Raw genomic sequence first — 288358 nt, 5'->3', positions numbered from 1 at the left:
ATATTGGAAGCAATTTATAAGTGTTCAAAAAAAAAAAAAAATTACAAAAGTGACACATCTTAACATCCCTGAGGATGTAGAAACCTGATTCTACATCCTCCCATAGTCAATTCAGGTGAGACTATGATTTTCTCACAGGTCATTGCCAAGAGGTCCAGTGGTTGAGGGTTTTGTTGGTGCGCAATAAAATTTGAACCTAGGTCAGCCAAACTAAGCCAATAAATGGTTCTATTGTCGAGACTGAGATCTGTTTCAGGGATGTTTATGTGGTATTCATCGAAGAAAGAAATTCAAAATTGGATAGAACAGAAGGAATGAGAATTCATAGAAAAAGAGAATAGAAACCCTCGTTTGTCAACTAGGAGGTCATTGGAAGAGTATATTTTCAAATATTAATACGAAATATTCTTTGGTTCATTCCATTTGGAGTTATATGAGTGGATATCAAGGTTGACTAAGAGAAAATACTACTTTAAAGGAGATGAACCTAAGGAGTGGAATCCTGAATTAGTACAATGACTCAAGAACACTAAAAACATGATGTCAAGAGATGTTGAATTCTAGATTGAAAACATCCTGGGAGGATTCATTATTGATTTTCCGGTAGACTCGATTGTGTCCTACAACGAATCATAACATTTTTTTCAAAGAACCATGAGGTAAGTTCCTAAAATATCTGAACCTTTGGATTAAGATGCATTTGTGTGAAATGGGGATTTTACAAATGCAGTCAGATTATTAGTTACTTATGTTTGCGATAATATCCAAAGAAGAAACTGGAACAACGTGAAGTGGAAAAAGATATAGAATAGACGCTAGAAAGGGATCTCATGGCCAATATCCAAATAATTTTATAGAAGTTGACTATAGTCCTCTATTGAGTGAGTTTTAAAGTGAAGAAAATTGTCCTAAGAACCCTGAAGTAACCCCGCAGTATTGGCCCTTCCAAACTAAAATTTCACTGAATCCAAAATCAAGTAGTAATCAAGGTGTTTTTGGTTTTCCCCACTCCTCTACCCCACTTACCCTTCAACCCCTCATTCCCCTCCCCCATCACGAAGAAATATGACCAATGATATTAATTTTCCATTTTTTAAAGGGAGTGGATCAGAGGACCCAGAATTATTTTGATTCTTATGTGTAGTATGGAAAATGAAGGAGGTCCATGATGAAAATATGAAGAAAGAACATCTTGTCACAACATTCCGAGATAGAGAACTGAAATTGTATATGAAGTACTTAAGAAATTAGAACAGACCATTTGCAGACATTAAAACAATGTTGATAAAGGAATTCAAGAAGCTAAAGTCCAAGTTGCAGTGCATCATATGGATAAAAGAAATCAAACAAAATCCTAGTGAGTCTGTGTGGGAATTTGATTAAAGATTCAAGATACTATTGGATCAAGCGAGCTTCAAAATAGCTCCATAGTAACCTAAAGAGTGATTTATAGTTGCATTTCTTCCACATATAACATTTCCTTTGTCACAATAGAAGATAGAAACTCAAGCCGAAGCCTTAGAACTTGCAATGAAGTTATAATCTTCACCGATAAGGGATACCAATGTAGGTGTGCAGCAGATCCAAAGTTAGCTGGAAAATTTGACTCTGCAGATACAAGATATGAAGAAAAGTAAAGAAGTTTGAGAGGAAGTATGGTGCACAAAGTGTAAAGGAGAAGGTCGTTCTAAGGAACAATGTCCTCTCTTCAGAAGCTAAATGGCGAGTGGAGCACCAAATCCTTTGAATCCAAGATCCAAATTATGGTGTGAGACATTTAAAAATAAGGGAAAACATCATGCTAATGACTCTTATTTGTTTCAAAATTATGTGTAGACTCTAACGAACCTATATTGTAAGTTTTGCAAATGAGTGGGGCATGATGAAAATAAGTTTTGAGCTTATGAACTAATGATGGATCGAAGTGTTGATGCATATAGGATGCAAGACGAAGAACATGGACATGAGGAACATGGAGATGAGGAACATGGATAACATAGTGGCCGAGGTGGTTATCAAGGTTGAGGTTGAGGTATTGCTCAAGATGGTGGAGCTTGTCAAGGATGAGGACATATTATTTGCTATAACTGTAGCCAGGTTAGACACTTCATGAGGGATTGTCAAAATTTGATCATGACATGTAAGTATTGAAAATATTTTGATCATGTAATTAAAGAGTTTCTGATACTTATGGAAAAAATGCAAGAAAAGAGGAACCACCAGTCGAAACAAAACATCCAAATGATGACTACAAAACGAAGGATTGATGAACTTCGCATAAATATTGTAACAAGAAGTGGAGTTGTGACTGAAAATAATAAAGTAGATGAAAATAAGGAAGATGAAGCTACATGGGTTAGAAATATTGTTGAAAAGCCCTTGGATTTGATATTCAAAATGAAAATGAAGTCTTTATGGAAGTGAAGCGAAGCTTTATGGAGGCAATATCTTCGACATCCAGTGCGCAATAGAATAAGAAGAATAGTTGCGATCTATGATCTTCGACATCCATTGCGCAATAGAATAAGAAGGGTAGCTGTGATATATGATCTTCAACACAAGGCCAAGTTTCGACAATATAGGAACATGATGCAACATATCAGGTAGATACTCTAAAATATTTTCCTCAAACTTGTATGAAATTGTTGCGAGATCAACAAGTTATAGAAGGACTTTAGGAATTGATAAATTCTTGCGCATCTAAGGAAGTATTGTGAAGTGAGATACGCGAAGTTAAAAATTTACATAGACAAAAGAGAAATATAAAGGAAATGAGGCTTAGTGAACAAATAGGAGAATATCACATGGATCAAATTATTTGAGATCTGGGATATGAAGCTAATTTTCTGACCAAAAAACATGGGAATTAATGGGAAAATCGAGGTTGCAATGCTCACCTATTTAGCTAAGAATGGTGAACCAACAAAAGATTGTTCCTCTAGGAAGATTATCAAGCATTATAGTAGACATTGAAGGGGTGCACACTACTATTGACTTTGAAGTGATAGAAATTGTGGATGACAGTAATCCCTATCCTGCACTACTTGGACTGGATTGGGAATTTTCTAACAAGGCTATAATCAACTTAAAGAAGCGGTAAATGATATTTGAAAGTAACAACATAAGAGTCATTGTTCCATGAGATACTTCAGAAGGAGAAATGCATAATGAAGGAGTTAAAGAAGAATACAATGCAACAGACATAAACAACACTTATAAGATAACAAAAAAAGAATAAGAATGGATTAACCCCACTACAGATGGAAAATTGGGCCGGGAAGAAGAAAATTCCTACATTTCAGATTCAGATTCAGAATTCAAAAATTGGCAAAATAGGTTACATGAAGTGTCTACAATACAATGTGAAAAAATTACTAAATAAGTTCAATGTACGATAGCATACCTTTTTATGATGGTTTGAGTAATATAAATACTTTTCTTGAAGAACATGAAGGACATGTACTAGAGTGTCAAATATTGTTAGCTCTGGATCTAGCATTAAGAGCTACTCCTGCTAGATGGTGGGGTACACATAAGAAGAATATAGGAACATGGCAGGGATGTTGAAGATTGATATGGATAAGGTTTGGTCAAGTAGAAATAGAATTGGAAAATAGGTATGATTGTCAAACTAAACCTAGAGAGCACATCCATCTTTGTATGACAACATGGAAGGTGGTTCCACAAGAATAATGGGTGTGTGGGTTCATCCATACGTTGGAGACAATTCCTCAAAATTGGTACATGGAAACATAACTTTGACATGGTACTGCGAGCTGGGCAAAGATGGTTGGTGGGTTTATATTGACATTTAGCTTCAAAGATGATTGCCCATATATATATTGAGCCCTTTAAATAGTTAAAAATAAGATTTTTTAGTATGAAATTCCACACACTTAGCAGCCTGATTGGGCTGTCCAACTACATAATGTACTGGAATGCTACAACATCACTGCAGAAGAAGATGAAGACCCTCACAATATTGACATATCTGAATTTGAAGGGTACCTCGAGGAGAATTGACCTGAATTACAAATTCCTGATATAACAAAGCCATTAAAGACAAGGAAGGTGAATATAGGGTTAGAAGATGAATCAATGTTTGCAATGATAGGAGATTACTAATGTGCACCAGTATTGTAGCAAGAATGCTGCAATTCATGGGGCTCCCAACTTTAGTTTATCAACCCGGGGTTCATACAAACTTAGAGGTGACAATGTTGTATACACAAGCATATGCGATGGGTCCACTCTTTGTCATTGTTGAGCTGGTGATAGACCACTATGGTTTCTCAAACCTATGTCCTATTGCTTCAGAACAAGTTTGATTACCAATGAATAAAGGGTAATTTTACCCTAATTGGAAGAATGGAAATATTGTCTATTGTAGCAATGAAAAACTAAAACAAATTCTTTAAACACACCACTCATCTAACTAATTGTTAAGATATATTGCCCGAGAAGAATTCTAAGCTAACATGTGTGTAATCCTATGTCCTAGGCATACAATCTGAAATAACCAAAAAAAATATTGTTGTGCATATGAATGGACACAATAACTCTTTTTTCTTTTTGTCTATTTTTGTTGTGACAATGTGAATGCTAAATATTCTTGATGATGTGGTAGGTGGGTTAGAGATGGTGGTGACAAGTTAGATGGCTTCGGAGGTAAGTAGGGGTCCTCTCCTATCTTCCTAGATGCTTTTTCCACAAATCAACCTCAAAACAGGCCACTAGAGGTCATCCTATAGGATGTCCTAATTCTTCCTATAATATGTCCTAATGCCCCTACAGGATCCCCTGTATTCCTACAAAATCCAACCGCTAGAAATAAGAGTGATTTGGAAGGAGGTATAGGGCTTAGGGAAGGTGAAGGGTGGAATAAATAAGGAAAGGGAGTGGCTTGGACTTCTTCAAAGTTCAAAACAGAATTTGTAAGATGGTTAGATTTTCTCAACAAACCTGGAAAGTTGTTCTTATGGAATGATGAATTGGTTGAGGGACTTAGTGGCTTTTGGTGATCATGGATGGAAGAGGTTAGGTTGTGGTTGTTGAAATGAAATCTTCCTGCACTATTGAAATTGCTTCAATACATACATCATTGGCACTTATCCATGAATCATATCAAACAAGGAAGATTTCCGATCAACCTAAGGAAATATAATTTCAATATTTAGTTTCCTAGTTCATGCATGGAAATACTTGCAAAATATTGTGAAACACCATGAGATCTAATAAAAAGCTAGAGTTATCAAAAATGAAAACTGAAACCTATTCTTGAAAACTGAAAAGATGTTGGCCTAAGTAGCAGAAAACTATAAATTCCTGGAAGAAAGAAAATTTATGCCTTTTTGGGGCTGAATAAGAGTTTTTACTCAAACCATGGTCCTTGAAATTGGGAGGAGTGAGGCCAAATCCACCTGTTATCAACCTTTTTCGTATTCCTTTACCTCTCTAAAACTACTACTAAATCTATGCACAAATGGAAGCAAACTAATCCAGCTTACCACTACTTACAATGAAACAACACTAAAATCAATTCACCAATTAATCTATGAAATAATCTAAGCATATAAGTACAAGAAGAGGAACTTTTTCTACTAGGGTTAGGCCCTAACCCAAGAGCTTTAGCCCTGTGAGTCAACTCAGCGTTGGATCAAGGAAATGCCCATTCTCATTATCATATCAAAAATTACATATAGTGTTTTTCCACAAAACTTGAACTAAAAAATTCTTAGTGCTCTTACATAAAAAGTCTGAATCCTAATGAGGCTCTAGGCCTCCTTATTTATAAAACTGAAGTATCCAACAACTTCCTTAAATATAAGGAGGCTTGGCTTCCAAACTCAATATGAACTTTTCTTAACTATCACTGGCTCGGCTGCCCATGATCTATGGCTCAGTTCCTTGGAACTCCGAGCTAGTGTGATTTGACTGAGGAATATTCAAATGAGTGAGGATTTAATGAGGAGGATCTATCTCCTATAATCTCGCCTCCTTGTCTCATTCGAGTTCATGCTCTTAATTAGCCAAAATTGCCAAGATTTTCTCGCAAAAACCTACAACCAATGCACATTAGACCAAAAGACATAACATCTTACTTTTACTCATTTCATTAAGTAAAATATAATTAAAACATGTAAGGAATTATGAGAAGAGTTGATTTAGTAAGCTTGGAGGTGTATTAAGGCCCATATAGTTACCCAATGATGAGGCTCATCATCACCCCCCACTGAAAGTGTTGCTCATCCTCTGAGCAACTTAATCTATATCCATGTCCTTCATTTCTCTAGTGGCCTACCTAACATCCCATGCTTCTGCTTTAGTTTCTTCCTCTTGTGAATAAAATCCTACCTTCCTCTCTATCTCTTCCCATTGCTTTCTTTCTTCTTCTTCTCTCCTCCCTTCTAACATTCTTAAAAGAAGTGGTGGACTGAGTCTCAAGCCAATCCAATTGACTTTGAGTCTTTGTAGAGTCTGCTTATACATAGGTGTTCTATTTAGTGCCTCTCTCATTCTTTTATTTTCAAGCTATGAGGAAATGTGTTCCACCTCCTTTGACAAGCTTGCATGCTATCATCTCCTAACAATATGAACATGTCTTCAAAGTGTGTGACTCCTTGTTCTTGTGCAACAAGGTACCTAGGTGCAAGCTTAGGATCATTTTCAATGAGGTTGTGGGTTCTAAAGAAAGCCATTGGATTATATTTTTCAGCCTTGATCATGAGGGGTTATGTCTCTTCTCTTGTCATTACCTTTTACATCTCTATAGCTCTTTCCTCCTCATAATTCATCCATCATGCTAAGGCCATCAATTGAAAGTCTCCTAGTTTTGAATTTGGGTCCCACACATTCAAATCTATCAAGACCAAGTTGTGTAGTTAAAACTTAGACATTTTTTCTCTATCTTCCAAGGTGCTTTGATCACAGAGATAAATTAATTGTCTATAGTCCTGGAAGGGCATAGTGCCTCTCTATGTTAAAGTCTTGATTTGGAATTGTAGCCATTGTTCCTTGAGATACAAGGCATAACAATTTACTGGCATCCTGCATTGGATTGCCTCCGAGGATAAACTAGCCATAGTTTCCAAACAACTTTCCCTTTCTTATAAATGTCCTCTTAGCCATGAATTCTCTTGTTCTAACTGAGATTTCATCATTTCCTCTCTATCCATTATGCTACTCAACTCTCTACCCATATCTTTCAACTTTTCCTCCATGTAGCCTACATCCTCCACTCCTTTTGACTTGGCAATTTTCATCCACCTGTGAGTCCTTTCCCTCTCTCTTTCAAGCTCAAGAATAAGGGAATGGAAAAATTTTGGCAGATTACCCTACCTCCTTCAATGAATCTGTAGTAGGAGTTAAGGTTGGGATGTGGACTAGGTTCCCTCAGTTCTTGGTCTTATTCCTTTGGTTCTTATGGAGTGATACCTTCTTGGTCTCTTTTCTACACATCCTGTAGGTTTGACAAGGGTTTCCAGTAGGACGGCCTCTAGTTCTTGTAGGTTTGATTGTGTCTCCTATAGGATACCTTATCCCTTTGATGAGGATGACCTTGTGATAGGCCTCCTAACATAAGTGATGGGAGATTTGGAAGAGGCTTTTCCTGATGATCCTTCTCCTTGATTTTTCTCCAGAGGAGCTACATTTTCTTGTCGCTTTGGTGAGTCTTCAATGACAATAAGAATTTTGGTGGGGATTTGAGGTCTTCCCTACCTAATCCTTCTGCTCTTCCTTATTCTAAATTACAATGGAGTTTGTCTTTGCCTCTTCCATTTTGACTTGATAGGTGTACTTAGGGTAGTGAGAGAAATTGCTGTCTCTTTCTTTATTTTTTTAGACGTAGGCTTGTCATCCCCTTTTCTCTAGGATCACTTTTCTTTGGATTTAAAATCCATTCTAATTCCTATAGGAAACTCCTGTAGGATTTCAGGGAATCCTGTAGGATTACAGGGAATCCTATAGAAACACGCAGAGGCTGTGTAAACTGAGTTGGAGGAGTCCATAAACGGAAGGATGGATTAAATAATCAAGAATATGAGATGAAGGGATTAAACTATAGATTTTGTAGTTCCTTCTGTTCCTCTCAGGATTCATTGATCCTCTTCTTGCTGACCCACAAACAACATTTCCAGAAAAAATTATTTTTCTCTCTTTTTATTTTTATTTTTTCTTTTCTCTTTTTTTGAAAACAACTAGTTTGCCTCCAAGGAGGGTTTCATCCTAGCTGCCTGCCCTCGGTTCCTCAAAAAAGTTTTTCACCCATAGATCTTCTTATTTTTTTACTTTTTTTCGACACCATTGGGTCGCACCAAGAGGTTTTAAACCCAACATTGGGACTCAAGTGCCTCATTGAGGTTTTCACCTAAGTCTCTTTATTTTTTCTTCTTCTTTCTCTCTTTTTTTTTTCTCTTTTTTCTTTTTCTTTTCTTTTTTCTCATTTTTTCAGGGACTTGATGGGGTGGAAGCAGAGAATTTCTCCACCACCATCACCATCTTTCTAATGCCATTGATGAATTCTTGCCTTGACAAGGGTTTCTTGTAGACCTTCAATCTATACCCATTAACAAGTAAAGGGATATCCTCTGCATCAATGGTTCTTATCTGTACCGAACCATTATCATGAAAGTTTTCTATGACATAAGGCCCTAACCATCTAGTCCTTAAATTGAATTTAAAATCCTTGTATCTGGAATCATACAACAAAGCCCAATCATATTCTTGAAACTGCTTGTCCTTTATGTTCTTGTCATGCCAAATCTTCCTTTGAACTTGAGTCACCTCTGCGTGCAAGAGGGACTACATCGTAAATTCAGCTAACCCATTAAGCTGGAGCAATCATTCTTGTTGTGCCCTGGTGAGATCTGGATCCAGTTGTGCTGCCATTATTAAGGTGTTGTATTCAAATTCAATTGATAGGAGGGCTTACTTCCCATAGACCAACCCATAAGAAGTCAATCCAGTGGTGGTCTTCCAGGTGGTATTGTAGGCCCAAGTGGCCTCAACTAATATATCTGCCCAATCCTTCCTGCTGCTGCTAATCACTTTGGTTAGAATGCTTTCCAATGCTCTGTTGATTGCCTCCACTTTCCCATTAGCCTGTGGGTGGTAAGGAGTGGATGTTGTATGCTTGTTCTTATGCTAGCTTAACAAATTTTCAATCATGTGAGATGTAATTTGACTACCTTGATTAGTGACTAGTTCTCTAGGGTAGCCAAACTTATAAAATACATTTTCCCTTAAGAATTCAACCACTTTCTCCTTTGTTCCTGATTTGATGGACTTTTCTTCAACCCACTTGTTTAAATACTTAGTGCACACAATGATGTATTGATTTTTCCTGGATGGAGGGTTAATGGGTTAAGTGAAATCCATGCCCCACTTGTTAAATGGCTCGAAAGTAACTTGAGTTTGCAGAGGCATTTCATCCCTTGGGGTAGGTTTCCCCATCCTTTGGCATTGATCACACTAACTAGTATACCTCCTCACATCTTCGTGAAGAGTGGGCCACTAATAACCAGCTTGTAGTACCTTGAATGTTGTTCTTTTGGCTTCAAAGTGACCTCCACAACGCCTATCATGATAGGCCAAAAGGATGTCAAATAATTCCTCCTCCCTAAAACATCTTCTAAAATTTTTATCCAGGACTAGTTTGAAGAGGTTGCTTCCAATCCAAGTGAATGGGGTGCTCTTCCTTAAAATATTGTTGCTTTCCTTGGAGGACAAATTTGGTGGAAACTGTGCAGAAACCAAGTAATTTGCTATGTCAGCAAACCATGGAGAGAGAACTGAAATGGTGAATAAGTGTTCATCTAGTAACTTATCATCAACCATTCCTTCCTCCCCTGTAGGCAAAGTCAATCTAGATAAAAAAATATGCAACAACATTCTCCTTGCCAGGCTTATCAATTATAGTTAAATCAAACTGTTGAAACAAAAGTAACCATCTAATAATCCAGGCATTTACATAAGGTTTATTCATCAAGTATTAATTGCAGCATGGTTAGTATGTACAAATGTTTGGTAGCCTGTAATGTAATGCTTAAATTTGTTCAATGAATGCACAACAGCTAGGAGCTCCTTTTCAATCACTGTGTAGTTCAGTTAGGGTTTTGACAGATTCTTACTGATGAAGTAAATGACATAAGGTTGCTTGTCATCTATTTGGCCTAGGGCTGCTCCTATGGCTTTGTGAGAGGCAATGACATGTATATGGAAAGGAAGAGCTTGATTTGGGCCTCGGAGAATAGGTGCGGTAGTCAACTTGTCCTTTAGGGTGTTAAGGGCCTCTTGACAACTTTCTAACCATAAAAGTTTGGAGTCTTTGGCCAATAACCCAAATAAAGACGAAGCAACTTACTGAATTCTTTTATAAATCTCATATAGTATCCACCTAATCCTAGAAAACTTCTGACATCCCTTTGTTTTTGTGGATATGGGACCCTTTTGATTATGGCTATCTTATTTGGGTCCACCTGTAGTCTTTTTTGGGATATTGAATGACCTAGAATAGTCCCTGCAGTAATTGAGAACTCACATTTTTCGAGACTAAGGGACAAGTTCATTTCAATGCATTTGTTCAATACCTTACCCAAGTTAGAGAGATCCTCCTATAAATCACACCCATAGGGTGTAAAATCATGCATATAAATTTCCACTCTATCATGGAATAGCTTGGCAAAGATACTCAGGACTACCCTCTAGAAAGTGGCAGGGGAATTGGATAGATGAAAAGGAAGGACCCTATAAGAGAAAGTACCTCAAGGACATGTGAAGGTGGTTTTATCCTGGTCCTATGGGCTAATCTAGATTTGATTGTACCTGGTGAACGCATCCAAGAAAGAGAAAAAAATTCCCTGCCAAGCCATCTGACACTTGGTCGATGAAAGTTTGAGGGAAATGGTCCTTCTTTGTTGCTTTATTCAACTCCATGTAATCAACAAAAATCCTCCACTTCCCATTTTTCTTTGGAACCAACACCAAAGGAGAAACCCACTCACTGTCTGAGATAGGGAAAATGAATCTTGCATCCAATAGCTTCTACAGTTCTTCTTTGACTATATCCTTGAGAGTTGGATTCATTCTTTTTCGGGGTTGTCGAACTGGGTTCTAACCTTCTTTGATATAAATGTGGTAAGTACACACCGAGGGGTGCACTCCCTTCATTTCTTTGTAACTCCAAGCAAAGGCATCCAAATTTTCCCTTAGAATGTTGCACAACTCTTCTTCTTGGTATACAGAAATAGAAGGGTTGATTTTCAAAGTTATTTTAGGGCTGAATTCTATTGTCTTTACACGAGTAGGGTTTGAATTAGCTAAGCATAGATCAATCTTATCGTTTCTCTTGGTTTCCTTTACTAATTTCTTTAAGGATAAGGTGTCGGGAGTTTGATTTTGGAGTATGTGTTCAATCAAATCATCTTCATTTGGTTGTCTTCCTCCCATGGCAACTTCTAGGGTATAGAGTTGGGCTGAGTAGACTTCATCTTCTTCCTCCTCTTCTAGCCATAAAGATAAATCATGTTCTAAATATGGTTGAGCATGAGGGTACAAGACTAACTGCTTGGAAAGATGTCCATTTTTGATAGTCATGTTTCCAGCCCTCCAGCTGATGTAGGCATCAACAATGGCTAACTATTGCCTCCCAAGTATGAGAGTATAGCCATTAAGCTTGGCCTTAGGCTACAGAACTAGGAAGTCTGCAGGGTACTTCTAGGAGTCAATGGAGAGCATCACATCCTCAACGATCCCCTCAAGGGTTACTGTGGAATGGTATGCAAGTTGTAAGACTGTTGTGCTCTTTCTTAATGAACCTTGGAGATTTAGCTTGAGCATGGTGTCCTTAGTCATTACATTAATAGAAACCCTAAGATCAATCAAGGTGTGTGGGACAATGGTGCCATTGATGTGCACATCTACTACAGGGCTTCAAAGGTCTAAATACTTTGGAAAGATTACCTACCCTAGCATTAAGTCAGATAGTTGTCCAATGACATTAATGTTAGGGGTGTCTCTCTTTCACCTCCCTGGATGTTTGAAACACTTCTCTTTAACAAACTTGTTGTAAATAGGTACATTCTTGATGGCTTGGAGAAGTGGAATTTTGACACATATATTTTTCAATTCAACCAAAAGTTCATTCTCTTCTAGGGTAGGCTGGATGGGATGAGTTAATCTTTTAGGAAAGGGTGGTGGATTCACTCTAGGCATGTTTTCCTCTCTTTCCTCCTCACACTCCCTAGGTGAAGGTGGAGGTTGGATGTCCTGGAGTACTCTCCTAGAACTTAGGTTGATTTCCTAGATTTCCACAACATAAGTAGGGTAGGATGTCTCTCCACTATATACTTGTTGTGCCTGTCTATTGTTTGGGTTTGGATTTGGCTAGGCAAGCATCTGAGGTTGTTTAGGTGGAGCAGGGTGTAATAGATAGGTTGAGTAGGAGGTGAAGGAAATAAAGCTAGAGAATTGTTGTATGGGGGCCTCCACCCCTGGGGTGGTGCAATCCACTGAGGTTGTGGAGGAGTATATGGATGAAATGGCTGGTTGGATAGCTGGGAATGATAGTGAGGTGAAAAATACGAAGGAGAAGGTGTAGACCCAGAGGGATGAGCAGTGGTCCCCCAAGAGGGAATGGCTGTGTTTTGGTTAGGGTTGTAATATGCATAGGATGACCCTTGCATGCCCTGCTGGTACAATCAAGGTCCATGAGGCCTCCTTTGATTTATGTAGCAGAGCTATTCATTCACCCCTTTAGTTCCATGATACACATCTTTTAGTCTATGTAGAGAAGGGAAAATGTCTATGGAGTGGTTTTCTTCATAGACTGAGAAGATTTCTATAAGGTTTACTGGAAATTCATTTCTAGGGTGCCTCCTTGTGCATCTAAGGAATAAAATGGCCAATGCTCTCTCTGATTCCTGCTACTTTCTCTTGATGTGCATGGTGTCCATATGTAGGGCAAGGGGTTGCAGCATTTGACTCTTGAAATCTTCCAGCATATTTCCAATTTCACATTTTATGGATGTGTTGGAAGAGGATGAGTTGGCCATTCGTTGATTACTCCTACCCTTTTTCCTAGCTGCTCTAGAATGGTTATTAAACACAATCTCGATATATTCATAGGGTAGATGATAGATGTCCCCTCATGCTAGCAGGTTTAAGGTATCCAAAAGATCTTCCCTGACCCTGCTGAGTAGGACTAGCTTTAGTGACTCAGTATCAAGTCTGCACCTAGCCATTTTGTAGCTAAGTTAGAATATTTCCTCATAATTCTATAAGGATTCATCATGCCCCAAGGTCATTCTAAAAATTTTCTCTTTAGTGTCTTTGGACCTACAGTATTCACGAAACTTGTTGTTGAAGGCTTGTTGCATCTGAGCCGAGGTTGTGATGCTATCCCCCAGTAAACCGATGAACCAGCGTAAAGCTGCATCCTTGAGAGTGGATGGGAATAATTTCAACTTTTGATCATCGGCGGTGTAATCATAAGTTGTGCATATGACAGCTAAGTCAAACAAGAAAGTATCTAGATCTTCTAAGGTCAGGCCATGGAAGTGAGGGAGACTAGAGGGGCTTATGTTTTTCATCTTGGCATCCACATTGGTTTCTATGATGGGAAAAGCACCCTCAATTCTTTATCTATATGCTTTGTCATTTCTATTTTCAGCCATTAGGTCAGTTGGAATGGGTTCTCCTTATTTTTGTCCCCCTGTAGTCTCTTCAAAAATCTCTGGTTGTTCACCTAAGGGGCCCTCCAATTCACAGCCACCAAAGACGAGGGAAGGTTTGTTGTTTGAAGTGGTGGGGGTATTTGGTAGAAATTTCCCTAAGTTATCCCTATTCCTATGAGGCATGAAAGAAGGGTTTTTATTTTGTTTTGTTTTTAAAGATTTGAGACTAATTGCATAATTGAAATAACAAACTGAATGGAAACTAACTGCTGAATGAAATCTCACTTGCAGAATGGAAAAGAAAAAAAACCAACTTACAATTACTTTTGTAGAAATGAAGCTAATAGAAAATTAAAAGAGATAAGAAATGGAATAAAGAAAGAAGAAACCACATCTACTCAGACAACTCCCTGACAATGGTGCCAAAAAGTGATGAGCACCAGTGTTGTAGCAAGAATGCTGCAACTCCTAGGGCTACTAACTTTACTTTATTAACCCGAGGTTCGTACAAACTTGGAGGTGAGAGTGTTGTACACACAAGCATATGTGATGGGTCCACTCTTTGTAAATGCCGAGCTAGTGATAGACCACTGTGGTGTCTCAAACCAACCTTCTATTGATTCAGAAGAAGTTTGATTACCAATGAAGAAAGGGGAATTTACCCTAATTGGAAGAATGGAAATATTTTCTACTGCAGCAATGAAAAAATGAAATAAATTCTTTAAACACACCATTCATCTAACTAATTGCTAAGAGGTCTTGCTTGAGAAGAATTTTAAGCTAACATGTGTGTAATCCTAAATATCCTAGGCATGCAATATGAAATAAACAAACATTTTACTGTTGTTCATATGAATGAACACAATAACTCTTTTTGCTTTTTGTCCTTTTTTGTTGTGAAAATGTGAATGCTAAATATTTTTGGTGATGTGGTAGGTGGGTTAGAGATGGTGGTGAGAGGTCAGATTACTTGGGAGGCAAGTAGGGGTCTTCTCCTATCTTCCTAGATGCTTTTTCCACAAATCAGCCTCAAAACAGGTCAGTACAGGCCCTCCTACAGGATGTCCTAATGCTCCTACAGGACCCCCTGTATTCCAACAGGATCTGACCAAGATCAATAGGAGTGATTTGGAAGGAAATATAGGGCTTAGGGAAGGTGAAGGGTGGAATAAATAAGGAAAGGGAGTGGCTAGGACTTCTTCATAGTTCAAAACAAAGTTTGTAAGATGGTTGGATTTGCTCAACAAACCTGGAAAGTTGTTCTTATGGAATGATGAATTGGGTGAGGGGCTTAATGGATTTTTGTGATCATGGATGGACAACGTTAGGCTGTGGTTGCTCACATAATACTTTCCTGCATTATTAAAACTCCTGCAATACATACATCGTTGTCATTTATCCATGAATCATATCAAACAAGGAAGATTTCCGATCAACTTAAGAAAACAAAATTTCATGATTTAGTTTCCTAGTTCATGCATGGAAATAGGTGCAAAATATTGTGAAACACCATGAGATCTAAAACAAAGCTTGAAATATCATAAATGACAACTGAAACCTATTCTTGAAAACTAAAAAGATGCTGGCCTAAGTAGCAGAAAACCCTAAATTCCATAAGAAAGGAGATTTTTGTGTTTTTGGGGCTGAATAGGAGTTTTTCCTCAAACCATGGTCCCGAAAGGAGGAGTGAGGCCAAAGCCACCTGCTATCAGCCTTTTTGGTATTCCTTTACCTCTCTAAAACTATTGCTAAATCTATTCACAAATGGAATCAAACTAATCCAACTTACCACTACTTGCAATGAAACAATGCTAAAATCAATTCAACAATTAATCTATGAAATAACCTAAGCATATAAGTACAAGAAGAGGAGCCTTTACTGCTAGGGTTGGGACCTTACCCAAGAGCTTCAGCCCTCTGAGTCAACTCAGTGATGGATCAAGGAAATGCATGTTCTCATTATCATATCAAAAATTACATAACAATGTTTTGCCACAAAACATGAACTCGAGAATGCTTAGTGCTCTTACATAAAAAAGCCAAATCTTAATGATGCTCTAGTACTCCTTATTTATACAACTAAAGTCTCCAACAACTTCCTTAAATCTAGGGAGGCTTGGCTCCCAAAGTCAAGATGAACTGGTTCTTAACTGTCACTGGCTTGGTTGCGCATGATCTATGACTCGGCTACTTGCAACTCCAAGATGGTGTGATTTGATTGAGGAATATGCGAATTACTGAGGATTCAATGAGGAGGATCTATCTCCTATAATATCTCCTCCTTGTCTCATTCGAGTTCCTACTCTTAATTAGCCAAAATTGCCATGATTTTCTCCCAAAAACTTACAATCAATGCACATTAGGCCACAAGACATAACATCTTACTTTTACTCATCTCATTAAGCAAAATATAATTAAAACATGTAAGGAATTATGAGAAGAGTTGAATTTAGTAAGCTTGGAGGTGTATTAAGGTCCATATAGTTACCCAATGATGATGCTCATCCATTACTAGGATGATGAAATAGTTAGCAATGTGACAAATATTTTGCATGAATACCAGGAGTTATTCCCCACTAAGTTCTCAGATATGAAAGGCATAGTAGGAGACTTGGGATTTTTGAACATTCCTTTAAAGCATGATGCAAAGCCTATCAAGAAAATACCCTATAGATTGAATCCAAAATATGAGGAGAAAGTAAAAATAAGAGTTAGATAAAATGATAGTGGTAGGGATCATTGAACCTGTGGAGGAATCATAATCGGTAAGGCCCATGGTAGTCCGGGGAAAGAAGGCTAAAGGAGAAATCATGATTTATGTGGATCTAAGGAAATTAAATGATGTAGGTGTGCATGATATTACAAATGAAGTATTGGATAATGTAGGTGGACAAGAGGCCTACTCATTCACAGATGGATTTTTAGGATACCATCAGATCATAATTACACCAGAAGATCAACATAAGACTACCTTCGCTACAGAATGGGGATCATATCAGTATATAATGATGCCTTTTGGACTGAAGAATGCCCCTGCCATATTTTCAAGAGTGGTGGTTTCAACTTTCAAACAATATATTCAAAAGTTCTTAGAAGTATACTTCGATGATTGGACAATATTTTGGTTATTGAAGAAGCATGTTGTGAGCTTAAGGCTGATGTTCGACACATGCAGGAAGTATCCGATTTCTCTGAATATTAATAAATGCATATTCTATGTACCTTTTGGTATATTTCTAGGACATATTGTTTGCAAGCAAGGATTGATGGTGGATCCTACAAAGATTACTAATATTGTAAATTTACCTCCACCAAAAATGGTGAGATAGCTTCGCACCACATTAGGACATACATGATATTATAGAAAATTTATCAGAGGATTGCACATATTACTATGCCTATGCAAAAATTACTGAAGAAAGATGTTACTTTCCTATGGAACAAATAATAGCAAAAGAGCCTCGAGACACTAAAACAAAAGATGGTAACTGCCCCTATAGTGGTATTTCCATATTGGAATAAGGAATTTCATGTTCATGTGGATGCTTCATGGATAGCTTTAGGAGTGGTGTTGGCACAACCTAGTGCAGGAGAAATCGATCACCCTATAGCTTTTGCAAGTAGGAAACTGTCTAAAGCAGAAAAGAACTATACAACTACAGAAAGAGAAGGACTATCTATGGTATATGCCTTACAAAAATTCAGACATTATTTGCTGGGATCACATTTTAAGATGTTCACATACTACTCTCTACTAAAGTACCTGGTCAATAAGCCTATTTTAGGAGGAAAATTTTGCAGATGGCTATTATTATTTTAGGAGTATGATTTTGAAGTTGTTGTTAAGCCAGGAAGACTAAATGTTGGACCTGATAATTTGTCAAGATTAGATATAGGAGAAGAACCAAGGAATAGAGAAGATAATATTCTTGATGCACAACATTTTTCAATCAGGAAAACATATGATCTCGTCACTTATGTTATTCAGTTCTTAACCACAAGGATGGATCCTTCAGAATAGACTACATAGTAGAAGAAACAATTGGTGGTTAAGGCAACATATTTTTCACTGATAGTAGAACATTTGCATAAAATGGGACAAGATGAAATATTGCATAGCTGTGTTCCTGAGCACAAAAGACAGATCATTTTAACAGAAGCTCATAGTGGCACAACTGGTGGACATTATGCAGGGAAATCTACAGTGTAGAAATTTTTAAAAGCAGGACTTTGGTGGCCTACACTACACAAAGATGCAAAGAAGTACTATCAAGCTTGTGATATCTACCAAAGAAAAGGAAAAACTTTAAGGAGAGATGAGATGGCACTAGTGTCACAAGTAACTTTGCAGGATTTTGATAAATGGGATATTGATTTTTTCAAACCTATCAATCCACCAAGAGAAAGGAATGATGTGAGGTATATAATCACTGCAATTGATTATTTGACAAGGTGGGCCGAAGCACAAACAATGAAGGATTGCAGTGCAAAAACTATTGTGAAGTTCATCTTTGAATACATACTATCCAGATTTGGGTGCCCAAAGATATTGATGAGTGATCAAGGATCACATTTATTGAATAATACCATTGAAGCATTAACTAAGGAATTTAAAAGTTACCACCAAAAGAGAACTACGTATCATCCTCAGGCAAATGAAACTGTGGAGGAATTCAATAAGATTTTGGAGAATGAATTGACCAAGGTATGTAATGTAAATAGGAATGATTGGGATCTTAGAATTCCAACAGTATTATGGGCTTATAGGAATACATGCAAAATGTTAACAAGGAAAACACCCTTTAGGATCGTTTATGGGAAAGAAGTTGTGATGCCCATGGAATACATTGTCCCTAGCCTAATAATTGCAACTTTTACAAATATGGCAGACCTCAACATAATGGAAGAAAGGATGTCACAGTTACTTTCTCTGGAAGAAGACATGTTTATAGTGGGATTTTATCAACAAGTATAGAATGAAAGAGAAAAGGCTTGATATGACAGACATATTAAGAAAAATAAGTTTTAGGTAGGAGACCTTGTTCTCCTCTATGACAGTAACTTTGTGAAATTTCCAAGGAAATTCAAAACACACAGGTTAGGACCATATGTTATTAAGTATATTATTGATGGAGGTGCACTAAAGTTAGCAAAGATAAATGGAGAATTAATTCAGGGAAAGATGTTGAGCAATAGATTGAAGTTGTACAAGGAAAACCTTATCCCTACAACTTAACCGTAAAGAAGAAAGAAGGAAAGTCTAAGTGTCACATGCAGTTGAAAGTGGACACTGGACTATAAACTATGCTACATAGAAAGCTTCGACGAAGAAACTACTTTGCTACAATAAGGAGTATGACAAAGGTGCACTAAAGTAGGGGAGGTGTCGAAGTTTACTGAAAAAGTAGAAATATTACCATTAAAATGGAAAAGACAAAGATCAAGTTTCATTTAAGACGACATTTGGTAGAATTTAACGAGTACACATTTAATGATACAATATGAACAGAATCAGCGAAAAATAAAATCTAATGATGAGGTCCAAAGGTCGAAATTATTATAAATAGCCAACTCCCACTCAAATTAAGAACTTTTCTAATTGAGAGTTTGAGAGAGTAATAGTGCGAAGCAGTTGTAGAAATTTCTTGCAAGAACATCCTATCATCTAAATAATTTGTATGAATATTTAACAAGAGATGTATAGAAGGAGTTATGGAAGCAACCACCACAAAAATAGTTGAGACACCTGCAACATCACCAATAACACCACCTGTAACAACAACACCCAAAGTAGAAACACCACCCACAGTAGTAGCACCGCCACAATAGAAGCACAAACATCTCCAAGGCAGAATAAAGACAAGGAAGTTAGGACAAAGAAAGAAAATGACAAGAAGCCTTCTAAAACTATGAAGCCTGAGAATAAATCTCAGTAGTTCAACATTGAAGAAGAAGTCGGGGAAATTCAGATGGAGGAAGGTGGCACATCATTCATCTCACCTATGCCCGCATATATTCCACCAAGGAAGCCAAATGCTAAACTGGTAGGATTCCAAGGATGCAAAGTATGGGACATTCACACATCTATTTCCGAAGGATGTGCCATTTGAACGAGATATTTTTTGAAAAATCCTATAGATGAATTTTACAGATAATGATTTTAATGACTAGACGAAGTACCCACAATTCAGACTAGGCCGATACTTGCAGCAGGTTCACTACAAAAATAGGAGAGTCACAATATTAGAACCATAGTGATGAGAAAATGGGTTAACGTAGTCAAGACTGCTCAACATGTTAAATGTGTCGCACTTCAGTAGGAGTTCATCAAACACAACATGTGTTTGACAATTGTTGATGTTAATACATGATGGACACCTATGGATGGAGAATAAAATCCCCATAGACCAAATGTTGATATGGAGAATCACAAGGTTACCATACCAAGGACGGAACCCCGTGTAGGAGTTCGTTGGCAACGACTAGGACCATGCCTTGGCAGAAAGCATGAAGCATAAGTATGGATTTATGAAGGGAAATAAGGATTATGCCATAAACTCAATAAGCGACCAATTAGTCTAATTCGTTGCACACATTCTAGCTAGGAAAATTATGAGGATGTGCTGAGAAAACGAAGTTCCTGCGCTGGTGGTGGCTTTAGTCACACAATGTGAAAATGGAGTCCAATTTAACTGGGTTGCGTATTTATGCAACGAATTGCTAGATGATTACCGCGAGGCCCAAGAGAAAGGTACATCTTTTCATTATGCTTGGTTATTATTGATCATTTCTATGTTGACATGAAAGGAACCAGAGGATACGTAGTTTCCTCTGATAGAAGAAGATGTATGTGAGGCCATGAGGTATGCCTTGTTGTGGAATACCACTCAACCATCGCGCACATAGGAAAACAAGATATTTTTTATACTATACCAGATGGATTTGTACATGCTCGTAAACAAGTATCCATGCCTCTCACCAAGTTTATACAAACAGTACAACGTTGTGGCAAGGTTCAAGGAAAATATCCATAAATTATACATATAGGTGCATAGAGTCACGAAGAAGCAACGATATGCATTACTATATATGGTCAAAGAGGATGATCTGTTAGAATTTGTGCAAACATGGCTTGCAGATTCTATGACTCTACTGGAGGAGGTAGTAGATAGTGCTACAGAAGAAGAGGAACTGGACACTTCGCACCATGGCGAAGGAAATGGATAAGAAAAGGATAAGGAAGTAGAGGAAGAGGAAGAACACCATGATGAATAATATGAAGAAGATCCTAAAGGAGGCGAGGATATGGTGAATAAGACAAAGAAGGTAGAAATAGAGAAATTTTCCCTAGAGAAAAGGAAGAGCCGGGGCAAAGCTTGCAAGGCCAGAAATAAGCATAGGGAAGATAAGTCAAAGGAGGTCACACAATGTTTTCTCACTGAGGGAGACTTGAACCAAATTTGGGACAAGGTTCAAGAGATCACAATGGAATCTTGGAATAGGGTGTAAGATCACTACGACGAGCTTATCACAAGTGTGTAGGAAAGGATCATAGAGTAAGCTTTTGGCATTTTCAATTAGACAGTTTGCACAGATACAGGAAAGAATTACATAAGGAAGGTCGATTGTGCCTACCCTTGTAGCAAGGCTGACACAAATACCTTCAGGGGCTTTACATTTTGAATCATCAAAACTTCAATAGCAATCCAAGAAGTGGACACGCATAAGCATGAACATCACAACAGTGACATTGCCAATGTTACATAAGATGCGTTAAGAAATTTCAAAGGAATTAAAGCTAAGGGAAGAGTGTGCATCACAACTCAACATACAAGTGGAAAAGGAGAGAGTTGCACTGCCATAAAAGCTTAATTAGACAATACAAGAGAGAGATTAGATAGAAAAAGAATGTCAACAACTCAAAGATAGAGTAGAAACAACATGCAAAGGAATTATGGACATGGAGGTTTGTGAAGAAGAATCAATAGAAAAAAAGGTCGCAAAGCTCAGACTTGAAATCAAGGAACAAAAGGATAAAGTTGCTACAATACAGATTCAATATGAAGTAAAAATCAGTGAGCTATAATTCAAGTTACACCTAGCTACGCTACAGGATGTAAGAGACCAGAGGGAGGCTGACCTAATGCTAGTCATGGTTAGCATCTCCACAACATTGGAGGAATGAAACAAGCTACTGGATGAGAGTATGCAGATTTGGAATTCACTGCAGAAGATCCAGATGTTCAAAAACTATAGGAGGAGATGCAACAACAGTAGCAATAGTTAGAGGAAAGTCGAGAAACTACGAAGACATTGCCTATATCGCAGAAGCTTGCAAAGATCAATGAAGTGAAGGTGCTGCAGAAGAGGATCGAAGAGATGAAGAGGGAAGAGTAGACTTTGATAGAAAGGAACCCAGTCTTAGTAGGATGTGGCCCTTCATCTCTCATAGAAAATAGATGAGAAGCTTTAGGAGCTTCGATAGAAGGAGGAAACATTGCTAGAGAAGGTTGCAGATCATGTAACAAAAGCATTGTTGGAGGAAGTATGCCACGAGGATAAATAGATGATAGAAGTGCTCGAACAATTCAACCTGGCCTATAACATCATTGCAGAAAAGATCTGAGGCACAATAGCTAAGTGGCCTGGGACGAGTCATAGGTGAGTGTTGGGGGCCTATTGGGCACAACCCAACTTGGCCAAATTTTGGGCAAGAAACCCGCGTTTTGTGGAGAACGTAGTAGAAAGATGCAGAGGAGTATGAAGTGGACCATACAACAAAGTAGCAAAGCACAATTAAGACCATGCAACAAGTCACCACGCAGCATAAGGTTTTCATAATGAAGCCCCTTCCTTTCTATAAAAACACATAATATTGTATAAGTAGATGATTTTGGACCATAATCCCTTGTATTTCCGAAACCATGGTATCGGGTCCATGGTAAGGTAGCGATATTATACCTCATGTAACAGTATATATAGGGATTAATAATAAAGGAGGAGGGAATCTATTGATCCATATCTATGTTTACACGATATTTTGGTGATTTTTACTTCAGAGAAAGGGCGAGGCTCTGCAGTTGTGCACATGGAGGCCTGGGTCTACAGCTTAGTGTGTTGAGACCCTGCAATTGTGTGTGCAACGAAGAATTTTTTGTTGTATAAATTATATATTATAAGAAACATTTATTGTGGGTGTAGTCCCACAATGAGATGAACCATGGTAAAATCTGTGTCTCATGTGTTTATCTACTTAACATATGCACTTTATTTCAGTAACGTGAAGTTTATGAATGATTTTGTTAAGTGATGAATGTAATTATGTGAAGTAATATATAAGTGCAAGGTAGGTGATATATGTGAAGAAATTTATAAGTGTTAAAACATAAAGGAAATACAAAAGTGCCACATCACAACATCCCTCAAGTTGCAGAAACCTGCTTCTGTATCTTCCCATGCTTGCAGGTCGTTCTTGAGAGGGCCAGTGGTTGAGAGTTTTGTTGGTGCAAATTAAACTTTGAACTTGGGCCAGACCGACTTAAGCCAACAAGACACTCTATAACCCATTATATTGTAGGTTTTAACCCTGTACATAAATCACCTCCATAGAAATTATAAAAACAGAAAATAAACTTTGGTGAGAACATAAAACATAAAACAAATATACACAAATATTTTTCCCTAGGTTCCAAAACCGGGACTACCAAATTGATTTTTCGGTCTATTCCTTTCAATGTTACAATACATATATATACATGTTGAAGCATCCATAAACCCCAATCCATTAACCCTAAATTAGAACATAACAATAGTTCCCTTGATCGGATCTACAAAATACTATGGAAAGAAAACCATCATGCCCAAAAACCATATACAAAATCCATGCACAAAACCATAGGTAGGTCTACCCACCTAATATAGGAGAGAATATAACACAATTCAACATCTATGTCTACGACTGTGGATGAAATACAACTAGATTATCTTCAATCAACCATAAATTCCTCATCCGGAATCAATTTTTAGTGATTTTTTTCAAGTGAAATTGTGAGTAGAATTCATATGTGTGGTTAATTCAATCAAATTATATACAAAAATGTCTAGAATTCAATTTTAACCTCGCGAGATATTATTCTCTGATATAAAAAAAACAAAACAAAAATTCAAATCTAAATCTTCTTAGATCTTAAGAAAATCAAACTAATGGAGATCCAAATGAGTCCATACAACCATATAGAACTCAATATAAGTAAGAGGAAATCCAAAATGAAAAGAGAAGAGGAGTTCTAATAGATCAAGGGCTGAATCTCTAGTGGAGTCGCTAGAAGTGTTACAGGAAACTTTGACTTGAGAAAGAAGGCTACTTTTAACCTAGTAGATCAAAGAATGATCTACCTAGATGTGAGTTTGTGATCCAAACAAGATCAAGAAGGCAAGCCCTTTATTTCAATCCACACAAACAAATTATTTCAACACTCATGCAATATGTTGTAACAGAATGGATGAAGACTTAATACCCATTACCCTCATATGTTGGTATAATATTTTTAGTCTAATGACGAGAAGAACTTGATTCCACTTGAAAATCTTTATTCCGCATGTAATAAGAAGGACCTTGCACACATACGCAACTAAAAAAAAACAATAGAAGGCTTTTGAAGAGGGCTTATTAGTTTAAAACAACACACACCATGTATAGTAAATGAACATGTACATCTGTTTATCCAAAATGATAATACAAGAAGCAAATACATCCCAACAAAAGAGATATCCTTTCAAGCACGGTTTCCTCTTCCTAATACAACAGAGCTTTCGTGCTATAATATGGATCCTTCGTCCAACCACCTTTCCTCTGGGTGAAATTATATAGGTTCATTCTATCCTCCAAGACAATGTATCTACACACCTAGGGGCTTGAGAAGTTAAGAAAATTCTACAATTATGGACCCCAATCCAACTCATACAAAAGTGGTCAAGTTGATCTCCTTGGGAACGACAAAATCTAGAAACCGTTTTCTCAATTATGATATTTTTCTCAATTATCTCAATTATGAAACAATTATCATCTCATAATTTTAAAATTGTGACAAAATAACTATGAGAAATAACTCAATAATGTAATTCCACCCTTTTAACATGGAATAAATCTCACATAAGTAAAATAAAAGGTGAAAGGGAATCCATTCTAGCCAATAACCAAGGTAAGTTGAACCTAGGTCTCTCTTATTATACTAGAGTGGAATATAAGGTTATAACACTTAGTAGTATACATACATCCCTCTATGAAAAGATCACCCATATATTTTATCTCAACATACATCCACATGCATTAGAAAAAACATAAATATCAATCTCACAAGCCTCACATTCACCTTTACAAGGATTTGATATAAATACATATTTATGATAGTAGCATAAAGACTCTCACTATTACCATACCATGCAAGACATAAACATTACAAGGCTCTTGATAATAATACGTCAATAATGTAACTTAAAAAAATAACTTTCAACTGACATACATACTAGTTACACTATCGTCATAGTAGCAACTTATACATTACATTAGGGTACTCATCCATTTATCACCAACAATGCTAAAAACACAATTCAATCATATAACCCCTCTGTCACTTCTTACACACAACATTACTCTCTTCCTTAGCCATCTGATCCATAGGTTGCCAACACACTAGTGATATGTTGAGCATGATGTTGGCATTGAATTCAAATGGGAAAGTATCACATGTGCATGGTGTATCAAGCTCAGGGGGAGTCCTATGGTTGCTATAGTCTTTGGTAGATAATCATCATAGTAGTAGGATATGTAAAGAAGATATAAAACCTTCAAGTTATGATGGTTAGTTATCAAAAATTTTGAATGGATTTATGCCTTAAGAGGTCATCTTAGATGCTTTCCGAAGTGGCATAGTTAAATAATGCTCAAAAATCGCTTTCCAACCTTATGTTGAAGTCTAAAAGTGGCCTTCTAGATAAATAGTTATGGCCGATCAAAGTATGCAAATAAGAGAGTACAAAATACAGGTTTATGTTGTAGTACTCAAAAACACCCCATTATAATTAGAATTAGAATAATAAGAAATGGGGACCCTTTACATTTTTATTAAAAATGCATTTTTACTTGTTTTAATAAAATAAGGTAATTTTCGTGTAGCAAATCTTAGCCTTTTCTTTAGACTTAAAGGCATTTTTATTGTTTCTTAGGAAATAATATTACATAAAGTCACAAGAATAGGGTTTAAATTTAAAACTCCAATCAGTAAACCTGAAAATCGTATTTCCAATATAAAGCCTTTGAATATCATTTTAAAGCTTTTAAAGCATTTTCAAGTAAATAAATGGAAATATTATGAAAAGATGGTCCCTCTAAACCACACGTGAAGTGCTATCGTCTTATCAACATTGACGATTTCAAAGTGAATACCATAACAAAATGTCGATCCCTGATATCACATTCATTCAAGTCTCGGCTGCCCGATATCACCCATCCAACATTCCTGTTTTGTGATTGATCATATGACTTGTGATATTGGAATTCGCATATTCCAAGGTTCTATCTGTATCACTGAAAAAAATGCTAATAGAATTTTTCGATAGTGATCCTTTGATACAATGACATGTGTCAAAGAACCACGTGAACAAATGTTTGATAATTAATGGCCACTCTATGTGATTTATGGTTTCGAGGTCCTAAACAATTTGTTATGATTTTGATGTAATGCCAAAGGATTTTTCATTAAATCTCGCATTGAATTGAAAATACTATTTGCATTTACAAATCCTTGCCACTCATCCTTATTTTTCTTCTTAATAGGTAAATCTCGACAAACAATAGTTGAAAGAGATGTCAAGAATTATCAAAGCAAAGAGGAAGCCTGTAGTTCAACCATAGACAATTTCGCCTCTTGAGGAAATTGTCAAAATGTCACTGTTATTTACAGAAAGTACATGCACACCAGACGTAAGATCCTCCTCTTGGGAAATCATATACAAACTATTCAAAGATGAAAATCCAAGGGTAATTGAGAAGGAAAGTGCTACTACAGATGCTACAACTCCAAATGTTGAGTCTACATGGAATGATGTGGCCAATTCTTTTTTACATAGAATTGCAGCTCGTCCTAAAATATTGCCCTACATGGATATGGTGAGATGGGTCATCGACCATTTGGATATCATAGAAAAAGTTTTCACGTCTCCAAAGAAAAAAATCATTAGATCATTCAAGGCTGAAGATTTGAGGAAAATGTACCACTTGCCGCTGTCACAAAAAAAGTATGACACTCAGTTTGTCCAGAAGTTTATGAATGAGAATCCAAACCTAGAAGAGCCTATCAGAGAGTGGAGAAGGGACCCGAACAAGCATAAAGATGAGGATAGGGGTATGTATTCATTAGCTTCTCTTGTTGGACCTTTCTCTCATATTGCTCTTATGATGTATCATTTATACAGTTACCCTAATACACAAAGATTCTCAAAATAATGGGCACCATTAATGGAAATTGTCGTAAATGGTTATATTATGGATTGGGCAAATATATTGTCTAATAATTTAACTAATCAAATTCGAAACTACATACAAAAGCGCAATATCAATGATAGAGCTCCTCCCCCTTTCTTATGAGTTCGTATATCATGGATGCTATTTGTTTTTCATATGATTTTCCATCCATAGTTTGCAAATAGACAATTCACTACCCTACCCCCATTCATATTTTCCATGATATCTTGTGGGAATCTAAGTTTCATTCTCATTTTTATAAGATTTGTCATGAATTCATCCTCCCTATTAATGAAGATGTTTTCAGGAAAAAAAGCGCCCAGACTCACTATAGAATCTAATAATGACATAATGTCATGAGGAAGGTGGTTCGGGGAGGAATCATTCACTTATATTCAGGTTTTTGGCAACCTTTCTAGTCCTCACATTTTACCTCCTTTTGTCCCTGATAAGGTATTAGCAAGGGAAATTACATCTCAAACACTTGGGAATGGTTTGACTAAAGTACTAAAGGATGCCAAGAAAACCATTTGGCCTTCTTTTCCTATTTCTTGTGGTATTTATGCATTGGAAAATTTCAAACATGATCTTTTTTAAATTTACCAAATTAAAGCTTTGAATTTTGAAACCATCCTAAATAGATAATTTGATACACATGGATGTTATAGCACATGCTAGAATGAGAAAATTCGCAAGAGAGCCTAATAAATTTGATGACTTGTTTGAAATGGTTCTAGAATACTCCATGGTTGAGAAACTAGCAGCAGATCGACTAACTCTTGAAGAATTGACTGAGCTCAATCAATACTGTAGTAAGAGAATAACCCATTTTCCAAAATATTTGTCGAGATATTCTCAAAATGTTTTTCAAGTTGCAAAGACATCAGCCTCCTCATCAAAAAATCTGATTATTTCCCAAGTCTAAGAGATTTCTACTTCAGTTTTCGAGAAAACAAAGAAAATTTAGGGAGAAAATAAGTTAGATGAAGTTTGGGAGGAGTTTAGTCATGTCTTATCATCTGAAGAAACTCAGGAGTTAAACACTACAGTGAACAAAGAACCATTGTAGATTACGGAAATTGAAGGGACAACCTCATTCACTGCGGAGGCTCCCAAGAAAACTATTGTTGCTGAAGATATGGAAATTATCCCAGCAATTCCTATGTTATCACCCTAAAATTTCTGTTTCTAAGCTTTGGAAAGTTTGCCTTGTTTCTAGTCATAGTCTTATAGGTTTTGAGTTATCTCATCTCAACAAGTGTCATTCTCTTTTCCAAAACGTTTCATAGCCTCATTCCATGTCCTAAAAGCCTCACCATGTGTTTTTACATTAGTTTGATTCCAAAGGGTTCATGTTAGTCTTGGTATAGTCTTTCCATGGTTGTTTTCGTGTCTAAGATCTATAAAAGAGTCTTGTTGGTATGGTCAAATAGGGTCAACACTCCGTTCTTGCCCATCATTGGTCCCACATCACCTAAAATTACATCTGTCAAACTTGTGTCAAGGTTTTCATAGTGAAAAAATCACTCTAGGTGTTTTCGTAGTGCAGACAGTGTAAAAACCCAGTTTTGTGCTACGAATCATTGAACTAGGAGTTTTCGTAGCGCGCTACGAAAACTTTGAAGCAACCTATTTTAGCAGAAAAACTGTTTTTACTAGTTAACTTCCAGAAGGTTTCCTGAGCCTCTGAGAACTCAATTTTGAAAACTGAAAGAGGCTTTTCTTCCAAACATTCTTAACTACAAAAACCTCTATCCGTTTCTTCAAATTCATTCTGAGGTAGGAGGAAGTTATGGTTAAAATTGTGCTACGAAACTGTTGAAAGTCAAGCTTGGTCTTTTGGTTTTAGTAGTATTTTTCAAGATCATTTTCTGGTCACATGAAAAGGTATTTTGGAATTATGAAGGATTTTTCTCTTCATCAACTCTCTAGATAACATAAACTATCTCACTTTCTTCATAAGTGTTTTAAGTTGGGAGATAATAAGCTTTGTTTGAAACCCAAAATTCAGAGAACAAATTTTTCCTGTTTGACACGTGATTTTCAAGGATAGATTCGGGACAATTGGAGAAATATTTAAAAAAAAAAAAAGGGTTTTTGTTCTAGACATCATGGACTACAAAAACCCCCTTAATTTTCTAAAAATGTGTCATGGATGAGGAGATAAAGGCTCTGTCCCATGTGCCATTTTTAGGGATCCTAAACCTAAAAATAGGGAAACATGTTCCCTAATTTCTAGGGTTTGTCTTCAACAGTCAGATGACCACGTGGGAGGCTTCATCAAATTCGACTTCTTGAGGTTGCAAGTTGTCAAAAAATGCGTTAAATTCTTAGATAAGGTTGTTGTAATCATGATAAGGAGTTACACTCCTAGTTGTATTAGGTCACTAGCACTCCTAGTTAACAGCTAGTTCTAATTAATGGTTTGTTTTATGGTTAGAATAGTTTTCACTGATGGAAAATTCAAATTCTCTTGATGAGGGACGATGGAATCCTAATTTTAAATGCTTTATATAGAGCAATAGGTCGAATTAGAAAAGGGTTGGATACTTTTTGGCTCAGGGGCTGCTCTATGTGCAGACTGTGTATATTTTTAACCTAATGTAGATTTCTACTTAGACAACTCAAGATTCATGAAGATTTCTTGTATGCTCTTGTTATGATGGCATCTTCCAATACTTAAATTTTAGTGGTGTTTAGTTATGATACTCAAAACTCATCAATGATGATATATCTTCCTTCATAGATAAACTAACTATGTTTCACTGTTTTGTATTTTCATTTCTGCACTTGAACTCTATAATGCCTTGAATTCCATGCTAGGTAGAATGCTTTGGCTTCACTATTCAGGATTCAAAAAGAGTTGTTAATGCCATATTGTCTCATGGCTTTCCTCTTTCACTTACTTGCAGTGGTATGAATACATGTTACTTATAACTCATCAATCATGCTCTAACTTCCTTCATGTATTTATAAACTGTGTTTCCTTGCATTGTATCTTTGTCTTGTTGATGCATAAAAACTCTCTATGCCCTGACTTCATGTTAAGCTGATCTTGATGTGGTACTGAAACATACTTTGACTCCATAGCCCAATGGTAGCCAGCCTTCATCTTTCAACCTATAAACATATACAATTACAAACCATAGAGTTAGCCATCTATTCATATCTTTAATCTAAATCATTAACCCTTTGAGAGAGCCCTCTCAGGCTGAGGAGGCTAAGATTTAGCTAAAAGATTGGTTTGAAATAGTTACACCGAGATAGTCTGATCAGCAGCCTATCAGGGTCCTATTTTGGTGATAACGTTTTGGTGCGTCTGTCGGGAGACTGAAGTCTATTCATCCAGAAATTAAGAGGCTGAACTTCTGAAGGTAGCAGGAGCTCAGACATCTTTTTGAAGCTGCAAAACTACCTTGACGACTCCACACATGGAATAAGAAATTGGAAGGTGACTCCACTGCTAGAAGATCAGTAGCTTGATGAAGTTTCAAGATGAGTTCCACTGCAAGAATGAATGCCAGGTATGCTCCTATGAATCAGTCTCATATCCCTGGTCTTCCAAATCCTATGCCAAAGGTTGATTGGTTAGAGGATCTTCTGATATTCAAAGATGAAAAGAAAGACAATGCTACTCTTCATTTGGTTAGGTTTCATATGCATGTACGCAATCTTAAGGTTCAGTTTCCTGAAGATTGTCTCATGAGGATGTTTATGACCACTTTAGAAGGAAAAGCATGGTCTTGGTATAAAAGTTTGGAAAATGGTTCAATATATTCGCTTGTTAATTCTCATGACAAATTCTATGAGATGTATAAAGAATGTCATCCTTCCTTATTGCTGCTCAAAGATTGTTGTAAACATTCTTTAAGTTTTATTCAGTATTTGGAGGATTGTTATGATGATGATGAATTTATGGATGAATAAATTTTAGAGGCTCTTCATAATAATACATTTCAATGCCAAGAAGAAAGTATAACATCCCATGAAATGCAGCATGAAGATCAGCAGGGGTTTACTTATGAAAATCATATTACATCCTCTGAGATTGATGTAGAGATGCAACAGACTTATCAGTCTTCGGATCATTATCAAGATGAACATGATTACAAACACTAAGAAGAAATGTTGGATAAAACTTTTTATGACCCTCAGGCAGAGGAAAACGTTGTTGATTTTTGTAATTCCTTGCAGCAGCTTACACCAAAGAATGATGATAATAATGAGGAAAATTACATTGTTTATTGGAATCATTCAGAAAAGCAGTTGGATAGCTTGTCAAATAAATGTTGTGTAGTTGAGGATCAGTTGTTTGAAGATATAGAATGTTATGGGAATCATCAAACTAACCATGTGTTTTTTGACCCTATAGCTAACTACATGGAAAAGATTTACTGTTCAGGATTCCAGTTATATTTTCATCTTAAAGAATAGTTACACCTCATGCTACTTTGGTTATTTCAGTATCTTTCTTATTTTTTATTCAAGCACAGTCAAGAGATTCAAGTGTCATATCAGATTGATGACTGGCTACATTGGAAGTTTCATGTTCCTTGAGCTACAAGTGAAGATTGCAGCTGATAGGGTAGGTAGGAATGTGCAAATAAGCTCAAGGTAGGTTGATTGAGCATCTATCTCAGTAGGTGCAGTTTGAATTCTTCTTTCAGAAATCATTAAAGGCATGAGGAGCAGATTGGGCAGAAGTTCAGAGTTTTATTCTAGAGGATGGATAGCGGCACTGGAGCTACAAGTTCTTAGCATACCACAAGGGCACAATATCCCTAGTGGAGCCACTGTTATCACCCTAAAATTTTTGTTTCTAAGCCTTGGAAAGTTTGCCTTGTTTCTAGTCATAGTCTTATAGGTTTTGAGTTATCTCATCTCAACAAGTGTCATTCTCTTTTCCAAAAAGTTTCATAGCCTCATTCCATGTCCTAAAAGCCTCACCATGTGTTTTGACATCAGTTTGATTCCAAAGGATTCATGTTAGTCTTGGTATAGTCTTTCCATGGTTGTTTTCGTGTCTGAGATCTATAAAAGAGTCTTGTTGGTATGGTCAAATAGGGTCAACACTCTGTTCTTGCCCATCACTGGTCCCACATCACCTAAAATTCCATGTGTCAAACTTGTGTCAAGGTTTTCATACTGAAAAACTCACTCTGGGTGTTTTTGTAGCACAGACAGTGTAAAAAACCAGTTTTTCGCTATGAAATCACTGAACTAGGAGTTTTCGTAGCGCGCTATGAAACCCCTGAAGCAGCCTGTTTTAGCAGAAAAACTGTTTTTACTAGTTAACTTCCAGAAGGTTTCCTGAGCAGCTGAGAACTCAATTTTGAAAACTGAAAGAGTTTTTTCTTCCTAACATTCTTAAATACAAAAACCTCTTTCAGTTTCTTCAAATTTATTCTGAGGTAGGAGGAATTTATGGTTAAACTTGCGCTACGCAACTGCTAAAAGTCAAGCTTGGTCTTTTGGTTTTAGCAGTCTTTTTCAAGATCCGTTTCTGGTCACATGAAAAGGTATTTTCGAATTATGAAGGATTATTCTCTTCATCAACTCTCCAGCTAAAATAACCTATCTCACTTTCTTCATAAGTGTTTTCAGTTGGGAGATAATAAGCTTTCTTTGAAACCCAAAATTCCGAGAATGGATTTTTCCTGTTTGACACGTGTTTTTCAAGGATAGATTCGGGACAGCTGGAGAAATATTTTAAAAAACCAAAAAAGGTTTTTGTTCTAGAAATCATGGACTACAAAAAATTCCCCCATTTTCGAATAAATGTGTCATGGATGAGGAGATAAAGGCTCTGTCCCACTTGCCATTTTCAGGGATCCTAAACCTAAAAATAGGGAAACATGTTCCCTAATTTCTAGGATTTGTCTTCAGCAGTCAGATGACCACGTGGGAGGCTTCATCAAATTCGACTTCTTGAGGTTTCAAGTTGTCAAATAATGCTTTAAATGCTTAGATAAGGTTGTTTTAATCATGATAAGGAGTTACACTCCTAGTTGTATTAGGTCACTAGCACTCCTAGTTAACAACTAGTTCTAATTAATGGTTTGTTTTATGGTTAGAATAGTTTTCACTGATGGAAAATTCAAATTCTCTTGATGAGGGACGATGGAATTCTAATTTTAAATGCTTTATATAGAGCAATAGGTCGAATTAGCAAAGGGTTGGAGACTTTTTGGCTCAGGGGCTGCTCTATGTGCAGACTGTGTATATTTTTAACCTAATGCAGATTTCTACTTAGACAACTCAAGATTCATGAAGATTTCTTGTATGTTCTTGTTATGATGGCATCTTCCAATACTTACATTGCGGTGGTGTTTAGTTATGATACTCAGAACTCATCAATGATGATCTGACTTCCTTCATAGAATGACTTCCATGCTAGGTAGAATGCTTTGGCTTCACTATTCAGGATTCAAAGAGATTTTTTAATGTCATATTCTCTCATGGCTTTCCTCTTTCACTTACTTGCAGTGGTATGAATACATGTTACTTAGAACTCATCAATCATGCTCTAACTTCCTTCATGTTTCTATAAACTGTGTTTCCTTGCATTGTATCTTTGTTTTGTTGATGCATAAAAACTCTCTATGCCCCGACTTCATGTTAAGTTGATCTTAATGTGGTACTGAAACATACTTTGACTCCATAGCCCAATGGTAGCCAGCCTTCATCTTTCAACCTATAAACATATACAATTACAAACCATAGAGTTAGCCATCTATTCATATCTTTAATCTAAATCATTAACCCTTTGAGAGAGCCCTCTCAGGCTGAGGAGGCTAAGCCTTAGCTAAAAGATTGGTTTGAAATAGTTACACCAAGATAGTCTGATCAGCAGCCTATAAGGGTCCTATTTTGGTGATAACATCCTACATCACAGATAGTTCTGAAAATTGAAGAAATCCATCCTTTAGATGTGTCTTATAGTCCTAAACACAAAGTAGTTATGAGCAGACAAAGGAAGAAAAGAAAACTAAAACAAGCATAGGCATTAGTATCTAATGATACTCCTTTTCAGTTCTCTGGAAAGGAGCCCAATCAACCCCTAATGAAGAATTAAACAAACTCTCATATTTTGTAGGGGCTTATGCCAGTGCAACTATTGATAAGGCATCAAAATTCCAACTTCTTATAAAGGATAAGGACCAAAAGATTGTTCATTTAGAACAAAGTCTCAAAAGTGAAAGGCATGTGATAGAACAACAATGGAAAGCAAAGCTTGTTGAATTACAAAAGAGTTTCAGTGATTTGAAACTATTTGATATTGAAGATAAAGATGCATAGGTACAATAACTACAACAAAATATTAATTAGTTGAAGGAAAATCTAGAAATTAATGAAGCTAAAAAGGAAGCAGGAGAATTGGATACACTCCTCGCTAAATAGTAAATTTTCTTTTGTCATAAACTAACTTTAATTCATGATTTGTGTAATTCTAGTGATTCCTTAGTTAACCAGTTCTCCGAATTGAGGACATTTTATGAGGAAGTTGATGACAAGATTTCTGAGTATATAGATTAGTAGGATAGTGCTTAAGGAAGATCAGTGGATCTTCCTCGAATTGAATAATCTCGTCAATATATTGTTTTTGGTGATCGGGACATACATATGAAGCAAGTAGAAATGGATATCATCAAATCTAGAAATATTGCTTCTAATCTCACCAAATATATTAGCGATAACATATTGCAAGAAATCTAATATAGGAATGTCGACGGGAAACTTTACCAGATGGAAAATTACTTAAGAAGTCATGGTAGGAAACATCATAGAAAAAGGTTGAAGATTTCAAAAGTTTATCAAAAGTAAACCTCGAAAGCTATTGGCATTTCTTGGTAAAAATACATAGTCAATGGCTTGTGCTGAGGTATATTTCTAATGCAACAACTCATCCACTACCAACACTCAGCGATGTAGTCTTTACGGGGTGGATACGCATGCATCTGATTCATCCCCACCAATTAAAGCTAATTCCAGACATATGTGGACTAAGAGAGCGAATGGAAAATCAGCCTGAAGCACAATCACGAACTTATTCTTACAACAAAATAATATCTTTATCTTTACTTTATCCTAGCTTAGTTTGTTGGAGCTATTTTAAGATCTTTATTTTTATTTTACTATTTTTATAATCTTAATAGACTATAAAACCCCTCTCATGTCTTCAAAGAATGGGTTCTATATTTTTTATAGATAACTTTGAAGTTGCACTACTATTATTCCAAAGTTATCTAATAGAAGAGCTGAACTAGAAGCTATCTTTTTTATGAGTAGAGTATTGATGTATCATGTACTAGTATATTTATATTACTGCTATGTTTCATTGAGATAGATAGTAAATTTTATATAAGTTGTTTCATTGTATGTATGCTTTACAAACAGTCAAACATTGTCACTATTGATGTGTAGGATTGTATCATTTTATCATATATGAAATAACAAGATATTATATGTGATTAGTTTTAATCAACTGAATTAATTAACTATTTAATCAATTTAGTTTATCTTATTCGCTTTCTTTTCATAAAGTTTTTAATGATCTACATTGTTGCATACTTTGGGAAATATTTTTAAGAATCGCATGTAAATAAATATTATTATGAGAGATACATATAATAAGTTTATTTATCAATATCATCTTTAGCTTAGAATTATTCTATTATTCTCATTATATTTCTTTCATTCATTTATATTTCTCTGAAGGGAAATTGGTCCCATTATCTGCAGTTGGAGCCACCAATTCAAATGGAAAAGGAGTTGTCTTAAGTTCTCGACTGGGTGGTATTCCATGATGTTGAGGCAAAGATTTTACAACCTTCAACAATTTCCAACGATTAGGTTTCTAACTGTCCCTTGTGTTTTGTGCAAAATTTCTTTGTTAAATAAATTTCAGGCTTATGTGAATTTTGGACTAAGTAAAGACTTAGTCATATTTGTCCAGTCAGAGGTCAAGCCATTTTATGGAAAACATAGGTGGAGAGTTGAGCTCATATCCCTAACCTTGTGGGACCCAGATGCATCATTCAAGTTGGGAAGTCGACCAATTAGGTGTTTTTGATAGGAATGTAAAGGACCAACTATCGACCCCCCACCCATGTAAGGCCAACTACAAGTGGCATCCAAGGTGACATGATGGTGTCAACTCAGATTGACGCAGTAACATAGGAGAAGGAAACATGGCATTCTATTTAAGCATTCTCATGTGGCCAAGTGGGTAAAATTTGGGTGACATGTGTCACTCTCCAATAGGTGCCATGTGGCATAGCTGACGTCAACATTAAATGACATGATGATGTGGAAAAAATCTCAAAGTTCACACCAGAGGGTTGGTTTAGTGGAGTCTTCCCGAGTATTTTGTTTTTAGCAAAAATAAAAATAAATGAACCTTAGTCGAGCCTTTGAGCTAGTTGGGTCTCTAGAATTAGTTGAGAAAAATGCAAGTTCACAACCAAAAATAAAGCCAATCTCCAACTTCCTGATTTGCATTGGAAGGTGCACCCAGAAATTTGGTTTTGCAAGGTTCTTATGTGTCATGTTACTAAGGGATTTCATGGGCGATACATTGCATTATGGGCTTACACATAGAATAACGTCATGAATGTTTGAAAAGGATATATGGGCTTATTACAAGGGTCATATGATCAAAGGCTTGAAACGTGTTGGTAATGTTGGTAATGATCCTCTATATTTGGTAGTTATGCCACATCTAAAGGGTTGCTAGAGTTGGAAAAAATTTGATAAAACCTACTACTAGAATTAATGGTGATTGCAATGAATTGAGATGCAATGAAACAAGGACTACGAAACTTAGAGAATTAATGGAGCATCATATTGATGCATCAATTAATTTAATGAGAAAGGCAAGACATGTTGATTATTAAAGGTGTCTGATAGCATGCTAACAAAACCAAAGAAGCCTTAGAAACCAGTAATGGAGACCATACCAGTGTCATTGGTTGAGTAAACTAAGCCCATACTCATGTTCTTAATTGAAGGTAAGAATGCCATACTGCTTGTAAGATGTGTTGATTAATGAGATAATTAATGAGCTCACAAATTGTATTGTTTGGTGAGTTTCTATGGAACAAAAACTAAAAAAAAATGAGTTAGGAGTGAGAGTGTAGAGTTGTATGAGTTTTGGGGTGCTAAGGTGAGATGTGTGTGAAGAGTGAGGGTACAACCTAATTTTTTTTAAGATCCTATAGGGGAAGAAGAAGAAGAACCCATTCCAACTGACATAATGGCTAAAAATAGAAATGAAAGGGCAGATAGAGAAAGGATTGAGGGTGTTTTTCCCATTAGAGAAACCACTAGGATGCCAAGATGAAAAACATAAGCCTCTCTGCTATTCCTCACTTCCATGGTCTAACCTCAGAAGATCAAGTTACTTTCTTATTTGAATTTTTTGTCATATGTAGAACTTATGATTACACTACTGATGATCAAAAGTTGAAATTATTCCCATCCACTCTTAATGATGCAGCACTGTGATGGTTCATGGGTTTACCTGGGGATAGTAACAACACCTGGGCTCAAATGCAACAAGATTTCAACAATAATTATAGGGACTACTACACATCCAAAGACACCAAAGAGGAATTTTTTAGAATTACCTTGGGGCATGATGAGTCCTTAGAGGATTATGAGGAATATTCCAGCTCAGATATAAAAGTGCCAGGTGCACACTTGATCCTGAGTCACTTAAGCTAGTCTTAGTCAGGGGGATCAAGGAAGATCTCCGGATACCCTAAAATTGCTATCAGGAGGGGACATCTACCAACTACCCTATGAATATATCAAGACTGTTTTTAAGAACCATTCTAGGGAAGCTAGGAAAAAGGGCAGGGTTAGTCAAATAGTGGCCAACTCATCTGTTGGCATTATGATACAAGTGTTGTCCTTGATGGCAACTCACTCAGAGACAGGTACAAGTGATGGCAACTTGATCAGAGGACAGATCTCAGTACAGCAGGACAAGAAAGAGATATACGCAGGTTCATTAAGGAAAACTAGCGTGTACACGCAGGTTGGCTTCAGTAAAAGCGCGTACATGTGAAAAGTACCTTTGGTCCATGGCGGTTAGTCCTTGGAAGTTGTACCTATGGTTTTGGACCATGATGTCTCGACGGGCGTGTCAATCCCTAGTTTTGAAGTTGATGGTATTGTGTTACTATGGTTTTGGTCCGTGGTATTGTGAAGTGCCTAAGGCTATATAAGGAGAAGATCATTAGGAAAACGGAAGCAAGCAAGGTGTGAGAGTGTGTGAGTGACGAATATATGATGAGATGCTTGTTATGGGTTGGTGATCTGAACCAATGTTTCACTCATGTGGAGGATGATGATGAACGATGGAACGGGATCTCAAGGCTTGGAATGATTATCTTCATATGGTTTGACTGTGAATAGACTAGATCTATTGACGCATGTTTATTGTTATGATCTGGGTATGTTTTGATGTCTGATATAGCTGCAGAGTTTTAAGTTTGAATTTACAGATCTGTACGCGGGTTGTCTTTGGTAAAAGGGCGTATACACGCAGGTTGGGTTCGTCGAAGTAGCGTATACAATGTGAAGTATGAAGATGGAGTTGGATCTGGTTGTTGTTATGTTGTTTGTGTTCTTGACAGGGTTTCAATGATTCAGTATTGGGTGATTCAGAGATTGATGATGCAGGTTGTACTACAATGGTGATTGTTTTATGGATCCAGTATGAAAATGTATGAAACGTGGTCCTGGGAAGATCGTAGGCCGGCACCTACGTACTGGTAAACATATAAGCCAGTACAAGAGCCAGGGGGGTTGTAGCTCCCTTCCAGGAGCAGCTGGAAAACGAGTGAAGGTTGTAGCCTTCTGTAGGGTTGGCACCTACGTACTAGTAAATGGATCGGCTAGTACAAGAGCTATGAGGGTTGTAGCCCTCTGCAAGTTGTAGCCTGTGTGCTGGTAAAGGACTACACCAGCACATTGTAAAATAAGTTTCTTATTAAAGGAAGATAGAAACAAATTGCAGCAGGTGGTTTTCACCCACATTGGGTTTCCACTTTATATCATGGTGTTAATGTGTGTGGCTTGATCTGTTCTGTTATACTGCACCTGTTTACTGTTAATATGGTTAATAATGTTCTGATGCATTTACTGAAGATAAGGTAACTGAATCATAAGATTTCTGGATATACGCTAGTTTCTTTAGACACAGTAGCGTGTACACGTGGGTTCACTTAACTGAAGTAGCATATATGTTTCTGAGTATGAAATTGGAAAAGTTTTATTGATCTGATAATACTGATTCACCCCCCCCCCTCTTAGTATTATTTCCAACAATTGGTATCAGAGTAGGTCCTTCAGAGAAGCTTGATCGCTTGAAGGAGATTCGTAGAACAATGGGGAAGAAAGCACGTCAGAAGAAGAAGACAACTCAAAGGAACAATGACAACCTACCATTGAGTGGAAGCAAGTATTCAGATCCTGAATCACCTCAGATTGAAGATGGACAAGCAAATGAAGCATCAGATCAAATCATAGATCAACAAGATCTACCTAGCAAAAGGGAGAATGACCTCAAAGAAGAAATCATCATATTAAAAGATCAGTTGGAATATGCATCCAGAATTCGACAAATGCTGCTAGCACTGAATAAAGAGCAAGAAAACGAGATCCTCGAACTAAGGCATCAGTTGGATGAAGGAAGGAAAGCTGAAGAGACCTTGAAGAAGCAATGTCTGGAAAAAGAAGAACAACATCAAGTTGAGGTAAATATCTTGAAAAGTAAATTAGAAGAAAAATATAAACTATTACGATTTCAAGATAGTACTAAGATCTTGGATGATATTCTTAGTAGTCAAAGGTCCCCTGCTATCAAAACTGGTCTTGGTTTTCATGAGTCTATTGAAGGTGAATCTGGTTCACAAAGTAAGACAAGAATCTCTAATGCAAAATCTGAAAGGCTCTACAAGGAGATGAAAGGACAACCCCATCAACAATCAAGGAAAGAGACTCCTCAAAGAAAATCTTTTACTCCTCCCATGAATAATGTTGAATGTTATGTATGTCATAATCTTGGACATGTTGCAGCCATATGTAGAAGAAGAAGGTTTCAAGACCATCATGCAGAAAGATCATCACATTCAAGGTACTTTAATGGATATTGCTTTTCTTGCAATATGTTTGGCCACAAAGCTGCTGATTGCTATAGGAGGAATATGAAACATGTAAGATGCTATGCATGTAACAAGTTTGGACATAGAGCAAAGGATTGTAGGAACAAAGCTCATGATAAGAAGAAATCATCAACATGCCTGAAGATATGGAAGAAGAAGGAAGTTCAGTCAGAAAAATGTGGCACAGCACAGGGTACTCAGCACATCACAGACATAACAGACTCAGGGGGAGCTGAAGGCATAGAACTTCAGTGTTCTAATTCTCATACGCAATTTTAATGAAGGGAAGTCGCATATATACGCGAGTTTCACACTGCAAAATCGCGTATATGTCAGGCTGAAGAAATGCAGTGGGGATAGGCTCAGAAAAGGGGTCTGATATGATTCAGTCCAATATCTGCTCTCTTGGTTAACGTTTACAGTCTGCTGAGGATGTTGGAAATGTTTTGATACTTTTAAGATGTTAGAAGTGTTTAATCCTAACTTGATGATGATGAGATCTTGATGCTTATTACTGATGTATGCATGATCAGATCTAACTACAGATGGCATAGGCTCAGGGGGAGCATATACTTCAAATAATGCATTGTTGGCATTATTGTTAGAAGTTGTTGATAAATACTATGAAGCTAAATGATACATCTTGCTGTTTGATCAAAGGAATGGTATTGCAGGCTGATGCTTATGGTATAGATCATGATGCTGCTGGTGGCTTTCATAAGTCTTGGTCTAGATATTTCATCACTATGTCATGTATCTCTTTTGTGATATCTCTTTTATGATGTCAAGGTCATGTAACAACCTATGTTGGTTTCCCCACTATGCCTGGGATGAATGATGTAATGTTCATATCTTATCATGAGTAAACTCTTAATGTATCTCCACATGGTTAGGTGGATGAGTCAATATTGGTATATCCCCACTAGGTTGGGTGATGAATGTATGTATTGAGTCTTTTGGTGATAGGAAGGTTTTCTATGATGTATAAGTCTTTGTTTCTTCTTGAAGAACATCTTTTACAGATCTTGCCTATAGTCAAGGGGAGCATGAACAGCACAATTCAGCAAGAGCAGGATGGATAGATTGGTACACTTTGGCATACACAAAGGGGGAGCACATTTGGAGATTTCAGCAGGCACTCAGGGGGAGTATGGACAGCAGAAGGTATACCAAAGAAGAGAATATCTTGGTCTGCCCTTTGCCCTTGATGTCAAAGGGGGAGAGTGACTTGGTGTGGTGGTTGCCATCAAGTCCAAAGGGGGAGATTGTTGGCATTATGATACAAGTGTTGTCCTTGATGGAAACTCACTCAGAGACAGGTACAAGTGATGGCAACTTGATTAGAGGACAGATCTCAGTACAGCAGGACAAGAAAGAGATATACGCAGGTTCATTAAGGAAAACCAGCGTGTACACGTAGGTTGGCTTCAGTAAAATCACGTGCATGTGAAAAGTACCTTTGGTCCGTGGCGGTTAGTCCTTGGAAGTTGTACATATGGTTTTGGACCATGGTGTCTTGACGGGCGTGTCGATCCCTAGTTTTGAAGTTGATGGTATTGTGTTACTATGGTTTTGGTCCATGGTATTGTGAAGTGCCTAAGGCTATATAAGGAGAAGATCATTAGGAAAACGGAAGCAAGCAAGGTGTGAGAGTGTGTGAGTGACGAATATCTGATGAGATGCTTGTTATGGGTTGGTGATCTGAACCAAGGTTTCACTCATGTGGAGGATGATGATGAACGATGGAACGGGATCTCAAGGCTTGGAATGATTATCTTCATACGGTTTGATTGTGAATAGACTAGATCTATTGACGCATGTTTATTGTTATGATCTGGGTATGTTTTGATGTCTGATATAGCTGCGGAGTTTTAAGTTTCAATTTACAGATCTGTACGCGGGTTGTCTTTGGTAAAAGGGCGTATACACGCAGGTTGGGTTCATCGAAGTAGCGTATACAATGTGAAGTATGAAGATGGAGTTGGATCTGGTTGTTGTTATGTTGTCTGTGTTCTTGACAGGGTTTCAGTGATTCAGTATTGGGTGATTCAGAGATTGATGATGCAGGTTGTACTACAATGGTGATTTTTTATGGATCCAGTATGAAAATGTATGAAACATGGTCTCGGGAAGATCGTAGGCCGGCACCGACGTATTGGTAAACATATCAGCCAGTACAAGAGCCAAGGGGGTTGTAGCTCCCTTCCAGGAGCAGCTGGAAAACGGGTGAAGGTTGTAGCCTTCTGTAGGGTTGGCACCTACGTACTAGTAAATGGATCGGCTAGTACAAGAGCTATGAGGGTTGTAGCCCTCTGCAGGTTGTAGCCTGTGTGCTGGTAAAGGACTGCACCAGCACATTGTATAAGAAGTTTCTTATTAAAGGAAGATAGAAACAAATTGCAGCAGGTGGTTTTCACCCACATTGGGTTTCCACCTTATATCATGGTGTTCATGTGTGTGGCTTGATCTGTTCTGTTATACTGCACCTGTTTACTGTTAATATGGTTAATAATGTTCTGATGCATTTACTGAAGATAAGCTAACTGAATCATAAGATTTCTGGATATACGCTAGTTTCTTTAGACACAGTAGCGTGTACACGCAGGTTCACTTAACTGAAGTAGCGTATATGTTTCTGAGTATGAAATTGGAAAATTTTTATTGATATGATAATACTGATTCACCCCCCCCCCTCTCAGTATTATTTCCAACATCATCCTCTTCCAACACATTTATAAAAAGTGAAATTGGAAAGATGTTAGAATATTTTAAGGGTGAAATGTAACAAACCCTTGCCATACATATGGACACTATGAAAATCAAGCGAAAGAGAAAGGTAGTAGAGAGAACATTAGCCATCTTCTACCCTAGATGCATAAGGAAGCACCGTAGGAATTAATTTCTATTAAACCTTATAGAAATATGCTCAGTCTATGAAGAAAACCACTCCACAGAGAAGTGCCCTTCTCTGTCTTGACTAAAAGCTATGTATCAGGGAACTGAAGGAGTGACTGAACAACTCTGCTACATAAATCAAAGGAAGCCTCCTCGGCCTCGACCATATGAGCAGGGCATGCAAGGGTATCCTATGCATATTACAACCCTAACCAAAACACATCCATTCCCTCTTGGGCCCCCTTGCTCATCCCTCCTAGTCTACACCTTCTCCCTGGTCTTTTTAACCTCAGTACCATTCCCAACCAACCAACCAGCCATTTCAGCCATATACTCCTCCACAACCTCAGTAGAATGCACCACCCTAGGGGTGGAGGCCCCCATACAACTTTAATGCTCCATCTTTATTGAATTTACCTCCTACTCAACCATAAATTTTACACCCTGCTCCATATAAACAACCTCAGATACCTACCCAACCAAACCCGAACCCGAACAATAGATAGGAACAATAGGTCTACAGTGGAGAGACATCCTACCCTACTTATGTTGTGGAAATTCAGGAAATCAACCTTAGATTTGGGAGAGTGCTCCCGCATAATCAACCTCCATCACCTCCTAGGGAGAGTGAGGAGGAAAGAGAGGAAAGTATGCCTATAGTGAATCCACCACCCTTTCCTGAAATATCAACTCATCTAGTCCAGCATACCCCAAAAGAGAATGAACTTCTGGGTGAATTCAAAAGTCTATGTGTCAAAACCCCACTTCTCCAAGCTATTAAGGATGTACCTATTTACAACAAACTAATTAAAGAGAAGTGTTTCAAACATGTAGGGATACGAAAAAGAGACACCCCTACCATTAATGTCATTGGACAACTATTTGACTTAATGTTGGCGCAGGTAATTTTCACAAAGTATTTAGACCTTGGAAGCCCTGTAGTAGATGTACACATAAATGGCACAATTGTCCTACATACCTTGATTAATCTTGGGTCTTCGATTAATGTAATGAATAAGGACAACCATGCTGAAGCTAAATCTACAGGGTTCATTAAGAAAGACCATGACAACCTTGCAGCTTGTAGTTTGATCCACAGTAGCCCCTGAGGGATTGTTGAGGATGTGATGGTGCCCAATGACTCCTAGGAGTACCATGCAGACTTCTTAGTTCTCCAGCGTAAAACCAAATTTAATGGTTATCCTCTCATACTTGGGAGGCCTTAGTTATCCACTGTCGATGCCTACATCATCTGTAGAGATGGAAACATGACTATAAAAAATGGGCATCTATCCAAGCAGTTGGTCCTATACCCCCCTGCTCGACCATCTCTATAACATGACTTACCTTTGTGGACAGAAGAGGAGGAAGAAGATGAAGTATTCTATGCCCAACTCTATACCCTAGAAACGGCCATGGGAGGAGGATAACTTAATGAAGATGATTTGATTGAACAAATCCTCCAAAATCCAACTCCCAACACCTTGTCTCTGGAGGAAATAGTGAAGGAAACAAAGAAAAACCATTATATTGATCTATTCTTAGCTGATTCAAACCCTACTTGTGTCATGACAATAGAATTTGGCCTTGAAAGAACACGTAAAAACAACTCCTCTCTTTCTGCACACCAAGAAGAAGAGTTATGTAATCTGCTAAGAGAGCATTTGGATGCCTTTTCTTGGAATTGCAGAGAGATGAAGGGAGTGCACCCCTCGGTTTTTATTCACCACATTTATATCAAAGAAGGTTGCAAACTAGTCCAACCACCCCAAAGGAGAATGAATCCAACTCTGAAGGATATAGTCAAAGAAGAGTTGCAAAAGTTGTTGGCTGCAGGATTCACCTACCCTATCTCGAATAGTGAGTGGGTGTCTCCTTTGGTGTTGGTTCTAAAGAAAAATGGAAAGTGGAGGATTTGTGTTGATTACAGAGATTTAAACAAAGCAACAAAGAAGGACAATTTCCCTCAAACTTTCATTGACCAAGTGTTATATGGCATGGAAGGGAATTTTTTTTCTTTTTCTTAGATGGGTTCAACAAGTACATCAAATCCAGATTATCCTAGAGGACCAGGATCTTCCTCACTAAGTCCTCACCCATTCGAAGATCTCTCAATCAAATCACACCAGCTCGGAGTTGCACACAATCGAGTCATGTGGATCATTGGCAGCCAAGCCAGTGATAGTTAAAGAACCATTTTATCTTGAGATTGGGAGCCAAGCCTCCCTAGATTTAAGGAAGTTGTTGTCAACTTTAGTGGTATAAATAAGGAGGCCTATAGCCTCATTAGGATTTGAATTTTTTATGCAAGATAACTAAGCACTTTCGAGTTGAAGGACTGTGGAAAAACATTGTTATGTATTTTTTTATATGTTAATGAAATTGAGCATTCCCTTGATCCAACACTCAATTGACTCAAAGGGATGAAGCTCTTGGGTTAGGGCCCAACCCTAGCAGTAGAGGTTCCTCTTTCTGTACTTGTATGCTTAGGTTATTTCATATATTACTTGTTGAATTGATTTTGGAATTGTTACATTGCAAGTATTAGTGAGTTTGATTAGTTTTCTTCCATTTGTGCATAGCTTTAACAATATATTTAGAGAGATAAATAAATATAAAAAATGATGATAATAGGTGTATCTTGCCTCATTCCTCCCTTCAGGGACCATGGCTTGAGGAAAAGCTCCCTGTCATCCAAAAAGACAGAATTCTTGTTTCTTATGAAATTTAGTGTTTTTCTGCTAATTAGGTCAACATCTTCTACTTTTAAGAGATAGGTTTCAGTTGTCATTTATGATATCTTAAGCTATGGATTAGATTTCATAATGATTTCATAATAGGCTTCAAGAATTTCCATGCATGAACTAGGCAAATAAATGGTGAAATTCTGTTTTACTATGGTGATGTAAACCTTTCTTGTTTTGACATGAATTATGGATAAATGCCAACAATAATGTATATGTTGCAGGACTTTCAATATTGCAGGAAGACCTCATATCATCAATGTCAGCCAAACCATACCCACCATTGATCGCCAAAGGACACTAAGTTCACAAAAAGAGTTATCATTTCACAAGGACAATGTGCCATGCTTGTTGAGAAAATCCAACCATCATACAACTTAGGTTGAGTTCTCAGTGAGTCCTGACCACTTCCTTGCCTTATTCCTTCCATCACTCACTTTGCCTAATCCCCATACCATTGTCCAAATCACTCTTTATGCTTTCGGCCTGTTCTTGTAGGAAAACAGGGGATCATGTAGGTGAAATAGGACATCCTATAGACATCCTATAGGACGACCTATAGTGGCCTGTTTTGAGCCTGATTTGTGAGAAATGCATCACGAAATATAGGAGAAGACCCCTGCTTGCCTCCCAAGCCATCTGACCCATCGCAACCATCTCTCTCCACACCTAACCCACCTGCCATACAATCAAGAAGGATTAGCATTCATGTTTTCACAAAAAGATAAAAGGAAAAAGAAGGTTGTTATTCTTATTCATGTGCATAGCAGTTAAGTGTTTGATAGATTAGATTTCATTCTTAGGTTAGTTAGGGTTCCATATGTGTTAGCTTAGAATTCTTCTAAAGAAAAGTATCTTAACAAATAGCTAGATGAGATGTGTGTTTTAGGCATCTATTTCAGTCTTTCTTTACTGCAGTAGGTAGCATTTCAATTCTCTCAATTAGGGTAAAATTTTCCTTTCTCAATTGGTAATCAAACTTCTTCTAAAGCAATAGAAGGTTGGTTTGAGAAACCCTAGTGGTCTATGAGTTAGCTTAGCAATGACAAAAGAGTGGACCAATTCCATCTATTTGTGTATGCAACACTATCACCTCCAAGTTTGTATGAACCTCGGGTTGATGAAGTAATGTTGGCAGCCCCAGGAGTTGCAGCATTCTTGCTGCAATACTGGTGCTCATAAAAAAAACTCCTAAAGAAAAGACTAATTTCAGGTCTGTGGGATTTGAAGGCTTCCAAATCTTTGCAAATGTATTACAAGGAAGAGACAATGAAGATAAACCAAAACCAAGTAAGAGGAGTACTCAACATTGGATCGAGAATGCTAAATTCTCAATTAATTCTCACCACATAGAAATAAATTAGTTAGAAAGACAACAAAGGTACCTACAACTAGCTCAATATCGTCAATTCTTATATACCAAGTACCCAAAAAAAATTATGGTCATTTCTATAAATGTGATATCCTCGGACATAAAGCCATAAATTGTGGAATTGTCAAAGTCGAAAGAGATGAAAATCAAAGATATAGAAATTATGAAAATTATAGAGCTCACAATGCATTCCCTAGGAATGAATCCTTTCTCTCCCCCAATGGATGAAATTGAATACTTCAAGTGTAATGATTTTGGTCACAATGAAAGCGAGTGTAGGAGCAATTTTGGGTACTCTACCAAACCACTATACACCGAGCACCAAAATTCTTGAGGGACAAAAGGCATTTGAGGCAAAATACTAGGAAAAAAGACAAATGTGCACTTGCATTGTCTGCAGATGATCAATAAAACTAATGGTATGTGGATTTTGGCTGCTCCAAACATATGACTAGGGATAAAAGTAAATTATGATTTATGAAAAAAAATATAAAGGGAATAATGTCACCTTTGGAAATAATGCTCCAAAAACAATTAAAGGGAAGGGAATAGTTAGTCTTAATGAGAAGGCCAAGGCCCAAAATGTGTTATATGTGGAAGTCATCAAGCACAATTTTCTTAGTGAAATTCAAATGTGTGATAATGGCTATGGTGTGACTTTTTGATATAAATGATATGAGATTAAAAAAACTGATAATGGGAAGCTCATGGGAAAGGAAATTAGAGCTCACAACAATGTGTATGTGTTTGATGATAATATGCTACCTAAGTAAAACAAATCAAAGTTGGATGTATCTTAGAAGACTTGGTCACATAAATTTTGAGAGCCTAATAAAGATCAACAAAATTGAAGCAGCTAGAAGATCTCCAAGACTATCAAAGCATGATAGCTCAATCTGCTAGTCGTGTTATTTTGGAATGTAGGCAATGAATCAATTTAAGACAAAGGAATTCTCAACCTCTAAACCTATGGAATTGGTTCAAACTAGCATTTGTGGTCCTACAAGAATAACTAGCCCAAGAGGAGAAAGGTACTTTATTTATTTTATTGATTATTTTACGAGGGCCGCTTGGATAATGTTGTTAAAGGAAAAATAAAAAGCTCTCAAAAAATTCAAGGAATTTAGATCTCAGGTTGAAGATGAGAAAGATATAAATGTTAAATGCTTGATATCAGATAGGGGAGGAGAATTTACCTCCAAATATTTTGAAGAATTTTTTCAAGAACATGGAATAAGGAGGCAATACTTTGTAGCTAGAACACCACAAAATATTGGAGTAGTAGAGAGAAAGACTAGAAAAATTTAAGAGATGGAAAGATAAATGATGGAAGAAGGGGAGGTTCCACACACATTCTAGGGAAAAACAGGACAAGCAGTTGTCTATCTAGAAAATGTAACACAACTTAGCCCTAACAATGATAAGACTTGCTATGAGTTATGGAAAGGGATACCAACATCAGTGAAACATTTCAAAGTATTCTAGAGAAAATGTTATATCGAAATAAATGAGAAAAATATTGGAAAACTTGACTCTAGAGTTGATGAGGGTATATTTCTTAGATACTTAGTCAATTTTAAAGGCTACAAGAGCTTCAACAAGAGAAAAAAAATGGTTGAATGCTTCATTGCTATTGTAGTGGATGAAGCATTGCCACATAAATATCCATGTAGAGAAATTGAGAACTTAGGTGAATAAGAAGAAGATTCAACCTCAAATTCTCATATCAAGAAGAAGCAAAAGTAGAGGATGATGACAAAGAAAAAGGTACAACACAGAGGCCCAAAAATCCTTCTAGGTATGTGCATAAAAAACACACAGAAAGTAAAATTATTAGTGACCATAGGCTCGGTGTTATAACTAGAAGGAAATTCCTTGGTAGTCCAAGTTGTGCTAATATTTCCTTATTGTCACAAATAGAGCCCAAAATTCTCAACCAGGAAAGTGAAAACAAGTTCTTGGTGAAGGATATGAATGAAGAATTGGACCAAATTGAGAAAATAATACTTCATAACTTCCCCTTAGACATAAAGAGAAAATTATAGGAACCTAATAGGTCCTTAAAAATAAGCTAAGTGAGCAAGGCCAAGTGATAAAGGAACAAAGCAATACTAGTCTGCAAAGGGTATGCTTATATAGAAGGGATAGACTTTAAAGAGACCTTTGCACCTATATAGAAATATTAGAAGCCATCATAATGGTTCTTTCTTTTTCTAACCATAAGAATATCAAAGTATATTAAATGGATGTGAAATTTTCCTTGTCAATGGAGATCTAGAAGAGGAAGTATATAAAGAGAAACCATAAGGGTTCATGTTATCAGACAATGAATATTATGTGTGCATATTGAAAAAGGATTTGTATGCAATCAAGCAAGGACCTAGAGCTTAGTATGCTAGGTTGGACAAACATTTTCAACAACAAGGTTACAAAATAGGGAGTACAAATAGTAACATGTATATTAAATTTAAAAAGGATCATTTACTAGTTGTGGTAGTCTATATAGATGATATTATCTTTGGTAGTGATTTGGAACAGATGGGACACCACTTTGCTGAGTCTATGTAGAAATTATTTTAGATGTCTATGATAGGATAACTATCCTTCTTCCTTAGGCTACAAATTACTCAATCTAAAAATGGCATCTTCATCTTCCAATCCAAGTATTTAAGAGAAACACTGAGGAAGTTTCAGATGTGTTATGAGGAATTTGGCATCTATGGATAAATACTAATTTCGTAGGTAGGTGGTTATACCTAGAACAACAAATTTAAATCGATTATCCTTTTTCTATAGACGATAAATAAGACAAAGGGAAACAAAGACCTACTTGTTCTTTCGCTTTCCTTTTGTCGCCTTTGTATGACTCCCGTCACTCCTTGAACTAAACTCGCTCAAAAGTACCTGCAAGCATAAACAGAAGACTGAGAACCAATCAAAGCAAGAGATCTATTGACTATAAGTAAATGGAATCAGATACATTCACACATATAAACATCATATATCAAGATAAGAATATGGAAAAAGGTGTAAACAACTTTATTAAATAGAAGAAAGAATTACAACCATGAAGTCTGATCCATGTCACTCTTCCAGCTTGCGTTACAACCAACATCACATTAATAGAATAGCACTCCAGAAGCATAACAACACTTGCCTATAATCTCAATCTTCACACCAACAATCTCTCCTTACAAATTCTCAAAGTCCAAGCCCTGATCACTTAGATGAGTGCTCAATTTATAGGAAAATTGAGGAGGTTTGGTCATAAATGAGGGTATTGAATGGCCTTCCAAACTTAGAGTTAGTTTCCATGGAGGAAGGGATGAGAGGATAGGAGGTTAATTAACTCATCCTATCCAATTTCAAGCTCATAGGAGATGATAAGTGTGGGAATCTTCTAGATGGCTCCAGAAGATAAGAATATTCGTAGAAACCTCTGTGAATTTTGCTCAATCTCACCCAACGCAGGTCAAAGTGGGCCTAGGTGCTCTGTAGAGCACCCTCACATGGGCCTACCTACACTGAAGTGCACTTACCCCTGTCCAGGGTTGCTCTGGTCCCTCAACGAGGCAATTCTAGAGGGCTTCAGGCCAAGAAACTCTTAGGCAAGGAGGCATTCAAAGTGGTGACTTGTCTAGGGCATGTAGCAACTAAATTAGGGTTTGATGAGCCCTAATGGTATTGAGGTTAATTTTTGTATGGGGTTAGAACCTGCAAGTTGTGGACACTACTCTAGGCCTCTGTACACTCAGCTGCATAGCCTTTTCCTCCTCTAAGACTTCTATCTCGATCTTCCTTCTATTGACCAACTACATTCATCATATCTTATCGTGCCTTAGAATCTCTAAGAAACACCTATTTATTTAATCCCATGGTCTGCGGACCATAGATAGATCTTCCAAAACTGACTCAAGTTACATAAAAGAAGGGTAAAACCCTTTTTGACTCTTAAATAGCTACGCGCTCCATGACCACAATTTGCGGAGACTTTACATATTTTTACATAAAAACTTGGATTTTTGCCCAAAAACTTGGGCTTTTGCCCCAAAGATGACCTAGGGGACCCTATCCTAATAGGCCCCCAACATAAAGATCACGAATCACCCTTGAGTCACTCGGATGGCACGAAGATCTTGCTGTGAAGATCCCCCCAGCTCCACCTGCACCACTGCTACTCCAACTGCACTTTGCATGGCTGCTTTCTTCACCTGTTCGACTAGATGTTTTGTGGTTGGTCCTTCATTTTCCTAGTTTATATTCTATTGTTTAAGTCATAGGTTCACCAACTTTTCCTATATGTTGGTGGAGATTTGGTAGGCTTCTTCCAACCAAGGACCCAACCGTGCCTTAAGGACTGCCTCTTTTTTCTGTGCTGCTTCCACTTGTGTAAGGAGTTGCTTCCCCTCCTGTTTTGGGGAAAAATGCCTATGCAGGACGATCCTATCCACCTAAGGTGTGACAGTGCCTTAGCAACAAACAAAGACAGCTATCCTAGTATTCTTCATTTATGAATTAAGAATGAAGAGAGATGGATGGACTAACCGGTGTCTTCCGTTTGTCCCTCGATCCGGTTTCTCTTCTCTTTGAGAGTTCCCAGCTACTTGCCTTCTCGCTCGCTAGCTTCAAGAGGTTTCTGCAAGATCACAAGAAGAGAACACTACACAAGACATAGATTCATATTCATAACTAGTTCAGGATTAGAAATAAACTAAACATACTAATGCAATCATACATCAAAGATACACCAGTATATAGGAGAAACCGAGATAACTTTATTGATGAATAACAAGGTTCAGGAAGAGATACAACCCAGAGGGCTCCAATCCAGCATCTCCTTCCCAGCAAATGAAATTCCTATCTTCACCTTCCCTCAAAGCATTAAGCACCCAATGATTCCAATCTCAAACCAACAACAATTCTTTGCAATAAAAAAATTCCAGCCTCTAGATCTCATGGAGGACAGATCAATATATAGATGTTTGGAGAGAGGATGAGTCAGCTTGAGATATGACTAGTGTCCTCTCCCTCTGTCAGTTCTTGATTCCACTTGGAGGTTCTTGCTTCCACTTGGAGATTGGGAACCTCTTACTCATCACTAGTCGAATTCACTGAGGCAAGTGTCATTGAGGAAGATTCTGGAAGCTTCGTGGGTCTTGACACCTCTTGGAATGAACTTGCCATTTGTCAAATCTCACTCAGCGCACCCTGGTAGTGCTTCTACCTGCGTTGCAGTGCAGGTAGCCAGTGTTGACTTTGCATTTCAGTGCAGACAGCTAGTGGAGCCACTGAATTGATCCTGAATTGACTTGTTTTTGAGCAGTTTCTGGTGGAGAACTTCTGTGAATTGATGTGGTTTGTTAGCCTTGTTCCTCTAGGGGTAGGAACAACATTTTAGGGACTTTGGATCCCTTAGATTATGGACATTTCATGCTTATAGCTGTAAGGCACAAAAATGTCTATAACAGTTGCCCCCTAAAGTATGAGGCCGTTTATCGGGTGAAATGCTTTATCAGGAGGATCCGAAGTTCATTCATTGCTGGGAGGAGACCTGTAATACAATACAATACATTACATTATTTTTCATACTGCTTTCATGATCTAGCTGAGGCGGGCATTCCCATGCTCAGCTCTATAAATTCATTTTTCTGTACATAGAACAGACAATCGTCTAATGGTAGACTGATAATTTTGATGAAATTATCATCCTTTGGGTAGGATGATTATCTGCTGCAATGATGTACATGTCAATGTCTTTATCTTTCCTGAATATATATCGCAGCCTGGATGGATGAAACTAGATCCGGGGTCTTCAAACTCGTTCGATCTTCACTCTAAGTACAAGTCGATCCATGTGAGAAATGTTCTAAAGTCGAACATGGAAAGACATCCCTTGATTACCGGTCAATGAGGTAAACCGTTAACAAGCGCGAGAGGAATCACCGATAATGATAATGACCCTCAAGGTACTGCAGTACAATTCACGTGGTGTGAATAAAGGACTTGGCGTCGAACACCACACAAAATCTTTCGGTCGAAGGTCATTGATGTATACCTGTCGCCGGAAGTGAGAAACTTGCCATTGAGGCATGCAAGATTCAAAGTACTGAAGGGGTTGTTCCTAGATCAACTTCTTGGATAATGAGCTGATGTCGACAAGAAGCAATCCGTCAAAGGAGGGCCTTAATGAATCCCACATCAATGACATGGAACGGAGCTAATGATTTTGGTGGAGGTGAAAACGATCTGTGACATATGATTCAGGGTGGCGGTCATGAAAGGATGAAGGATAATGTACGGCAGTGGATGGGACACGGTTGACTTTTCTGAACGACTTCTCTTGAAAATATGGCGACACTGAAGCGATGGATCGGTAGCATTACCCCAATTATGGATGGTATGGCGAGACCATGGTGATGTGACCGGTGAATGAAACAACCCAACCCGATTGTGGTACGGAGGAAAAGTGTCATGTTCAAGAGCGACTTGCTACCATCAAAGTTTTCTTGAGTTTCTCCCAATTTTCCCCAGTCATTGCTGACCAGTACCTCTTTATTTTTTTCAAGCTTGAGGAGGATAACATATGCTTGTTCTATAACTTGCCCTTCGGGCAAGCCCATCGCTATGTTTTAACGAGCCTAGCGATAGTGAAACTCGTTCTCGTCTAAAGACAAGTTTGTCGCTATTTAATGATTTTAACAAGTCTAACGACAAAGATAACTCAGTCCTTTTCATTTTTAGAGAGTCTGAAAAGGTACATAAAGTTAACTCCAAAAGTCCTTTTTCGTCATCTAATCCCTTAGGTCCGAAAAAGTATAAAACAATACAGAAGGGATGAGTTTTCGATAGTTTTAACGAGCCAAATAAAACAAGCGCTCGATCTTTTTGTGCAATAATCCCTCAGGTCCAAAAAGATTAAAATCTAGAGGAGGGATAGCACTTCCTGTCCCTTTAACGAGCTGGAAGGCCAAGGACTCGGCAATCTTTTCATATTTTACGAGTCAGATGAAAAGAGCTTAAAGAAGACTCGTCTTTTGAGGAACGAGTGATGACACAGGTTAGCAGCTGATTCCAGGTACAGGTTGGAATTTTCCAATCACGACAGTGTCACAAGGATGGCTAGTGAAATCACTCTTCGCAGCTGTTCTTCAAAATAGGTAAACAATCAAATGGAGGTGAATGATTGGCCAATGGAAAAGTGGAGGTGACAGTGCAAACACGACCAAGGCTTTAATGGCTGATGATATTATATTCACTGTGGTTATTTACCGGGTAGTTCATCTTTTAACGAGCTTAAACGCGGATTGAAACACTTGCTCGATTTTATGTTTATTTTTTAATGAGCATGAACTATATGATAAAACTGCTCGGATCTTGCGTTTATTTTTTAACGAGCATGAACTGTGTGCTAAAATGGCTCGAAGATAAGTTTGCATGCCCCCAGCATAATAACGCAAATCGAGGTGCATGCATATTGGTCACTATTTAAGCATAGTAACGCTTGAGGTACAACCCATTACGGGGTTACGCCAGTGGAATTCCGTCATAATCCATTAACTCATAGGCTCCTTTTGCTAACACTCGTTTAACAATATAGGGGCCCATCCATAAAGAATTAAATTTACCTGCTCCCAATTTATCGGATTCTTGGTCATAAAGCAAGACCAAGTCACCTTCTGAGAAGACACGGGGTTTGACATTTTTGTCGAACTGCGCCTTGACTCGTTTCTTATGGGCTTCGTTAGCCAAAGCGGCATCACGATGGGTTTCATCCAATTGGATTAATTCCAAGAAACAGGCCTCTTCTTCTGAAGTTCCGGGGAGGAGATCAATTGCGAGTTTAAGAGATGAGATTTCACACTGGATTGGCAAGACTGCTTCCAGACCATACACCAATTGGAAAGGTGTGAACCTGGTCGCATTCCTTACCGATGTTTGGTAAGCCCACAAGGCTGAGTACAGGATTAGGTTCCACCTTCTTTTGTGAATTCCGATCATCCTTTGCAACATACGCTTCAGGACCTTGTTGATCGCTTCAACTTGTCCGTTGGCTTGTGGATAATGCGGGGTAGAGCTGTCGTGAGATAGCCCTAGCTTGGAAGCTAATTCAACCATCATGTGATTGCGAAAATGCGATCCATGATCTCTAACTATAGCTTGTGGTACGCCGAACCTGGCGACTACATGATTGAAAAAGAAAAGGGCAGTTGTTTCACTAGTGTTATCTAATGTAGGCATCGCCTCGGCCCATTTGGTAAAATAGTCAACGACGACTATAATATACCCATGCCCCCCGGTTGAGGTGGGGTTACATGTCATGAAATCGATGCCCCATTTGGCGAAAGGCCCAACAACAACTATTGGTCGTAAAGGTGCGGATGGTCTTCTGGTTTTGCTATCAAAAATTTGACAAGCATGGCAACTTCTGACTGCGGTTATGCAATCTTTGAACATGGTTGGCCAGAAGTATCCTGCTCGTAAGATTTTCTGTGCTGTAGCATATCCAGATTGATGCCCCCCACACGCGCTTGAATGACACTCATTCAGGGCTTTTTCGGCCTCCTCATGGGTGAGGCACCTTCTCAGAACTGTATCGATACCACGACGGTAAAGCGTATCACCGACGATCATGTAGTCTTTCGCTTGGCATCTTATACGTTCTGTTCTGAGTGAGAGGTGTTAGGCGTGAATTTTTGGGTTTGGAGATAAATTATTATATCTCCATACCACTCATTGCTTGCAGATATCAGAAACAAATTCTCGTCCACGATTGATTCTTCGGATGTTTCATTGTTGGACGACGATGGGAGATCGCACAATAATTCTGCGAAAACTAAAGCTTTCTTTGATTTGGATTTTACAAATTCCAGATCAAACTCTTGAAGGATCGCTATCCATTTTGAATACTTGCCCCCCAGCAACTGTCGCGATAATATATAAGTCATGGGGTTTCAATCTGATAGAATGGTAGTTTTCTGAAAGAGGACATAATGTCGAAATCTTTGTATCGCTTGAACAGCAGCGAGTGCTAGCTTTTCAACATAAGAATATTTGCTTTCTGTATCATTCAAGTTTTTACTTAAATAATATATAGGATGTTCAATTCCATCGACTTCTTGAACTAAAACCATGGCAATGGTCATATCCGCTGCAGCCAGATACAGGTTAAAATCTCTTTGATAGTCCGGGGCATACATTAATGATGCTTTTACTAGAGAATCTTTCAAAGCATCAAAGGAAGCTTGCACCACCTGATCCCAGACAAAAGGTACATCCTTTTTCAAAAGACGAGTATAACCTTTAGCAAGTTCTGCGTAATTTGGAATGAACCTCCTCAGAAAGTTTGCTTTCCCTTGGAGTTTCTGAATCTGAAGAAAATTTGAAGGTGGAGGCAAATTAACGATTGCCTGAACCTTGCAAGGGTCGAGGCGAATCCCATCCTTAGAGACTACAAAGCCAAGTAAACGACCAGAACCGACGCAAAATACACATTTGTGCGGATTGAGTCTAATCTTGTAGTGTCGGAAACATAGAAAAATCGCTCTTAAATGCTGCGGATGATCAGTCCGTTTTTGTGAATGAGCCGAAAGGTCGTCGAGGTATGGTTGAACGATGTTCTTGATGTCATGGAAGGCATAATTCATTGCCCTCTGAAACGTCGCCACTGCATTCTTTAAACCAAAGGGTAACTTTCGATAAGCAAATGTGCCCCACGGACAAATGAATGCAGTCTTTGACTGGTCCTGTGGGTGGATATTTATTTGATTATACCCGGAAAATCCATCCATGAATGAAAAGATTTCACATCCGGCGCATTCATCAATTATCTGGTCGATGAAGGGTGTAGGGTAGTTGTCTTTCGGACAAGCTTGGTTTACATCCCTATAATCGACACACACTCTAATTGTCCCTTGTTTTTTCATAACAGGGACAATATTCGATACCCAATCAGTTAGAGGAACCGGGTAGATGAAACCAGCATGGAGAAGCTTTTCAACTTCTGCCTTAATGGCAGCGGCTTTCTTGGGGTGCACCTGCCTGAGCCGTTGTCTTACCGGTTTGACATCGGGATACATCTTAATTTCGTGTTCAACGATACTCGAGTCAATGCCCGACATTTCATCATATGACCAAGCAAAGACATCTCTGAACTCGTGAAAAAGAGCGTTATATATTTCCAGTTCTGAAGGAGAACAACCTTTGCCGACATAAATATTCTCTACAACATTTGTTTTAGTCGAGATATTTATGGCTATCGTCTCTTCAATATTGGATAAGTTTCACTCGGAATCCACCGTACTTACAGTATTTGATAGGAATTCAAAAACTGAAGGGTGATAAAGGTCATGTTGAGTATCTTCTTCATATTCTGGAAGAAGGGAACGATGGTGGTAATCATTCCATGGTGTCCCCTCAATCAACATTGATTGTAGGATTCCTTCGTCGGTTCCATGCACTCTCGACCAAGGATCTAATGGGGTACCATATTCTCTAGACCTATCTACCCAAACGCTTGATGAGCGTTGATTTGGGTTCGCCTCCCATGACCGAAACATTGATTGCTACAATATTTCTATTGGGCTTGGGGGCAAAACCATTGTATGATCCATGTTGATATCGTCTTCTAAGATCTTCATGGAAGATATCATGTTGTAGGCTCCTACCAACGCTACTTCTCCTATATAGATTGGAGGTGGAAGTGCGAAAGTTCCCATTAATGTGGGGCCTTTTAGTAGGCCTACTCCGATATCTTGAAGCGAATGGTTGCTCCCATGGATCATGGGAATGCTTCCTGTAACTTGTGAACCATTAGGGAGGAAGTCTTGTTGGTCGACGATCGTAATCCCTCCTCAAAAAGGGAATGCGATCTTCCTAAAATAAGTCGACACTACAGCTGCCATGGCATATATCCACGGTCTTCCCAGTAGGATGTTGTAGTCAAGATTCCCATCGATGACTTCAACATATATTTCCACTGTTTTTCCCCCCAGTTCAACCTTCAAGTTAATTAGGATACCGCACGGGGTATAGGTCCTTCTGTCGAATGCTTTCAATGTCGTCGAAGATCGCGACAAGGTCGGAGACCCTAAAGTTTTCCAGAAACTCATCGACATAATACATGTAGATGACCCCTCATCAATGATTGTTCAGTGAACAGTTTTGTTGAGGGCTTTCACTTGAATAAGGAAAGCTAGTTGAGCTGGTAACTGAGGATCGTATCCTTTGTGGTCGAAGGATACAAGATTGGAATCCTTAGGATCAACCCCACCAATAGCCGATAACAAAGCCTGCCTTTGGGATGGACAATTTTGTAGTACCTCAAGATTTGACATAGCGGATGGTGATTGGGCCAAATCTTCCACTATGTTATAATGCTGCGCCGCTCTGGCGCGAGGATTAAATGTCGACTTGTGTACTACTCCCTTTGGCGGTTTTATTGTTAATTCAAGAATGATGGGCGGTACAACTTCTGTCGAAGTTGTTGTCGAACTACTTGGTTGATCTTTACCTTTGTCGTTCGACAGCTGCGGATTCCCGTAATCTTTGTTCCTTGTCGAAATCAAAGCATCATTTTGTCGCTTGGAGATCAACAACATTAGCACTTGCGATGGGGAAGCATTTCCACTATCAACCAGATTTTGACCTGGATTTGGGAACGGATCAGTTAACACAGCTGAGGTTTGTGAACTTTTGAAGAACCTTTTAAGCTTAGCTTTGTATGGACAATTGCCTTTCCAATGATCCTCATCACATATAAAACATGGATTTTTTGGTTTCCCTTTCCCAGGAGGGTTTGAAGAAGTTTTTTCAGGGGATGACTCACCCTGTTTCTTCTTCTTCCCTTTGTTTTGCTTCTTCTTGCTTCCTGGTTGATTGGTTTCTTTGCCTTTATCTGCTGATACGGCATTTACTTCCGAAGCAAGAATTTCTTCTTTTGCATTTTGATCTGAAGTCTTACGGGCTTTCTTAGACGAAGCCCTTGTCGACTTCGCGTTTGTCGTGCCAATCACACCATCGCCGACATGAGAGTCACTATTTGATTTAGGAGGAGGAGGAATTGAGAATTCCGGTCTAGGGGCGTCGGGTATTTTATCGTAGAGCGTGCCAGACTGAGTGTAGACTAAGTCTAGATATTGTGCACGAGCAATAACTTGCTCCTCCATTACGACTCCCCCCTTGGCCACATCTTCTGTTATGGCAGGAAGTAACGACTTGATAAACCATTCAGCTAATAGCTGATCGGGAATGTACGTTTTCACCATCCTACGACGACGACGCCACTGATGTATATGATCGGATATATGAGTGGCCGTTGTCTGCTTGAAGTTGGTTAAGATTTCCGTTCCCGTTTCATACCTTATCGGTAATTGAAAATGGGTTAAGAAAGTCGTGGCTAGGGAGCTGAAATTGTCGAACGAGGCTCTAGGTAATTCAATATACCATTTTGCCGCTGGACCCGTTAACGTCCTCTGGAAAAGGCGAAGCCTTATCGAATCATCATTTAAGGTGTTTGATGAACACCATAGATGAAAGGTCATCACGTGATTCGATGGATCTTCACCTGGATTTCCATTAAATTTAGGAATGTCCGATGGAAGTTTGTGAGGAATCGCTGGCCACCAAGGGGCGTAAGCAATTGGATCATTTGTTAACCGGTGTAAATCAGGTAACTCTAAAGTTGCCACGAATGGTAACTGTTGATTCAGGTTAGGTGAAGCATACCCCGGGTATGATGGAATTGCCTGAGCAGTTGGCCTTTGCATACCAGCATAATGCAATTGATGTTGGTATGACTGATACGGTTGGTGGACTTGACCACTGTAAAGTGGTTGATTTTGACCGTTTTGAATGTACGTTTGTCCACTGTTCGCAAAGATCTGCTGCTCAGAACCTTGGTATACTTGTTGGAATTGTGGTTGTTGATATTGCACCAGCCATGGTTGCGAAGCCATGTTCTGTTGTGCTATACTAACCGTTGGACCAAGGTGTGGGGTAATTGTACCCGTTTGGACCTGTGTCGCCCCACCAGTAGGCGATTATGGTTGAGTCACACGGTCAAGGGGCTGTTGCATTACAACCTGAGAAATCTGAGGTTGACATACAACAGGCAATGTTTGAACTTGCGACACTATCACAATAGCCGGTGTGGTCAGGATGTTCGACATAGGTACACATTGTTGCATAGAATACACAACCCTTGGTTGTTGAGGTAGCATAGGTACCCAACCACTTGATGTAACTCCAGTATAACCTGAATACTGTTGTGAACTCCCGTATGGATACCCTCCCGGAGGGGGTAATGAAAGGGCATACTGCCCCCCATACGTTGGCAATCCGGAACTCAAGGGGATTGTTTTTCCTTGGGGACTAGATTGCCCAAATTGACCTCCAAATGGATCAATCTGGCGAGTCTCAACATAAGAGTTGCCGGATATTATTCCGGAGGAACAAACTGGAACGGACCACACTGTCGAAATAGTCCCTGGGTGGACTCCTTCTAGCGGTTGCGAGCTAGTCGGGACAGATGGTATGCCGGCAAACATTGTCGGAGTGACGACAGGGATTTCTGCTGTCGCTGTGTCATTCGACATAGTCCTAGATGTTGACGGTTGTTCAGAAATTTTGAGTCTATCCAAGAGATTACCTAGCGATTCTACAGGAACTTCCACTGGTGGTAGACTAACTTCTGATGTCGAAGGAAATAGAGTGACCCCGACTCCAAAATGTGTTGGAGTACTTGCTTGCGGATCTTCTATAATTTCCTCTATCGCAATCAAACCAGGTGGAAGGGGAAGACCGTCAGGTCCGTAAAATATTTCTGGTGCCGAAGAAGGGGTTGAATCAACAGCGACAAATGTTTGAAGAACAAGACTCTCTGAACCGGTTACCGATGGAACTGGTTCAGTAACACAAGTGTTTGTTCTCAGACTAGGATCAGTATCACTGTCCCTCTGTGGCTGTTGAACTTCTTCTATAGAGGCAGGGTTTCCAGAAATGTTTGGAGTAACCGGAATCTCAGATGTTGTTGGAACAGTTGTTCTAACTTTGATAGGAGATTTCGAACCGGTTAAACGATTTCGCTTTGTCCATACTGTTTTCGATTCCGGAGACAAAGATGGTTGACTCGTAAGCCTCCGCGAACGATGGGTTTTCAATTGTCTTTCTTCCACGATTGCGGATTACTCGATCAACCAAAATACAAAAAGGGGAAAGTGTGTTTCCGAATTAAATGAATTTTTTAGACGCTTTAGACACAACTTGCTTTTTCACTTTTAAAGAGGCGAGAAAAAGCTAAAGATGACTCTATTCTCCTTCGATGTTTTAATGAGCCCGAAGTGACAAATGCTCCGATGGACTTTTTCCGTTATAGAGTCTGAAAAAGGCCAAAAGGAACTGCTCTAGAGTTCTAGCTAGAGGGTGTGCCAAACTTTTCGCAAAACCACAGAATACTTTTTAAGGTACGAGTGGTCGATCTTCCTGAATGCTGTGTTCAGTGCATTGCGATCAGTAGGGCGGCCGACACGGCTTCCTATGGATAAAGGTTTTATGCCTATAGGGGTCTCCCAATATATACGCAACGGTACGTGGGAGCACAATCCGTACTGGCGCTATCGTCCCTCAGGAGGAATCACCCACCATCAACGAGATCTACAGTCACCAGGCTTTACGACGCCGGAACACGTCTCTAGCCTAGACCTCTATGTTGTGCGTTATGTTGCAAAGCGTTGTTAAGTTCATTCAATTTATTTTAGGTTGATCTTTTTTGAAGTTTGCCTTTTGAGGTTCACCACGAGATGTATGATACAATTTCTAAATGTAGCCTAAAGATGATAAGCAAGCTTTATATCTTTTCAACTTATGAAAATCCTAGCTGCAAAGGGAAAAGAAAGACACCATCTTTTCTCAAAGAGCAATCAGCACACTCTAATGCACTTTTCCTAAACCAAACATGCAAACTATCAAGATGCAAATGCACAATGCAGGTGTTTGTTTTCTGCTTTCTTAGTATTGATGCCTACAAAGAAAGTTTTTTGTACAACTTTGAATTTGCTTTTAAATGACCAATACAAACAAGTTTACTTTTTCGAAATCAGAGAGGGTAGAAGAGATTACAACACTTAACGATTTTCGAAATGAATACTTGTTTCGACACTTAAAAGAGACAAACTCAAACCAAAAGAAAAAATGAATGTATAATCAACTGTAAACAGCCAATGAACTCTCTCCTAAGATCACAATCAACAGATCTGAATCAAGTGCTACAGGATGACTATTTCACTTTTGCAAAGGAAAACTGTAAATGACGCCACAAACAAATAAAAACACTCACAGTCTTTTTGTACAAAAGGAGGCAGAATTTAAGCAGAGAAAAGGAGTTATCAGACAGGTACCTATGCTGGTTACAGGCTGCAAAAATCATAGATCAAAACAAGGCAAAACAGAGCAGAGAACCCCAGCTGTAGAAGGCCTAACTGGATCAGCGCACCCTCAACACAGAGGTTTTGACATTCAGCGCAGGTAGCCTTCATGGGACCTGCGTTGAAATGCAGAACCTCTTCACAGGGTCTGCGCTGAAGGAGAAATGAGAGTTTCTCACTGGGTTCTGGGTCACAGTTTGCTATTTAATCTACAGTTTGAGGCCAAATCAAAGCAACAATCAAGGTACAATCAAAGGGATGCTTTGAGGAAGGGCTAAGATCTATCACAAAGGATGATCAAATCATTTGTGAGTCCATTTTTCAGATCATAGACAAATCCAGTGATTGGATCAAAGCAGCAGCTGTCTACTTTGCATCTGAGAATAGCAGATGCAGTTCGATTGTTGCCGTTGAGTCTATGAAACAAACAATGATAGATACACAAATAAAATGACTAAACAGATCTCCCCAGTGGAGTCGCCAATTTGTTGTGGGGAAAAATGCCTATGCAAGACAATCCTATCCACCTAAGGTGTGACAGTGCCTTAGCAACAAACAGAGACAGCTATCCTAGTATTCTTCCTTTATGAATTAAGAATGAAGAGAGATGGATGGACTAACCGGTGTCTTCCATTTGTTCCTCGATCCGGTTTCTCTTCTCTTTGAGAGTTCCCAGCTACTTTCCTTCTCGCTCGCCCGGATTCAAGAGGTTTCTGCAAGATCACAAGAAGAGAACACTACACAAGACATAGATTCATATTGATAACTAGTTCAGGATTAGAAATAAACTAAACATACTAATGCAATCATACATCAAAGATACACCAGTATATAGGAGAAACCAAGATAGCTTTATTGATGAATAACAAGGTTCAGGAAGAGATACAACCCAGAGGGCTCCAATCTAGCATCTCCTTCCCAGCAAATGAAATTCCTATCTTCACCTTCCCTCAAAGCATTAAGCACCCAATGATTCCAATCTCAAACCAACAGCAATTCTTTGCAATAACAAAATTCCAGCCTCTAGATCTCATGGAGGAGAGATCCATATATAGATGTTTGGAGAGAGGATGAGTCAGCTTGAGATCTGACTAGTGTCCTCTCCCTCTGTCAGTTCTTGATTCCACTTGGAGGTTCTTGCTTCCACTTGGAGATTGGGAACCTCTTACTCATCACTAGTCGAATTCACTGAGGCAAGTGTCATTGAGGAAGATTCTGGAAGCTTCCTGGGTCTTGACACCTCTTGGAATGAACTTGCCATTTGTCAACTCTCGCTCAGCGCACCATGATAGTGCTTCTACCTGCGTTGCAGTGCAGGTAGCCAGTGTTGACTTTGCATTTCAGTGCAGACAGCTAGTGGAGCCACTGAATTGATCCTGAATTGACTTGTTTTTGAGCAGTTTCTGGTGGAGAACTTCTGTGAATTGCTGTGGTTTGTTAGCCTTGTTCCTCTAGGGGTAGGAACAACATGTTTAGGGACTTTGGATCCCTTAGATTGTAGAAATTTCATGCTTATAGTTGTAAGGCACAAAAATGTCTATAACACCTCCTGCAACTTGGCGAGGCGCTGTGCTGTAGCCACTGAGAGCACCATTTCCCACACTTCATCATACCGCTGCTGAAGCTCGCAGATCTATTTTTTTAATCTCTATAGGTTGGGATCTTCCTACAGGGTTGTCACTACTTCCATGGCCTACTCAAGCAATGCTATGTAGTCCACAACCGTGACATCCACATTAACTATTCCATCCTTAATAGTAGCTTCACGTTTTTCCCTAACTTCTGGCGGGGTCGAAGGATGTGACTTGAGCTCCAGTTATGTGATTTTCATGTTGAGCTCAAACTAAACTTGGACCACCTCTTCCTTCGCATTATCAACACCTGCTGCAAGTTTCTTGATCTTGGCCTCAAGTGGTGCCTCCTCAAGTATGTGTAACACCAACACTATCTTGCAAGCCTCTGCAACCGTGACTGCTAGCTGGGCACTCTGCGCCTGGATCATCTCTTTTGCCTTTAGGGACTACGTCTTTTTGGTGAACATTTTCTCATTGTTCATCTAATATTCACTTATTAGGCTGAAAGCACACTGCTCCTGTGCTTGTAACTCCGCTGTCAAACCTGTCTGCAACGTGTGAAGTTGTTCAATTGGGAGCGCTATAAATGGTCGATGTTCTTTAGAGTACTCATGATAACCTTGTCCTTGGCTGATTCTGTGCGTAAGGATCCTTATGGTAGCACGACTGCCTGGAGGTCCATTGACCTGACCATCTCAGTAGCTTAACTGGTCCCTAGTGCCAGACTCGTCTGTGTAGCACTCACCTGCCCTACGCCCACTTGGATCCTGCTGGTATGGATTTGCAGTTCATGTAGATCCTTCTCAATTGTGCCTAGCGACTGTAGGTTCTATTGTTCGAACTGATACAATAGTTCTGTAGTGGTGTCATGCATTTTATCTCTGATCCCATTGAGATCACCTTCTGTGAGTGTAATGGGATCGAGCGGTAGATTTGTGCCTCTTCCCCTGGAATGGGGTGCTCTGTCCTTCATAACTACTGTTGCCCTACTCTAACTATTCTTCTTCCTTGCTTTAGGGTGAAGGGGATTTACCACTTCTCTTAGAGTGACATTGTTCTTGTTCAGCCTACTTCTTTGAAGTGCACTCCTTTTCTACCCGAGCCTTCTCTTCAACCTCCTTGCTTTGCTTTTCAACCAACTTCTAGACCACCTCATTTGCTGCCTCCTTTTTCTTCTCTACGGAACTCCCCATTCCTTTGCTAGTACCTATGTCTACATCGAATGAAGAGTGTCCATTTACTAGCTAGTGCTTGATGACTGTTGGCAATTTGGCACAGGTATGGCGCTATGGTACAGGTGTTGTCCTTGATGACAACTCACTTTGGTGACAGATGGTACAGGTGCGTATACATGCGTTTACACGCATTTTCTGTGAATGAAATACGTGTATACGCAGGTTTGTTGTGATACAGAAGCGTATACTCATAGGTTGATGAACAGTGAAGTAGCGTATATATCTTGATTTATGTTCTAGCTGCTTCTGTTTTATTGCTACAGTGCTCTGGGTTCAGAATTGGTGTTTGATTACAGTTACTCTGTTCTGGGTTCAGTGGTCAGAGAAGTGCTTATTTGTTTCAGCTTTTGATTGGTGAAAAGGAGTTTGGGTTATGCAGAAATTCTTGATGTTTGATTGATGTTACTTGTGGATCCAGTCTGAAAATTAATGAAACGAGGTCCCTGAAAGCAAAGAGAAGGTTGCAGCCTTCTGCAGGTAGGAGCCTGTGTACTAGTATCTCAAGCTAGTACAAGAACTAAGGGGGTTGGAGCTCCCTTCCAGGAAAGCTGGAAAACGAGAGAGAGCTATAACTCTCTGCAAGTTGCAGCCTGCGTACTGGTAAAGTCTGCTCCAGTACAAGACATTGTAAGAAAAGTTTCTAATTAAAAAGAAGATAGAGACGAATTGCAGCAGGGGGTTTTCACCCACATTGGGTTTCCTCCTTATATCTTGTGTTCTTGTGTGTGACTGTCTTCTGCTCTGTTTCACTATTTCTAATAATGTTTATGTGCATCTGAATCACAGATTAATAACTGACATCTGAAAGATAATTCAAATTATAAGTCTATTTGATATACGCGGTTTTTATTAACTAAAGTAGCATATATCTTCTGGAATTTAAAAAGGAAATATTTGGCTTGATAATACTGATTCGCCCCCCCTCTCAGTATTATTTCCAACAATTGGTATCAGAGCAGGTCCTTCTGAAACAGCTTGATCGCTTGAAGGAAGATCATTCATCATGAGCAACTACGAGAGGGAAGCATCAATCAGGCCACCAATTTTTGATGGGACAAACTTCAATTATTGGAAGGTAAGAGTTACTGCCTATCTTCAATCTCTTGGTACAGAAGTTTGGGATATCATAGATACAGGCTACACTTTTCCTTCAGCTACTCCTACAGATCCGACCGAGAAGAAGAAATATGAAACAAATGCTAAAGTAGTCAATACTCTACTGGGATGCTTATCTCAAATAGAATTCGTGAAGGTTATGCAATATAAATCCGCAAAAGAAATATGGGACAAGATTGTCTTGAGCTACGAAGGAGATGAACAGGTAAAGCGTGCTAAACTTCAAACCCTTAGGATTCAGTAGAGAATCTCAGAATGTATAATGATGAAAGTGTGGCTAACTATTTCCTTCGGGTAGACGAGATTGTTAATTGCATGAAAAACTTGGGTGAAGAAATAAAAGAGGCTATTGTGGTTGAAAAAGTTCTAAGATCATTGTCCCCCAAGTTTGAATCTAAAGTGTCTGCAATAGAAGAAAAGGAAAATCTACGAACTCTTACTATGTCTCAGCTACATGGAATTCTAACTGCTTATGAAATGAGAAAAGGAGGTCCATCAGATAGGAGAGAAGCTGCTTTCAAGGCTTCAGGCAAAGGAGACTACTATGAAGCAAGTCACGTGCCAGAAGAAGAAGAAGAATCAAATTTTGTCAGAAATCTTCAACGGGGTACTGGAAGGTTCAGAGGTAATTTACCTTTTAAATGTTTTGCTTGTGGAAGAGTAGGTCATTATGCTGCAAAATGTCCTCATAAGGATAAGATTGACAAAGGAAAGGAACCTGCTAGATGGAACAAGAAACAAAATAAGAAAAGCTACTACACTCATGAAGACAATGATGGTCTATCAAATAGTGATGAAGATGAACGAGGTAATGGCTATAAACTTTTAATGGCATTTGAAGATGATGATTACATGGATGCTATAGATGTGGATAGCTTTTATGAAGAGATTTCTAGACTCAAGACATATGTAGAAAAAAAGAATGTGATCATTGATACTCTACAATTTCAAATTGATGAAAAAGAAAAATTTCTTGAAAAGTTAGAATGTGAAATTGTTGGCCTTAGAAAAGAAATTGAGAAAACAAAGGCTATTAATCTTAAGTTTGTCAAAGGATCTGAAACTCTGGATGAGATCATCAATATACAACATTCTCCACTAAACAAGATAGGTCTAGGGTATAATGGAGAAACATCTCAAGCATCCACCTCAAAGAATTATCTTGATGCAGCAAGAAGGAATGAGCAAAAGCACAATGGAGATCACCAGGTAAAGCAGGGACGAATTATATCAAGAACAAACAAGGGCTATCAGGTAAACCAGGGGCAATCCATCTTAAGGAACAAAAGCTACAACCAGCCACAGGTAAAATCTTCTCAATTTGCTTCAAGAATGGATGACAATAGAAATTACAATCATTTGGCTGGTAGATTTGATAATCGCAGAAGTTTCTTCAATGAACAATGTTTCTCTTGCCATAACTTTGGTCACAAAGTAGCTCAATGTGTTGTATATAAAACAATCATGACTAGAGAAGCTCAAAAACAAAGAAGTATGACCGGGATTACAAAAAGGACCTATAACAACTTTTCAGCTCTTGAAAATGAAGTCGAATGTTCTATTTGCAATAACTTTGGTCATGAAGATTCTGAATGCAGGAGCAGGTTTCAGCAGACAAAGGAACAAGCCTCAAGCACCAGAACATGGAGAATAAAGGAACCACAAACAGAAAGATGTGGGATAGCATTTTATGCAGAGGGACAGGAAAATCTATGGTACATCGACAGTGGATGTTCTAAGCATATGACAGGTGATAAAGAAAAACTTGAATCATATTCTGCTTTAGAAAAGGGAAAGAAAGTTTCTTTTGGAAATGATACTCCTGCAACTATAAAAGGAAAAGGCACTGCTCAGTTAAAGGAAAAGGTCAAAGCTGGAAATGTTTTGTATGTTGGTGGATTGAAGCACAATCTTCTAAGTGTCAACCAGATGTGTGATCAAGGAACCGAGGTAATATTTAGATCAAATGGATGTCGTGTTCGTGATCTTAATACAGGTGAAACAGTAATCAAGGTAGAAGAACTCCAAATAATCTATACATATTTGAAGAAGGACAACAACAATGCTATTTGAGCAAGGATGGTGAACACTAGTTATGGCACCAGAGGTTGGGGCATCTAAGCTTTTCACAAATAAGGAAAGCATGCAAATATCAGGCAGTTCGTGGTCTTCTAGATATCAAAATTCCAGTCAACACCATATGCAAATCATGTCAGTTTGGAAAGCAAACCAGAGCTAACTTCCCAGAGAAGGAAGGATCAGCTAGCATGCCTCTTGAGCTAGTCCATATAGATGTATGTGGTCCATTTAGGAAAATGAAACCTCAAGGAGAAGAATACTTGATATTATTCATTGACGATTTCTCCAAGTTTGTTTGGTTAGGACTTATGAAGCACAAAGACGAAGCATTCGAAAAATTCAAATCCTTCAAAGCCTTGGTTGAAAATGAATCAGGTTACAAAATTAAGTGCCTCAGGTCCAACAGAGGTGGGGAGTTTACCTCAAATGAATTTTTCGATTTCTGTGAAGAACATGGAATAAGAAGGGAATTCTCTACAGCTAGGACTCCTCAGCAAAATGGAGTGGTGGAAAGAATGAACAAAACAGTCCAACAAATGGCTCGTGCTATGCTTGATGAGTCTGGAACTCCCACAACTTTCTGGGGTGAAGCTGCATATGCTGCGGTTGTTATTCTTAACAAAACAAATGTCCAAGTGAACAACACTCAAACTCCTCATGAGCTCTGGTATGGTGAGACTCCTTCGGTAAAGCATTTCAAAAATTTTGGGAGCAAATGCTATATTAAGAATATTGATGAGCAGCTTGGTAAACTTGAACCTAGAGCAGATGAAGGCATTCTTCTTGGTTATTCTCCTTCCAGCAAAGCATATAAGTGTTACAATAAAAGACTTGGAAGAATTGTTGACAGTATTGAAGTAGTGGTTGATGAAAAAGGATACATCCCCAGGCAAGTAAATCATGAAAATATCGATGAGTATGAAGACTACTCTCCAAATCATGCAGATGATGAAGAAGAACCCCAAGAGGCACCAGAGGAATAGATAAGTATAGAAGAGAAGACTCCATCCAGGTATGTTCAAAAGAATCATCCAGAATCTCAAATTTTGGGGTAGAAAGAGGCAGGTATACAAAAAAGAAGAACAATAGCAGAATGCTCTCTTCCACTGAGCCGCAAAATGTAAAAGAATCATGCAAAGATGAGTGTTGGGTTAAGGCAATGGATGAAGAGATTGAGCAGATCGAAAAGAACAACACTTGGGAGTTGGTTCCTAGACCAAAAGACAAGAATGTCATAGGAACAAAATGGATTTTCAAGAACAAGTTGAATGAAAATGGGGAAGTTATTAGAAACAAGGCCAGGCTTGTTTGCAAAGGGTATGCTCAATAGGAAGGAATAGACTTTGAAGAAACTTTTGCTCCCATTGCTAGACTTGAGGCCATTAGAATGTTCCTAGCCCTCTCTAGCTTTCAAAAATTCAAAGTATTTCAAATGGACGTGAAGTCAGCCTTTTTGAATGGAGACTTAGAAGAAGAAGTGTACATTGAGCAACCAGATGGATTTATCCTTGGAAATGATCCAAATCTTGTATGCAGACTTAAAAAGGCTCTCTATGGGCTTAAACAAGCTCCAAGGGCTTGGTACTATCGGTTGGACAAATACCTTCATCAACAAGGTTTTTCAAAAGGATCAATAGATAGCAATCCATATATAAAAATTGAAAATAACAAATTGCTAATACTTGTTGTGTATGTAGATGATATTATCTTTGGGAGAAATGAAGAAGCTATGAGTCAAAACTTTGCCTTGGTGATGCGGAAAGAATTCAAAATGTCATTACTTGGAGAATTGACATATTTTCTTGGATTGCAAATCCAACAAAATGAAGGCGGTATTTTCTTGTCTCAAACCAAGTACCTCAAGCAGATCTTGAAGAAGTATGGCATGGAAGATTCAAAACCAGTATGTACCCCCATGGTTACAGGATGCAGCCTTAGTGCAAATGATGAATCAGCAGCAGTGCATCAACCAACCTATAGATCCATGATTGGGAGTTTACTTTATTTGACAGGTACCCGACCAGATATTATGCATGCAGTGGGAATAGTTGGAAGGTTTCTGGCAAATCCAAAAGAAACTCATCTTCAGGCAGTGAAGAGAATCTTCAAGTACCTTCAGGGAACTCAAAACTATGGCTTATGGTATCCTAGAGAGACAGATCTCACTCTTCATGCTTACACAGATGCAGATTGGGCCGGAAGCGTGGATGACAGGAAGAGCACAAGTGGCGGTGCATTCTTTATGGGTTCCAGATTAGTATCTTGGTTCAGCAAGAAATAGAGTTCGATTGCTTTATCTACAGCTGAAGCGGAATATGTGGCTGCTGCATCTTGTTGCACACAACTCCTTTGGATGATGCAAACCTTGCAGGATTTTCAAATCACTTGTACTCCACCTGTCTCTATCTTATGTGATAATACAAGTGCAATAAGCATTTCAAAGAACCCAGTCATGCATTCAAAGACCAAACACATACCGATCAAGTATCACTTTCTCTGGGAACAAGTGTTGGAACAAAAGGTCAAATTGGAGTATGTTCCTTCTAAGGAACAAGTTGCTGATATTCTCACCAAACCACTGCCCAGGGAAACTTTTGAATATCTCAGACAGAAGCTGGGAGTAGTTGATGCTTCATCCTGCTGTTGAAGCTTGTCTGTTTCAAAGAAAAGTTTGTGTACGCGTGTTGGTTGAGGGGAATCTGCATACATATGCCGATTTATGCAGGTGCATTTGCGTATATAGAGTTCTGAAGAAAATCAGCAAGGACAGACTCTGGTTGCAGTAAATCTAATATGGGTCTGTCAGAGACCATCAGGCATAGGTTCAAGGGGAGCAAATAATCTTCTAATAATGCATTGTTGGCACTACCTTAGAATTTCTTGGTTCGAGTACTCAAGCTGTTTTTGGTTCAGATGGATCATCTGCAGAAAGAAGATCAGAAGGAGAACATGATTGCTGATAAATACAGTGATTATCAGATGCTGCTGATAGTAGTTATTGGTGATTTGCATAGTCTTGCCATTTCGTCTCTATATCATATATATTTTTTATCAAGGTCACGTAACGATGATTGATGTGATTGGTTGTCATATGTAATTTTCTGATGTATCCCCACTTGGTTGGGTGGATGATCCCCACTTGGTTGGGTGATGGTTGTATGTATTGAGTCTTTTGGTGATAGGAAGGTCTTTTATGATATGGTTCTTCTTGAAGAACATCTTTTTGTAGATCTTGGAGGAGCATGTTCAGCACAACAGAGCAGAGAGATCAGCATGTACTCAGGGGGAACACAGCCCTTTGCCCTTAATGACAAAGGGGGAGAATGACTTTGAGGATCTTGGGGTTGCCATCAAGTCCAAAGGGGGAGATTGTTGGCAATTTGGCACAGGTATGGCGCTGTGGTACAGGTGTTGTCCTTGATGACAACTCACTTTGGTGATAGATGGTACAGGTGTTGTCCTTGATGGCAACTCACTTTGGTGACAGATCTCAGTTCAGGTTCTCAGATTGAAGGAAATCTTGTATACGCAGGTACACCTTGCCGAAGACGCATATACACAGGGTTTATACGTTCCGAAGTCGCGTATGCATATACATGCACTTTTATGCACATAAAAGCATGTACATGATGGGAAACTTATGTTTGGTCCGTGGTTGTTAGTCCTTGGAATTTGAACCTATGGTTGTGGACCATGGTGTCTCTTCAGAAGAGTTGATCCCAGGTTTTTGGCCCTTGGTATTGGTTTATTATGGTTTTGGACCGTGGTATTGAGGAAGACCTAAAACTATAAAAGAGGAAGGAGATCATGTGGCAAGGAATCATCTGAATTATTGAATATATGATATTGTGATAGATCTGGAATACTGGTGATTGGGTTATGGTGCAGATCTAGATCTGAATAAAGGAGGAACCTGAGCGCAAGAAGGATAAGGACTATTGATGGATCTAAATCTCAAGGCTTGAACATTGGTATCTCTGTATGATTTTGATCTGTTATATGTGGTGCACTCTTGATCTATAAATCTGGGCTAACTAATGCCTGAATACTTAAAAGAATAAATTATCCTTTATAGATTTGTACGCAGGTTCAGTGAATTGAAGGCGTGTATACACGCGTTTTCTGTGAATGAAATACGCGTATACGCAGGTTTGTTGTGATACAGAAGCGTATACTCACAGGTTGATGAACAGTGAAGTAGCGTATATATCTTGATTTATGTTCTAGCTGCTTCTGTTTTATTGCTGCAGTGCTCTGGGTTCAGAATTGGTGTTTGATTACAGTTACTGTGTTCTGGGTTCAGTGGTCAGAGAAGTGCTTATTTGTTTCAACTTTTGATTGGTGAAAAGGAGTTTGGGTTATGCAGAAGGAGGAACCTGAGCACAAGAAGGATAAGGACTATTGATGGATCTAAATCTCAAGACTTGAACATTGGTATCTCTGTATGATTTTGATCTGTTATATGTGGCGCACTCTTGATCTATAAATCTGGGCTAACTGATGTCTGAATACTTAAAAGAATAAATTATCCTTTATAGATCTGTACGCAGGTTTAGTGAATTGAAGGTGCGTATACACGCGTTTTCTGTGAATGAAATACGCGTATACGCAGGTTTGTTGTGATACAGAAGCATATACTCGCAGGTTGATGAACAGTGAAGTAGCGTATATATCTTGATTTATGTTCTAGCTGCTTCTGTTTTATTGTTGCAGTGCTCTGTGTTATAGATATTTTTGTGCCTTACAGCTATAAGCATGAAATTTCCATAATTCAAGGGATCCAAAGTCCCTAAAGATGTTGTCACAACTCCTAAAGGAACAAGGTCAACCAATGACAGCTCCTCCCAGAAGTTCTCCACCAAAAACCACTCAGAACTAGTAAAATCAGGATCAATTCAGAAGCTCCACTAGCTTCCTGCGTTGCAAAGCACCCAAATGCACTGGCTAGGTGCGTTGCAACACACTTGGATACACTACCAGGGTGCGCTGAGCAGGAAATGACAAATGGAAAGCTCATCCAACGAGGTGGAAAGACCATGGAAGCTTCCAGAATCTTCTCCAATGACACTTGCCTCAATGAATTCGACTAGTGATGAGTAAGAGGCTCTCAACCTCCAAGTGGAAGAAAGAACTGACAGAGAGAAGCCACAAGTCAAAACATAAGCTGACTCATCCTCTCTGCTTACATCTATATATGGGTCTCTTACCCAGAGATCCAGGAGGCTGGAATTTTGTACTTTGCAGAGAATTGCTGTTGGTTTGAGATTGAGATTAGTACATTGGGTGATTTATGCTTTGTTGGAGGAGAGGAAGGGATTCCTTTGCTGGGAGGTAGATGCTGGATCAGAACTCACTTGGTTGTATCTCCTCTTGGACTTTCTTATTCTATCAATAAACTATTTGAGTTTTTCCTACATGCTTTGTATCAATGATGTTTGGTTATATTTGCATGTTTAGCTTAATCTGATCTTGAGCTTTTTATGAATGTATATCTGTATCTTCGTGTAGTTTCTCTCTCTTGTGATCTTGCAGGAATTCGGTGACGCTGAGCTGGTGAAGGAGCAAGGAGCTGGGAGCCACTGAAGAGAGGAGCGATTGGATCGATAAACTAGCGGAAGACACAAGTTAGTTACATCCTTTCTCCTCATTTACATTCCATAAAGAAGAATACTCAATTAGTTTTCCTTGTTTGTTGCTAAGGCACTATCACACCTTAGAGTGGGATAGGGGCATTCTGAATGGATACTTTTCCCAACAACAAATTGGCGACTCCACTGGGGATTGTATCTAGTTAGTTTATTTGTGTTTCTATTGTTGTTTTTCTTATAAACTCAAGAGTGCTGAATCAAACTGCATTTGCCATTTACAAATGCAAAGTAGAGATCTGCTACTCTAGTCCCTTCACTGGGCCTGTTTTTATGATCTGAACAGCTGATCCACAAGTGCTCTAACAGCCCTTTGTGATAGATCTTAGTCCTCCTTTAAATCATCCTCCTAATTGTACCTAATTGATAGCTTTTATCCGGCCAAAAACTGTAGATTAAACTGCAAACCGTGACCCAGAACCCAGAGACAATTCTCGTTTCTGCTTCAGCGCAGGCTCTGTGAAGAGGTTCTGCATTTCAACGCGGGTCCTGAGAGGGCTACCTGCACTGAAGTTCAGTTTCTCTGTGCTGGGGGTGCGCTGATCAGCCTTTGCCTTGTGCAGCTGTGGTTCCCTGCTTCCTTTTGCTCAGTTTTATCTCTGCTTTTTGCAGCCTATTATCAGTGTGTGTACCTATCTAAAACCCCTTTTCTTTGCCTCAATTCCGCCTCAGTTGTATAAAGAAAATGTATTTGTTTTTGTGTATTTGTTACATCATTTGCAGTTTCCCATTACAAAAGTAAACTAGTCATACTGTCGCCCTTAGATCTACACCTGTCGTAAGTGTCGTTTTGATCTTAGGAGTGAGTTTGTTTGTTGTTCACAGTTGATTACACTTTTACTTTTGTCTTTTGGTTTGAAATTGTGAATTTCTAGTGACGAAACAAGCATTTACTTCAAAATCATAAAGTGTCATAATCGTCTTTTTGATTTCAAAAAGAAACTTGTTTGTCTTTTCACTTGAAATCGAATTCAAATTTGTACAACAGCTTTCTTTCTAGGCATCAATATTAAGAAAGTGAAAACAAATACATGCATTTGTGCATTTGCATATTGATAGTTTGTATGGTTTGATTTAGGAAAAGTGCATTTACAGTGTGCTCTATGCTCTTTGAGAAAAGATTGTGTCTTTCTTTTCCCCTTGTAGCTAGGATTTTCATTGTTGAAAAGATATAAAAGCTTGCTTATCATCTTTAGATTGCATTTAGGAATTGTATCATACATCTCGTGGTGATCCAAAAAGGCAAACTTCTAAGAAAGATCAACTTAAAATAAATTGAATGAACTTAACAACGCTTTGTAACTTAACGCACAACATAGAGGTCTAGGCTAGAGACGTGTTCCGACGTCATAAAACCTGGTGACTGTCGATCTCGCTGATGGTTGGGTGATTCCTCCTAAGAGATGATAAGTACCAGTACGGATTGTGCTCCCACGTACTGTCGAGTATATATTGGGAGACCCCTATAGGCATAAAACCTTTATCCATAGGAAGCCGTGTCGGCCGCCCTACTGATCGCAATGCACTGAACACAACATTCGGGAAGATTGACCGCCCGTACCTTAAAAAGTATTCTGCGGTTTTGCGAAAAGTTTGGCACACCCTCTACCTAGAACTCCAAAGCAGTTCCTTTTGGCCTTTTTCAGACTCTATAACGGAAAAATTCCATCTGAGCACTTGTCACTTCAGGCTCATTAAAAATCGAAGGAGACTAGAGTCATCTTTTGTTTTTTCTCGACTCTTAAAAATTGAAAAAACAAGTTGTGTCAAAGCGTCTAAAATTTATTTTAAATGGAATAATCATCACCATTCCCTCGTTGGTCTTCGAAGTTAGTCTCTTTTCATCGCAAGTTCTTGTAGAATCGCTAGAAAATCTTTTGGATAGACTAGATATGTCTGAACAACCATCGAAATCCAGGACTGTGTCATCCGACACAGCAGCAGCAGAGCCTCCTGCTGCTACTCCAACGATGTTTGATGGTATACCATCTATACCGACAAGTTATCAACAACAAGCCGGAGTCCAATCAGGGACTGCTTCGACGACATGGTTAGTTCCTATTTCTTCATCCGGATTATCATCTGGTATTTCTTATGTTGGAACTCAACAAATTGATCCAATGTGTCTTCAAAGGCCAATCTACCCTTTAAGTACTGGATTGCCACCATATGGAGGGCAGTATGCCTTTTCATTGTTCCCTCCCATAGAACAACCATATGGGAGTTTACAACAAAGTTCAGGTCAAACCGGAATTACATCAAGTGGTTGGGTACCTATACTAACCCAACAACCAAGAGTTGTGTATTCTATGCAACAATGTGTACCTATGTCGAACATCCCGACCACACCAGCTATTGTAACAGTGTCACAAGTTCAAACACTGCCTGTTGTATGTCAACCTCAGATTTCTCAGGTTGTAATGCAACGACCCCTTGACCCTGTGACTCAACCACAATCGCCGACTGGTGGGGCGACACAGGTCCAAACGGGTACAATTACCCCACACCTTGGTCCAATAGTTAGTATAGCGCAACAGAACATGGCTTCACAATCGTGGCTGGTGCAATACTAGCAACCACAATTCCAACAAGTGTACCAAGGTTCTGAGCAGCAGATCTTTGCGAACAGTGGACAGCCATACATTCAAAACGGTTAAAATCAACCACTTTACAATGGTCATGTCCACCAACCGTATCAGTCATACCAGCATCAACTACATTATGCTGGTATGCAAAGGCCAACTGCTCAGGCAATTCCATCGTATCCTGGGTATGCTTCACCTAACCTGAATCAACAGTTACCATTTGTGGCAACTTTAGAGTTACCCTATTTACACCGGTTAACAAACGATCCAATTGCTTATGCCCCTTGGTGGCCAGCGATTCCGCATAAACTTCCGTCAGATATTCCTAAATTTAATGGAAATCTGGGTGAAGATCCATCGAATCATGTGATGACATTTCATCTGTGGTGTTCATCAAACACCCTCAACGATGATTCGATAAGGCTTCGCCTCTTCCAGAGGACGTTAACGGGTCCAGCGGCAAAATGGTATATTGAATTTCCTAGAGCTTCGTTCGACAACTTCAGTACCTTAGCCACAACCTTTTTAACCCATTTTCAATTACCGATAAGGTATGAAATGGGAACAGAACTCCTTACCAACTTCAAACAGACAACGGCCACTCACATATCTGATCATATACATGAGTGGCGACGTCGTCGCAAGATGGTAAAAACGTACGTTCCCGATTAGCTATTAGCTAAATGGTTTATCAAGTCTTTATTACCTTACATCACGGAAGATGTGGCAAAGGGGGGATTCGTAACGGAAGAGAAAGTTATAGCTCATGCGCAATATCTGGACTTAATCTATACTCAGTCCGGCACGCTCTACGACAAAATACCCGACGCCCCTAGACTGAAATTCTCAATTCCTCCTCCTCCTAAATCGAACAATGACTCTCACGCCGGCGATGACGTGATTGGCGCGACAGACACGAAATCGACAAAGGCTACATCTAAAAAGGCCCGTAAGATTTCTAGTCAAAATGCAAATGAGGAACTTCTTGCCTCCGAAGTAAATGCCGTGTCAACCGACAAGGGCAAACAACTGAAGCAACCGGGGGGCAAGAAGAAAAAGAAAGGGAGAAAAAGGAAACACCCTGCGGGGTGTCATATATGCGATGAGGATCATTGGACGAGAGATTGTCCACATATAGCTAAAGTTAAGAAACTCTTTAAGAGTTCAAAAACCTCAGCAGTATTGACTGATCTGTTTCCAAGCCCGGGAACCAAACTGGTTGCTAATCAAAATGCTTCCCGATCCCAAGTGCTTATGTTGTCTATCTCAAAGCAGCAAAATGATGCTTTGGCAAGGAATAAAGATGACGGGAATCCACAGGTGTCGAATAACAAGGCTAATGAACAACCTAGTAGTTCGACAACAACTTTGACCAAAGTTGTGCCACCCATCATTCCTGAACAAATGATAAAGTCGCCAAAGGGAGTAGTGTACAAATCGACATTTAATCCTTGTGCAAAAATAGCACAGAATTATAATATAATAGAGGACCTGGCCCAATCGCCGTCCGCTATGTCGACACTTGAGGTACCGCAAAATTGCCTCTCCCAAGAGCAAGCTTTATTATCAGCAATAGGTGGGATTAACCCAATGGATTCCAATCTTGTGGCCTTTGATCATAAAGGATATGACCCTCAGTTACCAACTCAACTAGCTTTCCTTATTCAAGTGAAAGCCCTCAACAAAACTGTTCATCGAACAATTATTGATGAGGGGGCATCTACATGCATTATGTCGATAAGTTGCTGGAAAACTTTAGGATCTCCAACCTTGTCGCGGTCTGCGACGACGTTAAAATCATTTGACGGAAGGACATATACACATATGGTATCCTAAGTAACTTGAAAATTGAACTAGGAGGGAAAACAATAGAAATTGATGTTGAAGTAATCGACGGAAACCTTGATTACAACATCCTATTGGGAAGACCCTGAATATATGCCATGGCCGCAGTTGTGTCGACCTACTTCAGAAAGATTGCATTTCCCTTCCAAGGAGGAATTACAATTGTCGACCAACAAACATTTCTCCCCAACAGTTCACAAGTTACGGGAAGCATTCCAATGATCCATGGAAGCAATCATTCGCTCCAAAATATCGGAGTAGGTCTCCTAAAAGACCCTGCCTTAATGGGTACTTTTTCCCTACCGCCTCCGAGTAATCTAGCGGAAGTGGCCACAGTGGAATATGAAGCCTTCTATATCTAATGGATTTGGACTCCGAGGACGGTTCTTATCTCGTGTCAACCTTGTTAAAAAATGAAACAAGGAGTCATGAGGATAGTTCTTTTACCGTGTCAACCTCATTAAAAAATGAAACAAATCCCCTTTTCAAATCTCAAAGGTAAACCTTCATTCCAACCACCAAGTTGAATGCAATGAAGATTGGGGGGCATGCACCTTGATTTGCGTTATTATGCTGGGGGCATGCAAACTTATCACGAGCAGTGTTACTGTAGGGTTCAAGCTCGTTAAAAAATAAACCTGCCATGAGCAGTGTTACCGCAGGGTTCAAGCTCGTTAAAAAATAAACCCGCATCGAGCAGTTTTAGCACATAGTTCATGCTCGTTAAAAAATAAACATAAGACTGAGGAAGTGTTTCAATCCGCGTTTCAGCTCGTTAAAAAATGAACTATCCTTTGGTAAATAACCACCATGAATGTAACATTATCAACCATTAAAGCCTTGGTCGTGTTTGCACTGTCACCTCCAATTTTCCATTGGCAGATCATTCACCTCCATATGATTGTTTACCCATTTTGAGGAACAGCTGCAAAGAGTGATTTCACTAGCCATCCTTGTGACACTGCCGTGATTGGAAAATTCCAACCCTTACCTGGAATCAGATGCTACCCGTCTTATCACTCGCTCCTCAAAAGACGAGTCTTCTTTAAACTCTTTTCATCTGACTCGTAAAATATGAAAAGATTGCCGAGTTTTGGCCTTCCAGCTCGTTAAATCAACTGGAAGTGCTATCCCTCCTCTAGATTTTAATCTTTTTGGACCTGAGGGATTATTGCACAAAAAGATCGAGCGCTTGTTTTGTTCGGCTCGTTAAAACTATCGAAAATTCATCCCTTCTGTATTGTTTTATACTTTTTCGGACTTAAGGGATTAGATGACGAAAAAGGACTTCCGAAGTTATCTTTACGTACCTTTTGAGACTCCCTAAAAGGAAAAGGACCGAGTTATCTTTGTCGTTAAACTCGTTAAAAAACATTAATAGCGACAAACTTGTCTTTAGACGAGAACGAGTTTCACTATCGCTAAGCTCGTTAAAACATAGCGATGGGTTTGACCGAAGGGAAAATTATAGAACAAGCATATGTTATCCTCCTCAAGCTTGACAAAAATAAAGAGGTACTGGTCAGCAATGACTGGGGAAAAATTGGGAAGAAACTCAACGAACCTTTATTGGTAGCAAGTCGCTCTTGAACATGACACTTCCACTCCGTGCCTGAATCGGATTGGGTTGTTTCATTCACCGGTCACATCACCATGGTCTCACCATACCATCCACCTTTGGGGTAAATGCTACCGATCCATCACACAAGTGTCGCCGATATGTTCAAGAGAAGTCATCCAGAGAAGTCAACCATGTCCCATCCACTACCATACATTATCCTTCATTCTTTCATGACCGCCACCCTGAACCATATATCATCAGATCGTTTTCACCTCCATCAAAATCATTTGCTCCGTTCCGTGTCACTGATGTGGGATACATCAAGGCCCTCCTTTGACAGATCGCTTCTTGTCGACATCAGCTCATTGTCCAAGAAGTTGATCTAGGAACACCCCCTTCAGTACTTTGAAGCTTGCATGCCTTAATGGCAAGTTTCTCACTTTCGGCGACAGGTATACATCAATGACCTTCGACCGAAAGATTTTGCGTGGTGTTCGATGCCAAGTCCTTTATTCACACCACGTGAATTGTACTGCAGTACCTTGAGGATCATTATCATTATCGGTGATTCCTCTCCCGCTTGTTAATATTTTTCATCATTGACTGGTAATCAAGCGATGTCTTTCCATGTTCGACTTCAGAACATTTCTCACATGGATCGACTTGTCCTTAGAGTGAAGATTGGACGAGATTGAAGACCCCGGATCTAGTTTCATCCATCCGGGCTGCGATATATATTCAGGAAAAATAAAGACATTGACATGTACAACATTGCAGCACAGACAATCATCCTACCAAAAGGATGATGATTACATCAGGATCATCAGTCTACCATCAGACGATTGTCTGTCCTATGTACATAAAAATGAATTTATAAAGCTGAGCATGGGAATTCCCGCCTCAGTTAGATCATGGAAACAATATGAAAAATAATGTATTGTATTGTATCTTATTACAGGTCTCCTCCCAGCATTGAATGAACTTCGGATCCTCCTAATAAAGCATTTCACCCGATAAACGGCCTCATAATTTAGGGGGCAACTGTTATAGACATTTTTGTGCCTTACAGCTATAAGCATGAAATGTCCATAATTCAAGGGATCCAAAGTCCCTAAAGATGTTGTTACAAATCCTAAAGGAACAAGGTCAACCAATGACAGCTTCTCCCAGAAGTTCTCCACCAAAAACCACTCAAAACTAGTCAAATCAGGATCAATTCAGAAGCTCCACTAGCTGCCTGCGTTGCAAAGCACCCAAATGCACTGGCTAGGTGCATTGAAATGCACTTGGATACACTACCAGGGTGCGCTGAGCGGGAAATGACAAATGGCAAGCTCATCCAACGAGGTGGAAAGACCATGGAAGCTTCCAGAATCTTCTCCAATGACACTTGCCTCAATGAATTCGACTAGTGATGAGTAAGAGGCTCTCAACCTCCAAGTGGAAGCAAGAACTGAAAGAGAGAAGCCACAAGTCAAAACATAAGCTGACTCATCCTCTCTGCTTACATCTATATATGGGTCTCTCACCCAGAGATCCAGGAGGCTGGAATTTTGTACTTTGCAGAGAATTGCTATTGGTTTGAGATTGAGATTAGTACATTGGGTGATTTATGCTTTGTTGGAGGAGAGGAAGGGATTCCTTTGCTGGGAGGTAGATTCTGGATCGGAACTCACTTGGTTGTATCTCCTCTTGGACTTTCTTATTCTATCAATAAACTATTTGAGTTTCTCCTACATGTTGTGTATCAATGATGTTTGGTTATATTTGCATGTTTAGCTTAATCTGATCTTGAGCTTTTTATGAATGTATATTTGTATCTTCGTGTAACTTCTCTCTATTGTGATCTTGCAGGAATTCGTTCAAGCTGAGCCGGTGAAGGAGCAAGGAGTTGGGAGCCACTGAAGAGAGGAGCGATTGGATCGACAAACTAGCAGAAGACACAGGTTAGTTACATCCTTTCTCCTCATTTACATTCCATAAAGAAGAATACTGAATTAGTTTTCCTTGTTTGTTGCTAAGGCACTATCACACCTTAGAGTGGGATAGGGGCATTCTGAATGGATACTTTTCCCAACAACACTCTAGGTTCAGAATTGGTGTTTGATTACAGTTACTGTGTTCTGGGTTCAGTGGTCAGAGAAGTGCTTATTTGTTTCAGCTTTCGATTGGTGAAAAGGAGTTTGGGTTATGCACAAATTCTTGATGTTTGATTGATGTTACTTGTGGATCCAGTCTAAAAATTAATGAAACGAGGTCCCTGAAAGCAAAGAGAAGGTTGCAGCCTTCTGCAGGTAGGAGCCCGCGTACTAGTATCTCAAGCTAGTACAAGAACTAAGGGGGTTGGAGCTCCCTTCCAGGAAAGCTGGAAAATGAGAGAGAGCTATAGCTCTCTGTAGGTTGCAGCCTACGTACTGGTAAAGTTTGCTCCAGTACAAGACATTGTAAGAAAAGTTTCTAATTAAAAAGAAGATAGAGACGAATTGTAGCAGGGGGTTTTCACCCACATTGGGTTTCCTCCTTATATCTTGTGTTCTTGTGTGTGACTGTCTTCTGCTCTGTTTCACTGTTTCTGATATTGTTTATGTGCATCTGAATCACAGATTAATAACTAACATCTGAAAGATAATTCAAATTATAAGTCTGCTTGATATACGCGGGTTTCTTTATCTGTAGTTGCGTATATACGCGATTTTTATTAACTAAAGTAGCGTATATCTTCTGGAATTTAAAAAGGAAATATTTGGCTTGATAATACTGATTCACCCCCCTCTCAGTATTATTTCCAACAATGACTTCCTAAATGGCATCATCTGTGGCAAGATAGGGTAGATCAAACCACTTTTGTTGTGGATCCTTCCATGCTCTGATATACACGAGGTGAAATTCTGCCTTGAAATCGCATATTCAAAAAACTGATCATACACAGTCGTTGACAAACATGGCCACTGGTTGATGGCCATGTGAATGCTTACCTCCATCAAAACCTAGAAAATTTTTGTCTCTGTGACCCGCGCGGAGTCCTTCATGGCCCAAAGGGAGGAAAACTATGTAGCCTCTGGTAATCCTTTCTCTAAGGGAGGAAATTGACAAGCCTCTAGTAGCTCCCAAGCAACTAGCATGATGGACAGTAGCAACCACGCGTAGTGGAAGGTCTTGCTCTCATCTTGAGCCTCACGACAATTCTCAAGGAACTTTCTGTAGAGGTAGTGTGACTAATTAAACTACACATGTTCTGCACACTATGCAACTAATGAGATCACGAGCACTAGAACCTCATATACATGGCATTTCCTCATGACTTTACCAGCTAATATATACATGGCTATTTATATTGCAGGGTCATTGATGGATGTTATGGAGTACCCCCGAGGCTTCTTGACAAGGTCAAATTTCTTCTTCATCTTTTCTACCAAGTTGCGTTCACTGGTCTTTTCACCAAACTATTGAAGCTTGAATGTGGTGGGAGTGTGATCTAATGGATAGGCATGCTCATGATGGGGGTAGGCATGCTCAGCCATAAACACCAATCATGCACCAGATTCAACAATTGCTTTATGCAGGTGATATTGATGTTGGAGCGGTGGTAGTGGGGAACCCATATCAGGTTCAACAACCTCGATTGATTTACTCCACAAATCCTCTCAACTGGCTCCAACGGAGTGGCAACCAATTCTTTGTAATACACCTGCATCATGTAATTCTCCATTGCGAGGTCGGGGAACCTCTCAGGGTCAGTCAAATCCCATTCTTTTTAAATGGGGAATCCGCGCCAAGAATTGGTCTTCAAAGGTGATGCTCTTAGGTAGTAGGGGAGTATTAATGAAGAGTTTCACCATGTCTAGGTCCTTGGTGACCTTCACCTTTCCTCTATGTGAAGGGATATAATCCAACAACTTAGAGATGGGATCCATGCCCTCAGCATCTATATCCTCCATGCCCTCTTCAGCCTTTAAATCTACCACCTTCTCCTTATCCTTTGCTAGTAGTTTATTTTTCTTCTGGGCTTGGGTAGTAGAGTGCTTTCTCGGAGACTCGCACACTGGCATCAGTCACTTCTGCTTGTCCTTCTTTAGCTTGGGGTTTTCATGCATAGGTGTAGGCTTCGGCCTAGGCAACCTTAATGCTATAGGCACAGGAGCAGGTGCCTTCATGCTCATAACTTTTGGAGCCGCTCCTTCAGAGACAACAGTTCCTCCGATGCTTGCAGTCTCACCTGGTCCTGACATAGCATTGCGAATAAATTGTTGGGTATCCTTAGGTAAAATATCAAACATAGAGCCTGCACCCAAATCTACGAAAAATTGAGGATTCATAAATGATAGATAACACAGCTAAAAAATTCTAAGGATGCAAAGCATTCTCTGCTGGATGGCCATGTGTAATTTATAGGCAACTTTGAATTCAAATCTAACCATTCCCCCCAAAATCCATCCCTAAATTCTTATTTGGTGGAATATCTTCAAAGGTTTCAGCATTAAATATCTTAACTATCTTCTGGCTGTCAAATCATGATCAGTGATTGTAACAATCATTTTCTGGATGTGTTGTGCAGTGTCTCCCCTCATAACATAGGTGCCTTTGTGCCACTTCTGGTACTGTGAGATCACCGTCTTTCACACAGCCTCTCTGTCACGTAGCTCCCAGAATCGGGCAATGTAGTTTATAGTCTCACGCTCCCTTGCAACTTCCTAGAGCACTAAGACTATCCTCCTATCATGTATTCATTAGATATGGAATTAGATGTTGTTCCAGTAGACATATGTGGAGTAGTGCTAGGAAGTCCTTATCTCTATGATCATGATGCAATGTTTTATAGGAAAGATCATAAATATCACCTTAAGAAATATGGGGTTGAATTTATTGTCAGGGCACATAAAACTAAACTCACTTGGATTCAATTATTGCTAATTTGATGAAGCCATTAATAAGTTCAAGTAAGATATTTGTACTCATGTTTGTAAATGAACACCATAAGGATCGACATGATGCTTGTTCAGGTTATGAGTCTTAGCTTAAAGATAGTTTGGTTGAAGTGGTAGAATATTTTCAGGTCTATTTAAAGAACCAAAACATCTTGCTCATAAATGGGAAATACAACATAAGGTACAGTTGATGTCCAATGCTCCTCTTCCTAATGTCATAATGTATCATTTCATTCCAAGTTGGGAAGTTATAAGTTTCAGGGGTGCAGATCAGTATTGAGGAAAGTAAGTTTTTCATTTCTCTTGTAATGCATCATGATTTCATGTTTTAAACAGTTTTAAAGCCTCATCTCAATGGAGAGGTAAACAACTGAAGGCATGTGAAAATTCAAAGTAAAAATGGCAACAATTCCACTAAACCTTTAGCAGATAGAATCTGATGCTAGTAAGTATGTAATAAGTACAATTTTGTTTCAGAAAGAGAAGCCTATTTGTTTTCATATCGAAGCATTTGTTAAAGCAATGTCAAAGTATCCAACACATGATACTGAAATTTATGCTTTAATGAAAAGTGTTAAATAATGGAGACATCAGTTAATGGGTGAAGAAATAGTGATTCAAACAATCCAACAACCACTTCAATACCTTCAAATTCAAACTAAGTTGTAGCAGTATTGACATTACAGTTTGATGGGTATATTGCAACAAGCCCACTTAGTAATGAGGAATCAGGAAGGTACGTCAAACAAAGTAGTTGATATAATGTCAGGGATTTCTTTGAATGTTTTAGTTAGCCTGCAAAATAGTTTGTTATTACATATCAATTATATTGAAAAATATCATGTAGAGACTGTTTCCAAAGATAGTCATGAATCACTAACTAATGGTGCACAAATAGAAGAAACAAATCATCCTATTTATGACAGGTTTTTTAACCATCTTGGCAAGTTGTGCATATTGAAGATGGATGGAATAGTTCATAGGTTCATAATGCGCCATGGTAAGCATCATCAGGGTCATGAATTTTAATGTGGTGGTCAAATGTGGTCTTACATCAGCAAGGCAAAGTGGATAAATATCAGGAGAGTGAGGGAGCTCTACCCTCACTTGGTCTTTGCTTAAATCAAACTTTTGTGGTCCAAAAGCTTTCAAGGGGAGAGGATTGATCCAGGAGGATCTCTTCAGATCAATTACACAGTGTTCAGTTCATTGTCAACATTTAGTTCATCAGGAGTGTTCATTTGTCATAAGTATCCAATGTTGATTTAGTGTTTTAGTTCATGGTTATCATCATATGGTGTTAATGTTGCTTTGTGACAAAGATTTTGTAATGGATTTATTTAATGGTGGAGCTTAATAATGTTGGCATTATGAGATAAGTGTTGTCCTTGATGGCAAACCTCACTGATGAAAAATCATAGTACAGAAGGTCAACAGCAAGGAATTGATGATCAGACTATAAGAAGAAGAGAAAGTTCATACACGCAGGTTAGTTAAGCCCAAGTCGCGTGTACACGCAGTTTGGCTTCAGCAAAAGCGCGTGTATGTGGAAAAGTACCTTTGGTCCATGGCGGTTAGTCCTTGGAAGTTGTGCCTATGGTTTCGGACCATTGTGTCTCGACGGGCGTGTCGATCCCTAGTTTTGAAGTTGATGGTATTGGATTTCTATGGTTTTGGCTCTTGGTATTGAACAAGGCCTAAGGCTATATAAAGGGAAGGAAATCATTAGGCAAGTGCATCTGAAATGTCTTGAATATCTGATGAAGCATTAGATCCAGTATGCAGGGTTATGGGTTGATGATGCATTACTTAATCTGAGCTAAGGAGAGATCTCACCGGTTGATGGAGAACTAGATCTAAGGAGAGATCGGGATCAAATGGTTTGAAATGAACTATCTTTATGATGCTTATTCTAGATCTACATACTGACGCATGTATAGTTCTATAAGTGTTATGAGTATGACTGATGTCTGGTACAGCTGCAAGTTATGAGAAATTATTTTTAGATCTGTACGCAGGTTGTCTTTGGTAAAAGCGCGTATACACGCGGGTTTGATTCATCGAAGTAGCGTATACATTGTAAAGCTTGATATTTGAAGTTGCAGATGGATCTGATGGTTATTACAGAGTTCTGTGTCTGCTCTGTGTTCTGATGACTGTTGTTAACAGGGTTTCAGTGATTCAGAGTTTGATGATTGTTTTGGGCTTCAATGATAGTTATGGGTCCAGTATGAAAATTGGATGAAAAGTGGCCTTACAGATTATGTGTTGTGCTTCAGTGTATCCAGTCTGAAAATTGATGAAACGTGGTACCTGGAGGAGAGAAGATTGTAGGCAAGCGCCTACGTACTAGTATCTAAGCTAGTACAAAAGCTAAAGGAGATCTTTGGAGCATTGTAGCAGGTAGCAGCCTGCGTACTAGTAAATGGATCAGCTAGTACAAGAGCAAAGGGGGTTGTAGCTCCCGTACTGGTATAAGACTGCACCAGTACAAATATTGTAAAAGGATTTTCTTATTAAGAAGAAGATTGAGATGACTTGCAGCAGGTGGTTTTCACCCACATTGGGTTTCCACCTTATATCTTTGTGTTCATGTGTGTGGCTCTTGTGTGATGTTCTGTTCTGTTATTCTGCACCTGTTTACTGTTAATATGCTTAATAATGATCTGATGCATTTACTGAAGATTAAGCTAACTGAATTATAAGATCTCTGGATATACGCGAGTTTCATTAGACACAGTAGCGTGTACACGCGGGTTCACTTAATTGAAGTAGCGTATATGTTTCTGAGTATGAAATTGAAAAGTTTGATTGATCTGATAATACTGATTCACCCCCCCCTCTCAGTATTATTTCCAACAATTGGTATCAGAGCAGGTCCTTTGATAGAAGCTTGATCGCTTGAAGGAGATCCGTGGAACAATGGGAAAGAAGCTTAAAAAGAAAGCTCATAAGAAGAAGAAGACATCTCAGAAGGACTATGACAGTGGGAGAGTCGATTGGGGATTAGGTATAAGAAATTCTTCAGATTCAGAATCAGATTCAGATTCAGAATCATTATCAGGTATGAATGTGTTATCCTCTGATGTTCCTGCTATATTTCCTTGTGAAAGTGATGGAAGTGATAGTGAAACTACTGAACATGCTTTTATGGGTGAGCAAGAAAAGTGTCAAATAGAGGCAATGTTTAGAAGGCTTGCAGACAAAGTTAAAGATCAACAAGATCTATTGAACAAAAGGGAATGTGCTTTCAAAGAAGAAGTTACCAAACTAAAGGCCCAAATAGAAGAAGGAAACAAGGTAAGAAAGCTACTCAAGGACAAGGAAGACCAATGTCAAAAATTGCAGCATGAAGTGACATCATTAAGAAAAGAAGTCAACGAAAGAAGCACAACCATCAAGAAACTCAAAGATAGATCCAGCTACTATGAAAATCTTGAAGCTACAATCCCCTCACTAAAAGGAGATCTTGAAGAATCAAAGAAGCAGAATACAGATCTACTCCAAGCTATTGCAAAACAAGAAAACGAAGTCACCAGCTTAAAATCTCAACTAGAATGTGCCTTCCGAGTTCGTCAAATGCAGCAGGATCTGAATGAAGAACAAGAAAAGGAGATTCTCAAACTAAGGCATCAGTTGGAAGAAGGAAGGAAAGATGGAGAAGACATGAAGAAACAATGTCTAGAAAAGGAGGAACAACTTCAAGTTGAGGTAAATATCTTGAAAGGTAAAATAGAAGAAAAGGATAAGCTTTTACGATTTCAAGATAGTTCTAAAGTCTTGGATGATATTCTTAGTAGTCAAAGGTCTCCTGCTATCAAGACTGGTCTTGGTTTTCAAGAATCTGTTGAAGGTGAATCTAGTTCACAAGGTGAGGCAAGGAACTCTAAAGAGAAATCTAAGATGATCAACAAGGAGATGAAAGGTCAACCCCATCAACAATCAAGGAAAGAGACTCCTCAAAGAAAATCTTTTACTCCTCCTATGAATAATGTTGAATGTTATGTATGTCATAATCTTGGACATGTTGCAGCTAGATGTAGAAGAAGAAGAGTTCAAGACCATTATGCGGACAGGTCATCTCAATCAAGGTACTTTAATGGATATTGCTTTGCGTGCAATATGTATGGTCACAAAGCTGCTGATTGCTACAGGAGGAATATGAAACATGTAAGATGTTATACATGTAACAAGCCTGGACATATAGCAAAGGAATGCAGGAACAAAGGATGGACATCACACCAAAAGGAGAAAACCTCATCACACTTGAAGATATGGAGGAAGAAGGAAGTACAGTCAGCACAGCACAGACATATCAGACTCAGGGGGAGCTGAAGGTGTAAAACTTCAGTGTTCTGAATCTCATACGCAAGTTCCTTAAATGGAAGTCGCGTGTATACGCGAGTTAGACACTGCAAAGTCGCGTATATGTCAGTCTGAGGAAAAGCAGTGGGGACAGGATCAGAAAAAGGATCTGATATGATTCAGTCTATTATTTGCTCTATTGGTTACAGTCTGCTGAGGATGTGTGGAAATGTTTTGTTACTTGTATGATGTCTAGAAGTGTTTTTGATCCTAACTTGAGGATGATGATGTTTTGATGCTTATTGCTGATATATACATGATCAGATCTAACAGATGGCACAGGTTGAGGGGGAGCATATGCCTTTAATAAATCATTGTTGGCATTATGGTTAATAGTCCTTGGTGATGATTCTTATATGGCTAAATGATATATCTTGCTATGATGTGGTTGTGAGTTGTCTATGATAAAATCACATATGATTCTTGGGGTTACATAGTTGATGATCAGATCAGATTTATGGTTGATTCCTTGATGATGCATATATGGTGCTTACATGGTGATCTTCATAAGGACAAGGAGAAGTACAAAGCTTGAATACACATCTTCCTCACTTGATGATGAGTCACTTATATACTGCTGTTGTCATATGCATAAAGATCATACAGTTATGATGCAGGCACTCATGTGGATAAAGATTGTTGCTGATGATGATATCAAGAAGCTTTGTCAAAAGAGTTTGAGCTCAAGATACATAGTGCTGATTCATGTCACATGATCTATATGATGATAGGTTTATACTTACATATGTTAATTGATGCAGATGCTCCCAAGTAATGATACTTGGATCATGTAGAGCTTGATGAAATGGCTATGGTGGTTTCACACATGATACAATGTGAATGACTCTGAATTCTGTTCAAAGGGATGAATTGATGCAGTCATACCTTGTTATAGGTTGATGACCTATTCTCTACAGGACATTTACAGGTTGCTGATATGGAAATTTGTGTACGCGTTTTGTTTGAAGGATATCCGCGTGCATACGCCGTTTTACAAGGGGATAGTCGCGTATATGGTGTACGCGTGTTGCGTAAGGGATATCTGCGTATATACGCTTGTTTATGTGTATACAGACGCGTATATGGAGATTTGAAGGAAATCAGCAGGGACAGATGTTGGTTGCAGAAAGTCTGATATAGGTCTGACAGAGATCATCTGGCACAGGTTCAGGGGGAGCAGATAATCTTCCAATGATGCATTGTTGGCATTATCTTAAAGCTTTTGGTTCTAGTTCACATTTGGTGTTGATTTCAGGAGGAACAAAGGCGAAAGGAGAACAGAAGGATCTCTTGGTTGCTGATCTGAATGGTGATTATCAGATGCTGCTGGTGAATTTCATAAGTCTTGGTCTAGTTATTTCGTCTATATGTCATATATCTCTTTTGTGGTATCTCTTTTATGGTGTCAAGGTCATGTAACGGCCTATTTTGGTTTCCCCACTATGCCTGGGATGATTGATGCAATGTGATTGGTTGTCATATGTAAACTTTTGATGTATCCCCACTTGGTTGGGTGGATGACTCAATTTTTGTATATCCTCACTTAGTTGAGAGATGGATGTATGTATGAGTCTTTGGTGATAGGAAGGTCCTTTATGATGTAGAGAGTCATGTTCTTCTTAAAGAACATCTTTTGCAGATCTTGCCTACAGTCAGGAAGAGCATGAACAACACACTTCAGCAGTACAGAGACTTGGCATTGATAGATTGGTACACCTTGGCATATACAAAGGGGAGATTATTCAGAGATTTCAGCAGGTACTCAGGGGGAGTATGGACAGTGGAATGATTCAGCAAAGGAAGAGAATATCTTGGTCCACCCTTTGCCCTTGATGTCAAAGGGGGAGAGTGATTTGGTGTTGTTGCCATCAAGTCCAAAGGGGGAGATTGTTGGCATTATGATACATGTGTTGTACTTGATGGCAACCCTCTCATAGAAGAATATCTCACTTATGTATAACTGGATGAATCTTCAAACGAGATATCAGATGTAACTGATGGAGGATAGCTCAAAGGAATCAGATGATGAATCTTCAGAAGAGATATCAGATGTGACTGATGGAAGAATATCTCACTTATGTATAACTGGATGAATCTTCAGACGAGATATCAGATGTGACTGATGGAGGATAGCTCAAAGGAATCAGATGATGAATCTTCAGAAGAGATATCAGATGTGACTGATGGAGGACAGCTCAAAGGAATCAGATGCTAATTCTAAGTATGACAAGTTAGCTTTGCCATCAAGTCCAAAGGGGGAGATTGTTGGCATTATGAGATAAGTGTTGTCCTTGATGGCAAACCTCACTGATGAAAAATCATAGTACAGAAGGTCAACAGCAAGGAATTGATGATCAGACTATAAGAAGAAGAGAAAGTTCATACACGCAGGTTAGTTAAGCCCAAGTCGCGTGTACACGCAGTTTGGCTTCAGCAAAAGCGCGTGTATGTGGAAAAGTACCTTTGGTCCATGGCGGTTAGTCCTTGGAAGTTGTGCCTATGGTTTCGGACCATTGTGTCTCGACGGGCGTGTCGATCCCTAGTTTTGAAGTTGATGGTATTGGATTTCTATGGTTTTGGCTCTTGGTATTGAACAAGGCCTAAGGCTATATAAAGGGAAGGAAATCATTAGGCAAGTGCATCTGAAATGTCTTGAATATCTGATGAAGCATTAGATCCAGTATGCAGGGTTATGGGTTGATGATGCATTACTTAATCTGAGCTAAGGAGAGATCTCACCGGTTGATGGAGAACTAGATCTAAGGAGAGATCGGGATCAAATGGTTTGAAATGAACTATCTTTATGATGCTTATTCTAGATCTACATACTGACGCATGTATAGTTCTATAAGTGTTATGAGTATGACTGATGTCTGGTACAGCTGCAAGTTATGAGAAATTATTTTTAGATCTGTACGCAGGTTGTCTTTGGTAAAAGCGCGTATACACGCGGGTTTGATTCATCGAAGTAGCGTATACATTGTAAAGCTTGATATTTGAAGTTGCAGATGGATCTGATGGTTATTACAGAGTTCTGTGTCTGCTCTGTGTTCTGATGACTGTTGTTAACAGGGTTTCAGTGATTCAGAGTTTGATGATTGTTTTGGCTTCAATGATAGTTATGGGTCCAGTATGAAAATTGGATGAAAAGTGGCCTTACAGATTATGTGTTGTGCTTCAGTGTATCCAGTCTGAAAATTGATGAAACGTGGTACCTGGAGGAGAGAAGATTGTAGGCAAGCACCTACGTACTAGTATCTAAGCTAGTACAAAAGCTAAAGGAGATCTTTGGAGCATTGTAGCAGGTAGCAGCCTGCGTACTAGTAAATGGATCAGCTAGTACAAGAGCAAAGGGGGTTGTAGCTCCCGTACTGGTATAAGACTGCACCAGTACAAATATTGTAAAAGGATTTTCTTATTAAGAAGAAGATTGAGATGACTTGCAGCAGGTGGTTTTCACCCACATTGGGTTTCCACCTTATATCTTTGTGTTCATGTGTGTGGCTCTTGTGTGATGTTCTGTTCTGTTATTCTGCACCTGTTTACTGTTAATATGCTTAATAATGATCTGATGCATTTACTGAAGATTAAGCTAACTGAATTATAAGATCTCTGGATATACGCGAGTTTCATTAGACACAGTAGCGTGTACACGCGGGTTCACTTAATTGAAGTAGCGTATATGTTTCTGAGTATGAAATTGAAAAGTTTGATTGATCTGATAATACTGATTCACCCCCCCCTCTCAGTATTATTTCCAACAATTGGTATCAGAGCAGGTCCTTTGATAGAAGCTTGATCGCTTGAAGGAGATCCGTGGAACAATGGGAAAGAAGCTTAAAAAGAAAGCTCATAAGAAGAAGAAGACATCTCAGAAGGACTATGACAGTGGGAGAGTCGATTGGGGATTAGGTATAAGAAATTCTTCAGATTCAGAATCAGATTCAGATTCAGAATCATTATCAGGTATGAATGTGTTATCCTCTGATGTTCCTGCTATATTTCCTTGTGAAAGTGATGGAAGTGATAGTGAAACTACTGAACATGCTTTTATGGGTGAGCAAGAAAAGTGTCAAATAGAGGCAATGTTTAGAAGGCTTGCAGACAAAGTTAAAGATCAACAAGATCTATTGAACAAAAGGGAATGTGCTTTCAAAGAAGAAGTTACCAAACTAAAGGCCCAAATAGAAGAAGGAAACAAGGTAAGAAAGCTACTCAAGGACAAGGAAGACCAATGTCAAAAATTGCAGCATGAAGTGACATCATTAAGAAAAGAAGTCAACGAAAGAAGCACAACCATCAAGAAACTCAAAGATAGATCCAGCTACTATGAAAATCTTGAAGCTACAATCCCCTCACTAAAAGGAGATCTTGAAGAATCAAAGAAGCAGAATACAGATCTACTCCAAGCTATTGCAAAACAAGAAAACGAAGTCACCAGCTTAAAATCTCAACTAGAATGTGCCTTCCGAGTTCGTCAAATGCAGCAGGATCTGAATGAAGAACAAGAAAAGGAGATTCTCAAACTAAGGCATCAGTTGGAAGAAGGAAGGAAAGATGGAGAAGACATGAAGAAACAATGTCTAGAAAAGGAGGAACAACTTCAAGTTGAGGTAAATATCTTGAAAGGTAAAATAGAAGAAAAGGATAAGCTTTTACGATTTCAAGATAGTTCTAAAGTCTTGGATGATATTCTTAGTAGTCAAAGGTCTCCTGCTATCAAGACTGGTCTTGGTTTTCAAGAATCTGTTGAAGGTGAATCTAGTTCACAAGGTGAGGCAAGGAACTCTAAAGAGAAATCTAAGATGATCAACAAGGAGATGAAAGGTCAACCCCATCAACAATCAAGGAAAGAGACTCCTCAAAGAAAATCTTTTACTCCTCCTATGAATAATGTTGAATGTTATGTATGTCATAATCTTGGACATGTTGCAGCTAGATGTAGAAGAAGAAGAGTTCAAGACCATTATGCGGACAGGTCATCTCAATCAAGGTACTTTAATGGATATTGCTTTGCGTGCAATATGTATGGTCACAAAGCTGCTGATTGCTACAGGAGGAATATGAAACATGTAAGATGTTATACATGTAACAAGCCTGGACATATAGCAAAGGAATGCAGGAACAAAGGATGGACATCACACCAAAAGGAGAAAACCTCATCACACTTGAAGATATGGAGGAAGAAGGAAGTACAGTCAGCACAGCACAGACATATCAGACTCAGGGGGAGCTGAAGGTGTAAAACTTCAGTGTTCTGAATCTCATACGCAAGTTCCTTAAATGGAAGTCGCGTGTATACGCGAGTTAGACACTGCAAAGTCGCGTATATGTCAGTCTGAGGAAAAGCAGTGGGGACAGGATCAGAAAAAGGATCTGATATGATTCAGTCTATTATTTGCTCTATTGGTTACAGTCTGCTGAGGATGTGTGGAAATGTTTTGTTACTTGTATGATGTCTAGAAGTGTTTTTGATCCTAACTTGAGGATGATGATGTTTTGATGCTTATTGCTGATATATACATGATCAGATCTAACAGATGGCACAGGTTGAGGGGGAGCATATGCCTTTAATAAATCATTGTTGGCATTATGGTTAATAGTCCTTGGTGATGATTCTTATATGGCTAAATGATATATCTTGCTATGATGTGGTTGTGAGTTGTCTATGATAAAATCACATATGATTCTTGGGGTTACATAGTTGATGATCAGATCAGATTTATGGTTGATTCCTTGATGATGCATATATGGTGCTTACATGGTGATCTTCATAAGGACAAGGAGAAGTACAAAGCTTGAATACACATCTTCCTCACTTGATGATGAGTCACTTATATACTGCTGTTGTCATATGCATAAAGATCATACAGTTATGATGCAGGCACTCATGTGGATAAAGATTGTTGCTGATGATGATATCAAGAAGCTTTGTCAAAAGAGTTTGAGCTCAAGATACATAGTGCTGATTCATGTCACATGATCTATATGATGATAGGTTTATACTTACATATGTTAATTGATGCAGATGCTCCCAAGTAATGATACTTGGATCATGTAGAGCTTGATGAAATGGCTATGGTGGTTTCACACATGATACAATGTGAATGACTCTGAATTCTGTTCAAAGGGATGAATTGATGCAGTCATACCTTGTTATAGGTTGATGACCTATTCTCTACAGGACATTTACAGGTTGCTGATATGGAAATTTGTGTACGCGTTTTGTTTGAAGGATATCCGCGTGCATACGCCGTTTTACAAGGGGATAGTCGCGTATATGGTGTACGCGTGTTGCGTAAGGGATATCTGCGTATATACGCTTGTTTATGTGTATACAGACGCGTATATGGAGATTTGAAGGAAATCAGCAGGGACAGATGTTGGTTGCAGAAAGTCTGATATAGGTCTGACAGAGATCATCTGGCACAGGTTCAGGGGGAGCAGATAATCTTCCAATGATGCATTGTTGGCATTATCTTAAAGCTTTTGGTTCTAGTTCACATTTGGTGTTGATTTCAGGAGGAACAAAGGCGAAAGGAGAACAGAAGGATCTCTTGGTTGCTGATCTGAATGGTGATTATCAGATGCTGCTGGTGAATTTCATAAGTCTTGGTCTAGTTATTTCGTCTATATGTCATATATCTCTTTTGTGGTATCTCTTTTATGGTGTCAAGGTCATGTAACGGCCTATTTTGGTTTCCCCACTATGCCTGGGATGATTGATGCAATGTGATTGGTTGTCATATGTAAACTTTTGATGTATCCCCACTTGGTTGGGTGGATGAGTCAATTTTTGTATATCCTCACTTAGTTGAGAGATGGATGTATGTATGAGTCTTTGGTGATAGGAAGGTCCTTTATGATGTAGAGAGTCATGTTCTTCTTAAAGAACATCTTTTGCAGATCTTGCCTACAGTCAGGAAGAGCATGAACAACACACTTCAGCAGTACAGAGACTTGGCATTGATAGATTGGTACACCTTGGCATATACAAAGGGGGAGATTATTCAGAGATTTCAGCAGGTACTCAGGGGGAGTATGGACAGTGGAATGATTCAGCAAAGGAAGAGAATATCTTGGTCCACCCTTTGCCCTTGATGTCAAAGGGGGAGAGTGATTTGGTGTTGTTGCCATCAAGTCCAAAGGGGGAGATTGTTGGCATTATGATACATGTGTTGTACTTGATGGCAACCCTCTCATAGAAGAATATCTCACTTATGTATAACTGGATGAATCTTCAAACGAGATATCAGATGTAACTGATGGAGGATAGCTCAAAGGAATCAGATGATGAATCTTCAGAAGAGATATCAGATGTGACTGATGGAAGAATATCTCACTTATGTATAACTGGATGAATCTTCAGACGAGATATCAGATGTGACTGATGGAGGATAGCTCAAAGGAATCAGATGATGAATCTTCAGAAGAGATATCAGATGTGACTGATGGAGGACAGCTCAAAGGAATCAGATGCTAATTCTAAGTATGACAAGTTAGCTTTGCCATCAAGTCCAAAGGGGGAGATTGTTGGCATTATGAGATAAGTGTTGTCCTTGATGGCAAACCTCACTGATGAAAAATCATAGTACAGAAGGTCAACAGCAAGGAATTGATGATCAGACTATAAGAAGAAGAGAAAGTTCATACACGCAGGTTAGTTAAGCCCAAGTCGCGTGTACACGCAGTTTGGCTTCAGCAAAAGCGCGTGTATGTGGAAAAGTACCTTTGGTCCATGGCGGTTAGTCCTTGGAAGTTGTGCCTATGGTTTCGGACCATTGTGTCTCGACGGGCGTGTCGATCCCTAGTTTTGAAGTTGATGGTATTGGATTTCTATGGTTTTGGCTCTTGGTATTGAACAAGGCCTAAGGCTATATAAAGGGAAGGAAATCATTAGGCAAGTGCATCTGAAATGTCTTGAATATCTGATGAAGCATTAGATCCAGTATGCAGGGTTATGGGTTGATGATGCATTGCTTGATCTGAGCTAAGGAGAGATCTCACCGGTTGATGGAGAACTAGATCTAAGGAGAGATCGGGATCAAATGGTTTGAAATGAACTATCTTTATGATGCTTATTCTAGATCTACATACTGACGCATGTATAGTTCTATAAGTGTTATGAGTATGACTGATGTCTGGTACAGCTGCAAGTTATGAGAAATTATTTTTAGATCTGTACGCGGGTTGTCTTTGGTAAAAGCGCGTATACACGCGGGTTTGATTCATCGAAGTAGCGTATACATTGTAAAGCTTGATATTTGAAGTTGCAGATGGATCTGATGGTTATTACAGAGTTCTGTGTCTGCTCTGTGTTCTGGTGACTGTTGTTAACAGGGTTTCAGTGATTCAGAGTTTGATGATTGTTTTGAGCTTCAATGATAGTTATGGGTCCAGTATGAAAATTGGATGAAAAGTGGCCTTACAGATTATGTGTTGTGCTTCAGTGTATCCAGTCTGAAAATTGATGAAACGTGGTACCTGGAGGAGAGAAGATTGTAGGCAAGCACCTACGTACTAGTATCTAAGCTAGTACAAAAGCTAAAGGAGATCTTTGGAGCATTGTAGCAGGTAGCAGCCTGCGTACTAGTAAATGGATCGGCTAGTACAAGAGCAAAGGGGGTTGTAGCTCCCGTACTGGTATAAGACTGCACCAGTACAAATATTGTAAAAGGATTTTCTTATTAAGAAGAAGATTGAGATGACTTGCAGCAGGTGGTTTTCACCCACATTGGGTTTCCACCTTATATCTTTGTGTTCATGTGTGTGGCTCTTGTGTGATGTTCTGTTCTGTTATTCTGCACCTGTTTACTGTTAATATGCTTAATAATGATCTGATGCATTTACTGAAGATTAAGCTAACTGAATTATAAGATCTCTGGATATACGCGAGTTTCATTAGACACAGTAGCGTGTACACGCGGGTTCACTTAATTGAAGTAGCGTATATGTTTCTGAGTATGAAATTGAAAAGTTTGATTGATCTGATAATACTGATTCACCCCCCCCTCTCAGTATTATTTCCAACAATTGGTATCAGAGCAGGTCCTTTGATAGAAGCTTGATCGCTTGAAGGAGATCCGTGGAACAATGGGAAAGAAGCTTAAAAAGAAAGCTCATAAGAAGAAGAAGACATCTCAGAAGGACTATGACAGTGGGAGAGTCGATTGGGGATTAGGTATAAGAAATTCTTCAGATTCAGAATCAGATTCAGATTCAGAATCATTATCAGGTATGAATGTGTTATCCTCTGATGTTCCTGCTATATTTCCTTGTGAAAGTGATGGAAGTGATAGTGAAACTACTGAACATGCTTTTATGGGTGAGCAAGAAAAGTGTCAAATAGAGGCAATGTTTAGAAGGCTTGCAGACAAAGTTAAAGATCAACAAGATCTATTGAACAAAAGGGAATGTGCTTTCAAAGAAGAAGTTACCAAACTAAAGGCCCAAATAGAAGAAGGAAACAAGGTAAGAAAGCTACTCAAGGACAAGGAAGACCAATGTCAAAAATTGCAGCATGAAGTGACATCATTAAGAAAAGAAGTCAACGAAAGAAGCACAACCATCAAGAAACTCAAAGATAGATCCAGCTACTATGAAAATCTTGAAGCTACAATCCCCTCACTAAAAGGAGATCTTGAAGAATCAAAGAAGCAGAATACAGATCTACTCCAAGCTATTGCAAAACAAGAAAACGAAGTCACCAGCTTAAAATCTCAACTAGAATGTGCCTTCCGAGTTCGTCAAATGCAGCAGGATCTGAATGAAGAACAAGAAAAGGAGATTCTCAAACTAAGGCATCAGTTGGAAGAAGGAAGGAAAGATGGAGAAGACATGAAGAAACAATGTCTAGAAAAGGAGGAACAACTTCAAGTTGAGGTAAATATCTTGAAAGGTAAAATAGAAGAAAAGGATAAGCTTTTACGATTTCAAGATAGTTCTAAAGTCTTGGATGATATTCTTAGTAGTCAAAGGTCTCCTGCTATCAAGACTGGTCTTGGTTTTCAAGAATCTGTTGAAGGTGAATCTAGTTCACAAGGTGAGGCAAGGAACTCTAAAGAGAAATCTAAGATGATCAACAAGGAGATGAAAGGTCAACCCCATCAACAATCAAGGAAAGAGACTCCTCAAAGAAAATCTTTTACTCCTCCTATGAATAATGTTGAATGTTATGTATGTCATAATCTTGGACATGTTGCAGCTAGATGTAGAAGAAGAAGAGTTCAAGACCATTATGCGGACAGGTCATCTCAATCAAGGTACTTTAATGGATATTGCTTTGCGTGCAATATGTATGGTCACAAAGCTGCTGATTGCTACAGGAGGAATATGAAACATGTAAGATGTTATACATGTAACAAGCCTGGACATATAGCAAAGGAATGCAGGAACAAAGGATGGACATCACACCAAAAGGAGAAAACCTCATCACACTTGAAGATATGGAGGAAGAAGGAAGTACAGTCAGCACAGCACAGACATATCAGACTCAGGGGGAGCTGAAGGTGTAAAACTTCAGTGTTCTGAATCTCATACGCAAGTTCCTTAAATGGAAGTCGCGTGTATACGCGAGTTAGACACTGCAAAGTCGCGTATATGTCAGTCTGAGGAAAAGCAGTGGGGACAGGATCAGAAAAAGGATCTGATATGATTCAGTCTATTATTTGCTCTATTGGTTACAGTCTGCTGAGGATGTGTGGAAATGTTTTGTTACTTGTATGATGTCTAGAAGTGTTTTTGATCCTAACTTGAGGATGATGATGTTTTGATGCTTATTGCTGATATATGCATGATCAGATCTAACAGATGGCACAGGTTGAGGGGGAGCATATGCCTTTAGTAATTCATTGTTGGCATTATGGTTAATAATCCTTGGTGATGATTCTTATATGGCTAAATGATATATCTTGCTATGATGTGGTTGTGAGTTGTCTATGATAAAATCACATATGATTCTTGGGGTTACATAGTTGATGATCAGATCAGATTTATGGTTGATTCCTTGATGATGCATATATGGTGCTTACATGGTGATCTTCATAAGGACAAGGAGAAGTACAAAGCTTGAATACACATCTTCCTCACTTGATGATGAGTCACTTATATACTGCTGTTGTCATATGCATAAAGATCATACAGTTATGATGCAGGCACTCATGTGGATAAAGATTGTTGCTGATGATGATATCAAGAAGCTTTGTCAAAAGAGTTTGAGCTCAAGATACATAGTGCTGATTCATGTCACATGATCTATATGATGATAGGTTTATACTTACATATGTTAATTGATGCAGATGCTCCCAAGTAATGATACTTGGATCATGTAGAGCTTGATGAAATGGCTATGGTGGTTTCACACATGATACAATGTGAATGACTCTGAATTCTGTTCAAAGGGATGAATTGATGCAGTCATACCTTGTTATAGGTTGATGACCTATTCTCTACAGGACATTTACAGGTTGCTGATATGGAAATTTGTGTACGCGTTTTGTTTGAAGGATATCCGCGTGCATACGCCGTTTTACAAGGGGATAGTCGCGTATATGGTGTACGCGTGTTGCGTAAGGGATATCTGCGTATATACGCTTGTTTATGTGTATACAGACGCGTATATGGAGATTTGAAGGAAATCAGCAGGGACAGATGTTGGTTGCAGAAAGTCTGATATAGGTCTGACAGAGATCATCTGGCACAGGTTCAGGGGGAGCAGATAATCTTCCAATGATGCATTGTTGGCATTATCTTAAAGCTTTTGGTTCTAGTTCACATTTGGTGTTGATTTCAGGAGGAACAAAGGCGAAAGGAGAACAGAAGGATCTCTTGGTTGCTGATCTGAATGGTGATTATCAGATGCTGCTGGTGACTTTCATAAGTCTTGGTCTAGTTATTTCGTCTATATGTCATATATCTCTTTTGTGGTATCTCTTTTATGGTGTCAAGGTCATGTAACGGCCTATTTTGGTTTCCCCACTATGCCTGGGATGATTGATGCAATGTGATTGGTTGTCATATGTAAACTTTTGATGTATCCCCACTTGGTTGGGTGGATGAGTCAATTTTTGTATATCCTCACTTAGTTGAGAGATGGATGTATGTATGAGTCTTTGGTGATAGGAAGGTCCTTTATGATGTATAGAGTCATGTTCTTCTTGAAGAACATCTTTTGCAGATCTTGCCTACAGTCAGGAAGAGCATGAACAACACACTTCAGCAGTACAGAGACTTGGCATTGACAGATTGGTACACCTTGGCATATACAAAGGGGGAGATTATTCAGAGATTTCAGCAGGTACTCAGGGGGAGTATGGACAGTGGAATGATTCAGCAAAGGAAGAGAATATCTTGGTCCACCCTTTGCCCTTGATGTCAAAGGGGGAGAGTGATTTGGTGTTGTTGCCATCAAGTCCAAAGGGGGAGATTGTTGGCATTATGATACATGTGTTGTACTTGATGGCAACCCTCTCATAGAAGAATATCTCACTTATGTATAACTGGATGAATCTTCAAACGAGATATCAGATGTAACTGATGGAGGATAGCTCAAAGGAATCAGATGATGAATCTTCAGAAGAGATATCAGATGTGACTGATGGAAGAATATCTCACTTATGTATAACTGGATGAATCTTCAGACGAGATATCAGATGTGACTGATGGAGGATAGCTCAAAGGAATCAGATGATGAATCTTCAGAAGAGATATCAGATGTGACTGATGGAGGACAGCTCAAAGGAATCAGATGCTAATTCTAAGTATGACAAGTTAGCTTTGCCATCAAGTCCAAAGGGGGAGATTGTTGGCATTATGAGATAAGTGTTGTCCTTGATGGCAAACCTCACTGATGAAAAATCATAGTACAGAAGGTCAACAGCAAGGAATTGATGATCAGACTATAAGAAGAAGAGAAAGTTCATACACGCAGGTTAGTTAAGCCCAAGTCGCGTGTACACGCAGTTTGGCTTCAGCAAAAGCGCGTGTATGTGGAAAAGTACCTTTGGTCCATGGCGGTTAGTCCTTGGAAGTTGTGCCTATGGTTTCGGACCATTGTGTCTCGACGGGCGTGTCGATCCCTAGTTTTGAAGTTGATGGTATTGGATTTCTATGGTTTTGGCTCTTGGTATTGAACAAGGCCTAAGGCTATATAAAGGGAAGGAAATCATTAGGCAAGTGCATCTGAAATGTCTTGAATATCTGATGAAGCATTAGATCCAGTATGCAGGGTTATGGGTTGATGATGCATTGCTTGATCTGAGCTAAGGAGAGATCTCACCGGTTGATGGAGAACTAGATCTAAGGAGAGATCGGGATCAAATGGTTTGAAATGAACTATCTTTATGATGCTTATTCTAGATCTACATACTGACGCATGTATAGTTCTATAAGTGTTATGAGTATGACTGATGTCTGGTACAGCTGCAAGTTATGAGAAATTATTTTTAGATCTGTACGCAGGTTGTCTTTGGTAAAAGCGCGTATACACGCGGGTTTGATTCATCGAAGTAGCGTATACATTGTAAAGCTTGATATTTGAAGTTGCAGATGGATCTGATGGTTATTACAGAGTTCTGTGTCTGCTCTGTGTTCTGATGACTGTTGTTAACAGGGTTTCAGTGATTCAGAGTTTGATGATTGTTTTGGGCTTCAATGATAGTTATGGGTCCAGTATGAAAATTGGATGAAAAGTGGCCTTACAGATTATGTGTTGTGCTTCAGTGTATCCAGTCTGAAAATTGATGAAACGTGGTACCTGGAGGAGAGAAGATTGTAGGCAAGCACCTACGTACTAGTATCTAAGCTAGTACAAAAGCTAAAGGAGATCTTTGGAGCATTGTAGCAGGTAGCAGCCTGCGTACTAGTAAATGGATCAGCTAGTACAAGAGCAAAGGGGGTTGTAGCTCCCGTACTGGTATAAGACTGCACCAGTACAAATATTGTAAAAGGATTTTCTTATTAAGAAGAAGATTGAGATGACTTGCAGCAGGTGGTTTTCACCCACATTGGGTTTCCACCTTATATCTTTGTGTTCATGTGTGTGGCTCTTGTGTGATGTTCTGTTCTGTTATTCTGCACCTGTTTACTGTTAATATGCTTAATAATGATCTGATGCATTTACTGAAGATTAAGCTAACTGAATTATAAGATCTCTGGATATACGCGAGTTTCATTAGACACAGTAGCGTGTACACGCGGGTTCACTTAATTGAAGTAGCGTATATGTTTCTGAGTATGAAATTGAAAAGTTTGATTGATCTGATAATACTGATTCACCCCCCCCTCTCAGTATTATTTCCAACAATTGGTATCAGAGCAGGTCCTTTGATAGAAGCTTGATCGCTTGAAGGAGATCCGTGGAACAATGGGAAAGAAGCTTAAAAAGAAAGCTCATAAGAAGAAGAAGACATCTCAGAAGGACTATGACAGTGGGAGAGTCGATTGGGGATTAGGTATAAGAAATTCTTCAGATTCAGAATCAGATTCAGATTCAGAATCATTATCAGGTATGAATGTGTTATCCTCTGATGTTCCTGCTATATTTCCTTGTGAAAGTGATGGAAGTGATAGTGAAACTACTGAACATGCTTTTATGGGTGAGCAAGAAAAGTGTCAAATAGAGGCAATGTTTAGAAGGCTTGCAGACAAAGTTAAAGATCAACAAGATCTATTGAACAAAAGGGAATGTGCTTTCAAAGAAGAAGTTACCAAACTAAAGGCCCAAATAGAAGAAGGAAACAAGGTAAGAAAGCTACTCAAGGACAAGGAAGACCAATGTCAAAAATTGCAGCATGAAGTGACATCATTAAGAAAAGAAGTCAACGAAAGAAGCACAACCATCAAGAAACTCAAAGATAGATCCAGCTACTATGAAAATCTTGAAGCTACAATCCCCTCACTAAAAGGAGATCTTGAAGAATCAAAGAAGCAGAATACAGATCTACTCCAAGCTATTGCAAAACAAGAAAACGAAGTCACCAGCTTAAAATCTCAACTAGAATGTGCCTTCCGAGTTCGTCAAATGCAGCAGGATCTGAATGAAGAACAAGAAAAGGAGATTCTCAAACTAAGGCATCAGTTGGAAGAAGGAAGGAAAGATGGAGAAGACATGAAGAAACAATGTCTAGAAAAGGAGGAACAACTTCAAGTTGAGGTAAATATCTTGAAAGGTAAAATAGAAGAAAAGGATAAGCTTTTACGATTTCAAGATAGTTCTAAAGTCTTGGATGATATTCTTAGTAGTCAAAGGTCTCCTGCTATCAAGACTGGTCTTGGTTTTCAAGAATCTGTTGAAGGTGAATCTAGTTCACAAGGTGAGGCAAGGAACTCTAAAGAGAAATCTAAGATGATCAACAAGGAGATGAAAGGTCAACCCCATCAACAATCAAGGAAAGAGACTCCTCAAAGAAAATCTTTTACTCCTCCTATGAATAATGTTGAATGTTATGTATGTCATAATCTTGGACATGTTGCAGCTAGATGTAGAAGAAGAAGAGTTCAAGACCATTATGCGGACAGGTCATCTCAATCAAGGTACTTTAATGGATATTGCTTTGCTTGCAATATGTATGGTCACAAAGCTGCTGATTGCTACAGGAGGAATATGAAACATGTAAGATGTTATACATGTAACAAGCCTGGACATATAGCAAAGGAATGCAGGAACAAAGGATGGACATCACACCAAAAGGAGAAAACCTCATCACACTTGAAGATATGGAGGAAGAAGGAAGTACAGTCAGCACAGCACAGACATATCAGACTCAGGGGGAGCTGAAGGTGTAAAACTTCAGTGTTCTGAATCTCATACGCAAGTTCCTTAAATGGAAGTCGCGTGTATACGCGAGTTAGACACTGCAAAGTCGCGTATATGTCAGTCTGAGGAAAAGCAGTGGGGACAGGATCAGAAAAAGGATCTGATATGATTCAGTCTATTATTTGCTCTATTGGTTACAGTCTGCTGAGGATGTGTGGAAATGTTTTGTTACTTGTATGATGTCTAGAAGTGTTTTTGATCCTAACTTGAGGATGATGATGTTTTGATGCTTATTGCTGATATATGCATGATCAGATCTAACAGATGGCACAGGTTGAGGGGGAGCATATGCCTTTAATAATTCATTGTTGGCATTATGGTTAATAGTCCTTGGTGATGATTCTTATATGGCTAAATGATATATCTTGCTATGATGTGGTTGTGAGTTGTCTATGATAAAATCTCATATGATTCTTGGGGTTACATAGTTGATGATCAGATCAGATTTATGGTTGATTCCTTGATGATGCATATATGGTGCTTACATGGTGATCTTCATAAGGACAAGGAGAAGTACAAAGCTTGAATACACATCTTCCTCACTTGATGATGAGTCACTTATATACTGCTGTTGTCATATGCATAAAGATCATACAGTTATGATGCAGGCACTCATGTGGATAAGGATTGTTGCTGATGATGATATCAAGAAGCTTTGTCAAAAGAGTTTGAGCTCAAGATACATAGTGCTGATTCATGTCACATGATCTATATGATGATAGGTTTATACTTACATATGTTAATTGATGCAGATGCTCCCAAGTAATGATACTTGGATCATGTAGAGCTTGATGAAATGGCTATGGTGGTTTCACACATGATACAATGTGAATGACTCTGAATTCTGTTCAAAGGGATGAATTGATGCAGTCATACCTTGTTATAGGTTGATGACCTATTCTCTACAGGACATTTACAGGTTGCTGATATGGAAATTTGTGTACGCGTTTTGTTTGAAGGATATCCGCGTGCATACGCCGTTTTACAAGGGGATAGTCGCGTATATGGTGTACGCGTGTTGCGTAAGGGATATCTGCGTATATACGCTTGTTTATGTGTATACAGACGCGTATATGGAGATTTGAAGGAAATCAGCAGGGACAGATGTTGGTTGCAGAAAGTCTGATATAGGTCTGACAGAGATCATCTGGCACAGGTTCAGGGGGAGCAGATAATCTTCCAATGATGCATTGTTGGCATTATCTTAAAGCTTTTGGTTCTAGTTCACATTTGGTGTTGATTTCAGGAGGAACAAAGGCGAAAGGAGAACAGAAGGATCTCTTGGTTGCTGATCTGAATGGTGATTATCAGATGCTGCTGGTGAATTTCATAAGTCTTGGTCTAGTTATTTCGTCTATATGTCATATATCTCTTTTGTGGTATCTCTTTTATGGTGTCAAGGTCATGTAACGGCCTATTTTGGTTTCCCCACTATGCCTGGGATGATTGATGCAATGTGATTGGTTGTCATATGTAAACTTTTGATGTATCCCCACTTGGTTGGGTGGATGAGTCAATTTTTGTATATCCTCACTTAGTTGAGAGATGGATGTATGTATGAGTCTTTGGTGATAGGAAGGTCCTTTATGATGTATAGAGTCATGTTCTTCTTAAAGAACATCTTTTGCAAATCTTGCCTACAGTCAGGAAGAGCATGAACAACACACTTCAGCAGTACAGAGACTTGGCATTGATAGATTGGTACACCTTGGCATATACAAAGGGGGAGATTATTCAGAGATTTCAGCAGGTACTCAGGGGGAGTATGGACAGTGGAATGATTCAGCAAAGGAAGAGAATATCTTGGTCCACCCTTTGCCCTTGATGTCAAAGGGGGAGAGTGATTTGGTGTTGTTGCCATCAAGTCCAAAGGGGGAGATTGTTGGCATTATGATACATGTGTTGTACTTGATGGCAACCCTCTCATAGAAGAATATCTCACTTATGTATAACTGGATGAATCTTCAAACGAGATATCAGATGTAACTGATGGAGGATAGCTCAAAGGAATCAGATGATGAATCTTCAGAAGAGATATCAGATGTGACTGATGGAAGAATATCTCACTTATGTATAACTGGATGAATCTTCAGACGAGATATCAGATGTGACTGATGGAGGATAGCTCAAAGGAATCAGATGATGAATCTTCAGAAGAGATATCAGATGTGACTGATGGAGGACAGCTCAAAGGAATCAGATGCTAATTCTAAGTATGACAAGTTAGCTTTGCCATCAAGTCCAAAGGGGGAGATTGTTGGCATTATGAGATAAGTGTTGTCCTTGATGGCAAACCTCACTGATGAAAAATCATAGTACAGAAGGTCAACAGCAAGGAATTGATGATCAGACTATAAGAAGAAGAGAAAGTTCATACACGCAGGTTAGTTAAGCCCAAGTCGCGTGTACACGCAGTTTGGCTTCAGCAAAAGCGCGTGTATGTGGAAAAGTACCTTTGGTCCATGGCGGTTAGTCCTTGGAAGTTGTGCCTATGGTTTCGGACCATTGTGTCTCGACGGGCGTGTCGATCCCTAGTTTTGAAGTTGATGGTATTGGATTTCTATGGTTTTGGCTCTTGGTATTGAACAAGGCCTAAGGCTATATAAAGGGAAGGAAATCATTAGGCAAGTGCATCTGAAATGTCTTGAATATCTGATGAAGCATTAGATCCAGTATGCAGGGTTATGGGTTGATGATGCATTGCTTGATCTGAGCTAAGGAGAGATCTCACCGGTTGATGGAGAACTAGATCTAAGGAGAGATCGGGATCAAATGGTTTGAAATGAACTATCTTTATGATGCTTATTCTAGATCTACATACTGACGCATGTATAGTTCTATAAGTGTTATGAGTATGACTGATGTCTGGTACAGCTGCAAGTTATGAGAAATTATTTTTAGATCTGTACGCGGGTTGTCTTTGGTAAAAGCGCGTATACACGCGGGTTTGATTCATCGAAGTAGCGTATACATTGTAAAGCTTGATATTTGAAGTTGCAGATGGATCTGATGGTTATTACAGAGTTCTGTGTCTGCTCTGTGTTCTGATGACTGTTGTTAACAGGGTTTCAGTGATTCAGAGTTTGATGATTGTTTTGGCTTCAATGATAGTTATGGGTCCAGTATGAAAATTGGATGAAAAGTGGCCTTACAGATTATGTGTTGTGCTTCAGTGTATCCAGTCTGAAAATTGATGAAACGTGGTACCTGGAGGAGAGAAGATTGTAGGCAAGCACCTACGTACTAGTATCTAAGCTAGTACAAAAGCTAAAGGAGATCTTTGGAGCATTGTAGCAGGTAGCAGCCTGCGTACTAGTAAATGGATCAGCTAGTACAAGAGCAAAGGGGGTTGTAGCTCCCGTACTGGTATAAGACTGCACCAGTACAAATATTGTAAAAGGATTTTCTTATTAAGAAGAAGATTGAGATGACTTGCAGCAGGTGGTTTTCACCCACATTGGGTTTCCACCTTATATCTTTGTGTTCATGTGTGTGGCTCTTGTGTGATGTTCTGTTCTGTTATTCTGCACCTGTTTACTGTTAATATGCTTAATAATGATCTGATGCATTTACTGAAGATTAAGCTAACTGAATTATAAGATCTCTGGATATACGCGAGTTTCATTAGACACAGTAGCGTGTACACGCGGGTTCACTTAATTGAAGTAGCGTATATGTTTCTGAGTATGAAATTGAAAAGTTTGATTGATCTGATAATACTGATTCACCCCCCCCTCTCAGTATTATTTCCAACAATTGGTATCAGAGCAGGTCCTTTGATAGAAGCTTGATCGCTTGAAGGAGATCCGTGGAACAATGGGAAAGAAGCTTAAAAAGAAAGCTCATAAGAAGAAGAAGACATCTCAGAAGGACTATGACAGTGGGAGAGTCGATTGGGGATTAGGTATAAGAAATTCTTCAGATTCAGAATCAGATTCAGATTCAGAATCATTATCAGGTATGAATGTGTTATCCTCTGATGTTCCTGCTATATTTCCTTGTGAAAGTGATGGAAGTGATAGTGAAACTACTGAACATGCTTTTATGGGTGAGCAAGAAAAGTGTCAAATAGAGGCAATGTTTAGAAGGCTTGCAGACAAAGTTAAAGATCAACAAGATCTATTGAACAAAAGGGAATGTGCTTTCAAAGAAGAAGTTACCAAACTAAAGGCCCAAATAGAAGAAGGAAACAAGGTAAGAAAGCTACTCAAGGACAAGGAAGACCAATGTCAAAAATTGCAGCATGAAGTGACATCATTAAGAAAAGAAGTCAACGAAAGAAGCACAACCATCAAGAAACTCAAAGATAGATCCAGCTACTATGAAAATCTTGAAGCTACAATCCCCTCACTAAAAGGAGATCTTGAAGAATCAAAGAAGCAGAATACAGATCTACTCCAAGCTATTGCAAAACAAGAAAACGAAGTCACCAGCTTAAAATCTCAACTAGAATGTGCCTTCCGAGTTCGTCAAATGCAGCAGGATCTGAATGAAGAACAAGAAAAGGAGATTCTCAAACTAAGGCATCAGTTGGAAGAAGGAAGGAAAGATGGAGAAGACATGAAGAAACAATGTCTAGAAAAGGAGGAACAACTTCAAGTTGAGGTAAATATCTTGAAAGGTAAAATAGAAGAAAAGGATAAGCTTTTACGATTTCAAGATAGTTCTAAAGTCTTGGATGATATTCTTAGTAGTCAAAGGTCTCCTGCTATCAAGACTGGTCTTGGTTTTCAAGAATCTGTTGAAGGTGAATCTAGTTCACAAGGTGAGGCAAGGAACTCTAAAGAGAAATCTAAGATGATCAACAAGGAGATGAAAGGTCAACCCCATCAACAATCAAGGAAAGAGACTCCTCAAAGAAAATCTTTTACTCCTCCTATGAATAATGTTGAATGTTATGTATGTCATAATCTTGGACATGTTGCAGCTAGATGTAGAAGAAGAAGAGTTCAAGACCATTATGCGGACAGGTCATCTCAATCAAGGTACTTTAATGGATATTGCTTTGCGTGCAATATGTATGGTCACAAAGCTGCTGATTGCTACAGGAGGAATATGAAACATGTAAGATGTTATACATGTAACAAGCCTGGACATATAGCAAAGGAATGCAGGAACAAAGGATGGACATCACACCAAAAGGAGAAAACCTCATCACACTTGAAGATATGGAGGAAGAAGGAAGTACAGTCAGCACAGCACAGACATATCAGACTCAGGGGGAGCTGAAGGTGTAAAACTTCAGTGTTCTGAATCTCATACGCAAGTTCCTTAAATGGAAGTCGCGTGTATACGCGAGTTAGACACTGCAAAGTCGCGTATATGTCAGTCTGAGGAAAAGCAGTGGGGACAGGATCAGAAAAAGGATCTGATATGATTCAGTCTATTATTTGCTCTATTGGTTACAGTCTGCTGAGGATGTGTGGAAATGTTTTGTTACTTGTATGATGTCTAGAAGTGTTTTTGATCCTAACTTGAGGATGATGATGTTTTGATGCTTATTGCTGATATATACATGATCAGATCTAACAGATGGCACAGGTTGAGGGGGAGCATATGCCTTTAATAAATCATTGTTGGCATTATGGTTAATAGTCCTTGGTGATGATTCTTATATGGCTAAATGATATATCTTGCTATGATGTGGTTGTGAGTTGTCTATGATAAAATCACATATGATTCTTGGGGTTACATAGTTGATGATCAGATCAGATTTATGGTTGATTCCTTGATGATGCATATATGGTGCTTACATGGTGATCTTCATAAGGACAAGGAGAAGTACAAAGCTTGAATACACATCTTCCTCACTTGATGATGAGTCACTTATATACTGCTGTTGTCATATGCATAAAGATCATACAGTTATGATGCAGGCACTCATGTGGATAAAGATTGTTGCTGATGATGATATCAAGAAGCTTTGTCAAAAGAGTTTGAGCTCAAGATACATAGTGCTGATTCATGTCACATGATCTATATGATGATAGGTTTATACTTACATATGTTAATTGATGCAGATGCTCCCAAGTAATGATACTTGGATCATGTAGAGCTTGATGAAATGGCTATGGTGGTTTCACACATGATACAATGTGAATGACTCTGAATTCTGTTCAAAGGGATGAATTGATGCAGTCATACCTTGTTATAGGTTGATGACCTATTCTCTACAGGACATTTACAGGTTGCTGATATGGAAATTTGTGTACGCGTTTTGTTTGAAGGATATCCGCGTGCATACGCCGTTTTACAAGGGGATAGTCGCGTATATGGTGTACGCGTGTTGCGTAAGGGATATCTGCGTATATACGCTTGTTTATGTGTATACAGACGCGTATATGGAGATTTGAAGGAAATCAGCAGGGACAGATGTTGGTTGCAGAAAGTCTGATATAGGTCTGACAGAGATCATCTGGCACAGGTTCAGGGGGAGCAGATAATCTTCCAATGATGCATTGTTGGCATTATCTTAAAGCTTTTGGTTCTAGTTCACATTTGGTGTTGATTTCAGGAGGAACAAAGGCGAAAGGAGAACAGAAGGATCTCTTGGTTGCTGATCTGAATGGTGATTATCAGATGCTGCTGGTGAATTTCATAAGTCTTGGTCTAGTTATTTCGTCTATATGTCATATATCTCTTTTGTGGTATCTCTTTTATGGTGTCAAGGTCATGTAACGGCCTATTTTGGTTTCCCCACTATGCCTGGGATGATTGATGCAATGTGATTGGTTGTCATATGTAAACTTTTGATGTATCCCCACTTGGTTGGGTGGATGACTCAATTTTTGTATATCCTCACTTAGTTGAGAGATGGATGTATGTATGAGTCTTTGGTGATAGGAAGGTCCTTTATGATGTAGAGAGTCATGTTCTTCTTAAAGAACATCTTTTGCAGATCTTGCCTACAGTCAGGAAGAGCATGAACAACACACTTCAGCAGTACAGAGACTTGGCATTGATAGATTGGTACACCTTGGCATATACAAAGGGGGAGATTATTCAGAGATTTCAGCAGGTACTCAGGGGGAGTATGGACAGTGGAATGATTCAGCAAAGGAAGAGAATATCTTGGTCCACCCTTTGCCCTTGATGTCAAAGGGGGAGAGTGATTTGGTGTTGTTGCCATCAAGTCCAAAGGGGGAGATTGTTGGCATTATGATACATGTGTTGTACTTGATGGCAACCCTCTCATAGAAGAATATCTCACTTATGTATAACTGGATGAATCTTCAAACGAGATATCAGATGTAACTGATGGAGGATAGCTCAAAGGAATCAGATGATGAATCTTCAGAAGAGATATCAGATGTGACTGATGGAAGAATATCTCACTTATGTATAACTGGATGAATCTTCAGACGAGATATCAGATGTGACTGATGGAGGATAGCTCAAAGGAATCAGATGATGAATCTTCAGAAGAGATATCAGATGTGACTGATGGAGGACAGCTCAAAGGAATCAGATGCTAATTCTAAGTATGACAAGTTAGCTTTGCCATCAAGTCCAAAGGGGGAGATTGTTGGCATTATGAGATAAGTGTTGTCCTTGATGGCAAACCTCACTGATGAAAAATCATAGTACAGAAGGTCAACAGCAAGGAATTGATGATCAGACTATAAGAAGAAGAGAAAGTTCATACACGCAGGTTAGTTAAGCCCAAGTCGCGTGTACACGCAGTTTGGCTTCAGCAAAAGCGCGTGTATGTGGAAAAGTACCTTTGGTCCATGGCGGTTAGTCCTTGGAAGTTGTGCCTATGGTTTCGGACCATTGTGTCTCGACGGGCGTGTCGATCCCTAGTTTTGAAGTTGATGGTATTGGATTTCTATGGTTTTGGCTCTTGGTATTGAACAAGGCCTAAGGCTATATAAAGGGAAGGAAATCATTAGGCAAGTGCATCTGAAATGTCTTGAATATCTGATGAAGCATTAGATCCAGTATGCAGGGTTATGGGTTGATGATGCATTACTTAATCTGAGCTAAGGAGAGATCTCACCGGTTGATGGAGAACTAGATCTAAGGAGAGATCGGGATCAAATGGTTTGAAATGAACTATCTTTATGATGCTTATTCTAGATCTACATACTGACGCATGTATAGTTCTATAAGTGTTATGAGTATGACTGATGTCTGGTACAGCTGCAAGTTATGAGAAATTATTTTTAGATCTGTACGCAGGTTGTCTTTGGTAAAAGCGCGTATACACGCGGGTTTGATTCATCGAAGTAGCGTATACATTGTAAAGCTTGATATTTGAAGTTGCAGATGGATCTGATGGTTATTACAGAGTTCTGTGTCTGCTCTGTGTTCTGATGACTGTTGTTAACAGGGTTTCAGTGATTCAGAGTTTGATGATTGTTTTGGGCTTCAATGATAGTTATGGGTCCAGTATGAAAATTGGATGAAAAGTGGCCTTACAGATTATGTGTTGTGCTTCAGTGTATCCAGTCTGAAAATTGATGAAACGTGGTACCTGGAGGAGAGAAGATTGTAGGCAAGCGCCTACGTACTAGTATCTAAGCTAGTACAAAAGCTAAAGGAGATCTTTGGAGCATTGTAGCAGGTAGCAGCCTGCGTACTAGTAAATGGATCAGCTAGTACAAGAGCAAAGGGGGTTGTAGCTCCCGTACTGGTATAAGACTGCACCAGTACAAATATTGTAAAAGGATTTTCTTATTAAGAAGAAGATTGAGATGACTTGCAGCAGGTGGTTTTCACCCACATTGGGTTTCCACCTTATATTTTTGTGTTCATGTGTGTGGCTCTTGTGTGATGTTCTGTTCTGTTATTCTGCACCTGTTTACTGTTAATATGCTTAATAATGATCTGATGCATTTACTGAAGATTAAGCTAACTGAATTATAAGATCTCTGGATATACGCGAGTTTCATTAGACACAGTAGCGTGTACACGCGGGTTCACTTAATTGAAGTAGTGTATATGTTTCTGAGTATGAAATTGAAAAGTTTGATTGATCTGATAATACTGATTCACCCCCCCCTCTCAGTATTATTTCCAACAAATAAGCCATTGTAAATAAACCTATGCTAAAACCTAATTGACTAAGACCTAGCCCTAAAAGCTATGGTGTGTCAAACCTAATTACAACAACTAAACACACAAAACCTAAGACTAAAACCCATTCAGACCATGGTAAAACATTGTAAACATTACAAATACATACCACAATTCCTAACTGCAACGGTAACAACATCGGAACCACATGGCATGTGAGAAGTGTGTTAAACGACAGAATTTATAGTTATGATCACAGCAATAAACCATATCAGAACCATGCTACATGTGAATGATGAAGGTAACATAGTTATGACCGTTGAGGATAGGATAACTAGATGAAGATTGCATCGGTAGCTGTCACATTCAACCGCCAGAGCACACCATTAGCGGAACCGTCGGAGGGTGACCAGGAGGTGTCCACCAGTGGTTAGCCCACAGTCTGTTTACATGGGAAGTTAGCCAATGTGCACTATTTATCAACCACCAAGATATCCTATGGTCTATTTTGGGTTCCTTGGTTGCTTTTTTGGCATTAAGCTAATTCAAAGACCATGTAACCTTATCCCTAGGTGTCATTATGTGACAAGACCAAGCACATTAACCCTAAAACTCAGCCAGTACATGCCAATCTTGGATATGAGGAGTTAGAGTGCATATAATGCCTTATAAATTCACAATTCGCTCATGCAAGGGAGGATGAGTGGTTTTAGAAGTTTGTATGTAGGTTTTGGAGGTAATAGGCTGAATTGTTTTCAGTGTAATGGGAGCATCCAGAGTCAGAATTGGGAACCATGAAAAGCGTTGGAAAGATATTTTAGAGATATTTCTTTTGATAGGGGCCCGAAGTGCATGCACATCCAGTCTAGTTCATTTTCTTTGTAATCAACCTTCTCGGATTCAATACTAATAAAGTGGTCACCCATCTTGAAAGCGGACCCAAAGACATAGTCCATCAGGGATGAACTCCATAATCAATATCACTGTCTAGCATCTCTATTTTATTCTACAAATTCAAGTTGAGATATGTTTCTTCATTTATTATTTCAATATTAAATTAACTACTTTCCTTCAGTCTTCCACATTCAAGACTTATGTTTAAGAATCAAATTCACTGATGACAATTAATCAATTCTACTTCATTTTTAATTTATGATCGATTTTAGATCACTTGATGTATTGATCATGCCATGCATTTTCACGTTCCTTTTGTACTTACTAATGAAATCAAGCCAAAAATTTGTGCTCTTCGAGCTCCATCAATTGCACGAGCTATACTTCCAAGGCTCTGTGGTCCGCCATCCCTGTGAAGGCTGTTATGCATGGACTAGGCACAATATATTCCATAGGCATCACAAATTCTACACCATATACCAACTAGAAAGGTTTCTAAACTATTAGATTCTTGCAAGTAGTCATGTATGCCCATAATACTGCTGGTACACACACGTCCCAATCATTCCGCTGTGCGTTGCAAATATTTGTCAGCGCATTCTCCAATATCTTGTTGAAGTCCTCCACTATTCCATTAGCCTGACGGTGATATGGTGTACTCTTATGATGATAAACTTGAAATTATTTTGTTAGCACGTTGATTGTTTCATTAGGGAAGTGTGTACCGCGATCACTCATCAGCACTTTCGACGACCCGAACTTGGTTAGCACGTACTCAAACAAAAATTTTGGTGCGGTAGTCCTTGGTACATTCCTTTATAGGTTGTGTTAGCTCCCATTTGGTTAGATACTCTGTCGCGGTGATGATGTAGCACACACATGTTTTCTTAATTGGGTGTTGGATTGGTCCTACAAAGTTGATAGCCCATTTCTCAAATGACTATAGTGACATCTGAGGATTCATAGGCACCTCATCCCTTCATGATGCCCTATGCGTTCTTTGAAATGCATCACATGCCCTAAAATATGCCTTGGTATCCTTGTGTAATGTAGGCCATCACAACCCAACACGCAGAATATTTTGCGCCATTACCTTTCCTACATAATTCTCTCCTACAGCCCCTCCATGGACCTCCACAAGGATTTTGTCTCTTTCAAAATCGAGCACATACAGTCAGAGTATCTCATCTGAACCCATCTTGTATAAATGTCTTGAAATTAGGGAGATGTCTTTCGTGCGCACTACTAACTCCTTCTTCTGTTGGCTGGTGTATCCTTCTGGAGCTATACCTGTGGTCAAAAAATGGATAATATCTACAAAGTGGTTGTATGTTATGCATATTGCAAAGAGTTGTGTGTCAGGTAGCCCTTCCTCCAAATTAGTAGGCTCCTCCCCCATTTCAATGAGGGACAAATGGTTAGATCCCACATTCAACCTTCTTGACTTGGCAATTACCTCAAATTCATACTCTTGAAACAAGAACAGCCATATGCATATCTCCCCCCCTAACACAGGCTTATTGACTAGGTACTTCAAAGTGGAGTGGTCTGTGTACATCTTGAAATGTTTGCCCAACAGATAATCTCAAAAAAATTTGGAGCGCATATACCATAGCCAATCCCTCGTGTTCTACTATTGAGTAGTTCTTCTCAACCTTTGATAATTTTTTGCTGGCAAATTCTATAAGGTGATCCAGTTATCCTTTGCTAGCCTACACCATAACTACTCCCAATGCAATACACGTGGCATCAACATGCACATGGAATTCTTTCTTCCAGTCCGGGAAGACCAATATCAGTGTGGTGACCATCTTTTCCTTTAACACATCTAGACTACGCTACCATTCTTCATTCCAACAAAATGTAGCATCCTTCTTTAGCAACTTCTCTATGGGCATGGTAATTTGAGCATAAGCCTTGATGAACTTTCTATAGTACCGAGTATGGCCCAATATTGTGCGCATCTGTTTAACACTCCGTGGGGCTTCCAAATTGATTATTATCACGATCTTGGCAGGGTCCACCATGAGTCCTTCCCTACATACCACATGGCCAAGAAAAATCCCAAAGGGGACACAAAACAAGCACTTCTTTAGGTTCAATGCGTTCTGATACCTTCAACATGTATCCAACATTAAGCGCAGACTGGCTACATGGAACTTTACTAGCCCAAACACTGTCCAGTGATCAAAATATACCTCCAAGAATTTGTGAATAAACTCTTTGAACTCCGCAATGACTACAAGATAGAATATCGCCAAGGTATTCTCGAGACCGAATGGCATCATTGTATACTGAAAACACCCCCATTCCATCACGAAGGTTGTTTACTCTTGTATTCTAGCACAATCTTGATCTGATGGTATCCGGAGAACCCATTAGTAAATGAGTAGGCCTCATGTCCTCCAACATTGTCCAGTACCTCATCAGCAAACGGTGTCGGGAAAGGATCATGGTTGTAGGCATCGTTAAGTTTTCTTATATCTACACAAATCCTTATCTCGCCCTGATTCTTCTTTTCTTGAACTACCATTGGGCTCACCCAATCAAATTCCTCCACTGGTTCAATAATAACGGCCTCAAGCATCTTGTCCAATTCCAACTGGACCTTTTCCTTGCATTTGGGTTTAAGGTGTGTTACACTAAAAAATGTCACCATGACTACTTACAGTTAGTATGGCTCAAATCAATAGTCATGCTACCCTCTTAGGCAAGTCTTATGCCTCTGCTATCCATCTCAAACTCAAAGAAGAGAGAAAGTCTTGTAAAAAATGTGTTTATCTCTGGGGTCGCAGGTTCTCTCTAGCCTTACCTGCGGGGACGCTCACAATGTTCACAAAAGATGCGTCCTTGGGCGCTCTGTATGTTAAGGGACAGGTGCATCCTTCTGTAAAAGGCAAAATGCACGAGTTTCATCTTAAAAAAGTTACTTGTGGTTACTTCTAGAACTTTCTAGAGGTCGGTTTGATGAAATGGATGCGCCTCCAGTTGGTTCATGTATCCCTATTAAGGAGGAACTTATCCCATCAATAAGGGAGCTATCCCACCCAAAGAGGGGGATTATCCCATTGATGGTGGACCTGAATAACCTCTTTACAGCACTATAAATAAAGACATTGAGCCAGAGGGAGGAGAGGTTGGAGCTATACATTTTCTTTGGGTAAATGCTGCAGGAATTAGGACTCCCATTTAGAACCTTGTGAGGAGAGATTGTCTTTGCTTGATTCTACTTGGAAGTGGGTGAGCTTTGTCAAAGTAGAGGAAAACCCTTGATGGACCCTGGGAGGAACTTGCACAACACCAAGGCCAGGTTGTAAGAGTTTCTTTGTTTCGTTATTAATACAAACTGGTTTATTTTTCTCAATAGCTTGTGTTAATGAGTTATTTCATGTGTTCCTTGGTCTGCATGTTGAATATATGTTTTATTATATGAAATGCAAGTGCTTGGTAATTGTTTGATTGTTTGTGGTTGCAGGAATTGACATGAAGGAGGAGCTCATCCGGATCGGCAAGGACGGACCACAACAACAGCGTTTTGGAATAAGGTAAGCCTAAACACTTGTAGTTTTCATGTTTTAAAAGGTAGATTTAGAGAAAGATCACTCCATTTTGTCTTGTTTGTCGCTAGAGAGTTTAGACTCCTAGGGAGGTCAGTTGTGTCCGCACAAACGACTTTTTCCGCCACGACAAATTGGCGACTCCGCTGGGGAATCCATTAATGAGAAAGTCTTTTCCTTTGTGTGAACTTTGCTCTGAGAAAATCATTTTTATTTTCTGGTTTTTGACTGTGAGAATTAGTATTTGGGTGGCTTAGCTTTAGATTTAGTTAGATTTGGTTTTTCTTAACTTTTCCAGAAGGACGCACCCTCTGAGTACTGCACAGTGCGTCTTTGGACGCGCTGTTGCCGTTTGCACAGGGCGGGCCCGCACCTGTTATAACGGGTTGCCTGCGTCTTCCTGTAAAATTTAGGAAAATTCCATTTTTTGCTTTAATTGCTTTTAGATTTTGATTTTTCTTAGTGTTTTCTGCCCAGATCCTTTAGTACCCTGTCAAAAATTTTCACCTGAACTTGTTTTGTGAGCTTTGAGTGTTTTAGTGGATTTCAACGAAGTTTAGGCCTAGGGTTTGATTTTTGGATAGGTCCTGTAGTGACTTTGACGGTAGAAAGTTGTCCAGCCTTAGATCTCTCTGGTTAGTCAGCCTTCTTAGAAGTCGGGCCTGTCGTAAAGTCTCCTTGTGTGAGCAGCTTGCCATTTAAGTTGTTTTGGGTCAAATTTCGAATTACTTGTTTATAAAGTGTTGATTTCCATTTTACAAAAGAACAAAAAGATTAGAGTTTTGTTTTGACTAGTTTTTGGTTCTGCAATAAGCTAGTCCTTGATTTGATTGTAATCAAGTAAAACACCTTAGAATAATCATTGTTGGTTTTGGCCTCGTTAAGATTGCTTAGAGTAAATTTACCTTTTAGTTTGCTTATGAGTGAATTTTCGTAGATTTTAATAGTTGTTAAGATTGATTTTTGGTTATATTAGATTTATTTGCTTTATTAAAAGAAAAATACAAAAACATCTTCTTTAAAAGTCTTGTTTCAAGTAGCTTTTTGTTTTTGAAAGAGGAAAAGAGTTTTTTCGTGCATGTAAAGAGCGGTCATGTTTTTATGCTTGGAAAAAACAAACGAATTGTTTCTTTGATTGTCTTCAATTAAGAAGTTGCTTTTATAAAGATTGCATTCTCTCAACTTTTTAGTTAAGCAATTCATCGAAAAAGTAAAGTAGTGGGTAAATCATCCTAGGTGCATTTTGTAGTGGTTTCGAGTCGAGTCAACACACCACTGGTTTCACTTCCATCACCTTTTGACTTAAGAAACAACCTTAAAAGTAACGCTTAAATTAAAATCAATCTAGTAATTTTTATTTTTCTAGGGCTCTGAAACACCAACATAGCTTAGGCTAGGGTCTTGGAGTAGGTGAGTACTTAACTCTCCAAGACTACAAAACCAAACAGATAGTTTATCTTGAGTAGATTAAATCCAATTGTTTCAGTTATACTTTGGGAAAGCTCCTCTTAAAGGAGAAGCACGAGCTCGTGTCCGAACCAGTGAGGGGATCATTCCCCCCTCGTTGGGAACGACGCCAGACAGTACGTATTACAAACGGTAAACCTCGGATTAACCATTGTTGAGGAGCCAGGGGTCACTTATCGGTAAACCTTGGATTATTGTCAAGGAGCCGGTAAGGGGATTGAGCTTGTTACTCTGCCCTTGCGTGCTGTCGGAGTTTAGACTGTTCCCCCAGGTGTAATTGTTGTGATTGGTAACTTTAGTGACCATAATCTTTAGGGTTCTACCGAGGTGACGGTGGAGGGAAGGTCCCACTGTACCTGGAGCAGACGTCGGTTATACTCACTTGGATTTTCCGGGGGTTCACTTCACTTCGAGACGGTTAAAGTGGAGGAACTTGTGCCGGTCTATTCATTAAGCAGGTTGCCGGGGTAACTGTTCCACCCGCCATTTCTGTACTGAATCCTGCGAGGTTGGGCCTAATCACCAACTAGCGCTTTTGGTCCGGAAGACTACTGTTTGTGTTTGGTTTGACACTCTAGATTCTTTAGGCGTGTGCTTCAAATTTGTTTGCTTCTTTAGAAGACTTTAGGTGGTTTGATTTGAAATTTTTACTTTGTTTTCGTGTGTTGTAGTTAAAAATCTTTAATTGTGGCGGAATTACCGAGACAGTCCCGTCGACTTCGGGGCAAGTCTCCTGAGATTGTTACCGGAATAGATTTGTTAAGAAAACTCCGTAAATCGCGGGGTGAATCTCCTGAAGACATTCCGGGTCAGTACGAAGGGTTAAAGGTCCTTGTAACTCCTCCTAGTGACAGTAGAGTAGGTTCACCTGAAGAAGGAGAGTCTTCCTTGGTAGTCCATCCAGATTACCAAAGTTTAGAAACAGGTTACAATCCCGAAACTGTTACAGTTTCCGAGCTTGCTGGTAGTTTTTCATCTGCCAGTGAAACAGGCGAAGAACCTGAAATTTCCAAACCTGTTACTCCAACTTCTAGTGTCCCTGATTCACCGAGAATAGAAAGAATTATCACCGAAAATCTACCTTCTGGTTTGATTGCTATAGAAGAACTTGCTCTAAAAGAAGATATAGGTGTCTCTCACCTTGAAGGTCAACTTACTATTGATCTAAGGGAGCGTGAATCCATCTTTTACAGTCCTCCTAGAAGTACTTCTTGGTACCTTGCGTTAACCAATTTTTTAGACAACTCAGTAGGTTTTTCTACACCTCGTACTCCTTTTCCACCTGGAGGTGTTTATACTCCTGTAAATATGTCTGGTCAGTCGTCCGTGTTTACTCAAAGTTCTGAATCTTTTTTACACGGCGGTCCTTCTGTTCCCACTGGGTATCAGTCACTTTCTGGTACCTTTGCGACTTCGCGAAATCCTAAGTGTAGATGATCTACCATGGGAGGATCTCCATCACAGATCTTTGTTTTTACCTAAGGATGATGCATTTGAAAATGATTTTTCATCTATCTTTACCGCTGAATATGTCAAAGACGCTCAGGATCCAACGAAACATTCTGATTCAGAGTTGAATTTAGGGAATATTTCTCGTACTATTCCCATTGATATTTCAGTGAAGCCCGGAATCGAGGAAAACATTCATATAGGTGCCGCATGTACTGAAGAAGAAATCCAAACTTACAAGGCCCTATTCCAAGAATTCCGCGACGTGTTTGCCTGGTCTTACGAGGAAATGCCGGGAATTGATCCTGCCATTGTTGTTCATGAAATAAAGACCTACCCGGATGCTAAACCCGTCCGGCAACGGTTGCGTCAGATTCACCCTCGAAAAGCAGCTGCGATTAAAGCAGAAGTCGAAAAGCTGTTGAAAGCAGGTTTCATTTATCCGATCCCGTTAACGGATTGGGTATCGAATATTGTTCCGGTCAAGAAAAAACAAGGAACAATAAGAATCTGTATCGACTATAGGGATATAAATCGAGCTTGTCCAAAAGACAACTATCCTACGCCTTATATCGATCAAATTATTGATGATTGTGCCGGAAGTGAAATGTTTTCCTTCATGGATGGTTTCTCGGGCTATAATCAAATCAATATTCTACCTGCCGACCAACCAAAAACGGCATTCATTTGCCCATGGGGGACATTTGCTTATTGCAAGTTACCTTTTGGGCTTAAGAATGCCGGGGCCACTTTTCAACGGGCGATGTCTTATGCATTTCATGACATCAAGCACATTGTGCAACCCTATCTCGATGATTTGCCTGCTCATTCTTTACATCGAGCTGATCACCTTGTCCACCTACGAGCAATCTTTATGAGGTGTAGGCATTATCGAATTCGGTTGAATCCCCACAAGTGTGTTTTCTGTATAGAAACAGGTCGATTGCTGGGATTTGTTGTTTCAAAAGCCGGCATTCGCGTCGATCCCTCGAAAGTTGAGGCTATCATCAAATTGCCTCCTCCTTCGAGTTTGCGCCAACTCCAAAGTTTGCAAGGGAAAGTGAACTTTTTACGCCAATTCATCCCAAACTACGCCGAGGTCACTAAAGGTTTTACACGGTTGTTGAAACAGAACGCACAATTCTTTTGGGACGAGATTGCCCAACAATCTTTTGATGCACTTAAACACGCGTTGACCCATGCACCGTTATTGCATCCTCCCAACTACAACCAGGACTACTTCTTATACCTCGCAGCTTCGCATTCCACCATTGGAATGGTGTTAGTTCAAGAAGATGAATTCGGAGCGGAGCATGTGATATATTATCTTAGTAGGACCTTGAATCCCACTGAGCTAAAATATTCGCATGTGGAGAAATTGGCCCTGGCAGCCGTTCAAGCTGTCCAACGTTTCCGTCACTACATTCTTCTCCGCAAAACTACAGTTATTTCGGATTGCAACCCTATGATTTATATTTTGACAAAACAACTGCTAGGGGGCAAGTACTCTAAATGGATTGTCATCCTGCAAGAGTTCGACCTGGAGTTCGAGAAGTCCAAGTCTAAGAAATCCTTAGTTTTTGCGGAATTGATGTGTGATTTCCCGAGTGCTGACACAGAGACTGTGGCAGAGGAGTCCATTGCGGACGAATCTTTGTTTCTTATCAGTACTGTAGATCCGTGGTACGGGGATATAATCATTTATCTCCAAACCCAAACCTTTCGGCCTGAAGCTTCCAAAGCGAAACGTCGAAAAATTCGGTTTCAATCCCAGCCATACAAAATTATTGGAGATACACTTTATCGCCAGGGGGCAGACTTAGTTTTTCGACGTTGTTTAACTCACAAAGAGGCTGAGAGGGTTTTGAATGATTGTCACTCTGGAGCATGTGGCGGTCATATGTCTGGGTATGCCACAGCTCAGAAGGTGTTGCGCGCTGGCTATTTCTGGCCGTCTATGTTTAAGGATTGTATCATTGCAGTCAGGAAGTGCCACAACTGTCAAGTGTTTGATCGCAAGATGCGCGCTCCACCTGCTCCTCTCCACCCTATAATTTCCGTTGGTCCATTCGCCAAATGGGGTATCGACTTTATTACTTGTAACCCTCACTCGGCCGGGGGGCATGCGTATATCATCCTTGCGGTTGATTATTTTACTAAGTGGGCCGAGGTGATGCCTACATTCGACGCAAGCGGCAAAACAACTGCAGTTTTCGTATTCAATCATATCATAACTAGGTTTGGTGTCCCACAAGCAATCATTACTGACCATGGGAGCCATTTTCGAAACGTCATGATGACTGAGCTTACAAGCCAGCTTGGTTTGCGCCATGATAGCTCTACTCCTTATTATCCGCAAGCCAACGGTTTGGTTGAGTCTATCAACAAAGTTCTAGTTATCATGATCCGACGAACCATTGGTGTTCATCGGTCGAATTGGCACAACATGTTATTTTCAGCGCTATGGGCATACCGAACCTCAGTGAAAAATTCAACAGGGTTCACTCCTTTCCAGCTAGTTTATGGCTTAGAAGCTGTGTTACCCATTGAATGCGAAATCCCATCACTTCAAATGGCTGTCGAATTACTTCCAGCTACTTCCGAAGAGGAGAAACATTTATTGTACTTGGCTAAATTAGATGAGACTCGACGTGACGCTACATTGGTAATCGAGACTCACGCGAAACGAATGAAAGCTCAGTATGATAAAAATGTAACCCCTCGAAGTTTTTCGGAAGGAGACCTAGTACTATTATATGATCAAGCTAACGATAAGCTAGGTGCTGGAAAATTCGTTCCCATGTGGTATGGGCCCTACATTGTAAAGCGAAAGCTAGCAAAAGGGGCTTATGAGCTAGTTGACTTTGATGGGGACTCTTTGGGTAAACCCAGAAATGGACTTTACCTAAAGAGGTATTATGCTTAAATGATGGGTATGGAGAAATTTTTAGATAGATTAGATTTTCTTTCTAGCTAGCAAGTGTGTTAGTTTAGTCAGTGTGCTTAGCTTAGAGAGTGTGGTTTTTTGTCGTTATTCTGGCTTATCTTGGTTTTACTCTTGATATTGCAGATGTCGACGCCTCTCCAAACATACATTGGATTTGCTGATGGTGCTTGTCGTAGTACACGGAACATCTCTTCCGCAACTTGGGTTATCTATTCGCCCTCTGACGAGTTAGTTTCTATGCATGGGGTAAGCCTCGGTCAAACAACGAACAACATTGCAGAATACAGTGCAGTGATTGAATTATTATCCGAATCTATTTCATTTGGAATTCGACGTTTGATAGTGAGGTTAGATTCTGAACTTGTTGTATTACAGCTTAATAGAGTTTATGCCATTAGGAATCCTGTGTTATTAAGGTTGTTTTTGAGAGTGCGTCTCTTGGAACGTGAATTTGATTACATTGAATATCAACATATTCCAAGGTCTTTGAATACATTAGCAGATGCAATTGCTTCTCGAATGTTGGACAGACATTTACGATAATCACGCAAGTAAATTTAAAAAACATTTCATCACATATGTTAAACAAGATAAGCCGGTAATAGTGATATATATAGATAGAAGTGTGTCAAAAAATATATACATCGTCTTCGATCATAGGTTGAAAACACCTTATGATCGGCAAAATGATAGTACAAAAAGTCAAAATGTCACATGTGACTACAAAAGTGACTAGTCAATCACTGGTGGTGCTCTCTGTATGACACCACTGCGCGGGCTACCTTACGCAAAAATCTCCTAAACGGTCCAGGGACCGCAACTACGAAACGCTGAAGCCGGGTAGGAATGTCATCCATAGTAGTCTCAGGTATATCTGTCGTGAGACGCTCTAGATCATGCTCCAACTCAGCTAGTACTTCTGCAGCCGCGTCCTGTGGGGCCGGTACCGGTGCAGCTGGATGTAGTCTATCAAAAGGCCGGAGGTTGGCTGGACGCTGTGGACCAACATCTGCATTTTGAAAATTTTACTGTTAGTTTTGAGACGATATATATGAAAAATAAAAAAATACATAATTGGAGAACTTGTGAAAATAAAAGTACCTCTGTCATCCCATTGTTCTCCCGGTGGAAGAACCATGTCCGGATCACCTCTAAAATCCACTCCGGCATACGGAAAGTCCTGTATCGAAAAAACCTGGTCCTCCAACCAGTGAAAGTAACTATCTGAGAATCGAACCACCGTCGCACCCTCGTCAGGATGCCGGGCCATCACCGCAACCCATCGTATCAGCTTTGGCTCCCGAGGACCCAAGATATCAACAGTGAGTTGCTGAGGGATCAGCATTGGAACTCTCTCCAAGGCAAAGCTCACGACTAGAGGCCCATATCCAAAAGTCTTTAGTCGTCCGTTCTTTGCCTTGGTCAGTTGGCTCTTCATATGAGCCGACACAGCTTCACACCAGTTGAAAATGGTGCCTTGGTAACAGTCAATTGCCATCCGCATTTGGGATCTGGAAGCAATGTGTAAAGCGGCCGCGCCGCAAATTCTGGTAACCGTGAATGCTATGACTTTGAGTTCAGGCAGAGTGATGTGTTTTATCTCTATGCCTTTTGAATGGTGAGCCCCAGGTGTGCACCACTCGTCGCGGAGACTATCAAGGGATTGGCCACCCGGCCTAGTCCCCGCAAGACTGAGTTGCTCACCTCTGTTCGGCAAGCCGGTGAGAAAGTATACATCCGAGGGCTCTATCTCGAGCTGGTGCCCTCCTATGTAAAAGCATTGTTCTTGAACGTTCCATCGCTCAACCAGCCATTCCAAGAATCTTACCTGGCCCCTCATGCCCGGTATGGTCCAATATTTGTATAATCCGCATGCTCTTAGGGCATCCAGGGAAGGTTGATGATTTATTGCATCTTCATCATCCTCTACATGCTCTCTTTCTCTCCAATCTAACATGGTTAATACCCTGCACATCAGAAATAGCAATTAGAAATTGATTTGGGAATTTTTGGTAGTTTTTTGAGGGAGTTGGGGTTTTGAAATGCGCACTTCTCGGAAGACGCACCCCGGCTTTGTAGCACAGGGCACCTGGACGCGGCTGGCCTGAAGGCGGGCCGCGTCTTCCGACCATTTTCCCGTATGAGAAAAAGTCGGGGGACGCGGGTCACCCGAAGGGCACCCACGTCCGCCGAGAGGCGCATTCCAAAACCAAAACCCCCCCAAAAAAATGAAACTAAGACCTAAAAATTGATTCTAAATGGATAGAAATGCAGAGTAGGATGTGTAAAATACCTGGATAAGACGACGTTCGATTCCGACGGTCGGATTTTCCGCAGCGACCACGGGAAGTTTCTTGTCAAAAGCTCCTTTTTCAACCTCAACAGTCAAACGGTAAAAATGACATGGTAAAAGGTCTTTTTATAGGTTTTTTGGATGAATTAGTTCATTTTTTACCATGAAAACATATTTTTCGATGTATTTTTGCCTATTTTAAACAGGTATGAGTAATGTGTTGCTTTTGTGCAGGACAAAGGGATTTCGAGGGAAATTGTCATTTTTCACAAATAAAAATATCAGAGTCATCTTTTAAGCCCTTTTCTGACTCCTAAAACATGAAAAGATCGCCGAGCGTTTCTTTTACACTCGTTAAAACGGAACTAAAAGACGGTCCCCTTTTAGCTCTTTTCTGACCGCAAAATCAGGAAAAGATTGCCGGGTTTTTGTTGTTTCAAACTCGATAAGGAAATAAAACGACGTGTCCTTGATCGCTTTTTACTTTTCAGGTCAACGACACTATTATGAAAGTACTCCTTGGTCGCAAGATCAAGCGGTTCCCCCAGGTATTATTTTATACTTTTTCGGGCTTGAGGGACACAAATGTACGAAAAAGTTCAACGTGGAGTCTCCTTTTGTTTTTTCAGACTCTCTAAAAATGAAAAACGCCGAGTTTCTCCTATACTGGGCTCGTTAAACTTTTACAGTAAGGGACCTGTTCAATTACAAACAGGAACGAACCACTCCTTCCTAGGGTTTGAATTTAAACTAGGTTGGACTCATCCGAAGGATGAGCTTATAATCAAGCATATGCTATCCTCCTCAAGCTTGTTAAAAATAAAGAGGTACTTGCCAAAATGGTGGGGGAAAAGAGAGAAGAATGAACCTGTTTGTTACCTTTTGTCTCAAAAGAAACTTTATTACCACTCTTGAACACGACACTTTTTCATTCACCTGGGTTGGGAAATCTTTTACCTCACAGTTGATCAAACCACTTTGAAAGTCTTTAACCGGGTTCCGGGATTAACTTTGAGTTATTCGTCACCAAGCCATCTGTCGTGTCGTTATGTGTTCAAGAGGTCTGCAAGCAAAACTTTCATTTGCAAAATACTTGTCATCCATTTGACCATCCCTGAGTCAGTCCTTACAGCAACATTTCTTCAACTTGAACAATGATTTCGTGTTGCGGGCTTGCCTGCAACGGGTCGCTTTCTATCGACATCGACACATTATCTAGAAAGATGACTTAGGAATCGACAGTACCTTGAAGTCTGCATGCATCAATGGCAGGTTTCTCGCCTTTGACGTCAGTTTACATCATTGACTTTCGATCAAAGGATTCCGTGAAGTGTTCGACATCAAAACATCTATTCACATTTCATGGGTTGTGCTTGGTACTTTGAGAACCATTGACATTACTAGTGGTCTCTCTCATGCTTGTTAACAGTTTACATCATCGACTGGTAATCAAGTGGTTTCTAACATGTTCGACATCAAATCATTTAATCACATGGCTAGAATCGTACCAATTCGGGAAGTAGAAGTGAAGACCCTGAATCTAGTTTCTACCATCCAGGCTGCGAGGAGTTTTGTATTCATTATCTATGTAGACTAATCATAAACAGATGGCTGCATCCATACTGTGTCTACAAAAGTCTATAAAAAATGATGTACTGCAAGATCATTCCTGTATCAGAATAGTTAGTCCATTAGTTAAAGTTTTGAATCTGAGTATGGGAATGCCTACCTCAGTAATGATATAATCTTATACATGTATTTTGTGTTGAAAATTGCAGGTTCCAACCAGGTCATCCACAAGACAATCCTTGAAATGATAAAGCGCTTCACCCTTCCTAGAATTACAAAACCCTAATCTATTCCAGGCTTCGCACTTTAGGGGGCAATCTGTTACACTAAAAAATGTCACCATGACTACTTACAGTTAGTATGGCTCAAATCAACAGTCATGCTACCCTCTTAGGCAAGTCTTATGCCTCTGCTATCCATCTCAAACTCAAAGAAGAGAGAAAGTCTTGTAAAAAATGTGTTTATCTCTGGGGTCGCAGGTTCTCTCTAGCCTTACCTACGGGGACGCTCACAATGTTCACAAAAGCTGCGTCCTTGGGCGCTCTGTATGTTAAGGGACAGGTGCGTCCTTCTGTAAAAGGAAAAATGCGCGAGTTTCATCTTAAAAAAGTTACTTGTGGTTACTTCTAGAACTTTCTAGAGGTCGGTTTGATGAAATGGATGCGCCTCCAGTTGGTTCATGTATCCCTATTAAGGAGGAACTTATCCCATCAATAAGGGAGCTATCCCACCCAAAGAGGGGGATTATCCCATTGATGGTGGACCTGAATAACCTCTTTACAGCACTATAAATAAAGACATTGAGCCAGAGGGAGGAGAGGTTGGAGCTATACATTTTCTTTGGGTAAATGCTGCAGGAATTAGGACTCCCATTTAGAACCTTGTGAGGAGAGATTGTCTTTGCTTGATTCTACTTGGAAGTGGGTGAGCTTTGTCAAAGTAGAGGAAAACCCTTGATGGACCCTGGGAGGAACTTGCACAACACCAAGGCCAGGTTGTAAGAGTTTCTTTGTTTCGTTATTAATACAAACTGGTTTATTTTTCTCAATAGCTTGTGTTAATGAGTTATTTCATGTGTTCCTTGGTCTGCATGTTGAATATATGTTTTATTATATGAAATGCAAGTGCTTGGTAATTGTTTGATTGTTTGTGGTTGCAGGAATTGACATGAAGGAGGAGCTCATCCGGATCGGCAAGGACGGACCACAACAACAGCGTTTTGGAATAAGGTAAGCCTAAACACTTGTAGTTTTCATGTTTTAAAAGGTAGATTTAGAGAAAGATCACTCCATTTTGTCTTGTTTGTCGCTAGAGAGTTTAGACTCCTAGGGAGGTGAGTTGTGTCCGCACAAACGACTTTTTCCGCCACGACAAGGTGATATGTCCTCTGATTAACAAGCTTCACATCTAGTTTCAAAGTTATTTTCATCACTTCCAAATCACCTATGATGTTCTTAAAGTCTGAAAATTTTGTAGGAAAAAGATCCTAGTACTTGTAGAGTAACTCAACAACTTGATCCACTGTGGAACCATCACAATAATCTCCAATCTTGGTGAATTTAGGCTCCACTTCAGTACCAATGTTTACCTGCTTGGTTTTCAATGGTGCGGTGATATTCGGGTTCTCTATCTGCAGACCTTCAACCTTGTGGTGACCTTCCATCTTTGGGACATTGATATTCCCTTGATCCTCATCCTCTGCTTCAGCATTCATATTATAGCATTCCAGTGCATGGTGCAGCTGGGTGCTCTAATCCAGTTGAACCAATTACAAAGGATCTTGCGGAATTCGAAAGATCGCGGCCTTGACCTCCTTCAACACCTCATCACTACTTTTGAATCCGTATTGAAAGTTGAAGGTCATCAAGAATTCTTCTCTTAAGATATCCCACTCCATGGTGCCGTGATGGAGATTCGTTTCCAAATACCAATTCATGGGGATTATATCCAAAGTGTGATAGAATAAATGCACTCATTCTAACTGTGGCTTCGTTCCATATACCTTAGTCCATTTGTCCAAATGATTGCGCAGATCATTCCTCCCGCCATACTTCTTAGTTAACCGTACTTTAGGATGACCAAATCGCATCCTCATCATCTTACTATAATTGTGCCACTCATCAAGGTTGTCTTTGTGCGTGCCCTACCACCGAATGGGTGTAGCGTGCAATGCCAAATCCAGTCCCAAAAAGTGATGATCATCTAGAACTTCTATTTCAAAAGCATCCAAAGATTTATCTACGTCAGTTAAACCATAGTAATAAGATAAATTTCTTACCTTTGACAATGCACAAGACAATGATTTGGTCATCATGTTGTAGCACAGTGTGGATACTTTGTGTAACCTATTTTGCTAATGTTCCAACTCTTCATCTAAATACGAGGTACAGGAACTTTCACGGTCCCATGCAATCCATCCATTAGTCGTTGAAATGACCCAATCTTGGTCTTATGCTGTAATTTTGTAGATTTGATCCAAACCATCATCACTTTCCTCATAGTCGCGGACTGGCTCAGTATAGTGTGGTCCTTCTATAGACTCAAATGGTACTACAATGAAAAGTGATTTTCTTTCAAATGGCATCATTCACTTCTTCAAATTGATGTCCCCATTCATATCAATAGCCCATTCTATTGCAAGGATCACGAGGTATGGATTTCTATCATCAACAATCTCTGTCACTTCCAAATCGGCCAGTGCACTCGCACATTCTATATCTATGGTAACTCCCTGCAATCATCCCATAGGGATAATTTTCTACTAGTTCACCATCCTTAGTTGAATCAAAGACCATCGCAATGCAGGTCTCCCTATTCTCTCCTAGGTTGATTTAGGAAATATGCTTGCACTAGACCCCAAATCCAAAATAACAGGGTCCATCTCATAGTCTCCTATTTGTGCGGTAAGACTCATCTCACACCCTGTTCTTGCCTTATGCTTACCAATCTTGCTGACTATGCAGGGTCAATCAGGAGAATTTTCCTTCCCATCACATTTATTTATCAACTCCTGTAGTCCTTTCACACCCTTTCTATCAGCAATAGTTTCATACAAGTCTCCAAGAAGGTGGTAAGAACAGAGGGGTCAACCACTGTAAGCACACTGGTGTCTGGCAGTTTGTTTTCACTCACTGAGGTAGAGGCTTTAGCAAAAATTTTCTTTGCTTCCATGAATGTTTCCTTCATGCACTCCAGATTGAAACTAGTCTCCTTTTCTAGAGCCTTGCAGACCCATCCACCTTCTTCAATTTGCTTTTCCTTATCGTCACCAGTCACAATCCCACTTCACAGCATGATATTCACATTCGGGTCCTCTTCACGGGGCTCAGCCCTCATCATATCTAAGTTCTGGGTAGGATGCAGAGGCTATACCCTTTTCTCCTACTTCTTGGTCATGAACACAAGACATTCTTCAATGGTGTGGTCAAGCTGGGTGTAGTATTGACATGATGGGTGTGTCTGATTTGTACACTCCCATGTGTAGTGTCCTGGTGTTCCACAGTTGTAGCAAATGACTTGCCCATGACCCCTAGCAGGTCCTCCTCCTCCTCGGCCTCTTCTGCGTCCCTGATATCCTCCACACGCTCCCCCAGTGCCCTGATCTAGAGGCTAAGTTTCAGCTTGCATTCAATATGTAGGCATCCTCTACATCACTAATTCATAGCTTTGATAATGGTGATCATCATGGCCCACTAATTTGTAGAAATCACAAAACAATTGTTATGGCATCTGTACAAACTTTTGCAGCAAATGACAATTTTTTGTTACATGTTTTCTGACTACTTGAAAAATAGTGCACCATAGCATGGGCCCCGCACTTGGTCCTACTGGAGCTTCCTGCCTTAGGAGCATAGGCCCCCCACCTATGATGTAATTCATGAAGACAGGACAGTGATCTTTATCATGCCCCTAGTTTTACACTTGAGACACCAAACTTCTTCGCACACCTCCGGCGAGCCACTTTTTCATTTTTCAAGCTCTGCAACTCCAAGCAAATTTTCTACAGCTCTGTGTACATATTCTAAACCCCCAATGAAGCATCATGAATAGGAGTTTCATGCAATCTCATTATGATTTCCAGGGCTTCTTCTTGGGTTCCTATATTTTTCTGCAATAATACAATCCTTAGGTGGGGCATGAGCACGATTATAAACCAATTACGGTGTTGACTATCTGTGAGATTCAGATTAGCTTTGTGGATTCTGCACTTTAGTCTTTGATCTAGTTCCCTTGGCATTTCATTGAACCTCATCATGATTTCCTTAAACCCAATTACCAATTGCAAGGTAGACTTAGGCTTATCAAATTCCTTGTTCAACGTGGTTTGAGTATCCGCTAATGATGCCAACGGATTATTAGTGCAGTACTTAATGTACCATGTCAGTGCACAATTCTGCAAAGTAGTAACCAACTATTTCTTCTTTATATTATCATTCATAATTTGTTGTGTTGTCCACACAGCCTTCACAACAAACCAAAAATGATTCGATCCTCATTTCCTAAGCCCATGAAAACTGGCAACTTCATCGTATTCGACATGCTGATTGGTGACGGTGGTGGTGGGGATGTGGGTGAAGGTGTATGTTGTGGAGGTGAAGCTAGAGGTGGTGTGGATGGATGAGGTATATGCAAAAACCCTGCCTTATCAACTAGACAATGCACTGTGGTGAAGCATGTGCTACTCGCTCGTAATCAGTTGAAGGAGGTCCAATCAATGGACTATTTTCAAGACCTATTTTTCCTTTATTTCTAAAGCTTCGTCGACTTCACGTAGATCTAAACATCAAGGTAATGTCATAACCCTCTTTTCACACAAGAGCATCTTAATCCAAGTATTCAAAGATCTTAAACACTTACCTCATGGTCCCTTGAAGAAGCATCACTCTGCTTCACTGAAACTGACTGAGGTATCAACTGCAAACTCTGTAACAAATCCTCTGATGACTCAATCAAGCTAGTGATCAACTACGCACGTGATCTTATCTTCAAAAGATTCCAAACTCTGCACAAGCTCTGGGGTCCACACTATTGGACCATCAAGCCTCCACCTTCCTTGTCCGTATGCTAATTTAGCGATCCACTCGTATAGTTCGATCAGGAAGGTGAAAAACAATATTTCATGTATTTCTATGTATAGATACCTGTCCAACCATTGTTCTTTTGTCAGACATAGATTTATGTTTTCTTGCACTGCGAATTCATGGATATTTCTATCCAACCACTTCTCAATTTCATTATTGGTCAAATTCTAGTGATGCAACATCACACATCTCTTTATGAAAATCCCATTCCTGGAAACAAAACAAAACCATTTGTTTGCTTAGAGGGTCCTAACCCAGGTTTAGATTTAGTCGTGCCAAACAAATCCCTACACTACTTGCCCTTTTGACATCAATCCACAATGCGCAGACTGAAGTCTCACTGAAGAAGTATGGGGGGATGTTGGAACCAAGTTTCCGCACCTAGAGATTAGTGTGATGTCCTTTTGTGACCTAGATCTACCTTCATGCAGATCGTTAAGCTCTTATGGCTTACAGAGGTAACTTCCTTGAATCAGCTTCTATACCTTCGTAAAGGCCTACGACTGACTTTTTCAGACCTAGAATAGGGCAATTAGCTACTTACGTGCACTTTAGATTACCCTTAGATCAATAATTACTCGGAATTACCCAACTGTTCGATAACTTTAATAGCAATTGTTATGATCTTCGCATAGTCACTTAACATTAATTGTGTTCAGATAACAATACAGATCAAGTAAAGTCGTGCATTAGTACATCATTATTTTACCAAGCCATCATTCATCACAATATATAACACATTCATACATAACAGAAGAAAAGGGACTAAACAGAGGGATTTCTAGAACAATCCTCTTTATTGATAATCAAAAAAGGTTTATAGACTCAAAACTTCCCTGTGCACTCAGCCGTAGGGGTTCGCATACTTAGTTGTAGACACTACTCTAGGCCTCTGCGCGCTTAGCTGTAAAGCCTTTTCCTCCTCTAAGACTTCTATCTCAATTTTCCTTCTATTGACCCATTACATTCATCACATCTTATTGTGCCTTAGACTCTCTAAAACACACCTATTTGTACAATCCCATGGTCCACGACCATGGGTAGATCTTCAAAAACCGACTCAAGTTACATAAAAGAAGGGTAAAACTATTTTTGACTCTTAACTAGCTACGCATTCTGCCAATCACAATTTCTGGAGAATTTACACCTATTTACATCAAAACTTAGGCTTTTTCCCCAAAACTCGGGCTTTTCCCCCAAAACTCGGGCTTTTCCCCAAAACTAACCGAGGGGACCCCATCCCAACCATTTTATGAGATAATTTCCTTAGGATTTGCATAAGAAAATAGGAGCAATTTGTTGCTTTGAATTAGCTAAGAGTTGGCAAGAGTACGACAGTTAGTAAGAGAACAAATTTACATTACAGGTTGTGCTTAAGGATTGAAGCAAGACATTGTAATAGTTTCTCATTCTCATCTAATTAATAAGAAGTAGCGGAGGGGAATTTTCCAGTTGAGTTCCCCTATAAATCATTTTGTTCTTGTGATTTTAATGGATGCATGTCATTGCATGTGTTTCTAAATTGTGATTTTCATTCTGCAAAATAATAGAGGAAAGTTTTAATCTCTTGATTTCAGTTTGATTTCATCAGTAGTAGAAAATTTCTATTATTTTCTACATGGTATTAGAGAAAAAATTGCACTATAAAGCAATCAATAGATCTTATCCTTTAGAGATTTTGATTTGCAAATTCAGTGAAGAAGGTTTTCTTTTGTGTAGGAAAATGTCTTTAAATGGATTGAGATTGGAGTATGCCCTTGAGGGAACCTCAAATTTCATATCTTGGAAGGAAAAGATTGAATTTGTACTCAATGATAATGGTGTTCTAGAGTACACCAAAACTGACATTCCAAAGCTAGCAGTATTGAATGCACAATAGTTAGCCCAATGGAAGAAGGATACCACAAAAGCAAGGAGGAACATCCTAAAGGGTGTGACAAACCACATAGTCTTGAATTTACATGTAAAAGAAACCCCCTTTGCTATGTGTAATACCCTCACTGAGCTATTTGAAATTGCAGTGATGCTGATAAATTGGCATTGAGGAACAAACTAAGAAATATTTGCATGCAGAAAGGTGAAACCAATCCACATTGTCTCTCCAAGTTCACTCATTGTTGAGATGAGCTTGGAGGAGCTGGAGAAAACATTCCCTCTTCAGATGTAGTTAGCCTAGCTCTCCTAGGCCTTCCAAAATCTCCGCATAGTTACCAGGACTCTGTAAATGGAAGGGACAAATTTCCAAATTGGAAGAGACTTTGGTCTGATTTGGTGTAGGAATAAATTGGGAGGAACCCTAAAGATGGAGTAACATCAAAATATGAGGAGGAAGAGATTTTTTCCTTGGTTGGAAAAGGAAAGGAGGGCAAGGGCAAGAAGGCCCAAAGAAAGCCAAAGTCTAGCCAAAATAATGGCAAAACAAAGGACCTAAGCAAGATAAAATGTTTTCACCTAAGCAAGATAAAATGTTTTCATTGCTATGAATTTTGGCACTATGAAAAAATGTGTTCGAACAAGAACCCTTCAAGAGGAACAAGAGGTGAAGTAATTGTCTCACAATACCAATTAGACTTCACCCTAATTGCATGCATGATGAGCACTATAATGGTGATTGTGTGCAATCTAGATTTGGGTTCCTTTTTCCATATGACAGGATGCAAAGAATTATTTAGTAGCCTAGAGGAGAAGGATCTCAAGATGCACATAGAACTTGGGGATGATGGGCGGTACCTTACTAACGAAATTTGTACTGTAACCTTTGAGAGAGAGTTAGGTTCCCATCTTCATTTGAAAGATGTCATGTATGTACCTAGGCTAAAGAATAACCTGATATTTGTAGTTGTATTGGAGGATAAAGGCTATGATGTTGCCTTTAGTAAGGGGAAATCCTTGTTTGGTCAATTTAATGTTCTTAAATTACAAGCATAAATTATCAACCGGAGTTGGTAAACTTATGAAGTGCAAGTGCACTATATATACTAGAAGCCTTTATTTTAGTTTGTAATATGATGGTTATATTTGTTTTGGGGATTTTCGTTGCTATCTAGGTTCCTATTACATTAGATTTAGATTTCTACAAATTAATGAGTGGAAGTTAAGCTATTGTTAAACTAATCTACCAAGTTATATATATATTGAGTATCATTCTAAAACATATTATGTTAATCATTCTAAAATTATGAACCTATCCTAAACACCTTTCTACTATAAAATAGAGTATTGAAATTCAAATGATTCTAAGAACAAGAAAATGATCCTTTAAAAGCTGTCTGTAAAGTATATACAAATTCTGATTCTAAAAAGCATGAAGGTAATCTTCTAATGTTGACTACAGATTATATACAAGTTCTACTTCTAAAAGATTGAAAACAATCTTTTAACACTGACTGCAATTAAGTAGAAAAAACAATGAAGAAACTAAACCATTAAACGACTATGAATAAATTCAAGTACAAATGAAATAACGAGATTTAACTAAGTTATAACGAAATGATGAAACAATGAGGTAAGGAAACAAAGCTAGAATGAAATGAAAATGCGGTAACAGAAAGCGATAAAATGAAATAAACTAAAATTCAACTATCTGTAGGGGCCCTCCGCATACATTAGGTGTAAATAACACTCACATATGCATCAAATAACAAAAAGGTAACTTTAATTCAATATGAGAAAGAAGGTACGTTTCACACAATTTCTTCAGAGATTAACTATTACTTCCTTTTTATCCTTTATAGAGGATACATATTTATATATAAAATGTGTGCTCAAAAGTTTGATACTTCTATGCCTATAGGTCTTTTAATCAATCCTTATTCAAATTTGAAAGTTAAACAGTAAAACCGTTATCTCGACGATTTGTTATTCAGAAAGAAAATTAGAGAAATGTGGTGCATTCATACTTCTGCTGCTATGTTTGAACCATTACTTTAACAACGCCAATGTATGATTCCTTTAGTGAATTGGCTCGAGCGAATAGGAGGAGATCCATGAGGGGATCGATCCTCAACCACCCATGTGGTTATTTGCTTCATTGGTGCACCAGAACCACTCAAACCATGGAGATAGCTGTTGATTTGTAAAATAGCTGCAAAATCATGTTAATTTTGTAGCTAATGCAATCTTTAACACAATAATAAGGCACATTAATGAATATGAAAAATAATACATATGAGAGTTTTTACCTTATCAAAATCTATGTTTTTATCGCTTTTATTGAGTTGATAGCGATGATGAAAATAGGAAAATGGAGGAAAAAGGGTGTCAAAACAAAACAATTATGGAACTCTACATTCCCCCACACTGAATATTTTGTATGTCCTCATACAAAACACAAAATTGATATCTTTGTTGAATTACTACATTTGCTTGGAAACTTCTACCAGTACATCTAAATTCATCCTTCTCACTTTTGTACCAGTCATTGGCATCCTTGGTTTTCTCATGAGGATATTGTGTTTCAAATTTATAACCTGTCTTTGTAAAGCCCTTGTTCTTATTCTTTAGTTTCTTGTTATTCTTAAACCACGGGCTTATATGTAAAAGGAGGTTGTCACTCTTAGATATTTGGATTTCATTCTGTGCTTTCAAGGCTCGATTTTCATTTTTAATGTACTTGTTTAATGTCTCTAGTTCAAAGATTTCGTATTTCAATACATTGATTACTGGAGGTTCTTGTGGTCCATTAAATTGGATTTCCTCTTCCCCTTGAATTGATATTGATGTTCTTGCTACATCCCTTTTCTCCAAGGATTCAATATAATCATAAATCTCTTGTTGCACATGATCAATTTCTGGTGTTCTTTGTCCTGGACTGTAAGTAGGCAAGGTGAAAGTTGGTGATGCAACCATTGGTGATGCAACCATTGGTGATGAAACTCTTGGAGATGTTCTCAGAGAAATCCCTGAATTTTCTTTTGCCTCTGATTTTTCTTCTGTTTCTTCATTGATATGCTCTATGCTTTTTTAGGGTAATTCTTCTATTGAGTTGAGTCTAGTACTCCTTCTTAGACCTGTGATAGGGGTCTTTTGAGGTTTCTTCTTTCCATTTTAGGCTTGTTTGTTTGAGGTGAAATCTCTGTCTCTTTACTCACTTTATTTCTTCTAACATCTCTTTCGTCTATTTTCTCTCAAATTTTTGCAAGGGGGTTGTCATCCTCTGATAGTTCCTATTGTAGGTTTTAACCCCATACAGAATTTACCTGCATATGAATTCTTAAAACAGAAAATAAACATAGGCGAGATAATAACACATAAAATAAATATACATAGAGATTTTCCCCTGGACCCCAAAACCGGGACTACCTGATTGATTTTTCTTAATGCTCTTTTCAATGTTACAATACATATATATACATGCTGAAGCATCCATAAACCCCAATCCATTAGCCTTGGATTAGAACATAACAGTAGTTCCCTTGACCGGATCTACAAAATAGCATGGACCGGAAAACAATCGCGCCCAAAACCATGTGTGAAAACCATGCACAAAACCATAGGTAGGTTCGCCCACCTAATATAGGGTCCAAAAAATATTTTCCGGGGCATTGCCCCGGACCCCATAAAGGAGGGTTACCACCACCCTCAAACCCCCTATGACCCCCCCCACCCGTTTCACATTGGCACAACAAAGGGGGGGCTCCGCCCCCCTTCTAACACAACCCAAACATTCTCACACTTGTTCTTTTCTTTCCACGGGAGAGCTTAGTCATTGTTCCAACCCTTTAACACCCGTTATTTCTCTACACCAAGAGAACTTCTCAGAACTCATAGATTTTGTCAATGCATATATAGTATTCTTAAAAGTGTCCAACTTTACTGGAAACACCTTTTCACCTTCTATCATATCCCTCACAAACTGATACTGAACATCAATGTGCTTTGTCTTTGAATGATAAGTAGGGTTCTTTGCCAAGAAAATTGCACTTTTCTGTCACAATCTATCCTTATAGCTCATTGTACTAACCCCATACTTGAACACAATCTCTGCAACCAAACTACTTCCTTACTTGCATGAATGGCTGCCATGTATTCTGCCTCTATAGTTGATAGTGCCACAACATATTATTTCTTACTCATCCAACTGAATGAACCTCCAAATAGGTTAAACAGATACCCACTTGTAGATCTTCTCTGATACAAATCTCTAGCCCAACCTGCATCAACAAATCCACAGATATCAAAAAAAATTTCCAATTGTGTTCTTCCTTTTAGCACACTCCATAATCACTAGTGCCATGCAAATACCTCAAAACCCGCTTCACTGTTGTCCATCGCTCCTTCCCTGTTTTTGACATAAACCTTCTCAATACTCCCACTTGCATGTGCAATGTTTATTCTAGTACATACCATCACACCCATCAGGCTACTGACTACACTTGCATATGGAACACGGGACATGTCCTCTTCCTCTTCTTGTGTCTTGGGACATTGTTCAATAGATAACTTTACACCATAGGAATAGGAACGTTCACTGGTTTACTATCTTGCATATTAAACCTCTACAGTATTGTCTCGACATACTTCCTCTGTTTTAACTATAGCTTCCTCTTTTCCTGATCTCTTTTAATTTCCATGCCCAAAATATAGTTTGCAGCACCAAGATCTTTCATGTCGACTTTGGAAGAAAATTGGGTCTTTAAATCCTGGATAATTTCTTTGTCATTTCCAAACAAAAACATATCATCCACATACAAGACCAGATAAATAACACAATTGCCAATTAATTTAAAATACACACAATGATATGCTTTGCTTCTAGTGAAGCCAAGTCCTCGTATAAATGTATCAAATTTCCGATACCACATCCTTAGTGGCTGTTTTAACCCATATAGAGACTTTTTTAACTTGCATACCAGTTCCTTCTTACCAATCACCCCAAAGCCTTCAAGGTATCTTCTTCCATATCCCCATGAAGAAATGTTGTCTTCACATCCATCTGTTCTACCTCAAAATAAAAAGCAGCAGAAACAAATAAAAGTAATCTAATAGAAGCTACATTGGCAACACAAGAAAAAATATCACCAAAATCAATTCCCGACACCTAGGAATAACCTTCTGCTACCAACCAAGTTTTGTATTTCTCCACCTTTCCTTCTGCATTTATCTTCTTTTTGAACATCCATTTCCTACCAATGGGTTTCCTTCTAGTCGACAACTCCACCAGATCCCAAGCCTCATTCTTGTTCAAAGTTGCCATTTCATCAACCATGACCTCTTGCCAGAGTTTTCCATCCTCTGAATCTACTACTTCCTTCATAGTTCTAGGATCATCATCAGTAATAGATAAAGCAAAATTTGAACAAAAGTGAGATGGACTATACCTTTCTGGCTTCCTTCTTTCTCGAACTGATTTTCTCACAACCTAATTTTGTGGCTCTTCATATTCTGATTCCTCTTCTACTATAGAGTATGATTCTTCCTCCTTAAGCTCAAACTCTATATTCTCAGGTTCCTTTGATTGGACTTCATGTTTAATAACATATTTCACCTCTTTAAACACCACATCTTGTTACAGGGAAAAGTTTCTACCCAGAACTGCTTATCCCACTAAGGTGTGATAGCTGCCTTAGAAACAAACAAAGTAAAGCTACTTTCATTTTTCCTTTATCAAGTATAGATAGAGAAGAACAAAGAAGACCAACCTCTGTCTTGCGCTAATCTCCTGGTTCGATTCCTCTCTTTCTTGATAGTCTTTCGCTACTTGTTCCCTTGCACGCCCAGCTTCACAAAGTACCTGTAAGATCACAGTAGCATAGCACTATACAAGAACATGGATCTATAATCATAAACAATCTAGGATCAGATGTAAATTGACCATAAAAATGCAACAAACATAAATTACACAAGAGTATGGAGGAAAACTTGAATAGCTTTTATTGATAAACAAGAAAGAGCCAAGAGGAGTTAAAACTAGTTGTTCTGACCCAGCATCATCCTCTTAGCAAGGAAGCACCTCTTCACCTCATACAAAGATTAGATCACCCAACAATCTGATGTTTTGTCTCAAAAAACTAACAGCAATTCCTTACAATATGCAAAATTCCAGCCTCTGGATCTCTGGGATGAGGGATCCATATATAGATATCTGTAAGGGAGATGAGTCAGCTTGTGATTTGATTAGTGTCTTCCCTCTGATAGTTCTTGCTTCCACTTGGAGATTGATGATCTCTTACTCATCCTTGGTCGAATTTAGAGAGGCAAGTGTCACAGGAGAAGTTTCTGGAAGCTTCCATTTCCTCTCCACCTCGCGGAATGACACTGCCATTTGTCATTTCTCGCCCATTGCACCCCATAGAAGGGCTTTTTGAAATGAAACGCACCCACACAGTGTATTTAGGTGAGATGCAACGCACTTTTCCTATGGAGCAGCTGAAATGATCCTGTTTTGACCAATTCTGAGCAGTTTTTCATGGAGAACTTCTAGGAGAAGTTGTAATCAGTTGACCTTGTTCCTTTAGGGGTTAGAAGAACACTTTTAGGGACTTAGGAGCCCTTGTTTTATGGACATTTCATGCTTGGGGTTGTAGTGCCCAAAAATATCTATAACACATCTTGGTTGTACACAACCTTCCTTGTCACTGGGTTCCAAAGCTTATAACCCTTTAAAACATCCTTATACCCAATAAAGATGCACTTTTCAGATTTACTATCCAACTTTGTTCATTTCACCTTTGGAACATGTACATATGCATCACATCCAAATACTCTCATATGTGGTAGAGAAGGTTTCTTACCAGTCCATACCTCTTGTGGAGTCTTATCCTCTAATGTTGATGAAGGTGATTTGTTGACCAGGTAACATGCAGTCTCCATCGCCTCTGCCCATAATTCCTATCCTAACCCAGCACCACTGAGCATGCTTATTGCCCCTTCCATCACCATCTTGTTCATTCCTTCTGCAACTCCATTTTTCTGAGGTGTGTATGGAGTAGTCTTCTGTCCTGCTATACCACACTTCTTACGGAACTCTTCAAATTCCTTCTTGCAAAACTCTCCACCATTATCTGTCCTCAGCACCTTTAACTTCTTCTCTGTCTGGTTTTCCACCAGAGCCTTAAATTCTTAAAACCTGTCAAATACTTCAGATTTCTTAATAAGGAAATATATCCATGTATTCCTTGAGAAGTCATCTATAAATGATACATAGTGCACACACTTACCTAGTGATGGAACCTTCACAGGTCCAAACACATCACTGTGCACAAGTTCTAATATATGTTTCACCCTCTTACCACTAGAAGGGAAACTCACCTGATTCTGCTTCCCATATACACAATTTTCACAGAAATCAAAATCTAGAGAGCTATTAGTCATACCTCCTACCATACCTTTACCATGAAGTATTCAAAATCCCTTCTCTCCAATATGTCCAAGCCTTCGATGCCATAGCATGGTCTTTTCTCAAGAGACCACTATATTTTCTGCTCCACATTCAGGAACCATAGAACTCTTGCACCCATCCATAATAGTGCTACCTTTCATCTTGTACAAAGTCCAACCTAAACTCTCCACATCAATACCGATGTTTCTCAAACCATCTTGCAGGTATCCTTCTCGAACACTGTTTTTACACCTGCATCATCCAACTTGCTGACATAAATCAGATTTTTGTCTAATGCAATATGTAGAACACCCAAAATTGTTCTAATCCTTCCACCTTGCAACTTCAACTTTACTTTTCCATGACCAATGATACTAGTATTCCTATCATCCCCTAAGAAGACATCGCCACCATCATATTTCTCTGACTCGCAAAACCACTCTCTATGGGGAGTGAAGTGAAAGGATGCACCTGAGTTAATGAACCATGCCTCATGATCTACATGTGTACTGGAAGAAGAAGCCATGTACACATCCCTACCTACCTTCATCTGAGGTGGTTTATGCATCTATAGAAGGAGAATCATTGGATTCCTTTCCTTTGTGAGGAGCTTTAGATTTATAGTCCCTTTGTAGTGCCCTTCCTTTTCGCATTTCCAGCACACCTTTATAGTTTTTCCTAGAGATTTAGATCTCCCTCTCAATTTAGAGCTCCCACTTGAGGACTTATTTCTGTTTTTGTTCTGGGACCGTCCTTGTATAGACAAGGCATCACCATTCCAGCTCTCGATATTTTTCCATCTCATCTCCTCCCTCATCAAGGATAAGACTATTTCATCAAACTGCAAGGAATTTGCAATGCTACCTATTGCAATAACCAGACTATCCCACAAATCTAGTAGAGAGCACAAAAAAATAATGCACTTATCTTCATCTGAAATTTTAATATCAACAAACAATAACTGGCTTACCATACTATTAAATGCGTTCAGATGCTCTATCACCGAATCTCCTTCTTTCATCCTCAGGTTGTATAGCTTTTTCCGTAGGAATAATTTATTCACTAGAGACTTAGATTGGTACGAAGTCCCTAACTTGTCCCAAAAACCCTTCGTTGTAGCTTCCCTTGATACATTAAACAATACTGAATCTGAGACACACAATCATATTGTGCTCTTAGCCTTCTGATCCAACTTCTTCCATTCTTCATTAGACACTCCCATTGTTTTAGTACCCAAATCTACCACGATCCACTGATCTTTGTCCACCAGTAGATCCTCCATCTTGAGTTTCCAAAACTCAAAACTCTGACCATTAAATTTCTCGATATCTATCTTTCCACTACTCGCCATCTTCTTTCGCCACAATAATCGATTTAGCAGATCTCCCACTGAACAAGGTTAACCACAGGCCCAAGCAAAACCCCTTAGCAACAAAGGTGTCCCCTTGGAGCAAAAAATGCTCTGATACCAAATGTAGGTTTTAACCCCGTACAAAATTTACCTACATATGAATTCTAAAAACAGGAAATAAATAAAGGAGAGAGAATAACACATAAAACAAATATAGACAGAGATTTTCCCCTGGATCCAAAAACTGGGACTACCAGATTGATTTTTCATTATGTTCCTTCCAATGTTACAATGCATATATATACATGCCAAAGCATCCATAAACCCCAATCCATTAACCCTGGATTAGAACATAACGGTAGTTCCCTCGACCGGATCTACAAAATACAATGGACTTTGTTGGTGTCCGAGTGTGAATAAACTATTCAACCCTTTTCCACATTAATTCATCAATCCTGGTGCATACAATTTTCAAGGTAACGCGCAAAGTATATGCAGGGGAAAGGTTGCAATATTACATCAACCAAGGATTTGTGACTAAGAAATCAAAACATCGATGTAACAACAGTTGGAAATAAATTGCATAACTTAAAATACATTCACAACAATCAGTAGAGATCTATAATAGCAATAAAGAATAAACACACAATGTATAAAACAACATACATAAGGAAATACACTGCACAGGATCAGAAGAGCGGGCCCAACTCTATGATCAGGGCTGCATTAATTTATAGCTAAAGGAAGAACAACAAAACTGTTTGTATTTTATTAATCTGTAAAAGAATTGTTACAATACATATCTTTGCATGGCTAACCCTTCAGAAAGGAATAAAATCCCTTTTATACCAATACATGGGTAATGACATATTCCCCAAAACTTGGCAACTAATGCCCAAAATGTACAACAGTTCGAAACAACAACTCATTGCCGAGAGAGCGAGAACAAAAAAGATCCAAAATAAGCTTCTTAATAGCTGCAAGTTGGTTATGTTGTCACAATGCTACCAAACAGCTGTTATGAATCATAGGACTACTACTACATGCTATGAAGGTGATACCTCTTCACTAGAATATATGGAAATAACAAGTTTTTGTAGTTCGCATACGAAAAATCCCCGTGAGTTTACTTCATCAATTAAATTTTTGAAGAGACAAAGAAAGAAGGGTTACCTCATTGGTTTATCACAATAAATGCATATCAATTGGTGCAAAAAGGATGGAAGGATGGGTGAAAAGGTAAGGAAAAGATAAGCAGATTTGGTGCTTAACATCTCCCCCCAACTAGCCTTCTGCATGCCCTCATGCAGCTCGCCACTTCCGCGGGTCTGGGTTAGGACGGCTGTAATCCTTGTGTAGTTGGGCGAGATCATATTCTTCTACCATATTTGTTCCTGGGACCTTGTATCCTTCTGAGAGGAGGACTTCCTTCAACCAATCATCTGGTACATTATATGCAGGGGTATAATGATATGCTGGCAACCAAATGACGGGGAACCTGAACCGGAGTCCCATCCACCGGACGCCACATGTTTGGATGCATGCGACATACCTTGGCACCCAACATAGTTCCCATGCAAAATTTGGTGCTCCAAAAGATTCCCTGTTCCGGAAAGATGTAGGTGACATCATCCACCTTTTATGACAACTATCAAGGGCCTCATCTTGAAACGTGACTATTTGTTTGACACAAATATCAATGCACCACTTCTGTGTCCTCAACATCCGTTCTCTATTTCCCTCGATCTCTAAAAATGTGGTGTGCTTATTGTACATAGTTACGGACCGTTTGTGCTCTCCTCTCATCATAAGAGGCTTTGTGTTTTGATTTGACTCAAATGTATTAGAAGCCTTCTGCTAGTTTATCTAGTTCAGAGTATAGGAGGTGAGAGCCCTTAAATGAATGTTCCCCACATATGGGACTAGGTTAAATTCATTGTCATCGCGTAGGAAGTATCCATGCAGATAGAGATCACACATCAAATTCTGGGTTACTAAGTCATGGATTCTCAATATAAGGAGGAACTGTACAAATTCCTCTATCTCATGATTGACCTCCTTCTTAATGCTTTACAAACAGAAGAAAACAAATTTTTTATGCAAGAAAAAGGAATAGCTAGAAGGAGGAGGGCAACATGCCGTTACCTGCTGTGCCATTCGCACATCATATACCTATGTCTCTGCCTCGACCACCATAGCCTTTGGCTTCTTAGCCCATCGTTTATACTTCCTTACCTATTTCTTAAGTCGACGCACCTATCTTCGTAGCCTTCGAACCTCTATTTTCAACTGCATCGTATCTTTGAATTGTAGCTGGTACTTCTTTTTAAGGTAGCCTCCTTTGCTTGCACAGTTCTATCCGCTCCTTCTTAACAACCACTTCATCTAGCCCTGCAGTTGGTTTGATAGGTGGTGGATTGCTCAAAGGAGTATTTACTGGTCTTTCTACTGGGTTCTCCTCCCTTGGTTCCTCTCTTTCGATCACTTCCTGCTTGACAACCATCTCAACCGGCTTTGCAACTAGTTCATTAGGTGGTGGATTACTCAGAAGAGTATCCACGCGTTCATCTGTCAGGACCTCCTTGCTTGGTCCCCCTTCCTCGAGAGAAAGTGCTTCCTTTTTAAGAATTAACTTGACTGGCTGTGGAGCTGGTTTGGCAAGTGGTGGATCAATCAAAGGAGTATCCATTGGAATTTCAACTGGGATTCCCCTACCTAGTTCCCCTGTTTCAGAAGCATTTTCTTCTTCCTATCTCTATTCTTCGGAACAACCTTGCTGAGAGTAAGCAGCCAACAAACTAACAGCAGTCAGACCCTTAACCGACCCATCAAACTTTAGAATGGGAGGGACAACAACCTTTGTTTCTAAACATCGGTGAGAATGACACACTCTTGTTCCTCTCAGAATGGAGGTAGAAAAAGGAAACTGAAAAGTGTTTTCTTCCTGGCCTATACCAGTTTTGTCTATAACCTCGAGCTCCTTCCCCTTATCTGCAACAATTCCACTCTAGCTTGATGCTTCCTCCTGTGTTACCTCCTATCCTACATTGGCACTGGTTCTTGTGGAGTAGTGTAAACCTTAGGATTTATTCCTTCCACATTTTCTGGAACCGGAGAGGTTGGTGGTAGTTCTTGTGTGGCACCACCACCCGTATCCAACACTTCCTGAGTAGATGGTGTTGGCATTGTTCCCTCTAGAACGTCATTAATAAAGGTGGACTCTTGTATCACTGTGTCAACCCCATCCATCGTATCCATAATTCCTTCCTCCATTGGCTCCACAATTTCTTATGTTTCGAGCCTCTCTTGCTCTAGTCTATCTTCTTCCATTGGCTCCACAATCAAGGCTGGTTCTTGTGGAAAAACCTTAGCTGCGGTACTCATAATTTCTTCTACTTCGATTCTTTCCTCCCCTGGTCTGTCTTCTTCCATTGGCTCCACAGTTGAGGCTAGTTCTTGTGGAACAACCTCAGCTGTGGTACTAATAGTTTCTTCCATCTCAGGCCTTCCTAGCTCTGGTTCCTCTTCCTCCATTGACTCCATAGTCGAGGTTGGTTCTTGTGTAACAACCTTGACTATTTCTTCCACTTCAAGCTCTCTATATCGCTCCAATTTTCCTTCTTCCATCTCCATCTCTTCAGACTCTTCTTGGTCTACATGTTCATCCTCTGCTGGTTCCTCCTCCCTTGCTTCCAGTTCCTCTTCTCTAGGAGCTATAACAACTGCTATCTCTTCTTCTGTTGATTCCTAGAATGTTGACCACGGGATTTAAAACCAGGGTAATGCGTGCATAACTAGTAGTCGAACCAGCCCATGGTTAGTAATGACTGCTGCAACTTGTCACAAATGCCATGCAGATTGCGCCATCAATTGCAGTCTCTTCAGCGAAAAGAAAAACTGTTTAATGAGAATACCTCTGACTGTGGAAATCAAACGCAAGCTAACACCCTAAAATGATACTTAAATACAGTGGTGTATCACCTTGTGCAAGTTATGTATTTCATTACAAAACCTCCCACCTCGCCCCATGGATGTGATAATGAGTTTTGGTCATAACCCTAGCTTTTTTGGATGATGCTCTCGCCAGCCTGTAGAAATGCTTTAGGAAACTCTGGAAGGGAAATTCTCTGTGAAAACCAACTTTGTCCCTACTGGGGCAATATACTAACCTCTGTGATAGCTTCTCTGTGATAGGGATTACTATCCCTCTGACCCAAGAGCTCTCTTCACACAAATTTAGTGCGAATTCTATTGCAATCCCTTCGTTGAATCCCTACAACCTATTAAAATAAACATCCCAACCTACATTAATGAAAATCTGCCACACTTCTCTATTGTTGCGGACCAAGGTGGTGTCCTCCATCTTGTGACCCATAGCCAACCCACCCATCGTTACGGAAATAGTAACAACACTTGGATGCAGTCGGATGTTGGCAAGAGAGTAACATCAACCACATTAACAACAGTGATGATAGCATGGTGGAGCGTGGGGTAAAAAGTGGTGAAAGTGGCCGGTAAGTTTTTGAAAGACATGAAGAATAATGGAAAATCATGGTAATACGGTGAAATGATTACAGTGATTAATTCAAGTGTATTGGAAAATACTTGGTTGGTTATTGGGCTTACGTAATTCAAATTCCAATGCATCGAGGTAATTATTACGAAATCACGGAATTTTTAGGTTACCATTCGCACCAGATTTAGTAATGATGTGTCATTATTATGGTTTTAAATGCGTCGTCGTTTGTTTATAACAAGATCCCCCCCAACTTAAATGTGGTTGTCCACAAAACGTATGTGTCTCATCAATGGAATATTTTAAGTGAATCTGCAAGAGTCAACAAAGACATACCTGGTGACCTACCTAGTGGTGGAGTAACAACAGAGTGACCGACAGAGTAACAACAATGATGGAGTAACAACAACAGTAGAGTAACAGCAACGATGAGTAACAACAGTGGCAGAATAAAAACATCGGTGGAGTAACAACATCGATGAAGGAAAAGAATTGATGGAGTAATAACAGTGATGGAGTAACAACACCGACGGAGTAACAACATCGGTAGAGTAACAACATCGACGGAGTAACAACGACGATGGAGTAACAACATCTGACACTTAGAAAAAGTTTCAGGAGTAACAACAGCATCGGAGTAACAACACCGATGGAGTAACAACATTGGCAGAGTAACAACACTGTCGGAGTAACAACAATGGTGGAGTAAGAGCATCCAACACTTATAAAACTTTTCAAGAGTAACATCAGTGGTGGAGTAACTACACCAATGGAGTAACATCATCGGCATAATAACAACACTGACTGAGTAACAACAACAACGGAGTAACAACATCTGACACTTAAAAAGAATTCAAGAGTAACAGTAGTGGCAGAGTAACAACATTAGTGGAGTAATAACACTAACAGAGTAACAGTAGCAACGGAGTAACAACATCAGCTATTACTTGGAAAAATTTTGTCAGCTCCTCCTTATCATATTTTGATCATTATTCCTGCAAAATACAAACAAGTAAGTAGTAACAGCATATTATATTTATTCATCTTTTTTTTTAAGAAGAACTGCAGGCAGAGGGAGCATTCTCTGCACCAACAACCATGAAACCATATTTTTCTGAGAGATGTTTGATGAAGGAATCCTTAGAATTTGGATGGTGGTATAATTTCAAACGATGTCCATTCACTAAGAAAGAAGTACGTGTATCATCTATTGCAAGCAATCTGACTATTCCATTGTCAAACACAACGTCCACTTCATAGGGTCCCATCAAGCGAGTGCGAATATTTCCTTCAAAATCTTTGAAATGGGAGTCACAGAGCAGTGCCCAATCTCGTGTATGAAACACCTTGTTCTTGATAAATTTATTGTGCCATTTCATTCTCTATTGTTGAATAGCAATATTTTTCTAAATAGCCATTGAACATATTTCATCTAGCTCGTTGAGCTATTCCAGCTGGTATTTCTGGGCCTCTGATAAATCTAATCCTACTTCCAAAGATGTGTCAAGCATGCTGATCTCAAATTCTACTGGAAACAAGGGGGATTTCCCATAGACTAACTCAAATGGTGAAAACCCAATTGTATTCTGCCATGTTTTCCTGTATGCCCAGAGAGCTTCTGGAAGTTTCTGAGACCAATCCCGATAATGGCTTGTTACAATTTTTGTCAAGATATTTTCCAATACCTTGTTTGTACTTTCTACCTGCCTATTTTCCTGGGGGTGGTAAGGATTTTTCACCCTGTGTTTGACCCCATATTTTTGCATAAGCCTTGATATCATGTGGGATATGAAATATGCCCCTCCATCTGAAACAATCTCCCTTGGAGTATGATATCGAGCAAAAATCTCTTCAAAAAGAAAATCTGCAACCATCTGTTCTGCTCCTTTCACAACTGCTCTAGCTTCCACCAACTTCATCACATAGTCAGTGCAGACCAGAATGTGAACCTTTTGATGAGAAGGTGGGTTAAAAGGTCCAATGAAATCGATTTCCCACTTCTCAAAAGGTTTGAGGACTACCTAGGGCTGTAATGGCATCTCATCTATTTTTCCAGGCCGCCCCATACATTTACAGCTATCACACCTTTAGACATAATCTTGAGCATACTGAAAAATTGAAGGCCAATAATATCCCATTTGCAAGACCCTTTCACCTGTTATTTTATCTGCAAAATGTCCCCCACAAGGGCCATCATGGGCAGCCTTCAATATCTCATAAATGTCATCCTTAGATACACAATGCCGAATTTGCTGATCAACCCCTGTGTGAAAAAGTTACCCTGCCATCCATGAATATCGAGTACTATGATGAATAATTTTCCATTGTTCGTTGTATGATAAATGACGACTTTCCCTATAGCAAGATATTTAGCAATATCTGCATACCACAAAGTGTTAGTAGAAATTGCAAAAATATGCTCATCTGGAAAACTATCTTCTATGGGTGTACCTTCAACATTATCATCTAGTCTAGATAGAAAATCAACAACCACATTGTCCTTTCCTAGTTTATCTACTATGGTAATGTCAAATTCTTGAAGTACCAACAACCATCTTGTAATACGACCAGAAGTAATGGGTTTATTCATCAGATAGTTGATTGATACGTGATCAGTGTGTATTGTTGGCTTGTTGGGGCCTGACCCAGGTTCAGAGGTGATTTAGCCAAACAAATCTTGGTACTACTAGCACTTTCGGCAATAGTCCACAGAGCACGAACTGAGGTCTCACCCGAAGTAGTATGGGAGGGTGCTAGAACTAGGTTTCCACATCTTGGATATGTCTGATGAGTTCACGTGGTCTGCAGTTTGACCCTACATGCACATCGCTACGTTCACTTACCCGTACCTCGGAGCGTGAGATGCTTCCATTGTGCAGCCCTACTCGGGGGCTGAACATTGTTATTACCCATGTCCTTAATAATATTCCATTGTTAGTTGATCAACTCAGCCTTCTTGAATGCTTTAAGTTATACGTAGCAATATAAATCATTCATACAGGTGCACATAGTAAATAATCAGTATATTTGCAATTTATATCAAACATGTAATAACCAAAGAATAGATACACAGAATTAAGATAAAACTTCTATTTATTATTTTCTTCCTCGGTTACAAACTCGACTCAACCCTATGCACTTAGCTACAGGGGTCCACGCACTCAGCTGTGGACTACTGGGCCTCTATGCACTCAGCTGCAGAACCTTCTCCTACTCTACAACCCAAGACACACTTATGCTCTTGCTCTTTGCTTCTACTTCACTGTCTATTACTTATTTATCTTTTACACTTAAAGCCTCACTCTATTTGTACAATCCCATGGTCCACGGACCATGGGTAGGCTGACATTACATTACAAGACTAGGGTGGACAACCCTATGACTCTATCATACATTTCGCGCTTCGCGCCCGCAATTCGCGGAGTCTTTACAACAAGATTATGTCAAAACTTGGGCTTTGAGCCCCAAAATATGCCTTGGGGGGATTCCATGCCCAAAATGTACAAAGGTGGGATACCCAGTAATATAATGCCAGAACTTATTGATGGCATAGATGACAGTAAGGAATTCTTTTTTAGTCACTATGTAGTTTAACTCAGCATGAGCTAAGTTCTTACCAACATAGTAAACTGCATATGGCACCTTGTCCACTTGCTATCAAAAAAATGCCCCAACTGCTATCTGAGAGGCATGAACATGAATATGAAACAGTAATGTCCAGTCCGGCCCTCGAAGGATCAGAGCTCTATAGAGAAGCTCCTTGATTTTCACAAAGGCTGCATCACAATCATCTGTGCACACAAAATCTGCATCTTTTGTCAGCAATTGAAAAATTGGATGTGCTATCTTAGAAATTTTTTCTATAAAGCGCCTATACTAACCAACACAACTAATAAAGGTACGTACCTGTGCGGCTATGTTGGGTATTTGGAAGTGAAATATTACCTTTATCTTAGCTAGATCCATTAGAATTCCAAGAGTTGAAAGTAAATGTCCCAAGACTATTCCTTCCTCCATCATCATGTGGCATTTTACTGTACTCATAGAGACATGCGTCTGTTTACATATTTCAAGAACTTTTTCCAGATTTTCCAGTCCTTCTTCGAATCATTCCTCGTATGGAGTAAAGTCGTCCATATATATCTCAACACTGTCATCTACCAGATCAGAGAAAATCCCTAAAATTTCCCTTTGGAATGTTGCAGGTGCATTACAGAGTCCAAATGGAAGGACCCTGTATGCGAAAGTTCCCCAAGGGCACGTGAAAGTGGTTTTATCTTGATCCTAGGGAGCTATCTGGATTTGGTTATACCCACTAAATCCATTTAGGAAGGAGAAGAACTTCTTCCCTGCCAAAGTATCCAAGACTTGATCAAATAATGGTAACAGAAAATGGTCTTTCTTTGTTGCCTTATTTAATTCTCTATAATCCACACATATCCGCCATTTACCGTTTTTCTTGGGAACTATCACCAATGGGGAAACCCATTGGCTTTCCGTAATGGGGTAAATAAATCCTACATCCAACAGCTTTTGAAGTTCTTCCTTGACAGTGCTTTTCATAGTGGGGTTCATTCTCCTTTGGGGCTATCTCACAAGACGACAATCCTCTTTGATGATGGGTACATAGATTGGCAGTAATCCCTTTCATGTCTGTGTAGTCCTAGGCAAAGGCTTCTTTGGTTTTTGGAGAACATATAGGAGTTGTTTTGTCTGGGATTCTGACAGATCTAGATTAATATTTAGGGTCTTCGTTGGCTCTATCTCTACAAAAATACTGTCATGGGATACAGTTGTTGGCAGTTCCTCAAATCCATCTATTGTCTCAATATTTTCCTATGTTTCACAACTCAAGACAAATTCTAGAATTCGTTGATTCGAATCTAAAATAGAACGGGGATCACTAATGAAAGTAGTAATTTTGTCATCTTTTGTTTCTGTTTTTAGCTGAAGGGCCTATCCAATAGTAAGGACTAGTCTTAATTCCTCATCTTCAGGTTCAAACTCTTCCCTTGGTAAACATTTCTTGCAACCAACTGGCTTCACTAATGGGCTAGGTTCTGCAGGAGGGTATACCACAAGAATTTTAGTAAATTGCCCATTTGAGATAACCATATCCCCAGAACGACACACAATGTAAGCATCTGCGGTTGCCAACCATCATCTTCCTAGAATCAGGGGATGGCCACTAGCTGGGGATTTCATTTGCAGCACTAGGAAATCCATAGGGTAATGCCATGAATCAACTGAGATTGTAATGTCCTCCAACTTCCCTACCAGCTTAACTGTAGATCGATCTACCAGCTCTAACATAGTAGGTGTATGTTTCAAGTTTCGAAGACCCAATGCATGTATAGCTTTAACAGTGATGACATTTATGGCAGCACCCAAATCTACCAGCACATTTCGAATTTCTACTCTATTAATTTTCACAGTTAGAATTGGGTTCCTAGGATCCTCATATTTCATAGGAATAAATTTTCCCATCGTAAAATCTGATAGCTTTCCCGTCACATGAATGTGAGTGGGTCCCTTGATTTATTTCTAGTCATTTTAGCACTATATTCTCTGAGAGTTTTTGCATATATAGGTACATCCCTCATAGCTTGTAATAGGGGGATCTTAAAAAACAGATTTTGTAACTCCCCTAACAAGTCAAACTTAGCTTGAGGGATCTGTTTACTCAAGGCCAATATTTCTAGATAAAGAGGGTCAACTTGGTGTTCTTGAGTAATTAGCGGTTGAGGATATGTCTGATTTTTACTAACTTGGCTTGATTCCTCTTCAACTGTTTGTAGTTATTTAGCCTCACCACCAACTTATTCAATAATAACAGGTGAGGTTTTGAGCATCTACTACCCACCTAGATCTCAAATTCATCTCATAAAGTTCTGCGGTGGAGATGCTGTATGAAGGCAGGTTGAGGGTGTCAGTTTGTTGAGCCCCTTTATTGTTAGGATTCAGATTGGGTTGGATAGGATATTAAGGATGAACGGGATAATTACCAAGAGGCACATTAGAGGGAAATTGAAGTGGCTGTTGTGGTATTGACTGGGGAAACTACCCAGGAGGAGAGGGTCTACGCCAATTTAAAGCCCATGAAGAATTCAAACTAGTTTGAGGAGCCCACTATTGCCAGGGTGGAAACTGATATTGGGGCCACATAGGTGGGTAAGGCATGCATTGAGGACCCATACTAAAATTATTGAAATATTGATATGGATCTAGAAACATACATTGATTTATAGTTGGTGGCCGAGGTTGCCATGGCTTTTTGGATCCAATAAAATATAGTTGGTCCACCTTTTTGCCTGTCCCTTGAAAAAGAATTTTCAATGCTGGCAAGGAGGGGCATGAACTTGTTGCATGAGTCAAATCATAGATTACACATTCCTCTATGGAGTTCGATGGGCACTCTCTGTGTGGATTCTTCTTTCTACACTTTGGGAAAAATATAGCCATAGTCCTTTCTAATTCCATTGGTTTTTGCTTTACTTGCAACGTATCCATATGTGCAGACAGGTACTCAGGATATCAGTCCTTAAGTTATCCAATAGATTTCTAATTTCTGCCTTTGTGACACCTCCACCAGTTACTTTTGTTGACTGAATTCCCTGTTTATTGCTTGCAGCTCCCCTCGAGCACTGAATGCATAGCTCACAGATGGTATTGAAGTCCTCTTTTGATATATCTCCCTTTCCTACTATGTTTAATAGCTCCAGAGAGTCTTCTCGAAAGGCCTGACGAAGGATAATTTTCAAAATGTCCTTATCCAGGGTAGAATGACCTGATATCTGTAACGTGTAGTTAAAACGTTCCACACAATCCTCCATGTTCTCGTCTTCTTTATGCATGAACTTAAAAATTTCTTCCTCAACATCCCGAGATTTATAGTAATCCTAATACTTCTCTAGGAAAAGAGGTTTTCATCTCATCCCATGTGGTGATAATCTTTTCCCCTAGACCCATAAACCATCACAGGGTTGTCCCTTTTAGTGTAGCAGGGAATATTTTTAGTTTCTGAGCATCAGTTATATAGTCATATCCCTAACATACAATATCAAATTCAAATAAGAATGTGTCAGGATCTTTAGAAGTCAGCCCATGAAAGCTAGGTAAAGTTGTCAAAGGAATTGGCTTCGTTGGTGCACTAGTCCCAAGATCCCCAATTGGGAAGTCAATAGTAGAGGTTGTGGGTGCCATAAACATCCTCCAATAATCGTTGGGGATTTCAGTAGGTTTTGCAGGGAATGATGGAGGGGTTCTTATCACAAGAGTTTGAGTTTCCTTAACAACACTCCCTTTATCCCATGGTGATATGAATACCCCTACAACTTCTTCCGCCTTGTCACAATGGCTTGACTTTTCAGACCACTCTTCTACAACTTATTCTTCCCCTTTGGAATGGGGTGGTCCCTCAGATTTTCTGCTTGCAACTTCTTCTTCCTCTGATACCAACAATGGTACTCCTTCGTCAGGTATACTATTGCATACCTCTTTTATTGCTGGAAGGGTTTTCTATGGAGAATCAACAAGGGGTATTATGGATAGGACTGGCTATTCGATAGATTGTCCCTTAGTTTTTGTTCGAGTACTTGCTCTCACATTAGCATGAGAAGATGCCTCTGATTTAGCTTTTGTGATGATTTTTTGGATATAAGTATTCCTTCCCAAATACCGTCCTCCTTTCTTTGGGGCTCTTCCTCTGTCCCTTTTATTCAAATCTTTGTTCATGCAAGTTGGTGAGAGAAAAATATCTATATTAAATCACTATGCTCAGGACCTGGAGTAGGGTGTCAAAATATCATTCCCTCTCCAGGACAAGAGATCATTTTTTAGAAACCAAGAAAGGAAAATAGCTAAAAATAAATCTAGGGTTCAGGACCTAGAGCAGGGTGTCAAAACACCATTCCCTCCCCAGGACGAGAAACCAAACAAGAAAAGAACACACATAAAAGGGAATCTAAAGCTCAGGACCTAGATTAGGGCATCGAAGGACCATTCCCTCCCTAGGATGAGAGATTCGGTTTTAACAACTCAGAAAAATTCGGAACAATTAATTGAAGCCAACAAATTGGCCTAAAAACAAATAAAACAACAAAAAAAATCAAAATACTAAGCTCAAGACATAGAGTAGGGTAGCACCTCTCTCCCTAATATGAGAGATTGATCCTCTGATCAATACAAATCATGTCTTACACCTTGTTAACCTTCCCTAGAAACGGCACCAAAATGTTGGTGTCCGAGTGTGAATAAACTATTCAACCCTTTTCCACATTAATTCATCAATCTGGGTGCATACAGTTTTCAAGGTAACATGCAATGTATATGCAGGGGCAAGGTTACAATCTTACATCAACCAAGGATTCACGACTAAGAAATCAAAACATCATCGTAACATCAGTTGGAAATAAATTGCAGAACTTAAAATACATTCACAACAATCAATAGAGATATGTAACAACAATAAAGAATAAACACACAATGAATAAAACAACATACATAAAAGAAATGCGTAGCACCTAATCAGAAGTGTGGGCCCAACTCTCTGATTAGGGCTGCGTTAATTTACAGATAAAGGAAGAACAACAAAACTGTTTGTATTTTATTAATCTGTAAAAGAGTTGTTACAATACATATCTCTGCATGGCTAACCCTTCTTAAAGGAATAAAATCACTTTGATACCAATATATGGGTATTAGCATATTCCCGAAAACCTGGCAACTAATGCCTAAAAGATACAACAGTTCAGAACGGCAACTCACTGCCCAGAGATCGAGAACAAAAAAGATCCAAAATAAGCTTGAAAATAGCTGCGAGCTCGTTATGATATCACAACACTGCCAAACAACTATTGTGAATTGTGGGACTACTACTACATGTTGTGAAGGTGATACCTGTTCACCAAAAGTTGTGGAAATAACAAGTTTTAGTAGTTCGCATAGGCAAAATCTCTATGACTTTACTTCATCAATTAAATTTTCCAAGAGAAAAAGAAAGAAGGGTTAACTCATGGGTTTATCACAATAAATGCATATAAATTGGTGCAAAAAGGATGGAAGGATGGGTGAAAGGGTAAGGAAAAGATAAGTAGATTTGGTGTACAACAGATCGAAAAACCATCACACCCAAAACCATGTGTGAAAACCATGCACAAAACTACTGGGGCTAGTCGTGGAAAGAATATAACACAACCCAACACCTGTGACTATTGTGGTCCTTGTTCCAGTTGTTAGTGCTCAAATCTGCCTCAGGCTGAGGAAGGAAAAACTCGAGGCCACATCAAACCACGCTCACCCTCATAGCTAGCCCTACGAGGATAGGAGAGGGCTCTCTCTGGGTCTATCTCAGAAAAAGGTCTTCAAAAGGGCTGAGATGACTCAAAATTAATACTGATTTTAGGCTAGTAAAGAGATAGGAAAGTTTGATTTAGATTTTTGGGTTTTTTATTCGAGAAACGGGAAAAACAATTTTGGGTCCGGGGATAAGGCCAGATCTTTGCAGAATTTGAGTTGGGGCGAGGTTGGCAGTAGTCTTGATGCCTTTGATCAGGTGTATGGATGGATCAGAACGACAAGGAGCTGAAGAGGGCAAGGGAGAACATGGATCCTCTCCAAACTAGTGAAAACATGTAAAACTAAACAAATTTAAAGGCAGAGCACTGTAAACAATGGATTCAACCTCATTTACTCATTCATTTAGTTTCAGAAGCATAAGAAGGGAATGGAATACATTAAACATGAATAAAATTACAAGAAACTGAGAGATAACACCATCAAGAACTGAAAGCCACAAGAATCCCAACAGGTGCTGCAAAACCTCTGATCTTTCCTTAGCCAAAATATGAAAAATATGTACAATAGTGTGCCAAAATCTTCCCAAGAGTCCAACCTTTGTTACTGACTGAAAATTTACATAATATAGACCAAGCCAACCCATTCCCTAACCTCTAGGGGTCGAGCTCCTCCTTCTAGGAGCAGTTTGAACCAATTCTAAACATGGAGCAAGAATCTAGGTGACCAAAACAACCTACCTCTAAAAAGAAGGAAACTGATTCATTACATTAAATTTTTGCTATTTTGTGAATGAATCATCTAGAATATGGTAAATAAGTGCCAAGTTTACATCATATAAATCAAATTGTATCAATTTGGGTCAACCCCTGAGCCATACGCGTAGCGCGACTTTCAACCTATTTTTGGGGAACTTCCCGGCATCCAAATTAAGCTCATGATAGCTTGCTAGAAAGCCCTAGATGTTGGCTATCCAACCCAAGTAGAATTTGTCAATTTGAAGCTCATTTGCCCCTCCAAAAATTCATTCTCCCAGAAGTACTTCCTACTGGTGCAAAAGGTGGCAGCAAGGTGGTTTTCATGGTGTTTTTGGGCCTTTTGATCATCCAAAATTTGATGAAATGCTTTGGCAATACTTGAGCATGCATATCTTACCATGAAAAACCCAAAAATATAAAGTTTCCCTCCAGTAAGTGTCCCAATCATAAGCGAGCGCGTCGACGCGCTACTCGTATAGCTGAAAAATCTGTTCTGGGACCAAAAAATTTGAAAATAACAAAAATTTCTCCGAATTTGCTCAAATTCAGAGCGAAGACCCTCCATCATGTATCATGCCCAGCCAACGAAGCCTCGGCCAAAATCCGGAGTGGATCAGGTGTTTCACGGTGCTTCAGTGTCCTCCTGGTGTATGCAGTTCAGTGGTGCAATCTCTGTCTTGGTTGTATGATGTGTTGTTGTCAGTCATGGTGTTGCAACGTGTATGTTCAGCTTGTTGAAAATGAGAAATGAGACCTTGGTGTCTTTGTCTCCAATCGCCAAATGCGTGCCAAAGGGGAAGGAGGGATTGAGAACACCTATAATTGAGATAGGAATGGGATATGGTGATGGGGGTAGTTTTTAAGGACAGGAGTGAAATGAAATGGCAACATATCAGTGAGTCGAGTGGAATAAAGGACAAAGAAACAACCTTTGAATGTTATGGAGATTAGGCTTTTATCAATGGAGAAATGTAGTATTAAGTAATAGGGTTTGGGATTTCACATGGGAACCAAAAGTATAAAGGGATATGAGGATAATGAATATGGGGAAGGGAAAATGATATGATCACATGATAGTGACAGCAGTGATGGAATACAAAGAAAATGTTGACAAATGGCAAGAATTTAGCACCAACACAATCTTCAGACTTTATGCATAACCCTAGGAGCAGATTTGGTATAAGGTAGGGTTTGATGTTCACCATATCAAACACTTGTTTTCTTCACATTCGAAACAGCATAAAAAATCCAAGAATCACTGAGCAGCCATAAATAACTTACTTTCAGACAAATGAAGTGGTTTGATGAGAATTTGTGTGATGAACTGTTGTTTTCCAGCCTTGGGGCTATATGCGTAGCGCGCACTTTTATATGCGTAGTGCGCCACATAGTGCATTTTTCATGAGGCTTTTGGAGGCCTTCCTAGTGTCCAAATTAGGCGTGTGATAGCTGGTTGGAAAGAGCTTGGAGTCTACGTTCCAACCCAAGTGGAATTGTTCAATTTGGAGTTCATTTAGCCTATCAGAAATAAAATCTCCCAACACTACTTCCAGCAGGTGCATCAATTCTCCTGAGGCAACGGTATTCTTGACATTTCTCCAAAACCATTATACCTGTGTAAAAAGTGAAGGAGGTTTTTCTTCCTTGGCATGTTTTTAACAAAAATCTCTCTCAGTTTTCCAAAATTCATCTTTTATTGCTCTAAAACATCATTTGAGTGAAACCTATCCCGATGTGTGAAACAAGGGATTTTGTCGAAATGAAGCAAAATGAAGGGGATAAGGGGCTTATAAATTCTTGGGGAAATTTTTGAAAGTAGGGAGGGATGTTAGGAAGTAGGGAAAAGTGGAATATTAGAGATTGAGTGAGGGGAAGGGGTCCAAAACGGAAAAACACAGGCCTAGCCTAGAAAATTGCCAAGTTGTGGCAAGAAACTAGGGTTTGTGGAAAAATGAGGAATTTGGGGAATCTCAGTGATGGGAAGTGTTTAATAAGGTACATTAATGATAGGGAAAGGTGTCTGAACATCAGGATACAAATTTTTTCGATGATTTGACCATCCAAGAGAAATTACCTCCAAAACCCTAGGAGAGGGAAATGGACCTTACCAAGGCACAACTGAAGCATGAATAAGCTGTAAAATGACCCAATGGAACTTGACATGATGATGACAACCCTCTGAATGATGATACACTCAGCTGAATGATGACATGGACTGCCATTTGGACAACTTTGAAAAGAGTGAAAACAAACCCTAGACCTAATGCCTAGTGACCAAATTTTGCTTGAAGACTCTTTGAAATGACAAAATTTGACCTTGACACCTTAAAATCACTTTCTAAGAGCATGTTTAATCACTGGAGGAAGGCTACAAAGACTGACACTAACATTGGCTCCAATGGGGATGGTAGCTCCTTGGAGGTGCCAAGAACGGCAGATCTTTGGGAGAGCATGTTGTGGGGAAAAATGCCTATGTAGGACGATCCTATCCACCTAAGGTGTGACAATGCCTTAGCAACAAACAGAAACAACTATTCTAGTATTTTTCCTTTATGAATTAAGAATGAATAGAGATGGATGGACTAACCGGTGTCTTCCATTTGTCCCTCGATCCGGTTTCTCTTCTCTTTGAGGATTCCCAGCTACTTGCCTTCTCGTTCGCCCAGCTTCAACAAGTCCCTGCAAGATCACAAGAAGAGAACACTACACAAAGACATAGATTCGTATTCATAACTAGTTCAGGATTAGAAATAAACTAAACATACTAATGAAATCATACATCAAAGATACATCAGTATATAGGAGAAACCAAGATAGCTTTATTGATGAATAACAAGGTTCAGGAAGAGATACAACCCAGAGAGCTCCAATCCAGCATCTCCTTCCCAGCAAATGAAATTCCTATCTTCACCTTCCTTCAAAGCATTAAGCACCCAATGATCCCAATCTCAAACCAACATCAATTCTTTGCATTAACAAAATTCCAGCCTCTAGATCTCATGGAGGAGAGATCCATATATAGATGTTTGGAGAGAGGATGAGTCATCTTGAGATTTGACTAGTGTCCTCTCCCTCTGTCAGTTCTTGCTTCCACTTCGAGACTAAGAGCCTCTTACTCATCACTAGTCGAATTCCTTGAAGCAAGTGTCATTGGAGAAGATTCTGGAAGCTTCCAGGGTCTTCCCACCTCGTTGAATGAACTTGCCATTTGTCACTTCCCACTCAGCGCACCCTGGTAGTGCTTCTACCTGCGTTGCAGTGCACCTAGCCAGTGTACTCTCTGCATTTCAGTGCAGACAGCTAGTGGAGCCTCTGAATTGATCCTGAATTGACTTGTTTTTGAGCAGTTTCTGGTGGAGAACTTCTGTGAATTGCTGTGGTTTGTTAGCCTTGTTCCTCTAGGGGTAGGAACAACATGTTTAGGGACTTTGGATCCCTTAGATTATGGACATTTCATGCTCAATGCTGTAAGGCACAAAAAAGTCTATAACAGTTGCCCCCTAAAGTATGAGGCTGTTTATCGGGTGAAATGCTTTATCAGGAGGATCCGAAGTTCATTCATTGCTGGGAGGAGACTTGTAATACAATACATTATTTTTCATACTGCTTTCATGATCTAGCTGAGGCGGGCATTCCCATGCTCAGCTTTATAAATTCATTTTCTGTACATAGAACAGACAATCGTCTGATGGTAGACTGATAATTTCGATGAAATTATCATCCTTTGTGTAGGATGATTATCTGCTGCAATGATGTACATGTCAATATCTTTATCTTTCCTGAATATATATCGCAGCCCGGATGGATGAAACTAGATCCGGGGTCTTCAATCTCATCTGATATTCACTCTAAGTACAAGTTGATCCATGTGAGAATTGTTCTGAAGTCGAACATGGAAAGACATCGCTTGATTACCGGTCAATGAGGTAAACCGTTAACAAGCGCGAGAGGAATCACCGATAATGATAATAACACTCAAGGTACTGCAGTACAATTCACGTGATGTGAATAAAGGACTTGGCGTGGAACACCACGCAAAATCTTTCGGTCGAAGGTCATTGATGTATACCTGTCACCGGAAGTGAGAAACTTGCCATTGAGGCATGCAAGCTTCAAAGTACTGAAGGGGTTGTTCCTAGATCAACTTCTTGGATAATGAGTTGATGCCGACAAGAAGCGATCCGTCAAAGGAGGGCCTTAATGAATCCCACATCAGTGACACGGAACGGAGCAAATGATTTTGATGGAGGTGAAAACGATCTGATGACATATGATTCAGGGTGGCGGTCATGAAAGGATGAAGGATAATGTATGGTAGTGGATGGGACACGGTTGACTTCTCTGAATGACTTCTCTTGAACATATGGCGACACTTATGTGATGGATTGGTAGCATTACCCCAAATATGGATGGTATGGCGAGACCATGGTGATGTGACCGGTGAATGAAACAACCCAACCCGACTCAGGCACGGAGTGGAAGTGTCATGTTCAAGAGCGACTTGCTACCATCAAAGTTTTCTTGAGTTTCTCCCAATTTTTCCCCAGTCATTGCTGACCAGTACCTCTTTATTTTTGTCAAGCTTGAGGAGGATAACATATGCTTGTTCTATAACTTGCCCTTCGGGCAAGCCCATCGCTATGTTTTAACGAGCCTAGCGATAGTGAAACTCGTTCTCGTCTAAAGACAAGTTTGTCGCTATTTAATGCTTTTAACGAGTCTAACGACAAAGATAACTCAGTCCTTTTCATTTTTAGAGAGTCTGAAAAGGTACGTAAAGTCAACTCCGAAAGTCCTTTTTCGTCATCTAATCCCTTAAGTCCGAAAAAGTATAAAACAATACAGAAGGGATGAGTTTTCGATATTTTTAACGAGCCGAACAAAACAAGCGCTCGATCTTTTTGTGCAATAATCCCTCAGGTCCAAAAAGATTAAAATCTAGAGGAGGGATAGCACTTCCGGTCGCTTTAACGAGCTGGAAGGCCAAAACTCGGCAATCTTTTCATATTTTACGAGTCAGATGAAAAGAGGCTAAAGAAGACTCGTCTTTTGAGGAACAAGTGATAAAACGGGTTAGCAGCTGATTCCAGGTACAGGTTGGAATTTTCCAATCACGGCAGTGTCACAAGGATGGCTAGTGAAATCACTCTTCGCAGCTATTCCTCAAAATGGGTAAACAATCATATGGAGGTGAATGATCGGCCAATGAAAAAGTGGAGGTGGTGGGCAAAACACGACCAAGGCTTTAATGGCTGATGTTGCTACATTCACGGTGGTTATTTACCGGAATAGTTCATTTTTTAACGAGCTTAAACATGGGTGGAAACATTTGCTCGATCTTATGTTTATTTTTTAACGAGCATGAACTATGCGCTAAAACTGCTCGGATATTGCGTTTATTTTTTAACGAGCATGAACTGTGTGCTAAAACTGCTCGAAAACCCAGTCATATGATAAGAATGTCTCATTGAAGATGCTATTTTTTATGGAGCTTTAGATCTTACAAAGCTTTGCTCCAGATCCTTTCGTTATGCAAGTTCGGAAACGGCTAATCCTACGAGTTTAAAGGGTTAGACCTACAGGTCTAAACGAGGACCTAAAAATTTAAAAAATAAATAGTCGCCCCTTGCTCGCACTCCAAAAGGTTTGCATGCCCCCAGGTATAAAATATGATTTCAAGGTTACCCCTCAATTTGCAGACAAAACATTCGTTCTATCGGGAGAGGCTTTCCTCTTTCAGGCTACCCAAAGATGGTTCTGTTATTCTTTCAACAAAACACTTCTTCGGCGGTGTCTACCGAGATAGACAAAGGTGAGGCGCCAAACACGTATCTTTGACAAGAGAATCATATTCTAGAATAACCCCTCTTCCAACCACGGACGGGGTACAGACTAGTCATATTCTCCCGCGGAAACCTACCCTATACCCAAAGTTTTCCTGCCGAAGCAGACCAAGACGCATGCCCCCTGGGTTCCAGTCATATCCTCCCAGATTACTCGCGCTCACCAGGAGGACGGACCATGGGTTGAGACATTTCTTGCGTGAAGAGACCATTTAGGGATGGTATATGACTATTTGCGATGCGTGATCTGGGAAATGAAAGCTGGTCCACGAGCTTGACCACTCTTCCTTCGTGCGGAAAAAACATTACTCTAAAGGGTGAGGAGACGATGTCTCCCATGCAATATATATAGTCTCGTCCAAGGAGTAGGTTATAATCCAAGGGTCCTTGAACGACCATCACGTTCATTTGAACGGTCTTCCCTTTCAATGTTATAGGCACATTGGGGAGGATCCCTAAAGGTCGACTGGTTCCTTTATCAAAGCCTGTCAGATTTCTCATTTCAGGCAAAAGCGCTGGCGAACCAAGCACTTTCCAAGCAATAGAGGAAAGGATACTCACAGATGCCCCCTCATCAATGATGGTGCCAGCCATTACCATTCTGTATATTTGAATGATAATTCTGAATGGTATGCTTGCTGGCAAACGGGGTCTGCCTAGTTGGTTCCAGTCGAACGAGACAACTAGGTTGCTTGGTGGTGGAACCGAATAGATGGCCGGGTATGACTCTGACGAAGTTCCTTCCTGCGATAAAGGAATGGGCAAATTGCCCCCTTGTTCGTCGGAGTCTGTGTTGATGAAGAGAATTTGGACGGTGCCGTCTTTATTCTCCTCTGTGATGGTATCATTCGAAGATAGAGCCTCTGAAGGAAAAACCGGGTCAACTGCCGCCTCAACCTTTTGACTTTCTTCAGGTATGGATTTAGACGGTTCATCCTCAATGATAGGTGCTTCGGCTGACCACCTGAGCGGGCCAGCCGGGTTCTCAACTGGTGAAGGACTTGGCAGGAGATTTTGATATCCAGGAGGAAGTTGCACTGGTAAAACCGGGCGATCTTCCAAAACTCTTTTAGCCTCGTCTAAGAAGGGACAACGGTGGATGGCATGGTCGCCTTCACACAGTTTGCAGGGAAATCTAGCTTTCCCTCTCTGTCCTGTGGCTTCACTTTCACTAGTTGACGGTGTGCTGTCAACATGGCTATCAGAGGTTGACGCCACCGAATTGTGCAAACGGGGAGACCAGTCCCTTAGTATCTGAGGGATGCAGGGACAATCTCTGTGGAAGTGGTCTCCCTTGCATATGACACATGGAGATTTAGGCCTAGTCAGTGCTGTGTGTGGATTTTTGTCAGACGACACTTGTTTGCCCCCAGTCGCTTTTGGCTCCTTCTTCTTCTTCTCTTTCTTCTTCTTTTCCTTCTTCTCCTTAGGAACTTGGTTTTTTGTTTTACCAGTTCCGTCAAGCGAAGAGGAAGGAGGAGAGGAAGAATTAGATGAAGTAGAAGGCTGGTGGGTAACTCTGGTCTGGTCTAACTGTTTATTCGACTGTTCAGGAATAGTGGTGTTCTGAACGACATTGGTTGTGAAGAGCCAGACCGGCAAGCCAATTTTCAGTCCTGGAAGCAACAATGTGGCCATATGGGGCGCGCCAACATCTCCCCAAGAGGAGAAGGGACTAGGATTTCCATCAAGGGGAATTCCTTGGTTGGTGTGCTCCATTTTCTCAACCTAAAGATCAACGCAGGAAGAAGGGGTGATTGTTCCGTTTAAAATAAATTTTAACGACACTTTAGACACAACTTGCTTTTTCAATTTTAAAGAGTCGAGAAAAAGCTAAAGATGACTCTAGTCTCCTTCGATGTTTTAACGAGCCCGAAGTGACAAATGCTCGGATGGACTTTTTCCGTTATAGAGTCTGAAAAAGGCCAAAAGGAACTGCTCTAGAGTTCTAGGTAGAGGGTGTGCCAAACTTTTCGCAAAACCGCAGAATACTTTTTAAGGTACAGGCGGTCAATCTTCCTGAATGTTGTGTTCAGTGCATTGCGATCAGTAGGGCGGCCGACACGGCTTCCTAAGGATAAAGGTTTTATGCCTATAGGGGCCTCCCAATATATACTCGACGGTACGTGGGAGCACAATCCATACTGGCGCTATCGTCCCTCAGGAGGAATCACCCACCATCAGCGAGATCGACAGTCACCAGGCTTTACGACGCCGGAACACGTCTCTAGCCTAGACCTCTATGTTGTGTGTTAAGTTACAAAGCGTTGTTAAGTTCATTCAATTTATTTTAGGTTGATCTTTTTAGAAGTTTGCCTTTTGAGGTTCACCACGAGATGTATGATACAATTCCTAAATGCAGTCTAAAGATGATAAGCAAGCTTTTATATCTTTTCAACCATGAAAATCCTAGCTACAAAGGGAAAAGAAAGACCATCTTTTCTCAAAGAGCAATCAGCACACTCTAATGCATTTTTCCTAAATCAAGCATGCAAACTATCAAGATGCAAATGCACAATGCAGGTGTTTGTTTTCTGCTCTCTTAATATTGATGCCTAAAAGGAAAGCTTTTTGTACAACTTTGAATTTGCTTTTAAATGACAAATACAAACAAGTTTACTTTTTTCGAAATCAGAAAGGGTAGAAGAGAATACAACACTTTACGACCTTCGAAATGAACACTTGTTTCGACACTTAAAAGAGACAAACTCAAACCAAAAGAAAAAGTAAATGTATAACCAACTATAAACAGCCAATGAACTCTCTCCTAAGATCACAATCAACAGATATGAATCAAGGGCTACAGGATGACTATTTCACTCTTGCAAAGGAAAACTGTAAATGACGCCACAAACACATAAAAACACTCACAGTCTTTTTGTACAAAAGGAGGCAGAATTTAAGCAGAGAAAAGGAGTTATCAGACAGGTACCTATGCTGGTTACAGGCTGCAAAAATCAGAGATCAAAACAAGGCAAAACAGAGCAGAGAACCCCAGCTGCACAAGGCCTAACTGGATCAACGCACCCTCAACACAGAGGTTTTGACATTCAGCGCAGGTAGCCTTCACGGGACCTGCGTTGAAATGCAGAACCCCTTCACAGGGTCTGCGCTGAAGGAGAAACAAGAGTTTCTCACTGGGTTCTAGGTCACAGTTTGCTATTTAATCTATAGTTTCAGGCCAAATCAAAGCAACAAGCAAGGTACAATCAAAGGGATGCTTTGAGGGAGGACTAAGATCTATCACAAAGGATCATCAAATCATTTGTGAGTCCATTGTTCAGATCATAGACAAATCCAGTGATTGGATCAAAGCAGCAGCTGTCTACTTTGCATCTGAGAATAGCATATGCAGTTCGATTGTTGCTGTTGAGTCTATGAAACAAACAAAGATAGAGACACAAATAAAATGACTAAACAGATCTCCCCATTGGAGTCGCCAATTTGTTGTGGGGAAAAATGCCTATGCAGGACGATCATATCCACCTAAGGTGTGACAGTGCCTTAGCAACAAACAAAAACATCTATTCTAGTATTCTTCCTTTATGAATTAAGAATGAAGAGAGATGGATGGACTAACCGGTGTCTTCCGTTTGTCCCTCGATCTGGTTTCTCTTCTCTTTGAGGATTCCCAGCTACTTGCCTTCTCGCTCGCCCAGCTTCAACAGGTCCCTGCAAGATCACAAGAAGAGAACACTACACAAAGACATAGATTCGTATTCATAACTAGTTCAGGATTAGAAATAAACTAAACATACTAATGAAATCATACATCAAAGATAGATCAGTATATAGGAGAAACCAAGATAGCTTTATTGATGAATAACAAGGTTCAGGAAGAGATACAACCCAGAGAGCTCCAATCCAGCATCTCCTTCCCAGCAAATGAAATTCCTATCTTCACCTTCCTTCAAAGCATTAAGCACCCAATGATCCCAATCTCAAACCAACAACAATTCTTTGTATTAACAAAATTCCAGCCTCTAGATCTCATGGAGGAGAGATCCATATATAGATGTTTGGAGAGAGGATGAGTCAGCTTGAAATCTGACTAGTGTCCTCTCCCTCTTTCAGTTCTTGCTTCCACTTGGAGACTAAGAGCCTCTTACTCATCACTAGTCGAATTCCTTGAGGCAAGTGTCATTGGAGAAGATTCTGGAAGCTTCCAGGGTCTTTCCACCTCGTTGAATGAACTTGCCATTTGTCACTTCCCGCTCAGTGCACCCTGGTAGTGCTTCTACCTGCGTTGCAGTGCACCTAGCCAGTGTACTCTCTGCATTTCATCGTAGACAGCTAGTGGAGCCTCTGAATTGATCCTGAATTGACTTGTTTTTGAGCAGTTTCTGGTGGAGAACTTCTGTGAATTGTTGTGGTTTGTTAACCTTGTTCCTCTAGGGGTAGGAACAACATGTTTAGGGACTTTGGATCCCTTGGATTATGGACATTTCATGCTCAATTCTGTAAGGCACAAAAATGTCTATAACAGAGCAGACCATTGCCTTCATCCATTGGCCGATGGAATCATTATTTTGAACGGATAACACAAAACCTTTGACACACTTATTGAATGAAAACTTGACTGAAAATTGACTGAAACTTGACTCAAACCGACTCGATGGAAAACTGAAATAACTTGAAAAAGCTGACTCAATAGACCAAACACAAATGACTCATGACTGACTTAAAACAAGACTTTACAAAGCTTTTGGAAAAACGACAGCAATTCATCAAGATTTGGAATCATGATGACAACCACCTGCATACTAATGAAATATGTACAATCATGTATAATTGGATTTCCAATGTAACCAATCAAGTAGATGGCTTCTTGACTGATTTCCCTGATCAGATCTGCTGGTTAACAATACAAATTGATAACTGGGCATCCAAAAACATAGCTAACCATGATCTCCTTCACCACTGAACACTGCAATAATCACTTTCACTGCTGACTATAACAAATCTGCCATTGGATCTTGAAAAACATGAAGATTTACCTCCTGTTGAAGAAACAAGTCTTTCTCTTCTTATTCTGATCTGTCTTTATCATGTACTTCAGTAAAAGTATGCTCCTGGGCTTCAAAAAAATCTGAACAGGTAGATGAGTAGATCTCCTCTTGTAAAAACATTTCAACACATGAAACATATGAAGAATCTGAAAGGTAATCCTGTATGCTCTGATCTTCTGTAGTCTGACAATATGGTAGGTCATCTTCATATGATATCACAACCAAATTATCAAGTTCCTTATTACATTCTTCAATCATAAGGAAAGAAACTTCAGCTGATTCTTGAAGTGAAAAAATGACATTTCTATCATCTACCATAAATTCATCCAAAGGAACTGTTTCACTTACTTGAATGAAGATCTCATCTTGCTTTTCATGAACTGACTGAATTACCCCCTCACGCAGGCTCTGTTCTGATGGCATGAGAACATTTGGATCAAAAACTCTGTCTATGATCTCAACAACAAAACTCTCCTTTTCAGGATTCATCACAAGGTATGCTTGGTCATCACAATCTGAATCTAGAACTGAAGTAGCTGTCCTAACATTATCACATTCTGCAATCTACATGTTGTCTTCTTCTGTGGGTAGATCTGAAACAAGCTCTTCTCTTTCATCAATTTCAGCCATATAGCAAATTTCAATCTGCTGATCTATAAAGCTGCTTACAGAACTGTCATCCCGTTCAGAAGAGGAAGAAGGTCCACCATCACCTTCTTGACCATGTGCACAATGCAGATCTGCGTTAACTTGAGCTAGAACAAGACCTCTCAAAAGTAGATCTATCTCATCTTCTGATAGAGGAGATAATATGTTTTGTTTTCTTTTGTTGAAACAATGATTGTCTTCAATGATTTCAAGTGAAGGAGTATAAAGATTTTCCTCATACTGCTGATCCATTTCATGCAATTCCTGTTGACTGTCAAGATGCAAAATTGTTTCATTTTCCACTGTACTAAGATCTTGGTCCTGCTACAAATTTTCATGATCGTCTCTATGCTGCTGAAATGGATTTTCATACAGGGCTTCCATGATCTCATCATCCATGAAATTATCATCTTCATAATATTTCTCAAGGCTTTCAATAAAAGTAGAAGCATATTTGCAACAGTCATGAACTAATTTTAATGATGGGTAAGATACTTGATATCTTTCAATGAACAAGGCATGAAAATCCTTTAAACAGTAAATACAGGCCAACGACAAATTTTCATACCAAGATTGGGCTTCACCTTTTAGAGTGGCCAGGAATATCTTCATCAAGAAATTTTCAGGAAAATCCACCTTCAACTTGCGAATATGCATATGAAATCTAACTAGATGTAAAGCAGCATCCTTCTTACCATCATCGTTAAATGTAGGCAGATTCCTTGACCAATCTACCTTGGGCATCTTATTTGGAAAACCTGGAATGTGGTCTCGGCTCATGGGAGCATATCTTCTTGTGATTTAGCCCATCTTGAAAATCTCACAGCTACTGATCTCCCTGCAGTGAAGTCACCATGAAGCATCGATTTCTGGATTTGTTCAGTGAATGAAGTCACCAGGTGAATGATTTCAGCCTTCTTATGTCTGATCGTTGTTCACCATCAACCATCAGATCTGAACTTGATACACGTACTGGGGAAATTCGCAAATCAAGGGGCACATTCACAAGCTAAACCGGAGATTGACTGAAGCAGCTTTTATCTACTATGCACTCGCAGAGCAAGAGCAGTTCGAAGGCTACCTGGCGTGACTTCAGACTCCGTCTATAGCAAATGACAGTAATAAGCAAATTTCTCCCCAGTATGGTCGCCACTATGTTAGCGCTCAAATCTGCCTCAGGCTGAGGAAGGCAAAACTCGAGGCCACATCAAACCACGCTCAGCCTCGTAGCTAGCCCTACGAGGACAGGAGAGGGCTCTCTCCGGGTCTATCTCGGAAAAAGGTCTTCAAAAGGGCTGAGATGACTCAAAATTAATACTGATTTTAGGCTAGTAAAGAGATAGGAAAGTTTGATTTAGATTTTTTGGTTTTTTGTTGGAGAAACAGGAAAAACAATTTTTGGTCCGGGGATAAGGCCAGATCTTTGCAGAATTCGAGTTGGGGTGAGGTAGGCAGTAGTCTTGATGCCTTTTATCAGGTGTATGGATGGATCAGAATGACAAGGAGCTGAAGAGGGCAAGGGAGAACATGGATCCTTTCCAAACTGGCGAAAAACATGTAAAACTAAACAAACTTAAAGGCAGAGCACTGTAAACAATGGATTCAACCTCATTTACTCATTCATTTAGTTTCAAAAGCGTAAGAAGGGAATGACATACATTAAACATGAATAAACTTACAAGAAACTAAGAGATAACACCATCAAGAACTGAAAGCCACAAGAATCCCAACAGGTGCTGCAAAACCTCTGATCTTTCCTTAGCCAAAATATGAAAAATATGTACAATAGTGTGCCAAAATCTTCCCAAGAGTCCAACCTTTGCTACTGACTGAAAATTTACATAATATAAACCAAGCCAACCCATTCCCTAACCTCTAGGGGTCGAGCTCCTCCTTCTAGGAGCAGTTTGAACCAATTCTAAACATGGAGCAAGAATCTAGGTGACCAAAACAACCTGCCTCTAAAAAGAAGGAAACTGATTCATTACATTAAATTTTTGCTATTTTGTGAATGAATCATCTAGAATATGGTAAATAAGTGCCAAGTTTACATCATGTACATCAAATTATATCAAGTTGGGTCAAAAATCACATCAAGAGGTGAAACTGGTCATAACTGGCCAAAATTCTGAGCTGGAAAGTGAAAAATTGACCAAAATCTGTATGCGTAGCGCCCCTGAGCCATACGCGTAGTGCGAATTTCAACCTGTTTTTGGGGCACTTCCCGGCATCCATGAAGCCACACTCAGCCTCATAGCTAGCCCTACGAGGACAATAGAGGGCTCTCTTCGGGTCTATCTCGACAAAAAGTCTTCAAAAGGGCTGAGATGACTCAAAATTAATACTGATTTTAGGCTAGTAAAGAGATAGGAAAGTTTGATTTAGATTTTTGGGTTTTTTGTTGGAGAAACGGGAAAAATAATTTTGGGTCCGGGGATAAGGCCAGATCTTTGCAGAATTCGAGTTGGGGCGAGGTAGGCAGTAGTCTTGATGCCTTTGATCAGGTGTATGGATGGATCAGAACGACAAGGAGCTGAAGAGGGCAAGGGAGAACATGGATCCTCTCCAAACTAGCGAAAACATGTAAAACTAAACAAATTTAAAGGCAGAGCACTGTAAACGATGGATTCAACGTCATTTACTCATTCATTTAGTTTCAAAAGCATAAGAAGGGAATGTCATACATTAAACATGAATGAACTTACAATAAATTGGGAGATAACACCATCAAGAACTGAAAGCCACAAGAATCCCAATAGGTGCTGCAAATCCTCTGATCTTTCCTTAGCCAAAATATGAAAAATATGTACAATAGTGTGCCAAAATCTTCCCAAGAGTCCAACCTTTGCTACTGACTGAAAGTTTACATAATATAGACCAAGCCAACCCATTCCCTAAACTCTAGGGGTCGAGTCCTCTTTCTAGGAGCAGTTTGAACCAATTCTAAACATGGAGCAAGAATCTAGGTGACCAAAACAACCTGCCTCTAAAAAGAAGGAAATTGATTCATTACATTAAATTTTTGCTATTTTGTGAATGAATCATCTAGAATATGGTAAATAAGTGCCAAGTTTACATCATGTACATCAAATTATATCAATCTGGGTCAAAAATCACATAAGGAGGTGAAACTGGTCATAACTGGCCGAAATTCTGAGCTGGAAAGTGAAAAATTGACCAAAATCTGTATGCGTAGCGCCCCTGAGCCATACGCATAGCGCGACTTTCAACCTGTTTTTGGGGCACTTCCCAGCATCCAAATTGAGCTCATGATAGCTCGTTGGAAAGCCCTGGATGTTGGCTATCCAACCCAAGTGGAATTTCTCAATTGTAAGCTGATTTACCCCTCCAAAACTTCATTCTCCCAGAAGTACTTCCTGCTGGTGCAAAAGGTGGTAGCAAGGTGGTTTTCATGGTGTTTTTGGGCCTTTTGATCATCCAGAATTTGATGAAATGCTTCAGCAATACTTGAGCATGCATAACTTACCATGAAAAACCCAAAAATATAAAGTTTCCCTCCATAAAGTGTCCCAATCATAAGCGAGCGCGTCGACGCGCTACTCGTATAGTTGAACAATCTGTTTTGGGACCAAAAAATTTCAAAATGACAAAAATTTCTCCAAATTTGCTCAAATTTGGAGCGAAGACCCTCCATCATGTATCATGCCCAGCCAATGAAGCCTCGGCCAAAATCTGGAGTGGATTAGGTGTTTCACGGCGCTTCAGTGTCCTCCTGGTGTATGCAGTTCAGTGGTGCAATCTCTGTCTTGGTTGTATGATGTGTTGTTGTTAGTCATGGTGTTGCAACGTGTATGTTCAGCTTGTTGAAAATGAGAAATGAGACCTTGGTGTCTTTGTCTCCAATCGCCAAATGCGTGCCAAAGGGGAATGAGGGATTGAGAACACCTATAAGTGAGATAGGAATGGGATATGGTGATGGGGGGTAGTTTTTAAGGACAGGAGTGAAATGAAATGGCAACATATCAGTGAGTCAAGTGGAATCAAGGACAAATAAACAACATTTGAATGTTATGGAGATTAGGCTTTTATCAATGGAGGAATGTAGTAGTAAGTAATAGGGTTTGGGATTTCACATGGGAACCAAAAGTATAAAGGGATATGAGGATAATGAATATGGGGAAGGGACAATGATATGATCACAAGACAGTGACAACAGTGATGGAATACAAATAAAAGGTTGGCAAATGGCAGGAATTTAGCACCAACACAATCTTCAAACTTTATGCATAACCCTAGGAGCAGATTTGGTATAAGGTAGGGTTTGATGTTCACCATATCAAACACTTGTTTTCTTCACATTCAAATCACCATAACAAATCCACGAATCACTAAGCAGGCATAAATAACTTACTTGTAGACAAATGAAGTGGTTTGATGAGAATTTGGGTGATGAATTGTTGTTTTCCAGCCTTGGGGCTATATGCGCAGCGTGCACTTTTATATGCGTAGCGCGCCACATAGTGCATTTTGCAGGAGGCTTTTGGAGGCCTTCCCGGTGTCCAAATTAGGCGTTTGATAGCTCATTGGAAAGCTCTTGGAATCTAATTTCCAACCCAAGTGGAATTTGTCAATTTTGAGTTCATTTACCTTGTTAGAAATCAAATCTCCCAACACTACTTCCAGAAGGTGCATCAATTCTCCTGAGGCAACGGTATTCTTGACATTTCTCCAAAACCATTATACCTGTGTAAAACGTGAAGGATGTTTTTCTTCCTTGGCATTTTATGAACAAAATTCTCTCTCCGTTTTCCAAAATTAATCGTTTATTGCTCTAAAACATCATTTGAGTGAAACCTATCTCGATGTGTGAAACAATGGATTTTGTCGAAATGAAGCGAAATGAAGGTTATAAGGGGCTTCTAAATTCTTGGGAAAATTTTCAGAAGTAGGGAGGGATGTTAGGAAGCAGGGGAAAGTGGAATCTCAGAGATCGAGTGAGGGGAAGGGGTCCAAAAGGGAAAAACACAGGCCTAGCCTAGAAAATTGCCAAGTTGTGGCAAGAAACTAGGGTTTGTGGAAAAATGAGGAATTTGGGGAATCTCAGTGATGGGAAGTGTTTAATAAGGTACATTAATGATAGGGGAAGGTGTATGAACATCAGGATACAAATTTTTTCGATGATTTGACCATCCAAGAGAAATTACCTCCAAAACCCTAGGAGAGGGAAATGGACCTTACCAAGGCACAACTGAAGCATGAATAAGTTGTAAAATGACCCAATGGAACTTGACATGATGATGACAACCCTCTGAATGATGATACACTCAGCTGAATGATGACATGGACTGCCATTTGGACAAATTTGAAAAGAGTGAAAACAAACCCTAGACCTAATGCCTAGTCACCATATTTTGCTTGAAGACTCTTTGAAATGACAAAATTTGACCTTGACACCTTAAAATCACTTTGTAAGGGCATGTTTGATCACTGGAGGAAGGCTGCAAAGACTGACACTAACACTAGTGTCCTATCAATTTTTCTTTTCCTTACCCTCTTGGGTCTACTGTTATTTGGCTACCCATGGGTATCTCTCTGAAAGTGATTGCTTACTAAAAAATCTTTCCCAATTATCACCTATGTTTTGGAGATGAAATTCAACAAGTATTTTGACTAAACCATGATGATACATTGTATTATCTATGAACTAAATTCTCCTTTGAACATTCGCTAACATATTTATTAGACTATTAAGTAAGAAATATGGAATATTTATCTCATTTTCTTCAAGAAAATTCATTAGCAGCTGAATATGATAGAAAAACATACATCCAAACCTTCCTTCGCAGGAAACAATTTTTTGCATTATTAGAACCAAATTCCTCCACTTACTTTTTAATGTTGTGCTTGGGATACCCTTCTTGAAAATGGTGATGTCCATGCTTGGTTTCTTCATGAAAAAATTACAGTCTTCTCTTTCAATACCTCTACTTTTGAACCATTTTTCTCCAATCCACAGTAGTCCAGTAGCTTCAGCTATAAATGACTTTGTCACTATGAATTTGATATCTCCTATCTCCACTTCGACTCCATCAAAAGCCCTGGCGAAGGATTTGGTAACTTCTTTATGGAAGCCATCAAATTTCTCTATAAATTCTAGCCACTGTGCCCTCTGCAACAATTATTTTGTCTTTAGATACCCCTCCAAAAATTTCTTCCCCGTTGGCTCTGTTCTGACTATCACTCCCATGGCCAAGAAGCTTCATTTCAAAAGTTGTTTTGTTTGACACGGTAGGATGGCTTAATAGAGTTTTTAGAATGGAATGGCTGAGGGTGTGTGTCATGGAATAATGATAGCATAGGTAGTGAGGGTATAAGGAAGTGAGGTAGAATCTAACCATTAAGAGCATTCATGTTTATGATTTGGGCGATTAGATCAATGGATCGGCATATGAGTTTTGACAACAGGGAGTGAATGGTAGATTATACTTGATTTGACATGACACTATCAACGCATAGCAATAATGAATTTTATTTTCGGTAGTACTATGTCTATATAATTCATATATGTAATTATTTAATCCCTATTACTAAATTAAAGAAGTGCATACCTTTGAATTGTATAGGAATTTACAGGGTAAGTTCCTTAGATAGAACACCAAAGGACACTGCTCACAAATAGATCACAGATCAATACACCAGTATTCCTGACATGGTTAAAAACCTTAAAGAGGGAAATAGACCATGGCCCGAGCCAATGCGACCACTTTAGGAAATTTATTAATAAAAGAACGAAAATTTACACAAGCTTCTCTCATGAACGGTCACCCTACAAATGACCCTCCATGCTCTTTAAATAGAGGTCATGGACCAATTGGGTGTTAAGCCACATATAAAGTGTCGGTAATACCGAGGAGAGAATGAAATGTCAGATCAATTCATGTCTAGAACATATCTTGACCATCGGATTGTAAGTTACAGATGTACATAGTAAAGAAACATAGTTTACCTTGATCTACACTAGACCAAGTTATACTTAACTATTTCCTATGTGTTGGAATATCCTAACATTCCCCCTTAATAAAAACTTGTGATAGGATTGAAGGATGTACAAATATGACACAATAGAAGAAGGAAGGAGGAATTAGAGCCTATCCCCCCTTAGTGACAACTTCCTGAACTCCAACCATAAATCGAAGTTTTGTAAACTTCGCCTCTGTGACAGCCTTTGTAAATATGTCTGAACTTGATCATCGGTTGAACAATATTTCACTACAAGAACATGGTCATGAATGAGATTTCTGATGATGTGCATGTGTAGTTCAATGTGTTTGTTGTGCTGATGTTGGACTGGATCTTTGCATAGTTGAATGGCACTTTAGTGTAGTTGGATGTTGCTGCTAAAAGCCAAACTCTGACAGGATTTGATGAAGCCATAGGGATTCCTTAATAGCTTCTATGGCACTACGATAATCTGCTTCTGTTGAAGAAAAAGAAATGGCACTTTGTTTCTTTCAAGCCCATGTAATAGGTCTAGAACCAAGAGTGAAGACATAACCTACAGTAGACTTTCGATCATCAGGGTCACAAGCCCAATTGTAATCAATGAAACCAATCAATAGAGGAGATTTTTCTACACTGTAACGAATATGAAATTGAATTGTACCTCAAACATAACGATGTATTCTTTTAGCTTCTTTCTAGTGACTTTCATGTGGGTTTTTCATAAACTGAGCAATAAGGCCAACAACAAGTGAAAGGTCAAGACGAGTATGGGTCAGATACAAAATGTTTCCTACAAGTTGATGGTATAAGTAGCATCAACATCAGGGGAAGTACAAGTGACTAAAAGTTTGACTCCATACAGAAAGGGAGAAGGGGATGGCTTATAGTCTTCCATGTGAAAGTGGCGTAGAAGATCATAGGCATGCTTGGACTAGGAAAGAGAAAAACCTTCCTTGGATTGCAAGAATTGAAGACCAAGAAAATAATGCAAGTGTCCTAAGTCTATCATTTAAAACTTCTTTTTAAGGCTGGAATTCAAATGGTTTATATGGTTGGGATCACTACCAGTAAGGATAATATCATCAATATAAAGAAGAAGAATGATAAGAGGCTTACCCACTTTCTTGGTGTAGACAATATTGTAAGAATGACACCTAGAAAAGCCAGTATCTAAAACAAAGTTATCCATTTTGGCATACCAAGCACAAGGGGCTTGCTTGAGACCATAAAGGGATTTCTTAAGCCGACATACAAGGCTGGAGTCCATTTGTATAATTCTGGTAGGTTGTTCCATATAGATTTCTTCATGTAAGTCCCCATGTAAGAAGGAAGATTTAACATCCATCTGATGGACTTCCCATTTGAAAGAGACAACAAGGGAAAGAGAAAGGCAGATAGAGTTCATTTTGGCAATAGGGGAGAAGGTTTCAGTATATTCAATGCCTTCAACTTGTGAAAAGCCCTTAGCAACAAGACGAGCTTTATGTTTATCAACTTTTCCATCTAGTCCAAACATGGTTATGCAAACCCATTTACTTCTAACAAGTTTCCTTCCCTTTGCAAGAGGAACAAGATCCCATGTATGATTTGCCAATAATGAACAACATTCTTCATTCATAGCTGCATCCCAATCTAGATGGCATGAAGCTTCTGCAAAGGTGTCATGATCATAATTCACTGAAGCTTGAGCCATTAAAGAAGAGGCTCTATCAAACTGAGAATGTGTATGTCGTTGATCTGTAGGATCACCTACAAGAGCACCTGTTGCGTCCCGAGTAGCACATAACCATTTTGGAAGCTAAGGACCTAAAGGAGGATCCTGAGAAGGTGGGGAAGGATTTTCATCCTCACTATCATCATTTGAAGAAGAAATATTTTCAAAAATAGAAGGGATAGAGAGAGGTGGCAGATCTGTCGGACTAGGCTCGTAGGTGGATATATTTTCAGCAAACTTTACATCTCTTCTAATGATAACATTTTTGGACTTAAGTGGAATAAGTATATATCCTTTGACATCCTCAAAATATCCAACAAAATTACATTTTTCACTCTTAGGTTCTAAAACTTTATGTTTCTCATCTGGAATATGGGCCCATGCTTCACTTCCAAAAACATGAAAGTGACTTACATCTAGTTTAATTGAGCTCCATGCTTCATCTAGAGTGATATTATTTAAAACCTTAGTAGGAGTGTGATTTACTATGTAATTTGCACAATTAATTACTTCTGCCTAAAAATTAAGACTAAGTCCTTTAGATTGAAGCATACAATTAGACACTTCCTTTAAGGTGTGATTCTTCCTTTTAGATACGCTATTTTGTTGTGGAGTATATGGAACAATATGTTGCATTTGAATTCCATGCTTAGTGAAAAATTTGATGAATTTGTTGTTAACATATTCTCCACCATTATCAGATCTTAGCTTAAGAATTTGATGTCCAAATTGTTTCTCAACAAAGGCCTTAAAGGTCAAGAACATGTTAAATACTTCACTCTTGAGTTTTAAGAAGTATACCCAAGTGCATCTAAAGAAATCATCAAAGAAAGTTAAGAAATAATTGTATCTAGAGAATGAAACAACTAGAAGTGGACCACATAAATCACTATGCACAAGCTGTAAAGGGGCTGAGGCATGCCAAGAGGCACGTTTTTCAAAACTATCCTGATGATGTTTTCTAGTACACATCTATAACAAACACCATATCTACAAGATACCATAGGAAGACCTACCACCATATTTCTTTACCTATATTTTGAAGGGAGCGATAGTTTAAGTGACCAAATTGCTCATGCCAAAGTTTGCTCACTTCATCATTATGAGCAACAAATACCAAGGGAGGAGTTGATGACCCAAATTTTTTAAACTTATACAACCTTGTAGAATCATCAAGAATACCAGTAGATAAAATCTATCTAGGATCTCTTAGGTCCTTAATTACAACATCATGAGATGAGAATTCAATGATTTTACCTTCACCTGAATTATTTATCTGATATACAGATAGAAGGTCGCAGGATAAGGTTGGAACACATAATTCATCATTAAATTAACCATTGTCTAGATGAATAGTTCCAATACCTACAACACTAATAGATTTATCATCACCAACATATATATTTTTGGTGTTACAATAATTTAAATAAGAAAACATGGCTTTGTTTTTACCATGTGATAGGAAGCTCCATAATCAATGAGCCACTCATGAGAATGAGAAGAAGAAGATACATTTAGTGCATAACTAGATTGAGATGCTTGAAAACCACTTGCAGAAAGTGAAATTCTTGAAGATGAAGTTGAAGTTTAAGAGTGCTCCAAATGGATGTTAGGCTTCTTCATTGTTGTTTCCAAGGCTTCCATCTTCTTAAAGCATTTTGATTCTAAGTGGCCATCTCGATTACAAAAGTGGAAATGTCTATCAGTCTTCTTCCCTTTTTTTTTTTTTTCCTTATCATCTTGTTGAAATTATTTTTCATTTTGAGAGTGAAATTGCTTAGGACCCTTGTTTGGTTTTGGACAATTCTTTTTAGGATACCGCTTCTTAGGATTCTTTGAATTTGGTTGTTGCTGGGTGGCTAAGGCTTTCTTAGAAGAGTTTCCAAGATTATGAAGACTAATATGTAAGATTTTTACTTGTTCTCTTATTAATGAATCACAAGAGGCATCAAAAGAGGGGGACTTGTAGTCTTGTCCTTGAGAAATAAATGCTTCTCTAGTAGAATGAAAGGTGGAAACAAACACAGAGTAGGCTGGTCCCAACTTAGTAAGAATGGAATATATAAGGCTACCATCTTCTTTCTTAACCTTAACACCTTCTAAGAGAAGTCTAAGGGTCTTGAACCTGGAAAAAAAATCTTCAATGGAATAAAAATTATTGGGGTCCAACATAAGCAACTCATTTTCAAGTTGATGGGCTCTAATCTCATTTTTAATTCCAAAAACTTTAGTAAGATATTTCATTACTTCATTAGGGGTATCAAGTTCTGAAATATGGAATCTAAGGTCTGGAGAAATAGACATCCCTATTAACCCACATGCTTGATCTTACCTATTTTCCTTATCTTCATCTTTAGGTTTAGTTTCTTCACCTGAGACTATTCTATAAAGACCTTTACTTCTAAGTAAATCCACAATGTAGGACCACCATTGGAAGTAGTTGGTGTTGTCAAGAATAACTTGGCATGGACTTTCCATTTTAATAGAAACTGAAGTTATAGATGCTAAAATTAAGTGTTCCAATGGAAATATCTCAAAAAATTAGTCTGATTAAAAAAAACAGCTCTGAAAACAGCTTCTGGATGAAGAATTTATGTCTTTTTGAAGAAAAGTTGTTGAGGATGCCGACAAAGTGTGTGAATGTGTGGAAGTGAATGATAATGTTATATTTAAAAAAATCACCCCCCCCCCTTTCCAAACTTAATCTAATTAGCTCACTTTAAAAAAAATATGTGACCCACTTTTATAAATAAGTGAAAGTCACTTTTACAATGGTGCTTTATGGGCTACCCACTAAATTGTAACTCAAATAAAATATAAAGAGACTTTAGAATTATAATTTACTCACTTTTTATAATAAGTGAGAACAATTTTACATAAAGTAACTTTAAAACATAAGTTACATGTACTTTTTGAAAAACTAACTCAACAAAAAGCAAGACTTCAACTCAAGACCTCTATTCTCATAAAGTAACTTTGGAGCAAGTGAGCTAGTTTAAAAGGTTCGTCATTTTTGGAAAAGAGGAAGGGCGATTTGTTTGTTTGTTTTTTATTTTTTATCAGTCACTGAAGCTTAGGGGTGCATACTTACTTTAAAAAACTATTTTTGCCTACAAAACAAAAAACCACACAACCCAACACGGACATACAAAAAAAAACCTTATGGCTTGAAGTTAGCTTTTGTCGGAAACTAAATATTTTCCTCAATGTTTCTGATTTTCTGAGATCGGACTAATGCGCGGTGGAAAAGAGCATACACATGAGAAAATCCTTTCTTTCTATTTCTGGAAACTAAATATTTTCCTCAATGTTATTGATTTTTTGAGATCAGAGTAATGCGCGGTGGAAAAGAGCATACACATGAGAAAAATCCTTTCTTTCTATTTCTAGTTTGCCTAGATCGTATAGAGTCGCGGGGAAAAGACCATACGCAGAAATGAAAAGAATAGATTTGGTAATAAAAAATAGAGAGATAAATAAACTGAAATAAACAGAGAGATAAATAGCTAAAACTGCAAATAAAGATTGTATACCTCTAGATCTTAAAAATGATGTAGCTAGGGCTAGCGGAAAACTTTTCGCATGAAACAAAAGGGGTTCCTTACTGGAGCATATGCTCCTAACACATTAAATTAGTCCTCTTGGCCTGAAAGAAGTCAGAAACAGTAGATCTAGGAAATGACAATCAGATGCAGTTGTACCAGCTTCCGATTTGGATCACCAATGGATACAGCCCTCAAATAGCTCTGATACCATGTAGGAATTTACAGGGTAAGTTCATCAGATAGAACACCAAAGGACACCACTCACAAATAGATCACAGATCAATACACTAGTATTCTTGACGTGGTTAAAACCCTCAAAGTGGGAAACAGTCCACGACCTGATCCAACGTGGCCACTTCAGGCAATTTATTAATAAAAGAAAGAAAATTTACATAAGCTTCTCTCATGAACTGTCACCCTACAAATGACCCTCCATGCTCTTTAAATAGAGATCATGGTCCAATCAGGTGTTAAGCCATGGATCAAGTGTCGGTAATACCAAGGAGAGAATGAACCGTCTAATCACTTCATGTCTAGAACATATTGTGATGCTCTAATTGTAAATTACAAATAAGAGAAAGAAACTCTACACTAGACCAAGTTATACTTAGCTATTTCCTATGTTTCGGAATATCCTAACAAATTGTTTACTTGCTAACCTTTGGTTTCCCTTTCTTTATTCTATCTTCAGGTACTTTGCAGTGGAGGGAGTCAATCATTCTTTCAATTATATCATCAGAAGTTTCAATGAAATTGGCTACAAAAATTTGTCAGGGCTGCTGAAAATCAACAATTTTGTAGCCATTTATTTTTAAAAGAAATTAATGCAAGAAAATGGAACTCTAGAAAATGAGATACAAAGAAAATTTGAGATGCCAAGAATTTTTGGTTTTCACCGTGAATTTTCAGCATAAACATGTGGACAATTGTTGGTTTTCATGTTTATACATTTTTATTTTATATATATATATATGTGTGTGTGTGTGTGTGTGTGTGTGTATATATATATATATATATATATATATATATATATCTATGTATGCAAAAGAAATTTTTTAAGGTGGAGAAGAAGAAAAATTCTTCTTGACCAACTTCAAATCAAAGTTTTTCTAGAAAATCTTTACAAATTCCTCCTTTGTCATTGACTTATGATAGATCTTGAGTCGATATCCATTCACTAAGAGAGGAACATTTTCTTCATCAATTGTCCTAATTCTGACTACTCCATTTTCAAAAACATTTTCAATCTCATAAGGCCAAAGCCAGTGAGTTTGAAGCCTTCCATGGAAATTTTTGAACTTTGAATAAGAAAGTAATCCCCAATCTCCTAGCTAAAATTTTATTACTTTGATCGATTTATCATGCCATCTAGATCTCTATTGTTGTACTAAACTAGTCTTCTAGATAACATCTTGCCTTATTTAATCAAGCTCATTGAGTTGCCCCGTTATTTTCTTTTGTGCTTCTGATAAGTCAAGTCCCACTTGACTACTGTCTTATAGGTATGAATCTGGAACTCAATTGGAAATAGGAATTTTTTCCCATAAACAAGTTCACAGGGAGTACGTCCTGTAGTGCTTCTCCATGTGGTACGGTAGGCCCATAAACCTTCTGGAAGCTTTTATGCCTAGTCCTTTCTGTGTAATTGAATTGTCTTGGTGAGGATTGCTTCAATTACTTTCTTGGTAGACTCTACTTGTCCATTTGCTTGCGGATGGTATGGAGTAGATTTTCGATGCTTGATTTTGTATTCTTACACTATCTTTTGCACTACTCTGGATGTAAATTTCTTTCCTTGATCCGTTACAATTTATCTTCAGACACCAAAAAAAGTAAAAATATCCTCAAAAAGAAATGAAACTACAACATTTTCAGTAGAAAACGAAAGTGATTTAGCTTCTACTCATTTAGTAACGTAATCAGTGCATACAAGAATATATATATATATATATATATATATATATGTTTTGAAGATGGATTATTTAGTTCAACAAAATCCAAAGCCCATTTTTTAAAAGGTTCGATGAGTACCTCAGGTTGTAGTGGCATTTCATTTGAAGTAGCATGTTTATCCATTCTTTGAAAACTATCACACCTCTTAACGTATTCCTTGCCATCCTTAAAATGGGAAGCTTGCCAATAATATCCTAAGAGAAGGAATTTATAAGTAGTTCTTTTGTTAGCAAAATGACCTCCACATGGTTCATCATGGCATGATTTAAGTATCTTAGGTATCTCATCTTCTGTTACACACCTTCAGATGACGAGATCTGGTCGTTTTTTGTATAATTCTTCATTTATCCATGAATACGATGCACTTGTTTGAATTATTCTTCTCTTTTCTCTAGGAAACAAATAGGAGGGTAACTTCCCTATAACCAAATAATTAGAATTATCTGCAAACCAAGGTGATTTAGTAGATACTGCAAAAAGATACTCATCAAGAAATTTACGCTCTACAGGTGTATCATTGTTATCATTTTTAATTCAGAATAAAAAGTCAACAATTGTGTTTTGTTTTCCAGGTCATTACAGAATGGTAATATTAAATTCTTGTAATATTAATAGCCATCTTGTTACTCTACTATTAGTAACTGGTTTGTTCATTAAATATCTAATGTCAAAATGGTCCGTATGAATGAAAGTTTCATGGCCAGTGGTGTAATGTTTGAATTTATTAATGGCATGAATGATAATTAAAAACTCCTTTTCAGATACAATATAATTTATCTCTGCAGGAGTTAAATTTTTACTGGTATAATAAATGGCATAAGGAGTGAGATATTTTTGCCGTAACATAGCTCCTAGAGTTGTGTCTGAAGCATTAAATGATATATGAAAGGGAAATTTCCAATAGGTCTTTTTAAGATATGTGCTTTAGAGATCTTCCTTTTCAAAGTTTCAAAGGCATTTTGACAATCAGAGTTACAATTGAATTCACAGTCTTTGGTGAGTAATGGAGATGCAATCTTTGTGAAGTTTTCTATAAATCTTCTATAATATCCAGTAAAACCAATACAAATCCTAACATCTCATTGACAACTTGGGACTGATAATTTGGAAATAATTTCTACCTTAGATGAGTCTACCTTAATCCCATTTCTTGAAATATGGTGACCTAAGGCAATTCCTTCATTAAACATCATAAAACATTTCTCATGACATAATGAAATATTTTCTTCTTTGCATCATATGATAAATTTTTCTAACTTTTCAAGTGCTTCTTCAAAAGAATTTCCATAAACTATAAATCATCCATATACACTTCCACACAATCATGAATAAGATCAGAGAAAATTCCTAGTATTACTTTTGGAATTTTGTTGGGTCATTGCATAATCCAAAAGGAAGTACTCGGTAAGCATAAGTCCCCCATGGATAGGTGAATGTGGTTTTGTCTTGATCTTCAGGTGCTACTTGAATTTGATTATACCCACTAAAACCATCCAAGAATGAGAAATATCTTTTTCCTCCTAATGTATCTCAAACTTGATCTATGAAAGGAAGTGGAAAATGATCTTTCAAATTACATTTATTCAATTCCCTGTAATCAATGGATACTCTCCATTTTCCATTTTTCTTAGGAACGATTACTAGGGTTGAAACCCATTGACTACCCGATATTGGATAAATGAAATTTACATTTAACATTTTCTCCAATTCATCTTTAACAATTTCATTTAAGTTTGGATTCATTCTTCTTTGTGGTTATCGAATTGGACTAACATTTTTTTCAATGTAAATAAGATGCATGCAAGTTTTAGGATTAATTCCCTTCATATCGTTGTATTCCATGCATATGCAGAACAATGATTTTGCAATATTTCTACCAATTTCTTTTTTTTCGTAATTCTTCCAGGTTTTCATTGATACTCAAAATTTTCTGTAGAATATTTTCTATTGAAGAGTTTCCAAATTTTTCCATAGAATGTAAAGAAATTTGTCTAGATGATAGATATTCAATATTACATTGTTCTTGAAAATCCTGACTATTCTCACAATATAAAGAGGGTTCATTATTTTCTATTGAATTTAAAATTTGATCCTCTTCATTTATTTGTGCAAAAGTAAAAATTGGTTGTCTATCATTATCATCATCTATCCATTCTTCATTTTATACTTCTATCATTGTTTTTGCAGGTGGGTACAATGTAAATATATTTGTTGAGATTCCATCTAAGATGAACATGTCTCTTGATATACAACTAATAAAGGTATCAGTTGTAGCTAACCATGGCCTTCCTAAAATCAATGAATGTCCTCCTAAATTATTCTTGGGTGTTAAAATAATGAAATCAACAGGATATTCCTAAGAATATAAGGATACATATATATCTTATAACACACCATCAAGTTTAATTACAGACATATCTACTAATTTTAACAATGTTAGTGTGTATTGAAGATTAGCAAGCTTTAATTTATCCATAGTTTTTTTTTTCTCATTATGTTTATTGTTGCTCCTAGATCAATCAATGTGTTTGGTATTTCAATTCCATTAATGTGTATTTTCACAATGGGGCTTCCTGGATCTAAATATTTTTGAATTGTTTTCTTCTCCATCATGATATCTACAATTCTCCTGACTAATTGAATTATTTTTATTTCTTTTATTTTTCTTCGTCATCCTTTAGTAGTCAATTCCTTAAATGTTTTTGCAAAAACTGGCATTTCTTTTATTGCTTGTAATAAAGGAATTTTTATACATAAATTTTTCAATTCATCTAACATATCATAATCAACTAATATGATTTGTTTTTCTACTCCTTTATTGATTTTCAACCTTTCAAGAAAGGGTGGTATTTAGACATATACTGAAGGTTGTTCTATAATAGGATTATTATTAGAATGTATAGGATTTTTTCCTGTTTCAATATTTTCTTTCTGAGGAAGGGAAATCTCTTCTTCAAAGTCATTATTATCTTTTTGAGAATTCTTTTCTGTTTCACAAATAACAACAGATGGTTTCTTCCTTTCTAATAGTCTACCAGAACTTAATTGAACATTATTCAAATCTAATGGAGTTACCATATAAGTTTGAGGAATTTTTCCTTCTAGTTTGTAAACAGTCTATGAAGTTTTATTGTTTGGATTTGGGAGTGGTTGAATGGGTAATTGATTTGGTTTTTGAGGAACTGGAAAAGAAAGTTGTGGATTTTCATTTTGAGCTTGAGTTTGAGGTAACTAGTTGGGTTGAGGGAAGTATTGTGGTGGAAAATTTGGATAAGGTGGCATATATTGTTGATATTGAGAATATCTTCCATAAGGATTTTTCCATCCTTGATTCCAAGATTGTGGTTGAGCGCAAGGTTGCCATCACATGGGTGGATTCCAATTATTTTTTAAAGATTGTGCAAATTGTTGAGGATTAAAGCTTTGAGTTTGATTTGTTTGAGGATTTTTCCATGGTATTTTGGCAATAAAGTAAAGAGGGTCTACCTGGTTTTCCATTCCTTCTTCACTGGACATAACCTTAAGACCTAGTATCGAGGGATATTCTTTTGTATCATGATTTTCTGCACATATAACATAGGTTTCTATGATATTTAAATCTAAAGGACAATCTCTCAGAGCATGTTTCTTTCTACACCTAGGACACAAGAAAACTACCTAATTTGTCCCTACTTACTGTCTCAGCTACAGATTTATTTACTCTAGATAAAAGAGGATCCCTTGGAGTTTTCCCTATTCTTGAATTACCTCTTGAAATATGTACACATAGATCACAAATATCTACAAATGGTAACTGAGAAATATCTCCTTTTCCCACTATATTGAGAAGATCAATCCACTCATCTTTAATGGATTTTATTAAGAGAGCTTTCAAAGTTTCCTCATCCAGATTATTCATTTTTTCCCTTTTGATATTATAAACAAATCGTTCAACAAAATCTTCAAGATTTTCATCTTAGTTTTGTAGCATTTTAAATACTACATCTTTAATGCTATGAGGCATATAATAATCATTGTATTTCTCCAATAACTCTTCTTTCATTTGTTTCCATATTCTTATAGAATTCGTTACTAAACTCATAAACCATTTTAATGTTAAATCCTTTAATGTGGTAGGGAACAATTTTAGTTTTTGAGCATAATGCAGATAATCGCATGATCTACATAATACTTCAAATTCAAAGAGAAATGTCTATGGGTCTTCACTTCTTATTCCATGAAAATTAGGGAGGATAGAAGGCGAGATGTTTTTCATTATTAATGTTGTATCCTCATCAAGGATAGGGAATCCAAAAGGTTATGTATCTCCTCTTCCTCTACCTATATCACCTCTTCTTCCACCTCCTCCTCCTCCAATCCTGTGTTGTTCACCATTGACATTGTGTACTTCTCCTTCTCCCTCTTCAACCATGACAGATTCCTCAGAATAAATATTCCGTTCTACAACAAGAATATCTAGCTTTTCTTCTATTTCTTATGGTTCCTTTATCAACGGTTTGAACTGGATTTCTTCTTCCTCTTCTTCAAAAGGAACTTCCAAATCTTGAGCTAGAAGTTGTTCTCTAGTTGAAGACAGGAAAATTTTTAATGTTATTGGGGATATAGGATCTACTTTGATTACAGCTTCTATTGATGAAGTTGGTGAAACTTTAGGTTGGATTTCAGATCTGAAGACTTCAGGAAGTCTATATTGGCCTGCTATGGATGGAATCTAGTTTGTGTGGGTGGTGTGGCACTACATGGTCGTGGTGTAGTGAGTGGTGATTTGGATATTAGACTTCTTCCTTGACCTACAAACTTACCTCTATAGTCTCTTTCCTTATGCATATCATGTTTTTATTTGATTTTTTTTTAAGACTTTATTTACACTTCCTCGATAATGGCGGCAAATTTTTTGGTCAATTTAATGTTATTAAATTGCAATCATAAATTATCTACCGGAGTTGGTAAACTTATGAAGTGCAAGTGCACTATATATGCTAAAAACCTTTCTTTTAGTTTGTAATATGATGGTTATATTTCTTTTGGGGATTTTTGTTGCTATTTACGTACCTATTAAATTAGAGTTAGAAATAAATATGTAGGTGAACCATATGGTGCAGAAAAGAATTCATAGGACTAATGCTACAACCAAGAATCCATAGGAATTGTAGAACAAGACTAGCACCTAGTTGAAATATGAGAGGATGGTAAGTAGATCTAGGAAGATGAAGGTAAAAGGCCTAGAGGATAAAATCACTCACCTCGTTACATTTCCTCATGATTTTAAGCAATATAAAACCATGTTGGAGAACAAGGATAGGGAAATAACCTCCATGAAAAATTAAATCAAGATCCCAGATGTCCATCCCATGCAAACAAATGAGTTGGAAAATATGGAGAAGGAGAAATAAGAGCTTAAGAATAAGCTTCATTATGCGCTAATCAAGAATAAATATTACAACGAAAAAGTTGTGATACTAGAGGCATAGGTCCAAGGCACGAAGGAAATGATGGGTATGACTTCTCAGTCCCACCATACCCTTGATGTTCTAGTTGCGCAAGTGGAATTGCTCAGAGTATTAGAGGATGCAAAGAAGTTGTATGTTATACTCTCAAGTCAAGCTAAAGAACCAAAGAGAAAAAAAGAAGAGTTAGAAAGTACCAAGATGGAGGTGTATTGGACGCAAGAGCATGGTGAGAATATTGAAGGATAGTTGGAGGTTTTCAGGATGATACACCCCAGTAAACAATCTTTCAAGGACGCCAAATGAATCATATGGGATATGATAATGAAGGTGATGGACAAACACTAGGATCATATGGAGTTTATTTAAGAAAAAATAGACACTTTCAGAAGGGACCATAGAGAGATGAATGCAAGTAGGAATATTATTGGTGACTCCCCCACCAAGGTTGGAGTAATAATATATTTGCTTAATAATATGCCTAAGGAGGATGTGATGAAGGAAAATATTGATATATCCAAATGGGTATCAAGGGATAATCCAATGAAAAAAAAAACAAAAATTGTTGAAATTGGCCGAGAATAAAGTAGAGGCATTGGCGAAGAAAGTACAAGGCTTCAAGGAGAAATGTGAAATGTTATACAAGAAATTTCCAGTTTTCTTTGATGCTAATGGAGACCTATATTCGAGGAAGTCCCACATGAAGATCCTAATTGAAATAAAAGAATATTAGAAAGGCTCTAGGGAGGGGGACCATGAACTACATGGAAACAAGATTGTAATCTTGTGTGAAGATCATTTTGAAATATGGTTCATGCTAAAGAACCTTTTTAAATAGAAAGGAAAGGTTTATTATGATGCAATCAAAAATATGGAGGGGTCTATTCTAGATGCATAGTCATGTGATATTTCCATTGGAATAGAGTGGAAGGGTCCAATGGACTTACATAAATTAGCCAATCTAGGGGACTTGCACATTAACATGTTGGAGAAGAAATTCCATAGGTGTCTCTATAAGAATCAATCTCAACTTCTATGCCTTCGTAGAAACATAGGAACAACTTGAAACATCGGCATTGGTACAACCAAATATAGCCCCACCAACAACCCATCCAAGGTGATGTGCACTCTTTAATTTGTACCTAAGAAAGAGAGATAATACCCAATGCATGAATAAGAAAGAGAGAGAGAAGCCTACCTCAACCAAATAAGTGGGACCCACCCTACATTTGACATATTTCTAGAAACTTCTAGAAGAGTTTAGCTACAAAATAACTATCATTTTTGTAAAATATTCCTAGTGGTTACTAAGTATCACTAGTGGTTTAGGGTAGGGGAAAACATTCTAGGGTAGGGGGAGAAAGTTCAAGTGTACGGGAAACTCTATTAATTTTTTTCTAGAAATTGCTAGGATTTTTGAAGTGGTTGTAAAGGAAGGAACTCTAAATGATTTCTTGAGTTGTCAATACTTTTCATGTAATTCTAAAAACCCACCTTGTAATTTGATTTATACACCAAATAAATACAATTCTATATTTTTTCATGGAATATCATGTTGTAAACTAGATTATTTGTGGAATGTGAATGTGATTGTTAATTAAATAGAATTTTGAATCAATTTGATTATTTTCTTTAATTTCTGTAGAATTTATCAATATTGTGAAGAATATATTTATCATTTTGGTAAAAATTTACATGGGTTGAAATGAAAATGTATAAATTTAAATTACTGTGTTTCTTACAACTAAATTATTAATTTCTTTGTTATTAATATGATACCAGTAGGCATCCATGAATCCTTAATTGCTCATTTTAGTTTGTTGAATTGTTTTTCTTCATCTTTATTTTTTTCATTAAATCCTCATTTCTCTTTTGTGAAACCTAAGGCACATGGATGCTCCAACTTGAAAATATATGGAAACCATACCCAACAAAATGTGTATGGACTGTTGACACTCTCCCACCTAAATTCTTAGAAAAAACTAAGATCATAAAACAAAAATTGAATATTGATTTGGTTGAATGAATTTTTCACATTATATTTTCTATTTTCTTGTTTAAACTTCGTTTTGAAGATATGTTGGGACAGGGTCCCTTAGGGTCAATTTTGGGGCAAAATCCCAAGTTTTCTTATGAAAAGTGCAAAGTCTCCGCAAAATTTGGTCGCGGAGCGCGTATATGGTAAAGTGTTATCAAGGGTTCTACCATTCTATTATATAAGTTGTGTCGGCTTGTATAGACCTACCCATGGTCTACGAACCATGGGATTGTATAGTAAGGAGAGTCTTAGAGAGTCTAAGGCAGTTCATAGATAGAACAAAGATGAATGTAATGGGTCATTAAGAGAAAGTGAGAAGAGTCTTAGAGTAGAAGAGAGGCTTTGCAGCTGTGTGCGCAGAGGCCTATAGGAGAGTCCACAGCTGAGTGCGCGCCTGCAGCTGAGTGCACAGGGTAGTCTTGAGTTTGTAAGTAGAACTGAAGTATCAATAAATAGATTATTCTGGAAATATCTGTGTTTTGTCTATCTATTTATTTTATGAATGAATGAACTATTATGTTATGGCGAATAATGGGTTTATGAATTAATATTGTATTGATGCGCGATTTTACATGAATTACATTGTCACATGAACGCAAGTAATGATAACTATTTATGAGAAGAATACCTTATTGCATATTAATATTATCAAAAACTTAAGCCGATCTGGGTAAATACAAAACTAAGGGTAATTACATAAGCATGTAAGTAGTTGATTCACCTGTTTAGGGTCCACGGAAGATAGTCATGGACCTTCGTAGAGGTATAGAATCTGATTAAGAGAAGTTATATCGATAAGCTCTTGCAGCTTATCAATCTGCACGAAGGCAGGTTTAGGGCATAAAACGACATCGCGTTCATCTCTGGGTGAGGAAACGTGGTTCCAACATCCACCCATACTGCTTTAGGTGAGACTTTAGTTCGCGCTCTATGGGTTGATGTTGAAAGGGCCAATAGTGTAGGGATTTGTTTGGCAAACTCAACTCTGAATCTGGGTTTGGACCTGCTAAGCCAACAAATGGTTTCATTTCTAGGACCGGGATCTATATAAAGAGATGTGTGATGTCGCATCACTGGAATCCAACAAATAAAGAAATTGAGGAGTGGTTGGATAGAAAGATCCATGAATTCGCAGAACAAGAAAATAGAAATTCGTGATTGACGAAAGAAAAGTGGCTGGATAGGTATCTATACATAGAGATACACAAAATTTTCTTTTATTCCTTCCCGATCGAGCTATACGAGTGGATCACTAAATTAGCGAATGGACAAGGAAGGTGGAGGCTTGACGGTCCAATAGTGTGGACCGCAGAGTTAGTGTGGAGATTGGAAGCCTCTGAGGATATGATCATGCATGTTGTCGATCACTGGCTTGACCGTATCATCTAAGGGTTTGTGACAGGGTTCGCGCTCGATACCTCGGTCAACTACATCGAAGAAGAGTGACACTTGTTCAAGCGACCGCGAGGTAAGTATTTGAGATCTTTGAATACTTGGATTAAAATGCTCTTGTGTGAAAAGAGGGTTCTACAATTACCTTGATGTTTGGAGCTACACGAAGTGGAAAGTTATTCAGGTATAGAAGAAAAACAGGTCTTGAAAATAGCCCATTGATTGAGCCTCCTTTCAGTGACGAAGAACTTGGAGCAACACAGGCTTCACTGCATAACATTGTCCAGTTAATAAGGAAAGGGTTCTTGCCAATACACCATCCTCTCACACCACCTCCATCTTCACCTCAATAGCATACCCCTTCGCCTACTCCACCACCACCTTCGACACCATTTAATATGGTGAATGCAGTGAAGTTGCCCGTTTTCAAGGGCTTGGGAAATGAGGACTCGAACCAGTTTTGGTTCATTACGAAGGTCGTATGGACAGCCCAGAACATTACAGATGATCAAATGAAGAAAGAAACATTTTTGACTACTTTACAAGATCATGCGCTAACGTGGTACATTAATTATTGCACCGATAATCCGACGGCTACATTAGTAGACATTCAAACTGTGCTGAATAAGGAATTCAGTAGGCCCAAGTATAAAGCACAATCAATCGTTGGATTCAACGAAATCATGATGAAGTCGGGCGAGACACACTAGGAGCTGGATCAGAGATTGAAATGCAATATCCATGATGTTAAAATGAATCTTACAGATGACTAACACCACAAAGGGTTTGTGTCTTCTCTCTTGCCTCATCTAAGGGTTTATTTATCACAGTAAAATATTAGGCTCTAGGCAGAAGCCCTAGAAATTGCGATGACACTGCATGAGATAGCGATTCAAGATGATGCTTTGGGAGTTCAAAAGATTCACAAGGAGTTGTAGAATCTCTGCGTAGGGTTCCAAAGTCTGAGGAAGTATAGAGCGGCTCGGCTAGAGTTGTGCAAAGAAGTTTCGTGTCTGAAATGTAAGAGCTAGGGGCATGATAAAGACCACTTCCCTGTCTTCACAAATTATGTTGCAGGGGGAGGGCCGATGCCTCTAAGGCTAGAAGCTCAAGCTAGGCCAATTATGGGGCCCATGCTGTGGTGCACTATATGTCAGGTAGCTGCAAAACATGTGACAGATAATTGTCACTTGCTGGAGAAATTTGTACAGACATCGCAACAACTCTTCTGTAACTTCTATAACTCAATGGATCACAATGAGTGCAATTGTCGTAGCTATGAGCTAATGATGGATAGAATGACCATGTATTAGATGTTGATAGAAACTCGTCCTCCGGATCAAGGCACTACGGAGTGCGAGGAGGATATCAGGGGCGCGGATGAGGCAGAGGCAGAGGAGGACTATGAGAGGTCGGGGGCAAGTTATTTGCTACAATTGTGGAGGGCCAAGACACTACGCATGAGATTCTACGAACTCGACGTGCCTTTCATGCCGATATTGTACTTAGTTTGACCACGTGAAAGAAGACTACCCTGTATTAATATCTAAGATATCGGAAATGGGGACGTAGCTGCAACACCCTACCCAGAACCTGCAGATGATGAGGGCTGAACCCCGCGAAGAGGGTCCTAATGTGAATATCATGATGCAAAGTGGAATTACAACTAGCGAAGATGAGGGAAAGAAGCCTAAAGAAAGTGAATGGGTCTAGAAAGCACCATAGAAGGAGGTTGGCTTTGATCTAGAGTGCGTGAAAGAAACCTTCATGGAAGCAAAGAAAATCTTCGCTGAGGATTCTACCTCAGCAATTCAGGATAAGCAGTTTGAAGAAATGGACCCATCCGTGCTTACTACCTTTTTGGAGACCTGTATGAAGCTGCTAAGTGATAGAAAGGCTATGAAAGGACTACAGGAGTTGATAAATAAATGTGTTGGTAAAGAAAATTCTCCTGAGGGATTGCACGTGGTCAGGAAAATTGGTAAGCATAAGGTAAGGACAGGGCGTGAGATGAGGCTCATTGTGCAAATAGGTGAATATGAAATAGACCAAGTTATTTTGGATCTTGGGTTAGATGCAAATGTTTTTCCTAAACAAACATAGGAGAGAAATACCTGCGCTGCAGTGGTCTCCGATTCAATTGAGGATGGTGAATCAGCAAAATATTATCCCCATGGGAAGATTGCATGGAGTGATAGTAGATATTGAAGGCGTGAGCGTGTTGGCTTATCTCAAAGTGATAGAGATTGTCAATGACAACAATCCCTACCCCTCACTCCTTGGGATTGATTGGGCTATTGACATGAATGGGGTGAACAATTTGAAGAAGCAGACGATGTCATTTGACAGAAAGTCTCTTTGCGTAGTAGTACCTTTGGACCCTGCAAAAGGACCGCACTATACTGAACCAGTCTGCGATTATGAAAGTGATGATGATTTCGACCAGATTTATAAGATAGCAGCACGAGATCAAGATTGGGTGAATTCGACAGTTGATGGTCGTATTTCATGGGACCGCGAAAGCTCCTGAACATTAGATTCAGATGAGGAATTGGAACACTGGTAGAATCTATTGCATGAAGTGTCTACTCTGCATTGTAATATGATGACTAAATCAATGCGTTATGTATCATTAGAGGTAAGAAGTTTGCATTATTATGATGGTTTAACTAATGTTGATAAATTTTTGGATGCATTGGAAAGGGAAGTGCCAGAAAGCATTGCTTCCAAGCCTTGAACTTCGCACTCTGTGTTATGCCTGCAAGATGGTGGAGTACACATAAAGACAATTTTGATGGATGGCACGAATACAGAAGGATGATGAGGATGTGGCTTGGTCGCCCAAAAGTGCATTTGACAGAGAAATATTATCAGAGGAGTGACCTACACGATCACTTAGCAAAATGGACTGATGCTTATGGCGGTAAATTTTAGGGGAAAATTATAGCCCAAAGGTGAAATTTGAGGGTTTTTACATTTTAAGAGGGCGAATTTTTTATTAAAAACTGTTTTATATAGTTAGCCCCAATTTTATTTAAAAAGTAATTAATTTTTTGATTTTATCCCAAAATAAATAAATGGGTGGATAAACTAACGGAACCTTCATTTGGCCCAATTCGGTTTTGGGAAATCTTATTCCCTTAAAATCGCTGAATTTTGATATTTGCCCCTGGTTTGGGAGATCAAAATGATTTAATACCTTACATTGGGCGTAATTTTTTTTAATACCATGGGCCAATACCACATGCCCAAAAACCATCTCTCATTTCACAATCAAAATATTTATAAATATTTTATTTGAATTTAATTTTATAACATTTTTAAATTAAATCTAAAAGAAAAAATATTATAATTACTTTTAAGATATATCTAAATCCCTTATCACATTCAAATATAAGAGATATAAATAATAGTTATAAATTAAGATCCATTTTACCAGATAAGTTAGTCTAATAATTTTGCAACCATATTTAAACTTTATTAATAAGCACATAAAAATTTAATACTTATAATATAACAGTTTTTTTAACCATGGATATTCACCCCCACTTTACCATGGACATTATTAAGTTGTGAACATGCTTTGTTACAATACCATGGGCCAATACCATGACTTATCAATACCACATGCCCAAAAACCATCTCTCATTTTACAATAAAAATATGTTATAAGTTGTTTTTTTTTTTTTTTTGTTATGGAAAAGATATTGTAATGTCATGTTATGTTATCTAAACATTATGACTCAATGAAATTAATAAATTGATTAATTGATTAATTAATGAAAAATTAAAATATTTTGACTCAATGAAATTACATTAAAATAGAAATTACATTAAAAAAATAAAATTAATAATTATAATAATTAATAATAATGAAAACCTAGATCCATTTTAACTTTGGATCTATCTAGAGATTTGATAATTAGTAACCTTATGTTAAAATGAAAAGACTACGTTATTATTTTATGTAAAAATTTTAGGTTATTATTTTTTTTAATCAACTTTTGTTGAGTAAAGGTAAATTTCAAACAAAAAGAAAAATAACTCTATGTAAAAATGAAAATTCTACATTATTATCTTTTTTATTATATCAAGAGATATTGTTTTGTCCATTACTAGTTTTTGAGCTCAAGGTTTATAAGAACCCATGGTATTCATGTGGAATAAAGTCTATTCAAAGGGGGGAATTATACCATCCTAAATCCATCTTCTCATTCTCCCTCTTTCTCACTCTCTCCATCAGTTTTGATTCACATTTTTGCATTAGCCTTAACTGTCGATATCTCAAGATTTGTCAATCTCTCAAGCTTAGAGAGGGACGGATCTTGGCTAGTGTATATCTAAAGAGAGGTATGCTATGAATTCTTAAAGTAGTATACTTGGATTTGAAAAATGTGAGATTTTTTTTACATGCGGATATCTTAAAGTAGTATACTTGGATTTGCAAAATGTAATATTTTTTTTACATAGGGATATCATTTACTTTTGACTATGGTCTTGCCTATTAAGTGCCCATATTCTAGTTTTGACGAGTTTTGATTATGGTTTTGATCAGGTGCAATGTCTATGACCCTTTCCTCTTAAGTGTCTATATTCTAGTTTTGATTAGGTGAAGCATCTATGACCCTTATCTATTAAGTGTCCATATTCTAGCTATCATTTGGGAGGTTTTTTTTTATTGCATCCAAGGATGTTGTCTTGTTCTATGAAGTTACTAGTGGTTTTCGAGCTCCGGGTTTATGAGAACCCATGGTATTTCCCATGATATTCATATGGAATATAGTCTTTATAAAGGGGGAATTAAACTAGCCTAGATCCATCTTCTCCCTCTTTCTCTAGGTATCCCTCAAAACAGTCGGTTTTGATTCTCATTTTCCATTCACCTTAACTAAGGATGGATATAGGTTGGTGCGTATCAAAAGCGAGGTATATTGTGAATTCTTAAAGTGCTATACTCTGATTTGCAAAATGTAAGGTTTTTATACATAGGCATATAGTTTATTGGATTTGAAAAATGTAAGGCTTTTTTTTATATAGGGATATGGTTTACTTTTGATTATGATTTTGATCAGGTGAAGCATCTATGACCCTTGCCTATTAAGTGCCCATATTCTACATATCACTTGGGAGGTTTGCATAGGTTGATCATGATTTTGAAACCCTATTCCAAAACAAAGACATCTATCCACTTAATTGATATATATTTTTTTTCATTTTAAATTAAAATAAAAATCAATAATATGAAAAATATCAATTATGGGGCTGAAAAAAGCTAGAAGCACTAGTAGTTGTTGGAAGATTTCAGGTTTTCTAATATCATAAGAAAAATGTTTTTTTTGTTGCTTTATATTTTATAGTTTGTGTATAGTAAAATATGGTATATTAACGACTTAATCACTTTCTATCTTAATGGTTAATTTTTTTAAATTCATTTAAATTATAATTAATTAACTTGATATAAATTTATTGATGAGAAAATATTATATAAAGGGAAAGTGATTTGATAATTATAATTACAAGTTGTCCAAATTTGTGACTGAATGATTATTTTCACTTTCAATTTCTGAATTGAGATATAATTAAATTTGTAATGGTTTATTTATATAATCATCACTCAAACATGATATTTTTCCACAAGGAGGTCACTCACAAAACATAATATATATATATATATATATATATATATATATATATATATATATATATATATATATATATATATATTAATTCCAAAACTAAATAGGTCATTTCAAGTTACAAGGGTTTGTCTAATATATATATATATATATATATGAAAATTAACCATCATGCAATATAATATTATGTTGACTCCATTAAATTAAAACATAAATTATTATTTTAATATGATAACTATAACTATTATTTTATATGTTTCCTTAGAGGTATCCTAAAGTGTTGTTAGATTCTAGCTAGTTCATTTTTTATCATGTTAAGGAAACAATCATAGTACCTACAGTGACCATGTATATTCATTTTAAAATTTAAATATTTTGTAATAATTGTTGTCAATATAGACAATTTTAAAACTGAAATTCACTAAGCAAAATCATAACAACACTTATCTACTAATCTCTCTCAAAACTACATCTCTCCCTAGACTTTTGTAATTAATATACATTTAAAAAATAAATATTCAAAACTGAAAACTAAATCTCTCATTAGTTTCAAATGTTATATAAAATCTTTTTTAATCAGTACATATTTAAAAAATAAATATTCAAAACTTATTTTTATTCACACTGAGCCAAGTTTTCTAATGATGGTCTAAAATCCAAAACCCTAGTAGAAAAAAAGATTCCTTGCTAGATGATAGGATTCTTTGTGCTCAGATTGCTGGGAGGATGATACAGGATGATACTAAGATGTAAAAACTGGCAATTCAAAAAATATTGTAAGATAAAGAATAAAGAAGCTTATTACATTATAATTTTTTTGAGTTGAATTGCAATTCGAAACCCTCGAAATTTAACAAAACATTACTTAAATCATGATCAGGCTATTTATCTGCTTGCAAATAGTAAAATCTCATATTCCTTCTTAGCTCTTGTGAATATATGTAGGGCTCTACATTTTAAGGACATCACTTTGAAATGTTGAGCATTTTTGCAGGGCAGAACCTCTTCTTTGACTGATGCGAGGGGTTCTCACTTATTTTCAGCTAGGGCTCTGCGTTTTGGGGTTTCATCTTGATACATAAAATTCCAAGCGAGACACGGGCTTATTATCATTATTTTGCTTGGCCACAGGAGTTTTAAGGCTGATTTCTATTGCAAACCTTTATGCGCTCTAACATTTTGTGTTGATTTTCACCATGTAGATTTTATTAATATGTTCTTTTAGTAGCTAATGTTGGATTGTTTATGCTTTTTAGTACTAAAAAGTTTTTGGTTTAGGAATATTGTCGATACAGTTGGGGCATACTTAATGGTGGACATGGCTATACCTGTACAATTTGTTACAACAAAAAATGGGAGAATTCTATCTCCAAGACTCATATTTGTTCATCTCTATCTAAAGATAGGTAGGATGAGTAAAAAACATTTCACAAAATCCATGCTCTAACATAGCTACTTGACAACTATTTTACAAACTAATTATATAACAAGATACATAGATAGATCATTCTTAATTTTTCAATAGGCCTCAAAGGAAGTACCCAAACTCAACGGGCAAGGATTGTAATCCCAATGCTTTATTCCATTTAAATTCTTGTTCTCACATTTCTTTCCCATATTTCCTCCCTCTCATGACTGGCATAGAGATTAATGTTTGTTTAGCTACACTTGCATAAGTGAGAGTTCTAATGTCTACCTTTGTTACCCCTAGGCTGAGGGAACATCTTCCCTCACTATCTCTAATCATTGTTCCTCCTATGGATTATTAATTTGTTGTTTCACCATTTTTCTCTTGTATTTCTTCTCAATTTTTCCATTTTCACATTTTTTATTTTTTACACTTATCTTCTTCATGTCAATTTTCTAAGGACTTATTATGGCTCATTTCCCACTTCTTTATATTCCAATACATGAGAAATATATTTATATTCCATATGAGTAATATACATATTTCAGTCCTTGAGGGATTTCTTAGGAAACAAGGCTCATAGTCATTACAAGAAATACTCATTATGAGTCCAGCACATTGTCACATGTAGGATTTCTCCCTACCACATGTGCTAAACCTAATTGTCTTTCCATGAGAAATATCTTTATTTTCCATATAAGGAATATGCTTATAAGGAATATACTTGTTTTTGTTCTTGATGGATTGATTAGCAAGGTTTCAAGCCATTATAAGAAATACTCATTATGAACTTTGTCAGCCCTTTACAAATCCTTTATTATTCAGTGAAATATTCGCCAAGATTTTACAAGATTTTATAATCCAATGAAAGATTAGCCATGATTTTACAGGATAATATAATTTGGTGAGATATTTGCCAAAAAAATTATATGTACATATTATATTATTGATAAAATTGCCTTCCATTTTTTCTATGTAGCATGGGGATTCACCCATTTATTATATTTATAAATTTAGGGGGCTTCTTAAAATTTTCCCTGGCTTATGGAGTAGAGCCACAACTGGAGTGGGTTCCTTTGTTCTATCATACTTTAGATGTAATACCAATGAATTGGTACCTTGAAACAGAGCTTTGCCATGGCACGAACGAATGGATATTTTGAGACCAGGACTCGTGATGACATTCAACTTTGAGGATGGATTCGAGTGCATCGATGAAGTGTTGTAGGAGGTCAAAGTAGTGATCTTCAGAATCCCACAGGATCCCTTGGATTTGATTCAACCAGATTGGACCACCCAGCTGCGCCATGCCCTACAGTGCTACAATGTGACTTCTAAAGAAGAAGAGGAATATCCAAGGAACATTAATATCCTGGAGGCAGAAGGTCACCTAAAGTTGAGGGGCCACAGATAGAGAATCTAGATATCACCGCACCGCTAAAAACTAGACAAGTGAACATTGGAACAAAGGTGGAGCCGAAGTTTGTGAAGATAGGGGACCACTGGCATGATGCTATGGTGGATAAGGTCACTGAGTTTCTCCGTGAGTACTAGTATTTGTTCCCTACAAATTTTTTAGACTTGAAGGAGATAATAGGAAATTTAGGAGTGATGAAAATAAAGTTGAAACTAGACGCGCCTGTTAAGTAAAGCCCTTATCGCCTAAATCCTAAGTACAAGGAAAAGGTCCACTTGGAGTTAGACAAAATGTTGGCAGCAAGAATCATTGAACCAGTGGAGGAATCTAATTGGGTGAGTCAAATGGTAGTTCAAGAAAAGAAGCAGAAGGATGAGATAAGGATTTTCGTAGCTCTCAGAAAGTTGAATGATTCTTGTGTTCATGATCCTTTTCCAACTTCGTTCATGGATGAGGTATTGGAAAATGTTGACGCATAGGAGGCCTATTCATTCAATGATGGGTTCTCTAGATACCATCAGATAAATATCACGTTGGAAGATAGGAATAAGACTACCTTCCTGACTGAGTGGGGATGCTTTGAGTATACGGTAATGCCTTTTGGACTTAAGAATGCGCTGGAAATATTTTCGCACGTAGTCAGTGTGTTGTTCAAAGAGTTCATTCACAAGTTTTTGGAGATATATTTTGATGATTGGACAATGTTTGGACTGGTAAAACGCCATGTAGCTAGTTTGCGCTTGATGTTGGATACATGTCAGAGGTATCAGATTGCGCTAAACGTGAAGAAGTGCGTATTTTGTGTCCCTTTTGGAATCTTGTTGGGTCATGTAGTGTGCAGGAAAGGATTAATTGTGGACCCAACTAAGATCGTAGTTATAATCGATTTGGAGGCACCAAGGAGTGTTAAATAACTACGTGCAACACTGGGTCATATTGGTTATTATCAAAATTTCATGAAGAGTTATGCTCAAATTGCCGCGCTAATGGAAAATTTGTTGAAGAAGGATGCTACATTATTTTGGAATGAGAAATGTTAGCGAAGCTGGGATGTGTTAAAGGAGAAGATGGTCACCGCGTTGTTCCTAGTCTTCCTAGATTGGAAGAAGGAATTTCATGTGCATGTGGATGGGTCAAGTATCATGTTGGGAGCAGTGCTGACGTAAGATGGTGAAGGAGAATTGGATCACCTGATAGCCTTTGCAAGCAGGAAGTTGTCGAAGGCTGAAAAGAACTATTCGATGACGGAGTACAAAGGGTTAGCTATGGTGTACATGCTCCAAAATTTTAGGCATTACTTTCTAGGCGGACACTTTAAGATGTACACAGACCATTCTACATTAAAGTACCTAGTCAACAAGCCTGTGTTGGGGGCGGGAATATGCAGATGGCTGCTGTTGTTTCAGGAGTATGATTTCAAAGTCATTTTGAAGCCAGGGTGATTGAATGTAGGACCAGATCGTTTGTCACACATTGGAATTGGAGAGGAGCCTACCAATTTAGAGGAGGGGCTGCTTGACACGCATCTCTCTGTGGTGTGCATCGCAGACAATCATTTTGTAGACATCATCCACTTCCTAACTATGGGAACATCTCTAGAAAGATAGACAAGTCAACAGAAGAAGGAATTGGTGGTGCGCGCGATAGATTTTTTGTTATTGCCGGTCACTTATATAAAATGATATTGGATGAGATACTGCAACACTATGTGCCTGATTTTGAATGAAGCAATATCCTAGCTGAAGCTCATGGAGGAGTTGCGGGAGGCCATTACGTGGGAAAAGCAACAATCCAGAAGATTATACAGGCTGGGTTGTGGTGGCTGACATTGCATAAGGATTCCAAAGCATATTATAGGGTGTGTGATGCATGTCAGAGAACCAGCAGAGCATCATGGAGGGATGAGCTACCTTTGTATCCGCGGGTATCATTGTAGCCATTCAAGAAATGGAAAGTTGATTTTATAGGACCCATTCAGCCTCCAGGAAAGAAGACGGGTGCATGGTATATCATCATCACCATTGAGTATTTGACCAGGTGGGTGGAGGCACAACCCGTGAAAGACTGTGTAGGGGCAAAAAAAGAAAAAATCTTATTTGAGTATGTGTTGATCAAGTTTAGTTACCAAAAGATTTTGATGAGTGATTGCGGTAAGCATTTCCTTAATGAAACAATCAGCGCGCTTACAGAACAATTGCAAGTTTGTCACCAGAAAATTATGCCATATCATCCTCAGGCCAATGGGACGGTTGAAGCGTTTAATAAGATATTGGAGAATTCACTAATAGAGTTTTACAATGCACAGAGGAATGATTGGTACGTGTGCATACTAGTCGTGTTATGGGCCTATAGAACTACTTGTAAGAAGCTTAGTAGTCATAGACCATTTAGGTTTGTCTATGGCATAGAGGCTATGATTCCTATGGAGTATATTGTGCCTAGTCTATGCATAGCAGCCTTCACAGGGATGGACGATCATAGAGCCTTAGAAGAGAGGCTCGCACAGCTGACAGAGCTCAAGGAAGATAGATTTTTGGATGGATTCCATTAGTAGGTACAAAAGGAACGCGAAAAGGCATGGCACGATCGACATATCAAACTGCACACTTGATGAGCCTAAAAAATGGGTAATTATATGGGCTCATTTTACCTCCTAACCTAGTCAAATCAACCATTCTCTTAGCTTATTTTATGATTTTCTGATTATATTTATGCTAATAGAGTGAGTTGAGTTAGTTATTGTGCCATGTGGTCTAACATGTATTTAATGCAGATTATTGATGGATTTCGAGGTCAAAGTCCAGGATCCAATGGAAAAATGGTAGCAATAAATCAAAGTGGATAGAGGAGAGGAATTATAGGAGGGAATCACCCTCATTTATTATTCCTCACTTCGAATTCCCCTTCATTCAACTCAGAGTACAAGCAGCTAAATCATGCACTAGAAGGCAGCTAAGCAAGTGGAGGATGACTAACGATTATCTCAAGTTTTGGAAGCCAAGCCTCCCTGATTTTAAGGAAGATTTTGGTAGCTTCATTTGTATAAGTAGAGAGGCCTAGGGCCTCACTACGGTCAGATTTTTTCTTATGTAAACTCTGCTCAAATTTCGAGCTTATTATTTTTGTGACAGTTTCATGTAATCTTGCTATTGTTATGAAAATAAAGATAGAATACCTTTTGGGATAGCACTGAGTTACCTCAGAGGGCTGAAGCTCTTGGGTTAGGGCCTAATATAATAAGACAAACTCCTCTTTACTTGTATTTGTATGCCTCGTTTTAGTTTGTAGATTAGTTTGTTGTTAGATGTATTTCTCCGATGGTTAAGAAAAGGTTGATTTTGATGACTTAGTAGTTTACTTCCATTTGTGCTTCATGTAGCAGGTTAAGTTGTGATAAAGAGAAGATTCAAAAGGCTAGCAAAAATTCCTTGGCCTCTCTTCCTCCCTCTAGGGCCATGATTTGAGGCAAAGACTCTCTTGCTACCCTGAAAACACAGATTTTCCTCATTCATAGGACTTCTAGTGTTTGCAGCTTTTTAGTAGGTTAATAGTCCAACTTTTCTTTGCTTTAGATCTTCTTCATCATGCTGACTTCATGATTTGCAATATTCTTCTTTCATGCTTTCCTTTCCTACAACATTTATCACCAGTTCCTTTCATAGATCATAGTTTAGACCATTTTTATACAAAACTCTATTTTTCCTAAATGCATTCATTTCACTTGTTTTTTGATTTTCTTGGTTGACTATCAATTTCTAGGTAGAAAATATCTTCCAAAATTTGGGCAACTTGTTAGCAATTACACTCTCCATCTGAACTATGCCCTATAGGTCTCCCAAATCTCACCTCAATTCTACCCTAGTTTCTTGCATTTTTCCATAGAACTTATGCCTCTCTCCTTGAGCAAACCCAATCATATTTCTCTCTCCTGGTGATTCATGGTAGACCTTAGGTGCCCTAAAACCTCATTCCAACATCCATCCACCTCTTTCACCAACTCTCACACCCTCAAAACAGTGAAAATTGCTCTCGGCCTCCTCTTGTAGTTTCCCTGTTTTCCTCCGGTAGATTTCCTGTGTCCTCTTGTAGATTTTCCTGTAGGCTTTCGTTTGAAGCTTGAGTGTGGGAAAAGCTTCCAGAAGGCCACCTGAGACCTCCTAGGACCCATCCACACCATCCTACATCCTCTAAAGTCACAAAACCACCCTTCAATGCCACCTATTCCCTAGCACACTCACACACAATAAATTATATGCATGTCAAATTCACATAAAAATACAAAAAAAATAAAAAAATATGTTTTTTGCTTATTTATTCTAGAAATAGCGTAGTTAGATGTTTTTTACTTCCTTTAGTAGGTAATGTCACTCCTTTCATGGTTTTCATAGTGCTTCTTGCAAAAATATAACTAGTTGGTTAATTAGGGTTTACTAGGTTTGCTTTACATTTCACTCTTTCTCCTTTCTGCAGCTAGAATAGCATCTATAGAGCAATCTTTCTTTCCTTTCATCACATATAGAGATTCTTATGGGATCCATAGAATTTGGCTTGAGCTCCTATTGATCTTGCGCTGGCTAACCAAGTGACAACCCGCAGTGAGAACTAGTACTTGTGAATACAGCACTGACGCTTCCAAGTTTTTTACAAACTATCGGGTTGATAAGAGTAAAGTAGGTAGCCCAAGAGTTGCAACATTATTGCTACAATGTTGGTGCTCACCACTTTTTGGCATCGTTTCCAGGGAAGCATTAGAGTATTCTATGATTACTGCTTTCTTCTATTTCCTATTGCAACATTCTACTAATAGTTTATTTCAAAAAAAGTAGACTAGTCATTACTTTTCCTTCAATTCTGCATTTCCTTGCTTTCCTTTTCAATTCTGCAAATTTCATTTCAGCAAGTTCATTTTAGTTAGTTGCAATTTGTTTTTTTCAATCAATTTCAATTTCTGCAGTTACCATTAGTGTGGGGAAAAATAAACAAAAACCAACCAAAAATATTTCCTTTCATGCCTCGTAGGAATAGAGATAACTCAGGAAAATTTTTGCCCAACACCCCCATTGCTTCACACAGTCGTTCTTCTCTCTTCTTCAGTGGCTGCGATCAATAAGAACCCTTAGGTGAACAGCTAGACATATTTGAAGAACCTATATGGCAAGGTGAAGAGGAAAACATTCCTTTGGAGTGAATGGCTGAAAACAGAAATGCTAGGGGGAATGGAGAGAGAATAGAGGGTACCTTTCCCATTCGAGAGACCAATGGGGACACCAAAATAAAAATATAAGCCCTTCCGCCCTACCTCATTTCCATCGTCAGACTAGAGAAGATCCTAACACCTTCTTGTTCGAGTTTGTTGTCATCTGTTGAACTTATGACTATGCAGAAGATGAGCAAAATTTGAAATTGTTCCCTTCTAATCTCAAGGATGCAGCACTGCGCTGGTTCATGGGATTACCTAGCAATAGCATCACAACTTGAGCTCAGATGCATCAAGCCTTTAACAACAAGTATCGAGACTATTGTAGGTCAAAACATACTAAAGAAGAAATCTTTTGAATGACCATAGGAAGTGATGATTCCCTGGAAGACTATGAAGAGAGGTTCCAGCTCAGTTACAAAAGGGCCGGGTGTACACTTGACCTTGAGTCTCTGAAGTTGGTCCTGCTCAGGGGAATTCGGGAAGATCTTTTAGACACACTCCATCTATTGGCTGAGGGAGACATCTACCCACTATTCTATGAGGACATAAAGACTTTTTTTAGAAACCATTCTAGAGTAGCCATAAAGAAAGGTAGGGGGAGTCAACCCATAGCCAGTACCTCTTCCTCTAACTCATCCATTAAAGGAGAAATTGGAAACATGTTGGAAGACTTCAAGAGTGAGATGTTGCAAAATCTTGCCATGCAAATGGATACCTTACATATCAAACGAAAACAAGAGGAAGCAGAGAGGGCTTTGGCCATTTTTTACCCTAGATGCACGAGGAGGCATCCTAGGAATGAATGCCCATTGAACTCTATAGAGGTTTGTTCAGTCTGTGAGGAAAATCATTCTATAGATAAGTGCCCTTCCTTGCTTGGACTTAAAGCTGTATATCAAGGCACTGAGAGAGTCACTGAATAGCTCTATTACATAAAACAAATAAGGCTGCATGGACCTAGACCATAGCAGCAGGGGATGCAAGGGACATCTCAAGCATACTACAACCCCAACCAAGTCACCTCCATACCTTCTTCGAGCCCTCTTACTCATCCTTCCTGGTCCACACCTCCTCCTTGGTCCTTCACATCTCAATATCATGCCCAACTAGCCATCCATTCATTTCAATCCTATGCTCAGCCATAACCTCAGTGGAATGCATCTCATCAGGGGTGGAGGCCCCAATACAACCCTCTTCCCACTCTTTTACCTCCACCACCTACCCAACCACAACTGTTACCTTCTTCTCCACCAAAGCAACCCCAAATGCCTGCCCAGCCAAATCCAAACTCGAACAATAGACAGACTTAGCAAGTGTATAGTGGGGAACCATCATGCCCAACTTATGCCGTGGAGATTCAAGAAATTAGCTTGAGATCTGGGAAAGTCCTCCCAGATATCCAGCCTCCACCCAAGGAGGTTGAGGAAGAGAAAGAGGAAAGTGAACCTAAAGCAAATCCACCCTTTCCTGAGAGACTATCCGTGATAGCCCAGCCTACCCCAGAAGAGACTGGACTCCTAGGAGAATTGAAACATTTATGTGTAAAGATACCACTTCTCCAAGCCATAAAAGATGTGCCTATCTACAATAGGTTGATCAAAGAGAAGTGCTTTAGGCATCCAGGAAGGCGCAAGAGAGATGCCACAACCATTAATGTCATAGGACAATGTCCAACCTGATGCTAGGGCAGGTAATCTGTCCAAAATATCTGGACCCTCGAAGCTCAATAGTTGATATCCACATCAATGGCACAATTATCCCCCATACCTTGATTGATTTGAGAGATGCCATTAATGTGATGACCAAGGACACAATGCCCAAACTTAACCTCTAGGGCTCCTTGAGGAAGACCATGACAGTGCTATAGCTAGCAGACTGCTCCACAGTGACCACTGAGGGGATTGTGGAAGATGTGATGGTCTCCATTGATTCTTGGGAGTACCCTATTGATTTCTTAGTTCTCTAGCCAAAGGCAAAGCTCATTGGGTATCCTCTCATTCTAGGAAGACCTTAGTTGGCTACAGCTAATGCCTACATTAGCTGTCGAGCTGGAAACATGACCATAAAGAATGGGCACATGTCCAAGTAATTAATCATATATCCTCCTACCCAACCTTTGCTAGGACATGATATACCTCTCTGGTTGGAGGAGGAAGATGAGGATGAAGTTTATTTTGCACCAGTTTGTGCATTATAAATCGCCTTGGGGGGGAAATAGCAAGATGAGGATGATATGATTGAAAATTTGATTCAGAATCCACCTCCCAGTGTATCACCATTAGAGGACATAGTAAGAGAAACCTAAAACAACCCCTCAACTAATCTCTGTGCAGCTGATTCCACTTCTCTGTGTGTTAAGAATATAGAGTTCGACCTAGAAAGAACATTGAAAATCAATCCATCCTTATCCACTTCCCAGGAGAAGGAACTATGCAGCCTATTGAGGAAACATCTAGATGCCTTCACTTGGAGTTATAAGGAGATGAAGGGAGTGCACCCTTTAGTATGTACTCATCATATATACATCAAGGAATATTGCAAACCAGTCAGGCAACCTCAAAGGAGGATGAATCCAACACTTAAAGATATTGTTAAGGAAGAACTACAGAAATTGCTTGATGCAGGATTCATCTATCCCATCTCTGATAGTGAATGGGTCTCTCCTTTGGTGCTAGTGCTAAAGAAAAATGGTAAGTGGAGAATCTGTGTCAACTATCGGGAATTGAACAAAGCCACTAAAAAGGACCATTTTCCTTTACCTTTCATAGATCAAGTTTTAGATGGTCTGGCTAAGAAAAATTTCTTCTCCTTCCTAGATGGGTTTAGCGAGTACAATCAGATTCAAATCAGCCTGGAAGACCAAGATAAGACAAATTTCACTTGTCCTTGGGGTACTTTTGCATACTAGGTCCTTCCTTTTGGTTTGTGCAACGCTCCAGCCACTTTCCAAAGAGTCATATTGAGTATATTTTCTGAACTAGTTCATGATGTGGTAGAAATATACACGAATGATTTTACTCCTTATGGTTCTGACTTTCAGGAAGCTTTATCTAACCTAGGAAAAGTTCAAGACAAGTGTATTGAGATGAAACTATCCCTTAGTCCAGAAAAATGTGATTTTTTTTATGACTGAAGGGACCGTGTTAGGTCATGCAATATCTCAGCAAGGACTGCAGGTGGACCCCAACAAAACTGCCATCATCCAAAGGGTCCCAACTCCTCAAAAGGTGAGAGATGTCAGAAGTTTCCTAGGCTTAGCTGGATATTACAGGAGATTCATTAAATATTTCAGCAAGCTAGCCTCTCCTTTGTTTGGCCTCTTAGGCAAAGATGTTGAGTTCATATGGTAAGAAAACCGTCAAGAAGCCCTAGATACCTTGAAGAGCAAGTTAGTGACTGCCCCAATTCTTAGAGTCCCAAACTAGGCCCTACCTTTCCACATTCACACAGATGCCTCGAACAAAGAAATAGGAGCAGCATTAGGGCAAATTGATGAAAAGTTACATTATGCCATAGACTTTATAAGCAAAAACTTATGAAAGGCAGAGTTAAACTATACTGTGACTGAGAAGGAACTCCTAGTTGTTGTGCATTCCTTAAACAAATTCAAACATTATATCACAGGCTATTAGACCTTTGTGCATACTGATCATGGTGCAATTAGATATTTAATGAACAAACCAGATGTAAATGCTCGCATTATTAGATGGTTGATTTTACTGCAGTAGTTTGATCTAACCATTATTGATAAGCCTAGTAAAGAAAATGTTGTTGCTGACTTTTGTCTAGAGTAAATTTGCCTGCAGGTGAAGAAGGAATGGTGGATGACCAAATTCCAGATGAACATCTATTTGCTATATCAATACTCTCCATGGTTTGCTGATATAGAAAACTACTTGGTTTCACCACAGTTCCCACCACACCTATCCTCAAAAGAGAAGAGCAAGATAGTAAGGAAAAGAGCCCCTTTCACCTGGATTAGAGGAAATTTCTTCAAACTTGGCCCAGATCAGACCTTGAGAAGATGTGTTAGGGGGAGGAGTAATTCTTTGACATCCTCTTAACCTGTCATGATGGGCCTTGTGGAGGTCATTTTGCAGCAAAAAGAACTGCCTTCAAGATATTGCAAGCAGGCTACTACTAGCCCACTCTTCATCAGGATGTGAGGAGGTATACAAGCTAGAGTGGTCGGTGTTAGAGGATGGGGAAACCTACTCCAAAGGATGAGATGCCCTTGCAACCTCAAGTGACCTTTGAGCCATTTGGGAAGTGGGGCATGGACTTTGTGGGGCCTATCAGTCATCCTTCAAAACATAAACAATACATCATTGTGTGCACTGACTACCTGACAAGGGCAGAGAGAAAAGCAATCAATGCAGTGACGGAGGAAAAAGTAGCCAAGTTTTTGAGAGAAAACATATTCTACAAGTTCAGGTATCCGAGAGAGTTGGTCACAGATCAAGGCAGTCAGTTCACTTCCAACCTGATTGAAGACTTGCTCACACATCATAAGATCAAGAACAGGTCTTCCACCCCTTACCATCCACAAGACATTGGGCAAGTGGAGGTCACTAACAAAGCATTGGAAGGGATCCTAACCAAGGTAGTAAGCAGCAACAGAAAAAACTGGGTGGACAGATTAGTTGAGGCCACTTGGGCCTACAACACCACATGGAAGACCACCACTGGGTTCACACCCTATGAACTGGTCTATGGGAAGAAGGCTTTGTTGTCAATAGAATTTGAGTTCAATACACTAAGGATGGTAGATCAGCTAGACCTAGACCTCAGCCATGCATAGAAGGAGAGATTACTTCAGCTCAATGGATTGGGTGAATACAGATTGCAAGTCCTTCTCCATACAGAGGTAGTTCATCTTCAAATAAAGATATGGCATGACAAAAATATCAAGGAGAAGAAATTCCAAAAGGGAGATTGGGCACTACTCTATGATTCAAGATACAAGGATTTCCAAGGCAAGCTGAGGAAAATATGGTTGGGACCCTACACTATGGAGAAATGCAATGACAATGGTTTAGTTCTTATCAGAACCATTAATGATGAAGCCATCCCCATGCTTTTCAATGGACATCGGTTGAAGGTCTACAAGAAATCCCTCTCTAAGTGAGAGTTCATCGAAGATTTGAATAAAACAGTGATGGTAGTGGAGCATGTCTTAGCTTCCACTTCACCTACTCACTGAAGAAAAGAAGAAAAAATAAGGACTCAAGTGAAAACCTCCATGAGGCGCTTGAGTCCCATCATTAGGTTGAAAACCTCTTCTGAGGAGACCCAGTGATGTCAAAAAAAAAAGAGTAAAAAAGATAATATCCTTGGGTGAAAACCTCCCTTGGAGGTGCCTAGGGCAGGAAATGAGGGTGAAAACCTCTCTGAGGCACCCTAGTTGTTTTCAACAAAAAAAAAAAAAAATGAGAAAAGGAGAAAGAAAATGAATTTTTTGTTACACTACAGGTTTGCAGGAGTACTACAGGGAGTAGAAGAAGGTGCCAAGGGGACCCTGGCATTCATACCAACACCCATCTAATCTTCTCCACACCTTCCTCCCTCTTTTTTGGCATTTCTTTCACCCCATTGTACCTCTTTCTCAAAAACTGTGTTTTCTACAAGAGGATCCTATAGGAATTACAGAGAGCCAGAAGTGGCTACATAAGGCAGTTTGAGGGACAAAGAAGCTTCATGAAGAACCTATAATACCTCCCACAATATTCAAACCTACTTGCCATCATTTCTAAACCTGCATCACACCCCAGGCATCATTTTTCTTCTGTCTAAGAAAAACACAGAAAAATAGTTTTTCAGTTTCAAAAAAAAAAAACAAGAACAAAAACAAAAAAAAGAACAAAAAATGAGAGGAAAAAGCACCATCAACCTCACCTGAAGCCTACCTACTACCTCTCCATATTTATCTACACCTCTAGTATCATCCTCGAGCTCCAAGCATTTGAAGAAGCTAAAGTTTCAAGGGGAGAAGCAGCTACAGGAGCTCCTGTAGGAATTCTTGTAGCATTTGATCCCATAGAAATCCAACACTAAGAGCAAGAGAGCGAAAACATGAAGGTTGAGAAGGCACCTAAAGCTCAGATCCAGCCAGAGAAGAACCTACACAAGCACACAACCACACATCAGCAAGCAAAGACAACATGCAAAAAGGGAAATAAAGGCATGCAGGAGAGAAAGCCACAACACCTCACAGCAAATATACTCGGATCACAGGTAAGTAACTAAGTCACTCCTCTATTTGCATTTGTGTAATTATAAATCATGCAAAAGCAATGAGATGGTTGAGGTTGAATGAGGGAAAGGTGGCCAGTTAACTTGGCCACCTTCATCTAGCTGATTCCACTAATCCAAGATGTCACCCACATGTGCGCACATTCAACTCCAACACAAGATGCCAAGGACAGGTAGTGGAGGAAGTGTGAACTCCAATGCAATAATGAGGGATGATTACAAGGAGGGGCCATGATGACCAAGTAGGTGGGGAACAACAGTACGAATGTGGCCAACATATACCTTGTCAGCTCAACATTCATCACCGAAAATATCCATAAATGGTAATAAGTACTCCTCCCGAGAATTCTCACCACATTTTCCTTCATTCTCTCCTCGTAACTCACTTACAACAGTCTCCTTGTGCCCCCCAGTCTTGTAACCACCATCCTCCATAGATCTCTCCCATATTCTTGCTCTCAGTGTTTTCTACAGGAGCACCTACAGGAAATCTACAGGAGGGACAACAGGCTTCTACAGGAGGGGCAGTAAGTCGGTTTGAAGGGAGAAAACACGATTTTTGGAACAATTTTCGGTCTGAAGAGGTAGGTTTCATGCATTCCCCCCATTTAATATCAATGTATGAAAGAAGTGGTCTCAATTTGAGGAGGAAATAAGTCTTTAGGAGAGGAGAAAATACATTAAAAAAAATTCTACTTATTTAAAAAAAAAAAAACACAGTCTCCTCTGTTTGTCTGTTTTTCTCAAAATTCTTTCTCTCCACTTCCATATTTGGTTTTCCAAAAGAGTATAGACAATATGATAGGAGGGTTTATGAGAAGGGAGCCCACTAACTCCACTAGGCTCCATGCACATCCTCAAGTGGTGGACATCTTCACAAGGGAAAATTGGATGAATTTCTTTGAGAAATTTGAAGGGTTTGATGAGGAAGTTGCCCAAGAGTTTGCTCTCTCTCTGGTCCCTCACACAAGAGCTCATGCACTGTCACCATTAGAGGTCTTTCCATGGAGATAGCCCCTGAATTTATTAGTAGGGTCACTACCCTTCCTCTCGGACTGCCTTGGAGTAAATATGAGAAACCAATTGGCTAGGCTGCCAAGAAGAACTTTTTCCAAAATAATGAAACCCCCGTTGAATATAAAAATGGCATTAGAAGGGCTAGCGTACCATATACCTGGGATGAGGTTAGTTATCAAATAATCAAATACATTTACTGTGAGGGGAGGTACAACATTGTTTATGGTTATCACTTTATAATCCTCCAAGAATTAAGGTATGGCATGGACACTCCAACACCTCAGAAGCTCAGTATCCCTTACTTCCTCCTGCAATCCCTCATTTACTACAACACCAAGGTTCAAGCAGGAAATTTAGAGCACCTAGCTCACCATGGCTTAATCAAAATCCTAGTAGAGGAAGCCCTCCATACCTTTACACTCCCTATAGCATGGGAAGTTTTCCGAAACATGACATTTGAGGATGCCAGAAAGGCCTTAACCTATGATGCTAGCCCTACTGGCATTGAGGAAGAAGAACAACAAGGGGGAGAAGGTGGAGCCAGGGGTGACATATCAGAACAAGAAAGGAAGGAGGAATGAACTAAAATAGAGGAGGAGAGAGCTGATGAAACAGAGCAGGAAGAGACAGAAAGAGAGATAGAAAAAGAGACAGAATAAGGAGAAAAAGAGGTAGAGAAGGAAGAAAAAGGAGAAGAGTTCCCTAATACTTTGGAAAGGGAGGTAGCAGCTACCCTCACTGCCCTCAATACACTAATAAATCCAAAGAAAAAGAGGAAAAGGCAGACCTCCATGTATTTTAGGGCTAGGAAGAGCACAAGAATTAAAATAGGCAAACCTCAGCCCTCTTCAAAAGTGCCAATTACCATTGAAGATTCACCCTCTGCCAAGGGGAAAGAATCTCCTTCCAAGACACCTATAACATATTAAAGGGGGACTCCTAGATCTTCCACATGGAAGGAAAAGGCAGTACTACAGGACCCAAAAATAGTCCTACAGGAGGCTTAGACAGTTCTATAGGAGACAGTGTCAAAACTACAACAGACCCAAAAACTTGAGAAAAGGATAGATGGACAGTCACAAGAAAATGAGGAAGCACAAGAGATGCAAGACCCTGATCCCCAACCCAGTCTTGCCTCCTATTACAATCTACTTCAGGGAGGAAGGATAATCCCACAAAAATTTACAATTCCACTATTTTTTGAATTGGAGAAAGAATGAGTGAGAACACATAGGTGGATGCAGATAGCCAAATCCAAAGGAGTTTAGGATGTTGGCCATATGGAAAACAAACTCAGGGAAATGGGTAGAGAGTTAAGTGCTCTTAGAGACAGGGAAGCAATTACAAGAAGCCACCTTGAAACTGAAAATGAATTGCTAAGGAGGTAGCTGCAAGAGTGTTATCACTGAAAATTCTGTTGCCAAAATTTTTTAGCCTAGCTTAAGGACAAGGTGTTTTCGCAGCGCATGAATCCCTTTATCAGTTTCGCAGCGCAACATCTTTTAGGTGATTTCGTAGCACGTAATTCATATGTTGCACTGGTTGCACTACGAAATTTGGAATTTTTTCGAATCCATAGCCATTTTCACCCAGCTGTTATACTTATCAGAATCTGCTGTGTGTTTAGATCGATTAGGTGTTGTGGTACTGACACATGTTGCAGTTGTTGTTGACAAGGTGACAGTTTTAGTGATTGCAAGGTACTACCTCAGGTTAAAGGCACCCTTGTTGTTTGTCCCATGGTAGCTGTTATTTAATGAAGGAACGAGAGTGCTCGGTTCACTACTGAAGGAAGCACTAAACTTGCCATAGTTGGAAAAGGATTGACATTTGATAGTGGAGGTTACAATATCAAGACAGGACCAGGATGTCTTATTGAACTCATGAAGTCTGACATGTGAGGTTCTGCAGCAGTTCTTGGTGCAGCAAAGGCTATTAGTCAAATTAAGCCTCCCGAGGTGGAGGTCCATTTCATTGTTGCTGCATATGAAAACATGATTAGTGGCACTGATATGCGGCCTGGTGACATAGTTACAGCTTCAAACGGAAAGACAGTTGAGGTAAATAACACGGATGCTGAAGGCAGGTTGATATTGTCAGATGTTTTGGTTTATGCATGTAAATAAGGCGTTCATAAGGTGGTCGATCTTGTAACTCTCACTGGAGCCTGCATAATTGCTCTTGGAAATGAAATTGCTGGAATGTACACTCCCAATGATGAAATGGCATAAGAAATATCCAAAGCTGCAGGAATAACAAGAGAAAACCTTTCAGGAATACGGATTGGATACTGGTATACAAGTTTGTTAAATTTCTCAGTGCTTTCCTCAAGTGGCATTCTCCAAAACTTTTCTCCTGCAATTTCTGCAGCTTTGGATATTTCTTCTGCCATTTCATCATTGGGAGTGTACATTCCAGCAATTTCATTTCCAAGAGCAATTATGCAGGCTCCAGTGAGAGTTACAAGATCGACCACCTTATGAACGCCTTGTTTACATGCATAAACCAAAACATCTGACAATATCAACCTGCCTTCAACATCCGTGTTATTTACCTCAACTGTCTTTCCGTTTGAAGTTGTAACTATGTCACCAGGCCGCATATCAGTGCCACTAATCATGTTTTCATATGCAGCAACAATGAAATGGACCTCCACCTCGGGAGGCTTAATTTGACTAATAGCCTTTGCTGCACCAAGAAATGCTGCAGAACCTCACATGTCAGACTTCATGAGTTCAATAAGACATCCTGGTCCTGTCTTGATATTGTAACCTCCACTATCAAATGTCAATCCTTTTCCAACTATGGCAAGTTTAGTGCTTCCTTCAGTAGTGAACCGAGCACTCTCGTTCCTTCATTGAATAACAGCTACCATGGGACAAACAACAAGGGTGCCTTTAACCTGAGGTAGTACCTTGCAATCACTAAAACTGTCACCTTGTCAACAACAACTGCAACATGTGTCAGTACCACAACACCTAATCGATCTAAACACACAGCAGATTCTGATAAGTATAACAGCTGGGTGAAAATGGCTATGGATTCGAAAAAATTCCCAATTTCGTAGCGCAACCAGTGCAACATATGAATTACGCGCTACAAAATCACCTAAAAGATGTTGCGCTGCGAAACTGATAAAGGGATTCATGCGCTGCGAAAACACCTTGTCCTTAAGCTAGGCTAAAAAATTTTGGCAACAGAATTTTCAGTGATAATAGTGGCTCCACTTGGGATAGTGTGCCCTTGTGGTACACTAAGAACTCGCAGGTCCAGTGCCTTATAAAACTTATTTGACAACATCCTCTTTCAGCTTCTTGGGCCTTCACCTCGGGCTTTAGCTGGATGATCACTGTTAGGAAAAAGAAAACTACATCTACTAAAAAATGCTCAGTTGACCTTGAGTTATTTGCATTTACCTACCTACCTACCCTAACAATTTCAACTTCTTTCTGCTCAATCAATATGAAATTTCCAATGTAGCCAATCCTATGTTTTATCTGACATTTGAGTCCTTTGGCTGTGCTTGAAACAAAAATAAACCAGATACTGAAGTAACCAAGACAGCATGAGGTGTAACTGTTCTTTAACATGAAAATATAACTGGAATCCTGAACAGTAAATCTTTTCCATGTATTCAGCTATAGGGTCAAAAAACACATGGTTAGTTTGCTGATTCTCATAACATTCTATATCTTCAAACAACTTATCCTCAGCCACACCAAATTTATTTGATATGCTATCCAACTGCCTTTCTGAATGATGCTCACAAACAATGTAATTTTCCTCACTATTATGATTATTATTTGAAGTAAGCTGCTGCAAGGAATTACAAAATTGAACAAGCTTATCCTCTGCCTGCGGGTCGTAAAAGCTATCTTCCAGTATTTCTTCTTGCTGTTTGCAATCAATTTCATCTTCAGAATACTGCTGCATCTCTTCATTCATATCAAGGGATGAAACACGGTTTTCACAAATAAACCCCTGCTGATCTTCATGCTGCGTTTCATGAGAGGTTATACTTTCTTCTCGGTGCTGAAATGCATTGTTATGAAGAGCCTCTAAAATTTCTTCATCCATAAATTCATCATCATCATAACAATCCTCCAAGTACTGAATAAGATTTAAAGAATGCCTACAACAATCTTTAAGCAGCAATAAGGAAGGATAACCTTCTTTATACATTTCACAGAATTCATCATGAAAACTAGCAAGCGAATATATTGAACCATTTTCCAGACTTTTATACCAAGACCATGCTTTTCCTTCTAAAGTGGTCATAAACATTTTCATGAGACAATCTTCAGGGAAATGAACCTTAAGACTGCGTACATGCATATGGAATTTAACCAAATGAAGAGCAGCATCATCTTTCTTTTCATCTTTGAATATTGGAAGATCCTCTAACCAATCAACCTCCGGCATAGGATTTGGAAAACCAGGGATATGAGACCGATTCATAGGAGCATACCTGGCATTCATTCTTGCAGTGGAATTCATCTTGAAACTTCATCAAGCTACTGATCTTCTAGCAGTGGAGTCACCTTCTAATTTCTTATTTGATGTGTGGAGTCGCCAAGGTAGTTTTGCAGCCTCAAAAGATGTCTGAGCTCCTGCTACCTTCAGAAGTTCAACCATTGATTTCGGGAATGAATAATCTTCAGACTCCCGGCAGATGCACCAAAATGTTATCACAAAATCGAACACTGAAGGCTGCTAATCAGCAAGACTCTGTGTAACTGTTTCAAACCAGGCTTTTAACTAAGGCTTAGCCTCCTTAGTCTGAGAGGGCTCTCTCATAGGTTATTGATATTGAACAAGATGGCTAACTCTTACAAGACACATGAAAAATGTACTGGCTGGACAGAATTGCTTCCCATTGGGCTTATGGAGTCACTAATATCTCAGTAAACAATAACACTATCCTTTCATAGAAATCAGGGCACTTTACATCTAATGTTCAAACATAACCTACATGAAACACAGTTTGCCTAGGCATACAGGAAGTCAGAGCATGATTCATGAGTTCTGAGTGATTATGCATTAACCAAACTGTAAAAGAACATTAAAGAGAATAAACCATCATACATTTGAACAATAAGATCTATTGTGAATCCTGAGAAGAAACAACAGTCATTTGCATTACTGAAATCTGCTATACATAAACCAAAACAGTCTTCTCCAAAAACATCCAACCCCTATTACATCCAAGTCTGATCTATATATAGGGATACATTCTTAACCACCTTGAGCTTCCTCCTCCAGCATGAGGGGAGCTCGAAGACTGCTATTAACTACTCCTATCTACTGTTTAACTAATTCATTAAATACATTAAGTGCTGAACTGTAATTACAAAGAGTCCTAATTTAATCAAAACTCAAATTCTGTCCTCCTCGTAGCATGATTCCTTCTTGATTCTTGACACCTGTCTTCTTTCTGTTTTGGCTGAGATAGCTTAGAGGAGAATGCAATGAACAAGCTGGCTTTGGATACTGGATGCGTTGATGGTTCATTAATCATCAAGATAAGTCCCCTGTTTTCCCAGTCCTTGTCTCCCATCATTCTTCACAAATTAAGTAACATGTTCCCAGCTCTTTAATTCTTCAAAAACTACGAGCATCACCATATTCCCCAATGTGCTGGAAGCCTTGTTGATTGAACGGGTGTATAACCCAAAATCTCCGTATACATCTCCTATCAGAACCCTAACAACCGGTAATAAAGTACCTTTATCAAAGCTTTCACTAAAGACAAAATATTTCACCTTTTCAAAAAGGCACACTTGTCATTCTCTGAATAGCTAGGATAGCCTCATGTGGTCTCCCTTATGTTCCTTAGGCGTTTCCTTCAAAAATTTGCTGATCTCATCATTAAAATATTTGTTTTCATCATAAAACAGCACCTACAGCAGTTTCGTAGCGCGCTACAGCCTACGAAACTGCTGTTTTTTGCTAAAACAGAGTATATTTGCATTAAGGCGTCTTTTTCTTGAACTTATGACTCTTAAGACTTCTTCTACAGGTGTCAGAGACTTAGATGACTTCAAAATAATGGAGCTTAAACAAAATTGACCAAAACTAAGAATGGCACCTTTTTCTTCAAATCAGTGAGCTAGTTGACCTAGCTGTATCTTCAAATTTGCAACCTCCTTCTTTAAGGCTTTGTTTTCAGCTCTCAGGCTCATGTTCATTTTTCTGATGAGTTTAGCTTGCTTGAGGGCTGGAACCATCCATGTATACACATCAGCCACTGAATGTACCTGACCCACTAGGTTTTTGCTACCTTTGAACACAGCTCTTCGATAGTTGGCATATCTAACTGCAAGCTCCTTAGTAACATTCTTCACCTGGGCAACTTCATCTTTCGCTGCTCCCGCTTGGTTCTTTATGGCTATAACATTTCCTCCTTGGGTAATAATAACCTTTCTGTTCTTGTCTTTATGCTTGACTGCCTCCACTGTTTTGGTCAATACTTCAATTACCTCTGTTCTGGGCATCTTTACAGCTATCTCTCCTTTATGCACTTTCTCAGCTTCTCTAACTTGTTTCCTTGTAACCGGCCTTCAAAAAACACCTGAATGAGGCGCTCTTGTAATGTTGGATCTGGGTCTGTTAGGAGAAGTTTCACCACATATGAGTAAGCTACCTCAAGAAACTTGAAGTCTGGTTGAAGAGTGAAACAAATTCCTTCTTGAGTCAATAATAATCGAATAACAAGAGAAAACCTTTCAGGAATACGGATTGGATACTGGTATACAAGTTTGTTAAATTTCTCAGTGCTTTCCTCACAAAGAGAAAGAGACCTAGCTAGCATGCATGGCCAGCTTATCCATGGAGGCATTGCAATGAAAAACAATAGCCAAATCCTATGGCCTCTATCTAAAGGACCAATGGTTACAATTCCAAATAAAGACTTTGGCACAAAGAGGCACAATGGATTTCCAAGACTATAGGTAGTTCATGGATTTGTGTGACCAAAGCACCTCAGAGGATAAAGCAAAGATGGAAAAATTCTACTTACACAACAGGGCCCTAACATACATGAATGTGTGGGATCCCAATGCCAAGCTAGGGGACCTACAATTAATGGCCATGGCCTCATGGATGAACCATGAAGAATTGAGGGCAGCAGAAATAAAAAGATTGATGACAAAGGAGAATAATGATCCATTAATGATAAGAGCTGAGCCATCATATCGTATGGCACTCATCAGCACACACAACCTGCTTTCTAATGACCCTCAGATTGCCCCTAGATATCTCACCAATCAGGCACAAGCCATTGCACACTTTGAAAATATGCAAAGACTACTCGGGGATGACTATGTGCATGCATGCATGAGGATATGGAATACCTTACCACACATTTTGCAGATCAGGGAATATCATTCCCCCATGAGGCTGAAGGAGGCATTGAAAAGAGTGCCAATGTACAAGCGCTCCATGCAGAGGCTGAAGGTCAACTAGATTGGCCTCAAACTGATTCCCCCACTACCGTTAGGCATGTTGGAAGGTAGAAGAGAAGAAGAAGAGGAGGAGCAATGGAAGGACATAGACAGGAAGGCAGGATTCTATGGCAAAGAAGAGCAGACCACATCAGAAGCTTGGGATGCTAGGGAGGCCACCAGGGCCATAAAAGATGAGGAGATTGTCTAGGTTGCTCAGAGGATCAACAACACCTTCAGTAGGGGGTGATGATGAGCCTCATAAATGGGTAATTATATGGGCTCCTTTTACCTCCTAACCTAGTCAAATCAACCATTCTCTTAACTTATTGTATGATTTTTTTATTATATTTATGCTTATAGAGTGAGTTGAGTTAGTTATTGTGCCACGTGGTTTAACATGTATTTAATGCAAATTATTGATGGATTTCGAGGTCAAAGTCAAGGATCTAGTGGACAAATGGTAGCAATAACTTGAAGTGGATAGAGAAGAGGACTTATAGGAGGGAATCCCCCTCATTTATTACTCCTCACTTCAAATTCCCCTTCATTCAGCTCAGAGTACAAGTAGCCAAATCATGCACTTGAAGGAAACCGAGCAAGTGGATGATGACTAATGATTATCTCGAGTTCTGGAAGCCAAGCATCCATGATTTTAAGGAAGCTATTGGTAGCTTCACTTTTATAAATATAGAGGCCTAGGGCCTCACTAGGGTCAAATTTTTTCTTATGTAAACTCTGCTCAAATTTCGAGCTTATTATTTTTGTGACAGTTTCATGTAATCTTGCTATTGTTTTGAAAATAAATATGGAATCCTTTTTGAGCTAGCACTGAGTTACCTCATAGGGATGAAGCTCTTGGTTTAGGACCCAATCCAAGTAGCCAAGCTCCTCTTTACTTGTAATTGTATGCCTTGTTTCAGTTTGTATATTAGTTCACTGTTAGATGTATTTCTCTTATGGTTAAGAATAGGTTGCTTTTGATGATTTAGTAGTTTGATTTCATTTGTGCTTTCTGTAGCAGGTTAAGTAGTGATAAAGAGAATATTCAAAAGGCTAGAAATAGTGCCTTCGCCTCTCTTCCTCCCTCTGGGACCATTATTTGAGGAAAATGCTCTCTTGTTGCCACAAAAACACAAAATTTTCCTCATTCATAGGACTCCTAGTGTTTGCATATTTTTAGTAGATTAATAGTCCAACTTTGCTTTACTTTAGATATTCTTCATCATGCTCACTTCCTAATTTGCAATAGTCTTCTTTCATGCTTTCCTTTCCTAAAACATTTCTCAGCATTTCCTTTCGTAGATCATAGTTTAGACCATTTTTTATGAAAAACTCTGTTTTTATGCATTCATTTTACTTGTTGCTTGATTTCCTTGGTTGACTGTCAGTTTCTATGTAGTAGATATCTTCTAGCAGTAGACCAGCTTATCAGCAATCAAACCCTCCATCTGAACCATGCCCTATAGGTCTCCCAAATCTCACCTCAATTCTACCCTAGTTTCCTGCATTTTTCCATAGAACGTTTCCCTCTCTCCTTGAGTAAACCCAATCATATTTTTCTCTCTTGGTGATTCATGGTAGAACTTAGGCACCCTAACACCTCATTTCAACCTTCATCCACCTATCACCCACTCTCATACCCTCAAAACAGTGAAAACTACTCTTGGCCTCCTCCTGTAGGCCTCTCGTAGTTTCCCTATTTTCCCACACTCGGCCTTCAAAAGAAAGCCTATAGGAAAATCTATATGAGGACACAGGAAATCTACCTGCAGAGGTGTTACACTAAAAAATGTCACCTTGACTACTTACAGTTAGTATGGCTCAAATCAACAGTCATGCTACCCTCTTAGGCAAGTCTCATGCCTCTGTTATCCATCTCAAACTCAAAGAAGAGAGAAAGTCTTGTAAAAACTATGTTTATCTCTGGGGTCGCAGGTTCTCTCTAGCCTTACCTGCGGGGACGCTGACCTTGTTCACAAAATCTGCGTCCATGGACGCTCTGTATGTTAAGGGACAGGTGCGTCCCTCTGTAAAAGGCAAAATGTGCGAGTTTTATCTTGAAAAAGTTACTTGTGGTTACTTCTAGAACATTCTAGAGGTCGGTTTGATGAAATGGATGCGCCTCCAGTTGGTTCATGTATCTCTATTAAGGGGGAACTTATCCCATCAATAAGGGAGCTATCCCACCCATAGAGGGGGATGATCCCATTGATAGTGGACCTGAATAACCTCTTTACAGCACTATAAATAAAGGCATTGAGCCAGAAGGAGAAGAGGTTGGAGCTATACATTTTCTTTGGGTAAATGCTGCAGGATTTAGGTCTTCCATTAGAGCCTTTGTGAGGAGAGATTGTCTTCACTTGATTCTACTTGGGAGAGGGTGAGCTTTGTCAAAGTAGAGGAAAACCCTTGATGGACCCTGGGAGGAACTTGCACAACACCAAGGCCAGGTTGTAAGAGTTTCTTTGCTTCGTTATTAATACAAACTGGTTTATTTTTCTCAATAGCTTGTGTTAATGAGTTATTTCATGTGTTCCTTGGTCTGCATGTTGAATATATGTTTTATTATATGAAATGCAAGTGCTTGGTAATTGTTTGATTGTTTGTGGTTGCAGGAATTGACTTGAAGGAGGAGCTCATCCGGATCGTCAAGAACGGACTTCAACAACAGCGTTTTGGAATAAGGTAAGCCTAAACACTTGTAGTTTTCATGTTGTAAAAGGTGTATTTAGAGAAAGATCACTCCATTTTGTCTTGTTTGTCATTAGAATGTCTTAGACTTCTAGGAAGGTCAGTCGTGTCCGCACCCTTGACAGATTCCGTGTGACAAATTGGCGACTCCACTGGGGAATCCATTAATGAGAGAGTCTTTTCCTTTATATGAACTTTGCTTTGAGAAAATCATTTTTATTTTCTGGTTTTTGACTGTGAGAATTAGTATTTGGGTGGCTTAGCTTTAGATTTAGTTAGATTTGGTTTTTCTTCATTTTTCCAGAAGGACGCACCCTCTTAGTACTGCACAGTGCGTCTTTGGACGCGCTGTTGCCGTCTGCACAGAGCGGGGCCGCACCTGTGACAACGGGCTGCCTGCGTCTTCCTGTAAAACTTAAGAAAATTCCATTTTTGCTTTAAATTGCTTTTAGATTTTGTTTTTCCTTAGTGTTTTCTGCCCAGATCCTTTAGTACCCTGTCAAGAATTTTCACCTGAACTAGTTTTGTGAGCTTTGAGTGTTTTAGTGGTTTTCAACGAAGTTTAGACCTAGGGTTTGATTTTTGGAAAGGCTTTGTAGTGACTTTGATAGTAGAAAGTTGTCCAGCCTTAGATCTCTCTGGTTAGTCAACCTTCTTAGAAGTCGGGCCTGTCGTAAAGTCTCCTTTTGTGAGCAACTTGCCATTTGAGTTGTTTTGGGTCAAATTTCGACTTACTTGTTTATAAAGTATTGATTTCCATTTTACAAAAAGAACAAAAAGATTAGAGTTTTGTTTTGGCTAGTTTTTGATTCTGCAATAAGCTAGTCCTTGATTTGATTGTGATCAAGTAAAACACCTTAGAAATAATCATTGTTAGTTTTGGCCTCGTTAAGATTGCTTAGAGTAAATTTGCCTTTAGTTTGCTTATGAGTGCATTTTCATAGATTTTAAGAGTTGTTAAGATTGATTTTTGGTTACATTAGATTTATTTGTTTTATTAAAAGAAAAATACAAAAACATCTTCTTAAAAAGTCTTGTTTCAAGTAGCTTTTTGTTTTCGAAAGAAGAAAAGAGTTTTTTCGTGCATGTAAAGAGAGGTTATGTTTTTATGCTTGGAAAAGACAAACGAATTGTTTCTTTGATTGTCTTCAATTAAGAAGTTGCTTTTATAAAGATTGCATTCTCTCAACTTTTTAGTTAAGCAATTCATCGAAAAAGTAAAGTAGTGGATAAATCATTCTAGGTGCATTTTGTAGTGGTTTCGAGTCGAGTCAACACACCACTAGTTTCACTTCCATCACCTTTTGACTTAAGAAACAACCTTAAAAGTAACGCTTAAATTAAAATCAATCTAGTAATCTTTATTTTTCTAGGGCTCTGAAGCACCAACATAGCTTAGGCTAGGGTCTTGGAGTAGGTGAGTACTTAACTCTCCAAGACTACAAAACCAAACAGATAGTCTATCTTGAGTAGAACAAATCCAATTGTTTCAGTTACATTCTGGGAAAGCTCCTCTTAAAGGAGAAGCACGAGCTCGTGTCCGAACCAGTGAGGGGATCATTCCTCCCTCGTTGGGAACGACGCCAGGCAGTACGTATTACAAACGGTAAACCTCGGATTAACCATTGTCGAGGAGCCAGGGGTCACTTATCGGTAAACCTTGGATTGTTGTCAAGGAGCCGGTAAGGGGATTGGAGCTTGCTACTCTGCCCTTGCGTGCTGTCGGAGTTTAGACTGTTCCCCCAGGTGTAATTGTTGTGATTGGTAACCTTAGTGGCCATAATATCTAGGATTCTACCCAAGGTGACGGTGGAGGGAAGGTCCCACTGTACCTGGAGCAGACGTCGGTTATACTCACTTGGATTTTCTGGGGGGTTCGCTTCACTTCGAGACGGTTAAAGTGGAGGAACTTGGTCCAGTCTATTCATTAAGCAGGTTGCCGGGGTAACTGTTCCACCCACCATTTCTGTACTGAATCCTGCGAGGTTGGGCCTAATCACCAACTAGCGCTTTTGGTCCGGAAGACTACTGTTTGTGTGTGGTTTGACGCTCTAGATTATTTAGGCGTGTGCTTCAAATTTGTTTGCTTCTTTAGAAGACTTTAGGTGGTTTGATTTGAAATTTTTTACTTTGTTTTCGTGTGTTGTAGTTAAAAATCTTTAATTGTGGCGGAATTACCGAGAAGGTCCCGTCGAATTGCGGGCCAGTCTCCTGAAGTTGTTTCTGTGGCCGAATTGTTGAGAAGATCCCGTAGACTTAGGGGATCCCCTCCTCGAGACGACCCAGGTAATTTAGAAGGGTTAAAGGTCCTTGTAACTCCTCCTAGTGGCAGTAGAGTAGGATCACCTGAAGAAGGAGAATTTTCCTTGGTAGTCCATCCAGATTACCAAAGTTTAGAAACAGGTTACAATCCCGAAGCTGTTACAGTTTCCGAGCTTGCTGGTAGTTTTTCATCTGCCAGTGAAACAGGCGAAGAACCTGAAATTTCAGAACCTGTTACTCCAACTCCTAGTGTTCCTGATTCACCAAGAATAGAAAGAATTATCACCGAAAATCTTCCTGTTGGATTAATTGCTATAGAAGAACTTGTTCCAGAGGAAGAAATAGGCGTTTCTGATTCTGAAGATCTAATTACCCTTGATCTAAGGGAGCGTGAATCCATCTTTTACAGTCCTCCTAGAAGTGAATCTTGGTACCTTGCATTAACCAATTTTTTAGACAACTCAGTAGGTTTTTCTACACCTCGTACTCCGGTTCCACCTAGAGGAATTCATTCTCCTGTAAATATGTCTGGTCAGTCATCTGTGTTTTCACAAAGTCCTGAATCATTTTTACATGGCGGTCCTTCTGTTCCTACTGGGTATCAATCACTTTCTGGTACCTTTGCGGGAGCATCTCCTCAACCTGTTGATCATGGGTTATTAGTTGGAAACAGTGGTAATGTACCATTGAGTATAGGTGAAGTTTATATGATGTCAGGTTCAACTCCCATTAACCAACCTCAAGGTGGCCAATTACCGCCTGGGGGGCAACCTTCGTTAATGCCTGGGGGGCAACCTCAAGGTACTTCATTCGTGACTGGGGGGCAACCTCAAGGGTATCAACCCCAGCCTCAATATGTACCCCAAAGTCAACCTCAGTATCAATATCAACCTCAAGGATGGCAACCTCAAGGATGGCAACCCCAAGGGTATCAACCCCAAGGGTATCAACCTCAAGGATACCAACCTCAAGGTCAAGGTCAACCCCAGTATTCGTATTTACCTCAAGGTTATCAACCTACGGGTCAATACCCTGGTCAAGGTTATCAACCACCTCAAGGGCAATCATATGGGACTGCACCTTACAGTTATCAACCCTATCCTCAATACGGCTATGGATCTCAGTATCCTCAACCTGTTACGAGTCAATACCCTGGAATGTTAACATGGGATCCGTCACAGGGTCAACAGATGTCGCAACCAAGTATACAGTCGGTACCTCAAGCAGGACAACCTGCAGTTCCTGGTCCACCCCAGCAACCGCAACCTGTCCAGTCAAGTGTTCAGACCCCTGTAACTTCCGTAGTTACTCAGCCGCCAATTGCACCTAGTACTCCACCTCACACGGCTGCAGCAACTACCGCTTCATCTACCATGCTTACTTCTGGAGTATCGGCAGCTCCGGTTTCTACTGTCCCTGTAACCACTCCTCAGACATCTGTACCGTTGTCTGGACCCACGGTTCAAACCACAGTCCAGATGCCTGCAGGCCAACCTGGTACAAGTACGGTTGTTACTACTCAACCTCAATTTGTTCAACCTCCGTACCAGGGACAGTATCAACCTGGGCAAGCTGCCCAACAACCGGTTTACCAGTATCAACCGTATCCTGGGTACACTTATCAACCACCTCAGCAACCCCAGTACGGTCCGGTTAATCCTGGTTTTCCAGGAGGATATAATATCCCAAATGCGACTCCTGTTCCTAGTTATCCTGGATATCCTCCTCCTGGGGCTGGTATTGTGACTCAGAGTTTTAGAGATCCTAACCGGCAGTTACCGTTTATTGCAACTTTAGATTTACCCGACTTGACGCGCCTAACGAACGATCCAATTCAATATCTTCCGTTCTGGCCGCCAATGCCAAATAAGTTGCCCAGCGATATACCCAAGTTCGAAGGTAAGTCTGGAGAGGATCCGTCTAATCACGTGATGACTTACCACCTCTGGTGTGCATCAAATTCCATCTCAGATGATTCCATCCGCTTACGTCTTTTCCAGCGTACACTCATTGGTCTCGCAGCCAAGTGGTACATTGAGTTACCACGGGCCTCTTTTTACAACTTTAGCCAGTTAGCTACCTCGTTCTTAACTCATTTTCAGTTACCAGTCAGATACGATAATGGTACAGAATTATTAACTTCGCTAAAACAATCGACATCCACGTACATTTCTGATCACATTCATGAGTGGAGACGTCGAAGGAGATTAGTGAAAGTTTTTATCCCGGACCAAATCTTAGCTGAATGGTTTGTCAAATCATTATTACCAAGAATTACTGAAGATGTAGCTAAGGCCGGAGTAGTTACTGAGGAGCAAGTCATTGCTCAGGCACAATACCTTGACTTAGTTTACACTCAGTCGGGTACGTTACACGAGAAAATTCCGGATCTTCCAAAGTCAAACCAAATCGCTGCTGCTCCTTCGGGATCTCATGCCGCTGATGGTATGATTGGTATCGTGACTACGAAGAGTAAGAAGAAGTCTTCCAAGACCTCCAATACTCCAATTATCACTTTGCCTGATTCTCCGACAGGAGAGTCTTCTCCTCCTGAACTTACCGCCGACATTCACGCTGTAGAGTCATCTACGGCCAAATCAAAAAACGGTGGAAAGAAGAAAGGAAAGAAGAAGGCTAAAGCAGACAAGGCTCCAAAGGAGAAAACGGAAAAGTCGGAAACCAATGACGAAAAGCGCAAACCTCGATATCCTTGTCTTATTTGTGAAGAAGATCATTTTACGAGAGACTGCCCTCATCGGGCCGAGGTAGTGAAAATAGTCAAAGGTTCTCCCACTCCTGCTGTGTTAAAAAATCCATTTCCAGAGCAGGAGAATAAGATGATAGGTTCTTCTTCGAATGCCAGTGAAGAACCCATTTTGATGATGTCTCATGTCAGGATTGCGACTCGATCGCAAGATTATGGTAGTAAGGCTCCTGTTGATGGTAAGGAAGCAGAATCTTCTCACTCTAACCCATCAACCTCAGCTCCTGGTTCCGATCCACTACAGATCGAAAAACCTAACCCAGACTTAGTGATTAAGCCGCCCGCCAAGGGTGTACTTCGAAGGTCTGCTTTCAATCCACATGCGAGAGCAGCCCAGAATTACAACATTGTTGAAGACTTAGCTGTTTCACCTTCAGCAATGTCGGCACTCGAAGTGCTGCAATCATGTCCAGCGCAACGAAAATTGCTTTTGTCGGCTATTGGAGCTGTCGATGTTCAGGACCCGAACCTAATGATCTTTGATCTAGAAAGTAGTACACCGCGTCTCCCCCATCAAATGGCTTTCCAAATTCCAGTGATAGTCAAAAACAGGCCTATTCATCGGACTGTGATTGATGAGGGAGCTTCTACGTGTATTATGTCGATTCAATGTTGGAGATCGCTTGGTTCTCCTTCGTTGAACCAATCCCCCACCATCCTTAAGGCCTTTGATGGCCGTGGGTTCCGTCCGTTTGGTATTCTACAAGAATTGCCTATAGGGGTCGAAGGTAAAACCGTTAGTCTGGATGTGGAAGTGGTTGATGCCCCTCTAGACTACAACCTTCTTTTGGGTCGAAGTTGGTCATATGCTATGACAGCGGTCGTTTCATCGGTCTTCAGAGTCATTAAGTTTCCACATAACGGTAAGATCGTGACTATTGATCAGCTGACATACTTTTCATCCGACCCAACCTCTTTAGAAACTATCCAGCATGTTGGTAAAACGACAATCCCTTATAGGGACATTGGTGTAGGTTTAGTTAAGGATTCCGGTTTACTGGGAACTTTTCCTCTCCCTCCACTCAATGCAGACCCTTCGTTTGCAACAATTCATATGATCACGTCAGAAAACATTATTTATGATGATCCTTGGTATGTTCCCTCTGACTCTGAGCTAGACTCACTCGGTGATGTTATGCCGTTGAGTCCGTATGAGATTGCTTATGAAGCTCTTATGTCTTTTACCGACTTTCATTCAACCGAAACCGACCAAATGAATGTGGTCAGTGAAGAGTCTTTTTTCACCTCACCCTTAGAACGGATAACGTTTCCCGAAGAAGTGTCATCTGACGAACAACTTCGCGAAATCCTAAGTGTAGATGATCTACCATGGGAAGATCTCCATCACAGATCTTCGTTTTTACCTAAGGATGATGCATTTGAAAATGATTTTTCATCTATCTTTACCGCTGAATATGTCAAAGACGCTCAGGATCCAACGAAACATTCTGATTCAGAGCTGAATTTAGGGAATATTTCTCGTACTATTCCCATTGATATTTCAGTGAAGCCCGGAATCGAGGAGAACATTCATATAGGTGCCGCATGTACTGAAGAAGAAATCCAAACTTACAAGGCCCTATTCCAAGAATTCCGCGACGTGTTTGCCTGGTCTTACGAGGAAATGCCGGGAATTGATCCTGCCATTGTTGTTCATGAAATCAAAACCTACCCGGATGCTAAACCCATTCGGCAACGGTTGCGTCAGATTCACCCTCGAAAAGCGGCTGCGATTAAAGCAGAAGTCGAAAAGCTGTTGAAAGCAGGTTTCATTTATCCGATCCCGTTAACGGATTGGGTATCGAATATTGTTCCCGTCAATAAAAAACAAGGAACAATAAGAATCTGTATCGACTATAGGGATATCAATCGAGCTTGTCCAAAAGACAACTATCCTACGCCTTATATCGATCAAATCATTGATGATTGTGCCGGAAGTGAGATGTTTTCCTTCATGGATGGTTTCTCAGGCTATAATCAAATCAATATTCTACCTGCCGATCAACCAAAAACGGCATTCATTTGTCCATGGGGGACATTTGCTTATTGCAAATTACCTTTTGGGCTTAAGAATGCCGGCGCTACTTTTCAACGGGCAATGTCTTATGCATTTCATGACATCAAGCACATTGTGCAACCCTATCTCGATGATTTGCCTGCTCATTCTTTACAACGAGCTGATCACCTTGTCCACCTACGAGCAATCTTTATGAGGTGTAGGCATTATCGAATTCGGTTGAATCCCCACAAGTGTGTTTTCTGTATAGAAACAGGTCGATTGCTGGGATTTGTTGTTTCAAAAGCCGGCATTCGCGTCGATCCCTCGAAAGTCGAGGCTATCATCAAATTGCCTCCTCCTTCGAGTTTGCGCCAACTCCAAAGTTTGCAAGGGAAAGCGAACTTTTTACGCCGATTCATCCCAAACTACGCCGAGGTCACTAAAGGTTTTACACGGTTGTTGAAACAGAACGCACAATTCTTTTGGGACGAGATTGCCCAACAATCTTTTGATGCACTGAAACACGCGTTGACCCATGCACCGTTATTGCATCCTCCCAACTACAACCAGGACTACTTCTTATACCTCGCAGCTTCGCATTCCACCATTGGAATGGTGTTAGTTCAAGAAGATGAATTCAAAGCAGAGCATGTGATATATTATCTTAGTAGAACCTTAAATCCCACTGAGTTAAAATATTCGCATGTGGAGAAATTGGCCCTGGCAGCCGTTCAAGCTGTCCAGCGTTTTCGTCACTACATTCTTCTCCGCAAGACTACAGTTATTTCGGATTGCAACCCTATGATTTATATTTTGACAAAACAACTGCTAGGGGGCAAGTACTCTAAATGGATTGTTATCCTGCAAGAGTTCGACTTGGAGTTCGAGAAGTCCAAGTCTAAGAAATCTTTAGTTTTTGCGGAATTGATGTGTGATTTCCCGAGTGCTGACACAGAGACTGTGGCAGAGGAGTCCATTGTGGACGAATCTTTGTTTCTTATTAGCACTTTAGATCCGTGGTATGGGGATATAATCATCTATCTCCAAACCCAAACCTTTCGGCCTGAAGCTTCCAAGGAAGACCGTCGAAAAATTCGGTTTCGATCCCAGCAATACAGAATTATTGGAGATACACTTTATCGCCGGGGGGCAGACTTAGTTTTTCGACGTTGTTTAACTCACGAAGAGGCTGAGAGAGTTTTGAATGATTGTCACTCTGGAGCATGTGGCGGTCATATGTCTGGGTATGCCACAGCTCAGAAGGTGTTGCGCGCTGGCTATTTCTGGCCGTCTATGTTTAAAGATTGTATCCTTGCTGTCAGAACATGCCACAACTGTCAAGTGTTTGATCGAAAGATGCGCGCTCCACCTGCTCCTCTCCACCCTATAATTGCCGCTGGTCCATTCGCCAAATGGGGCATTGACTTTATTACTTGTAACCCTCACTCGGCCGGGGGGCATGCGTATATCATCCTCGCGGTTGATTATTTTACAAAATGGGCCGAGGCGATGCCTACATTCGACGCAAGCGGCAAGACAGCTGCAGTTTTCGTATTCAATCATATCATAACTAGGTTTGGTGTCCCACAAGCAATCATTACTGACCATGGGAGCCATTTTCGAAACGTCATGATGACTGAGCTTACAAGCCAGCTTGGTTTGCGCCACGATAGCTCTACTCCTTATTATCCGCAAGCCAACGGTTTGGTTGAGTCAATCAACAAAGTTCTAGTCATCATGATTCGACGGATCATTGGTATCCATCGAACGAATTGGCATAACATGTTATTTTCGGCGCTATGGGCATATCGAACTTCAGTGAAAAATTCAACAGGTTTCACCCCTTTCCAGCTAGTTTATGGCTTAGAAGCTGTGTTACCTATTGAATGCGAAATCCCATCACTTCAAATGGCTGTCGAATTACTTCCAGCTACTTCCGAAGAGGAGAAACGGTTATTATACTTGGCTAAATTAGATGAGACTCGACGTGACGCTACTTTAGCTATCGAGACTCACGCGAAACGAATGAAAGCTCAGTACGATAAAAATGTAACCCCTCGAAGTTTTTCGGAAGGAGACCTAGTACTATTATATGATCAAGCTAACGATAAGCTAGGTGCCGGAAAATTCGTTCCCATGTGGCATGGGCCCTACATTGTAAAGCGAAAGCTAGCAAAAGGGGCTTATGAGTTAGTTGATTTTGATGGGGACTCTTTGGGTAAACCCAGAAATGGACTTTACCTAAAGAGGTATTATGCTTAAAATGATGGGTATGGAGAAATTTTTAGATAGGTTAGATTTTCTTTCTAGCTAGCAAGTGTGTTAGTTTAGTCAGTGTGCTTAGCTTAGCGAGTGTGGTTTTTCGTCATTATTCTGGCTTATCTTGGTTTTACTCTTGATATTGTAGATGTCGACGCCTCTCCAAACATACATTGGATTTGCTGATGGTGCTTGTCGTAATACACGGAATATCTCTTCCGCAGCTTGGGTTATCTATTCGCCCTCTGACGAGTTAGTTTCTATGCATGGGGTAAGCCTCGGTCAAACAACGAATAACATTGCAGAATACAGTGCAGTGGTTGAATTATTATCCGAATCTATTTCATTTGGAATTCGACGTTTGATAGTGAGGTTAGATTCTGAACTTGTTGTATTACAGCTTAATAGAGTTTATGCCATTAGAAATCCTGTGTTATTAAGGTTGTTTTTGAGAGTGCGTCTCTTGGAACGTGAATTTGATTACATTGAATATCAACATATTCCAAGGTCTTTGAATACATTAGCAGATGCAATTGCTTCTCGAATGTTGGACAGACATTTACGATAATCATGCAAGTAAATTTAAAAACATTTCATCACATATGTTAAACAAGATAAGCCGGTAATAGTGATATATATATAGATAGAAGTGTGTCAAAAAATATATACATCGTCTTCGATCATAGGTTTAAAACACCTTATGATCGGCAAAATGATAGTACAAAAAGTCAAAAATGTCACATGTGACTACAAAAGTGACTAGTCAATCACTGGTGGTGCTCTCTGTACGACACCACTGCGCGGGCTACCTTACGCAAAAATCTCCTAAACGGTCCAGGGACCGCGACTACGAAGCGCTGAAGCCTGATAGGAATGTCGTCCATAGTAGTCTCAGGTATATCTGCCGTGAGACGCTCTAGATCATGCTCCAACTCAGCTAGTACTTCTGCTGTCGCGTCCTGTGGGGCCGGTACCGGTGCAGCTGGATGTAGTCTATCATAAGGCCGGAGGTTGGCTGGACGCTGTGGACCAACATCTGCATTTTGAAAAAGTTTACTATTAGTTTTGAGACGATATATATAAAAAATACAAAAAATACATAACTAGAAAACTTGTGAAAATAAAAGTACCTCTGTCATCCCATTGTTCTCCCTGTGGAAGAACCATGTCCGGATCACCTCTGAAATCCATTCCGGCATACGGAAAGTCCTGTATCACAAAAAGCTGGCCCTCTAACCAGTCAAAATAACTATCTGAGAATCGAACTACTGTCGCGCCCTCGTCAGGATGCCGGGCCATCACCGCAACCCATCGTATCAGCTTTGGCTGCTGAGGACCCAAGATATCAACAGTGAGTTGCTGAGGGATCAGCATTGGAATTCTCTCCAAGGCAAAGCTCACGACTATAGGCCCATATCCAAAAGTCTTTAGTCGTCCGTTCTTTGCCTTGGTCAGTTGGCTCTTCATATGAGCCGACACAGCTTCACACCAGTTGAAAATGGTGCCTTGGTAACAGTCAATTGCCATCCGCATTTGGGATCCGGAAGCAATGTGTAAAGCGGCCGCGCCGCAAATTCTGGTAACCGTGAACGCTATGACTTTGAGTTCCGGTAGAGTGATGTGTTTTATCTCTATGCCTTTTGAATGGTGAGCCCCAGGTGTGCACCAATTCTCGCGGAGACTATCAAGGGATTGGCCACCCGGCCTAGTCCCCGCAAGACTGAGTTGCTCACCTCTGTTTGGCAAGCCAGTGAGAAAGTATACATCCGAGGGCTCTATCTCGAGCTGGTGCCCTCCTATGTAAAAGCATTGTTCTTGTACGTTCCATCGCTCAACCAGCCATTCCAAGAATCTTACCTGGCCCCTCATGCCCGGTATGGTCCAATATTTGTATAATCCGCATGCTCTTAGGGCATCCAGGGAAGGTTGATGATTTATTGCAGCTTCATCTTCCTCTACGTGCTCTCTTTCTCTCCAGTCTAACATGATTAATGCCCTGCATATCAAAAATAGCAATTAGAAATTAATTTGGGAATTTTTGGTGGTTTTTTGAGAGAGTTGGGGTTTTGAAATGCGCGTTTCTCGGAGGACGCACCCCGGCTTTGTAGCACAGGGCGCCCGGACGCAGCTGGCCTGAAGGCGGGCTGCGTCTTCCGACCGTTTTCCCGTATGAGAAAAAGTCGGGGGACGCAGGTCACCCGAAGGGCACCTGCGTCCGCCGAGAGGCGCATTCCAAAACCAAAACCCCCCCAAAAAATGAAACTAAATCCTAAAAATTGATTCTAAACGGATAGAAATGCAGAGAAGGATGTGTAAAATACCTGGATGAGACGGCGTTCGATTCCGACGGTCAGATTTTCCGCAGCAACCACGGGAAGTTTCTTGTCAAAAGCTCCTTTTTCAACCTCAACAGTGAAACGGTAAAAATGACATGGTAAAAGGTCTTTTTATAGGTTTTTTGGATGAATTAGTTCATTTTTTACCATGAAAAGATGTTTTTGAATGTATTTTTGCCTATTTTAAACAGGTATGAGTAATGTGTTACTTTTGTGCAGGACAAAGGGATTTCGAGGGAAATTGTAATTTTTCACAAACAAAAATATCAGAGTCATCTTTTAAGCCCTTTTCTGACTCCTAAAACATGAAAAGATCGCCGAGTGTTTCTTTTTCACTCGTTAAAACGGAATTAAAAGACGGTCCCCTTTTAGCTCTTTTCTGACCGCAAAATCAGGAAAAGATTGCCGGGTTTTTGTCGTTTCAAACTCGATAAGGAAATAAAACGACGTGTCCTTGATCGCTTTTTACTTTTCAGGTTAACGACACTATTATGAAAGTACTCCTTGGTCGCAAGATCAAGCGGTTCCCCCAGGTATTATTTTATACTTTTTCGGGCTTGAGGGACACAAATATACGAAAAAGTTCAACGTGGAGTCTCCTTTAGTTTTTTCAGACTCTCTAAAATTGAAAAACGCCGAGTTTCTCCTATACTGGGCTCGTTAAACTTTTACAGTAGAGGACCTGTTCAATTACAAACAGGAACGAACCACTCCTTCCTAGGGTTCGAATTTAAACTAGGTTGGACTCGTCCGAAGGATGAGCTTATAATCAAGCATATGTTATCCTCCTCAAGCTTGTTAAAAATAAAGAGGTACTTGCCAGAAATGGTGGGGGAAAAGAGAGAAGAATGAACCTGTTTGTCACCATTTGTCTCAGAAGAAACTTTATTACCACTCTTGAACACGACACTTTTCATTCACCTGGGTTGGGAAATCTTTTACCTCACAGTTGACCAAATCACTTTGAAAGTCTTTAACCGGGTTCCGGGAATTAACTTTGAGTTATTCGTCACCAAGCCATCTGTTGTGTCGTTATGTGTTCAAGAGGTCTGCAAGCAAAAACTTTCATCTGCAAAATACTTGTCATCCATTTGACCATCCCTGAGTCAGTCCTTACAGCAACATTTCTTCAACTTGAACAATGATTTCGTGTTGCGGGCTTGCCTGCAACGGGTCGCTTTCTATCGACATCGACACATTATCTAGAAAGATGACTTAGGAATCGACAGTACCTTGAAGTCTGCATGCATCAATGGCAGGTTTCTCGCCTTTGACGTCAGTTTACATCATTGACTTTCGATCAGAGGATTCCGTGAAGTGTTCGACATCAAAACATCTATTCACATTTCACGGGTTGTGCTTGGTACTTTGAGAACCATTGACATTACTGGTGGTTTCTCTCACGCTTGTTAACAGTTTACATCATTGACTGGTAATCAAGTGGTTTCTACCATGTTCGACATCGAATCATTTAATCACATGGCTAGAATCGTATCAATTCGGGAAGTAGAAGTGAAGACCCTGGATCTAGTTTCTACCATCCAGGCTGCGAGGAGTTTTGTATTCATTATCTATGTAGACTAATCATAAACAGATGGCTGCGTCCATACTGTGTCTACAAAAGTCTATAAAAATGATGTACTGCAAGATCATTCCTGTATCAGAATAGTTAGTCCATTAGTTAAAGTTTTGAATCTGAGTATGGGAATGCCTACCTCAGTGATGATATAATCTTATCCATGTATTTTGTGTTGAAAATTGCAGGTTCCAACCAGGCCATCCACAAGGCAATCCTTGAAATGATAAAGCGCTTCACCCTTCCTAGAATTACAAAACCCTATTCTATTCCAGGCTTCGCACTTTAGGGGGCAATCTGTTACACTAAAAAATGTCACCTTGACTACTTACAGTTAGTATGGCTCAAATCAACAGTCATGCTACCCTCTTAGGCAAGTCTCATGCCTCTGTTATCCATCTCAAACTCAAAGAAGAGAGAAAGTCTTGTAAAAACTATGTTTATCTCTGGGGTCGCAGGTTCTCTCTAGCCTTACCTGCGGGGACGCTGACCTTGTTCACAAAATCTGCGTCCATGGACGCTCTGTATGTTAAGGGACAGGTGCGTCCCTCTGTAAAAGGAAAAATGCGCGAGTTTTATCTTGAAAAAGTTACTTGTGGTTACTTCTAGAACATTCTAGAGGTCGGTTTGATGAAATGGATGCGCCTCCAGTTGGTTCATGTATCTCTATTAAGGGGGAACTTATCCCATCAATAAGGGAGCTATCCCACCCATAGAGGGGGATGATCCCATTGATAGTGGACCTGAATAACCTCTTTACAGCACTATAAATAAAGGCATTGAGCCAGAAGGAGAAGAGGTTGGAGCTATACATTTTCTTTGGGTAAATGCTGCAGGATTTAGGTCTTCCATTAGAGCCTTTGTGAGGAGAGATTGTCTTCACTTGATTCTACTTGGGAGAGGGTGAGCTTTGTCAAAGTAGAGGAAAACCCTTGATGGACCCTGGGAGGAACTTGCACAACACCAAGGCCAGGTTGTAAGAGTTTCTTTGCTTCGTTATTAATACAAACTGGTTTATTTTTCTCAATAGCTTGTGTTAATGAGTTATTTCATGTGTTCCTTGGTCTGCATGTTGAATATATGTTTTATTATATGAAATGCAAGTGCTTGGTAATTGTTTGATTGTTTGTGGTTGCAGGAATTGACTTGAAGGAGGAGCTCATCCGGATCGTCAAGAACGGACTTCAACAACAGCGTTTTGGAATAAGGTAAGCCTAAACACTTGTAGTTTTCATGTTGTAAAAGGTGTATTTAGAGAAAGATCACTCCATTTTGTCTTGTTTGTCATTAGAATGTCTTAGACTTCTAGGAAGGTCAGTCGTGTCCGCACCCTTGACAGATTCCGTGTGACAAGAGGGCCACCTGAGACCTCCCAGGACCCATCCACACCATCCTACATCCTCTCAAGTCCCAAAACCACCCTTCAATGCCACCTATTCGCTGCCACACTCACACACAATAAATTACATGCATGTCAAATTCACATAAAAATACATAAAAATCCAAAAATATGTTGTTTTCTTATTTACTTCCAGAAATAGCATAGTTAGATGTTGCTTACTTCCTTGAGTAGGTAATGGAATTCCTTTCATGGTTTTCATAGTGCTTCCTGCAAAAGTAGAATTAGTTGGTTAATTAGGGTTTACTAGGTTTGCTTTACATTTCAATCTTTCTCCTTTCTGCAATTAGAATGGCATTTGTAGAGCAATCTTACTTTCCTTTCATCACATATAGAGCTTCTTCTGGAATCCATAGAAGTTGGCTTGAGCTCCTAGTGATCTTATGCCGGCTGACCAAGCGACAACCTGCAGTGAGAACTAGTACTTGTGCATACAGCACCGACGCTTCCAAGTTTGTTACGAACTACCAGGTTGATAAGAGTAAAGTAGGCCGCTCAGGAGTTGCAGCATTATTGCTACAATACTAGTGCTCACCAACACCTTCAAGGTAAATGATTTAGTTTTATTATATGACAACAAGTTTGTTAAATTTTCAAGAAAATTTTAGATGCATTGGTTGGGGCCATATGTGATCAAGGAGATTACCGATGGTGGAGCAGTTCATCTTGTGAAATTGAATGGAGATCCATTTCCTGGAAAGGTAAATGGCAGCTAATTAAAACCATACACCGGTGAATTGCCCGCTGAAAACATGATGGTAGCACAGTCTTAGTGCTTTAGGTAGCTGCAAGGAGGCATGGGACTATAAACTACACTGCTCAAGTTGTAGAGCTGCACAGCAAGGGGTCTGCGCGAAGCAGGACGATGTCACAATACCAATAGAAGCACAAAGGGAGTTTCACTGTAGGGGTGGAGACCATGCAACACAGCTAAAAGGTTACCGTTACCATCACTATTCATCATTTGACTGCTAGAATATGGTTAAGAGGAGTGGGCAGCGACATTTAAGGCTAAATTTAAGAGTGAGATATTTCAAAATCTACTGCCACTCTAGAATTTATGAGTGCATTTTGGGTGGAATGGTTGAATTTGAACTCGAATTTTCCTATAAATTATAGATGGTCATCCAGCGAGAAACACTTTGCATTCTAGGAATTTCTGTGTTGTGCTGCCTGCTGTGCATGAACCATGAATTCTTTGAGGATTTTCTTGATAGCCCCATGTTTGATCAGTATCCTAAGTCCGACCGCAAACGTATTTTAAAAATCATGTTAGGACCAGGTCCTATAAAAACTGCAAGTGCTGGAGGGTCTATTTCCTCTAAGGGAGCTACCTTTGAGGTTGTGAGTATGGAGTTTCTAGAAATGGTGCCTACGGTGCCGAGGTCACCTAGGTTGAAGCCTATGCTGATAAGAGAGCTCCCCAAGCCGAAGAAGGATAAACAAAAGAATACACTACTAGTGCACGAGTCACCAAGGAAACATCCAACTACACAGGCTCGGAGAAAAGAAAAGCCAACTGCTTAGGCGAAAGGCAAAGTGGTAGATCTAGAGGTCAAGGATGGCGCATAAGACATAGATATTGATGGGGCAGACCCTATTTCAAAGCTGCCAGAGTATATCCCTCCATCCCAGGGAACAGTGAAGGTCCTGAAGGACTCAGATGAGGGCATGTTCCTCCTTAACACACCCATGCTGCCCGAAAATATAACTTTTGAAGGTCCACGCTTGGCACACATCCCACATATAAAGCTTGAAGATTGGGATTTGGGGGATATCGAGTGGTTCCCCCACTTGGCAACTAATATGCTCATGAAGCAAGTTTTATACAAGGAGTTTGGTGTGACCACACTGGAGCCAGTGGAATGGATTCACGGGGTAAACAAGGGAGGGTTGTTGAACCTGCTATGGGTAGCTCACTACCACTGTGCCCCTATAAATTTGACAGTCATAAACAATTGATGATCCTTGTGCATGACAGGTGCTTGTGGTTGAGTGAGTGGATAACAATCACTGATATGTTGATCCATGAGATCACATTGTTACCTCATTCTGGACTGAATCCAGCAAAGGAAGTTACAGAAAGATGGGCGAGCATGACCTCGGCGAGATGATGAAGGACAAGTTCAAACTTGTCAAGAAACGACATGGGTATTCCATTTCCAGTATTACTGACCCTGCGATGAAGGTTTCCACCCAAATTTTGGCTAGAAAGGTGATGAGAAAGTGTCGGATGGATGAGGTACTAACACTAGTGATTTTGTTAGCATCTTAGTGTGCGGAGGGCGTACAATTCAACTAAGCATGCTACCTATGTAGTGAGTTCCTCGTAAACTGCAGAAAGGCACAGGACCATAGAAAGACATTTCATTATTCATGGCTATTACTCTCGATTGTGCTGGTCATGTGGGAGTTGTCAGAGGATAGGAAATTTCATCTAATCGAGATAGATTTTCCCGAAGCTGCAAAGTTTTCATCTTTATGGGCCACCAAGGAGGCTAACTAAGTTAGGGAAAGAAAATTGTTTTGGGTACTGATGGAGGTAAGTATCCACACAACCATCAACTGAAAGCCGTAGTTGTCACCAATCGTCTTTGAGTAGCTATGCAGGTATGCGGAGTTCAAAGTGAACTTCCATAGTGTTTACATCCGAGTGCTGAAGGATCTGGATCAGAAGTGGTATGATCGTCCTTACTTGTCTATGGATGATGCCATTGTAGAGGTCCTCAACTGATGGGTAGTAGATTGTCACACAATATCAGATTTGGCCGCTAGGACTAGAAAGTCTACAGAAAAGTAGAAAAAGGAAGCGACCTGACTGAAGGTTTAGCAATTGGAAGAAAAGAGGAAGAAGGAGACTGAGGAGAAGGCCTGAGTAGAAGTTGAGCGCGCCACAAAGGAACAAGTAGATAAGGAAGATAATAGCTTTGACAGAAGTCAAAAATATCCTTCACCCCAAACAAAGGAAGAAGACAAAGAGGAAGAAATATGCCTTCATTTTCTTCCTTTGCGATGATCAGGGCTTGTTGGGGCCTGACCCAGGTTCAGAGGTGATTTAGCCAAACAAATCTTGGTACTACTGGCCCTTTTAGTAATATTCCATGGAGCACGAATTGAGGTCTCATTCGAAGTAGTGTTGGAGGGTGCTAGAACCAGGTTTTAGCACCCTATAGATGTCTGATGAGTTCAAGTGGTCCGCGGTTTGACCCTGCATGCACACTGCTGTGTGCACTTACCCGTCCCTCAAAGCATGAGATGTTTCCTACACGCAATCCTACTCGGGGGTTGAACACTGTTATTATGGAAGCCTTTACTAGCACTCCACAGTTAGTTGACTAACTTAGCTTACTTGCATGCGTAAAGTTATACTTAATATAAATCATTCATACAAGTGCACGCAGTAAATAAACAATATAATTGAAATTTATGTCAAACAAGTAATAACCCAAGAACAGATACACGGAATTAAGATAAAAATTCTCTTTATTATTATCTTCCTCGGTTATAGACTCAACTCTACCCTGTGCACTCAGCTATAGGGGTTCACACACTCAGCTGCAGACTACTAGGCCTCTGTGCACTCAGCTGCAGAGCCTTCTCCTACTCTACGACCCAAGACACACTTTACACTTATGACTCAATCCCTTAGACTTATACCCCTTTTACACTTAGAGCCTCGCTCTATTTATACAATCCCATGGTTTGGGGACCATGGGTAGGCCAATATTACATTAAAAAACTAGGGAGAACAACCCTATGACTCTAACATACTTCTGCGACCGCAATTCGTGGGGCTTTACAACATCATTCAGTCAAAACATGGGCTTTGAGCCCCAAAACATGCCTCAGGGGGATTCCATGCCCAACAAGTGTTGGAAATAATACTGAGAGGGGGGGTGAATCAGTATTATCAGATCAATCAAACTTTTTCAATGCTCAGAAACATATACGCTACTTCAGTTAAGTGAACCAGCGTGTACACGCTACTGTGACTAAGTAAAACAGCGTATAAGAAGAAAACTCACAATTTAGTTAGCTTATTCTTCAGTTAAGTGCATCAGGACATTATTCACCACATTAACAGTAAACATGTGCAGTATAACAGAACAGATCAAAAGCCACACACATGAACACCAAGATATAAGGTGGAAACCCAATGTGGGTGAAAACCACCTGCTGCAAGTTGTCTCTATCTTTCTTTAATATGAAACTTCAGTTTACAATCTTTTGTACTGGTGCAGCCTTATACCAGTACGCAGGCTACAACCTGCAGAAGGCTACAACCTTCTCTCGTTCTCCAAACTTCCTTGGAAGGGAGCTCCAACCCCCTTTGCTCTTGTACTAGCCAAGATACTAGTACGTAGGTGCTGTCCTACAATCTTCTTTCTTTCAGGTATCACTTTTCATACATTTTCAGACTTGGATATTCCTGAAGCACAACATTACAATCTGAAGACCACAATTCATTCAATTTCCACAATAGATCATTGAAGCATAAAACAACCAAACTTTGAATCACTGAACCACTGAACCCTGTCAATCACCAGTTACCAGAACACAGAGCAGACTACAGAACTCTGCAATAACAGTCAGACCCCACTGTAAACCCAAAATCAAGCTTCAAAAGATATACGCTACTTCAATGAGCAAAACCCGCGTATACACGCGCTTTTACCGAAACCAACATGCGTACAGATCTAAAAATAAACTTTCTCAATTTGCAGCTGTACCAGACATTAGTTAGACCCAGAACATAACATTGCGACAATATGCAGATCTAGAAATACGCATAATCAACCATATCATGATAGTGCATTTCAAACCATTAGATCCCGATCTATCCTTAGATCTAGTCTTCCATCAACCGATGTGATCTTTCCTTGGCTTAGATCAAGCAACCCAGAACCTGCATATCAGATCTCTTTCTCTCTTAGATATTCAAGCCTTGTCAAAAGATAATTTTGCCTAATGATCTTCTTCTCCTTATATAGTCTTAGGCCTAGCTCAATACCAAGAGCCAAAACCATAGTAACACAATACCATCAACTTCAAAACTAGGGATCGACACGCCCGTCGAGACACAATGGTCCGAAATCATAGGCACAACTTCCAAGGACTAACCACCATGGACCAAAGATACTTTTCCACATACACGCGCTTTTTCTGAATCCAACTAGCGTGTACACGCGACTTGGGCTTAACGAACATGCGTATATGAACTTCCTTGGCATGCTGTACTAAGATCTGTCTTCTGATTAAGTTGCCATCACCTGTACCAACCTCTGAGCACCTGTACCATCCTCTGAGTGAGTTGCCATCAAGGACAACACTTGAATCATAATGCCAACAATCTCCCCCTTTGGACTTGATGGCAACCACCACACCAAGTACCAAGTCACTCTCCCCCTTTGACATCAAGGGCAAAGGGCTGTGCTCCCCCTGAGGACATGCTGATACCTCTGCTTGGCTGTGCTGACTCGTGCTCCCCCTGACAGTAGGCCAGATCTGCAAAAGATGTTCTTCAATAAGAACCAAGACTTATACACCATAAGGGACCGTCCTATCACCAAAAGACTCAATACATACATCCATACTCCCTACCAAGAGGGGACATATCAGAAACAACCAATTATATTACAGCATTCATCCCAGGCATAGTGGGGAAACCAACATAGGCCGTTACATGACCTTGACACCATAAAAGAGATATGACAAGAGAGATACATGACATAGAGACAACAGATCTAGACCAAGACTTAGGAAAGGCACCAGCAGCATCTGATAAACATCTTGTTAGATCAGCAACCAGGATTTCTTTCTGAGCTCCTTCTCCTGAAACCAACAACCAAAACATCTGAATGCCAACAATGCTTTATGAGACTTTTAAGCTGCTCCCCCTGAACCTGTGCCTGTTGCACTCCCTGAAACTGTGCCTGAAGAATTCTGACATTCCCATTGCTGTTCAGAACTCCAGAGTTTTCCCTTGTTGTTCAGAACTTCATATACGCGATTTCTCCCGTATAAAACAGCGTATGTACGCGGATATACTTTCTGCAACAAGCGTCCAACATACGCGACTTACCCATCATGAATCCGCGTATATACGCGCATATCCCTTCCGTAACCTGCGTATACCAACTTTTCTGTAGAACAAACAAACTTCAACAACAGGATGAAGCATCAACTACTCCCAGCTTTTGTCTGAGATATTCAAAAGTTTCCCTGGGCAGTGGTTTTGTGAGAATATCAGCTACTTGCTCCTTAGAAGGAACATACTCCAACTTGACCTTCTGCTCAAGCACTTGTTCCCGAAGAAAATGGTACTTGATTGGTATGTGCTTGGTCTTTGAGTGCATGACTGGATTCTTTGAAATGCTGATTGCACTTGTATTATCACATAAGATAGAGACAGGTGGAGTGCAAGTGATTTGAAAGTCCTGCAAGGTCTGCATCATCCAAAGAAGTTGTGTGCAACAAGATGCTGCAGCCACATATTCTGCTTCAGCTGTAGATAAGGCAATCGAACTTTGTTTCTTGCTGAACCAAGATACTAATCTGGAACCCATGAAGAAAGCACCTCCACTTGTGCTTTTCCTATCATCCACACTTCCAGCCCAATCTGCATCTGTGTAAGCATGAAGAGTGAGATCTGTATTTCTAGGATACCATAAGCCATAGTTTTGGGTCCCTTGAAGATATTTGAAGATTCTTTTGACTGCCTGAAGATGAGTTTCCTTTGGGTTGGCTTGAAATCTTCCAACCATTCCTACTGCATGTGTAATATCTGGTCGAGTACCTGTCAAATAAAGCAAACTCCCAATCATGGATCTATAAGTGGGTTGGTGAACTGCTGCTGATTCATCATTTGCACTGAGGCTGCATCCTGTAACCATGGGTGTACATACTGGCTTTGACTCTTCCATGCCATACTTCTTCAAGATCTGCTTGAGGTATTTGGTTTGAGACAAGAAGATACCTCCTTCATTTTGTTGGATTTGCAATCCAAGAAAATATGTCAATTCTCCAAGAAGTGACATTTCGAATTCTTTCTGCATAACCAAGGCAAAGTTTTGACTCATAGTCTCTTCATTGCTGCCAAAAATAATATCATCTACATAAACAACAAGAATTAGCAATTTGTTATTTTCAACTTTTATATAGAGATTGCTATCTGCTGATCCTTTTGAAAAGCCTTGTTGGTGAAGATATTTGTCCAACCGATAGTACCAAGCCCTTGGAGCTTGTTTGAGTCCATAGAGTGCCTTTTTCAATCTGCATACAAGGTTTGGGTCATTCCCAAGAATGAAACCATCTGGCTGCTCAATATATACTTCTTCTTCTAAGTCTCCATTCAGGAAGGCTGATTTCACGTCCATTTGAAATACCTTGAAGTTTTGAAAGCTTGAGAGAGCAAGGAACATTCGGATGGCCTCTAGTCTTGCCACAGGAGCAAAGGTCTCTTCAAAATCTATTCCTTCTTGCTGTGCATACCCTTTACAAACAAGTCTGGCCTTGTTTCTAATTACTTCTCCATTTTCATTTAATTTATTCTTGAAGACCCATTTTGTTCCTATTACATTCTTATCTTTTGGTCTAGGAACTAATTCCCAAGTGTTGTTCTTTTCGATTTGCTCAAGTTCTTCATCCATTGCTTTGACCCAACATTCATCTTTGCATGCCTCTTTCACATTTTGTGGTTCAATGGAGGAGAGTAGTGCCAAGTAGCTTGAAGCTTCTGCAAGTGTCCTTCTTGTTTGTACTCCTGCTTCTTTCTGCCCCACAATCTGAGTTTCTGGATGATTCTTTTGGACATATCTGGATGGAGTCTTCTCTTCTATTCTTGTCTGCTCCTCTGGTTCTTCTTGAGACTCTTCTTCTTCTTGAGGTTCTTCTTCTTCATCATTTCGCCTTTGAGAGTAACCTTCATCTTCTTCAATGTCTTCATGATGAACTTGCCTAGGAATATATCCCTTCTCATCAACCACTATATCAATACTGTCAACAATTCTGCCAAGTCTTTTATTGTAGCACTTGTATGCTTTGCTATGTGGAGAATAACCAAGAAGAATGCCCTCATCTGCTCTAGGTTCAAGTTTGCCAAGTTGCTCATCAGTATTCTTAATATAACATTTGCTCCCAAAGATTTTGAAATGCTTCACGGAAGGAGTTTTACCACTCCAAAGCTCATGAGGTGTTTGAGTGCTGTTTACTCGGACATTTGTTTTGTTAAGAATGATAACAGCAGCATGTGCAGCTTCACCCCAGAAGGTTGCAGGAGTACCTGATTCATCGAGCATAGCACGAGCCATTTGTTGGATAGTTCTGTTCATTCTTTCCACAACCCCATTTTGCTGAGGAGTTCTAGCTGTAGAGAATTCTCTTCTTATCCCATGTTCATCGCAGAAATCGAAAAATTCATTTGATGTGAACTCCCCACCTCTGTCAGATCTGAGGCACTTAATTTTGTGTCCTGATTCATTTTCAGCCAATGCTTTGAAGGATTTGAATTTTTCGAATGCTTCATCTTTGTGCTTCATAAGCCCTAACCAAACAAACCTTGAGAAATCATCAATGAATAATATCAGATATTCTTCTCCTCGAGGTGTCCTTTTCCTAAATGGACCACATACATCTGTATGGACTAGCTCAAGAGGCAAGCTAGCTGATCCTTCCTTCTCTGGAAAGTTAGTTCTAGTTTGCTTTCCAAACTGACAAGATTTGCATATGGTGTTGTCTGGAATTTTGATATCTGGAAGATCGCGAACTGCCTGATATTTGCATGCTTTTCTTATTTGTGAGAAGCTTAGATGTCCCAACCTTCGATGCCATAACCAGTGCTCTTCATCCTTGCTAAGATAGCATTGTTGTTGTCCTTCTTCAAATATGTACAGATTATTTGGAGTTCTTTTGCCTTTGAGAACTGTTTTACCTGTATCAAGATCACGAACAAGACATCCATTCGATCTGAAAATAACCTCGGTTTTTTGATCACACATCTGGCTGACACTTAGTAGATTATGCTTCAATCCATCAACATACAAAACATTTCCAGCCTTGACCTTTTCTTTCAAAGGAGCAATACCTTTTCCTTTTATAGTTGCAGGAGTATCATTTCCAAAAGAAACTTTCTTTCCCTTTTCTAAAGTGGAATAAGATTCAAGTTTTTCTTTATCACCTGTCATATGTTTCGAACATCCACTGTCAATGTACCATAGATTTTCTTGTCCTTCTGCATAAAAAGCTATCCCACATCTTTCTGTCTGAGGTTCCTTTATTCTCCATTTTTTGGTGCTCGTGGCTTGTTCCTTTTTCTCCTGAAACCTGCTCCTGCATTCAGATTCTTTATGACCAAAATTATTGCAAATAGAACATTCAACTTCATTTTCAAGAACCGAAAAGTTGTTATAGGTCCTCTTTGTAATCCCTGTCATACTTCTTTGTTTTTGAGCTTCCCTAGTCATGATTGTTTTATATGCAACACATTGAGCTGCTTTGTGACCAAAGTTATGGCAAGAAAAGCATTGTCCATTGAAGAAGCTTCTGCGGTTATTGAATCTACCAGCCAACTGATTGTAATTTCTATTTTCATCTATTCTTGTGCCAAACTGAGAAGATTTTACCTGTGGTTGGTTGTAGCTTTTGTTCACCCTTAAGAAGGATTGTCCCTGATAGTTTCTGTTTGTAATTCGTCCCTGCTTTACCTGATTATCTTCATTGTTCTTCTGCTCATTTCTTCTTGCTGCATCAAGATAACTTTTTGAGGTGGATGCTTGAGAGGTTTCTCCATTATAGCCCAAACCTGTCTTGTTTAAAGGAGACCGCTGCACATTGATAATCTCATCCAATGTTTCAGATCCTTTGACAAACTTAAGATTAATAGCTTTTGTTTTCTCAATTTCTTTTCTGAGACCAACAATTTCACCTTCTAGTTTTTCAAGATGTTTTTCCTTTTCATCAATTTGAAATTGCAAAGTATCAATGATCACACTCTTTTCTTCTATGCATCTCTTGAGTCTAGTAATTTCATTATAGAGATTATCCACATCTACAGCATCCTCATAATCATCATCTTCAAATGCCATTAACAGCTTATATTTATTACCTTGTTCATCTTCATCACTGTTTGATAAGCCATCACTATCTTCATGGGTGTAGTAGCTTTTCTTATTTGCACTTTGTTTCTTGTTCCATCTAGCAGGTTCTTTTCCTTTATCCTTATAAGGACATTTTGCAGCATAATGACCTACTCTTCCACAAGCAAAGCATTTGAAAGGTAGCTTACCTCTGAACCTTCCAGCACCCCTTTGAAGATTTCTGACAAAATTTGATTCTTCTTCCTCTTCTTCTGGAACATGGCTTGCTTCATAGTAATCTTCTTTTCCTGATGCCTTAAAAGCAGCTTCCCTTCTGTCTGATGGACCTCCCTTTCTCATTTCATAAGCAGTTAGAATTCCATGTAGCTGAGACATAGTGAGAACTTTGAGATTTTCCTTTTCTTCTATTGCAGATACTTTAGATTCAAACTTGGGGGATAATGATCTTAGAATCTTTTGAACTACTATAGTCTCTTTTATTTCTTCACCCAAATTTTTCATACAATTAACAATCTCATCTACCCGAAGAAAATAATTAGCCACACTTTCATCATTATACATCTTGAGAGTCTCATATTGAATCCTGAGAGTTTGAAGTTTAGCTTGCTTTACCTGTTCATCTCCTTCATAGCTAGTGATCATTTTGTCCCATATCTCTTTTGCTGATTTGAAGTGCATGACCTTCATGAATTCTGTTTGGGATATACTTCCTAATAGAGTACTGACTGCTTTTGCATTTGTTTCATATGCCTTTTTCTCAGCTGGATCTGTAGGAGTAGCTGAAGGAAAAGCATAGCCTGTTTCTACAATGTTCCAAACTTCTGTACCAAGAGATTGAAGATATGCAGTAACTCTTACCTTCCAATAATTGAAATTTGTTCCATCAAAAACCGGTGGCCTGATTGATGCTTCTTTCTCGTAGTTGCTCATGATGAATGATCTACCTTCAAGCGATCAAGCTTCTCTGAAGGACCTGCTCTGATACCAATTGTTGGAAATAATACTGAGAGGGGGGGTGAATCAGTATTATCAGATCAATCAAACTTTTTCAATGCTCAGAAACATATACGCTACTTCAGTTAAGTGAACCAGCGTGTACACGCTACTGTGACTAAGTAAAACAGCGTATAAGAAGAAAACTCACAATTTAGTTAGCTTATTCTTCAGTTAAGTGCATCAGGACATTATTCACCACATTAACAGTAAACATGTGCAGTATAACAGAACAGATCAAAAGCCACACACATGAACACCAAGATATAAGGTGGAAACCCAATGTGGGTGAAAACCACCTGCTGCAAGTTGTCTCTATCTTTCTTTAATATGAAACTTCAGTTTACAATCTTTTGTACTGGTGCAGCCTTATACCAGTACGCAGGCTACAACCTGCAGAAGGCTACAACCTTCTCTCGTTCTCCAAACTTCCTTGGAAGGGAGCTCCAACCCCCTTTGCTCTTGTACTAGCCAAGATACTAGTACGTAGGTGCTGTCCTACAATCTTCTTTCTTTCAGGTATCACTTTTCATACATTTTCAGACTTGGATATTCCTGAAGCACAACATTACAATCTGAAGACCACAATTCATTCAATTTCCACAATAGATCATTGAAGCATAAAACAACCAAACTTTGAATCACTGAACCACTGAACCCTGTCAATCACCAGTTACCAGAACACAAAGCAGACTACAGAACTCTGCAATAACAGTCAGACCCCACTGTAAACCCAAAATCAAGCTTCAAAAGATATACGCTACTTCAATGAGCAAAATCCGCGTATACACGCGCTTTTACCGAAACCAACATGCGTACAGATCTAAAAATAAACTTTCTCAATTTGCAGCTGTACCAGACATTAGTTAGACCCAGAACATAACATTGCGACAATATGCAGATCTAGAAATATGCATAATCAACCATATCATGATAGTGCATTTCAAACCATTAGATCCCGATCTATCCTTAGATCTAGTCTTCCATCAACCGATGTGATCTTTCCTTGGCTTAGATCAAGCAACCCAGAACCTGCATATCAGATCTCTTTCTCTCTTAGATATTCAAGCCTTGTCAAAAGATAATTTTGCCTAATGATCTTCTTCTCCTTATATAGTCTTAGGCCTAGCTCAATACCAAGAGCCAAAACCATAGTAACACAATACCATCAACTTCAAAACTAGGGATCGACACGCCCGTCGAGACACAATGGTCCGAAATCATAGGCACAACTTCCAAGGACTAACCACCATGGACCAAAGATACTTTTCCACATACACGCGCTTTTTCTGAATCCAACTAGCGTGTACACGCGACTTGGGCTTAACGAACATGCGTATATGAACTTCCTTGGCATGCTGTACTAAGATCTGTCTTCTGATTAAGTTGCCATCACCTGTACCAACCTCTGAGCACCTGTACCATCCTCTGAGTGAGTTGCCATCAAGGACAACACTTGAATCATAATGCCAACAACAAGGCCCCAACACAAACATTGTCACTCACCCTCAAGTCACTCTGTCAGTGCGGCAATCTTGGCACGAAGTTCCTTTAACTGTCTCTAACTGTGTTGATGTTGGCAATGCACTGAGCCGCTGCTTGTTGAATCTATGACATCCTCTGTTTTGAGACCTCCGTGTCTGGGGTGATTTTCTGCATTAATGTGTCCATCCCCTGTATGTGCATTAGCTTTCCTTCAATGTTTTCCATGATAGTGAAAGCCTCTTCGATCCACGGTTGGACACACGCTTTGGGAACTGCCTCCTTATGTCGCGCCGCATCCACCTTCTCCTTTAGTGCCTTAGCTTGCTGCATCCTGACAAGCCGTAAAGTGAAGACTACTATCTTCACAGTTCCTCGGACACTATCATATTTCGTTGGAGTTCTTGCACCTCTGTCTCTAGGCACTGGATGTTTGGGTCCTCCTATAGAGTTGTGAGGACCTCAAGTGCTTTCTCCAACAAAGTGGTACAGTCATGTACTGCACCTCCAATTTCTTCCAATCTCGTTGTTCTCGGACCTCTGGGGGAGTGGAAGGCTGCACCTTTAATTGTAGCTCGACAATTTGAACATTCAGCTCTAGTTGAACCTTGGTCATTTCTTCTCTAGCCTCGCGGGCTCCGGTTGCCAACTATGGATCTGGATCTCTACTAGTTGATCTGCTGGGATGGCTAGCTCCGGGACATGTCGACAAGCATCATCTACCACCTGCACCAACTATTGATTCTGTGACACCAATTCGTTGCGCTGCAAGCTGAGTTGTTCCAGGTTTATTTTTTGCTCACTAAGAACTTGGATTGCACGGCTTTCCCTAGCGTGTAGCTCTGCCATTATCCCATCTTGTAGCAGATACAATGTCTCACATGAGAGGGAAGCCAAAATAAGGCCAAGGCCTTTCATCATGTTAACCAAAAATCTATTAGCCTCATTCGCCGCTACTAAGGCCCCTTCCGACAACACTATTGTGTTTTCCTTTCATGCATGCAACATCTATTCTAATATCGAGGATCCCGCTGCAAGGTGGGTGGAAAGGGTACCCACCTAAGGGGGACACACCTGTAACTCCTGTACCTATGCCCTAAGGGCCCCCAACACAGTCTAGTGCTCCTGCATATAATCCTTAAGAGCCTCATTTGTGACATCGCGAACCATCTCGCCGATGTCATGGAGGTCACCTTCGGTTAATGTGATCGGGTCATTGGCCAACTTCAAGGCCTTGACCTTCTTCCTCAGTCCTACTCTCTCTGTCGCATGTGGGAACTTCAGCTGTGTGGGCACGGTCCCTGGGTCTGCACTCCCTTATGTTATTTCTGCTTTCTCTACCTCCTCCACCTACGAGGACACTGCTTTGCCCTCTTCCTCCTTCACAGTTGCTACCTCTGCCACCTGTGTTGCTGCTGCTACTTCTGCAGCCTTCTTCTGCTCGACGACTTTCTATGCCACTTCGTGCGCTGCCCTTACCTCAACTACTGTTGTTTCCTTCTGCCTTTTCTTGACCAATTGTGTGATGCACAGCTTGGCATCGTCCTTCTTCTTCTACACTGCCACATTCTCAAGTTCTGTAAGATCTGGGGCACGCCATTCCGAAGGCCATGTCTCCAAGACAGTAAAAATGGCATCGTTAGTGGCTAAAAAAGGTAGCTTCATGCATTTCTTCACCAGATCCTTACGCACCTTGATAAAAATATTATCCATATTAGCTTTAAAGTCTGCAAAACTCTGTAGACTGTTGTACACCATGGGTGACAGGCGCGACTTCCGGTTGATCCACATCTAGATGTTTATCTCCATGAGCACCCAGAAGATTTTGGTGTCGTGTATCCATTTTGCATCCTTTATGGCCCAGACTAAAGAGAACTTCATGGCCTCCGGTAATTCTCTGTCAATGCTGGGGAATTGACTATCCTCTGGTAGTTCCCCTACTATGAGAACTATGGATAACAACAACCACACATAGTGGAAGGTTTTACCCTGCTCCTGGTCTTCGTGACAGTTTTTCGAAAATTCCCCACAGAGGAATTCAGACCAGTTGAACTGGACCCCCTCAGCACACTGCTCGGCTAGTGTGACCACCGACACCGGTACCTCATCAGCGCAACACTTCCTCATAACTTTGCTAGCTAGGATTTGGGTTGCTACGCATGCCCCTTTTTCCTTGATGTTGAAGATGGCGTAGCCCCTCTTCTTCTTCTCCAGCTTGTATTTTGTCTCCATGGCTTCTGCAATGGCCAAATCACCGCCCTTTCCTTCGGCTATGGTCACGGGGTCCTTTCCTTTGCAGGGGAGTCGAGAAATGCGGTGAATGAGATCTACCATGATGGGGATAGGCTCCTCCATCCATAGATACCCATCGTTCACTAGGCAAAGCAACTGCTTGATGACGAAAATGGTTATAGGCGCATGGTGGAAATGTGGCACCCATAATAAGTTTAGCATCCTGGCCTTTTCCACACCGCGCAAACACTTTCGTGGCTCTAACATTGTCACCAACCCCATAATGTTCTACTTCATGAGGTTATCGGTCTCCAGGTGAGGGAACGTCTCGCGGTCAGCGAGGTCCCAATATTCAAACTTCATGGTTGGCACATGGCCCAGGTGCGTGCCTTCAAACACAATGTCGTCGAGGAGGAGTGGGGTCTAGAGTGAACTCTTGGTTTTGTCCAGGTCTTTTGGCACTTTGGTCCTCCCTTTTCGCAGGGGGACATATGCGGGTAGTTTTGTTGAAGAGTGTGTAGGTTGAATATCCTCCTTCATGCCTTCTTCTTCTTCCTTTGTGATGAACAGGTCCTATAAATCTTACTCTTCCTCATCTATTTCTATCGTGACAACTTTCCTCTTTTTTATAATCGATAGTTTGATGCAAAACAGGTTCCTTGGGGACATGCGCACTGGAGCCATTTCCTATTTATCCTTCTTGGGTATTGGCATATGCAGTGTTTTTGGGATCTCTACCACAACCCCAGCACCTTCTAGAACATCCTCCACCATCGGGGTCTGCACGGCCTTGCCCGCAGTTACCTCTTCAATTCCCAAACCATCCTTAGTTGTGGTCATCATATCTAGGTTGTATTCTATCACTCGCGAACTTAGAGGCTCAATTATCACTTGGCTCTCAATGCTCAGTGCTCTACTGAATCGCTCAATTCTCAAATGATCAAGTGTTGTTTGCTGGGCATCCCTTTGTGTTTTATAACGCCTCTTGAATTTGAATTCGACCGTTCCCCCCAATTACGGTCCATTAATGCTTTCTTAGCAGCAGATTTTCGTAAATCTTACCCATAAATAATGTCTTAAATGCTCGCTGCCCGCTCCATTTGGCCTCAAGTTGCACATCCCATCATGAATAGTGACATCAACAGTCACTTTCTGGCCAATCCATGTGGCAGTGTAGCCCTCCATGCATAGATGTGAACCCTATGATGCTCTGCTTTTGCGCACATCCCCAATATCATGCAGCTCCTGGGCAGAATAGTTTATTGTATTGTACTTCCTTTCAACTGCCTGGAGCACTAAGACTGTCCTTCTCATGGCTAGTCAGGTGGTCGCACCACCTGTGTGGGGCTCTATCCCATACTCCACCATGGTTCATAGAGAATCCCCACCTTCCATTGTTGTGGTCAGCATTGTACACTTTACTACTTGCAACGCGCTACCCTGGTCACTACATTTGGCGATATGCAATCCAAGCCAAGGCAACAGACTAACCAATTCATGACGATAGTGCTTAAACTTGTTAGTATGATCGTATGCACCTTGCCTTTCCATCCTAGTTTCTTCGATGAAAAATGCTTCCTTTATCTCATGCTCTAGCTTCTTAACCTTCGTATCCATCATAACACTTTTCTTCCTTAATCATACCCTTTCTTTTTCATTTTCGCAGAGTCTAAAATTTCCCCGTCAGATTTCATCTGCAAGTATTATGTGTTATGTTTCTCACGGATGTGTGTTTCCTTCGTTTTGGGCATCGTGACCTGTCATATCTATGGGTGCTACTATGCGTGGACTAGGCTTTGCATGCTCCATAGGGATTACAGCCCCTGCTTCACACTTCAGCTTCGGAAGTGCTTGCGTGGTCCGGGTTTTGCACATGGTCCTATAAGCCAATAAAACTACTAGTACGCACAGGATCTAATTACTGCATTTCACATGCTGGATAGTGTTCATCAATGCGCACACCTTCTTAAAGGCTTTCCCATAGATAATCTTTGGCACACTTGGTCTTACCATACTTCATCGTTTGCACCATCTTCTTGCCTGCTCCTGCTTATTGGTTTCGTTTCCTATCGTGAGGATGGTGTGCGTTCGTGCAGGTTGTGTACTATACACCTGCACCCATCGAGAGAGGTGGGCGCGCAAGCTGTTTCATCCATCATACCTAGCTTCCATCTACAGCTGAGGCTTTCCAAACCATATAAGCATCCCTCTTCTGCATTCACGCTAGTCCTCAAAATGTTACTGGCGTGTACCCGACCACCTTATGGGCATAGTGCACAGTGCCCATTTCAGAGTGTCAAAACGCTACTGTTCTGGTACTTCTCTTTCAAATTTGTTTAGGAATTCATCCACCGCTATCAACTTGTCATACATAGGTAGATCCTTTACCTCTGTTGTCACGCAACGGAGTGATCTTACCATCATGTTGCAATTGAGTGTGGTCACCTCATGTAATCGGTTCTTCCATTGTTCTATTTCTTCATCTGAATCTGATGTGTAGGAGCTTTCGCACTCCCATGAAATCCTACCATCTGCTGTAGGATTCACCCAATCCTATTCCTAAGTGGTTATTTTATAGATACAGTCTAGGTCGTCGCTACACACTAGCTCTGTGTAGCGCGATCCTTTCGTAGGGTCTAAAGGTACCACTGAACATAGCGAATTTTTCTCAAAAATCATCTTGTGCTTCTTTAGATTTATCACTCCATTCATGTCAATGGCCCAATCTATTCCTAGTAGGGTGAGATAGGGGTTGTTGTCATCGACAATCTCTATCACTTCAAAATATGCAAGCGTGCTTGCACCTTCTATATCTACCATTATTCCCTGCAATATTCCCATCAGTAGAATCTTTTGCTGGTTTGCCATTCACAACTGAATAGGAGACTATTGCAACGCAGACCTGGCCATGTGCTCCCATGTCTTCTTTTGTAGTATGTTCGCGTCTGATCCTAAATCTAGAATCACTTGATCCATTTCAGATTCCCTGATTTGTGCAGTCAATCTCATCTCCCTTCCTGTTCACGTTGTGTGCTTCCTGAGCTTCCAGACTACATGTGGTTCTCCTGATCGAGCACATCTAGTGATGAGTTCTTGTAGTCCCTTCACAGCTTTGCTGTCACGTAGTAGCTTCATGCATGTCTTTAGAAAGGTAGTAAGCATTGATGGGTCCATCTCCGGTTCTATTTTGTCTTTACTACCTGAAGTGGAGGCCTCCGTGAAGCTCTTCTTAGCTTCCATGAATGTCTCCTTCACGCGCTCCAAATCAAACTTTGGTTCCTTTGTAGGAGCCTTGTGAATGGTCCCAAGAACTCTCCTCGGGTTGCTTTCCCTTGTCATCTCCTATCGTGATACTGATTTGGAGCACGATGTTTACATTCGGGTCCTCTTTGCGCGGCTAAGACCTCATAATTTGAAGATTCTGAGTCAGCAAAGGTTGGAGTGTTCCTTTATCGTGCAACCTCGCTATCAGTGTGGGGTAGTCCTTCGTCTCATGATCAAACTGGGTACAATATAAACATGATGCTCTCGTCGAATTTGTACAATCGCGGGCATAATGCCTTGGCCCTCCCCAATTGTATTAAATCAGTTGTCCGCGACCCCTTCCTAGTCCCATTCCACCTCAACCTCATCCGCGCCCCTAAAATCCAATGCGCGCCATCCATGCATTTTGATCGAGGGCTCATGCTTCAGCCTGAAATTTGTAGGTAGGGGTCCAATCCATCATCAGTTAAGTGCGCTCATCATGGCCTACTGATCCACAGAAGTTACAAAACAATTGTTGGGACGCTTGCGTATACTTATTAATAGGTGGCATTTATCTGTAGACATGCTTCCCTCCTATCTGACAAATCGTGCACCATGGTGCATGCATCACATTCGGTCCTACTTATGGCTTTGCTGTCAATGGCATTGGTCCTCCTCCCAGCAGGTAGTTTGCGAAGACTGAAGAATGATCCTTTTCATGTCCCTGGCCTTTTCACTTTATGGACCATACCTCCTCGTGCGCTTCTAAGCGAGTTGTCCTATCCTGTTTCAAACTTTGCATCTCCAGACATAGGTTTTTTAACTGCACATGGATCTATAGGACTCCTAGAAAAGGATCTTGTATTGGGGTCTCATGCAATCTCATTACAATCTCCAAAGCTTCGGCCTGAGTGGATAACTTCCGCTGTGATAGTGTGGTCCTTAGATGCGATGTTAGTGATGCTAAAAACCATGCGTGGTGCTGCCCATCCATCAAGGTCATGTTGGCTTCGTGAATCATACCCTTCAGTCTTTGATCCAGCTCCTAGAGGGTCTCGCCTAGAAACATCGTGATTTCCTTAAACCCGATAATCGACTATGTCTCTGATTTTGGCCTACTAAATTCCTTGTTTAGCGCAACTTGGATATCTACGTTCCTTGCATTTGGATTATCATTAGAATTCTTAATGTACCATGTTAGTGCATGATCCTGCAACATGCTTACCATTGTTGCCTTCTTTATGTTATCATTCGTGACTCCTTGCGCTCCCCATACAACCTTTACAATGAACCAAAATTGGTTCAGGTCTTCGTTCCCTACCCCTTTGAACACAGGCAACTTTATTGCGCTCACCATATTGAACTGTGGTGGTGGAAAAGGTGGTATGGGAAGAGATGGGGGTGAAGATGGTGAAACTGGTGGTGATGTAGGTGGAGGTGGTACGCGTGGAATTCGCTACCTTATCAGACTGATCACACTTCTTGGTGAAACATTTGCGAGCTCTTCCTCACTTTCTCGCTGAGGTGAAATCAAGGGGATAGTTTCTGTTTTTGTGCTACCTTCATTTCTATAGATCCTCCCACTTTGCATAGCCCCAAACATCAATTTATTCGCATAACCTGCTTTTCACACAGTAGCATTTTAATACAAGTGTTCAAAGATTTAACATACTTACATCACAACCCTTTGAGGAAGTGTCATTCTGCCTCGTTGTAGCTAACTGAAGTATCTATCACGAACTCGGTGATAAACCCTCCTATAATTCGATCGAGCCAATGTTCCACAGTGTGTGCAATCTTATCTTCCGAGGTCTCTAGTCTGCGCACCAACTTTGGAGTCCACACAATTGACTTGTCGAGCCTACACCTTCCTTGACTGTTGCTAGCTTTGCGATCCACTCGTACAACTCAGAGGGGAAGGATGCAGAAAAAACTTCATGAATTTTTGTATATAAGTAGTGCTCCAACCACTGTTCCTTCGATACTCGCAGATTCCTATTTTCCTGCACCGCGAACTTGTGAATCTTTTTGTCCAACCACTCTTCAAGTTCTTTCTTTGTCAGATTCCAGTGACACGACATCGGACATCTCTTATACAGATCCCGGTCCTGACAACGGAACCATTTTTTGGCTTGTTAGGGCTTGACCCAGGTTCAGAGGTGATTTATCCAAACAAATCCCCGTACTACTGGCCCTTTCGGCAACAGTCTGTGGAGTGCGAACTGATGTCTCACCCGAAGTAGTATGGGAGGGTGATAGAAATAGGTTTCTGCACCCTGGAGATGTTTGATGATTTCAAGTGGTCCATGGTACGACCTTGAATGCATGCCACTATGTGCGCTTACCCGTACCTCGCAGCCTGAAATGTTTCTTTTGCGCACCCGTACTTGGGGGCCGAACAATGTTATTACCCAAGTCCTTCCTAGTATTCCATTTTTAGTTGACTAACTTAGCCTACTTGTATGCGTTAAGTTATAGTTAGCAATATAAATCATTCATACAAGTGCACGCGATAAATAAACAATATAATTGAAATTTATATCAAATAGGTAATAACCCAAGAACAGATACAAAAAATTAATATAAAACTTCTCTTTATCATTATCTTCCTCGGTTATAGACTCGACTCCACCCTGCGCACTCAGCTGTAGGGGCTTCACACTCAGCTGCGGACTACTAGGCCTCTGCACACTCAGCGGTAGAGCCTTCTCCTACTCTATGACCCAAAGACACACTTTAGACTTGTGACTCAATCCCTTAGACTTGTTCCTTAGTTATATTTTACACTTAGAGCCTCGCACTATTTATACAATCCATTACACTTAGAGGCCGACATTACATTACAAACTAGGGTGGACATCCCTATGACTCTAGCATACTTTTGTGCTTGCAATTCGTGGGGCTTTACAACATCATTCAGTTAAAACATGGGCTTTAAGCCCCAAAACATGCCTCGGGGGGATTCCATGCCCAAAAAGTGGTCAGAACAGAGCGGAAGCAATCAGGAGAGCACTCCCTTCTATGTAAAGAAAAGTAGGGAATAGGTAAAGGAGGGACAACGAAAGAAGACCAAAGCCTCCAAGTCATTGCTCGATCCAGTTACATTGATAGAGGGTGACTTAGACGATATTGGAGATAAGGTAAGGGATACGACAACAGAACTGTTGTAGCAGTTTGAGCAGCAGTAGAAGTAAGCATTGGTTGCTGTATAGACTAGTCGGCGTGAGCTGCAAATCAAAATAACTAGACTCCAGGTAGGTGCAGGGAAGTGCAGCACAACATCAACTAATTTGGTGCTAGGGACCACTCAACTAGTAGAGTTGGATCAATCCTTGGACCTTTGGGTTGTCGCGCTGCCTGATGGAGCTCTTAGTGTAGAGGTGGATGATGACAAGGCTACTGTTAGCGCTTTGAGGAATATTGGTCTGAACTTGGCTGCACACCCCAGTGAATTCCTTCACACACTACAAGCAAGTGTGATTGCAGAGATTCAAGCCCGAGAGAAGTGCGTACTGAGCATTATTAGTGAGTACAAGGTCAACAACAAACAAATGTTCATTGAGAAGACAACAACGTTAGAATCATGGAAGAAGGTTTAGGAGCGGAATGATCGAACTGCAGTCGTGGTAGTCAAAGTATGCCAAACAATTCTAGAACCACATATACTAGATGAAGCAGCATGGGAGGCCAAGATTAGGAAGTTAGCTATGGGTGTGCGTGATGCAAAAGAAAAAGTGGCCAAGGTTCAACTTGAACTAAACCTTAAATTCACAGAGCTTGAGTTTAAGTCACAACCTTCAACTACACCAGAGGTCAGAGCACAATGTGAAGCTGCTATGAAGGATGGGGTCACCGTCGTAGATGCCACATTGGTGGAATGCATTCCACTCTTTGAGAAATATATGGAGGTACTTAGGACTTGTTATCACCTGGATTGAACCTCAGGCTGAAGGAAGGCAATGCTAGGGTAACCACAAACCACGCTTATCCAAGTAGCTAGCCCTATTAGGCCAGGAGAGGGCTCTCTCCGTAAGGATCTCAGCCAAGATGACTGGCTCAAGAAAATCATAGTAGGCTAGGTATAGTGGCACAAGGTTTGATTTTATTTTGAAGGGGTTTTGCTGGATCAGGACGAGCCAAATAGTTAAGGCAAGGAAATTAGGTCAAAATTGCAGGGTGTTCGATGGGGCAAGGTAGGCACAAGGCTCAACACTCTAGGGTTTAATGGGTGAGGTGATTCAAGATAGGTGAGGAGTTGGAAAGAGCATGTAAACAACATGGATTCTTTCTAAACTGAAGAAAACATAGACTGTGAATATTTTCCCAAAAAAGAGCATAAATATTATGAGTTTTTCCTATCAACTTGAAAACATCCACTTAAAAGCAATGAAATGATTGATGACATACAAAATTTTTTTTAACATATGATCACAATAGAGAAAACTTAACTAAATATTATACCACATGGATCACAAAGAAATAGATGCAACTTCTCATTAATCTCCTGCTGAAAACTGATGCAAAATGATGTCTACTCAAAGCCTAAGCATCCAACGGAGTCCAACCCACACAATGATTGTGGAAAATCATCATATAGACACCAAACAACTCATCCTAAGCTCAGGGGGTCGAATCCATGAGAAGAGGAGCTGTTTCTAACAAGATCTGAACTGCTAACAAGAAAATAGGGTGGTCAAAGTGACTCAACCCTAACCCAGACAAACTGATACATTACACCTCGTGAACTTGTTTTACTTGATGAATCTACCCTAGTAAGATATAGAAGCATCATAATTACATTCAACTGATCAATTACAAGGATAAAATCATGATTTTCCAAGGTGAAAGTGAAAAATGGGACAAAACAATGAAAAACTAGACAACCTGTCAAACATGCAGCACCAGTGCTAGGTGTGCAGCGCCAATGCCAGGCGTGCCTTTCAACTTTATATGCACTTTTGGAGGCCTTCCCAATGTCCAAATTGGACCCACAATAGCTTGTTGGATATCTCTGCATGTGTACTTTCTGAAAAATCTTGAATTTTTCAGTTGGAGTTCATTTTCCCTATCAAAATTCCATCCTCCCAACATTGCTCAGTGCACAGCGCCCAGGCCAAAAAGAGGGTAGAAAGGTCATTTTTTTAGGGTTTTGGGCCCTTTTGGGCAACCAATTCTGCTCCAAAACCTTAGAAAATGCACAAGGTGCATTTACTCATCAATGTGAATGCAAAAGTGCCAACCTTTTTCTCGTTGGATGCCCCAAAAATGTGTTTATGCGACTAATCAAAGATTAGTCACATGCATTTGACCTCCATGAGTGTGCTAAAAATTGTCTGAAAATCTCAGCAAGTAACTTCAAACTCAAAAATGGTCCATCATGCCCAAAAATGTGTTTATGTGACTAATCAAAGATTAGAGGCATGTAGGGATGCCTCAACAAGCATGTCAATTCTCCTCCTCTCCTCTTTCTTGGTCAATTTGTCAATTTTCTCATGAGCTCTTTTGAGCTTGCTCCTTGCCACTTGGTTTGTCCTTGTACAATACTTGGAAATCTTCCTTTGCAACTCAACATATCTATTTTCTTTTTCCAAGAGGGTCTCCAAGTGTATGTTCACTTTCTCAAGCCAAGACTCTCTGTTTTCAGCTATGTTCCTGACCAATTGCTCATTTAGAGTGAGTTGCTCCTCCAATTCTGCCTCTTTTTGTCTTTTAAGCTCTAAGGCCTTTTTCAATCCTCTTTTTCTTGGCCTTTTTCTTTGTCCCTATTCATCATCCAACTCTCCATAATCTCTATAAGCCTCATCAAGCTGAAATTTGGCTTTCTCAGCTTACCTCTTTGTGTTGATGTACTTTATTTTCATCAACTCCTACTTAACTTCTAGCTACTTGTTCTCTTGCTTATAAAAGGAGATAACATATTGGGCTCTTTGTAAATTAACCTCAAGCTCCCTTATTTTTGCATCCTTTCCTCTCAAGGCAACTTGAGAAGATTTGTTTCCATCCTTGTCACTAGAGTCCACAAGGAGAAACTCCTTTTTAATGTCATGCTCTTCATGTTGTTGTTTGACCTCTGCTTCCTCTACCATTTTCTCCTTTCCTTTAACTTGTAATGCTGATGACAAAGGCAAGGTCCCTCCCACTTTCTGTGGGGTAAACACCTACTTGTTTCCACTCTCATAGGTGAAAGCAAATGGCTGCAAACTATTCCTTCGTGGTATACTACTCTGACCATGCTCAGTGTGTACATCATGCTCATCATGTCGCTCATCATTGTCATAATATCTAGTGGGTGAATGAATGGGTACATGAAATGGTGATGTATATGGTGTGGAGGTGTCTGGTGAAGAATGACCTATTGAGGATGAGCGATAAGTAGGCTGTGGTGGATAAGAAGAAGCATATGGATGAGTGGAGGATGATGGAGGAATGCAGGGAGCTGGCTGAGTAGGTGGTTCATTGAATATTTCATTAGCTATGAAGGCCTCCAAGTAATGCCTAGTTGATCTAAGTGATGGAGGACTATCATTTTGGTAAGAGAATGATGGAAAATACTATGCATCTCATGAGTTGGGTCCTTTTTCTGAGCAATATATGTCATCTTGTCAATACTCCTGAAAAGGTAATATGGAAAATTGAGCATTCTTACCCTCGTAAAGTGCATGAGAAACTTGATGTGGTATGAGTATAGTTGGGAAAACCTACCCTCACATGTGAAATAACTTATGATGATCTTCATCAATGGAACATACTTGACCAAAAGAAGGGAAAATTATCTTCTTATCATTTTTGAACCTTGTTTTAAGATATGGCTCATAAAAACTGTGATGGAGATATTTCTGCTTGAACCATTTCTCTCCTACATTTGGAATTCCAGTGGCCTATGACATGATGGCTAAAGATATAGTGAATGTGACCCCAGCTAAAGTGACCTAGTTTTTTTGCAAATTGAGGATGAACTACTTGGTTAACTATTGATGAAAATTCACCATCTCAACCCTTTGGCAAAAATCTAAACAACCCATGTGCCTAAAACGTGTTATTGCAAGTGGTGATGCCTTAAGTTATGCTGTATCAGTGGGTTCAAATCTAATAATTCTCCCTCCTTTCTTGGTTGGCCTCCTAGGCTATCTTTCCCCTTCTTCTGAACTACTGTATTTTGCCATGCTTTATAGGTGAAAACTTGAGGAATTGTTGTATGCAGGTAGTTGAAGCTTTTGTGGCTTTGAGCAAATGAAGGAAGTGGTGTTTTGGTGCTCTTAGGGTTTGCCAAGCTCCTCTGGCCAAATGTGCAGCAACAGGTACCAATGCACAATGTCCTCAGCAAGCATGCCCTTCACCCTACAGGCGCGCAACACTGTTGAATTTTACTCAGGCTCAGACTAACAAATGTGCCCTTGACCCTATAGGAATGCAACGACTTCTCCCAGCGCGCAGCACCCTCAGAAAATGCACCTTTTTGATTTTTTTCTCCTTCACTCAATCTCCTTTTTCTAAGGAGAGCTTAGGGTGCAAAAGGACTAATGAATTTTGAAAAATTCCTTTGAAATTTTTTATATAGAGAATGATTTTGATTTTTATGTAGAAGAAAACCCACTTTATAATGTTTGTTTGGAACTTTTATTTTCTTTTCAAATCTTTGTCTAGTGCTTCTCTTTCTTTGTCTCTTTTTAGGTGGATGATGCTTTGATGGAGCTAATTTCTTCAGTGGCTCATTTCTTGCAGCAAGGAGAACTGCTTGGGTAGCTTATGGAAACAATTATTACACACAATGACTTGAATTACATAAAAAAATATGAATCAACTAAAATGCTTTGTTTCCATCTCAAAAACATGTTTTTCAGAAGAAATTTACATGACTGAAATAAGATTTTCATACAATAACCATGACTTACTACCAGTCACTCTTTATTTATTGGTCTTCCTCATATCTTTTCTACCCTTTATTTACATTTGAAACTATGCTTTTGACCTTGGAAGTGGACCCTATGACGTAATGAAAATACCTTGGAAATGAACCCTTGAAACATAACTGCCTTGACTCTAAAAATAACATAACTGAAACCATAATTGAATGCAACATGGAAATGGGTCAACAAATGTACTTCATGAGGGAGAATTTGGTTTTCTTATAAGAAAACAACCATCAGTGGACCATTTTGTCATGAACTAGTGGAAAGATCAAAAATTTAGTATGAGACACCTAAAATGAAAATGAAAAGAGTAGATTTAATCCCTGATGGAAGTATGCATATACTGACACTAACAAGACTCTCCGGGAGGATCCTAAGCTGTAGAGGTTGAATATGGAAGCCTGTGAATTGCAGTAGCAGAATGATGAATCAAGAGCAATAGTGCACACTGTCCCTATCTGACGACGATTGGCCAAGATACATGAGGCAAAGCAATTGCTCGAACAGGTCGAGGCAACGCAACGGAAAGAGGTAGTCCTCAAGGCCAGATTGGGGCCTTCACTGGACGAGGTATATGTTATCTCTGCCACCATTGAGGAGAAGCTGGCGAGCATATAGAGGACACAACAAAAGGTAAAAGAGGACAGTGCAAGACCAACAATAGAGCATCTAGTGGAGAAGATCAAGCGGGCACCCATGCAGAGCGTGGCTAAGGTAGCAGTGGCGTAGGTTGAGTTGGGAGGTCTCACCAGTAAGATAACATCACCAGCAGAGTGACTCGGGGACAAGTCACGATTTTTGTGTTGGGGTCCTGTTAGGACAGGGTCCCCTAGGGACAATTTTGGGGCAAAAGCCAAAGTTTTGGGGAAGAAAGCCCAATTTTTGTTATGAAAAGTAAAAAGTCTCCACAAAATGTGGTCACGGAGCGCGTAAATGGTAAAGTGTCATAAAGGGTTTTACCCTTCTGTTATGTAAGTTGTGTCAGCTTGTATAGACCTACCCATGGTCCTCGGACCATGGGATTGTATAAAAGGGAGAGACTTAGAGATTCTAAGGTAGTTCATAGATAGAACGAAGATGAATGTAATGGGTCATTAAGAGAAACAACAAGAGTCTTAGAGTAGAAGAGAGGCTCTGCAGTTGTGTGCACAACGGCCTAGAGTAGAGTCCACAACTGAGTGTGTGGACCCCTATAGCTGAGTCTGTAAGAAGAACTGAAGTATCAATAAAGAGATTATTCTAGAAATATCTATGTTTTGTCTATCTATTTCTGTTATGAATGAATGCATTATTATGTTATGACAAATGATGGGTTTATGCATTAATACTGTATTTATGCATGATTTTACACAAATTACATTGTCATATGAACGCAAGTAATGATATTGAGAAGTTTCCAGGATCTGCATTATGAAAAACCATACTATGACTCTTGGGCCTCGACATCTTTTGGTGCCATTGTTAAGGAAGATTTGAATTATTTCCTTAGGAAAAACAACAACTTTAACATATTTTGTAGGTGGATGCAATTTAAATTTCTTAGTTGTGCATTGCACGTGGTAACTCCATTATTCATAATGTCCATTACTTTTCTACGACATAACTTCCATTATACTCACCATCTACTACAGTGATGATAACTTGTGAACCTAGTTAGCCCATTGTACATATTCATTACAAATTTTTGTATCTCTTCAACACATAGTTCCTATATTTCAAATTGATAGTTTGGATTCTTCAAAGAGACATAATCAGAGTATCCCAAACCCAAAATAAACGATTGTAGCTTTTAATCCTTAGTGTTTTTTGTATACATACAAACATCGAAGCAAAAATTTACTTGTAGGACCCTCAAAGAATCACATAGTAGATTCTGCATCCCATCCTTATCCCACTATGATTTCTCACCTAGGTCATTCAGTCATTAATCATATTGATATACCTTCCTTGAAACCAGCAAATGAGCATCTCAATTTATTCAGTTCTCCTCACATAGAATAAGCTCCACTCTGATCCAAACCCTGTGCAACTCTAGGAACAACTAGGAATACTAAAAATCCAATGTCATCTGCTGCTAGAGACATCATCCTACAACACATTATGGTTGTGTAACCTCACAATCAGTGGAACCCACCTAACTAACCATTGGCCTGGGTAGTAGCTCGATATGCACCCTTACCTTTGGCTTGGGTCTTACATGATATTCAAGAGAACTATCTGAAACTTGTTTCCTGATTTAGTGGTGAAAGGAAAATAATTTCCAAATAACATGTCATGCCTTTCCAAGACTTTGCTGACAAATTTATGGAGGAGGATGAGGATGTGTTTATGAGTCTCTTTGTACAAATATTGGAAGGAGAGATATTAAAATGGTTTCGTACTCTTCCGACAAATTCTCTGCACTCATGGAATGAACTATAGAGGGAATTTGAAACTCAATAGGGTAAGAAAAAAGGATTTTCAATACTACCTCACTCAATTTTAAATAGTTAAAAATAAACCGTCTAATGGAAAAAAATTCACTAAAATATTGAACAATATGTATAACAAAATCCCAAACGAGATGAAACCTATGTCTATTGTTGTTATATCAAATTATTCTTCCACCTTTGAACTACATTTTTCAATCATGATGAGAGAGAGAAGACCAAGGACCTTGGAAGATATGCAATTCGATGTCGTTGAAATAGAAGTGAACCTAACTGCTGCGAGAAAGATATGGAGGCTTGAAGATGGAGATGATAACTATGGTGTTGAGAAAGAGAAGGGAAGCAACAAGGATAATTCAGACAAAAAGAAGGTAAAAGATGAAACTATCTATCCTACATAAAATAAAGATATCCAAATAAAAGATTGAAGAAATTACTCGGATGATCGAGATTTTGTCCAATAAGATTGCTAAAATTGAATTAGAAGGATCAATTTAAAAATCATACACAACCACCTGAAACCCCACATTCATTCATAGGCCATTCAATCATCAACAAATGACTAAATAAAGGAGCACTAGGGATCAGCCAGTATGACCCCCCATGAGAAGATATTTAGTATCCAAATAGATGCATCTTCTGGTGAATTTATTAAGATGAAGACATATGTTAGGAAGGACATCAGAGCCCCACTTTCCACATCAAAAAAACTAACTACACAAACTCCCTAGAATTGCGAGAGACTTACGATTGGCACAACAATTATGAGATTTTTTCTACTCAATATCAATGAATTTGTTGTCACTATGATAAACACCCTTCAAAATTTTTCCAATTATTGAATTTTGGAGCCTATTTTGGATCTTGTGATCGGTCATTCCATTGTCACTTCTTGGTCAACTAATTCTTTATTAAGTGTTCGAGCTTTCTATTGGATCGTAGGTGTCAAAGTCACCTGCTCACACTTGCTTAGTTTGTACCACATTCATAAAAGAATTCCTTCATGTAAGCTTGACCATGCGTGGAACATTACACTAAGATAGTTCCTATGCAATGTTCAACCCATGTCAAAAGTTATTGCACATGTCCTTGATAGTTCCTCACTTTCTTTGTGATCGTACTTATTTTCGATGAGTTTCTTCAACTATCACCTTTTGTGCACTTTCATCTTTACAAGTGTCATTTTCACTCTCATTGCTATCATTTTTTCTTGTTTTCACTTTAATTATTTCCATTTTCATGTTATCTTCACTCTAGAATGTGTTGCTTTCACTGTTTTTCACATATCGCAAGTGTCCTTTGCACTTTTCTCTTCATATAATAAATGTCATCTTTTGGCATGTGAAGTGTCACACAATGCATGAAAGCTAGTTTTGGTTTTTTTCGATGGGTAATATTTGCATTAATTAGTTTTAATCACCATGTAAACATGTATCGCACTCATTTCCAAAGTTTTAAGCAATGTCAAACAAGTGTTGTCACGATTATCGGAAAGTGTATCTCTGGTGTCGCATTTGTCATTAAAAAGTTGTCACACTGAGGGAAGTTTGTTTTTCATGTGTTCTAGATGATATATGTTGTGTCTTGAAGTCTTCTAAGTATGTGATCATATTAAACCATATCATTGTTCACATCATCTTCATCGACCCCACACTTAGCCAAATTCGAAAAAAATTCTAACTAAGCTACTTAGCCTCATCTTACCATCCTGAACTACACAGTGCATAATCTCAACCCTCAAGTAGCAACCCTGCCTCTTGAAAATATGAAATATGAATTTCCTACCTCTCAAGATTATGCAATGCATAGTCTAAGTGTTTAATCCTGGACCTTCACCTTCAAAACTATGCAATCATGGCCTCTAGTGAGGTTTGAACTGAACATTACGCAGTCTCAGTGCTTAAGCCTCTACCTCGAGCTCCTAATATGTGAAATTTCACAACCACCTGGCCTCCCTACCTCCCAAAATTTTACAGTGCGTAAAATCAAGTATCAAGCCTCTAGCCTAAGTCCTTGAGTCCCTCAACTGTGTAGTTCCTCCACTTAGGCCTCCAAAACTATGCATTGTGCAATATTAAGACTCAACCCTCCAAACTAAGTCCTCGAGTCCCTCAACTATGAAATTCCTTCACCTTTCTCCTCCCATAATTGTGCAATGAGAATCTTCAAGCATCAAGCCCTATCCTTGAACCCTTAACCCCCTCAACTGCACAATCACTTGAAGTTAGACATCCCAAACTACACATTGTGTAATCTCAAGCCTCATTCTCAAATCTTAGCCTCTTGAACTATGAAGTCCCATAGCTAGTCACCCAACCAATCACCAGTTTCAACCCTGACAAGTGAGTTCATAAAACATGTTAGCTTAGAGGTTTTTCAAACTGATATCATATTTTCATGAATGGTTTTCAATTGTAGTTACTCTAACTTATCATGATGGGATGATGAAGGAGAAAATGGAGAAGGGGACTGGTGAGCCTTGGTATTGCACAAAAAATGTTGAAACTCCCAAGGGTTCCTCAACTGAAGTTATCAACCTGGGGTTCATACAAACTTCGACATGACAATGCTATATGCATAGAAAATAAGATTCCACTCATTCCACCCCCAATTCTAACATTAGATCAAAAAGTGCTCAAAGACCCTTCCTCCTACTGTATTATAATGAAAGCTTGTTGATAAAGGGACACTTGGAAATTGCTTCTAGTTATGAAAATATAAATTCCATTGACTCAACTTGTAAAATCTTAGCTAATCAATTCACGAAATTACAAAGGCTAAACTACTTGCAGAAATAAAGCTATGTTATCTTGCAAAATTCATCAAATTACCATCTACTTGCAAAAAGGAAACTAATTTATATTTCATAATTTATCAAAGTACCAATACTAATTTAATGTACGATCTACCTAGTTCATTCTTTCTCATAAAACAATAACCTATTTGTATGATAAAGAAACTAGCTCTACTATGTTTTTGTAGTGAAGAAAAGGAAGGTTTGGAGTGGCCTAAGAGATTTCCCTGATAATCACAAATGGGGGTCATTATGCATCTATGCTAAGTCAAAGTTTTAGTGGGGATAGAAAATAATGAAGGAAAATGTTGCTACAAGTTTTCTATAGGTGATTGCTATAGGAGGCTTGTAATGCTATAGGCAAGCCTGTAATGCTATAGGAGCGCATCTGAGTGGTTTTTGAAGATTAAAATGATTCCTTGATGATATGGAAAGGTGGATAGTAGCTTAAAAAATTGATAGGAGGTTGGTTTGAACCCCTGGCCAAGATCAAGACCTCTCTGAGGCATCTCCTGCATTAGGATGAGTGCTCTCAGTATCCTAGGTAGAATGACTTATAAAATAGGGATTTGGGGAAGAGTTTGGAAGTGGAAGGAGAAGATGAAGGAGCTTAGGATTGAAGTGGTGAAGGTGCCCTTCCTTGTAGATCAACCAATCATGTAATCAATCACATGCATGCATCCATTTATCATTAATAAAATGAAATAACTTATGATGGAAAAGATGAGTTGAATTTAAATAACAACTAATCCATGAAATACCCTTTATATAATCACTAAAATAACTTCTAATCTATGAAATATATTTCTAAGAAATCATAAACATAGTATTTTTGGGATGTTGTTGTGAATCCTTCCACTAATTCTCCCACAAGATAGGTGATGTAGAGGCTTAAACCATAGGATGTTATAGGTTAATATCTGCTAAAATGTAAGAAACTATGAACTCCTTAGAATCAAGAAGAAACATAGGTACAAGAAGACAAACCAAAGCCTCTAGGTTGGGCCAAAAGCCAAGGGTCTCCACCCTCTTAAGCTAACTCAGATGCAACTTAAACTCAAACTTCTCATTATCAAAAGGTGTAGGTCTAATATATCACACAAAATTTGAAACTAACAATGTCAAGCTTGAAGTTAAATAACTACACCTAGCTGAACAAAAACTTTGAACCCTGTTGGCTGGATAAATCGTTCTTGCGGACAAGATTGATCTCCCTAGTATCAACAGATATCTAGCAACAAGAAAGACAAGAAAATCTACCTTTCTCTAAACATATTGCGATTCATTAATAAAAACTAAAGAGGTGTCTTAGACCCTACCTTAAGTCCAATGCTAGTTTGTGGTAGCCATCCTTCAATCGTCCAAAAGAGTTTCCTTTTGAGAACCTACACTCACAAACAAACACACATCAAATAACACCTACATAGCTAATATCATAAATCATGTTCATTATGGTGATCAAGGAATCCATAAAATATACCATAAAACACAGTTTATTGAGAAAAATAAACTTGATTGTATTAACTTTGAAAATATAAGAAGTTTACAACCTTTGGTGCCTTGATGTTGTACACGCTCCTCCCAGGGTCTGAAACAGGAATCTCCTCTACTTTTACAAGCCTCACACTCTTCCAAGTGAGATCAAAGAGGTATGTAATCTTTCCTCACAAAAGCTCAATTAGGAAGACTAATTTCCAGCAGCATTTCACCTCAAAGATATTCAGCTTTCAACCCTCCAAGTAACCAGCCCAATGCTTCATTTTATAGTGCAAAGGAAGGAGGTTACAGTTCAATATGAATGGATAGAGTCCTCCTTCAAATGGATAAGCTCCTCAAATCAAGAGGTTATCTCCTTAAGGTATGGGATGCATGAACCTTAAAGGAGCGAACTTGCCACCTCAAGATTCCTTCTAGAAGCTTCCAAAAATGACTCAAAGTGAGCTTTTAAGAATATACTTGTGCCTTTTTGACTTTTACAGGGTTCCGCACCCATTACACAGTGACAAAGCGGGCAGATGCGCAGGGGACATGACCATTAGGTGCGGGACCGAAGGTAATGCTAAGAGAATGTGCGGAGCTAGAGTTTTAGAGACTTTTAAGGGTTTTCTCTTATTTTCAAGGCTTGACATGAAGAACTGAGGTTTAAGACTTACAAAGGAGGAAAGTATGAGTGGTGATAGACTCACACAGATTGCAGAATGTCAAGGTGACAATTTTTAGTGCAACAGATTGCCCCCTAAAGTGTGAAGTCTGTAATAGATGAAGATGAAGTCTTTCATGTATGAAGAGTGAAGTACTTTATCATTTCAAGGATCATCCTATCGACACCCTAGTTTGAACTTGTAAAAACATTCAATGCAAAATATATATATGTCAACATATCATCGCTGAGGTAGGCATTCCCATGCTCAGATCAAAACTGACTAGTAAACTAACTAAACTGCTCTGATACAGGAATGATTTTGTAATACGTCACGAGTATAGACATATGTAGACACAGTAAGGGTGCAACAATCTGTTTATGAATAGTCCACTGTATAATGAATAAAAAAATTCCTCACAGCCTGGATGGTGGAAACTAGATCCAGGGTCTTGATTTCTGCTTCCCGAACTAGTACGATTCTATCCATGTGAATGAATGTGTCGAAGTCGAACATGGTAGAAACCACTTGATTACCAGTCAATGATGTAAACTGTTAACAAGTGTGAGAGAAACCACCAGTAATGTCAATGGCTCTCAAAGTACTAAATACAATCCATGAAATGTGAATAAATGAGTTGATGTCCAACATGTCATAGAATCATTTGATCGAAGGTCAATGATGCAACCTATCATCGAAGGCGATAAACCTGCCATTAGGGCATGCAAATTCCAAGGTACTGATGATTTATAGATCATCTTTCTAGATAATGAGCTGAAGTTGATAGAAAGCGATCTGTCATAGGCAAGCCTACAACATGAAATCATAGATCAAGTTTGAAGAAATATATTGGCAAGGAATAACTCAGGGATGGCCAAGATGGATGATAGATATTTTGTAGATGAATGGTTTATTTGAACTGACCTCTTGAACAGTTAACAACACTGCAGATGGTTTGGTGACAATTGACCCAAAGCTAATACCCAGAAACTAGTTGAAGACTTTCAATATGGTTTGATTAACTGTTAGGCAAATGATTTCCCAAACCAGGTGAAAAAAAAGTGTCATGTTCAAGAGTGGTTGACTGCTTTTCTAAAACACAAATTATAACAAACAGGTTCATTTTTCTCTCTTTTCCCACTCCATTTCTGGCAAGTACCTCTTTATTTTTGACAAGCTTGAGGAGGATAACATTTTCTTGGTTATAATCTCATCCTTTGGATGAGTCCAACTTCATTTAAAATTCAAACCCTAAGAAGGAGTGGTTCATTCCTATTTAAAATTGAACAGGTCCTTTACTATTAAATTTTAACGAGTCTAGTATAGGAAAAACTCGGTGTTTTTCAATTTTAGGGAGTCAGAAGAAAAACTTAAGAAAACTCCATGGATGTCCTTTTTCGTAAATTTGTGTCTCCCAAGCATGAAAAAGTATAAAATAATACTTGAGAGAACCACTTGACCATTACGATTAAGGAGTAATTTTCATAATTAGTGGCCCTGATCTGAAAAAGTAAAAAAATGATGATAGACACGTCGTTTGATAACCAATATCGAACTTGAAATGACAAAAGTCCAGCAATCTTTTCATGTTGATATGGTTAGAAAAGAGCTATAAGTGGACTGTCCTTTTAATTCTGTTTTAACGAGTTTAAAAAGAAAAAACATGGCAATCTTTTCATATTTTACAAGTCAGAAAAGAGATTAAAGAGGACTCGTCCTAGAGGAACAAGCGATATAAAGGGTAGCAACTGGTTCCGGCAATGGAGGAACTGCTCAAAACATGTAATGGTTAAGAGGCTGGCTAATAAAACCACTCATAGATGCGGTCCCTCAAGAAGGGTAAACAACCAAGTGAAAGCATATGATCAACCAAAGAGATGGGGGCGATGGAATGAAAACAACTAAGGCTCATCTAACAGAATTTAGTGGATAAAAATGACAATCACGAGATGTAAATCGGGTATGGGTTTATTTTTACACAAGCTTGAACCACAGAGAACTCTGTTTGGATTCATTTTCATGTTTACACAAGCTTGAAACGAAAAACTATGCTTGTTATAAGTTCGCATGCCCCCAGCATAATGACTTAAATCGAGGCACATGCCCCCCAAGCTTCATTTCATTCAACCAGGTGGATGGAGTGAAGGTTCACTTTCGAGATCTTGGAAAGACTCGACTTGGTTTCATTTTTTAATGAGGTTGACACAGGAAAAGAACTATCCTCAAAATCCTTATTTCATTTTTTAACGAGCTTAACACAAGACCTGGAACTATGCTCGAGACTTCCGGTTTCATTTTTTAACGAGGTTGAGACAGGAACAAAGTATCCTTGCAACATCCATTTTTTAATGAGGTTGACACAGGAAAAGAACTATCCTCAAAATCCTTATTTCATTTTTTAACGAGCTTGACACAAGACAAGGAACTATTCTCATGACTCCTTGTTTCATTTTTTAACGAGCTTAACACAAGACCTGGAACTATGCTCGAGACTTCCAGTTTCATTTTTTAACGAGGTTGAGACAGGAACAAAGTATCCTTGCAACATCCTGTTTCATTTTTTAACGAGGTTGAGACAGGAAGAAACTATCCTCGCTGACTCCTTGTTTCATTTTTTAACAAGCTTGACACAAGAACAGGAGCTATGCTCATGACTCCTTGTTTCATTTTTTAACGAGGTTGAGACAGGAACAAACTATCCTCACAACAAGTCAGGAATTAGAAAACAAATGTACCACCTGATATGTAATTTCAAAGGGATTCAAAGGCATCGTGCCATTAAATGAATCCACCTCAGAATTGGAAGGTACAAGCCAAGGATCATCAAAGGCACTTGTGTTCAATGAAATCATATGAATAGATGCAGTAGAAAGCAACATGTTAGGAGGAGGGAAGGAAAAAGTTCCTAGTAAACCAGAATCTTTAATCAATCCTACCCCAACATCCTTGTAATGGATAGTTGTTTTACCGACGTGCTGAATGCTATCAGTAGAGGTTGGGTTAGATAAGAAATAACTCAACTAGTCTATCGTAACAATCTTTCCGTTATGAGGAAACTTGATAAGCCAAAAGACCGATGAAATAATAACAGTCATAGCATAAGACCAACTGTGACCCAAGAGAAGGTTGTAATCTAGAGGGGCATCAAGCACTTCCACATCTAGACTTACAGTTTTGCCTTCAACCCCTATAGGTAAATCTTCCAAAATACCAAAAGGATGGGACCCTTGGCCATCAAAAGCCTTTAGAATTGTTGGAGACTGATTGAGTGTAGGAGAACCAAGCGATTTCCAACACTGGATCGACATAATACACATAGAAGCTCCCTCATCAATGACAGTCCGAAAGCAAGGTCTGTTTTTGACTAACACTGGAATCTGGAAAGCCATTTGATGAGGAAGATGGGGTGTACTATTCTCTAAATCAAATATTATAAGGTTCAAATCTTGAATATCAATAGCTCCTATAGCAGACAATAGTAATTTACGCTGTGCTGGGCATGATTGTAGCACTTCCAAAGCCGACATTACTGAAGGGGCAACAGCTAAGTCTTCAACAATGTTATATTTCTGAGCAGCTCTCGCATGTGGATTGAAAGCTGATTTCCGAAAAATACCTTTAGTATGCGGTTTGGTTACTAAGTCTGGGTTGGATTTCTTGATCTGTGGTGGAGCGGACCCAGGAGGAGGTGTAGTTGATGGGTTTGAATTAGAATATTCTGCTTCTTTACCATCAATAGGATTTTTACTACCATAATCTTGTGATCGCGTTGCAATCCTGACATGAGACTTCATCATAATGGGTTCTTCCAAGGTATTCAAGGAAGAAGCGACTGCTTTACTATCTTGAGTAGGAGAAGGATCCTTAAAGACAACAGCCGTTTGAGAACCTTTAACGAATTTCAAAAACTCTTCTCGATAGGGGAATTCTTTAGTAAAATGATCCTCATCGCAGATGAAACAAGGATAGCGAGGTTTTCGTTTTTCACCAATAGATTCATTTTTATTTGTTTTATCTTTTGAATTTTGAATGTTTTTGTTCTTCTCCTTCTCTTTACTACTGGATTTGGTCATAGATGAATCTATGACATGGACATCGGAAAAAACTTCAGTGGAATAATCTCCTTTCAGGGAATCAGGTAAAGTTATTGTAGGAGAAGAATTCTTCTTGCTTTTAATACTAACTAAACCAATGATACCATTAGTGGCATGAGACCTTGAAGGAGTTTTAGTTTTTGGAAGATTAGGGATTTTTTTCTGTCAAGTACCTGACTACGTATAGACGAGGTCAAGGTACTGAGCATGAGAAATGACTTGCTCTTCAATGACAACTCCTACCTTAGCTACATCTTCAATGATTTTAGTTAACAATGATTTAACGAACCATTCTGATAAAATTTGATCTGGAATGAAAATTTTCACTAAACACCTTCTACGTCGCCATTCATGAATATGATTAGAAATATATGTGGACATGGATTGCTTTAATGAAGTTAATAATTCCATGCCATTTTCGTATTTGATAGGCAACTAAAAATGAGTTAAGAAAGAAGTGGCCAACTGACTGAAATTATAAAAAGAGCCTTGTGGTAACTCAATGTACCATTTGGTGGCAAGACCAACAAGAGTTCTTTGAAAAAGACACAATCGAATTGAATCATCAATGATGGAATTAGAGCACACCAGAGGTGATAAGTCATAACATGATTTGACGGATCCTCACCTGACATACCCTCGAATTTCGGGATATCACTGGGCAACCTATTAGGCATTGGTAGCCAATACGGAAGATAGTAAATTGGATCGTTCGTAAGGCACGACAAATCAGGTAAATCCAAAGATGCGATAAATGGTAACTGACGGTTAGGTTCGCGAAAACCTTGCGTAATGAGACCAACTCTAGGAGGAGGATATCCAGGATAACTTGGAATCGGATTTGCATTAGGAATGTTATAACCTCCCGGGAAACTAGGATTGACCGTACCAAACTGGGGTTGTTGATATTGTTGATAAGTATATCCAGGGTACGGTTGATACTGATAAACTGGATTTTGTATAGTAGGACCAGATTGATATTGTCCCTGGTAAAGTTGACTCGTGGCAATTGTACTTGGACCAGCTTGTCCTGCAGGCATCTGGACTGGAGGAGTTGACATTGATGCAGGGATAATAGAAATTGGAGCTACATATACTCTAGAAATAGGTGTGGTAGATTGAACAGAAAATGCAGCAGTTGCAGCAACAGTTCGAGGTGGAGTCTGAGGTGAACTAGGCCCAAGCTGCTAAACTAAATCATGTGCAAAGGTTTGAACTGTAGGTTGGACAGGTTGCTGGGTTGGACCAGAAACCAAAGGCTATCCAGCTTGATAAGGTAACTGCACATTAGGTTGCAAAGTATGTTGAATTTGAGATGGATCCCACACCATATTCATTCCGGGACCCATAAAAGGTTATACGCATGGAGGACCATAGCCTGGTTGAACATAGGGCTAATAATTAGGTGGTACATTTCCAGCTCGTAAAAATGACTAACCAGAAGGCGGTTGGAAACCTTGAGTTGGGTATTGACCTGAGGTTGATAACCCTGAGGCATGTACTGATTCTGGCATTGATAAGCATCCCGAGGAATATGGGGTTGACCTTGGGGTATGTACTATCCTGAAGGTTTGAAACCTTGAGGTAGCCTCGAAGCGAAAACTGACTACCTCGGGGTTGCCCCCCAAGTGATAACTGACTACCTTGAGGTTGCCCCCTAGGCGGTAACTAACTACCTTGAGGTTGAGGGTTTGGAATACTACCAGACATCATAAAAGTCTATTCTACATTTAACATTTTAGTTCCATTATTACCAGGTGATAACTGATGTTCAGTCGGTCGAGGAGTTGCTCCTGAAAAAGTACCAGAAAGTGACTGGTACCCCAAAGGAACAGTAGGACCATCATATAAAAATGTTTCTGATGATTGGGAAAACATGGATGACTATATTGACATGATTGATCAAGGATAATAATCTTTGGGTTTGGAATACTACCAGACATCATAAAAATCTATTCTACATTAACATTTTAGTTCCATTATTACTAGGTGATAACTGATGTTCAGTCAGTCGAGGATTTTCTCCTGAAAAAGTAACAAAAAGTGACTGGTACCCTAAAGGAATAGTAGGACCGCGATATAAAAATGTTTTCGGTGATTGGGAAAACATGGATGACTATCTTGACATGATTGTTCAAGGATAATAATGTCTGGGTGTAGGATGAAAATAATCACACGCAAGCAAATAAAATTTCAATAAAAGCACCTAAAGTCTCTAAAGAAACAAACAAGTGAATCACATGCCTAAAAAATCTAAGAGTTCAAACCACACACAAATAGTAACTTTCTGTACCAAAAAAACTAGTTGGTGATGAAATCCAACATCGCAGAATTCAATACAGAAAGGGCAGTTGGAACAATTACCCTGACAACCTGCTTAATGAAACATACTGGCACAAGTTTCTTCACAAAACCATCTCAAGTGAAGAGAACCCCCTAGAGATTCCAAGTGATTCTAGTCGAAGTCTGCTCCAGGTACAGTGAGACCTGTCCTTTACCGTCACCTTAGGAAATAATCTTAAGTTTATGGACACTAAGGTTACCAACAGTAACAAATACAACTGGGGGAACAGTCTACGATCCGATCTACGCACAAGGGCAGAGTAACAAAGCTCAATCCCCTTTAAGGCTATCTGAGGTTTACCAACCAGTGACCCTAGGCTCCTCGACAATGATTAATCCGAGGTTTACCGTTTTTAATACGCGCAAATCTTCTATCTTTCCCAATGAGATAGACTTGATTGTCTCAAAGGTTCGAACATGATCTCGTGATTGACTCCTTTAAATGGAGCTTCCTAGATTATATCAATTACAATTTGATTTATTTCCTACCACAAGATATAGCTACTTGTTTGTTTTAACTATCTTGGAGAGTTAATTACTCCCTACTCCAAGATACTAGCCTAAGCTATATTGGTGATAAGAGCCCTAGAAATAAAAAAGATTGCTAGATCAATTTTATTTAAGTGTTACTTTTATGAGTTTTTTCTTAAGTCAATAGGTATGGAAATGAAACTTTGATGGTGAAAAGACTCGACTCCAAAAACACTAAAAATGCACCTAAAATGATAAACAATTTGTTTTTCCTTCAATCAATTTCTAGCTAAAAGAAAGAGTTGAGAATACGATTCTTTTAAGAAACAAATCCTTCTTTCAACATAGAAATGAAAAGAAAATCCTTTTGTATTTTTCAATAAGAACTCAAAACAAGACTACTAATTAAAGCTCACAAAAAATTCCTTTTATTTTTCAACACTTAAAAACTACAAAAACAATTTTCTTTCAAAAGAGATTCTACAATTTCTAGAAAACACTCAAAACTAAAAAACTAATTTTGAGATCTAAAAACTTGAAAAACCTAATGTAAAAAGCTTCAAATATTTTTGAGGATGTTTTACTTAGTTATTCAATAAACTAAGGATTAATTCATTGAGAAAAACAAATCAATCAAAAAAAAAACATCCAAATGTGTTTTCTTTTATAAAAATGAAATTCAAAAATTATAAGCAAGTTCGTTCAAAGATTTGCAAAGAGAAAACGAAATCTATTTTTCACCAAGGGTAGATTTCACAAACTAGTCAGACTCATCAAGAAGACAAAAAAGACCAGGGTAATCTAAGGTTTCTTAGGCTTCTAATCTCCGAGTCACTACAAAGACCAAGTGAAAACCAATCCAAGCATGCAAAACTTCTAGAAAATCATCTAAAACAAAAATACCAATGGAACTTACTTGCAAGAGATTTTTATAGAACACATGCAGATCTGGGTAGACACTAAAAGCCATAAATAAAACCTAAACTTAACTGGAAGAAAACATTTTAAGATTTTCAAAAATTTTGACAGGGTCCACAGGCTTCCAGAAGAACCAGATGTGGTACCACTCTGTGTACTAAAGGAAAATTCAGAGAGGTCCGCACTGTCTGTAAACAGAAAGTGCGGTTCCCTGAAAACTTCAGAAAATAAAAAAATAATCCAGATCCTAAAAACTACCCAATCCAACACACATCAAGGTAAAACCAGAAACAAGAACAAGTTTCTCAAGTCAAAGAAAAATGAAAACCAAAAACCAAATTCAGTTCCCCAGTGGAGTCGCCAATTTGTTGGTCAGATAAATCATTCTTGCAGACAAGGCCGATCTCCCTAGTATCAACAGATATCTAGCAACAAGAAGGACAAGAAAATCTACCTTTCTCCAAACATATTGTGATTCATTAATAAAAACTAAAGAGGTTTTTTAGACCCTACCTTAAGTCCAACGCTAGTTTGTGGCAACCATCCTTCAATCGTCCAAAAGAGTTTCCATTTGAGAACCTGCAATCACAAACAAGCACACATCAAATAACACCTACATAGCTAATATCATAAATCATGTTCGTTATGGTGATCAAGGAATCCATAAAATAAACCATAGAACACAACTTATTGAGAGAAATAAACTTGATTGTATTAACTTTGAAAATAGAAGAACTTTACAACCTTTGGTGCCTCGATGTTGTACGAGCTCCTCGCATGGTTTGAAACAAGAATCTCCTCTACTTTGACAAGCCTAACACTCTTCCAAATGAGATCAAAGAGGTATGTAATCTTTCCTCACAAAAGCTCAATTAGGAAGACTAAGTTCCAGCAGCATTTCACCTAAAAAATATTCAGCTTTCAACCCTCCAAGTAACCAGCCCAATGCTTCATTTTATAGTGCAAAGGAAGGAGGTTACAGGTCCACCTATGAAGGGATAGAGTCCTTCTTCAAAGGGATAAGCTCCTCACATCAAGGGGTTAGCTCCTTAAGGTATGTGATGAATGAACCTTAAAGGAGTAAACTTGCCACCTCAAGATTCCTTCTAGAAGCTTCCAGAAATGACTCAAAGTGAGCTTTTAAGAATGTACTTGTGCCTTTTTTACTTTTACAGGGGTCCACACCCATTACATAGTGACAGAGTGGTCAGATACGTAGGGGACATGACCATTAGGTGTGGGACCACAGGTAATGCTAAGAGAAAGTGCGGAACGAGAGTTTTAGAGACTTTTAAGGGCTTTCTCTTATTTTCAAGGCTTGACATGAAGAACTGAGGTTTAAGACTTGCAAAGGAGGAAAGTATGAGTGGTGATAGACTCACACAAATTGCAGAATGTCAAGGTGAAAATTTTTAGTGCAACAAACCCAAATTAGCTCTTCTCTAGTTTATTTATACAAATGAGAAGTTATAGAAGCTCCCTTGAAAGAAGGAACGGTTCCCTCCTTGATCTAAAAAATGTTGGATCGTGTTGCTCGTGATCTTCACTTGGAGTAGTAGTCACTGGGACGCTAATGAACTCAAACTAGTGAGAGAGGATATGGCAATCCCAAGGCAATTTTAGGGAGTCAAGGAGGTTTACAAACCCTAGATTCTCTCCTAGTTGTCTCCATTAAGCCCCTTCATAGTAATAGCCTAAAAAATGATTCATTTCCCGCAATTAAACCACATTAGGCCACATACTATGCCAAACACATTTTACACCTCCTAATAAGCATAATATGAAAAAAAATGTGAATTAATGTAAGAGAAGGATAGTTTTATGGCTGGAGGATGGAATATTGATCTTCAAAATGTACCTATTGATGGGACTCATCATAACCACCATGATGAAGGTCTTTCTCATCCTCTAAGCAACTCAGTCATACATGTGCACCACTTTCGTGGCCTTGGTGGCCTCCCTGACATCCCAAGGTTCCTTAAATGGTGCGCCCTCTTGGGGGTAAAAGCCTGCATTCCTCTCTATTTCTATCCATTTCTTCTTATCTCCTACATCATCTCTTCCTCGTTGTAAGAATAGCAACAAGGGTGGATTGCGCTTGAGTCCTACATAATTGATTTTCATCCTCTGCATGATCCTACTACATAATGGTGATCTCTCTAAGGCATTCCTTATCCTTTCAGGAGAATGATATTCTCTGAGTTGTAGACTGTGGGGTAAGGCATGCCATCTTCTATAGAAATATTGCATACTTTTTGTTCACAACAACCTGAATGTGTCTTCAAGGTGTAGAACGGCTTTCTCCCAGGTAGCAGTGTCTTTGGGTGCTAAAGAAACATCATTGGAGATGATGCCATGATTGTTAATGATAGCCTTTGGGCTCACTAGTTTTGCCTTGATATACAATGGTTCCTTTTATTCCTTTTTCATTACCCTTTTCACTTCCTCATATCTTATCTCCTCATGAGTCATCTAGGATACTAAAGAAATCAGTTTCACATCTCCAAATATTGAATTGAGATCCCAAAAAATCATATTTTTCAGAGTGAGGTTGTGCATGTAAAATTCAGCTAATTTTGCTTTGTCTTCCATGTTAGTTTGGCTACAAAATTCAATGAACTATTTGTAGTCCTGAAAGGGTGGAGATCCATATTGTATCAAAGTTTTGATTTGGAATGGTAGCCAATATTCTTTTAGAAAGAGGGCATAAGACATTGATGGTTTTCTTCATCGCAGTGCTTCCATGGAGAGACTTTCCATGGTGCCAAGTTGTGTTTCTTTCTCCTACAACCTCTCTCTCAACCTCATTTTTACTATCTGTAGTTGCTCCTTCATTATAGACTTTCTCATCTCACCTCACTTAATTCTTTGCTCATGTAAATTACCTTTCCTTCCATGAGGCATACGTCCTCTCCAGCTCATAAAGGAGTGGGATTGCAAATTTTTCAGGGATAATCCTTCCTCCTTAAATGAATTTGTAGTAGGAGCTCAAGCTAGGTTGTGGGCTAGGTTCTTAGAGATTTTGTATGTCTTTTACAATATTATTTGAGGTGGTGGCTTCGTATTGTGAGTCTTTCTTTGGCTCCCATAGCTTCCCCTATCTTTCCTATACAAGAGTGTGCCCCTCTTGTAGCAAACCATGTCACTCCTATAGAAAACCCCGATCCTCCTATAGCTTCTCCTTTTCCTCTTCCTCAAAGGTAGATTGTGTCCTTGGCTTCTTGAAGGTGATAGACCTAGTGGTATGCCTACTCATAGGTGATATGGGTTACTTGGTTTTGGTTGTATGAGGAGTGACCTCCTCAATTTTTCCCTTAGTGGGTCCTATTTCTTCCTTTTTTCTTGGTGACTCATCAATAATTATAGGAACTATAGTAGGAGTTTGTGGCTTCCCTTGTCTAATTCTAGTGCTCTTCTAGGTTCTAAAATAAATTTGACTTTCTCTTAATTGCTTCCTCTTGGGCTTGACAGGAGTTCCCAACGTAGCTAAGGTTGCAACTACTTCCTATTCATTGTATTCTGCTCCTTAGGGTGGAGAAGTCTTCTAAGGGCTTATTCTTTCTTCTTCTTTCTTCTCCTCATCTTCTCCTTTTATCTTTGCTTCTCCTTCCTATGTATTTGTTGCCTCTTTTTCCCTTGTTTTTGTTTAGTCTTATTTTTTTCTTGCTTCCTCTTCGTCCTCTATCTTTTCTCCTTCTTCTTCCTCTATTTTTCCTTCTCTTCCTCCAACAATAGAGGCTAGATTCTCTCCTGGTGTGAGGGCTTGTGCTTCTATGAAAGTATCCCTATCCATGTCCAAAAATTTGTTCCATATGAAAGAGATTCTCAAGTCGTTCAAAGCATCTACCATTACCAATTTGATGAGGCCATGGGGAGATAAATGTTGGTGTTTTCCTTCCCTTACCTTATGACTCATCTCCATGATTGACTGCAAAGGAAATGAGGGACACTAATTATTCGAGAAAGGGGTAATTATTCCTTGAAGGAACCTAAAGTGGTAGTAATAAACCACAATTAATCTCCATTCACAAGATATATATATAAGGATATGGTAAGCTACCTCATCCCAAGCATAAGGAAAAAAATATCTTCTCACTCCATTCTTGTCTTCTACAGGCTTCTCTTTTGAAAGGAAGAAATTTTTCCTAGTTGTGACACTTACTTGTCTTCTTTGCTCCATCTTATTCTTATAGGTTAGGTGGTCACTCTACTGATAGTTTCAGTATTGAGAGAGATGGAAAACCATCTAAAAATACTTGTGGCACTGTGTTCCCCTTGAGAGTGCAATCACATTGAAAATTCATTGGCAAGATCATCATCATACCTGTTTAGTAGCTCAAAAAAACCCAACAAATGGAGGTTTATGAAGATATCAACTACAAGAGAGTGTTGGTGAATTATCATAGTGTCTGAGGGTTTCCTTCTATTAAATTCTCCCCCCATCTCTTCTCTATTACTCCTTGATGCTATGTAAGTGTGCAATTCAAAACATTCAATAGTATCAAAGGTGGAACAATGTCATAAAAGGTGGTTAATTAGTGGCATAATGCTTGGTAATAGTGAGGAAGAAGGGTGATTGAATTGATATCAATAAAACTATATTCTTTTATCTTAACCCCAACAACTTCCAAAATGATCCATTACTAATCAATTGACTGATATAGGTTCTTAATTTGAAGCAAATTACTCATGAAATTGGGTGTAAAAACAAAGAAGGACGGTGCCAATTACTTCTTATCAGAGCAATTATGGGTGAGAATGAAGGTTTTGAGATAGTTTTGAACCACTATGGCTCATTTTCCTCCTCTCAACTCTTCCTATAGCTCCTCTCGACACTCATGTAGCAATTGCTGGCCTGCTTGTAGCTTTCTCCTATAACACTGTGCAAGAAGGGTTCAAAACTCCTCAGTGGCACTCTAGGTTGCTTGATGCACTAGATTATCCTTCGTCTAACCATTTTTGGAATGATCGATGGTGAAAATGGAGTGGAGCCAACACATAATATCATTTTTTGGTTAAAATCTTGGAGTGCTATAGTGACTTGGCATTAACACTAGTTTCCTCTTTTGGACCATTGTCCCCACCAATTGTAATCATCTCTCCCTCCTTGTGACTATCACACCACTCTTCATGGAAACCACTTTCTTTTGAGTTGAAATTTCCACGTTACATGGGTGACTTAACTGAAGCTTGAGTTTACTAGTCGAGGGTTGCCAAGTTCACTGACCACCTCCAACTTATTAAAACACCTTTTCTCACTTAAAACACATTTTTGTAATTTTTATGTAAAGGGAGGAGGTTAGAGTTGTCATTCGTAAACCTGCTTGTGGATCAAATCGATGAAAATTTTTTCATGTTGGAGTTCAACCATACATGATTATGATCAAGGGAGTTGACCTCTTTGACTTATTTATTGTGTATGTCTTCATTTTTTATGCTACCTAACTGTTGTTGTTGTTGTGTTTTTTCTAGTGCCTCTTCTGATATCCAAGTTGTTGTTGGTGGTGGAAAGCCTATCAGAGAATGAGGTGTCTCTTCATAGCTGCAAATAAAGCTTCATCATCCCTTCTGGTGGTGGAAAAAAACATAATATTAATGATTATTGTGTGGCTATACAAGATGCCACAGGAGGAGTTTCTTCATGCAACAGTATTTTGTCCTCCCCTTGAAGTATTAAGTTTGCATGAGGGAGATGAGGAAGATGATGATGAGAAATTAGGATAGGGTTAGAGTCATGGAGGAGTAGTGTAGACACCATAGAGATAGAAAACGGTAGCTTTTCTATTTTTTCTCAAGGTAGGTAAAGTGGAGAATTTTGAGAAATGTTTTGGTGAAATGAGTGGATGGATGATGGATGGGTGATGGAAAAGGCATAGGAGGACCTTACTTATCATTTCTTAGAGTCAGGATGGTATTTTGGATTCTTTTCCTCCTCAGGTCTCCCTTTTGTACCTCTGCAAGCTAATCCTATAGCATTACAAGACCTTCTTGTAGCAATACAGATCCTTCCTGTAGCATCACATAGAGGAGGTGAATTTTTAATTCCTTGATAATGGAATGGTGGAGAGAGATCGCAATGTGAATGGAGCAGATGGATATGAGTTGTATGGATAGAGGAATGGATGATAACTTGTAGGTCTTGGCTTGTAGCCATGAAATCTCCACTATGTACAACTCTACAAAACAAAAGAAAGGTTAGCAAATATGATATAAGATTATTCCTTATTCTCTTTTATTTTCTCCTTGTTTTCACTCATGGGCTGCCTCAAAGAGTTTTTCAAACCTAGAATTGGCTTGAGACTCCTCATAGAGGTTTTCATCCAAGCCTTTTATTTTTTTCTTATTTTTAAAACTTTTAGGAGTGTTGTGGACTAGAAGCTATGAAATTCCAAATCACATTCAATTCTTTGCTTATTGAATTGATAAATTCCTCCTTGTACATAGGTCTTCTATATAAATTCAACCTGTAACCATTTATAAGCAAGGGAATGCCTTCCTCATCAATGCTTTTGATCTAGATAGATCCATTTTCATGACACTTTTCCACTAGGTATGGGCCCAACCATCTTGTGATTAGCTTCCCTTTAAAATATTTAAACCTAAAATCATATAACATGGCCCAATTCAATTCTTTAAAATTATTTTCATTCATATTCTTTTCATACCAGACCTTCCTTTGTAGTTGTATGAATTCAGTGTGTAAGAGAGCTTACATTCTGAACACATCTATGCTATTCATTTGGAGAAACCTTTCTTGCTATGCTGTGGTGACATCTAAGTCCAAATGAGATGACATTCTCAAAGTGTTATATTCAAACTCAATAGAAATAAAAGATTTCTTCCCATAAACTAAATCATATGGAGTGAATCTAGTGGTGGTTTTCCAAGTGGTATTGTAGGCCCACATAGCCTCTACTAATCTCTTTGCGTAATCTTTCCTCTTGTTGCTGACAACCTTGGTGAGGATGCTCTCCAGTTCTTTGTTTGTGACCTCTACTTGGCCATTTTCGTGAGGATGATAGGAAGTGCATGTATTGTGCTTTATATGGTGTTGTCTCATGAGATCCTCAATCAAATTGGATGTGAATTATACTCCTTGATAAGTTACTACCTCCCTTGGATACCCAGACATGTAGAAGATTTTTTCTCTTCAAAATTCTACCACTTTCTTCTCAGTTGGTTCTTTGATTGCCTTTGTCTTAACCCACTTTGTTAAGTAATCAATGCACACAATGATGTACTTTTCATTCCTTGATGGTGGATCAATTGGCCCAATGAAATCCATGCCCCACTTATTAAATGGATCTAAGGCCACTTGAGGTAGTAGGGCCCTTTCATCACTGGGTGTGGCTTTTCAAATCCTTTCGCACTGATAACATTGAGTGGTATATCTCCTTGCATCTTGATGTAACATGGGACAATAGTAACCAACCTAAAAAAACTTTAAAGGTTGTTCTTTTTGCAGAAAAGTGACTTCCACAAGGACCATCATGACATGTTGATAGGATGTCAAAGAGCTCTTCCTCTCTTGCACATCTCCTGAAAATTTGATCTGGTCCAAATCTAAAAAGATTCCCCCCAATCCAAGTGAAACGAGAGTTTTTCCTTACAATATTTATTTTCTCCCTGGATAATATATTAGGAGGGAAACTCCTAGAAATCAAGTAGTTTGCTATATCAACAAACCAAGGAGAAAGCATAGATATGGAAAAGAGGTGTTCATCTAGTAGTTGATCATCCACCATCTCTTCATTACCTATAGGCAAGGTCAACCTAGACAAAAAATATGCAACCACAATTTGGTTTCCTTGTTTTTTAATAATAGTCAATTGAAACTATTGTAAGAATAACAACTACCTAATTGTCCTAGCATTAACATCAATATTTTTTCATAAAGTATTTAATGGTTTCATGGTCAGTATGAACAAAAGTTTGGTAGCCAAT

The sequence above is a fragment of the Pinus tabuliformis genome, chromosome 9 (genome assembly GCF_031772625.1).
Source record: "Pinus tabuliformis cultivar Carrire ecotype Pingquan chromosome 9, CPIR1, whole genome shotgun sequence".
Lineage (NCBI taxonomy): Eukaryota > Viridiplantae > Streptophyta > Pinopsida > Pinales > Pinaceae > Pinus > Pinus tabuliformis.
The sequence above is the reverse complement of the archived record's forward strand: the minus strand, read 5'-3'. Positions refer to the sequence as shown.